We start from the raw sequence: 288,358 nt of genomic DNA on the forward strand, positions 1-288,358 counted from the left end.
CCACATGCAAATAGCGGTTTCCGTAAATGTCGGTGACCGCCATTAGCGGTCACCGCTAATAGCGGTTACCGTAATATTGCGGAACCGGAAATAGCGTCATCGCACCGGAACGGGAAAGAGCACGGCGGCCATCTTTAAAAACACAATCCATTGCCATCCTCCTTATCCAGGACACCTTACCAGGAACCACGTTGGGAAATACACCAAGGACACCGTGAAGATGCCCAAGGCCGTTAAAAAATCGTCTGAGCGGCAACGCAAGGAGAAATTTTGCAAGGAGGAGCTCCTTATGCTAACGCAGACACTAGCAGACAATGCTCATGTCGTCTTCAACAATGACATGCGTCGGGAGACCATTGTGAAGAAGAAGGCTATCTGGGAAGAGGTAGCCCACAAGGTCAGCGCGGTAGGCACCACAACCCGCACAGTCAAAGACTGCCGAAAGAGGTGGGATGACCTCCGGCTCCGTGTGCGGAACATTCTATCCGTGAACCGCAACCTGGCTACAGGCACAGGAGGAGGCAGTGAATCGCCAATCAAGCTCACTGAGTGGGAGGAGACATGTGCATCAACCATCGGGGTGGAATGCATTGAGGGAGTTGGACAAATGGAGCATGGCGTGGCCGTTTCGTCCGATGGAGGTGAGTGTATGCATCAAACAATGCACAGTGAAGTGTGATGTTCCCCCCAATCATGTGTCCATATGAATGCCGTGGCTCCAGCCACAAACAGACATGCATGCATCACCACATGCCCGTACAACACAGACCCATTCATGCATGACCCACCCAACATCCCCATTACCTGCATCCACACTAAAGAGCCTGGAATGCATAGAACGGCATGACGTATTCATTTTGCTCAAGGCAGGTCGACCCATCACTGATGGTTGTCAACATTTCTCACCCTTGCAGGATCACACACTGACACTGAGGAGGCACGCACTTCCACACCTGCTCCCACATCCAGCAAAAAAGCAAGGAGGGATGCCACAGGGGACACTGCCACATCCACAAGGGCAGCCAGGACGAATGTCCATGACCACAGGGACAAAAGCAGCCGGAACACCAGTTGCACGCATCCACAGGCCATGGCTGCTCCCGTCGTGGCACCCACGGAAGTGTGTCTGCCAGCAGGTGAGGGCAGCATCGAGGGAATGCACTCTGCTGCCACCAGCTCAACGGGTGAAGCAGCAGCCACGGCCCCACCTTCAGATGAGGAGGACACACCTGCCATTGATGCTGATAACCAGAGCCCCAGACCAACAAACCCCTTACTGGCAAGCCCGAGGTACTCCTCAGGTCCGGGTAGTCATGGAGATTCACCCACCCCTGAATGGATATGGAGCCCCCAGATATCCTCTCCTGATGCAAGTGCAATGGGACCAGGTGCATCAGCCATCCCACCAACACCCACCATGCGACATGACCTCTCGACCATCTACCAGAGGCAGACCGAGATGAGTGGCCTAGTAGGTCAACATGTGGCAGAGACAGCCCGCCTGAGGGAGGACATTGCTACACTTGCACAGCAGACGAGGGAGGGCATGGAGGCATGCACCAGCCGAATCTGCAGTGAAATGGCCCAACTGCGGCAGGCCATGAACCGCATAGCAGACGCTATTGAGCGTCGGTGCCCACTCATGGCCCAGGAAGAACCAGGCCCCTCCTCGTCTGGGAGTTCACGCCAGACTAGTCCCCTGCGCCGGTCTATGCGGAGCCTGCAGCGCACGGCTTCACAACCACCAGATGACGATGCAGGCACTGGCAAATAGGGCCACCAGGATTCGTGTGCCACATGTGGCAATAGACACATTCACGTCATGAGACTCACATGGGAGTGTTGAGGGGGCAGGGGGGTAAGGGTGTGTTGAGGGGGGAGGGGGGTAAGGGTGTGTTTGGGTGTGTTGAGGGGGGAGGGGGGTAAGGGTGTGTTTGGGTGTGTTGAGGGGGGAGGGGGGTAAGGGTGTGTTTGGGTGTGTTGAGGGGGGAGGGAGGTAAGGGTGTGTTTGGGTGTGTTGAGGGGGGAGGGGGGTAAGGGTGTATTTAGGGAGTTTGGGTTATGCACTTTAGTACCACAATATGTTCAATATACACTGTTCAGAGTTTGAAACCCAAGCGTGGTCTCCATTATTGTGTATGTGTCATTCATTGTGGACAGGGTCCTTTGTGGGCCTCGAAACATGCACCAGGGCAACAATTCCCATCTACGTCCATGCTATTTCACCTTGGTGCATGATGAGATTACAGAATCAGATGCTGATGCACATCGTGTGCCTCCTTGGCACTGCCTGTTTCATGTCCTGCCGGGGCATTCCACCCGCACTCATCCCCAGCCACATCATACTCTTCTGGTGGTTGCATGTCAATTTCAAGTGGCATAGGCACATTCCATCATATGCACATTTTGTGATGCTCTACACATGCCATGGTTGTCTTTGCCACTTTGACACGGCCGTACAGGAGTGCCACACCCAGGCCGCTTAGGCAGCGGAGCACTGTCATTGGAAGGATGTACTATATTGTTGTCCTCGTCCTGATGGTTCTGTGGGTTACGTACAGGGGTTAGGAGCCACCTCCTCAGTGGATGGCTGTCTTCGCCTGTATGGTGTGAGGAATGGGTGCCTGTTACGGCTCACCTCTGGTGCTGGCTGTTGTTGTAGGTGCTGCACTGCTATCATGTAGTCAAGGCTGTCATGTCATGCTGCTGCTATTGGGACCATCTTGGTGTGGGAAGGGGTGTGGGTAGGGGTGTGGTGTGCTCTTTTGTGCTGCCTGTCTCCATTGCATGCACCTGTGCTGATTGTGTCCACCTGTAGTTGATGGGTACACTGCTCAGGTCTCTTAACGGGTGCTTTTCGATGCCGTTATTAGCGCCATGCCGGTAAGGGGTTTTTGGGTGTTTTACATGCCGCTAATACCATGTCCGCATGGCTTGTGATGGCCTGGTATTAGCGCCATGGCGCTAATTCCGGCATGTGGGTCGCGCGCCCGCGGCCTTGCCGCTATTAGTGGCACCGTAAGTAACGGGTGCGCAGATAGCGGTGGGTCCGGGTCGTGATTTGCTTAGGGAATTAACAGTACCGGTAAATCATTACCGGTAACGGTATTCCATTACCGCACAACGTGTAATGAGGCCCTATGTCTTTTACTTACCTCTGCAACTGTATTCGCTCTCCCCTCTGCTTCTCCGCTCTGTTTCACTGTTTAACACTGTGTTCTCCTCTCTCTTTTCCCACTCTCCTCCTGCTCTCCCTTACTTTTTCTTACTTACGCTATCAGAATTGTTCCCGGACCAAATGTTTGTCTTCTCCCCTTCCTTACGTGTTTTCCTCCCTCCCCCTCCAGCACTATCTGAAATGTCGTCAGGCCTAGTACGAAAGTCACTTGTTTTGCTCCTCTCCTCCTTTCTCCTCCCCTTCTCCCTCACCTCTTGTTAATCTCCGGCTCTACCAGAAATGTCGTCAGGCCTAGTATGGTAGTGGCCTCTCTGTTCCCTTTTCCCTCCCATCCCCTGCCTTCCTATCTATGTTCTAAGCTCTTGCACTATCTGAAATGTCGCCAGGTCGAGTATGATAGTTAATTTCACATTCTTTTGTTCATGGCCTTGTAAGAATGTCATTGCATTTTCCCTTGTTCCCTCCCTTGCCTTGAAGCACTTTGTAACACATTGGGCCTCATTACACGGATGGCGGTAACCATGGCGCTGTTAGCGCCATGGTTGCCGCCGGTATTTTACAGAATCCACCTTGGTGAATGGCAGAATTACTGTCCTATTCCAAGGTGTGTGGGGGCGGTAATTCCCCATTCACCAAGGCCCTTCCCCATTCCCATTTTTTTCCCCATAGGGCTCAATGGGAATGGGGAAGGAGCAAATAACGGTACCGCTATTAGCGGTACCGTTATTTGCCCTGAAGTCCCTCAGCGGGTCCCTTCCTTAATGTGTGGAAGTTAGCCACACGTTAAGGATGGGACCCACTGAGGGACCTCGTAGTATGGCACTAAGGGATTACCGGCACCAACCGGTGCCCTTACCGGTGCTGGTAATCCCTTAGCGCTATCCGTGTAATGAGGCCCATTGTGTATAGGAGCTATATATATATATAAACTATCATATTACATTAGAGGGAATTGAGTGTGGGGGGGCGTTTATGTCCTCACAGGCTTCCGTGCCATCTGCCTAGTAACCCTTTCTCTTCTCTCCTTTCTCTACAGTGCCCGTGAACCTGGATCCAGCGCATAAAGTCCTGACCCTGTCTGAGGTGGGGAAGACGGGTGACTAGGACATGGGGAGGGCGGTCCCCACTGGATAATCCCAGGAGATTCACTGATGAACCTTGTGTGTTGGGGTGGGAGGGGGTTCATCTCTGGGGGGTTTACTGGGAGCTGCTGCAGGAGGGATGTAGAATGGGGTTGTAGAGGAATCTGTGACCAGGAAGCAGTGGGTCACAATCTAATCCGCGGCAGGTATCTGGACTTTGCAGTGGTACTTTATGGGTCAGTGCCAGATTATCACCTCCCTTCCCTCCTCCATCAGCGCCCTGTGAAGCTGGGGGTGTAGCTGGACGATGGGGTGGGGGGAGGTGTCAGGTGTCCCTGTACAATGCTGATATCAGGGAGCACCTCTCCACCTCCACCAGCGCTGCCTTTATTAGTCCCCCAATCAAAGAATTTACAAAAATATGTTATTTGTTAGATCCGGTAGGATCAACCATTTCCAACATTAGATCCACTAAAGAATAGGCGTTATAAGCAAACATTTCGAGGGGGGCTAACCCGTAGTAAGCTCGTCACCCCTCCCCAATCAAAAAATAGACACAAATGTATGTAATTTGTTAGTTATTCATTAGATCTGGTATAATCAACCATTTTTGACATTAGATCAGCTACACAACAGGCGTTTTAAGCAATTATTTAGAGGTGGGCTAACCCGTAGTGAGCTAGTTAGCCCCCCCCTCAACCAAAATATTTACAAAAATCGATGTCATTGTTTAGGTATTTGTGAGATCTGGTATGATCATGCATTTCTTTTGTCAGATCGCACACATTTGCTGAAATATTTGGCTGCAAATGAGGGGGCTTGCCCCCCTCAACAACATTTTGGGAAAAAAGTCCTTAATTTCAATACATATTTGGCAGATCTGCTAAATTAGTACAAAAACATATGTAATTTGTTAGATTCCGGTATGATCAAACATTTTCAACGTTAGATCCACTACAGAACAGTAGCTATAAGCAATTATTTAGAAGGGGCTAACCCGTAGTGAGCTAGTTGCCCCCCCTCAACAAACAAATGTAAAACAATGATGTAAAACAATGTATGTAATTATTTTGATATTTGTTAGATCCATTATGATCATGCATTTTTTTGTAGATCTCACACAGGTGCCGAAATATTTTGCTGCAAAGAAGGGGGGGGGGAGCTGCACAAAATGTTGGGGAAAAAGGCATTTGTTTCAGTACATATTCGTTGGATCCGGTAAGATCAACCATTTTCAACATCAGATCTGCTACAGAATAGGAGTTATAAGCAATTATTTAGAGTTGGGCTAACTCATAGTTAACCCCCCAATCAAAATATGGACAAAAATGTATTATTTATTTATTTATTACATTGGTTCAACGCCCAGACCCTAGGGTATCACGGCGTTGTTACAGATAGCTTATGGTCAAATCAATAGTGTTACATTACATCAAGCAAAACGGATACAATAATTAACATAGGTATATACAATACATGGTTAATTTCAATACTTTACAAATTCTGGTATTCGTCTCATCTGTGGAGGCCTCAAGCTGGACCTTGGCAGATAGGAGTTTTGTAGGAGGTGAGGGGTGCTAGTATTGGTTAAAGAGCCAGGTTTTTAGTAGTTCTATTTAAACATTGGAAGGAGTCTTCACTTTTAATGTTGATTGGAAGCTCATTCCATAGTTTAGGGGGGCCATGATTAAGGAGCTACTACCTCCTGTACTGGAGCTTTTGAACTGGGGGACAGCAAGGAGCGATTTTGTGTTGGATCTAAGCGTTCTCATGGATTCTTTTTTGCTTATAGAGTTATTTAGGTAAATGGGAGCTTTACTGGCGAGGCATTTGTGGGTAATACACAGTGCGTTAAAGATAATTCTTGCTTTAATGGGTAACCAATATGTCCGACTTCTTGATTACTAGGGCTGCTCATAGCGCTTTGTTTTGCATTAGCTGAAGTTTCCCCAAGTTGGTATTTGAGGTGCCTACTAGGAGTATGTTACCTACATTATGTAATTTGCTAGATATTCATTAGATCTGGTATAATCAACCATTTTCAACATTAGATCCGCTACAGAGCAGGCACTATAAGCAATTATTTAGAAGGGGCGGGGGTCTAACCCATAGTAAGCTAGTCAACCCCCTCACTCAAAAATAGTACAAAAACGTATGTAATTTGTTAGATATTCATTAGATCAGGAATGAGAAACCATTTTCAATGTTAGATCTGGTACAGAACAGGCATTAAAGCAATTATTTAGAGGTGGGCTAACCCGTAGTGAGCTAGTTAGCCCCACCTCAACCAAAACAATATACAAAAATCTATTTTATTAGTTACCTATTTGTGAGATCCGGTATGAACAGGCATTTTATTTGTCAGATCACACACATGTGCTGAAATATTTGCCCGCAAATGAGGGTGACTGGCCCCCTATGCCCCCCCCAACAACATTTTGGAAAAAAAGTCATTCATTTCAATACATATTCGTTAGATCTCATAAGATTAACCACTTTTAACGTTAGATCTACCACAGAACAGGAGTTATTAGCAATTATTTAGAGGGGGTTTAACCCGTAGTGAGCTAGTTGGCTCCCCTCAACCAAACAAATGTACAAAAAAGTATGTAATTTGTTTGATGTTCGTTAGATCCGGTATGATTAGGCATTTTATTTGTTAGATCTCACACAAGTGCTGAAATATTTGGCTGAAAAGTTGGGAAAGCTGCACCTTGCCCTCCCTCAACAAAATGTTGGGGGAAAAGTCATTAATTTCAATACATATTCATTAGATCCAGTAAGATCAACAATTTTTAACGTTAGGTCCGCTACAGAATGAAGATATAAGCATTTATTTAAGTGAGGAGCTCACCCGTAGCCAGCTCCCACGAGCCAAAAAAATTGGCAAAAATGTCTGTCATTTGTTAGATATTCATTAGATCCGGTATGATCAACTATTTTCAGTGTTAGATCCACTACATAACAGCACCAATAGAAGCAATAGATATCGGTTAACTTTAGTATTATCCTTCTTGTGACAAGGATGTAATATATGTGTCCTTGCACAAGCATGGTATAGAATTGTAGGTGCTTGCAACCAGAGTGATGTGCCCAACATTTCCACTAAAGAAAGCAGTGGAATTACTTCTGTTGTTGGCCCAAACACCCCTGTTCCAGATGTATGATATTGGCATGCTCCTAGCAGTGATGTCATAAAAGAGCACAAGAGATGTCCAAGGAACCATATATGAAGGCCTGCCATGGAGAGATGTGGGAAACATGAAATCTGGGAGAGTCATGCATGAGGACATCTTGACGCATATGTCCTCCACCATGACTACCAGACATGCCGTTGCCACCGGACCAGCAATTACCACCACTACTACTGGTAAGTCATTGGCATGAAGGTAATTTAACCTTCCTGCTGGAATTTTCTGGTTTAAGTTGCTGGTGCCATATTTAAAACCAATATGTTTCACTACTGTCTCCCAACAGCCCACCTCACCAACCACGCCGCTTGCCAGCAACATCACGGACACTGCTCACCAGCAACCTCACCCATGTCACCATACACCCCATCAGCATTTCATCATCCACCATTACAAGAAAATTAATGCTCGACAATGTTCATTCATCAATCAACCATGCAGCTGACATAGCCAACCTCATCACCAAACATGACTTGGATGCCATCTTCATTACTGAGACCTTGATGACATCCACCTCCACCCACATCCTAGATATCCTCACCCCCAACGGCTACAGAATTCTACAATAAGACCGTCCAAACAAGATCAGTAGAGGCCTCGTCATCAATCACAAGACATTATGGCCATGCACCTAACTGGACGTCGCAACCATTGGCTCTTTTGAAAACCTATCCTGCCACTTCCAACTCTTCTCAATGTACACAGTCACTTTTCATCTCATCTACAGACCACCCAAGCCCAACACGTCCTTCATGGAAGACTTCACAGACTTGGTCACCACCATGTCTCTCACGCATGCCAACAGCATCTTCTTCGGCGACTTCAACATCCCTGGCAACCCAGCAACCAAATCAATGAAGAAAGATCTCCGCTGTCAACTTGACACACTGAACCTCACACAGCACATAAAAAGAACCAACTCATAGGAAAGGTAATATCCTCAACCTCACCACACTGCCCACCCTTCATCACAGTTCTCCTATTCCGCTAGACTAGTCGGATCATCTGGCAATCCCCTTTGAAGTTAGTCACACCACACCTCTCATGCAAACCCATTGAAAACTAACCGATCAAGCCTTCAGATCCTTGCAGAACTTCCCAGTGGAGGCTGTCACAGAAAACCTCACTAAACTCCACCTCACATGGGCTGATGTACCTCTGATGAACCAGGACTGCAACTCGCTCCTCCAAGTTCTCAACACCACCCTAACAAACAACATCAACTACCATGCCCCAGTGAAATGGCGCACCCTCAAGCCCTCAAGCCCAAACCTTCAAGCACCCTGGTACACTGAAGAACTTAACCTCAACAATGAATCATCAGAAAACAAGAAATGAATTGGTGAAAAGCCTGCAGCGCATCCAACCCCACCCTGCTCAAGAAAATAGCTATACGCAGGCAACTGATCAACACTGCCAAGGCCAACTACTACCAAAACACCATAGCCATGGCTAACATTGAAAGCAGAGCCCTCTTCAAAGCCAACAAACACTGCATCAACCCTCTGCCTGAACCACCTGTAGCCCACTCCATCGAAATATACACCACCATCAACTCTTTCTTCACCAACAAGATCAACATGATCGGCCAACACATAGAAACAAATGCCACAACTGACAGCACACCACACATCCCATCTTGCAAAATCACAACTACCTGGGCAACTTTAAAGACACCAACTATGGAAGACCTCACTGCCACCCTAGCATCCCTCAATGCCACATTGTATGTGGGTTACATCCTCCCTGCCTCCATACTCAAGACCCTTCTGACTGAAGCACTCCTCCCTTACCTGACAATCATCAACAGCTCCCTAACTCAAGGCACCTTCCCCTTGACCATCAAGACCAGACAAATCCTCCTGCTTCTTAAGAAACCAACACTGGACCCTGGTGATCTCAGCAACTACCACCTCATCGCCTATCGTCCCTTTCTAGGTACCATACTTGAGAAAGCAGTAGCCATACAACTCCTCCAACACATTGAAGCCAATAACCTCCTTCCGTCCTACCAATCTGGCATCAGACCCAGATGCAGCACAGAAACGGCTACATCAAGGTGATCAACGATGCCCTTTAAGTCCTCGATGATGGCCCTCCCTGCCTCCTAGTTCTTGTCCTCTCAGCAGTATTTGACACAGTAGACCACCAGACACTCACCGACAATCTACATTGGTGCATGGGGATCAGTGAGATTGTCCTCAGATGGTTCAAATCCTACCTTAGGAACTGCCAACAGTTGGTACAAATGGATTCTTCCAACTCTACCCATCACCTGTGGAGTTCCGCTAGGATCCATCATGTCCCTTGTTATCTTTAATCTTTACATGGAACCGCTCTGAACCCTCCTCTCTCCACACAACATCCACATTCACCAATACGCAGATGACACGCAGATCTACCTCAAGATATCCTCATTGAAGCCATCCACGGGCTCAAGACCTGCCTCACATTGATCATCCCAATCCAGTCCTGGATGTCCAGTGTTCACCTGAAGCTCAACCCCTCCAAGACTGAATTCCCACTGCTGACCAACAACACCAAACACCAAGACATCCATACCTGGCTCACTGCTATGAACCTTGAGGGATTCACACCCCAGCTGGCCCCTAGTGCCGAGTTCCTTGGGTGCAACATCGACAGACACCTCATGTTCAAACAGCACACAGCAAGGAACACTCAAACGGCATGGTACCAAAATGTTCTCTTGCGGAAAATCAAGCCCTTCATCCCAGAAAACAAATTCAGATGCGCTTTCCAAGCCTTGTTCCTCTCCCACCTGGATGGTGGCAATGCCCCATTGGAAGACCTTCTGGTGACTACCCTGGAACCCCCTCAAATGTGTCCTGCATGCCGCAGCAAGACTCATCAAATGACTCTGCAAATTCAACCACATCACCCCAACCCTCAAACTTTACTGGCTCCCACTGCAAGCCCCTATCATCTTCAAATCATGTTGCATCATCTACAAGGCTGTTATCCTGAAGTCCCAAAGCTACTTCCCTGTGAAACCCAGCATCTCCGAAGGCCTGTGATGCACCAGAAGTAAGGAAATGTGCAGACTTGAATTACGACAGTGCAGGAAGGAAAGAACTAAAAGACAGGCCTTCTCTGTCTATGCTCCAACACTCTGGAACCTCCTCCCCCTCAATATCGGACTTTCCCCATCACTTCTACAGTTCTTCAGGAAAGAGCTGAAGACCTTCCTCTTGGAGCAATGGCTCCTCCTTAACAATGAGGTGCACACACCCTGCACTCCCTACCATACCTGTGACTCAGTGATCTGCTCCCCACTGTCTTCGCTCCTGCTGCCAATCGCACACCCTCCCCTGCTAGCTCCCCGCTCCTTTTTTCTCTCCTTCCCTCACTGTGTTTTTCCCGTCTATGATTGTATAGTGCCTCGTTGCTTCCCGAAGCCAGGTCTGCATTCAATAAATAGCCTAATAATAACTGCAGCCAGGAAGTTTGGAGTTGAGTGCTGACTGGTAAATGTTCAGCGACTAACAGCAACACTTCTCAAAGTACCTCAGCCAACATCCTGCAACAACCTGGTGTGATGACGACCAGCATGCTAGTAGACCTGCTTTTCATGTCCCTGGAGTTACTATTCTACTGGGGTGTTGGATCCTGTAGGAGCACACAGGGATGCAGCCGTTATTTGGCTACTTGGTGACATCATGCTGGTTCTGTGGGTTCCTGCTTGGGTGCGTTTGCTGAGAGCACAGTAGGAAGCAACACCCAGAATTGTAACGGGTCACCAAGCAATATGATAGGGCCATCAGCAACATGACCCAGAAGAAAGGGGGCCACCTTGAAAGGGCAGCAGCAGAGAAGATGGGCTGGGGCAGGAGCAGTCTGACCAGTGCATATTGTTAAGACGGATTTCTGAACTCTGTCCTGGTGGCGCAGAAGTTCAGAAGGCCAACCTAATTACTTGGAACAGGGTAACCTCTGGACGAGCCAGACCAATCAAGGTAGCGATCGCGGCGGTCAAGACTAGGTCTCAAGAGGGGTGAGGGTGACTGAAAGCCCGCAATGAGCACACAAAGCAAGATCACTTACAAACTACTCCAAACAGTTGTTATATTAAAAATATATACACATTTATTCCAAGGCCTTTAAAACAATGACCGTAGCGAGAAAATCACAATATAACGATAGTAAACCAACACATACCATATCAACACAATATATATACAAATACAACAAGTCTCAAGCGTTATATGCACGAAATGTGTAGTCCACCTAAAAGGGAGGGAAAACAGGCAGTGCGCAATAATGCTTAGACCCAGTTCGCTTTCAGAGGCACCTAACTAGATGGAAGTCTGAGCCCTGCGAAGAGTGGAGCCTTGTGCTCAAAAGTACCTGCACGCGCTGGTGCCAACGGGCAAAAGGAGAAGCTCTTCGAGGGAAATCAGGCAGTTCAGTTTAGTGCACAAAAGAAGAAGAACAAGTTCAGCGACTCAAGCGCAGCCTCCACAGTGGGCATAAGCAGAGCGCGAGTACGGAAAAGGGTGCTGTTTGACACAGCGGGGAAAAGCAATGGGCTTCTGCAGGAGGGCGACCAGATCCTAGCTTTGCTACTCACCGGTCCCCGATGCAAGCAGACCCAGGCTTCTCCGCGTCAGTTTCAGCAGCTGGCAGGTTCAGAAGAGCAGGGAACGCCTCGTCGTCGTGTTGAGTAAAAAGACATCCCAATCGAAGAAACCCGCACAGTTTGTTACCACAGCAGGGCAACGGAGCGGCCGTGTGTATCTGAGCCAAATGTACACTACTCACTTCAGACCTGGGAACGCCAAGTGTACGAAGCGTGTGAGAGTGACAAGGACTCGAAATACTACACAACCTGGCGGCGGTTACAGAGCAAGACTCCCGTGTAAGCTGGTCAGTCAGCTGGATGGCCCAGAGACGCTTCCGAAGGCTTACTGGCAGGAGATGGTGAAGATGCCGAGAATAGCTGTTCCCGCTATTCCAAGGGTCAAAGTACCAGTACAGGCCTTCTGATTTGATCAAAGGTGAAAAGGGTTTCACAAGGCGACAGCAGTGCAGCGGAGAAGTCCTTCAGCGGGTCACCAGCGATTCCTCGGTCCAGCCTCTTGGTTGCAGGATACTTGCCTCCTGTATTCCTTCGTTCGTGAGAACTCAGGAGATCGACATGGTAGTGGTGTTTCCAGCCCCCTCTTATCCACGGTTCCCTTCGCGCCAAAACGGAGGGGACCCAATGGGAGATCCGCTCATCAACACTCACACCATTCGTGGACCAATCACGGACCACGGTGGTCCCAGGCATTCACACCACCCTAGACTCTCTGGCACCCAGGATGTGTATTGGGACCAGACAACCCAGCCCACATCCTGGAGGCACACACAAGACATGTAGAAGCCCGCGAAAGCATCCGTGTTTCGCGGGAAAGTACATGCCCAAATAAGGAAGGCCCCGGGTCGGCTCGACCTGGGGAAGGTGAAGGGAACAAGACGGTCAGCGGACAGGACAAAGGAGCCTCGTGGTCTGGCCATTTTGGGAGCCAGGCCACCATTTTGGGTTAAGCGCGAGAAACGCGCTTAGAACGCCAAAAGGAGCTCAAAACACAAGAAACGATTGCTGCCACCATTCCCGTCCCTGAATCACTTGCACCGATCAGATACAATCCTAAACGAGTATCTAGGGCCTGTAGAAGGCTAGAGACCCAAGAGAGCTGTAACTTAGCTTACAGTGCCCTCTTGTGTCATGTTGCACGAAAGCCGCAACATGATAAAAGAAACTACGGGAAACAGCATTCCCCGGTACTGACTGTCTTAAGGGCATGTCAGTTTCCCCGTAAGAAAGGAGCGAAAGCCCAGAGGAGTGCGGCAGAAGGCTGCTCTTCTCTGGCAAAGTCACGAACAAGGTGAAAAACAACAGCAAAAAGTTTAGGGGTTGCCACATGGAAGGAAAATTACCTACAATTACGAAATCTTTCCTAACAGTCGCCCCTCCCAGACTATGGACAGGGGGAACTAATCCACCCCTGGATGAGTCTCTTGTTCAGGTCGGTTAAACATTCTGGACAACCCATCAGCATTGCTATGTTGGACACCTGGCCTATGCTCAATATTGAAGTCGAAGCCTTGTAGACTTATGGACCACCTAAGCAACTTTGGATTCTCCCCCTTCATGTTCATTAGCCACTTTAAGGGCTTATGGTCAGTTTTCACAGTGAAGTGGGTCCCATAGAGGTAGGGCCTCAGCTTCCTTAGGGCCCACACAACAGAGAAACATTCTTTCTCTACCGTGGACCATCTGAGCTCTCTGTCCTTAAGCTGGCGGCTAATAAAACCAATAGGGTGTTCCTTACCCTTCTCATCTACTTGTGATAGTACAGCTCCTATCCCAGTGTCAGAGGCGTCCGTCTGCACGATAAAAGGTCTTTGATAATCAAGGGCCCTGAGGACAGTGGCCTGGCACAAGGAGTCTTTTAAGCCATTGAAGGCCTTCTCACACTTGTCGGTCCAAGTTACCTTCTTGGGTTTCTTCGGAGTTGTGAGGGCAGTCAGAGGGGCAGCTATGGTGCCATAGTCTGCCACAAAATTGCGGTAATACCCCGTGAGTCCTAAGAAGGCTCTCACTTGGGTTTGCGTAGTAGGGGTAGGCCAGTCTTGTACTGCTTGTACTTTACTGGGAAGAGGCTGTATCCTCCCTCCACCTACTTCATGTCCAAGGTAAACCACTGAGCCTTGTCCAATCTGGCATTTACTAGCCTTTATGGTCAGGTGTGCTTTCTGAAGAGCCTTGAGCACAATCCCGAGGTATTTCACATGGTCTTCCCAGGTGGCACTGAAAACTGCTATATCGTCCAGATATGCAAGACAGAATTCGTCCAACCCATTCAACACATGATTCACAAGCCTCTGGAAAGTGGCAGGTGCATTCTTCAACCCGAACGGCATTACCGGGAATTGGTAAAGGCCGTCTGGAGTAGAAAATGCTGTCTTCTCCTTGGCATGTTCTGCTAAAGCTAATTGCCAATAGCCAGCAGTGAGGTCAAACGTGCTGAGGTACTTGGAGGCACCCAAAGTATCCACCAGCTCATCTGTTCGAGGCAAGGGGTGTGCATCTGTCTTGGTGACAGCATTCAGAGCCCTGTAATCCACGCAGAACCTCAATTCAAAAGTGCCTGCCTTTGGAACCAAAACCACAGGGCTGGACCAAGGACTACTAGAGGGTTCAATCACCCCAAGGTCTAACATCTTGTTGACCTCGGTCTTAATATAAGACCGTACTTTGTCTGACATCCTGTATCCCCTACTTTTGGTAGGTACACTGTCTCCTGTGTCAATGTTATGTTTGCACCAAGGTGTCAAACCAGGCGACTGTGAAAACAGGGGGGAAAACTGCCTAAGCAAACTTTTCACCTCAGCCTGCTGATCAGAAGTCAGGTGAGGGGCCACTCGGACACCCTCAAAGGAGCTATCTGAAGGACCGCTTTGGAACAGGTCGGGGAGAGGTTCAGACTCCTCTTCCTCAACATCTGAAGCCAGTAGCAGTGCTGCGATTTCGACTCTTGGGACGAAAGCCTTCAGCCTATTCACATGAAACACTTTTGGAGCCTGTCCAGGCCTTCCAAGGTCCACTAAATAGTTAACCTCACCCAGGGGCTCCACCACTGTGTAAGGGCCTGACCATTTGTCCTGTAAAGCTTGAGGCCTTATGGGATTCATGATCAGGACTTGCTGACCAGGTGTAAAGTTGATGAGGGAAGCTTTCTGGTCATACCAATGTTTCACCAGCGCTTGTCCTGCCTTCAATTTATCACTAGCCAAGCCCATCAGAAGTACCATCCGTTTTCTGAGCCCTAGCACATAATCAACTACGTTGGTAGTAACAGGGGGAGTGGGCATCTCCCATCCCTCTTTGACGATGGCTAAGGGTCCCCGTACGGGATGACCGAACAGAAGTTCGAAGGGGCTGAAGCCAACACCCTCCTGGGGTACCTCTCGGTAGGCAAACAGTAAGCATGGTAAAAGAAGATCCCATTTTCTTCTCTGAGGTTCCTCCAGAGCCCCAATCATGCTCTTTAACGTTCTGTTGAAACGTTCCACCAGACCATTGGTCTGGGGGTGGTATGCAGAAGAGAACTTGTAGGTGACCCCACATTCTTTCCACATAGCCTGCATATACTTCGACATAAAGTTGCTGCCACGATCCGACACAACTTCTTTAGGGAAGCCAACCCTAGTAAATATGCCTAGTAAAGCTTTTGCAACTGACTTGGCAGTTACAGTTTTCAATGGGATGACCTCAGGATATCTGGTTGCATGGTCGACCAGCACCAGGATAAACCTATTGCCCAAGGATGTTTGCGGGTCAAGGGGACCAACGATGTCGATCCCTACCCTTTCAAATGGTACCCCCACAACTGGGAGCGGTACCAACGGAGCTTGGATTGTCGTGCCAACCTTACCAGACAACTGGCAGGAGGCACAACTCCTGCAGTGACTTTCTACTTGCACCCCCATCTTGGGCCAGTAGAAGTGCATGGATAACCTTTGCTTGGTCCTCTTCATACCAAGGTGACCAGCAAGGGGAACTTCATGCGCCAACTGCAGGAGGAAGGGCCTAACAGCAAGGGGAACCACCAACCTCCTATGGTCTCCTTCTGTAGACTCTGTGGGCTCACTATACAGGAGTCCACCTTCCCAATAAATCCTATGCGTCCCAGGAGGTTCACCCTCAAGCTGGGAGCAGGCCTGTCTCCTTAGGCCTTCCAGAGATGGGCACTCACGTTGGCCTTTACTGAATTCGTCCCTATCAGGACCTCCTTCAACTAACAAGTCTTTTAGTTCAGGATGATCGTTGGGGTCAAGTACTTCAGGCATCACCACCTCCTCGTCAGGCCCGGGCGATTGACCAACTTCCTCCACCGCAGTGGTTGGCGAGCTCGGGGGAATATTCTCTTTCCCTCGTCTTGACTTGTCGACTCCTTTCGCCTTGGGTTTCCCCTTCGGCTGGGGCAGCGTATTGGTCTTGGCCAATGCTGCCCGTGCTTGAGACCGTGTGTATGGTCTTTCGGCAGTGTCTCCTACGAGCCCTAAAGATCTGAGATCATTACCTAACAAGACCTTTCCCGGGACGTTTCTCTGAATGCTCACTGGAATCCTGACTGCTGTACCATTTAAAGTAAGATTTAAAGGTATTACTGGGAACATACGGAGTGGGCCGTCAGCCAACTTAGTGGGCATCAGAGTAGCTCTGGCAACTTCCTCTGAGTCTACCAAGGTAGAATCCACTAGAGTGCGACTGCACCCACTATCCCTAAGAGCTGGAGTATCTACTCCATTGATCAGCACACTGTCTTTAAAGTAGTGCTTGGTATTATCCGGAATCCTAGCATAAGCCTCTGCGACTTTAGGCTCCCAGGAACCCAGGGAAACTAAAACTACCTCAGCCTCTATCCCGCTGGGAAATGAGTCTGAGGAGAAGGATGCTCCTGTAATCTCTTCTTCCTCGTAGGAGGAGAAGGCCAGATTAGCGGAGTGGACCCCCAAATGTCTAACCTTACACCGGGGATCCCCCTTCATGTGGTCAGTTGCTCCACAAGCAAAACAAGATCCATTGGTCTGTTTACATAGGGAGGCTTATTGTAACCAGAGTTCTGTTTCGGAGGCTGACCTCCACTACCCTGTGAGTTCTCTTGTGTCTTACCCTTATTTTTCTTTTTGTGGCCCTTATGAGAAGAAGATTTATCAGATTCTCCACCCTCCTTATCTTTGGACTTTTTCCCTTCCTCCTGCTTACCAGGATGAGTTTTGTCCTTATGGGACACTCGATGTGACACCCATAAATCGGCTGCAATGGCCGGCTTCTTAGGATCTATCTCCTTCGAATCGGCCAAATGCTGCTTAAGCTCCGGGGAAGAAGATGCAAAAATGTGTTCCAGCATGACAAGATTTATCATGCCTTCGAAGGTAGAAACCTTATAACCTTCGACCCAGCCAGTTAAGTTTTTCAAGGATTCAGTGACATAAGATACCCAAGTACCACCTTCCTTTTTCTTATACTCTCTGAAACGTTTCAAATATTGGGCCGGAGTCTTCCCAAACTTTAAAATGAGAGTTTGCTTTAACATTGCGAAATCAGCTCGCTCAGCCTTCGACATTTCCATAATGGCACTACAGCCAGAATGGGGCAGTCTGCTGAGTAACCAGGCAATTTTATCAGCATTGTCAACTTGTTGAACTTCGCATGCATACTCAAACGCATTCAGCCAGTCCATAATGTCATTCCTTTCCTCATACACACTGAGCAGATCTTTCGGAAACCGTGGATGAGAGGAGGCCCCAGACCCATGTCCAGGACCCTTGGACCCATTTGCAACCTGAAGCTTGGCCAGTTCCAACTGGTGATCCCTGTCTTTTTGTTTTTCTGCCTGTTCGATTTTTAGTTTGGCTATGCTGAATTCAAGCTCCTGCTGCCTAAACCGCAGCTCTTGCTTCTTGAATTCAAGCATAGCCTCCCCATCAGCACTGGCAGAGGAAACATTAGACATCTCGTCCTCCCTGTCCTCGTGGTCGCGATGGATCAGTGCAGCGGCAGAACCGTCGGTTCTACCAGTGAGAGCAGCCCCACCTCCTTCCGCACTGTCCTCAGAAGTTATAGCGTCAAGCTGCGCTTCTTGCCACGCCACGATTCTTTGGATCATTTCCAATTTCGTGCCTTGAGAGGAAACACCTCTCTCCGCACACATCTTTTTCAATGTTTCTGATTTGGAAGCATTTAAAGTTAACAAGGTATTTGTTTCCATACTGTTAGATAGGACTATGGCCTTTTTAAAGTTATACTACAACAATTCACTACGTGTCCTGGTTGGAATAACCTGAAATGCCTTAGTTCGTGCGCAACACTGGATACCTTCAGTCGTATCCCACCGCTGTACACCAATCTGTTAAGACGGATTTCTGAACTCTGTCCTGGTGGCGCAGATGTTCAGAAGGCCAACCTAATTACTTGGAACAGGGTAACCTCTGGACGAGCCAGACCAATCAAGGTAGCGATCGCGGCGGTCAAGACTAGGTCTCAAGAGGGGTGAGGGTGACTGAAAGCCCGCAATGAGCACACAAAGCAAGATCACTTACAAACTACTCCAAACAGTTGTTATATTAAAAATATATACACATTTATTCCAAGGCCTTTAAAACAATGACCGTAGCGAGAAAATCACAATATAACGATAGTAAACCAACACATACCATATCAACACAATATATATACAAATACAACAAGTCTCAAGCGTTATATGCACGAAATGTGTAGTCCACCTAAAAGGGAGGGAAAACAGGCAGTGCGCAATAATGCTTAGACCCAGTTCGCCTTCAGAGGCACCTAACTAGATGGAAGTCCGAGCCCTGCGAAGAGTGGAGCCTTGTGCTCAAAAGTACCTGCATGCGCTGGTGCCAACGGGCAAAAGGAGAAGCTCTTCGAGGGAAATCAGGCAGTTCAGTTTAGTGCACAAAAGAAGAAGAACAAGTTCCGCGACTCAAGCGCAGCCTCCACAGTGGGCAGAAGCAGAGCGCGAGTACGGAAAAGGGTGCTGTTTGACACAGCGGGGAAAAGCAATGGGCTCCTGCAGGAGGGCGACCAGATCCTAGCTATGCTACTCACCGGTCCCGATGCAAGCAGACCCAGACTTCTCCGCGTCAGTTTCAGCAGCTGGCAGGTTCAGAAGAGCAGGGAACGCCTCGTCGTCGTGTTGAGTAAAAAGACGTCCCAATCGAAGAAACCCGCACAGTTTGTTACCACAGCAGGGCAACGGAGCGGCCGTGTGTGTCTGAGCCAAATGTACACTACTCACTTCAGACCTGGGAACGCCAAGTGTACGAAGCGTGTGAGAGTGACAAGGACTCGAAATACTACACAACCTGGCGGCGGTTACAGAGCAAGACTCCCGTGTAAGCTGGTCAGTCAGCTGGATGGCCCAGAGACGCTTTCGAAGGCTTACTGGCAGGAGATGGTGAAGATGCCGAGAATAGCTGTTCCCGCTATTCCAAGGGTCGAAGTACCAGTACAGGCCTTCTGGTTCGATCAAAGGCGAAAAGGGTTTCACAAGGCGACAGCAGTGCAGAGGAGAAGTCCTTCAGCGGGTCACCAGCGATTCCTCGGTCCAGCCTCTTGGTTGCAGGATACTTGGCTCCTGTATTCCTTCGTTCGTGAGAACTCAGGAGATCGACATGGTAGTGGTGTTTCCAGCCCCCTCTTATCCACAGTTCCCTTCGCGCCAAAACGGAGGAGACCCAATGGGAGATCTGCTCATCAACACTCACACCATTCGTGGACCAATCACGGACCACGGTGGTCCCAGGCATTCACACCACCCTAGACTCTCTGGCACCCAGGATGTGTATTGGGACCAGACATCCCAGCCCACATCCTGGAGGCACACACAAGACATGTAGAAGCCCGCGAAAGCATCCGTGTTTCGCGGGAAAGTACATGCCCAAATAAGGAAGGCCCCGGGTCGGCTCGACCTGGGGAAGGTGAAGGGAGCAAGACGGTCAGCGAACAGGACAAAGGAGCCTCGTGGTCTGGCCATTTTGGGAGCCAGGCCACCATTTTGGGTTAAGCGCGAGAAACGCGCTTAGAACGCCAAAAGGAGCTCAAAACACAAGAAACAATCGCTGCCACCATTCCCGTCCCTGAATCACTTGGACCGATCAGATACAATCCTAAACGAGTATCTAGGGCCTGTAGAAGGCTAGAGACCCAAGAGAGCTGTAACTTAGCTTACAGTGCCCTCTTGTGTCATGTTGCACGAAAGCCGCAACATGATAAAAGAAACTACGGGAAACAGCGTTCCCCGGTACTGACTGTCTTAAGGGCATGTCAGTTTCCCCGTAAGAAAGGAGCGAAAGCCCAGAGGAGTGCGGCAGAAGGCTGCTCTTCTCTGGCAAAGTCAAGAACAAGGTGAAAAACAACAGCAAAAGGTTTAGGGGTTGCCACATGGAAGGAAAATTACCTACAATTACGAAATCTTTCCTAACACATATGATAAGGCTCATTATCAGTGGAGAAGCCATCAATCACTCACTCGCTGTGTCACATCACATCCACACGGACACACCAGAACATAAACCTTTAAGAGAGGGATGGTGGGTCACGACGACGGGCGGTCTGTAGGCTGCTCCAGAAGAAGACCAAATGCAATATAGCTGAGCCACACATCCATCTCTTACTTATCTCGCTCTCTTTTTGCTACTTTCTGTCCCCCTCTCTCACACACACATCCCAAAAGTAACCACCTTCTTTGTTTTCCCTGGGCAGAGTTGACTGGGAGGGAGAGATGCCATTGACGGGGTGAGGTGTGGTGTAGGGGCCTCACCAGAAGACGACCAAGCGCAATAGGCAGAGCCGCACATTCATACAAGTTAAGTATCTCTCTCTAGGTTCCAAATTTTTGTTCTCTTTTTTAATTTGGGGGTCACCCTCCAACCCCCTGTTTATACATCCTCCCCCCCACTATCCCAACCCCTTTTAATTTCTTACCCCACCTAACATATAAACTTTTACAAACAAATGTGACTTTTTTGTCATTATTTGGGTGTCACTGAAAATGTTTGTCATTATTTATTTTTCGTTATTAACACTGTATACACTCTGTCACACTTTCTCTCTCACATGCTCTCAGTTTCACACTCTCTCACACTCTTGTCATGCAAATACACCCACAACAATACTAATCACGTTATCTTTTTTTTACCATGGCAGAGACACCCTCATCTTGAAACTTGTGTGGGAATGAGTGCAGAAAGGGTTTTTGGTTATGAACTTATAGCTCAGTTTTAAAAATACACCAAAAATGTAAGGATTGCCTCTTAATTAGTAATACGCCTTAGTTTTGACGTATTAGCAAGTTGCAACCATTTTCGCAATCATATATTGGCGTGATTGCTTCTTATGCATTTGGTTAATTCTCAGATCATAGTTCATAAATCCATGTAAAATAACACAGTAACAAGGCTACTTTTGTCTTCACTCACAGGTTTACATTTCTAGGAAACAAGTAGACAAGTGTTACTTCATCACTCTGTACTGATGACTAGATGTTCCCAGATGTTGTCATGCCTGTGCCACTGGCGCACACATTGGAAACCATCATGGATCATTTGGAACTCATTTATCTTCATAATACTATTTGAACAACTCCTATTCACACTTTGGTCCTTAATTTCCATTTGCACAACTGTGATTTAATTCAGATAACTATAATGTAACATAATGCACCTTGCTACAGTTATCAATTCCTGGCTATTCCCATTCATCAGTATTGGAACTACAATCCCCAGAAGCCCTAGCGATCAGTGCTTCTTCCACCTTCTCAGGACCAGAGAGGGAGGATGTCATGACCTACAGAACGCGCCCCTTTTGGACTTCCTGGTCCTTGTCTCAGCGGGGCTTACACTCCCTGGTACTGCCAACATGGCCGTCCAGCGTGAAACACCTTCCTCGCTCCACACATTGGACGTAGCGTGTTCTATTTATAGACCACGCGCCCGCGGCTCCGCGCATCTCAATGCTATTGCGAAGTAGCGACCAGACGTGTGCTCCGTAGCTCGCGGTATTGTTTTCCCTGATTTTGTCCCTTCTAAACTCCATTCCTAGTCCCTATCCTTTCCTTCTTCTTCCTGGACTCGTGTGCTGTGTAGTGCACCCTCTTACTTCCCCGGATTCCTGGATCGTTGCATCCTGGAACTTTGAACGCACGCTGGAGTCGGAAGAGACTCGTGCAGCCTTATTCAAGACCCGATCCGTCCGCAAGAAGGCATCGACCAAGAAATACAGCAAAGATCGGACTCAGGTGAGAAGGGGGGAACTCCTTGACAGAGGAGGCAGGTTACCTTCAGGTGGGCTGCTCCAGGTGCTGCCAATTAGCCTGCCTCAGTACAGGGCAGGGCTGTATTTAAGCAGCTGCCTGCAGGAGCTCAGTCTCTTGCATTAAGAGTTCTCCCAGCACCTTTTTGCCTTGAGCCACGATTTGTATGCTGTTCCTGTTGCCGTATTATCCTGCTTCTGATTCCAGCGCTCCTTGCTGCCCTGCTCCGCTGGGCTCCCTGCCTCGCTGCTGTGCTCCTGTGGGCTCGCTCCTTGCTGCTCTGCTCCTCTGGGCTCCCTGCCTTGCAGCCTGCTACACTCTTCTGCCTTCAGCCCTGGTCCTCTGGGCTCCCTGCCTTGCTGCCCTGCTCCTGTGGGCTCACTCCTTGCTGCCCTACTCCTCTGGGCTCCCTGCCGTGCAGCCTGCTACACTCTTCTGCCTTCAGCCCTGGTCCTCTGGGCTTCCTGCCTCGCTGCCCTGCTCTTGTGGACTCACTCCTTGCTGACCTGCTCCTCTGGACTCCCTGCCTTGCAGCCTAATACAGTCCTCAGCTGTCCACAACAGTCGGCCTGCACCTTGTACCATCCGTTACTGCAGCCCTGCTTCCTAGTTTGTAGCCCCCCTGTTTCCTGGCTACTTCTCCCTTACTCTCTTCCTTGTTTGCAACCCCCTGTTCTTGATCCCTGTCCTTCTCTTCCTTGAGCCTTTTGTCCTCCCTTAGGTTATCCATTTCAGTTATACTGTTTCTGTACAGACACCCACAGCTGTCATTCCCAGCCATGAACATACAGAGTGGGCTCCTGTAATAGCAATCTGTGCAGAAGGCTGGAGTTTCCTAAGGTCCGTGGAACACTCTTTCCCATTTCTGCATACACCCCAAGAGGGAATCCAGTTTGTTTGTACCTTTGTATTCCCTGCCCCTTTTTGTTCACAGCTACTGTTACCTATTCTTCTTTCTTGTTGAGCTTCCTGCTGTGTGTGCATATCTGTTACCTTACCTGGGTGCCCGATGCCACTCTTGACAGAGTGCCATCCTTGACAGATGTCCATAACTTTTAAAGCAGCCAGTGTCCAGCCCTGAAGATGGACTTGGTTTCGAAATGCATTGGCGATTTCTGGACACCTATGGATGTATACTGCCTTTTGTGAAAAAATAAAAGAGACACTGGGTTATTTTACATGGATTTATGAACTATGATCTGAGGATTAACCAAATGCATTAGAAGCAATAACGGCAATATATGATCGCAAACTTGCGTTTAGGGCAAATAAAGAGCATATTACTAGTTATGGGGTAATCCTTAACTTTTTTGTGTATACTCGAATATGCTCCGATTAATCTGATAGGTATACTTTTGAATTGATTACTTTACTAAAACCACCAACAGTTACGATGCATAGTGGTGCCCACCCTCAACTCCATTTTTGTATCTATCAGTTTTAAAAATAGTCACCCCCTGTACACTTGCTGTCAACAAACATGTCATTTTGTGTGTCACTATCTCCCCAGCATATGTAAAACTCCCTAATTTGACACTTGCTAGGGAGATGCTGAGAACTTATGCCAGCTTGGGTAACACACCTATGCTTTCTGACTGTACTGGAGGGGTTCACCTGGGGTATTTATCCTGCATATGAGGTGCTACAGGCTCTGAGGTGCTACAGGCTCGGAGACTGTAGTAGGACCATACTCGTCTTGAATATAAGACACCAGCAAAGAGTTTAACACCTGAAAGGTGGCAATCACACTACAGGTTGCTGCTGTTACCCGTGCAGGGAGGCTTTCCATCCCTGTTGTGATGCATCGCAGGATTCTGTCACATCTCCCAAAGGGTGAGAACCCGCTACTCAATACCATTCCCAGTGGTAGACCACCACTCTGGGGACAAGGACTCTGGCTACATATCACTAACACACCTTTAATGACATCTCCTAAAGAAAGACATCAGAATTTGTTATTTTAGTCGAAATACTTTAATTGTACCTTTGAAGGAAACCTTGTGTTATACTGAGACGAAGAAAACCATGCAAAGAATACAGTACACAAGTCAAACCGAAAGGAAGGACTTAGACGCTCTGCTGGGGAAGTCTTCACTCAGAACAAAGAGAAAGAGGGAAAGCCCCGGGGGGGGGGGGGCTACTGTAAGGGTGCAGAAGTACGAGTCTGACACAGTGGTGGCATGCTTGTTGGCAAAGACGGTTTATAGTCATAATGTCGAAAAAAAAATGTCGACAAACAAAAATGTAGAAAAAAAACCGTAGAAAACAATAATGTCGACATCCTATACATATAATGTAAAAAGTCATTTTTTAGAAAAAAAAATGTCGACAAAAAATGTCAATTAGAACTATCAACACCTCACCCAACACCCCCCTACCACCCCCCCACAGCCCCCCACCACCCTCTCACCCCTCATACTCAACACATAGTAATTATATATTTATTTATTTATTTTTTCAATAAATAAATAAACAAAAAGAGTATCATTTACTATGCCGGGGGGTCCCCCCCAACCCCCCCTCACCCAACACCCCCCTGTCACCCCCCCACACCCCCCCACCACCCTCTCACCCCTCATTCTCAACACATAGTAATTATATATTTATTTATTTATTCAATAATTAAATAAATAAAAAGAGTATCATTTAATATGGGGGTGTCCCCCCAACCCCCCTCACCCAACACCCCCTGCCACCCCCCCACACCCCTCACCACCCTCTCACCCCTCATACTCAACACATTTTAGTTATATATATATATTTATTTATTTATTTATACAATAAATAGAAAATTTCGAAAAAATATTGAAAAAATGTCGACATTATTGTTTGTTTTTACTGTTGAAATTATGACTGACCACCAGCAAAGACTTATCATAAAAGTAAAGAAAAGGAAAAACCCATGTTGCACTAATTCAACAACAACTCTAAGGACTCAGTCAGGATTTCTTGTAAAATAAAATGTCCACCGTCCTGTGTCCAAACCTATTTCCGTTCCTTACACGAAACGAAGGAAAACTGGTCATCTTCTTGATCCAGAGGGAAGCTTCCCTTGCTCTGGATAAGAGCCCCTGTGAAGTTCAGATCATGGTGTGAAAACACGAGTGACTCCAAGTATAGTTCCTCAGTATCAAATGGGGGCGTCTCTTCCCCTTGTTTTTGTCTTTAAAACTGTAGCACCAAGTCTGGTTCACTATCCTGCCAGACTTGACTATCAAATTCAGAATTACAGCAAATGTCTATTCCTTTAAAAGTGGGTCCTCGACCCCTTGTTTCAACTTCTTGTACTCTTTCACATGTGTCCCAGATCCCTCTGGGTGGTCTCGGGTACTCCCAGACTCTTCCTTTCTTTTGTGTGTGTGTCTTAGACTCCTTTATATTCTCTCAGGCTCTATCCGACTTGCTCAGGACCTCAGCTCTTTGAAAATGTCTCTTCATTTTATATGGTTCCTTGACCTGTGTGCCTTGATCTTGGGGGTCTTGCCCAACCTCAGATGGGTGACAGACCCTGGTGTGTCCTCTCGTGGGTTCTCTATCCCTACTTCCTTCTCATTCGATGTCCAACTGAACAGACCTGGTATACTCTCCTGGAAGGTACTGTTCTAAATAGGAGGCTCTGTAAAGTTCCTTTCTGCTTTTCACCAACCAGTTTGTTTTGGGTTGGTCTCTGTGGTTCACTTGGGTCGCAGACCCCTTTGTATTGGCCCTGGTGGATACTTGGTTTACTCTCCTGCCAAGTGTCCACTGATGCAGTATTTGACTGTGTCCTTATATTTCTCTTATAGTCATTGACCCATGTATTATCAGCTTCATTTTGTATTGGATGCACGACCTTCCTTAGGTACCGCTTGTCCAGTTCCCAGCCCCTTTCATGGACCCAGGCAGCACCCGTACCTTGTTTTGGGTTTCTGCTGCGTGGCATCCTGTTCGGGCTCCTCTGACTCTCTGGGCAACCATCCAATCTTTCTCATCTCCCACTGTTTTCCGCATCACTGCTTCGCCTCCAGCGAGACAGACTGTGCGGCTTCCCTCCAGTAGGCATCCCAAGTCTTCTGTGTACTTTTCTGATTTCTGGTACACTGCCGGTTCTTGGCAGCACCCTTAGAGACAGCTGCTCCACTCCTGGTCCTGGTCTGCAGCTTCTTCCCGTGGCTCTCAGTCTGCAGCATTCAAACTTCGCTCTCGGTTTCTCCGGGCAGGCTCGAGGAATGGCTTAGTCCTTCTTCTAATTTTGTCTTGTCTCGTCGAAGTTTGTCTTGTTCTGTTTTCTGTGCGCCGTGTTTGTTTGTTTGTTTTATTTATAATGCGCACGGAACACGTAGGTAACTAGGTGCAGCGGATACAAGAATGCTTTAAGCTTAGGTTACATAGTACGTAATATTGGCAAAATGATTATACAGGGAAAGGTGAAAGTTATAAAGTAAGTAAGAACAAATAATATGGCACATGATATATACAGGCAAAGTGGGATGAAGCAGGCTCAAATGTCGTTTATCAAGAATTTAAATAAATAAATATAAATTTGTAGTCCGGGTAATCAATAGGCAGTCTCCTGCAACTAGACTGCATATTCTGGTTCCTATAGGTATTCCTCATTGTTCCACCTCGTCACAATACTGAACTGATGATTATCAATGAGTTCAGTATTACTCTTCTTCGTCCAAGTATTCTCTTGGGACTTAATTTGCTCATCTCTACATAGATAGAGGTATGGGTTACCATAGATTACTGAGTGGGGTGAAAGGAAAGAGGGGACAGAAATGAAGGAGGGGAATACTGTATTCTCCCAAGGAGATCGTCACTGGTGCCACATAGGGCTTCCCTCCCCATGAGATCCACCCCCTGAGTACCACCCCCAGGAGTACTAATGAGTAGCAACCTCACCTCCCTGTCCTCATGGGAAGGGGCTTCCCCCCATGCAAGCAGTGATAATACCCTGGGATTTGTCATACTATCCACTCTGGTGAAGAGTGTCACTGGCACCTGCTTCCAGTTGCAACATGTCCACGTGGCCAATGCTAATTGAACACCAGCGCACACTCTCCAGGCAACCATCCCAGTATCTTTTAGGGGTCAATGGGGCAAAGACAGGAGAAAGAGGCCCCTGTGCGCAGTGCGAATGTCAACTAGGGTGGACTGTCCTCAGTGAACCATGACCACATAGCACGGCCAGGCAGGTACGCCCACAAAGGGTAGCAGGGTTTGGCAGTGATGTTGGTTACCCACCCAACTTACCTTGTGACACACACCAACGTGGCACTATGGAGGTGAGGGCAAGTGTACACCAGCTGAAGTGTGATCCCATTGCACCGTGCATGTCACCAGCACCTCTTGTCCCCTCTGTTGTAGAGGTGTTGCATGACCGTGTGTGCGAGATAGGACGACGGACATGATGCACTATGCCTGGGCAGGATGATGGCATAAAATACTGTGGTGGAGGTTGATAGCAGTTCTGACATGATAATCATTTGTCCAACATGGGTACTGGATCAGATGAGCAATCAGACCATGTAGTGTCTGGTTCTCTCTGACATTTCACTCAGGATAGCTGGCACTCGGATACCCCAGTTCAATCATTTGCCAAAACCAGATTAAAGTCTTGGAGGCCAAACAGATTCAATCCATTCTCATACACAATATGGCTGAGGAGGCAAGGGACACAGCTGCCATCTGTGTGATTATAACTGAATGCCTCTAAATCAGTGTCCCTCCAAAACTGTGACGGTAACCCAGCACTGTGGTGCCTCGGTTGGCCTGAGATAGCAAGCCTTTGTGGCATGCATAGAGCTGCTTGCCTCAGGAATTGGTTGTGGACACAAGTAGCCAACCTCTTTCACCCATTGTGCAACTCATGTTTGTGGGGAATGTGATGCATGATGATTTGTGTAAACCTGATTCTGGGTCAGGTGCTCATGAGTGGCAGAGCAGTTACCTCACTGCAATCTACAGTTACACTCAGTTTCATTCATCAATGGCACTGCCACAGTGTGGTGCCTCAAGAGTCTCTATCTTTACTCCTCCTGCGGCACCACGGTGTGCACGGGAAACTCCCATGCACCGTGGGTGCACCTGCGGGAATGTGGGATGAGCATTGAACACTGTTCTCCCTTTCCATCTAGCAGACCAGATATGCTTGGCCCAGCCAGCGGCGGAGTGGCAGGATCCAACTCATGTGAGTCAGGGAAGAGAGGGTGGGCCTTAGTTGCGGATGGCAGCTTCAACTCCAGACCCTGCAGGGTGGCCTTAAGGCAGGCATGACTTCATGGCCGCTCCACCATGTGTTAATGGTTCCAGGCCATGTAGTTCTTCGACTGGGCCAAACTTCCCATATGGCCACAACTGTCAGACCAGATAGCCTGAGTCGCACCTGGCACAGCTGTCTACTACATCTGTCTGTAGCTAGGCTCCATGATAGTAGGTGTAGAGTGTCTACCAGTGGTACAGACGTGTGTCATGGGAGCTGGACAGGCTCCTCCATGCTTGGATGCGTCCCCAGAGCAGGTGGGTCCAACAGGCCTGGCCACAGAGGGAAAGGCTAAGCAAGCCCAACATCTGGAGGCCTAGGTGGGTGCCAGGATCCAGTAGGGTTCCCAGGGAATGGGCTACTGGGGCTGGGCCAGATTGTCAAGGGCACCAGCAGGGCTTGCACAATCTCCTTGTCCTTTCACATAAACCTTCAATGTGGGGAATCAACAGAAACAGGACTGAGTGAAGAAGTCCTGCATGGGACAGGGTGACTTGACAGCTATGGTCAACCCAGTGCCACTGACCGTCAGCTGTACGTGGCTCTGCTCTCAACAACTTGGAGCTTGACCCTCCTGAGAGGGCTAGGGCTCCCGTTGGGTACACTGGGATAATTTGTGTTACTGCACTGCATGCCACAAGGGCACCCATCTCTGTCACCCCTGGTTCGGGGATCCAAACCCAACTCCCTTTCAATCGGCTGAGGGCAACGGAGGCCATCACCCATCCCTTCCGAGCGGCACTCACCCATCTCTTGGGACTGACTTACCCATGTTCAACCACTGTTCACCTGGAACCCTTCTCCACTTCAGACTTTAAAGTTCTCTTTCGAAATGTTGCTACTACCACCAAGATCTGCACCTATAGCGGCTCCACCCAAGCCTTTGCCCCAGGCATCGGTGAGCACCACAGTGGCCCTCCTACTCACTGGGGCTTCAACCAGGTGGCACTCAGCGCTGACAATGGCCTAGTATGGACCAGACACTCCAGCTCCATCCATTTTAGGGCTGGTTGATGAAGCAGGTGAGTTGTTACTCACTCTTAGCAGATTCTGTCGTCCATGGCCACAGTCGTCTGCATCACCCAACACCTTTTCTCAGGTCTGATGAGCATTGGCATGGGTCGCCTTAACCCAGTGTTAGGTTAATTCCGCAGTGCAAGTTCTGCTTCCCAAAAATCGACCATTGTGCACTTGCATTCGATGCCTGGCTCCACACCTGTGAGCCAGTCTTATTGTCCATTTTAAGTTCGACAATAGGTTGAGATACTATCGCCTCCAAGACCGCTGATAATTTGCTTTACCAGGTGAAAGTGGGGTTTGCGAGCACCAGCTCTCATGAGGGTAATTTCAGAGGAAGCAGCTACTAGATGGTTTGATTAGTCTTTTTCGCTATATCCAGGACGGACAACTAATTGGCACGTCAGGAACGCTACAGACATCCACCAGTGTTTCCTCTGGCTTTGCCCTTCCCAGGTATTGTTCACCATCTTTCGGGTCATATCACACATGCTCATGCTCCACTTCACCGACAACGGAATACCACCTCAGCCGTTTTGCGCCAGCCCTCACCTTCATTGCGCCAAGGGTTTATTACTGGCCTAGTGTTTGACTCCTTGGTCTGTGTTTGAAGACGGGTTGGGTGGTTAACCGACATCACAGCAGATCCCTGGTGCCTTCGTAGACCTCCCCACCCAGCAGCACAACACGGTCGTGGCGTACTGAGGACAGTCCACCCAAGTCGACAGTCGCACATGGATCAGGGGGCCCCATCACTGACCCGGTGACACTCCCCCTCCCCCCGAGATGGGACGGGATGGTTGGTGGAGGAGTGCAGGGCAGCGGTCAATCTCCCTCGGCTCCACAGACATGGCGAGAATGCTGCCAGGGGATCGGAGAGACAACCCCTGGGGCCTTCCCAGAGCCAGTCGCAGTGAACCACCATGGAGGAAATGCAACCTGCAGGAGTCGTGTGGGCCCAGACGGCAGTCCCATGAGGGGATACGCCATTCTGGGAGACCTACCCGTGTTGAATCTTCTGAGCGGACTACACAGACCCCACTCATTTACCTCTCGACAGTTTCACGCCCTCTTGTACTCTGTCTTCAAAGTTATTTTCAACTTTCCCCTATGGTACTTGTTGGCTATCGGTCTTGTGTCCGTATTTGGCCTTACGTGGAGTTTGCCACCCTCTTTGACCTGCATTCCCAAGCAACCCAACTCCAAGATAACCCGATCCCAGCTTGACTGGGAAGCAGCAGGGGTGATACTGGCCTCACCCTGCTGCCGGATGTGGATTCTCCCCTCGTCACTTGCCATTTGTGAGGGAATCCTGGTTAGTCTCTTTTCCTCTGTTTAGTACTATGCTTCAATTCAGCGGGTCGCCACGTCTGATCTGAGGGCATGGTCCGGAAAGCCAAAGCTCAGGCAGCTGGCTTCAGGGCTGGAGCAGTTTGATGGCCCTAGCCCCACACCTCCGGCACAGCTGTGTGAGCGCTGTGCCAATCTGCGACAAATAATGCATAGGATGGGTTGGCCATTGGATGCAGTTGCAAGGGGTGTTCAACGCAAGCAGCGACACGTGCCATGGCCAGCTGCCCCGGGGTAGGGGAAGGAGTGTCAGGTTTTAAAGGCTGCTGCCACCACTACCACTGAGGGTCACGGGGTGGGGAAACAGGGAGGCCAGGATGCTCCAGCAACAAGACTCTGCGCTGGGTGCAGGGATCCTGCGACAGTGCTGATCGGGCTCTGACCAAATGGGGACGAAGGAAACGGGGTCCCTGCAAGAGACCCAGCCACATACCCGGGGAGTGTCCCGGCGATAGTGACATTCAAGCAACCCTCAGACAGGTAAAGCCTCAGGAGGAATTCGGGGCCACAAGGTGCACTTGAAGTGTTGATTAATGTGTCCTGCAATTCATACCGATTCTCCCAGCTAGCGGTGTTCTTCATCGACACGCGAACAGAGTGATCCACCACCAAGAGTCACAGGCAACTTTTTCGTCCATGCCTCAGTCTAAACCTGGAAATGCAGGAAGCCTGGAGGGAGAAAGTGCTGCCTGTCCTGCACGCCTGCGCAGCGAGACAGCCTGGTGCCCCATCTAGCTGCCCCACTTGGGAGTCAGCCAAGACCACTGTGTTTTTTAAAGGAAAAGGTTCCAGATGCTCTACCCGGGAAGCCCACCCACCATCTTCTGCAGCAGCGCAACAGGGGCTCCACCGCCGGATCACCGCTCATCCTTCCACGATGGGAGTCAGATGAGCCATTTGTTGCAGTTGTTGCACGACACTCAGGGGAGCACATGGTGGTGCTGCTCTGGGTGGGGATGCTGTTTCAGTGCATTGGCCTGGGGTGAGCAGGTCCGGCAGCATGGGTGCAGATGGAGACATGGAGATGGGAGGCTGGTGAGTCATTGCTTGCAGTTGTTGCATGGCAATCATGGGGTCACAGGGTACAGTGTCATTGAGTGCAGGGATGTGTTACCTGCTCTGACCTTGTGTTTTCCTTTCTTCTGAGGCATTCTCCATTGGGAAACTGATGCTCTTATGCAAGAACACAGGGCTGTGAATGTCTGCACACCACATGTAAGGCAGTCTAGGCGGGTTTCAGCACCTCCAGAGAAGTGCATTATAACATAACTGAGCACGGCTTGCGCAGACTCTCAAGGGAAAAAACTGCCACATGAGATGCACTTTTTTCTTGAGCTCAACTTGCACTTTTCTCAGTCAGAATGACTGTTTATATGGAGATGTGTTTCATGAGCTGCATTGTTGGCAGAGGATTGAACAGCCACTCCACATGTATACTACTAGCGTGGGACAAGGCTAGGGTCGTCAGGGCAATCCTCCAATGCATTTGTTCCTGCTTACATTATATGCTGTGTCTTTCTACTTCTGGTATCCTGTGTGGTGTTGGGTGTCTGAGAGCAGAATTATTGATGGTAAGCATGTCAAAATGCTAACAGCTTTCATTGATTATGTTGTTTGCTTTTGTGTCGGTGACACGCCTTTCCACTTCCTATTCCCATGTCAGTGGTTTGTGCACTTGATTTCATGGCTATGGGCGCACACAGTTTGCCTCTCCAAGACACAAGACACAAATCCAGGGTGTGGTTATGGACAAGGTGGATTAGCTCTGATTCATCATTGAAGAGCTTCACTGATGTGGCTTCACTGTGTGTGCTCCACAGGGGCTACTATTCAGCTGAAGTAGGTTTGTACGACCCAATTGTGTGCATCATGTTCCTCTGTTCTTTGGCCTGCCAAGAGATGGGTGGGGCCAGTGGCTGAGGACGATGTCCCTCCTGCAGCTCTACTGGTATGCATGCCATGATAATCTGGTTTACGACTTGTGGGGCATATACCAATACCACGCCTGAGTGGACAAGGAAGCAGAAGTGTGACTTAAGCACACCAAACGTGTGCTCCACTATGGCTCTAGTGGCTGTGTGTGCTGTGTTATGCCTTAACTCACCTGGGGTGGTAGGATTCCTGAATGGTATGGCAGGAATGGCGAGAGCGGGTTGGCACTGTCCCAGGCAAAGGTGGAAATGGTTGTTGTTAGCATTGATTGTCATGCCCAGCTATTCTGTGTGTCATGTGACTGCTTGTATGTGCACAATAATCGATACTCACCGATGAGCCAGGTATTGCCAGAACTGACAGATCTGTCACTTCTCCCCAACTCTGACCAACCCACACCCATCAAGACACCCAAACACTCCTTCACAAATGTCCCTATGGTTGCACTGGAAAGAAATTTCAACACCTTGGCCTTCACGTCCGAACCCTCAAAGAAGGTCATTTCCAAGCTCAGTGCATTTAACCACTCCCTAACTGACCCCACCAACACCCATGTACCACTGACACTTTGACTCAATAAACATAAGCCATTCACACCTTAAACTTAGTACACTCAGCAATACATCTGCAACAGGCATTACATCCACACACAAGAAACGTTTGGGAGAAAATCCAACTTCAGTTTAAAGTATTGATCTATGCATCACAAAAGAAAAAATATTTTTAGATATGGCAAATGTTCTTTCTTACCAGCTATACCATACTATAAAGCCAATGTTATTCCTTGTTTGCTCTATGGTGCTCAAGTCCATTTTGAATTTTTTTCTAGAAATTGGACGGTTTTGGAAGGGTTCATCTGGAGAAGAACGTTGGGGTTCCCCATGTGGCCCCCATAGCCATTTTGAGGTACGAGTTTGGATTATTATCCCTAGCTAGAATGGCAAGATGGCGATCTCTAAACTCTACTTAGGAACATCTTAGATCCTCCCCCAAACTCAGGCGTTCTTATTATGAGTGCTGATCTCATGGATTGGGTGAAATGTTGAGATGGTGTGTAGGATACCATTACCTTATCACATGAGGTTTTATTAGATAACCCGGTTCTTGTATGAAAGAAAACCTTTGGGAAAATGGGTTTCAAGGATAAGAAATGATGAATGTTGGAGTGCGATGTCAGTAAGTATGGAATGTGTAGGTGTGAATAGAGGGGACAGTTAGCCTGGGCTAGAGTGGCCAGTCATATGTAATGGTGCGTCCTGAATTATATTGAAACTAACGAACATAAAGAACTTAATCAAATAAACTTCCTGCAAAAGTTACCCTGGAGCGACCCAGTAATCTTATTCTGACACTTACATTGTAATAACTGCAATTGGGAGGCTCAGGTTTACATTTCTGAACTTATGTTTCAACGTATACCTCATGTAGTCAGCTGTTGTACGATCTGTGCAATTAGAACTTGTCCATTTTGTAGGGATAATTCCTCCCTGGAATCTTTGGAACATTTATTTTGAACTTCTATGACACTGCAAGGGAAGCATATTGTTTACATATTGTCCATGATGTTGATTTGCTTGACTCGCAGGATTTTTAGGAAATAATATTAAGTGGGAGATACATTCCTCTTATAATTGCTGCTGTAGGTTTCATCGAAAGGATTTTATGAATGTTTTAAGTGCCTTTAGAAAATATAATGGTTTTTTACATAGGACTATGTATACTTAAAAAGAAATGATGTTCTATGTAAGTGAGGTAATGACAAGTGCTCTTTTTATGATTGTCTTTTGAATAATTGCATTTGTCTCTTTTTTTTTTTATTAAGTGTGACCTAGTTGTACACAATCATATTGCATCATAAAAACACATATTACATATTTGAAAACACATTTACCACTGCATCTAATACTGAACTATTCATAAAAACATTATTAAAATCCATCCCAGTCACAATGCATTTTTTACATTAATCATTAGATCAACTCTCTTTGAAAAGTGCATGAGTGCCAATGTCAGTGCGGTTGGAGGTCCGGAATTGCAAATTCCCCAACATTGAGTTGTAGTATACCACTCCTAGTTAACAGTGAAATTCCCCAAGTAGTTAGAACGCATCTCGTATCTAATCATTAGATCAACTCTCTTAGAAAAGTGCATGAGTGCCAATGTCAGTGCGGTTGGAGGTCCGGAATTGCAAATTCCCCAACATTGAGTTGTAGCATACCACTCCTAGTTAACAGTGAAATTCCCCAAGTAGTTAGAACGCATCTCGTATCTAATCATTAGATCAACTCTCTTAGAAAAGTGCATGAGTGCCAATGTCAGTGCGGTTGGAGGTCCGGAATTGCAAATTCCCCAACATTGAGTTGTAGCATACCACTCCTAGTTAACAGTGAAATTCCCCAAGTAGTTAGAACGCATCTCGTATCTAATCATTAGATCAACTCTCTTAGAAAAGTGCATGAGTGCCAATGTCAGTGCGGTTGGAGGTCCGGAATTGCAAATTCCCCAACATTGAGTTGTAGCATACCACTCCTAGTTAACAGTGAAATTCCCCAAGTAGTTAGAACGCATCTCGTATTTAATCATTAGATCAACTCTCTTAGAAAAGTGCATGAGTGCCAATGTCAGTGCGGTTGGAGGTCCGGAATTGCAAATTCCCCAACATTGAGTTGTAGCATACCACTCCTAGTTAACAGTGAAATTCCCCAAGTAGTTAGAACGCATCTCGTATCTAATCATTAGATCAACTCTCTTAGAAAAGTGCATGAGTGCCAATGTCAGTGCGGTTGGAGGTCCGGAATTGCAAATTCCCCAACATTGAGTTGTAGCATACCACTCCTAGTTAACAGTGAAATTCCCCAAGTAGTTAGAACGCATCTCGTATCTAATCATTAGATCAACTCTCTTAGAAAAGTGCATGAGTGCCAATGTCAGTGCGGTTGGAGGTCCGGAATTGCAAATTCCCCAACATTGAGTTGTAGCATACCACTCCTAGTTAACAGTGAAATTCCCCAAGTAGTTAGAACGCATCTCGTATCTAATCATTAGATCAACTCTCTTAGAAAAGTGCATGAGTGCCAATGTCAGTGCGGTTGGAGGTCCGGAATTGCAAATTCCCCAACATTGAGTTGTAGCATACCACTCCTAGTTAACAGTGAAATTCCCCAAGTAGTTAGAACGCATCTCGTATTTAATCATTAGATCAACTCTCTTAGAAAAGTGCATGAGTGCCAATGTCAGTGCGGTTGGAGGTCCGGAATTGCAAATTCCCCAACATTGAGTTGTAGCATACCACTCCTAGTTAACAGTGAAATTCCCCAAGTAGTTAGAACGCATCTCGTATCTAATCATTAGATCAACTCTCTTAGAAAAGTGCATGAGTGCCAATGTCAGTGCGGTTGGAGGCCGGAATTGCAAATTCCCCAACATTGAGTTGTAGCATACCACTCCTAGTTAACAGTGAAATTCCCCAAGTAGTTAGAACGCATCTCGTATCTAATCATTAGATCAACTCTCTTAGAAAAGTGCATGAGTGCCAATGTCAGTGCGGTTGAAGGTCCGGAATTGCAAATTCCCCAACATTGAGTTGTAGTATACCACTCATTTCCACAGATTCTACACGTTCCTTTCTCCCTATCCATCCCACACCATGCCCCCATGATCAACAGGGAAGGAAGGAGATTCAATCTTAACAGTATAAGGAGTCTGCATACTTTAGACAAAGGACATATCTGTCAATATTTTGGGGGTGTAAAAAAAAAAACATTTGCGTGGTAAATTTTGAAAACATCTCTGTATTGGATAAGTATTCTACATTCTTCGACCAAACCTACAGTTTCATCCTTAGATGGATTTATTTTTTCAAGCGGTCGTATCCCTTGGACAATTTGGTTGACCATTTAAACTTCCTAAAGATCTTGTTGTAATGCACGCAGAACATGTTTAAGGTGCTACAACAGTTCCCACGAAGCGCTATACCCATCGTACCCAGTAAAAGGTCATCAGATGTCATACAGATGCAAATAAATAACAGACATTTGCTGAGCTCTGTGAAAGCGGCCCAAGACATGAGGCCTGACTCAAACCGGGCACACTGTATGGATACAAAGCAAGAGAAGCAAGAACTTCCAGTACTATCCTTCCAGCTTTTCCAGCCAGATCTGTATGGTAGGCATACAACTAGTTTCCAGGCCCGACAGCACTGACAGCATGGTTTGTTGCTTGTAGATTTTGATCGTGCCCTCTGTGCAGTAAACCCTTGTTCTGGACCAATAACGGTCTATTCCCAAGCATCAGTGCCATAAAGTTTTTATAAGTGGTCCCTTAGGAATACTTGTCCATATTCACGGAGCACAATGCTACACATAGGATACAAATTGGGTGACCTAAGACTTCTTGTTGCCATTAATATATGTCAGCTCATTTTATTCCTCAGATTTCAGTTACCAAACTTCATTATGTTACTTTTGACAGAGTTGATACATACAGAGTCAAGCGTTGCACACGCATGCTCTGCAACCAATGATCGTCAGCCCCACCCGAGTTTGAACATATATCGCTATATTGTCTGCGCCAGACAGTCAGGCACTCTGGGAAGGAAACTGCCTAGTGTGTAGTTGAAATTCAGGGAGGGCAGCCTGGAATAAAGTAAATAAAACTGAGGCGAGCACACACCGCTGCCCGAGACCTTTGTTAATGTTGATCGGATGAGATAGGATACCATTATGGTCCAATCGGACTCTGACAGAGCTAGGTGTATACCCCCTCAGTTAAACTTAACCCATAATATATTTCTATCCACTGTATCAAATGCAGAAATGCACAAATGCTACATACATAGTGAATCGTGCGTCTTTAAATTTCTGAATCAGCATTTTCAAGATTAACACATTGACAGTTGTGGACAGACCCTTCCTGAAGTCAGTCTGGTTTGGACCTAGAATCCCACGTTCACTGGACTACTTATTCCATTCCTCTAATCGGTTGTATGAAAAAACCTTCCGACTAACATCAAGCATAGCCAATAGGCGATTAGAGGGGTCCATCCTGTTCCCCTTTTTAGTTTTGGCTATTAGATGGCACAGCACCTTGTGAGAAACCTCAAGGTGTCTCACCCGCTAGTCCCCAGGTGGCCAGTACACGGCCATAGCTATTGGATCCAGTTCCTGGGGGTGAACCAGTGTGGGAGGATCACCTGCATGGGGGTCTTCGGGGAGTGGAAGTGGGACACCGAAGGGTGAGATGCAGTATCCCGTTCCTTACGATACCTTTTCCCCATCCTGCCCAGTAGCATACTTAGAAACTACACCCCCCCCCCTTTTCCAACACAAACACTTTCTCCCAACGTGAGCAACAACGGACTAATATCAGAGCTGTTTACCTGACATTTCCCAACACAAGAGTCAGACGATTGCAGACAACTACACACACCTGTCTGCCCTTTCTCTTCCCCACTGAGATAAAAGACGGAGCACGAGAGCACACTTTGAGCAAGGCCAAATGCACGAGGAAACTACTATTCCAGGACGGCAGTTCAAACAGAGGAGAAAGGCAGCGAGACCTGAAAGGACATCAAGGAGGGAGTTGCACTTGCCCTTTTCAAACCAAACCCGCAAAGCCTCTGATGAAAGAAACATAAGACCGTGAATCACAGCTGGCGAGTGGTGTGACGGATGTCAGCGGTACCTGGAACCCTTCGTCCTTGATAGCCAGGGTGGGAAGACACGGTTGCCATCTTGGTACCATTCTTGACTCCAGCGGTGAAAGAAATGCCAACAAGTTAAGAACAGCCAGTGAGTCAGACGAACCTGATAGTGGGCCGGTCTGTGTTAAACTCAAGGTTGCAGTGCCAACATTAAGAAGATTAAGAGACACCGGTCTTGTGTGAATGAACTTGGTACCCCTCTCCAGAACAAAGAGACTGTGTTGAACAAAAAGGCGTAAGAAACTACAAATACCAAGAGGCCTTAGGGAAGGCCGACGTGAGGTGTCAAGGTGGTCATACACGGATCTAGCAAAAACCCCTTGGTACAAACGAAAGTCCTTGACATGTTGTAGAAGTTTGAGATGATAAGCAAAAAGTAACACTGACGTTTTCAACCGGCTGAGGGGAATGCTGTATGCACTGTGATTTTGTAAAGCCTGCACTTGCCACAGAGTGACCCAGCGAGACGAGATCGCCCTTCGAAAGTCTCTGTTTAAGTTGGCAAGTGCTTTGGGAGTTTGACGCTGGAAGAAGGATCGGAGCCTGGCTGAGGGAGATCCAAGGGTGAAGAATAATCACCCTACGTGAAGGTCAGCAGAAGGAACTTTTCTTTTGTTGTTTTGGCATATCAGGCCTCTGAAGCAAGAGACTTTGCATGAGAAGCGACTTGGGTACTGAAGGCCCCGATATAGTGAAAAGGAACGGCAAACTCGTGCCAGAGAAGCTGAGGAGTGTGCTGTGCTCAAGAGTCCTGCCTTGTCCTGTGCTAAAAAAGTGGGGAAGCGAGACCCCGTCCATAACATCCTGACATCATTTTGTGAACACTTCTTTCTTTTCTTGTGAACATTATCCCACACTATTTTGTAGCATATTGGTAAGGATTGGCAATAGGTTTTCTTAGTATATGGCCTTTTTATTTGACTAGACTCCACTAGGACTGTATTCTTATTATTTGATGGTTGTAGCTCGCTCCCATCTTAGATTTAGGTTTAGATTAGGCGTTTATCTCACCCACTTAACAGTTTAATAAACACCCTTGAACTCTGATCACTTGTCTATGTCTTGCATTGATACCATATCATGCCTTCCTTACAACCTCCACACCATGTTAAACGTTTTTGTTCATTTTAATTACTTCAGTGACACCATTATCCACATTAATGTTCTGGCATGCAGTGATCTCCTCCTCCAATAGGTGCACAGCAGGAGTATCGCAATGCCCTGGGAAAAGAAGCTGTAATCTTGCTGGGTAACGTATCCCTGCATATTGATGCACACTGTTTTCCTTAGCTGGGGATGCTGTTTTTTCCCTTAGGCCACTGGCTGGGTAACGGATCCCTACATATTGATGAACACAGTTTCCCTGAGTTGGGAGGGCACTGGTTGGGTACCATATCCCTGCATATTGTCTGCACACTGTCTCCCTGAGCTGGGAGTCCCAGTCTTTCACTTAGGGCAATGGTTTGGTACTGTATCCCTGCATATTGTATGCACACGGTTTTCCGGAGCAGAGGAGGCTTTTCTTTCCCATAGGACACAGGTTGGTTAACGTGTCCCTGCATATTGAGGCACAGTCTTCCTGAGCTGGGGATGCTGTTCTTTCCCTTTGGGCATTGGTTGGGTACTGTGATAAGGGTGTCGCACCCATTAGTCCCAGAGGATCTCTCTCCCAGGTGGCCAGGGCACGGTCAATGCCTTTGGATCCAGACCCTGGCTTGGACCAGTGCGGGAGGATCACTTAAGTGAGGGGTATTCAGGGAGTGGGGGTGAGACGACCGATGGTGAGATGCAGTATTCTTCCCTTTCCTGTTCACATGACCCATCCTATTTCATAGGATTCTCCACTGTCCCAACTCCCCCGTCCCTTTTTACACAAACACTGGGCCGAGAAAGGGGGCGAATGAGAGTAAAGAGGCTAACCCTTACATATCTCATTGGACGTGCCCCGCTAATCGGGTCAGGAAAAATCAGGCACTTGACTTGAAGTACATACACCTGATACCAATTAGCTCGCCTCACACGGATAAAAGACAGAACAATGAGACACACTCTGAGCAAGGTGGAACACTTTAAGGCAGCGGACTGGGTAAGTCTGATAAGTGCAGAAAAAAAGAAGAAAATGGGGGTGTGGGGAACTGTATGGGTACAGATACAGTCCACCAGTGCAAGCGGTGGCCAGGAGGCAGTGCATGAGGGTGGCAGGGTGAACAGGTACCTGGGCCCAGGGGACAGAGGGTGGCCAGATGCACGGTGCCAAGAGAGCAGTTCAGCAGGGGAGAGGGAGAGCGAAAGCGGAAGCAAAGAGGAAGGTCTTGAGGAGCTTCCAGAGCCGGAGATGGTTCTCCTCAAGTTTTAGAGTGGCAGGGAGGCTGTTCCAGAGGGAGGCCCCAGCCAAAGACAGATCTACCAGCTCGTTTCTTTGAAAAATGACTGACCCAGAGGGAGTTAGAAGTAGATGAGCGAAGAGCTCAAAAGGGGAGGTATTTGCGCTGGGATAGCAGGTATTTTGAACCCAGGCCCCAGAAAGCATTGTGGACGATGCAGAGGGTTTGAATTTAATCCTAGCGTCCACTGTGGAGAGATTTCAGAGCTGGAGAGATACGATCCCAGGGCTTGATGCCAAGGACAAGTCACGTAGTCCTGTACTGGATTAGTTGCAGAGGGCGGAGAGTAGAGGCAGGTAGATTTAGAAAGAGGCTGTTACAATAGTCCAGCCTAAAGAAAACCAGAGCTTGGGAGACGGTGAGCTTCTGGGGGAAGGAGAGGAAAGGCAGAGTACCTCCGAGGAGGTGCAGTAGGTAATTTGACTTTTTAGAGACCTCAGAGACCTCAGGATGTGGGCGGAGAAGGAAAGTGTTGAGTCAAAAATGACCCCTTCTTAGCCTCGCAGGCGGGGAACGGGACAAGGGAGGCCGGCCAGAGAGTGAGGGGAAAGGATGTTGAAGGTGTGCCGATAAGAAGGATCTCCGTCTTGCTGGCATTCAGACAGAGATCATTAGCGGCACACCAATCTTGAATGGCAGTTGGGCAATCAGAGATAAGAGAGGGAGACGAGGTGGCCGAGGGAAGCCTGAAAATGAGTTGAGTATCGTTAGCATAGCAGAAAATGGCAATGCAGTGGGCGAGAGTTGCCAGGTATTGGTTGAAAAGCCAGGACGTGAGGTTAGACCCCTGGGGAACACCACAGGTAGAGAGGAAGATAGATGATAGAAAGGACCCAAGTTGGACCGGTCCTGGGAGGGTCGATCAGAGAGGAAAGAGGTCAGCCAGGCCAGTCCCTGATCAGTGATACATAGGTTATCATGGAGATGGTTGAGCAGGATGGTATGGTTGACCGTGTCAACGGCAGAAGAGAGATCAAGTAGGATGAGGACAGAGGGAATGTTAGAGTCAAGGTTGGAGAGCAGATCTTCACGGATGTTCAGAAGAGCAGTTTCCATACTTCTGGCAGCTCTGAAGCCAGACTGATGGTCATGCAGACAGCCAACAGAATCGGAATGAAGGTTAAGCTGAGAGAGGGACAGCTTTTTCAGGAGTTTGCCCAGAAAGGGAGTAATGGAAATAGGGCGATAGTTTACCAGCCAAGAGGGATCAGCTGTAGGTTTCTTGAGAAGAGGATGCACAGGGGAGTGCTTCGGAGTGGAGGGGAAGGATCCTGAGGCAAAGGAGTGGTTGCAAAAATCAGCAAGGGCCGGAGCAAGGGTGTCAATGTGATCCTTGATGGTTTTAGAGGAACAGGGATGAACCTGTTTTGATGAGGCCTTCATAGATCGGACTTGTCTAGTGACCTCATCAGGGGTGAAAAGAGGAAAGGACGAGAAGGAGGGTGGGGGAGTGGTAGAAAGAGGGTCAGCAAGCTCAGACAGATGGAATAGGAGGTGGAGGGGAGGAGAGGGTGGACAGGATGTCCTGGGTTTTTGAGATGAAGTGAGAGGCCAGGGCATTGCAGAGAGCTTGGGAGGCAAGAGGAGGGGTAGAGACTGCAGCTGGGTTGGCAAGCTCCTTGCAGATTTTAAAGAGTTCGGCCGAGTTGTTAGATGCCGCAGAGACACGGGCTTGAATGTAGACTCTCTTCTTGGTGCGGACAGAGAGTCAGTATTGCCTTTGGAGCAGGCGACAGGCCAGTTTATCAGAGGGTGAACAAGAAGCCCTCCATTTCCTCTCAGCCGCCCTACACCTACGTTTAAGTGTGGCTTGGTCTGAGTCCTACCAGGAATTGCACTTGGCTTTGGACTTCAAGCGGACCCTCATGACAGGGGAAAGAGCATCAAGAGTATCAGAAATAGAAGAATAAAGAAGGGACAGGGCTGTGTCCGGATGTCAGACAGTGGGAGGATGAGGAGGGGGCGGTGAGAAGGTGGCAGCGAAAGCCTCAACTGACACACACTTCATGGGCCGGATGTCCGAGAAGGTAGGTGGCAGTGTTGGGGTAGGCTTGGCTTGGGGGGAAGAGAGTGAGAGATGAGAGGAGAGAAGGCAGTGGTCACTCCAGGAGAGAGGTGTGGTCAGAGGGATAGAGAGGGGGAGGCCAGAGGAGATCAAGACATTAAGTGTGTGTCCTGCAGAGTGCGTCGGGCCGGAGGGGAGGATAGAGAAGGAGAGGGAATCGCAGAGGTCGCGAAAGAGCAAAGATGAGGGACAGGGAGAATCGAGGTGGGTGTTGAGGTCACCAAGGAGGAGGAGTTGAGTGGTAGAGGTCAGGAGGGAGGAAGGGAGGTCCGCCCACTCAGAGAGAAAAGAGGTGATTTGACCAGGGGGCCGGTAGAGAGTAGCAACAGTAAAAGAGTGGCTGGGAGAGAGGGCCTGCAGACAAGGCATCCGAAAGAGGACATAATTGGGGATGTGAGGCCAAGCCAGTGGTATCAACCTTGACTCAAGAAACTACAAAAGACAAAAAAGAAATGTACACAGTCGGTGAGTTGGCAAGCAACATGAAAGGCTGGTGTGTGTTAAAGAAAGGTTGAAGAAACTGAATACACTACAAACAGAAAAGTGATCAAAAATGTACCCCAGGAAAAGGGCAGTAAAAAGGTAAACATTGAACTTTTGTGTTTATGATATTGAACTACCCAGACCAAAAACACTGTGGAAAACACTGCACAAGGGTGAGTTGGAGGGAAAGTCGAAGTGGTCCTGCAGAGATCTATAGCAATTATAGCACATTCGAAAGTCTTCGGCATTGGAAGAAGGTCCGAACCCGACTTAAGGAGACCAGAAATGGGATAAATTGGGGTAAGGCAACCTCTAAAGGATGTGAATTAAGCTTGGTGAAGGGACTCACTGCAAGTGTTGTGTTTGAAAGGTCCGAGCACAACCTCCCTTAACTTTGTGCTTTGAAAGGTCTGAGCCTGACTGAGGGAGACCGGCGTGAACATTTTGTTGAACTGCATTTGGAAAGCTGGAAAAAGAGATTTTAACGTGGAAGGCCAGGCATGTCTCGATCCATGTTTAGAACTGTCTTTCTTTTGAGAACCTGAGCCAGAGTGTGTTATCCTTCCTGCGGAGACCGCCTTACTCCCTACTGTCCAATGTGGGGAGGAGGGCTGACTCTGTCACATTTATTCTTTATTGTCCAACACTGATTTTACTTGGCATACATATTCTGTACATATTCTCCTTTACACACTTTTTGTACAAGAGATAGGGCAGGCATTAGGTTTTGTTAGTATAGGCCATTTTGATTTGACGAACTCAACTAGGACCATTTTATTAATTATTTGATTGTCAAGACTACTTGCATCGTAGCTTTAGGGCAAAGTAGGAGTTTTTCCAAACCCTGAAAATTTAATAAAGGTTTTACAAATTGTACCTACTGTGTCAGTGTCATACTTGTGATACCATGCCTCCCTTGCATATGGTGTCAGAAATGGGATACGACTCAATAGAGAGAAATTGAGGGTCCCTAAAATTCCAGAAACTTAGTCATAGAGCCTCAGACCCCTCTACCACCAATCAAGAATCCATAGGCTTTGACATTTGTAGCAGCAGAGGCCACTATCCCACCAGGGAAAAGAGAGAGGATTCCCACAGATTTAGTTCCAATACCCCCTGCAGGTTGTCATATAAGATTGGTCCCAAAATCTGGCTTAGCCTGGAAGTTTGGTCTAGATGTCCTAGCAGGCATTATAGATCTGGACTTTCGGGGAGACAAAGGTTATCCTACAGAACAATGGCGAAACCCTGTTTGAAATACGTCCTGGGGACAAATTTGTACAGGGAATTCTTGAGATTGCTCCATTTCTCCATTTTGAGGAAGAAATTGAACTAGAGGAAACAGAGAGGTAACTTAGGCTTTGGAGAGACCAATGAAATCTGCATCACTGAAGCAAAAAGGTAAGCGGAACCTACCACCCTTCCCGATCTAGCCTTCACCCAGAGAAATGATCCAGTACTCACAGAGGCTTTCTTACAGGTGATTCCAGAGGGAGAAATACAAGAAAAGGGAAGTTCCTTTTTCTTCCGGAAACAGGGGTTACTGTATAGAAGGGAATCCTCCAGGAAAGGCCTAAGTAAGACTCAGTTAGTAATACCCAAAACCCATCGCAAGATCGTGCTACAGATTGCATACTCATCTGACAGGGGGACACTTGGGACAATCAAAAACCCAAGCTCACATCAGTGGGAAATTCTACTATCCGGGTATCCATGCTGACATAAACAACTTCATTCAGACATGCAAGATATGCCAAAAAAACAGCTCACATATTCCATTACCTGCCCCTCTAAACCCATTACCGATAACAGAAGTCCCTTTCTCTAGAATCGGAATGGATAATAAATATGTTCTCGTAATCGTTGATTAGACTACCCGGTACCCAGAAGCCTTCCCCATGCGTAACAACAAAATCCAGCACATTTTAAAACACCTGTTGCCATTTGTTTTAAGGATTGGTTTCCCCAAACAAATTCTAACGGATCAGGGATTCAATTTCATGAGTAAGCTTATGGGTGAAGTTAAAGAATTACTACACACTACAAACCTTAACAACCTCAGTTTACCAATCCCAAACAGACAGATTGGTAGAGATTTAATAAGACACTCAAAATTATTCTGAGAAAAGTAGTAGATGAGGATGGGAAGGACTGGGATTGTATGATCCCGTGGGCCCTATTTGCTGTCAGAAAGACCCCTCATGCATCCACAGGCTTCTCTCCTTTTGAGATACTCTATGGTATTGAGCCAAGAGAGGTCTTAGACATGGTCCGGGAGACCTGGGAAGAAAGAGAAGAGGTGCCAATTCCCCTCTCACAGACAGCTACCCGATTGCGAGAGCACATGAAACTCATCCAGAGTTTGGTCCACACTCATATGGAGAAGGCTCAAGCCCAACAAAAATGTACCTATGACAAAGAAGGTAAACTTAACATCATTTTCAGTAGGACATAAAGTATAAGTTCTCTTACCTACCTCTGAAAATAAACTTGTGGCACAGACTCTATGAGGTGCTACAGCAAACCGGGACCTGTACTTATAAAATAACCCAACCCGATCAAAGGCAAAAGACCCACCTCTACCACGTAAATCTTCTAAAAGAGTGGAAAGAAAATGCTTCCACTGCTAAATACTCTATATTGTCTTGTTTGGTACCAGAGGATATATAGAACTCTGAACTTATTCACCAAGAACTATCTAGACACAAGCATGAAGATTTGAACCCCCTTATTTTTGCATTCCCTGATGTATTCTGCGAGAAACCAAGGAGAGTACATGGTACTTACCATTATATCAGAACTCCAAAGGAGAAATTGATCCAAGTGATCAATTTTAAGCCATATAGACTCCAAGAAGCACAAATGCAGATAGTAATTGATGAAGTTATGAAAATGTTGAAGGAAAACATCATCGATCCCTTTTTGAGTCCATGGTCCTCCCCTATTTTGTTGGTGACTAAACCCGATCATTATTGGAGGCTTTGCATAGACTTTAGGCAGGTCAACGCCATCTCCGACTTAGATGTCTATCCTATGCCATGCATCAATCAGTTAATAGATCAACTTGGAAATTGCACAATCCTGTCCACCTTAAATTTATCCAAGGCACATTGGCAGGTGTACATGGACCCGATAAGGAAAGAAGACTGCTTTCCTCATGCAAATTGGACTATTATAATTAAAAGCCCTCCCTTTTGGACTGCATGGGGACCCAGACACTTGCCAACGACTCATGGACAGGATATTACAGCCTTATTCTGATTTCTGTGGGGCTAGTATTGAGGAAATCGTCATTTATAGTCAAACTTTCATCTTGCTACTATTCTGAAAACCCTCCGAGAGGCCTGCCAATCCATCAATATGTAAGCTGACTCAGTCGGCAGTGAAATACGTAGGCTTCTTTGTAGAGAAAGGCAATGTCCAGCCCCAGCAAGAAAAAGTGAATGCTGCGTTGTTTAGGTATACCAGAGAGGACTATGCATTCACCGTTCAGAGCTCCCAGGGCCCAACAAACCCTCCCGGTATACAGGCGGAGGACTCAGCCAAGGGTAAGAACTGTCCTTTATTTTCCATAACAGACAGGGATCATACAGGAAAAACAGAATCTTCCAGCAATCACAGCTCCTTAGCCCGTGTCTGGGCCTTTTGTTATGGTCCGACGTCACAAGTCAAGGATCTTCCCCAAAAACCTAAGAACATGCACCATTGGGTGGTTGGGGTGGTATTCCCTATAAACGGCGCATATAAAGGTTATCTGACTGGCCCTTGCATGTCAGGTGGGTTTGCCTGAACCTTCCCCAGAAACTATCAATTACATTGTTGCAGGGTCACAGGATTAGCATTGGCCCTTGCCCTTTACCATCCACCCCTGGATTTGTGTTCCCTGATTGGCTGTAGCTGATCTCCCTAGGCCTGGGACCCAGCTCTGTTCTCAGCACTCCGTTTACCTTCTCAAGGTGATGAGAAAGACTATATGTCCCCAATGTTGCCATCAGTGTGACCACTTTGCCTTAGAGAGTGCCTTCCAAGTTGCAACGTCAAACAACACATGCTCCTTTTCCCACCATGAGTAAATGGTTATTGTTTGACTCGGCTGCGCCACGTGGGTGAAGACCTGCAAAATTGAGTTTTCTGGTCTGGAATTAGTGAGGATTTATTCTGGTATTTTGCAGGTGGCTCCTCGTCTCTGTGGCCAGGAATGTTGTGCTCATCTCTGACCTTGGCTGTGAGCCCTGGCCTGGTGCTTCGTGCAGCCCAATTATGCTGTTCTTCGCCTCTCATTCAGAGGCCTGTGACTTCATGTAATTCTACTACAGTTATGGTATAACTGTTATATGTCTATATTGTGCTATTCCTCTTATAGGTTAGAAGTATTTGAGCTCTTCCAGGTGCTGTCTACGATCCTGTAGCTCCATATGGTTAGTTGCAATAAGCGTATGCAAGCTTGCTCTGCATCTCTTGCTTTTCTTGTGTTTCTGCATTTGGCTAATGAGAGAAAACAGTATGCCTATGTGTCTGTCCTCTATCTACAGAACTGTTTAAGCATGTTATTTCTGTGTGCACGTGTGTTCATGTAAGATTGTGCAGGAATGATAGTTTGCTTCATGGCTAAAGTTGCTATGTCGTGGTCACTCTAATGACGCCACCACAGTTCAATATTTGTCAGTAGTCGATCAGGTCCAGTGAGGCACCTCCATCCATGATCAAGGAGGCACTGGTATCAAGGAAGACATCAGCTGGATAAGGGTTGAATGGTTGTCGAGAGAATATCTGTTTGCATATGTGGATGTCACTGGCCCTCCTGGAGGCTGGCCAAACAGTGACAGGCATCTTGCATTTCTGGCTCTTCGGGCGGTCATTCTTATGGGGGTCAAGGGGCGCATTCCAGGGACCCTTTCTTCAGTCCCCCCCTCTAGGTTTGGTATAGTGGTCGAAAAGTCAACCATTCAATGCTGCTTTTGGTAGCAACATTGTAGTTCTTCTTCTAAGATGTCGATAGTAATTTGCATGGTCATCGTAACTCCATGTCATGTAACTGCAGTCTCCTTCGACCCATTTCGACCAGTACCTCTTGTTGTCCACGGTTATCATCTCGTTAAGAAAGAATGGGCACTCCTTTATCTGTGTCCTTAGTTTATTTCTTCCCCCACTATCTTATCTTCTTGGCCATTTGTATTTATTTCCAATATTACTTTCATCCCTATTATTTTCTCTGTCGTCTTGTGGCATTGTGTGATGCAGATCTTTAGCACGCAGTGCTACTAGTACTAATATTAATGCTTCTAGTAATACTTTTTGTCTGTCTTTCACCCATGTTGGCATCCATGAGAATATATACGGCAGCCAGCTCTGATCTTTTCCTGTTCCCTTGGCTTTCTCCTCCATCTTGGTGTGCATTTTCAACAATCTTGTCACTACTTCTGATAGTGTGCCATTTGCTTCATCGGTTGCAGGCGTGAATGTACAGCAAGAAGATGCGATCTTGGCTCAAACTCCTCCTTCCATTGCTGTGAGAAAGTCTAGAACATATCTGTTCTGGAAAGCCATCAACATTATCTTCTTTTATTGCGTTGAAGCCATTTACAGTTGAGTTTGTCTGCATCAGCTCCCATCTCGTAATCTGGAGCCATTTTGCATTTGTGTAGGTCTGTACAGCTGGAACTACTGACGCAAAGAACATCACCATCCTACTGAACAATCGGCGTTCAGGTGGTACATCGTCAAGTGATGCTTCTGATGCTGATGAACTGCAGTTCTCCATTTACACTCTACACACTTCTACTGACCTCTTCTCTTAGGGAAGTCTTCTGTCTTGATAGTCCTTTTGTGGTTCTACTAATGCTGGTGCATTAATGTGTACCAATGAACATACTCCTCCCCAGTTGGTTGGCAGCTTCTCATATGCCTTGGAACTGCACGCCCAATAATGATCCATTAATACTGACGTCCCAACCTTCATTGCTGCATGCTTTTCTGTGCACTTGCACTCTGTTTTCTCCAAACCTTGCTGCATCATCATTCTGGAAACACAATGCTGGTTTCTTCAGTGGTATTATGGGCATAGGACCAGCTTCATTGTCCAACCAGGTCAGTAACTTTGTGCTTGCATACCATTCTTTCAGGCATTTATAATGTTCCCCTTGTACTGTGCTTACAGGAGCTTGTAATGGCGTGTATGCTTTGCTACCTACTAGATTTGAAAACTCAGAAAAATACATTAGTATTGCGCCTTCTTGTGCTGTCTGATCTCCTGATAAATTGGAGAAATTAGCCTTGGAATGTTTCCAGAAGAGGCTCAAGGGGAAGCATGAAACAATGCAATACTAACAATGTAATAACAGTCACACTTTCACAATGAATGCTGTCAGTGTGCGGAATGAAAAATAATAAGGAACAAGTTACTTACCTGTAACTGTTGTTCTCCAGCATGGGTCTGGCATGGATTCACATTCTCATGAATATTCCCCGTCGTCAGGCTGGGAATCCTCGGTAAAGAAAAAATCAGTATCAGTTTCTTTTCTGATCTGTCTTTCTTAGTAGTAACCAATCACTGATCTCTGGGTCATACTGCCCCCAGCCAATGACTGCCCTCTCCCTAAGCCCCGCCTCTGGCAGCCATCCTCAGATTTGGTAGCACGCCAAGTGGCAGTATGACCAAGTGAAGAGCCGCAGAGGGGTAGGCAGGAGGGTTCGTATATGAATCCATGCCAGACCCATGCTGGAGAACAACAGTTACAGGTAAGTAACTTGTTCCTTCTCCAGCATGGGGTCTGGCATGGATTCACATGCTCATGAATAAAAGAATACATAGCAGTATACACTTGCACAACCACGGGAGGTGGCAACAGGCTCAACATTAAGCAATACAACAACTCAACATTAAGCATCTCTTACCTCCTCACCAGGCTCACCTTAAGCGAACAGGTTGCGCAGCACTGCTTAGCCGACCCTGGACTCCTCCCTGGAGTCCCGATCGACGCAGTAGAATCTTGTGAAGGTGTGCGTCGACCTCCACGTAGCAGCCCTGCAGATGTCCAGCAGGGGCACACCAGACAGGAACGCCGTGGTAGCAGCGATCGCTCTGGTCGAATGGTCTCTCGGACGGCTGGGCAGCGGTCGGTTTGCCAACCGGTGAGAATGCATGATGCAGCCGGAGAGCCATCTGGAAATGGAAGTCTTCGATAAAGCCTTCCCTTGTTTCACAGACCTAAAGTTCACAAACATTTGTGACGACTTCTGAAAAAACTCTTCGTGCGGTCCACGTAGAACTTCAGCGCTCTAGCTACATCCAGCGAGTGCAAAGTCCTCTCGACCGGCGTCGAAGGCGACGGGAAGAAAACTGGTAACACCAAGGGCTCGTTGAGGTGGAAGTCCGACGGCACCTTGGGCATGAAGGAGGGGTGCGTCCTTAGCACCACCCTCGTGTCATGAAAAGTCAAGTATGGAGGCTTGCAAGATAGGGCCTGAATCTCTCCCACTCGTTGGTGATGGCCACGAGGAACGCTGTCTTCCATGACAGGAACTTCAAAGGCGCCAAATGCATCGAATGGGGCTCCCATGAGCCTGGTCAGCACCACATTAAGCTCCCACGCCGGGGCAGGAGCCTTCACCGGCGGGAATGATCGGAATAGTCCCTTCATAAATTCCTTCACCAGGAGATGAGACCACAAGGACGCCCGTCCCGTGGTCCTGGTATATCGGGAGATGGCAGCCAGATGTATTTTTATGGAGGCGTGAGCCAGAACATCTTTGGCCAGCGTCAGTAGGTACGGCAGCACTTCAGGGGCCATAATCTGCAGAGGGTTAATCTTCTGTGCACAGCACCAGACAGAGAACCTCTTCCATTTATGACCGTAACACTTGAGAGTTGAGGACGCCCTGGCCTTTGCAAGAACCTCTCTGCAATCAGCCGGGATATCGTACCCTCCAATTTCTAGTGCTGCAGGAGCCAGGCCTGCAAGTTAAACGACTGTGGGTCGTGATGGAGAATGGCGCCTCCTTCTCTGGAGAGAAAATCCGCGTCCGCCGGCAGCCTGACTGGCGGGGACGTTGACAAGTCCAGAAGGTCCGGGAACCAGATCTGCCTCAGCCATGCCGGTGCGACGAGGATCATCCTGCACCTGGACTTCTTGAGCTGGTTGATGAGGCAGAGCAGCAACGGCAATGGAGGGAACGCGTACAGAAACAGGCCGTCCCAAGGGAACGAGAAAGCATCGCCCATGCTCCTCGGCTGTGGGAAACTGCTGGCGAACCTCTGGCACTTGGAGTTCGTCGCCGTCGCGAACAGGTCAATCTGGGGTTTGCCCCATCATTGGAAGAGTCGATCCACTTGATCCTGGCGCAGTTCCCACTCGTGGCACGAGCGCAGCTCCCTGCTGAGTGAGTCGGCGATGGTGTTTTTTATTCCTGCCAGGTGGAAGGGAACCAGAAACATCCCCTGGGCGACGGCCCAGTGCCACAGATCCTGGGCCTCCTTGGATAGGGCTGGGGATCTGGTGCCCCCATGCTTCCGTATGTAGAACATCGTGGTGGTATTGTCTGTGAAGATCCTCACCACTTTGTCCATGAGGGACGGGAGAAACGACTTGAGCGCCCAGAACACTGCTCGCAGCTCCAAGATGTTGATGTGAAGAGACCTCTCCCCCGGGAGCCAAAGGCCTCTTGCGTGGAGATCTCCGGTGTGGGCCCCCCAACCCTCCAGAGAGGCGTCCGTAGTCACTGTCTCTTGAAACGCCGGGGTTTGAAAGTCTGTGCCCATCGTGAGGTGAGCCCGGGTGCCCCACCACAGGATCGCCCGACGGAACTCCTAGTCGAGGGGGATCCTGTCCTCGAAGCAACCCCTCGTCTGAAACCAGCGGGCGTCGAGCAACTCCTGTAGCGGACGCATCCGAAGTCTGCACAGGGGCACAAGGTAGATGCATGAGGACATCATCCCGAGAAGGGACTTGATAGACCTCACCCTGGCCACGTCCGTGGCTAACAGGTGCCGCACCTTGCCCTGGATGGTCTTGGTCCTCTCCTCTGAAGGGGATGCCAATTGCTCCACAGTATCGAGCTTCGCCCCCAAAAACAGAGCTACTTGCGATGGAACCAGGTGGGATTTGGGGTAGTTGATGGCGAACCCCAGCTCTGTGAGCAACAGGACGGTCCTCGCCGTATGATCTACGGCGAGTTCCCTTGACCTTGCCCGGATTAGCCAGTCGTCCAGGTAGGGGTAGACGTGGATCCCCTGCAGGCGCAGCCGCACCGCCACTGGTGCCAGGCACTTGGTGAAAACCCTGGGTGCCGACTTTAATCCAAACGGTAGGGCTCTGAATTGGTAGTGGCGTCCCTGAACCACGAACCTGAGGAACTTCCTGTGCCTTTTTAGAATGGGGATGTGGAAGTAAGCATCCTCCAGGTCCAACGACGATAGGAAGTCGCCTTCCTCCAGCTGTCCCATGAGAAAGTACCTTGAGTACACTCCAGAGCCCCGGAGCCTCCTGGGGACGAGCTCGATGGCACCTTTTTTGAGCATCGCCTTTACTTCCAACAGCAGTTGAGGGACGTGATTCACCTTCCTGGCCAGGGGAGGAATGCAAGGGCACTTCTTTTGGAATTCCAGCGAGTGCCCGTTGGCCAGGGTGTCCAGCACCCAACGGTCGGTGGAGATGGACTCCCACACGCTGACGAACTTCGTCAGCCGGCCTCCCACCGGGGTGCTTCGGTGGGGGCCCGACGACACGGCCCGGTCAGTCTTGTTTGGAGGAGGCCTTGCCGCCTTGGCGTCCTTGACGATGACGGCGGGATCCCCCTTGCTTGCTGCGACCTCTGTAGGCCTCCTGGGAAGAGGAGCGGACCGCCTGGCGGTAAGCGGAGGAGCCACCGCTGGATCCTTTGGAGGCACACTGTCTGCCTCCGGGGCTCCGAAAGGGCCGTCGCTGCTGAAGCACCCCAAGGGCCCGGGCTGTCTCCGAGTCGGTCTTGATGGCCTGTAGAGACTCATCCACTGCCTTACCAAAGAGGTTGTTACCATCGAACGGCATGTCCAACACCCTGGTCTGGACGTCCTGGCGAAAGTCTGTCGCCTTGAGCCATCCCCGTCGTCGGAGGCAAACTCTGTTGCCCAGTTGGTGAAATCCGGTATCGGCGATGTCCGTCGCCACCGTTATGGCGTGATCCGACGCCACCTCGCCCTCCTGCATAATTTCTAGGGCCTCTGCCCTTTTGTCATCAGGCAGGAAATCTAGCAGGGGAGCTATTTTGAACCAGAGCTCCCTGTCGTAGCGGGCCACGATCGCTAAGGCATTGGCCGCCTTAATCGTCGTCGCCTCCGACGAGTCATAGAGTCCAACTTCTTGCCCTCGCTGTCTGGCGGGGAAGTGGAAGTTGAAGCCGCCGTGCCCGCTGCCTTCTTCTTAGCCACTGCCGAGACGACCGAGTCCGGCGTGGGCTGGGCCCTGAGGCACAGGGGGAGGCATTGGGGACTCGGTTCTTCTTCTCGTACCTGTCCCTCTTGGCGGGTGTCGTGGCAGGGTTCTTGAGGACCGCAAGCCCCTCGTCCCAGATGTCGTTGAGTAAAGGCACCGCGAGGGCCGTCTTCCTCTTAGCCTCTCGTCGTTGGTACAGAAACCCCTCCTTTTTCTGTTCTTCAGGACAGAGCTGGAAGAGCTCGGATGCCCTGGTTATCATGGAGTGGAAAGAGCCAACCTCGTCGGCTGGGGACGCCCGCGGGGGGGTGACGACGGGATGTCAGCTGTGTCATCGCCGCCGTCATCGTCCGTCCCCGTCGCCGTATCCGTCGCCGTATCCTCTCCCGGCGAGGGGGATGAGGGGTCCACCGGTCTCGCAGGGACGAAGGGCGGAGCGGGGTGGGCTCCTCTGTCAGAGTGCGTGGTAATCTTGTCCTTATCTCGGTACATAAGGATTGGATTGCCAACAAAATGGCCACCAAGCTATCCTGGGGCTCGGGCAATGGCTGCGAAGGACGGGATGGCCACTCCATTGGGCCCTGTTCATCGTCGCTATCTTCAATCACGTCAGCAGGGACCGTCCTCTGGGATCGAACCTTCTCGAACCTCTCGTTGAGGCCTATGGACCTTTCGTTGAGGCCCTCCTCGGTCTCCACCAGTTCCTCCTTAGAGGCTGATTCCGAGTCTGTAATGGCCACCGGCCCCCCCCTCTTTTTCAGCTGGGGGCTTCACGGGGGTCTCAGCGATGGGCTGGAAAGAGGATTCCCTCCGAGAAAGCAGGGATACTCTGGGCCCAGAGGCCGTTTTCATTGGCGTAGTCTCAGCCAGCTCCGCCAGGGTCGCAGCGACCACTTCGGTAGAGGCCTTAGCCGGGTGGATCAAAGCCCTTACCACCTTAGGTGCGTCCTGGGCCTTCGCCTTGGGGGGAGGATCAGCGCCTCGCTCCCCCTTCGAGATCGACCGGGTCCGCTCCAGCGGCCTATCCGGGTTCTCAGACTTCCTCTTCCTCGAACCAGAGCGCTGGCTCGTGGTCGAACGTGCCGGGGAAGTAATGCCCTGCTTGGCAACCGAAGAGCCCGATCTTTCGGCGCTCCCGGAGCCCGCGGACTCGCGGTGCTTGGCCTTCTGTTGGGCCCCCGTCGCCGGGGCGCCCTCAAAGGACTTAGAAGCCCGCTCAGACTTCTTCTTCGCCTTCTCACTTGCTGTGCCCTTCTCCAGCCAGATGGCGAGGCGGGAACGACGATCTTGTTTGGTCCGCTCCGAAAGGTTCTTGCAGAACGCACAGTCCTTCTCCACGTGCGTCTTGTCTCCATGGAGGCAGTAGAGGCATCGCGAATGCTCGTCCTCCTTGAAAACGTTATATAATGCGCATCCAGGGCAGTTCCTGAACAGCTTGGATCCGGGCGTCGAGCTCCCCTTGTCCTGGGCCATGTCCGTTGAGGTAGGCCGCAGATCTTCCAGAATCCTCCAAGAAGTGTAAACTCGACGGAAACTTCCCCGTTATCGGAAGTAGAAGCGGTGGAGCTTGAGGCTCGATTAAATCGAAAAAATTAGAAATCTCCTGAAAAAAGCGTGAAAACGCAGAAAAAAAACTCGAGAACTAAACACAAGGACTCCAAACACTTGAGCGTGCGGTAAAAATCTGAGGATGGCTGCCAGAGGCGGGGCTTAGGGAGAGGGCAGTCATTGGCTGGGGGCAGTATGACCCAGAGATCAGTGATTGGTTACTAGTAAGAAAGACAGATCAGAAACGAAACTGATACTGATTTTTTCTTTACTGAGGATTTCCAGCCTGACGAAGGGGAATATTCATGAGCATGTGAATACATGCCAGACCCCATGCTGGAGAAACAGTGTTACCTCACTCTGGCTGTGTAGGCAGTCCTTCCCCCATCTCTCTTTCTCTGGAACAAGTAATTATAGGGTGGCCTCTAGTGGGTTGTGATGCTTCATGGCAATTGTTTTCTTCTTCTGCTTGTGTACCGCTGGCCCTTCCATTGTAGATGCTAGGACAGGCCCCCACTTGGTAGGGCTTGTTGTCCCCTAGGTGATTCCAAGTATTCTCCCTTCCAATTTCCCTGCTGGCTCAGTGACCAGGTCGACGGTGTAAAGTCGAGTAAAATGTGGCTTGTCCCACTTTCGTGTGAAGTTTCTTAGAACTTTATCGCCTGGGTAAAACTGGGGCTGCTTTAAAAGGTCCTCAGTTGCTCCTGCGTTGTGATTTTCTTCTCTTGCTTCAAGCTTCTACTGTTGTCCCTGCAGTTGACGAGAAATAAAAGCGGCACTAGCCATCAAGGAAGCAGTATATTCAGACATTTTTTCAGCATCTTTCAGTGCCCTAGTCAGAAGAGCCACAGAAAGTTGCATGCGCCATCCTGTTACCACCTCATCTGGGATTAAATGGTGGTAGGACCATGGTTTATTGCACAGTGCATACAATGCTAATGGAAGGCCATACAACCAACTCTTAAGGGTCTTTTTAATTTTGGCTAGGCCTTCTTTGAGCAGCCCGTTGAGGCGCACACACATCCCGTTTGCTTTGAGTGATGGGCACAAGAGAACTTGTGCTGTATTCCTAAAAAAGTTGTGATGTGTTGGAACATCTCATTGGCGAAGTGAGGACCACTGTCAGACCGCAGGACCTCACACACGCCCCATCATGGGAAGATATCCCAAACCAGGAATTTCGCTGCTCTGAGGGCATCAGGTTGGGAACAAGGACCGTCTTCGATCCATCGGTAAAATGGGCACACAACCACTATCATGTAGAGGGAGCCCTGGCATACTTGGAGCATGTCAACATAGTCGACGTGCAGGTGCTGCAATGGACCTACTGGATGAGGTAAGGCTCCTTTCACTACCCTTAATGTATGACCTGACAATTCCAATCATGAATTCATCCATGTGTTTCACCAAATTGGGACAGAACCAGTCCTCTCCAATATTAGCAGCAAGCATCTCCTTCCCTATATGGGTAGGATGGTGTAATTGTGTCAGTGCAGTGTGCAATAGTGAAGATTGCATTACCACTTTCCCCGTGTTATTTTGCCACCGTAAGGAGTCCGTCGGAGACACTGTACATCCCCTCTTTTAATCCATAACTCTTGCTCCCTGCAATTCCATAATCTGTGTCACTGGTAATGTGTTGTATCCTTCCTTTAGTATCATTGTTTGTGCATAATTGCACGCTGGGGAAGAAGCATCCATATCTAAAATGTCTGTAAAGTAGGCGGTGCATTTTGCTTCCGCGTCTACTCCCCCGTTCCCTAGAGATGGGGTCCTCCTCCCTCATGTGTGCTTGGCACTTCGCCATTGCTATGCGCAGTGGGTACTGGAGTGCCTCTATCAGTCTGCCCAATAGCAGTGCGTGCTGCATCTGTGACCCATCAGGACGTCTGAAGCCCCTCCGAAGCCAACGTGACAGCCCAAAATACACTGTGGATGTCACGTAGGCTGAATCCGAATACACTGCCACTTCCTTTCCTGTGCTCCAATGGCAATATTAAAGCTACTAATTCTGCTGCTTGTGCTGATAAATGTGACTGTAGATCTGTACTTGTCACCACCTCGCTCGTCCCGTCCTCTCTCAATCTGGAAAGTGCTTTTGTTAAGTGTTTTTGCCTGCTCTCTCGCTCTGTCCTGCTGCCCAGATTGCAAGCTACGACAGCGTTGCTGCCGAGATGAGCCTTCATTGCTCCCGTGATATCCAGGAAAATTTCAGCCAGCTGATTGGATTGGTACGCGACTCACGGACAGCCATTGGTCCATAGACTGCCATAGACTGTTACCAGCTTTAAATGGTTGTTTTTAACCCAGTAATTGTATACATTTCTTCTGTTTATATTGTAGCGATAATCCCGCCCACCTACCCGGAACTAACAAAAAGCACGGTGCTCACGCATTTGCGCGCGCGCACGCATGCATTTGGAAAGTGCTTTTGTTAAGTGTTTTTGCCTGCTGTCTGACTGTCGAACAGGAGACGGGGCGATACACTACATATTCATTGTGTTGTACATTTTCACACTAGACCTCGGTAGGTTACTATTGGTATAACATATTTTTGATTGTTCGTTTGTCAATAATTATTGCAATCCACCTAGTATTATTGTCATTTCATAATGGTGGGAAAAAGATTTACATTGAAGTCGGGGATGCCGACAATAATTCAACCAACCATACTGTCCTCTAGTAAATCTAAAATGGCATTGACAAAAGCCGCGACTTCCATAAATAAAATCCTTGCTTGTGATGATAAAATACGAGGCACAAGGGCTTTTCGCTCTATGTCTCCTACGTCAGATATTCGTGGTTTATGCTTGCAAGATTCTAATGGCCTGAAAAAAGTTCCCCTTGCTTCATGCGATAATGCCACAACTGACCTAACGTCTGAACAAATAGTTGAACCCGTGCCCCCAGTCACCGCCGAAACATCGGAAATTCCAGTACTGAAAGCAGTTGAGGCCGCTGTGGAGGACACGGCTTCCATTACTCAAGATGGTTCTAATGTAACTTCATCGGGGGTAGACGTTACTGACATTACGCTAGTGTCGGCCTGCTTAGCAGGCGGATTACAACTTAATGAAAAGGCCCATATTGAAATTCCTTTTCCACTCGATGAAGTCATGGAACCAGTGCATTGCTCAGTTGCGGCCCAGCAGAAATTAAGGAAGGCTTATGAACAACTTATGATGGCAGGTGATATTGATAAGGATGCACTGGATTTCATGAACTCATCTAGTAAATCCATGTCACACTCGCAAGAAATTCTGTACATTTGTTCTAACACCGGGGACCTAATTCAATTGCATGAAGACCATTCTCAAGTAAATACTTCTATATCCCAAGAACATGATCCATTAAACTCCGCTCAATGCACAGAATCAAACTTAGAACAAACAGCGACATCCGAATTACATGACAAAACTCATATTCATTTTATAGATGAATCACCTTCATTTATAGCGCCAACTCCTTAGCGTTCTAGATTTCAGGAAATAGCACAAGAATTTGAACTTTTTATACATAAAAACCAATCAACTTGTTTTTCCTTCCCTGAAGCCCCTGCACTTAAGAACACCTTAAGTGCAATGAATACAGCTCTTTTAGCGGTGGCAAAACTTTATGAAATACTAGCAGGGAAAATAAGTAATCAATCAATGCTATTAGAGCACATGGTCAAAAGTATAGACAATATAGAGCCACTGTGCAACCTCAAAAAAACTGACTACATATCTCCATTACAAGATTGCCCAGACGAGCCCTGTGCTGTGTATGAGGCAGTAATTGTATCTAGTGGCAGTGATTCGATTTTATGCATTTCTCATCCATTGACCATTGAGACATTAGGCCCGCTGTCTCTACCTATTGAGTGCCCTAGTGTAAATAAACAGGATGAATTTCCAGAATCGAATGTTCAGGTTAACAATACTCAAGATATTCGTGCAAATGATCCAGAGAAAATAGTGGCTCCATTTGTAACATCAAAACCAAGTGTGTTTGGATTGTTTGCACCAACGAATGTTAAACCTCACGGGGGGGGGGGGCTGCTCAAACACGTCTTCTAGGCACTAATCTCAATAGAATTTTGAGGTCGGTGAAAAGGGTGACACGAGTGCAGTCCAAGAGGAAACCAAGAAGATTGGTCAAAGCTGTGAGTCGTTATGCTAACAATGCTAGCATAAATCCTATAGCGAAACATCTGACTTACAAACCTTTAGATGATTTAGTGGCTCTATCCGCTCAAGACACACCTAGTAATAGAATATCCTTGCTGAGTCAAATTTCCTCTAACCCACAGTCTCAGGGATTGGAGTCATTGGCAACTACTCTTGTGGTTACTCCATCGACCACTTCCTCCTTGACTGTTCTCCCCAGGGAGAATATGATCCATTCGCATATTGATAGTATTAGAGAGGAAATCCGGGCTTCCATAGATGCCTATGTAACACAAAAGACAGTGGAGATGGAGCCGGTCAAATCGTCACAAAGTATTTTGAATCATTCAGAAGTTAATACCGAAGTTCCAAAACTATGGCAAATTCCTTCCAGGGAGACTTTAGGGGTCCCAACCAACATGGCCCTGCTCCAGACACCGCTACAATTGATCAATTATGATTCACGGTTACATACTAATTTTTCAACTCTTATGTCAAGTGAAGCCCATAAGTCCACTGTAGTCCATCTGGCTCCCTCTATGCCAGTTACGGCAGAGGCACTGAAAGGCCAGAACAGGAGAGAAATAGGAAAGGCCAGTATTGATTCTTACCTCACAAAAATGCAGAGTCAAAGACGAGGTGATTGTGTCTCTTCGCAGGTAATATTCCCAGATGTAACTGCTTTGCTCAAGGGCCCGGTTCCCATGTCTAAAAAACATAATCTACCACAAGGAATTTCTTCGAAGCCCCCAATAGTAGGGAAACAATCTGATTTTTCGTCACAGGGTTTGCTAGGGAAACATTTAACAAATGATGAAACCAAAAATAGACAGAATAACCATCATTGCCTCATGTTGAAATGTCGAGATTTACCCGATGCTCAGTATGTTCTTAATAGAGCAAGTATTTTGAACATCTGTGCTGAAATCTCTACTTTGAAGCACCTGATAACATCAGACCTAGATCTAGTGGAATTTAGCAGTGCTCATGACTTATCAGAGGCCAGAATTTATATGCGCTCTGGGTTGGTTGCTAACATCATTTGGGAAGCCAGGATGGCCTTGTTTGACCTAGGATGTATATTATCTCATGTTTTCAATAATTCCAGCCAACTTATCCAGAAGCCAACAATTAAGATCTTTAATCGCACCCGGCGAACAACCACTGAGGCAGTCTAACAGTGCTCAACTGGCCCTACAGTATTCCAAGCACATGTTATAAAATCATAATCTGAGTTAGATGATACTATCAGTATATTATTGTGGAACACAAGAGGCCACTCCCATTTCATCAATTCTTGGGAGAATGATTTGGGAACCTTTGACATCATTGCCCTCCAAGAAACCTGGCTGATGGATGTTCCTACATGGGCCTTTCATAGTGTTGTCACGATTTCAGCCACTAAGAAATTAATGGGACGTCCGATGGGGGGTTTATTGTTAGCTGTTAAAAAAGCTGCCGGTTTAACCATTGTCACTTGTCCCTCCCCGTCACAGAGTTTTCAAGTGGTCAGGATTATTAGAGGTACAGTAACTTTTGCAATAGTCAATATCTACTGGAGCAAATTCACTCTGTGTGTGAACCTCGTTTTTGAACACTTACGGGGCATATTGGACGCCTTATTGTTGGATTCTATTTTGCTCCATACCTTTATCATGGGAGATCTAAACTTACATCTATTGAATAATGATGGTATAGAATTGGCCCGAGATGAACTAATCTGGTCCACCATGATGAAAGAGATTTTGTTATGCTAAATGGAACAATAATAGGTCATACTCCACCCCGGCCCACATGGGGCAGAGGATCAACAAACCATCTTAGATTACATGTTTGCAAACATTAGCTCATGAAAATCATACCATCACATTCAAGTGATCATAACATGATACATATATGTTGTAAGATTCCGACCACATCAAAGCCGTTCATAACAAATTCTAATCTGGCCCATATTACTGTGAATAATGGTGGTAATCGGTTGCGATGGAATCCGCATAAATTAATGACATTTCAAACTCAAATTGGCAACTCTTTTGCTAATTCCACTTTAGACGGGACCGATTGCTATATACACCTTATACAATTATTTAGAGAAAGTACTTTACCAGACTTAAACATAAAAATTAAACATTGTCACGCGTTTTATGTGGAAGTGCAACAGCATAAATCTTTACTGAGGCAAAACCCCCGCAAATTAAAATGTCTAGTGCCTTCATCTAGAGCCGCCCAAAAAAAGAACTCAAATCGGCTCATAAAGCATGGTTAAAAGAGCTAAAGTATTTACGCGATAATGAATACATGTTTAAACAAATCCTTAGTAAATCCACTCGTGGAATCTGGTCATGCCTTAACAACGCTATTGGCAAAACGCAAGGTGCAGTGCAAATCACTGCGATATCGAACAAAACATGGTCACCATATTTCCAAGACCTTTATAGTTCTCCATTTGGTAGTGTGGTTTGGAAGGTTTTGGAACAAAATGTATCTCACATTTTTCCATTGGAACGAGAAGACATCTTACAAGGTATTAAAAACCTAAAAGGTACCATCCATTGGCTTTGTTGCATTTGATGTCCATACCCGCATCCCCTTGGTTGCCACTCTCTTCCTAGAAAGCCATGCTGTGCATCCCCCCACCTCATGAAACCTCCTCCCACGGGCAGCGGTCCGTACTGTGCCTCGCGTGCTTGTTAATACTGCTTATTCCATGGTGTATTTAGACAGTTTCTACTGCACTAACTTCACCTCCTCCCGCTTTTTTTTTCTCATGCTTTTTCCTTGCGCTTTCTTGCATTAGCCTGCAATAATATACTATTGTAAGTTGTATTTTCTGACAACAGTTTTGCTTCCATCCCCACCAACTTCTTTAGTTGCCTTTGCACCTGCTCTGGTAACCCTTGGCATAGTAGAGGATAGAATAATGCCACTGTTTGGTCCTACGGTTCTCGAGTTTCAAGGCACCATAACTCTTGAATAGCTTGAATATATTGTAAGGGGTCTTCGTCTTCCCGCATCCTATGTGCCATGATCGCACTAATATATGACGTGTCTGGGTACTGCGTCTGTAGATCTTGCCACATGGTCGGTCGGCAGTTAGCAAACGGCGAACCATCATGCACTGTGTTCTGGGTTGCCACTCCTGGGTACACCACCCTTTTCCAAACTTCATCGGCGGCTTCTCCAAGGGTCACCACTAGTAAACCTTTTATGTCCCCCGCTGCTAATCTTTGTCCTGCTGTCATCCTCTCCATTTCATCTATCCATTTCCCAGCACCTGCAGACAACGAAGGTAGCCGACACCTCAAATGTTCTTTGTCGATATGTTTCCAGGGTATGCATTGAGGTCGCCCACTCCCTTTTCCAGTAAGGGGAATTATGACAGCCCTGCCTCCCTATCCAGTCTCTCTGTGTCTTTGGTGGATGTGAATGCCCTTGCCACTTCACCCCTCCTTCGTGCTGAAAGGTCTCTAAGCCTTTGCACATATGGGGTTATGTCACCCATGCTGTGTAATATAGTCCTGGACTGATGTGCCTCTCGTCCTTGTCGCCCCACAATCCCCCTGTGTCTCTGTCTGCTCCCCATGTTGAGCCTCGATCAGTGTTTCCCAGTCGGTCGATGATCAAGTTGCCCTACTCCCTTGTACTCACTCCCTACCAAGTCATCTTCTGACCCTGAGCTTCCACTACAATTTCGGCAGTGATTTGGGAGACACCGTTTCCCCAGTACCTTTGCTCCCAGTAGTTTCCCGTCAAGGTTGATCACTTTCTCTCAGTCCCCCCCCTCACGGAGGACCCTGTGTTGGTTTTGTCAGGCAGCGTAGCTGCCCTATCATTTCTAGCTGCGGTCTTGCTCCTCTTGCCTATCCCTTCCTTTGTTGTCATCAAAAGTGGTTGATCCCAATCTAAGTTTTATTTCTCTCACTGTGCGCTCCTCCTTGCGTTTGCACTCTCTTGCGAGCTGCACTATTTGCCACTTCCTCCTTTCCCTCTTTACTAAAACTTGCCTTTCCTTCTAGTCACTTCATTTGCCACTTCCTCCCTTCTCCTCTATACATCTTCGAGCTATCTCTTTCCCATCTGTCACTGCACCGGCTCTTTTTCTTCTGCCTTTAGCTTTTCTTGCGTCCCTCCTGTTCCTCCTTTTCTTTCGTCTCCACCTCTTTCCTTATCTCTGCCCACTCTGGTACGTACCTGTTCTCTTTGCAACCAGCTACTTCCTTGCTCACCCCTCCTGCTTCTCCCACTGTCTTCCCATCTAATTTCAGGAATATTTGTCCTCCTACCCACTTGTTCGATGCTATATTCTCCCCCTATGGTGGAGGTGTGAATGTTGGGTTTGTGTGCCTCTCTGCTGCTTTCAGTTCTCGTAAAGGGTACAGTCCCTGTGCTCCTGATGCAGCCCCTTCGGTCTCTTGATATGGACGAGGTGGGAAGCGGGGGCCCCAAGGGATTTTTGCCAGGGGCCTCCTGTTGGCTCAGCATCCATTGATGCCTCGCCACCCCCCGTCTGTCCTGAAACATTTTCCAGAGCTCAAATATCACCATACGATTGCTCAATTCATTCCCCCTTATAATCCTCTTGTAAATGTGTGTGTAACGGTTACTGCACATATTTGGAGAAGCTCCCGCTCTTTGGCCATGGCTTAGTCAATTTACCTTCTGTGCTTTTTGTCCATTCCACGCTATATTTCCAAATCTTGTACTCATATCAAGGAAAGGGTCTTACATAGGTGCTGTAGGGGAGTGTCCCCCGCACCTTTACCATAGTGTATTGCTTCGTAATACTTACTTGACCTCAAGTCGAGGTTTGACAACTTAGCATTTTACATAATATACCTTATCATGCACAATATCAAATTTCGAAATAACAATTGTTTTTGTAATATCACAAGCCTCTCTGGCTCCCAACCAACTTCTCAGGTGTGCTCCGCGCACCACCCTTCTGCAACTCGCTGCCTCCTCAGGCACACCAACCAATCTCGCGCATGCGCCTTCTGTACACCACCACAGAACAGCTTACTCCGTCCTCATGTTCTCCTAGTCCTATACACAACCCCCCCTGGTGATGTCACCTCTATATTAAGTAAGGGAATGATAGAAATCACTAACAGAGCTCACTACAATATTGTCTCAGTACACAGACATTTTCAAAAACCCCACCCCACCCCACATATACTCAAGGCCGCCATCCTGACTGCTAACAGGAAATACCAATATTTCACATGCTCAATCTGTACCTACAGCGTTGCCTTGTTGATAAAACGCCTCTGCAAGACTTAACCAGAACACCTTCTGCAATTTAAGATAGCTCCATTTGCTAAGCCCTATATACAGGGATACCATCATCTATGACCTGAGCTAAAATGCCCAATGCATAGGAAATCCAAAATGTACATAACTTCTGTCATCCGTACCCTTAAATCAATAGTCTAAGCTAAATATTTGTCTGAACCTTTTACCTCAGGTTCTAATGTTCCCTAATCACAAAGAAATTACATCTAGCTCCGCTCATTTCTCCACTAAACTTCACAATACTCGACAATATTTCACAATACTCAACAATACTACACCAATATTCAAAAACACTCATCACCACCCCACACCCAACATTTCTTACTTACACTCCGTAATCCACTGATACTGCTCGGCCAGCGGCTCTCCCCAAAACCGCCACACCACCCTTCTGGTATGCTGGGCGCATCACAAACCGCAGGCAGGATATTTCCAAGACAGCTCCTGCCGGCCTCTGCACGGGGTACACTTCCTGTGTGGACTCGCGCTCTGCAGGGTGCCTCACAGCCCTCCAGGCACTGTGACGGAAGAGGCTGCTCTATGCCGAACAGGCGTAGTGAACCATCCCTCCACTACCAAATGTAGTTTAGGTATACCAGAGAGGACCAGGGATCACACTATGTATTCACTGTTCAGAGCACCCAGGGCCCAACAAACCCTCCCCTGCTATACAGACGGAGGACTCAGCCAAGGGCAAGTTAGAGCTGTCCTTTATTTTCCATAACAGACAGGGATCATACAGGAAAAACTCAGTGTTCCAGCAATCACAGCTCCTGAGCCCATGCCCGGGCCTTTTGGTAAGGTCTGAGGTCACAAGTCAGGGCTCTTCCCCAAATACCTAAGAGCATGCACAATTGGGTGGTGTTACCTACAGACGGCTCGTATAGAGGTTATCTGACTCGCCCTTGCATGTCAGGTGGGTTTGCCTGAACCTTCCCTAGAAACTATTCCATTGTTGCAGGGTCGCAGGATTACCATTGGCCCTTGCCCTTTACCATCCACCCCTGGATTTGAGTTCCCCAATTGGCTGGAGCTGATCTCCCCAGGCCTGGGACCCACCTCTGTTCTCAGCGCTCCGTGTAACTTCTCAAGGTGAGGAGAAAGTCTATGGGCCTCATTATGACCTTGCCAGACCAGAAACAAGGGCTGTTTTCGAACTGGCATATTACAGGTCTGCCTGCCGGAGCTGCCGTGCCCGATAGCTCTGACCCTGCCGGGCACTGCAGCCACGGTAGGCAGACCGGTCACAGAAGCACCAGCACCATTAGCAACAGTGCCGGTGCTTCCGTGTCCCCAGTCCCATAGAGTCCTATTGGACTCTATGGGAATGGGGACTTACATTTGACCAGCGCTAGATCTTCCGGGCCGCCGGTGTTGTAATCTCCTGGTGGCACTGGGAAGTTAGGCGCCGGTAAATATTTACAGGTCCGGCAGCAACCCACTGGTAGCACCAGCAGAGTTACCGCTGGACCCGTAATGAGCCCCTATGTGTGCCCATTGTTGCCATCAGTATGATCACTTTGCCTTAGAGATTGCCTGCCAGGTTGCAACGTTGTAAAACACCACATGTATCCCTTCGTGTCTGCTTCGCTGGAAACTACTCCTCTTCCCACCACGAATAAATGGCCATTGTTTGGCTCGGCTGCACCACATTGGTGAAGACCACAAAAAGTGAGTTTTCTGGTCTGCAACTAGTGAGGAGTTAATTCTGCTCTTTTGCATATGGCTCCTCGTCTCTGTGGCCAGGAATGTTCTGCTCATCTCTGACCTTGGCTGCGAGCCCTGGCCTGGTGCTTCGTGCAGCCCAATTATGCTGTTCTTCGCCTCTCGCTCACCCGTGGCTTCATGCAATTCTACTGTAGTTATGGTATAACTGCTATATGTCTGTATGGTGCTATTCTTCTTATAGGTTAGTAGTATTTTGGCTCTTCCAGTTTCCTTATATGATCCTGTAGTTCCATATGGTTAGTTGCAATAAGCGTCAGCAAGCTTGCTCTGTATCTCTTGCATTTCTGCATTTGGCTGAGAGAAAACAATAAAGGCTTTCTATATTATGTATGTGTCTGCCCTCGATCTACAGAACTGTGCAAGCATGTTCTTCGTGTGTGTGCATGTGTGTGTCCATGTAACTTTGTGCAGAGATGCGAGTTTGCTTAATGGATAATGTTGCAATGTCGTGGTGTCTCCAATGACGTCAGCACACTTAGTATTTGTCATTAGTTGATCAGGTCCAGTGAGTCACCTCCATCCATGATCAAGGTGGCACCTATATCAAGGAAGACATCAGCTGGATAAGTTTGAATGGTTGTCTGAGAGAATATCTGCTTGCATATGTGGATGTCACTGGCCCTCCTGGGGGCTGGCCAAACAGTGATTGGCAGCTTGCATTTCTGGTTCTCCTGGCTTTCATGCTTATTGGAGTCAAGATGGGCATTCCAGGTACCCTCTCTTCAGCCGTCCTAGATGCCCCCACATCCAAGACCAAGAGAGATCTCAGGGTATTCCTATGATTGATTGGTTAATATTGTAGGTTTATCCCAAATTTTTCAGCCAGACTGACAAACTAAGAAATACGGATCCCCAGAAAATTCGGTGGACAGATGAGGATGAGGCTTGTGAAAGGTAGTAGACTTCAAAGGAATTCGTATTACAGACCGATGCCGCCCTCACAGCGTTAGGAACAGTATTATCGCAAATACACAATGGATTAGAACACCCCATCCTATTCACTAGTAATAAACTCTTCCCACGTAAAAGTAACTACTCTGTGTTGGAATTGGAAGCCGTTGCTATCAAATGCGCAATTATCCATCTTATTGTCAGGAAAGGAAGAAGGCGATGGATATGGCAGGGGAAATGTGCACAAAATACACAGTAAACAACCTTGAATATAACAACGGGCATTCAATACCCAAGACTCGTGTATACCACTATATGAAAAGGAATGTAGGGTAAGCACTTAGAACCTCCTTATGACTGAAAGGAAAGTCGGCAAACTCCTTACCCACTATGCTATTACAGATACTGACAGCGCTAAGCCCACGTAGAGGGCAAGCAGGGACAGAATCTGTAAGCTGACACTCTAGACGGTACTGAATAAAGAATTTGGAAACAGTACTCACAAGGACCGGAATGACCACATGAATGCCAGTACTCACGAAGACCGGAAAGACCACTTGGATGTCCGTATTCACGAGGACCGGAAAGACCACTCATAAGTCAGTACTAACCCACAACCCTGTAAATCAAACAAGAACCCAGAAGGCAGTAAAGGCAAAGAGTGAGGATGACTAAATACCTAAACCCAAGTCAAGAGGCAAGAAGGAATAGTACAATGTGGAAAACAAAAGATAATCACACAGGAGCTAGTTACAACAGCTTCCCACACCTAATAATAAAATAGGAAATAAATGTAAAAGTGTAAAGGAAAACATGGCATGGATCCCAATAGAAGGCAAGGATCAGGAGCAGTGAAAACGATATCAAAAGGGAAACTTTCCCACCCATCCAAGGTGAAAAGGCAGGAAACTAAACCTGTAAAGGAAAGATTAATGCAACAAGTCTTTCAGTAGCAAAGGACAATTTCTAGGAAACAGTGAACACAGGCAATTGGGCTACAGCAAAAGGAAAGCTTAGAGAAAGGCTGCCTGCAGACAGAGAAAGGGAGAAAGGGATTTCCAAAAGGCAGAAATCAATCAGGCATACAAATACGAAATCCAGGACAAGGAACAAGAAACACTAACTAGAAACTGGGCACAAAAACTAGGAACCAGGAACAAGGGACCAGTCAAGACAGGAACGCTGCAACAATGACCAGCGCTGGACTGTAGCAAACTGAGGCTTTTAAAGCTGCTTAACGAGCACACCCCTCAGGCGTGTCGCCTGCTGCACCTGCAGCCACAGGTGTTGCCTATCCTCCACCCAGCCTTGTCCTGCAAGGGAGGAGGTGAGGCAGTGAGCCAGGCATTCTGGGAAGCATAGTCATTTGATTAAAGTAGCAGTAGCATGCTGGCTGCCAAAAACCTGGAATGGATCCGGAAGGGAAGTAATTTGGGAAATAAGGTTTTAGCGCTCCCAATTCATCAGGACACTGTAGCATAAGGTTCGGAGGAAATGTCCAGTAGGGAAGAAACCCCAAAACATGCCCCCAAGTGGCGGGAACGGGAGCGAAGGGAGCGAGCCGTGACACTTATGTACAATCTTCTAGGGAGAAAGTTCACACTCATTACTGAACACTCACCTTTGGTATGGATAAGTTAATAAAAGGACTCTAACCCTTGAGTTATGCGATGGTTCTTAAATTTGCAACCCTACTGTTTCACTGTGGAACACCAAAAAAATGAAAGAACACAGGAACGTCGATTTCCTTTCCCGGTTTACCTGTGAAACAGATGCGGCTACATCTCATAGGGAAAGGGTATGTGAGAAACCAAAGGGTGTCTCACCTACTAGTCCCCGAGGATCTCTCTCTCAGGTAGCCAGGGCACAGCCATCCCCTTTGGATCCAAACCCGGGGGTTGGACCAGTGCGGGAGGATCACCTGGGTGAGGGGTCTTCAGGGTGTGGGGGTGAGACAACCGATGGTAAGATGCAGTATTCCCCCCTTTCCTGTACCCGTGCCGATCGTATTTATGGTTTTTCATTGTCCCAACTCTTCCCCCTCTCTTATGCACAAACACTGGGCAGAGAAAAAGGACGACAGAGTAAAGAGGCTGTTACGCTCACCTGGTTTCTGCAGAGGCGTTGGGGCACGGTTTCAGCTCTCCCGGGGGTGAGGTCGCTCGGATCCAACTTCATCCTCTGCGCTTATGTGGTGACTGGTGGTAATAGGTGATGCTGCTCAGGACTGCTCCTGCGTGGAGAATAGGGGGCGCAAGTATGCCAGCTTGTGCGCCTTATCCCCTTCCAGACCCCTTCTCCCAAACCGTGGTACCCGTGGGATGCGCTGTCCCGGGAAAGCTCACCTGCTGATTAGTTTTGGCGAGCACTCCGTCCTGCTGCTTCTAGCAGGGGCGCTTGTATGATCTGGACCGAGTTCCTTCACTGGTCCCTTGCACATGGTAGTCCAGTCCTGCTGCGACTAAGCCACTATACTTCAGGTAAGTGTTCCTTTTTGACTTTGTCTTTCCTCGTCTGTTTTTGTTGTGTTGTAAAGTTCGTTGTCTTGTATTGCTGTCCGTTCCACTTTTGATGTTTGCTCTTTTGCTTTCTACCCTTGCAGGTGATGTTGCCGGCCCGGCAGAAGCTGCGGAGCTCGAGGCGGCAGCCGGAGGGAATGAGGAACGATGCTGCAGCGGTACAGTAGCTGGTAAATTGTTAACTAGGGGGCGTGCAGGGTTCAAATGCGGCCCGGCCCTACGACGGATGTTCTAACCTTGTCTTTCTTCTTCTTAATAGGGTCCGAGTTCGTGGATGTGGAGTGCGGTGCTGTGGCGTCGGGATCCAGATCACTGGATGTCAGGAGATGAGTCTGCAGATGAAGCGATGAAGCACTGGTTTCTTGCAGGTGAGTATGCAGGAGAAAGCCTGGTTTCAAAGGTAAGTAAACTGTTCCAAGCCGCTGTGAGTGTCACGTTACACACGAGTGCACACTAACACGAAGCACCGGCCTTAAGGATGGAGCAGCTTATATAGCTGAGCTTCTGAAGCCACACCCACCAGGTTCAGCCTGCCTGCCACACCCTGTGAGTCAGCACATGAAGTCCAGGCCTAGGGAGCCACACCTGATGAGTCAGCACATGAGGAGGTTTTCTGGAATAAAGGCTTTCAGCTCCTGGAAAGTTCTTGTAAAATAAAAGCACTCCTGCACTGAAATAAAGTGTTCCTGCTCACATCTCTATATGCCAGGACCCCTGTGTTTATGGGTCCCAAAGGGACATAAGTGAGTCTAGTGACCCATTGCCCCCATCACTAAATGGTGTGTTTTTTGTGTTCTGGGGCCTGTGGCCATGACAGCGGCTAACCCTTGTTTATTACAATGGACATGTCCCGCTAATCGGGTCAGGCAAAGTCAGGCACTTGACTATAATCACTGACATCTCATACCCATTAGCTCTCACCACTCCGATAAAAAGGCAGGACATAGAGACACACTCTGAGTAAGGTGGAACGCAAGAAGGAACAGAACTTCCGGGGAGAAGGCAAACCTACTGGAGCAGAACGACAGACAGAGGGACAAGAGCAAAGGGCAGAGAAACCCAGGAGATCCCTGCTGGAGGTCATTGCCTCCAAAGAGCTGGGAAAGATCTGCAGAGGAGGGAAAATCTTAGACAAGAAAACTGCATTGTGGTTCAAGGACGAAAGCAACCCTCTGGGGTAAACGACAGAGTGGAGGAGTCGAGGCCAAGCCTGTGATATTAACCTTGACTCGTGAATGAAAACTAGAAAAACAAGAAAGGAATGCACACAGCCAGTGAGTTGTCGAGCGGCATGAACGGCTGGTGTGTGTTAAGGAATGATTGAAGTTGCAACAGTAGATCTCACAATTGAAGGCTGCACACATGTGGATGAGACACTAAGGAAGGCACACCTGTAGTGAACTTTACATTACTGATAACTGTAAAGCCAGTGATACAGAGTAGCAGAGTGGTCCTATTGAAAGGAAGTAGCCCAGTCGAACGTTTCAGCGAAATATGTGATATCTTGTTATGAAGCAGCAAAGTGAACAAGCTTGGAAATCCTCAATGGTCAAGATGAACCCCGGCAAAAGGGGAGGTTAAAAGGTGATTACTTTGAGGTAAAGATTTCTATGAACATTGGTGTTTATGGTGCTGAACTACCTAGACCAAAAGACACTGGGGCAAATAACAGAGTGTGATCTGAAGAGTAAGTCAAAGTGGTCCTGCGGAGGTCTATAGTAAAAGCTTTGCACATTTGAAAGTCTTCAACATCAGTGAAAAGTGGGAGACCAAAAGTGTGATAAGTTAGGGGAAGGGAACCCCTAACGAATGTGAGTTAAGCCTGGGGAAGGGAGCCCTGCACGTGTTGTGATGAGAGGCCCGAGTCAGACAGAGGGAGACCTATGTGAACTTTTTGTTGAACTATGAACTATTTGTTCAACTGTGAAAGAACATTTGGAACGCTGGAATAAGTGACTTTAACGTGGAAGGCCAGACGGTCATCGATCCACATTTTGAACTGCCTCTGTTTTGAGAACCTGAGCTAGAGTGCGTCATCCTGTCTACGGGGACTGCCTTACTCTGTTCTGTCCAACATGGGGAGGAGAGCAGACTCAACCACCTTGATTCTTTATGTTATAACACTGACTTTCTTTTGTATACACATTCTTCCTTTACACACTTTTTGGATAAGCGATAGGGAAGGCATTAGGTTTTGTTAGTATAGGCCATTTTGATTTGACAAAGACTGACTAGGACTGTATTTTCTTTATTATTTGATGTTAGAGACTACTCTCCATCATAGCTATAGGGCAAAGCAGGAGTATTTCCGAACCCCTATGATTGAATCAAAGTTTTGAAATTGTACCTCTTGGGTCAGTGTCATACTTGTGATACCATGACTCCTTTACATATGGTGTCAGAGTCAGAAGTGGGATATGACTCAATTGAGACAAATTGGGGGGACACTAAAAATCCAGAAACTTAGTCGCAGAGCCTCAGACCCCTCTACCACCACAAATGAATCTATAGGCTTTGATATTTGTAGCAGCAGAGAAGCCACTATCCCCTCCCGGGAAAAGAGGGATGATTCCCACTGACTTAGTACTAATACTCCCTGCGGGTTGTTATATAAGATTTGCCCCAAAATCTGGCCTACCCTGGAAATTTGGTCCAGATGTCCTAGCAGGCATTATAGACCCAGACTTTCGGGGAGACATAAAAGAGAACCCTGGTGAGACCCCGTTTGAAATACGTCCTGGGGACAGAATTGCACAGAGAATTCTTGAGAAAGCTCTATTTCCCAGTTTTAATAGAAAAGGGGGAAACAGAAGTAACTTAGGCTTTGGAGAGGCCGATGAGATGTCTACCAGCGAGGCAGAAAGGGAAGAGGAACCTACCATACTTCCCAACATAGCCTTTGCCCAGTGAAATGATCCAGTACTCGCAGAGGCTTTCAGCAATTACTATATAGAAGGGAAACCTCCAGGGAAGGCCTAAGTAAGACTCAATTAGTAATACCCAAAAGCCATCGCAAGATTGTGCTAGAGATTTCACACTCTCATTTGACAGGGGGACACTTTGGACGATCTAAAACTCAAGCTCACATCAGTGGGAAATTCTATTGGCCGGGTATCAATGAAGCCATAAAGAACTTCATTCAGACATGTGCGATATGCCAGAAAAACAGCTTACATTGCCCTACCTGCCCCTCGTACCTGATAATAGAAGTCCCTTTCTCTAGAATCGGAATGGATATCATTGCACCGTTGGAAACTCCTAAACTGGGCAGTAAATATGTTTTCGTAATTGTTGATTACACTACCCGGTACCCAGAAGCCTTCCCCATGCAGAACAATACAACCCAGGAAATTTTAAAACACCTTTCGCCAATATTTTTCAAGGGTTGGTTTCCCTAAGAACATTCTAACAGATCAGGGATCCAATTTCATGAGTAAACTCATGGGTGAAGATGAGGACACATTACCACCTTAAGAACCTCAGTTTATCACCCCCAAATGGACAGATTGGTAGAGGGATTTAATAAGACCCACAAAATGATTCGGAGAAAGTTAGTAGACGAGGATGGGAAGGACTGGGATCGTATGCTCCTGTGGGCCCCATTTGCAGTGCGAATGACCCCTCAGGCACCCACAGGTTTCTCTCCTTTCGAGTTACTCTACGGTAGAGAACCAAGAGATGTCTTAGACATGCTCCGGGAGACCTGGGAAGAGACAGCAGATGCGCCAATCACCCTCTCACAGACATCTACCAGAGTACAAGAGCACATGACATTCGTCCAGAGTCTAGTCCACACTCACATGGAGAAAGCTGAAGCCCAACAAAAATGTACCTACGACAGGAAGGTAAATCTAAGGTAATTTTCAGTAGGAAAGAAAGTGTTAGTCCTTTTACCTATCTCTGGAAATAAACACGTTTCAAAGTGGCACAGGCCCTATGAGGTAATAGAGCAAACAGGAACCTGTACCTTTACAATAGCCCAATCTGATAGAAGGCAAAAGACCCACCTCTACCACGTAAAACTCCTGAAAGAATGGAAAGAAAATCCTTCCGCTACTACCCCCCCTCTATATTGTCTTGTTTGGTACCCTAGGAGATAGACAACTCTGAACTTATTCCCCACGAACTAGCTAAAAATAGGCAAGAGGATTTGTATGACCTTATTACTGCCTACTGTAAGGAACTCATGGTGGCAACAGTAAAGACAGACACAAATGATCACAGTTCAAGGGTGTTTATTAAACTGTATATGCGGGTTGGAAAAACGCCTAATCTAAGCCTAAATCTAAGATGGGAGAAAGCTACGACCATCAAATAATAAGGCAGTCCTAGTGGCGTCTTGTCAAATAAAAGGGCCTGTACTAAGAAAAACCTATTGCACATCCTTATGCTAAATACAAACAAAGTTTGGGATAGGATTCACAGGAAAGAAAGGATTCACAGGAAAGAAAGAAGTGTTCACAAATATTAAGTCAGGATGAGGTAGTCGGGTCTCCCTTCCCCACGTTTAAAGCACGGGACAAGGTAGGACTCTGGAGTAGAGCACACGCTGGAGCTTTCCCAGCACGAGCTAACAGCTCTGTTTTCAGCTCATCAGGTCCTTCTGTGGTTAAGTCTCTTACCTCAGAGGTCCTGATGTCTTCAACAAAATAATAAACAAAAGTTCCTTTCTGCTTGCATGTTGGGTGATGCTTCTTCACAACTGGATCACCCTCTTCCAGGCTCAGATCCACAAGAAGTGTTTAGTAGCATCAGGCTCTTTGGTATTCAAGCTTCTCGCTTCCGAAGGACTGATAAGCTCTCAAAATATTAAACAAAATGGCAACAAAAATTTCTAAGTTCCTCCCTGATCGTCTCTGTGTTTGGATGATAGCTCTTCACCCCTCGGTCCCCCTCTCCCAGGATCAGACCCTTCTCAATTGTTAGCCTCCCTCTGCCGGGTTCACTATGGCTTTCAACACAGTAGTCTTCTTTGTGACATCCATTTGATTCACAAATCTTAATGGCTTTTTGAACAGTTCACTCTTGTCAACACAATATTCATTGGGATGTCAGACTTTGCCCCCTTTTATTGGCATGCCTAGTCAGGTTCACTCTTGCCAACTTTAGGATGCAGCATTCGCTTCCCTTAACTTCACAATTATCTGTCAGTCAAAGGCATTCGACTGTACAGAGGATTTTACTAGAACCCTGTATGACCACTTTGACCCCCTTCTCACCTTTCTCCCATGGTCTTCAGGTTACGGTCAAAAACAGGGTAATCGTCCAGAGTTTCCCGAATAAACACTGGTGTGGTGCTAGACTCTTTTATGCTGGCTTTCTCCTTGCATATCAACAGTTCTTTGTACTTTCTTTAATCAGCCGCTTGCTACTTTCGTTCAGCACAGTTTGGTTTCTTATCAGCTACCCCCTCGACTCACCGTCTGTGATGAACCGCTTGGCTTCTCTCGTCTCTGGAGTCAAGGCCGGTACCATGGGGCCAAGAGTCTCTCCCCAGCTTGGTTGTCAGCTTGGTTGTCAGTGGAGGAGGACCCTGTGTACCGCTGACATCTTATGCAACACACGCTGGCTATTGTTCGCAGTCTTCGATTCCTTCTCTGGAGGTTTCACAGGCCTGGCTCAAAAAGGGTAAGGTTGCTTCTCTCCTTGTCACCCTCTCGGTTCACGCCATCCCTCTCCTCCTTCCGTGCTGAATTAGCTTTTTCGTTGTGCAGTCTGCCTTGCTCGTATTGTGCTCTCGTGCTCCACCTTTTATCCCTGCGGGGAAGGGAATGGGCCGTCAGGTATGTGTGATTCTGGTCAATTGCCTGACCCTTGTGGTGGGATATGTCAGGTAGATGATTCTGGTGTTCAACCCTCGTCTTTCGTGGTGTGCGAAAGTGGTTGTGTCGGAAAAGTGGGTGGGTGAGGTAGAGTGTTAGAGTATCCTACGGGGTAGAATGGGGAAAAGGAGTTATAAGAAGGTGGATACTGCGTCTCACCCATCGGTGCCCCACTTCCACTCCTCGAGGGCCCCACATGCAGGTGATCCTTCCTCACTGGTCCACCCCCAGGAACTGGATCCAATAGCGATGGCTGTGTCCTGGCCACCTTGATGACAGATCCCAGTGACTAGTCAGGGAGACACCTTCACGTTTCTCACACTACCCCGATGTATTGGTCAGTGACACCTCCCGGTCCAGAAAGAACGGTGGCAGCATTTTTACCACCACCGTTCTTTCTGGACTGGCAGGGTCGTAATGAGACCCAATGACTTTTCCTTTGCTTACATATTCCCCTTTACACACTTTTTGTATAAGAGATAGGGCAGGCATCATGTTTTTGTTAGTGTAGGCCATTTTGATTTGACAAAGATGGACTAAGACTGCATTTTCTTTATTATTTAATGGTAGAGACTACTCCCATCATAGCGATAGGGCAAAGCAGGAGTTTTTCCAAACCCCCGAAGATTGAATAAAGGTTTTGAAATTGTACCTCTTGTGTCAATGTCACACTTGTGATACCATGCCTCCCTTACAGGAGCCAATGCACTGCTCTTTTAGCAGATACGTACTCTCACTTGGAAACGTTAAGGGTGGCATGAGCATGTTGTTCTGGATTACTTGGCGTTTATGGATGTTTCTTGTTGATGTGCCTGCAAGTAGTGCATTAAAGTAGTCGAGTCTGGAGCTGATCACACCCCGGATTATGGTGAGGCAGCTATTGGTGTAAAGGAAAGGTCTGCAATAGCATTGACTTGGCGAGTTAAGGTATTTTCCTGAGCTGTGAATGCAGCTCTTTCCCTTAGGGCAGTGGTTGGGTACTGTATCTCGATGCACACTGTTTTTCTGAGCTGAGGAGGCTGTTAGGTTATGTTTATTAAATTTATATAGCGCTTTAACCCAAAGAGCTCTATAATACAACAACAGGTACAATGGATGGAGAAGCATACAAACAATCATGATACAAACCAGTGTATCAGTACCTAGAACAGTTTCCTTAGATGGAGCAGGCGAGGGAAGGGTGAGGGGGAAGGGAGTGGAGGTAGTCAGGGAGGGGGATCAAATTCAGTTGTCTGATTTAAGTTCCACGGTATGAGAAAAAGAGGGGGAAGTGGGAGGTATGAAAGGGATAGGGGGGAATGGGGAGAAGGGAGGAGAGAGAAGGAGGAGGTCAAGGGGGGGAGTGGAGAAGGATGCCTTTCAAGGCAGAGCAGAAGGAGTAGGTGGGGATGGAGCAGATGGAGAGAGGTAAGGAGTTCCAGTGTAGGGGGGCCAAGAGCTGAAAGGAACGGAAGCGAGAAGAGGCACATGGTGAAGGGGGTACAGCGAGTAGGAAAAGATCAGCGGAGCGGAGAGAGCGGGAAGGAGTGTAGGATGAAAGGAGATGAGAGGTAGGGAGGGGCAAGGTCATGGAGAGATTTGAAAGCCAGACAGAGGAATTGAAACTTAAGTTGGGAGAGGAAGGGAAGCCAGCCAAGGAGGGAGAGCGAGGAGGAAATAGATTTGCGATGACCTAGGAGACAGAGAGTACAGATAGGGGAGTGGTAGATGGATTTGAGCGGGTTCAGATGCGACAGGGAGACCAAAGAGGAGAGAAGAGCAATAGAAGAGACAGGAGAAGATGAGAGAGGAGATTAAGAGTTTAGAAGCGTGGAAGGTGAGGGAGGATCGGATTTTACGAATGCTGTAAAGGTGATTTCGGCAGGCGCGAGAGGTGAGAGAAATGTGGTGGGAGAAGGAAAGAGAGGAGTCGAAGTGGAGACCGAGATTGTGAGCATGGGTAGAGATGGGAAGAGTAGAAGGGGGAAAGTTGATTGAATGAGGAATACGGGAAAGTGTGTTAAAAGGAAAGAAAAGGACTTCCGTCTTGTCAGTATTAAGGGAGAGAACGTGAGAAGACATCCAGTTTTTAATGGCCGTAAGGCAGGAAGATAAGGAGTGGTGGAGATCAGGAGTGAAAGGGGAGAAGGAGAGGAAGAGTTGGGTATCGTCGGCGTAGAAGTGGTGGGAAAAGCCAAAAGAGGAGATAACAGGGGCGAGAAGGGAGGTATAAAGGGAGAAAAGGAAAGGGCGGAGTACAGAGCCTTGGGGAACACCATAGTCCAACGGGATGTTGGAGGAGGTGCGGCCGCCCCAGGAGACAGCGTAGGAATGATTGGGGAGGTAAAAGGAGAGCCAGGAGGACACTGCCTTTGAATCCAAAGGAGGAGAGAGTACTAAGAAGTAAGGGGTGATCGACGGTGTCAAAGGCAGCAGACAGGTCAAGGAGGATGAGGATAGAAGATTGTTTAGCATAGCGAGCAGTAAGGAGGGAATTGAGAGGGCAGTCTCGGTGGAGTGTTTAGGGCGGAATCCAGATTGAGAGGGAGGAAGGAGAGAGTGAGTAGATACAAATGCTGAGAGTTGAAAATAGGCTAGCCTCTCGAGAAGTTTAGAGAGGAAGGGGAGAAGGGTTGGCAGAGGGTTTCTTTAGGATGTCAATGATAGTGGCATGTTTGAATGCGGACGGGAAGGTGGCGGTGGAGAGGCAGATGTTGAAGAACGTAGTCAGGTAGTGAATGAGGAGGGGGGTAGATTTTAGTAATTAGGGAGGTGGGAAGGGGATCAGAGGGGGCAGCAGTAGGGTGAGTTTTGGACAGGAGAAGAGAGACACAGGATGGGGTGATAGGAGCTAAATTGCACATGCAGGCAGCGGGAGGGGAGAAGGAAGAGGGAGGAGAGTCTTGGGAGGGGGATAGGAGAATATTTCGGCGTAGGGATAGAACTTTGGATTAGAAAAAGTTAGCAAAGTCAGAGGGAGAGAGAGGGGAGTTGGTAGAGGGATCAGGAGTAGGAGGGGAGAGGAGGCGAGAGAGGGTTTGGAAAATTTGACCGGGGTGAGAGGCTTGCGAGTGGAGAAGGTTAGAGTAGTAGAAGCATTTGGCTGATTTGAGGCAAGAGTCGTATAGAGTGATATGAAAAATAGGAGGATTGGTTAGACAGAGATGGTGTATTGATCCAACATCGTTCAAGGCGGCGAAGACGACGCATGGATAGGAGGTGAGGGGAAAGCCAGGGCTGGGAAGGTTTCCGAGAAGGGTGGAAGGAAGTAAGAGGGTAGAGTTGATCAAGACTGGTGGAGATAGAGGAGGCCAGGGAGGAGAGAGCATCACTGGCCGCGAGAGAGGAGAAGTCAGAGATAGTGGGAAGGGAGGAAGTGCAGGAGTTAAAGAAGAGGGAAGGGTTAAAGTTGCGGAGATCGCTTAGGGCACTGTTTGGGTAACGTACCCCTGCATATCGATGCACACTGTTTCCCAGAGCTGAGGTGGCTGCCCCTTCCCTTAGGGCACCGGTTGGATAACATATCCCTGCACATTGATGCAGACTGTTTCCTTGAGCTAGGAAGCTGTTCTTCTCCGTAGGGCACTGGCTGGGAAATGTATTCCTATATATGGATGCACTGTTTTCCTGAGCTGGGGATGCCGTTCTTTCCCATAGGGCACTGGTTGGGTAGCGTAACCCTGCATATTGATGCACACAGTTTTCCTGAGCTGGGGATGCCGTTCTTTCCCGTAGGGCACTGGTTGGGTAGCGTAACCCTGCATATTGATGCACACAGTTTTCCTGAGCTGGGGATGCCGTTCTTTCACGTAGGGCACTGGTTGGGTAGCGTAACCCTGCATATTGATGCACACAGTTTTCCTGAGCGCGGGGATGCCGTTCTTTCCCGTAGGGCACTGGTTGGGTAGCGTAACCCTGCATATTGATGCACACAGTTTTCCTGAGCGTGGGGATGCCGTTCTTTCCCGTAGGGCAGTGGTTGGGTAGCGTAACCCTGCATATTGATGCACAGTTTTCCTGAGCTGGGGATGCCGTTCTTTCCCGTAAGGCACTTGTTGGGTAGCGTAACCCTGCATATTGATGCACACAGTTTTCCTGAGCTGGGGATGCCGTTCTTTCCCGTAGGGCACTGGTTGGGTAGCGTAACCCTGCATATTGATGCACACAGTTTTCCTGAGCTGGGGATGCCGTTCTTTCCCGTAGGGCACTGGTTGGGTAGCGTAACCCTGCATATTGATGCACAGTTTTCCTGAGCTGGGGATGCCGTTCTTTCCCGTAGGGCACTGGTTGGGTAGCGTAACCCTGCATATTGATGCACACAGTTTTCCTGAGCGTGGGATGCCGTTCTTTCCCGTAGGGCAGTGGTTGGGTAGCGTAACCCTGCATATTGATGCACACAGTTTTCTTGAGCGTGGGGATGCTGTTCTTTCCCGTAGGGCACTGGTTGGGTAGCGTAACCCTGCATATTGATGCACACAGTTTTCTTGAGCGTGGGGATGCCGTTCTTTCCCGTAGGGCAGTGGTTGGGTAGCGTAACCCTGCATATTGATGCACACAGTTTTCTTGAGCGTGGGGATGCCGTTCTTTCCCGTAGGGCACTGGTTGGGTAGCGTAACCCTGCATATTGATGCACACAGTTTTCTTGAGCGTGGGGATGCTGTTCTTTCCCGTAGGGCACTGGTTGGGTAGCGTAACCCTGCATATTGATGCACACAGTTTTCTTGAGCGTGGGGATGCTGTTCTTTCCCGTAGGGCAGTGGTTGGGTAGCGTAACCCTGCATATTGATGCACACAGTTTTCTTGAGCGTGGGGATGCTGTTCTTTCCCGTAGGGCACTGGTTGGGTAGCGTAACCCTGCATATTGATGCACACAGTTTTCCTGAGCGTGGGATGCTGTTCTTTTCCGTAGGGCACTGGTTGGGTAGCGTAACCCTGCATATTGATGCACACAGTTTTCTTGAGCGTGGGGATGCTGTTCTTTCCCGTAGGGCAGTGGTTGGGTAGCGTAACCCTGCATATTGATGCACACAGTTTTCCTGAGCGTGGGATGCTGTTCTTTCCCGTAGGGCACTGGTTGCGTAGCGTAACCCTGCATATTGATGCACACAGTTTTCCTGAGCGTGGGGATGCCGTTCTTTCCCGTAGGGCACTGGTTGGGTAGCGTAACCCTGCATATTGATGCACACAGTTTTCTTGAGCGTGGGGATGCTGTTCTTTCCCGTAGGGCAGTGGTTGGGTAGCGTAACCCTGCATATTGATGCACACAGTTTTCCTGAGCGTGGGATGCCGTTCTTTCCCGTAGGGCAGTGGTTGGGTAGCGTAACCCGGAATATTGATGCACACAGTTTTCCTGAGCGTGGGGATGCCGTTCTTTCCCATAGGGCACTGGTTGGGTAGCGTAACCCTGCATATTGATGCACACAGTTTTCTTGAGCGTGGGGATGCCGTTCTTTCCCGTAGGGCACTGGTTGGGTAGCGTAACCCTGCATATTGATGCACACAGTTTTCCTGAGCGTGGGGATGCCGTTCTTTCCCGTAGGGCAGTGGTTGGGTAGCGTAACCCTGCATATTGATGCACACAGTTTTCTTGAGCGTGGGGATGCCGTTCTTTCCCGTAGGGCACTGGTTGGGTAGCGTAACCCTGCATATTGATGCACACAGTTTTCTTGAGCGTGGGGATGCCGTTCTTTCCCGTAGGGCACTGGTTGGGTAGCGTAACCCTGCATATTGATGCACACAGTTTTCTTGAGCGTGGGGATGCTGTTCTTTCCCGTAGGGCAGTGGTTGGGTAGCGTAACCCTGCATATTGATGCACACAGTTTTCTTGAGCGTGGGGATGCTGTTCTTTCCCGTAGGGCACTGGTTGGGTAGCGTAACCCTGCATATTGATGCACACAGTTTTCCTGAGCGTGGGATGCTGTTCTTTTCCGTAGGGCACTGGTTGGGTAGCGTAACCCTGCATATTGATGCACAGTTTTCTTGAGCGTGGGGATGCTGTTCTTTCCCGTAGGGCAGTGGTTGGGTAGCGTAACCCTGCATATTGATGCACACAGTTTTCCTGAGCGTGGGATGCTGTTCTTTCCCGTAGGGCACTGGTTGCGTAGCGTAACCCTGCATATTGATGCACACAGTTTTCCTGAGCGTGGGGATGCCGTTCTTTCCCGTAGGGCACTGGTTGGGTAGCGTAACCCTGCATATTGATGCACACAGTTTTCCTGAGCGTAGGGATGCCGTTCTTTCCCGTAGGGCAGTGGTTGGGTAGCGTAACCCGGAATATTGATGCACACAGTTTTCCTGAGCGTAGGGATGCCGTTCTTTCCCGTAGGGCACTGGTTGGGTAGCGTAACCCTGCATATTGATGCACACAGTTTTCTTGAGCGTGGGGATGCCGTTCTTTCCCGTAGGGCAGTGGTTGGGTAGCGTAACCCTGCATATTGATGCACACAGTTTTCTTGAGCGTGGGGATGCTGTTCTTTCCCGTAGGGCACTGGTTGGGTAGCGTAACCCTGCATATTGATGCACACAGTTTTCCTGAGCGTGGGATGCTGTTCTTTTCCGTAGGGCACTGGTTGGGTAGCGTAACCCTGCATATTGATGCACACAGTTTTCTTGAGCGTGGGGATGCTGTTCTTTCCCGTAGGGCAGTGGTTGGGTAGCGTAACCCTGCATATTGATGCACACAGTTTTCCTGAGCGTGGGATGCTGTTCTTTCCCGTAGGGCACTGGTTGGGTAGCGTAACCCTGCATATTGATGCACACAGTTTTCCTGAGCGTAGGGATGCCGTTCTTTCCCGTAGGGCAGTGGTTGGGTAGCGTAACCCGGAATATTGATGCACACAGTTTTCCTGAGCGTAGGGATGCCGTTCTTTCCCGTAGGGCACTGGTTGGGTAGCGTAACCCTGCATATTGATGCACACAGTTTTCTTGAGCGTGGGGATGCCGTTCTTTCCCGTAGGGCAGTGGTTGGGTAGCGTAACCCTGCATATTGATGCACACAGTTTTCTTGAGCGTGGGATGCTGTTCTTTCCCGTAGGGCACTGGTTGGGTAGCGTAACCCTGCATATTGATGCACACAGTTTTCCTGAGCGTAGGGATGCCGTTCTTTCCCGTAGGGCAGTGGTTGGGTAGCGTAACCCGGAATATTGATGCACACAGTTTTCCTGAGCGTAGGGATGCCGTTCTTTCCCGTAGGGCACTGGTTGGGTAGCGTAACCCTGCATATTGATGCACACAGTTTTCTTGAGCGTGGGGATGCCGTTCTTTCCCGTAGGGCAGTGGTTGGGTAGCGTAACCCTGCATATTGATGCACACAGTTTTCTTGAGCGTGGGATGCCGTTCTTTCCCGTAGGGCACTGGTTGGGTAGCGTAACCCTGCATATTGATGCACACAGTTTTCCTGAGCGTAGGGATGCCGTTCTTTCCCGTAGGGCAGTGGTTGGGTAGCGTAACCCGGAATATTGATGCACACAGTTTTCCTGAGCGTAGGGATGCCGTTCTTTCCCGTAGGGCACTGGTTGGGTAGCGTAACCCTGCATATTGATGCACACAGTTTTCTTGAGCGTGGGGATGCCGTTCTTTCCCGTAGGGCAGTGGTTGGGTAGCGTAACCCTGCATATTGATGCACACAGTTTTCTTGAGCGTGGGGATGCTGTTCTTTCCCGTAGGGCACTGGTTGGGTAGCGTAACCCTGCATATTGATGCACACAGTTTTCCTAAGCGTGGGATGCTGTTCTTTCCAGTAGGGCACTGGTTGGGTAGCGTAACCCTGCATATTGATGTACACAGTTTTCTTGAGCGTGGGGATGCCGTTCTTTCCCGTAGGATATCACACTTGAACTTCTTCAGTCCAAATTTAGTGAGAGGGATAGGATAGCAGTTAGAGAAGATGGGAGAAACAGAAAGCACAATAGAGGGTGCGAAGAGGAAAGTAGGAGGAGGGAGTGAAATAGAGAAGGAGACACGCACAGCTCTGCGCCACACAACACAAGATTAGCAGGGGGGGTTGAGGGACCCACAGGTGGGAGCACACAGGGGGAGCAGTCAGGTGGCACACACAAGTGCCACAGTAACCACAATAAAGAGGACTTAGTGAGTGGGAGAGAGCCTAGTGGGACACAGATAACAGTACAACAGTAACTACGGGGGAGGACAAGAGAGGGACCCATGGCTAACCGCTAGAGGGGAAAAGTCTAAGATTGCACAGAGACAGAAGTACGTTATGTCAGTTAGGAAGTATGCGCAAAGGCTGGGTAGTTTAGTAGGGCGCAGTAGTGGTTGCTCCCACTTCCCACACCTTTCTAACCTTTTGGATGCTGATGGTCGACGGCTGAGCCACATACTCAGACTTTGCGCTATACCCCTTCGTCGCCAAACAACTGCGTTGCATAACACCGTGCCCTTGGCCTGCACAGTGTTTGCCACAGAGGGTCCGATCCTCAGCTCTTAAAGGATCCATAACATGGACGTAGAGCAACTTGCTATGCATCAAACGGCCAGAGTCTCCTGCGGAATAATAGCCCAAGTTCATGCTACTCGTGCAGGGTTAATGTTCCTACTGTGTCAGATATATAGCCCAAGTGCATGCTACGCAGGCAGCGGAAATGTTGCCATTGTGTCACAATACAGCCCAGGTGCATGCTTTTCAGGAAGCTATAATATTGCAACTGTGTCGAAATATAGCCCAAGTGCATGCTACGCAGGCAGTTGTAATGTTGCCACCATGTCAAAATATAGCCCAAGTGCATGCTACTCAGGCAGCAGTTATGTTGCCACTGTGTGAAAATATAGCCCAAGTGCATGCTACTCAGGCAGCTTCAATATTGCAACATTGTCAAAATATAGCCCAAGTGTGCTACTCGGGCAGCTTTAATGTTGCCACTGTGTCGAAATATAGCCCAAGTGCATGCTTCTCAGGCAGCTTTAATATTGCAACATTGTCAACATATAGCCCAAGTGCATGTTACTTTGGCAGTGTTAATGTTCCCACTGTGTCACAAATATAGCCCAAGTGCATGCTACTAAGGCAGCTTTAATATTGCAACTGCATAAAAATATAGCCCAAGTGCATGCTACTAAGGCAGCTTTAATATTGCAACTGCATAAAAATATTGCCCAGGTGCATGCTACTCAGGCAGGTCTAATGTTGCCATTGTGTCAATTATTACACACTATATTTTGTTGTGTGTCTTTTAGAGTTGTGCAACCAGTGTCTCTTCTAATATTTTGGATTACAACTCCTATGATCTCCCATCATTAAGTATGCGGGTTAGCCCTGATGTAAGTTATAGTCCCAAACATCTGGAGGTTGCATTGCTATTCACTGGCATCGCTATGCATTGTGGTATTTGTATTCCATTCAGGATGGGAAAATATAGGAACAATTGTACTCCTCTCGCTTATGATTCTCACACTATGCATCATTGAAAATATGAATTAATATTCATTACAAACTGTAACTCCTATATGTGCCAATTAGTCTTGAGATGGGGCCTCGGACTGGTTCATGCACTTGGCCCCACAGACCCCGATTTCCTTCTTCCTGCATAGCTTTGCTCTAAGTTCCGGGGATAGATCACTCTGGGGGATACGTCACTCTGGGGGATATATCACTCTGGGGGATAGGTCACTCTGGGGGATACGTCACTCTGGGGGATAGGTTATGCAGGCACGGGAAGCGTGGCTAGGTGTGACTGAGCATGCGCAGAATGACGCCCTCTCACAGGACTAACATCGGAATCCCGCTGGTGGGAACGATTTATTTTTTAAACATATTTAACATAGGACAAATAACAATGATACGAGTAGCTGAGGATCGGAATATAGTCTCACAAAATAGCAACATGGAATTATGAGATAAAAAATTGCATAAAGAACACAGATTATTACATAAAACATAACATGCAAATGAATGTTGATAATGCGGGCCAAGGCTGATGACAAAAATAAAGTTGGGTTAAATCTAAATTAACAGGACTGTGGAGGAAGTCTCGGTCCAGCGCGGGAGAGCAATGGCAGGGGAGGACATGACTGTCAACCTGGGGAAGTGGCTGTCCCTTAACACCAGTGACGCGCCTGGTGGGGAAGAGGAGAGGGTGTAGGGGCACCTCCTACACCAGGCGTAGGTCTGTCCATCCACTCACCCAGAAGTAGGGGTGTGCAGGGTCCCCGTGAAGGCGGCATTGGTGAAAGTGTGGAGCTCCTCCAGGGTGTCAGCATTGTACAGGGACAGCCGCCCCCCCTCCTAGTCCAGATACACCCCCAGCTTCACAGGGCGCTGACGGGGGTAGAGAGGGGAGGGTGGGGAAGTGAGAGCCCTGTACTGACCACGATAGCCCCGCTCCAGAGCCCAGACTCCCGCTTCGGGCGATTGTGTGCCCTCATCCTTCCTGCTCACAGACTCCCGTGCCACCCCCACACACCATCCCCACCCATCATCCAGCACATCCACCTCCCAGTAATGCCTCCGCAAGGAGAAGCCCTCCCTTCCCAGCACAATGGAGAATCTCCTGGGATGGGTCAGTGGGGGCGGCCAGCCACCTCCCCCGGTCACACGCCTCCAACTATCTGACAGGGCCAGGCTTCCATGCTCTGTGTCTGGGTCCAAGGTCACGGGCACTGTAGAAAGAGAAGAGAAGGGGTTAGTAGTCAGCTTGCACGAGAGCCCCAGGGCAACAATTATAATGACACTATACCTCCTCCCCCAGCAACCCAAGCACCCCCTTCAGAGGGTAAACAAGGTGATGGGCTCCAGTGGCATCCCACTGAGCGAGGGGTCCTCTTCCCATTGGGAGGGGGTCTCATGCATTGCACTTCATAGGGGGTGAAGATTGTGTATTGGGGCATCTGGACCCCTTGGTGGGTGAAACTGCCCCAGTCAATGGGGCCTCTGAGCATTAATCACACGCCGCCCCCTCTCCCCCAATATGTAGAGTGGGAGAGGGAAACGCATTTGCAGACAGGATTGCGAATCAAACAGCCACAGATTTGGGGAATAAAATGATGACAGTACAGACTGAGGAGGTACCTTGTATGATAGAGAATGGAGTTGCCACAGTCAAAGAAATGCAGGCTGAGGCCACGACCGAAGAGATTCAGGGGTGGGCCGAGGGCTCTGCTGAGTTAGATTTGGAAGGATGTTGGGTGGACAAGGAAACAAAGAACTGAATGTTGCCAAATTGTTACATAACCGCAATGGTTACAATGGCTCATAGCCCTACCCACATTTGCGCGAAGAAGATGGTACAGCATTTATCCACAGTATGGAAGAATGAGCACATAAAAAAGAATGCAGAAAGACTAGTGCAGAATTGTATTACGTGACTGCAACACAATGTAGGGAAGGGAACTGTGACTTCAGCAGGTAGTTTCGGCCCACCCTCTATGCCGTTTGAGGTGGTCCATTTTGATTTCATAGAAATGGAAAGGTGCCCGAACTACAAATATGTGTTAGTGGTAATTTGTGCATTCAGCAAGTGGGTGGAGGCATATCCTTTAAAAGACTGTACTGCCATGTCCACAGCAAAAGTAATGCTAAAGGAGTATTTCTCCCTGTTTGGGTTGCCCCGTGTCCTGTGGTCAGACAACGGCCCCCACTTTGTGGGCACAGTAGTGCTACAGATCTGTACAGGTCTGCAAATAGAGAAGCGATTCCACAGTTCCAGGCATTCCAGTTCTGCTGGGCTTGTGGAGAGACATAACGGAATCTTGAAGTCAAAGACAGCAAAAATTTGTGCTGGGAGCAAGTTGAGTTGGGTGGATGCATTACCCCTAGCGCTGTTGTGTATCCGCACGTCTGTGCAGGCTAAGACTGGGCTCTCCCCCTATGAGATTATAATGGGGAGACCAGCAAATGTATGGTGCGCACCGCAGCCCAAAAGATTATGTGAAGTCGAGCATCCTATGTTTAGCACTTATTGTGGACTTTTAATACAGAAGTTGCGTTTGATTCATCAGCAGGTGCAGGAGGCATTGCCAATGCGATATACCGGACCGGGGCACTCGCTGGAGCCTGGAAGCTGGGTGTTAATTAAAAACTTTGAACGGAAGACAGCATTAACACCCAGGTGGCGCGGCCCCTATCAAGTACTTTTGGCAACGCAGACGGCCATCCGAGTAGACGGACGGAAGGCATGGATCCACGCGACACATGCCAAAAGATTCCCAGGATTGCGGACAACTTCCGACGACCAGAGAAAGGAAACAGTCTCCGAAACAAAAGAAACTGTTGCCAGTCCAGTGCCACAGCATCAGCCTGAGCGAGAAGTGAAAGTTGAAATAAAGCGCAAACGAGAAGTGAAACTCGAAACAGAGCCTGAGGAGGCTGCCAGTAAGGGGAAAGGGCGAAAAGTGCCCCAACGTTGCTCAGCGGAAACAACATCACTGCCGAGCGACACAAACCCTGCATTGCAAACACGAGCAGAAACAAGGCGTGTACCCCTTTGGCGCCCACCAGTTCCTGCGAATGCACCAAAGCCAAAGAAAGAAACTACATCATTGCCACGACGCTCATCGCTGCCCATCATTGTGCCACAGGCTGACACTGAGCCTGATACTGGAAGTGCAACTGCACTATTCACGGATCATACAATACCAGGAGTGAATCGATATAATATGCGGCCTCGACAGGCAAAGTGATCCACAGATCTTTGGTGCTGTTCTTTTTGCCTTTGGTTCCACTCACGGACGGAGTAGGAACCAGGGGCGTAGAGGAGAGAAGTGTGAGAATTATGCAAGTCGGACAATTCAAGACTCACGGCTCCTCGGTGCGCTTATAAAAGTACATGTGTCAGGAGCCAGAGCAGGACAAGCTGGACGCACATAAGTACTAAGGCTGATAGAGTACATGTGTCCTAAGCCAGAGCGGGAAAAGCTGGATGCACATAGTACTCTATCAATAAAGAACTGTCTGGAAATCGTGTGAGCAGTGGGAGAAATAACAACTAATCTTGCTCGGAGTGGGTAGACGATCCAGGCTGTGAAAAGGCTGGCAGAATTGAACTGTGACATTACTGATTGAACTTTTCTGGCATCAAGAACGAGAGACATTCGCGACGAACTTTGCCAGCAAGAAGAAGGACGATGAAGAATAAGTCAAGACCGGTTTCAGCTTCCTCCTGCACCCCTGCTGAAAGATAATAGATTTAGAGACTGTACATTTAGGGAAAAAGCATGGTAAAAGGAATAAAGTAGTGATTTGGACATTGGTTCTATGTTTTTTTAAGTATGATAGTACCAACAATAACAGCTATTACACTATGGTTCCTGGAGTACATACACTCATTAGAAACACTTTTGCCAAAAGCAGCTACTGAAAGCCTGGTTCATGTAATCACTGGTACTTTGCCCCCAATGGAAGAGAGACATAGAGAAGGATACGGCAACAATACATTGTTGCTCATCATGAACATGACCCATGCGGTTTTAAAGAAAAAAGATTACTGGGTTTGCGCCCATTTACCACAGCACGGTGGGAAAGGGATAGGATGGTATGCACAACCATTGCCATTGATTTATTCATGTGAAGTAACGTTAAGTGCAATGTTCTTTGGGAAATGGAACAAGAGTAATACGGGTCAGCTAGATGAGACCAATATGAATGAATTTGAGGAAGTAATCATGAGACCTGTGGGTTGTTCCATATTCCAAAAAGCTCGCGTATTTGCACTAGAACCCATGAGAAAGAATACACGAAAAATAACAAGACTAGATAGATTACATAGGCAGAATAGACCAACCCCGCCAGCAGAAAGAACATCAGTAATGACATTTCGAATGAGGGATGAATGGAACAAAGATGCTGTGCTCCCTGCCTATGCAGCGGATCACAGCCCCAAAACTGCTCCCCTATGTCTACAGAAAAAGGGTTCCTATAAAGTAGGAACATTTAGTAACTGCCTGAACACAGTGGTTTTAAAACACAAAATAGAACCCGTGTACGTGGGAGACCCTGTTTACTTTATATGTGGGGAAAAAGCATATCCATGGTTACCTAGGAACTGGGGAGGTACGTGCTACCTAGGTCTACTGCTTCCAGGAGTGTTCCTCTTGGAGACAGCAGAAGTAGCCAGACGAACAAAAGGTAGAACTCAAAGGAGTAGTGTGGATGGAATGATAGCAATGGATATAGCCAAATCATTTATACCGTTCTTATCCCAAATAGAAAATTCTTACAATATAAGAAAACTGTCTGGAATATTACAAAAAACAATAGATTCCACAACGGATATTTTATTGAATATGACGTTAGAAGAAAAAGGAATAAGACTGATGGCACTTCAAAACAGGATGGCTCTCGATATAATATTAGTTGATCGTGGGGGAGTTTGCAAGCTCGTAAAAACTGCATGCTGTGTGTATATAGATGACTACTCCCCTACGATATTTAAAGCAATCCAGAAATTACATGTCATAAGTTCCACACTCTCTACTGAAGAAGGGGGTTGGGGGATAGGATCCTGGTTTTGGGGATTGTTGCGGTCTTGAGGATGGAAGTTAATTTCGATACTAATGATGGTACTCGGGATATTCATAACATGCTGCTGTTGCATACAATGCTTACCAATAGTGTGCACTGAAATAACGGATGGATGTACTAAGGGATGTATGCACATGGTGTTGAGAGGAAAACAAACGCATGGCCGGAATAACAGAGACACTGAGGAAACAAAAATAGTTAAACAATTCATGGCAATAGACATTAATGATGAAGATGATTCAGATGTAGATACCCCAGACTTATCCTCATTAGAGGAGGATACAATGGATAAATAAGACGTTTGGCACACGGCCAAAAGGAGGGTTTGTAAATCTGGAAAAATTAATATCCTTCATTTGAATGATAGACGTAACTTGATGGCCGTGGCTCAACAGCTTATGCACCGAATTATAGAAATATAAACTGCTATGCTTGACCAACGAGCAGCCATTTTAAATGTAGCAAGAGTCGCCATTTTGCTTGTTAACCATTGCTCATTGCTTTCTGTCTAAAACCTGCTTTGCAGCTTGCAATTTTTGCGGATTCTGCTTACTCTGCTCAACTGTTAACATTGTTGTCTGAATATGAAAGGACAAGGTCGCGGGACTGAAGAGTTTGTTGAAACTCCTCATGAGTAGCCCAGAAAGGAATGCCCATGCTCCCTCTCTGTAGCCTTGGGAGGGAGCTGCAGGGCATTTAATCACTTCACAGCTGCCAGCCAGTCTCGTACGATGGTAGAATATGTTAGAATAATACAGCTAAAGGCTTGAATTATGCTTTTCTTACGGCCCCCCTTCGCAAAACCCTTTAGAACGTGTCGGCTCCCAGGACACGAATATTACCTCATAGATAGTAAAGCTTGGAATGTGGCTCTTCCCCCGTGTGCAGCTTGCTTCCAAGAACAGAACCACTGTGTTCTGTTCAACAACTAAAAGATGCCTCCGCACTTTCTAATTGCACATTGTTACTAGAATAGACATCGAAAATGTTATAATCGTCATACTCGTCGGATATGTCCATCGTCATCCCGAGTTCAAAGGAACTTAATAAAGAGGGGTGTTGAACATGACTTTGCTGATTGTATGATATGCATTTTGTATATATGTAACTGATGTACGTAATTCGCTCTCTTGTGTCCCTCGAGGTCTAGGAAACTCACGTCGAGGGGGCGTGAGATCAGAATTGGCCAATTGATACTATCTTTTGCTTGCAATAAACCCTAGCATTGGGAATTTGAACCTCGTGTCTGGCGCATCTTTTCGTGTATGGTTATTGCCTTGTTTCCATAGCACGAGGGACCCGTAGGGGCATCTTTCACATGAAGGCTTTAATAACTGGAACCTTCCATCAAGACACCTTATGTTGTGACGTAGTGTAGGCGGAGAGTGCAGCTAGGTGAACTTTAATGGAATTAAAGACTAAACCTGAGTCCAGTAAGTGAGTCAGCTATAAAACAATATGTGTGGGAGAGCAGTCAATGGGGTCGATGCTCCTTGAGTTACACCAGATGATGAACCGTTTCCACTTACTGGAGTAGCAGTAACCAGTGTTCGGTTTCCTAGCCTCCCTGAGAATGTCCATGCTTTTCTGAGGGAGCTGCAAATGTCCAAATTCTATGACCTCAGGAGCCAGGCTGCCAAGTTCAGGGTCTGCGGGCATGGGTGCAGCATGCAGCCCCTGTCCTGCGACAAAATGTTGTACGTGCATGGTAGTTTCACTGGAGGAGATAGTGACATCTCCATCAGATGAGCGAACCAGGGTTGGCGGGCCCACATGGGGGCCACATGTATCATCGTAACTGGTTCCTGTTTCATCTTGTGCACTATCTTGTTGAGAAGAGGAGTCGGGGGGGGAAAAGCATAGACAATTTTCCCTGACCATGTTATCCAGAGTCTGTTTCCCTTGGAGCAGTTCTGGGGGTACCTGGAGGCTTTATCTTGGCATTGGGCGTTCTCCAGAGTTGCAAACAAGTCGGTCTCTGGGAAGCCCCATTCTGCGAAAACGTTGGCGATGATGTCTCAGTGTAAACGCCATTCGTACTCTGCGGGTAGAGGGAAGTCTCTGCTGAGTCCGTCTGCCAGAAGATTGAGTTCCCCTGGTACATTTTGTGATAACAGGAACATGTGTTTGAGAGCCCACTTCCAGATGCTCTGGGACAGCTTGGACAGTCCTGGAGAGTGAGTGCCCCCCTGCTTGTTCAGGTAGTACATGGCCGTGGTGCTGTCCGTGAGGATCAGCACTGTCTTTCCCTGTAGATGTGTCTGGAAGGCCTTCAGTGCTTTGAAGACCGCCAACAATTCCAGAAGGTCTATATGGTTGGAGGCCACACTTGAAGTCCAAACTCTGTGCACAGTCTGATGGGACAGGTGAGCCCCCCATCCTGTGAGTGATGCGTCTGTGGTTAGAGTGGCTTCCACTATGGGGGTGGTGAAGGAGTTCACCTTCACGAGGTTCTCCCTCGACCACCACGCCGCAGCGAGAGAACCAGGGCTTGCGAGACAACCACTAGATCATCCCATTGTCCGCTGGCCTGACAACACTGGCTGTTGAGCCACTCTTGCATTGTGCGCATACGCGGGTGCGCGTAAGGAACCAAGTAAATACATGACGCCATAATTCCTAGCCATCGCATGCCCTTGCGTACCGTCACCTCTCGACCGGCTACATATTGAGGGATCTGAAACAGCATGTTTTGGACCCTCTCGTTGGAGAGGAAGACGAGGCCGTCCCTTGTTCGAATTAGAGCCCCTAGGAATTGCTTGACCTGGCTGGGATCTAGACTGGACTTCTCGTTGATGGAGAAGCCAAGGTGGAACAAGAGGTCTATAGACTTTTGGGTATTTGAGAAGCATGTTTCGTAAGAATCCCCTGTTATGAGCCAGTCATCGAGGTAAGGATAAACCGGAATGGACGACCTGCGTAGATGAGCCACTGCCACTACTTTCGTGAATACCCTTGGTGCTGAGGCTATACCGAAAGGTAGCACTTTGAACTGATAGTGTTTGCCTTCTATCATGAGCCTGAAGTATTTCATGTGCGCTGGCAACATTGAAATATGAAGAGTATGCATCTTTCATGTCCAGTGTTGCCATGTAATCCTCCTGTGTGAGCAGGGGGATTACTTCCTGCAGAGCCACCAAACGAAATTTTGAAGGTTTTACAAATTTGTTCGCTGGGCGCAGATCTAATACAGGGCGCATGGTTAGATCCTTTCTGGGTACAAGGAAGTATACTGGATAAATACCCTCCTTTACCTGTGACAGAGGCACAACCTCTCTGGCTCCTTTTTCCAGCAGCGATTCTACTTCCTGAAGAAGAATGAGAAGGTGTTCTGATGTGAGACGTCTTCCCTTTGGAGGTCTGAATGTCAGGGACCGGCTGAACTCGATACAGTAACCGTGGGCTATTGTTGACAGTACCCAACGATCTGTGGTAATCCCCTCCCATGCCTGGAGAAAACATGTTAACCGGCCCCCGACCAGGGACCCACATTTTTGGGTCATTTAGTGACGGCGGCTGGGGAGCCTCTAGGAGTAGGGCCCCAACCCCTTCCTTTGCCACTACGCTGGCCTCTCTGGGCATACGGCGTGTTGCAATTACTGGTTCCTTGAAGGGAGGACCAGTTTCTGCCTGAGGCATATTGCTGCTGAGGTTGGCGTTGGCCACGAAAAAGGCACCTATTGCCAGGTCCGCGTCTGTTGGAGGGTTTCTTGATCTGGTCCAGGGTCTTCAAGGTTTCATGCTCCTTTTTCGCTGTTTCCAGGGCGTTATTAACCGCCTTTCCAAACAAGTTGGAGTCCTCCAGGGGTTTGTTAATGAGGAACACCCGAGTTTCTGGCTTGAACCCTGAGTTCCTAAGCCATGCTTGCCTTTTGAGTAGTACGCCCTGGACTAAGGAACGCCTGGCCGTTTCCGCAACATCTAAAGTATTTTTAATGATGCTCTGGTTCACTTGAGTACCCTCGGTAACCGTGGCCAAGAGACGGGTCGTTAGGTCTCGGCATCTCCTTGACTTTCTCCGCAGGCCTCAGCGATTCCTTTGCCAGTCGTTTCTGAGCGTCATCGGAGACGCTCCTCGCGATGCTCTTGGCGACCATCCTCCCAGCCGGGAGCTGATCGTGTGGAGTTTTTTTCGGCAGAGCCGGGACCTTGCCGTCGACGGACGCCTTCTTGCGATGCGTCTCAACGGCGCCTAATACTTTAGGGGTAGCGCCCTTTGTGTTAATCGGCCTGGTTGCGAAGCGCCTATGCGGCTGTGGGGAGGGCTGGCAACCCTTACGGTCAGCAGGGACCACCAGCTGTGGCGGCGTCCCCGTTGGTGCAGAGGCCTTCTTAGAATTCGCTGAGGAATGGCCGAGGGTTGTGTGCTTTGTGACGTGTAATTTTCCGTCAGCGTCGCCGGGGTGTACATCCCCCGAAGCAGGGCCAGAGCCGTGCCTTTCTCGGCCGGAGACAGATGCTCCGGAGCGAGAGCGCTCCGTTGAGAGGTCTACAACCAACCAGTACGGAGGTCGGGTCGTCCCTATCACCCTCGTCACATTCAAGACCGCGGCGGCGGGCAAGGAATCAGCCTTCAACAAAGTGTAGGCTGCCCACCTTTTGACCCTGCGCTCCTTCAGAGTATTAGGGCGGAGGAGCTTGCAGGCCGCGCAACCAGCTTCGTCGTGCTTGAGGGGTAAGCAGCGGTTACACCGCTTATGCTTATCCTTCCACAGGAACTTGCCTTTACAAGCAGGGCAAAATCTAAATTGAGTCCTCTCCATAGCTGAGGAAGTTACCAGTGACGACGACCAAAAAGGAAAGGGGGAAGAAAGGGAAAGGCATTCTCAGTACGAGAGAGAAATGTCCACCCTGACCACCATCTCCCTACTATGTAGGCCTCGAAGGCCTGGCCAAGTGGTCTGCAGCACCGATGGGATCACTGTCCATCAAAGGTCTTGTCTCGGCAGAGATCCGGAACGGCTGTCGGAGAGGGCCGGTAGGTGATATTATATAACAGTAATTAAACAAATCGACCAAATCGGTAGGTGATATTATATAACAGTAATTAAACAAATCGACCAAAGGTCGAGGGGACAATGTCTCTTTACGAGCTCCGCTTAAGACGATCAGTATTCTGGGCGGACAAAAACAATCTGAGGGACCTCGACGCGTGAGGGATTTTGGGTACACTACATGTCACTATAGGGATAGTGTTACAGACACGCCTATACAGACACGCCTATGCCGACGTCCCCTTTCGACTCTCGAAAAAAAGATGCAATACTCTGCAGTGGCCACTGGATGGCGGACTATACATAGAGCATGTGATTCTAAGCAGATTAACAAACATCAGAGCCTTGTTTAACTGGTTCAATGGGACGACTTCTCGGCATCCTTTAACAGAAGCGCTGTCACCTCTTCCAATAGGATGCGCTGCTCTTCTTTGGGAGATGGTTGGCAGGTTGCTGTAACAGTTCTATACAATAACCGGTGCCCACTTATCTGAGGTGAATCCCTCCCATACATGGGTAAAGCATGTTATGCGGTCTCCTACTGGAGTGGCATGGGTGGAAACCTTTAGCGGGTGGTCATTGTTTGGGGGTGTTGAGCTGCCTCTGGAAGAGGAGGATCTACCCCTGCCGCGAGATCTTCTCTGGCCTCTGAAAACCTTGCAAGGACTGTCCTTGTGGTGAACTCCATGACAAGCTCTGACCCTGGTTGTACCCTGACCCCAGTTATGAATTTTTGCCCCCTAAAGCAGCAAAAATTATAACCCCCCTCTTAGGCGGAGGGTTTATTAGTAAGTTGCCCTAGTGGCTTTAGGGTATCATACTCTTCTTTGGCACTCTTGCCGACCATCCTCCCAGCCGGGAGCTGATCGTGTGGAGTTGTTTTCGGCAGATTGGAGAACTGGAATGAACTGGGCAGCAGACTTTTTATCTCCCAAAATGTTTTCAACAAAGTCCTTGTCCATCTGGGTCTCTTGCGTATTTATCTTAAAATGTTCTGCTGCTTTTGGAAGCAGATTGTTGGTAGTGAATTCAGTGGGTCTGAATGATCCGGCGACTGTATGACGTAGACGTCCTTGTTGTAAAACTGGTCTACATTCCCCATGTCCCCTTGGTTTCAGTGTCAGTGTAAATTCTAGTGTCCTGGAAGTCCAGTGTTGACTCCTAATAAGCTAGCTGCTCTGGGTCCTGCTCAGAGGTGGGTGCTTGTGTGGTGTCTGTGCGGGATCTCTTGGTGGGGGTTGTGTAACTACGGCCGGCTGTGAAACGGCGGCCCCACTAGCTGGTCAGCTGCAGGGAGTACCCTGAAGGTTTACCAACACCTCTGGGTGGTTGTTAAAGAAATTGGCCAGTAAAGACATCCGTCTCATGACCTTATCTAGGTGTTCTGCAGACCATTGTGATGAACTTGGGATACTAGAGGGGGCAGAAGGGGAGGGTGTTGGCTCAGGTTTTTTGTGTGCCTCATAGCACCTGAAATGGTCCCCTCCCCCTGGGTCATCGTATCTAAACTAGAGGCCTCTTTTAATGTCTTTGAGAATATGTGATTTTTCTATGTGTTTTTTGATGACTGCACCCATTTTCGGGCTGCGAGTGGTCTTTGCATGGGCCGTTGACACGTCTTTCGACATTCGATCGTCGGAGTGTGTGAACTTAGAGGTTTTGTGCACAGTGTAAGATCCGGACTTGCCGGTCGACTTCAGGGGCCTGTCGTGAGGCGAGTGCGATGGCCCAGAGGACAGGGGACTGTCAGACCTCCCCCTTGACCCAGTATGTGGTCTTCTGGTCGGCGTTAAAGTTGAGTTCTGGCCGTGGGTTGTGTGGTGATGTTTGTTCGTGCCAGTGCCACCGTGTGTTGTCCCTGTAGCAGAGCCGCCGGCTTGCCTGATGGAGTCGGGGGCTTGCACGTAGGCCTCAGACAGATCCAGTTGGCCCTCAGCATCACTAAAGGCATTGATGCTGCCATCACTGGAGGCACCCTCCATGTCCATGGCGGCTTGGGCCAGTATGGCGTGGTGGGCCCAGGGCTTTTTCTTGCGGTCCTTAAGTGTCTTGGGATTGAAGAGCTTGCAAGATTTGCAGTGGCTTTCGTTATAGTCCCTAGGAAGACAAATATTTCACACCCGGTGCAAGTCTTTCCAGGGAAATTTTCGGTTGCAAGATGGGTAAAATTTAAATGGTGTATTCTCCATAGTGTATGGGGAAGGCAGCCTGGCGAATTAAGTTGGTAGAGAAGGGAATATGCATTCTCTTAGGGAATCTAAGAAAAGAACCACACCCCAATTTCCCTACAGTGAGGGCTGAGGCCCGGTGCAGGTTTTCTAGGCCATCTGAGGAGTTCGCCGAGAAGAGTTGGAGCAGTCGTCGACGAAAGTAGTTCTTGAAGCTGTCGCCAAAGGTCTTGCAGGGGAATGGCTAACAAAGGACAGTAAGAGTATATTATAGGTAATAATTTTCGTAAGTAATGGCGATAGAAAGAAGGAACTCCGCTTTGAGCGACAGACAATGATGGCAGAAAAAAAGGGAGGGACCTCGGTGCGTGGAGCACGATGGGTACAGTAGACGTCACACTAGGGATAGTATTACTGGCACGCCCTGTCGACATCCCTTTTCGAGTTTCGAAAACAACTGTAAAACTCACAGCTTCCACTAGATGTCGGCCTATGCATAGCATGTGATCCAAGTAGATTCCATAAGCCTCAGAAATATATATATATATATATATATATATATATACACACACACACACACACACACACACATTTATTTTTATTTGTACTTCTTGCATTTGAATTCTAGGTCTGCAGCACTTCAGAGAATGTGAGAGGGAACCACACGCAGTGTCAGTCTTTATATATTTTATCTACTTCCCCTTTCCCTCCGGGATGGTCATCTCAGCAAAAGTAACTGGAGGCTTGAAGAGCGGACTACTTCGGAGGGGTTTGTGGGGTTCTTCTTCAGCCTCTGCAAGATCAGAAGCTGGGACCGGACATGTTCCTAGTCTGGATCTGTACGTTTGTGTAAATGTGCCTATTGTATGTTGTATGTTAGTGTCTGTATGATAGTGTGAATGCACCTAGAGAATTTCAGTGTGGGTATGATAGTGTGAATGTTCCTAGTCCGTGTCTGCATGTTTGTGTAAATGTGCCTACTGTATGGCAATGTCTATATGATAATGTGAATGCTCTTAGACCGGAACTGTGCGTTTGTGTAAAAGTGCCTAGTGTGTCAGTGTCTGTTTGATAGCGTGAATGTTCTTAATCCATGTCTGCAGGTTTGTGTAAATGTACCCAGTGTGTTAGTGTCTGTATGATAGTGTGAATGTTTCTAGTCCGTCTGCGTAGGTTTGTGTAAATGTGCCTAGTGTATGTCGGTGTCTGTAGATCGTGTGAATGTTCCTAGTCTGGATGTGAATGTTCCTAGTCGGGATCTGTATGTTTGTGTAAATGTGGCTGGTGTATGTCAGTGTCTGTAAGATGGTGTGAATGTTCTGTAAGGAAGTCATGGTATCAACAGTAAGAAAGACACAAGTGACCACAGTTCAAGGGTGTTCATTGAACTTCAAAAAGGGTTTGAAAAACACCTATCTAATCCTAAATCTAAAGATGGGAGCAAGCGTCCTCTAATCTCCGCCCTCTGCAACTCATCCAGAACAGGACTGCAAGACTTGTCCTTGGCCTCAAGCCCAGGGATCATATCTCTCCAGGACTGAAATCTTTGCACTGGCTCCCAGTGGCTGCGCGGATCAAGTTCAAAACCCTCTGCATTGTCCACAAGGCCTTCAGGGGCCTTAGCCCAAAATACCTTCAACTCTCTCTTCCTAAATATCTTCCTTCGAGCTCTTCGCTCATCCACCTCCAACTCTCTCAGTGTCAGTCGCTTCTCCAAGCAACGAGTTGGCAGAAGATCTTTCTTCGACTGGGGCTTCCCTCTGGAACAGCCTCCCTGCCTCCCTGAAACTTGAAAACCATCCCGGGTTCCGGAAGCACCTCAAAACCTTTCTCTTTGTGTCCGCCTTTTCTCCTCCTCTCCCCTGCTAACCTCCTGGCAGATTTGGAATCTGCACTGGTGACCTGGCCACCCTCTGAGCCCGGCCCAGGTCCCTCCCCCACCAGTCACACACTCCTGCACTGCCTGCCTGGCATCCCCCGCACTTGGGACTGTTCTTTATCCCTTCAGTCCCACCACCAGCACTTGACACCCGATTTCTGCACTCACCTTTGCACTTGCCAACTGCTGGCCGTTACTTTACTTATTGTTATTATATTCCCATGTACTGCACTGTCCCCCTACCCCCCGCACTTCCCTCTTCCCCTTTCCCATGCACTTGCGCGATCTGAATGACACCTGGCCTAGTAGGATCGTTGTCTGTCCTCCCTTTGTTCCCCCTCCCTTGCCTCGTCGCGCCTTGAAACACTTGTGTATAGGCGCGTTATAAATGCCATATCGTATCAAATAATAACGCAGTTCTAGTTGTGTCTTGTCAAAATAAAAGGGCCTATACTAATAAACCTATTGCCAATCATCATCTCTAAATACAAATAGTGTGGGAAACAAGGTTAATGCAAAAGAAAAGTGTTCAAGAAATCATACGTCGGGATGTTTAGGCCGTTGGTCTCACTTCCCCATGTTTTCAGCACGGGATAAGGTGGTACACTCGAGCTCAGCCCAGTCTCTGGCACGAGGGTGCAGTTCAAACATTAGCAGCAGGGCCTTCTATGCCCAAGTCTCTTTCCTTTCAAAGTGTCTTCTTTCAGAGGGCCTGATGCGACAAACAAGAAGTAATTTTCCTCTCAGAATTTCACACCTACTCAATTTCTCATGTGATTCACTATTCACCTTCGATCCCCCTCAGCCGGGCTCAGATCCGGTTTAACAATGTTCAATTAGTCTCCCTCGCCGGGCTTGGACCAATTTATTCTCTTTTACACAATATGTATTTTATCCGAAAAGCTTTCACTTGATATCCCTCGTTTGGGCTCGGACCAACTTAATTCACTTTGTCATCAATTCCTTTGGTAGTGCCAACATCGAAGACTTGCGATTGTGCAGAGAATTCTGCTTGACCCGTCGCAGGACCACTTCGATGCACAGTTCTTTGCCACTCTTTCTTCTTTCTCCACTCTTAGTTGGATACCTTACAGAGACCTTCGAATGAGCATGCATGCGGTGCCGACAACTCTGTCAAAGATAGGGTATATTGGTTTCAAAGTTCAATCACTCATCTGTTGTTCAACTTCACTCGCATTGGTTATCATGTGCGTTTTAACACACTATTTGCTTCAGCACTTATCATACAATGTTGCTGCTTGCAACCTTGGCTTCAGCACAGACCGGTCTGGTATCAGTCTCCCCAACTCACGGGATGTGTTGAATTCATTGGACTGCTTTTTTGTAGGAGCCAAGGACAGTACCACGGCGGCAGGCGATTCTCCCAGCCTTGATCATCAAAGACGCGGGAGGGCCCCGGGTACTTCTGACACACAATACAGGATTCTTCAGCCTGGTTTCCTGGTCTAACGCATTCTATTCTCGAGGGTTTGTGAAAGTAACGTTTCCTCATTGAAAAGGTCAAGGGCATTTCCCTACTTGCGATCCCCTTCTGTTTCGCCATCTTTCTCCTCGTATTAAACTGCCATCTTGGAACTGCTGTTTCCTCGTGTGCTTTGCTCGCTCAGAGCGTGCTCTTGTGCTCCACCTTTTATCTGTGTGGGGAAGTGTAATGGAAGTCAGGAGTGTGTGATGGTCAGTAATTGTCTGACCCTTCCTGACGATTGTATTGCGACATTCCAGGTATACGGCTCAGTGTAAGTCCATTTTCTCTCATAGCGGGATGTCCGTGAGAAAGTGTTTGTGTTGTGAAATGCGGTGGGTTGAGTTCCTAAGTATCCTACCTGGGAGGATGGGGCAAAGGTGTTACAGGGAAGGGGATATCGCGTCTTGCCATCCGGTGTCCCACTCCCAGAAGGCCCCTCACCCAGGCGATCCTCCCGCACTGGTCCACCCCCAGGAACTGGATCCAAAAGCGATGGCCATGTCCTGGCCACCTGGACAACAGATCCCTGGTCACTAGCGGGTGAGACGCCTTCAGGTTTCTCACAGTTCCTCGTCCGTATGTGAATGTTCCTAGTGTATGATAGTGTGAATGTTCCTAGTCCAGATCTGCATGTTTGTGTGAAAGTGCTTAGTGTATCCGTGTCTGTATGTTTGTGTAAATGTGCGTAGTGTATGTCAATGTTTGTGTGAATGTACGTAAGTGAGAAAGTTAAACAAGCGGTTTCTGTACGCAAGTCATTTGTCACATTAGGGTGTTGTTCATACATTTGATCAATTAAAATGTCAGAATGAATGCATCCCGATAAAAGGTACATCCATTCTGATGTCTTAATCGATCTTCAGTTCCCCACTTAAAATCACACAAATGCCTTCACTTCCTTAAACCTGAAAATACTGCCAAGGATACACCTGTGGAGAGACAGGACTTCCTGTTGTATCTTATCAAGAAGCAAGAAAGGGATGGGAAGCTCTGCTGGTCAAGAGTCACAGAAAGAGCGAGGAAAGGAGAATTCAGAAAGGCTCTTAAATACCCTTTTGATTAAGACACATCTGCTTAAACAGGCTTGCATGGTTTAATGGCACTGCCCTTCCGGTTGTGTAGTTTTTTGTATTGATGTTCATGATTATTTAATATTGTAAAATGCCACCGGGCCTATGGGTTAGAGTGCAGTCTAAAATACAACTCAAATACAATCTTTTAACAACCACTTTACCCTCTACCTCCTTTTCTGGTTTTTCCATTTGGAAAAACCAACTAGGCTGATTTCATAGTCAACAGTTTGATCATTAGCCAGAAACCCAACATCACAATCGAGTCAAATCGGGAAGTGGTACAGACATAGTGCAGTAATTAATACATCATGTTAAACGTCTTACGATGCCATCAGATTTGCAGGGGGTGGCTAAAAATGCAAAACAGCATTTTAAAATCAATTAAAACTATACTTCACAATATACAATACAAAATAAAAGACAATGGCATATTTTCATATCGATGTGCCAACGTGTTCTACAAAAAGCGATGAGGAGAAAAACAAAACACATTCTAAAAAACATCTAGGGCAATACTCATATTCACCTATACATAACCTCATTGCATAAGTCAGGTGCCCGGGATGTTTCAAAGGGCCGGGGCAATCTACAATGGGTTTGGGGGTGAAAAAAACAGAACAAATGATACCACCTTCTGACATTGTGCCCAGTCCTAATGGTAATGTTTATTAAAAAGCGCCTATACACAAGGCAAGTGTTTCAAGGCACTCAAGGAGGGTGGGACCATGGGGTGGGGGGGAAACAACGATCGTTCCGAGCACGTTAATAGTCTGCACAGGCAGCTTATGTGCATATAATACAATTAACAGTTGAGACAGCAGCAGATCGGTCTGACGACGATTCTGCAGTTTATCCAAGTGCAATTAAGGAGTGAAGACTGGGGGCAACAGACAGTCGATCTTCAGGCAAGGTGCATTTGGATCACGCAAGTGCACAGGCGGTTACAGGGGAAGGGACAAGTACTGGGGGTTGGGGTCCAAGTGCGCCCAGTCAGTGGAGACTGGGGTAAGTGCAGAGAGAGCCACTCTCTTGGGTCATTGCGGACGGGCAGTGATGGTGAGGCGAGTGCAGGGCCGGAGGCGAGTGCTAGAGGACTGGACGGGGTTCCAGTGACCTGTGAGACTCTGAGGTACACCAGGCGGCCAGTCAGAAGGCTGTATGGAAGAAGGAGGAAGAGAGGGAAAGAGCAGGGGGATAGGTTAGCAGGTTAGAGGGAGAGAGAAGGAAGAGGAGAAGAGGAAAGTCCTGAGAAGTTTCTGGAACTTAAGGAGATCAGGCTCAAGATGGAGGGTGGGAGGGGGGCTGTTTCAGAGGGAGGACCCTGCTGAGGATAAAGATCTATCTCCAAATCTCTGCTTGGAGAACTGGCTCACTCGCAGAGGCTGTCCCTCCCGAGCAGAGGGCTCGGGACGGACAGCATTTAGGTAGGCATTGTTGCAGGTAGGTAGGTCCCAGGCCCCAGAAAGCCGTGCGGAAAATTCAGAGGGTCTTAAACTTGATCCTTGCAGCCACAGGGAACCAGTGTAGGGATTTCAGTGCCAGAGAGATGCGGTCCATGTTCTTGAGGCCAAGGATAAGTCTTGCGGTACTGTTCTGGATGAGTTGCAGAGGGTGCAGAGCAGTAGCAGGGAGGTTGAGGAAGTGGCTGTTGCAGTAGTCCAGCCTAGAAAAAACTAGGGCTCTGGAGACAGTGAGCCGCTGGGGGAAAGTGAGAAAAGCTAGAGTGCCCCTGAGGAGGTGTAGCCGATAATGAAATGTATGCAAAATTGCAGAAAGTGCATTAGTTGATAGATTAGCAGCCTCGTCAAGATGTGGAAGGCAAAAAGTGCCCCACATTATGCCCCAACCTGACAGAATGCGCAAAAAGTGTAGAAAGTGCATTAATCCAAATTTTTGCAGCATTATCACGGTGCCAGGGCAATAAAGTGCATATGAAATTATATAAGTAGTAATCACAATGTTAACATGGCGACATATTAGTTCCCAAACTCTCTAGCTTTCCTTATTCTTGCTCTTGTGCACCAAGCTAGATGGATAAAGTTTGCTACAAATAAACACTACTTTTACGTCATTGCAGAGCCTAATGAGCAGTAAAGCGTCATCTGTTGGGCGTATGCCATGTGCATTAGATATTGTTAAGGCTTACGGCTTTATGGTATTTTATTTTTCCGCTATTTCCGCCTGTATTTATCCAGATTTATTTTTTGGCCTTTTTCTTCTATATTTATCCAAATTTATTTTGTGTCTTATAAAGAGATAATTCGCAACCAGTATTTTTCTGCATTGATTCCAATAAAAAAATGCATTTGGTAAAGCACCAATGCCATATAGGAAAGAAATGCTAGCTCACTTTTTTCCATTACAACAAACGGTTGCTTCTTTGACTGCTGCTGGTGTAAGATATATGCGGTCAGCAATTTAAAGAACTTAAATGCTATTTGTACACAACTTTTGCCAACATGCTGCCAAGCTGCGATGCGACTGGCCTGCAATGTATGAGTGACATCACAAAGAACCAGTCAGAAAGACCTGTTTTTTTTCCATTTTCATAAATAAATACAGTCAGAAAGCAGATTGATTTCCATCTGTATTTATGTTTAAAAATCAGTAAAAAGGAAATCTGGAAGCCTTCCATATCGTCTTTAGGAACTTTCACCTGGCCATGCAAAAGCATTGACAAAAAAACAAAAAGTGGCCAATAGATTCCTTGCCGAGACCACACAACAAGCATAAGTCATTCCCAGTGGGTTCCCACTTTTTGGTACAATATGCCAGGTTCAATTGAGAAAACCTAAATTTCAAATACAAAGTGCGTGCAAGAGGGGGGTTGACCAGATCCAGGTTTTTTCAAACCCCACGGCCCGCTTACTGGCCAAATATGTAACTCCCATAGCCAGCCCACTGCATGCATTCACCAATCCAACCTTAATCTTCCCCTGTGAGGCCGATTTTCACTTTTTCCACATTACTTAAGGTGATGCCCCAGGGAATATCCCATAGGTTTCCCAAGTTCATATCCAACAGGGATCTTTTGACGTGTGTGAACCAGGGCAAGGACCTACCACCCTCAGTTTCGAGCATGTATGTTAAAGCCTCACAGTACGTTTTGAGTTTGGGAGCTAGCCATAATATAAGCCAATAAAGTACCAGCCTGAGGGTGAGTGACATCGCTTTGGATTTCCCTAAGGCCAGTTCCAGGTAAACTGGGTTACCCGGACACTTTGTTGACAGTCCAACAATGTGTCTGAGTTACCCAGTTTACTTGGAACTAGACTTATTTAGGGAAGTGTCTCGATTTAGGAGCATATTGTATCATTTCTAGCTCCTTTATCCATTCACCATCCAACGATCCTTCAAATCCTAAGCCAGCTTGCTTTTCTTCAGTTTCTGAGGCCTCCTGTTTCCACTCGATACCGTGAATCCTCCCCTTTTCCCCGCTTACGCAATATTGATGGTGTTGTATCTGGGAAATGAAAACTAAACAAGGTGCTTCATTTAGCCTCACTTAAGAGCACTTTTCATTTAATCCACCTTTAGGGTTTCATACCTGGGGTACCCAAACATCTTGGGGTGTGTCTCAGCTCCCTGTTACGAATGCTGCGACGAGTACTGGTGCTATGACCTCAGCTGACTCCAAGAATGTTTCAGTTTTCACAAGTTCTCAGATGATGCTCCGGTTGATCACGGTCTAGTCCGGAATCTGACATTCTAAAATCAGATGATTTGAGGAATGAGGCTTTACCACCTGTGTCAGACCATGTCATGATATACGCTCTTAAATCATGTTAGAGAGATGGCCATGTCGACCAATAAATAAATATCTATGATCCCCACCAGTGTCCACGCCATGCTGGCCGGGACCCTTGGGAGGCCCTACGGGACACGACTCTTGCATGGCTAAGAGGGAAGTAGGTGCATCCTTTGTCTTGAAACAAGATCTGAACTCATTTAAAAAAGGGACACGTATCCTGAATGGGGCGCTTTGCTGGACTGCTTCGTTATTTTGCAAATACGTCTCTTCAACCAGTAGCTCCTGGTTCTCTTGATCCTCTTCTATGTCGTATGTCACACTCGTATGTTGCTAGAAGTCTCTCTGGGCTGGTGCTACATCAAGGTCAAACGGTCCTAGCTGCAACACTCTCAAAAGACTTTCTAAACCTATACATCTCCTGCTCTTACTCTGATTAGGGCCTCGCTCCTATGCCCTTCCTGGGCCAAACATGCCTTATTCGCAAACCGTCCTGGGCTCACTAGCTAGGTCAGTAGGGTTCCTCTCCTCTTACATCATCCTCTCACCTCTTCCTGATTCACCTCCCCCTCCTTATGATGCTCACATTCTTCATTTCTCCTACTTCTCATGGTATCTTTACTTCTCCTGAAGCTGCTTCTTCCCCTACTTCCGCCAATGTCCTATCTCCTGTTTATACCTGCCTTCTGATTCCCGTCTCTTCCCTCCGCCTCCTGCTTCCAGTCTCCTCTCTCTGCCTCCTGCTTCCTGTCTTCACTCTCCTCTCTTGATCTCTTGCCTCCAATCTCTTCCTGCGACCTTGTACATCCAATCTCTTCCTCCACTTTCAGCCTAGCCCAAATTCTCTTCTCGCCACATTCAGCCTCCACTTTCCACCTACTGCTGCTGCTCCCACCTCCAAATATCCACAGCCTAACTAGGCTTGGCCTGCTATGCTGAAGTGTTGTCTCCCCGGGGGCCGGGCTCTTGGGAAGGACCTGCAGCTGCAGGGTGATCATTACTAGTAGCTTGTGATTGGCCCTGGTCAATTGGGCCCTTCATGTCATGTGTGTTGCCTACATGCATGTGAGTTCCCAAAGCTGTGCATACTTAGGATCTAAAAGCTAGGCCCACCATCTTGTAAAATCTCATCTGAAATGCATGCATGCATTGCTGATTTCCATCTACAGGGGCGAATCCATTCCTGCTGTCGCTGCCAAAAATCTCTGCTCTCCTGATTACACACCCGCTTCCAAATGCCTCCCTCCACTTCTTGCTACCAATCTCGACCTCAAGCTCTGCTCGACAACTCACTCCAAATAACTGCACCAGCAAACACTCACACCTCCATACACTAGGCTGGCCCTTGGACTGTGCTCCGAGGGAGGACCTGCAGCTATGGGTGATTGTTACTGGCAGCTTCCGATTGTACCTTGTCTATTAGGCCCTTCCGATTGCTTACAATAAATATTATATTTATTTCTTATATTGTGCTTCATGCCGGACTACAGCCTATAAGCGCAGTGCCGGGACTTGGTACTGAACCTGTGCTGCTCAGTGCGGCCAAGGCCAGCGCACTGCTGCTGTGCTAGTGTTTCTGGTTTATTTCTCTCCTCTTGGTTTTGGTGTGCAGAAAGTATGCATGTGATTTCCCAAATTAGCATGGACCACGGCTATAAAAGTCTGGTCCGCCATCTTGGATGGGAGAATATGGCCTGCCTGCACACGCACACACACGCCCATCTCCAGCTGCAGTGCTGCTTTTGCTCTCGCAGCAGTGAGCAGCCATTTATTTCTGTTTCTGTAACGGTCGACCAAGCAAGGCTTCACCTGCGAAGAGTCTCTGACTAGGTTCTGCAGTATCTCTACTGAGGATGCCGTGTTCTATCATGTGAATACTGGGTCTCCTTAAAGAACATGTGACTGACCCCTGCAGCAGGGACAGAGAGGGGATTACCAGGGAACCATCACAATACTCCTCCTTGGTTCTCCTTGGTTCATCACCTAGCTTGTCCTCATGGCCCCCTTGGTTGTCCCACAAATTGTCCCCCACAGTCAGGCAGGGGGCTTTGTGAAAGTAATTATTAGCATATCCAATGATATCACAGGAAATAACGTACCATCACTTTTGATACCAATGACGTTGCGGGTGAAGGTAAGTTTTCTAATGCTGCTGGGAGCCGAACTTGAAGGTCAGTACGCGGCCACCCTGGCAGTCTGATATGATGGTGGAATTAATGTGCCGGAATCCAGTGTCCTGGCTGTCAGTGAGGAACCAGGCAGCAATAACCTTTTATAGCACAAATGGAGCATGGTAATTGCCTTTTCACTGATGGGCAAAGATCTATCTTAATTTCAGATTTTGCACTAGATCACAGGATTAATATTTGCATCAAAAGATTTATAATTTTCCACAAACTGAGCAGTTGCTTCCATGCCCATGGTAAAATAAGAGGTTCCAAAACACTCAGCATTCTGGGTAATTAGGGCACTTCAGGGCATTTATTTTAGAAATATAATACTTGTGCTCAATGACTTTGGATGATTATGAAACAGTCACATTTACCTTTGTATTTCTTTATCACTTCTCGAGGTTTCTCAATCTTCGACTCTTCAAAACGTCTTTCCATTGCTTTGAAATTCTTCTCAGGTTCACAAAACCTAACATTATTACATCTGAAACAGCAAATGTGTGTTACAGTAGAGAAGGGCGCATACACTGCCACCGAATACACAAAGATCACAGATCATGATTCGAGATGGGACCAATGCCGACAGGCACCGTGTGACAAAATCTGATATTGACAAGAAGCAAGGGACAGCAACTTCGAGCTAAGCACACATTTTAACCTCAACTCAGGGAGGTTTCAGTCATTAACGTTAAATACCTACAAGATACCTCCTCTGCCTGTATGTTGGTAACACTGGCTGAGGGCAGGCTACTCTCTCCAAGAGATGCAATAACAGTGCGTTAAAAGGAACGTACAAGTGAGGTGTTTTCAAAATAGTAGTCTTTTCTAAAAGACTTTACGACCCAGGCGTTAAGGGGTTAACGGCGCCGTAAAAGGTCGCGGTGCAGTTAGCCCCTTAACGCCTTACTAGGAGGTCCCTTTGCGGCTCCCGACCTTAACGGCTGGTTTGGACCAGCCGTTAAGGTAGGGACCCGCAAAGGGACCTTGAAGGTAATTACGGAACCGCAATTTGTGGTACTGTAATTACCGCCTTCCCCTTTCCCATTGAGCCCTATGGGGCAAAAATGGGAATGGGGAAAGGCCAATGGTAAATGGGGAATTACCGCCCCGCCAACCTTGGAATGGGGTGGTAATTCCCCATTTCATCATGGCGGAATCGTTAAGTTACCGGTGTTAACCATGGCGCTAATAGCGCCATTGGTTAACGCCGGGGTTGTAATGAGGGCCAGAAACATTAAACAAACAAATCGCTCACCCCTGCAAGCGGAAACCACGTGGAAATGCAGCCTGATTTGGACGTTGTTGTTTTAAGGAGAGGACATGTGCATAGATCTAGTGTCTACCCCAGATGATGGCATACATTAAATCCTGTGGACAGGGACACCACAATGTAATGTATGTTGGCCAGCAGAAGAAAGAAAGGAAGTTAGGTTGCAGGTAGCAATGCTAAGGGTACTGCCTGTGCTGGGGACTAGAAAGATTGAGAATTTGCTAGCTTTAATTCCAGTAATGAAGACGATAACGAATATCAAAAAGAGTGTTCAGGTGTTAGAAGTCGTATTTAATGAGCGTAAAAAGGCATTTCAAGTTGCCTGCCGTTACGACACACTGTGTGCTCCCACTGATGTGTTATGCACTGTTAATAACGAAGTCACGGAACAGCTTTATCTCGCTACAGCTGTCTGTGCAACAGTGTTCTTTGTCCCTCTTGCAGGTATCATCGTGTGATGTGGTAAGCAGGCAACAGTTGTGGTGAACACCATGCCATCCAGAACCTCTGCCTAGAATGCTAAGGAAGACTTATTCCCAGGATTTGTATTTCGTGACATGCATGCACAGTACTAAGAGCTTCAGCAAGAGTTTATCACCGCATTTCAATAAAAACCAAATTAAATTAATTTGATTTTATATCAAGGGGACAGAAAAGGCAATTTGGCACAGCTCCTAAAAAACCTATCCTTTTGTAACAGAATTATAATGATTCGAAAGAAAGTGTATTTTGCCTAGGTCTTAAATATGTAGCTGAACTGTGTTGTTGCACTAGAGGCACAAAAGGGGGGGGGTGGTGGGACTGTAGTAGTGCACAGTCCCCGGGTTACAATAATACATTCATAATAAAGAAGAGAATAACAGGACAGTTCAAGGGGTGGGGTCTTTTCAAGGACATCTTCCCAATGGATTATTTTATTATTTTTCTTCTCTTTTAGTGGACTTTGTTTAGGTCAAGCCCCTTGTCTCGTGGTAGTGGACACTTCCTATCCTAGATGAGCCGGAGTGCACATGTGCACCAACATAACTGCTGACTATGAGCATTTACACCGTCTGGGGTCACTGGAGCAAGGTCGTTGGACTAAGGCCAGTGGTTTGTAACGGTTCAGGCTAGATCCGACAAGGTGCTGTTGGGACACAATATGGAGTTGTAACCTGGGCAGATGCACATGCTTTGCTCCCTAAGAGCGGACGTGCCACGTAGCCGCCAAGATGAACTGGAAGTACTGCTATTCCACATCACTTTCTGTGATCAACAGAGATACAGGACTATTAAACCCCATGGATACTTCTTTTATTAAGGCGTGAGGCATGAATAGCATGCCGGAAGGCCTACAGAAAAACCTTTGACGGGTCTATGATCAGGTTTGCAAGCCCCAATAAGAGCAGCAGGTCCGAAGGGTAGGCTGGGTGAGAGTCAGGAGGGAACGGGTTAACAGTTAGGATGCTGTCTTGCAAGCAAACTAATAATCGTCCTTTTTTGCCCCCCAATCACAGAAAATCACACACAAGTCTGATTTCTTGGACACTTCGAAAACGGCATTTCTTTCCCCACTTAAATTTTTAAATGTTCTCCCCAAAACTATCCATGGTAATAAAGTAGACTAGCCAGAATTCAGTTATATCAGTTTTAGCATAATGGCTCCACCTGATGACAAAAGCCCATTATCAAGACAGTGTATAAGCTATCGAAACTAAAAAGGATATGGATCTCGTCATCACGATTATAAATGGTCAAATACAGACTCACACTTTCAGAAAACCAACAGCCGTGAATTCGATTCTGCAGGCTACTAGTTGCCACAAACGCACAGTGATAGAGAACATACCTTTTGGAGAATTTTATCGTGCACGACGTAATTGTAGTAATTTGGAGGAATTTACTGACGAGGTGTCCCAAATTCAAACACGGTTTAAACAAAGAGGTTATTCAAATCGTTGTATTCAAAATGGCATAAATCGGGTGAGTGTTATATCACGAGATGAGATGTTGATGGACCAGGGGAGGCAAAAACCCACTGGGTTCTCTGATGTACGCATCATTACCAAATATGTTCACAATTCAGAGATGTTATACAAATTATTGAATAAGCATTGGCACCTGTTACAACTGGACCCCAACAAAACACCCTATATAGCTGATCATCCGAGATTCATTTTCTTACGGAATCGCACACTGAAGGGGTATCTATGTCCTTCTATTTTAGCTCCCACAACCCACTCGGTCAATTCCAGATCATGGTTACCACCCAAACCCAAGGGTTTCTTTAAATGTGCCTCATGTAATTTTTGTCAATTTGCCATACAGGCTGATAATTTTGTCTGTCATAATGGCCTATCAGTTCAAATACGCGACTTCTTGAATTGTAAGACGAAATATGTGGTCTACGCCATTTTGTGTATTTGTGGCAAAGTATATGTGGGTTCGACCATTAGGGAATTACGGATACGCATCAGGGAACACCTCGCAAGCTTGAGGAAGTTTGATTCCAAATTACCTTTAGCCATACATTGGCAGGAACAGCATCAAATGGAAAATGTGAGTGATATTAGGTTCATAGGACTTATGCAGGCAAGACCTCATCCTAGAGGTGGGGACCGCTCAGCATTATTGCGGCAATTAGAAGCACGCACCATCTGTAGGTTACGTTGTACTACCCTGGGACTTAACAGCGACACGGAACTGCATGTGTTCTTGTAGATGGTGAGGGTATGTGACATACGGGGGATTTTCTGTTCGTGCATGTCATTGCAGGAGTTATTTGGACCGGCCAGGCACTATCGCTTGACCCATGGGCTAATTTAATCTATACAATATTATTATTATTTTGTATTCCCAATTGGTTACTGTTTTTGGCGATCTGCATTTATACTCATTTCATTTTATAAAACGGCGTGGATTGGTATATATAATTCTCTTTTTTATTTCATGCATCTCATCGAGGTTTTCCACGATGTTATCCTTCTAGTCTTTGTGTTAATGTTGCAGGTGATCCGTGTTTGCACACGTGATCAATCTCCATGTGATCGCGACTTCTTTTGCGTCGGATGTGTTATTCGCGCACGGCGCCGCACACGTGATTATCCATCACGTGTTCGGAGGGTGCTTTTTTCTAAATTCTTTCGTTTTCTCATTAAACGGGTATGCCGATCGCACCGCGTTTAGATATACACAGCATAACAGGATTCAATGTAGACGAGAGATTAATGACGGTAAGGGGCTTGTACACTTTTAATTCTCAGTGTTTATGATGAAACAAGAATCGGCCCCTCGAGAACTGTTTTATATTAACAGATGTTGTGGTTTACTCTAACAGACATGCCATTTCAGGCGGGACGTTTTTACTGAATTAGATTGCTCGCATTGACATAATTCAAACTTTGGTAAGGAAGGTAATGGTTCACCCTTTGAAATATTTTTACTGATTTCAAGCGGTTTCACAACTTTGACTTATGCATGATTTGTTTCTCTAGATTTTTCAAGCGTGATAATAAACCCAAGACATTTAACACTACCCAATCAATCTATGGTAATTTCGTTTAAATTCGAGTTTGGCATCGTGTTACCCTTACAGGGTGTGGGAATGGGATTTTCTGGTGTTTACCAATTTTAACTGGTTTCTTATTTTAACATTGCATGGGGTATCTTTGACCTAATTCTAGCTTTGACCCAATGGGTTCGGTGATGTGTGCTGTTTTGGTGGCTTTTTGGCACCTGGCGATGACATGCACGAATTTAAATTCAGAAGATATACACATTGTTATTATGGTGCATGGAGATCCACATGCACAACATTTACACTTCTTGTGGACAAGCACTGGGTAGCACATCAATTGTATTAACTGCGTATTGATGTTAGTTTAGAATATTGTCGCATGTTACTCCAATCATATACATATAAACAATGATATGTTCTTTTATTTTGTATTCTTTTTTCATGAATTTTTTCTTTATATGCTGCCTGTGACAATGTTGCTACATCCATCCTGCTGGTAATGTATATATGCACTTGCCATTACCCTTGTTTGTTGTGCTCACTGTATTTCATGTCCTGGATTACTAATGGGGATTTGTATGCATTACAAAATTGTATATTTCATTTGCTGTACAGAGTTTTGCCTTGAGAAAGACCGAGAGAGGTCGAAACACGTGTTGGCATATCACTCTATCACGCCACAACACACATTGGATGTGATGAAGATTAAACTTATAAAACTTTCATTATTGTGTTAACCAGATCAATTATCGCACAGGAAGTGTGCAAGAGGGCTTCTCTATTTCATAATTGTTTTGCTGGCAGCGCATCCATAATGGGGGAATACCCATTGTTCCATTTGTCTTGTTAAGTGGGTTTGAGGTGCCCGCTTTTCCCTCAGGGTGCTGCAGCCAACCCTTCGAGGTTCAATCGATTTGATTTTGTAATATTCAATTACTCAAGCACTATTTAACCTGGCACACCTCAGTTTTTCTGTTTTGCTTTCCCACAGATAAGTCTATGGTAGTGAAGTCATACAAGAGCAACGGAAAAGATACCAGACCTCAGAGTTTAAGGACAAGACACTGTACACGGATTGGTCAAAACACATCAGGTCTGCCGGGTTCCCAAAGCCATGTTTCAGGGAGTTATAACAATTTATGTCCCTAGTCAGAACAACCAAACGTAACTTAATGGTCACATGTTGGCAGGAGTTGAGCAGCAAGATATGGAGAAGCATGGTTGTAGAGATAGATTAGTCACTGCACAACACTGCCCCCTGTAGGGAAAATTGCACATGCAGCGCTCTCCTTGTCAAAGAAACGTTATGCAAAACACTGTTATCCACAAAGTAGCCCTAATTAGACATTAGTGAACAATGCAGAACATTGCACATAACTCACTGCACAAATGCAAAGACCCATGAAACTACACCTTACACAAGCACCATTTCCCATACAATAGAGGCAATTTGGAAACAATTATAAGTACATTAGCTCACACCCAAGTCACGCCGCATGAATGTAATTGTGAATAAAGACAATCTTAGGATAATGTACACTGCACGAACACATACACATGTGTGCCATTGTGAAAGAATGAAGTTTGCAAGTAGCTAGGCCCCCAGCGCATAAGGTCAGAGAGAGGACAGATGAAATCATGACAAACAGTAAGGGAATGAAAGTATTTTTTCCAAAAATGGAGTTACAAAATGATCTCGTGGTAAGCAGTTTGTAATGATGGGAACAGTACAATGGTGCCAACTGCTGAGGTAAATGGGAAGAGATTTAAAATGTTATATTTTATGTGTCACACTGTCAACTCTCACATAAATTGGTTGAGATTTCTGTAGTTACACCCTCCACATCTACTCCTCCTAGAGCAGCCAATTGTAAACCAATTCTGACTGATACAGGTTTCAATAATCACTGTCCCATCGAAACGAGTGAGAATGAAAATGATTTCATTGCACATGAGCTAATTAGCAAGCACGTCACCTTTATCACCTGGTTAGAATGGACCAATGAAGTTGTAAAATGCATGGAAGCGCCTATATAGTATCTAATTAATTTTCGAAACATTTGCTGTCTTTTTCTTTCTGGAATTGCAATATAACCAGCCATTTTTTCGACTTGAATTTGAATGTATGTTAGATGTTTCCCTGCCCTGGTAGTTTAATAAATGTTTATTTTTCTCATATCTCATGCATCACAATTTATGTCTCCTTGGATAAATTTGTATTGATACAAAAGGGTTTTGCCTTACACTGTGGCAGTGAAGAGTCAAGGGGGAGCCTCTTCCTCATCCTGGTGGGGGCAGTGCTGTTGAAGAGGCAAGGGGAGTTTGGGGAGTGTCTCCATCGTCCCAGTGGGGAAAAACTGAAGGACAGTGTGCAAGTGAACAGAATACAGAACCTTTGTGGAGAACGTAGAGAGTTAATGACAAATCTAAGGATGAAGTAGATCGATACTCACTTAGGGAGCCTTTTCCTTGTCACAGTCCGGGAAGTTGGACTAAGACTGTTTTTAAAGAGTCAAAGAAAGCTCGGGAGTGTCTTCCTAGCCCTAGTGGGGCAAATTAGAAGATAGTGTGTAAGTGAAGAAATAAAGCACTATACGCAGAAATCGGCCTCCTTTGGAAGTCGTCTGTGGGGGCTTTGAGGTAACCCTTGTTGAAACGGCAAAGGCTGACGTCTGTTACGCTCACCTGGCTCCCACGGGGGCGTCGATCTGAACTGGCCAGCTGTTGTTTCCACCAGTGCGACGCGTAGTGCCGAGATGATGGACCGGACTAGCCCAACCAGCTTCGTTTGTTTGACTCGTAGGAATATCCTTCTGTAATGGAGAAAGGGAATTAACCACCTGTGGAGTTCGAGCCCGAACCCCACCTTCCCCTCTCCCGTAGTTCTTCCCACAGGCCACTTTTGGGTACACTCTATGCTCTCACCTGATGGTTTGGAAAGATGAGCTCTCCATCCTGCTTCGAGCTCAGGGGCGCGTAGATGACCAGTTTCTTCACTGGCATGGAGGAATTGGGGAGTTCCAGAACGGTATTGACTCAAAGAATGCCGGCGAGACGCCGTAAGTCGGTAGTTCGTAAGAGTTCAAAAAACGTCTGACCTTCACTCTGTCCAATTCCTTTTAGGTTGCTGAATTGCCTTTATGAAGAGTTCCACGCGGCAACCGGTAAGATGCAGGTAAGGGTTTATATTATCCGGCTCAGTTCGATAAAATGGTGGCAATGTATAACATGTGGCTTTTCCCCCATTCAGGCGCTGATGTGGTATGAGGTCTTGGGGATTGATGCCTCCAGCGGTAAACCAGTTTCCCCTTATTGCGCCTTGCTGTTCTGTTGTTTCCCCATAGGGGCCAGGGTACGGCGGAGATGCAGCGGAGGCTGCGCCGACCCGAAATGAGGTAAGTACCCCCTGTGGTAAATCAGGTAAGTCTTGGGGGGTAGCTTGTACAGTCTTAGAGTATCCCCTTGGCTCACCTTGCTGTTTTTGTCTCCTTAGGTGTTTGAGAGCGGCCGCGAGATTGAGAAGAGCATGATGGAATGCTAAAGTGCTGCAAGGCAGGTGAGTACAGCGCGGCGCTGCAGGATGCGAAGTAAGGTATTTTGAAAGACTTCTTCTCCAGCTCCGTGGCGTGATGGATCAGGATTCAGGTAAGGATTAAAGGTAAAACTCCTGTTCTGACCTTTCCTCCTTCTTTCTTCTTGTTTCCAGGAGCTCCGGACTCGAGGCGGGCGTGGCTGAAGACTGGAAGCTGCTGCAGGCACGGTGAGCGTCACGCTGCTGGATGCAGAATAACGCGAAGCGTGTGCTGCTGTCCGGGCGTGGTTTAAAAAGCTTTGGAAGTAGTCCCAGGTAAGTATTCTTCCACAGCCCCACCTGAGTAAAAAGTAGTCCCTTAGGTAAAATAGTCCCTCCTAAGCCTCATTTGGCTTGTGGCTTCTTGCAGCATGGTCGGCATCAGGTAAGTTTGCAGCATGGTCTGCATCAGGTAGGTTTTCTACTATGAGCCATGGACTGACTCTATTCTTATGAGCCTGGCGCCATAGGCGCCAGGACTGCACCCAAACAGCCCCTAGCTGGGGTTTTTGGGCTTGCTCCAAATGGCATGATGCCTGCTTCTGGGGTTTCTGGGCCTGGTCTGGTTCCCGGGGCAGGCATCATGACACGCCCGTAGAGGTTTCCTTGTGAACACCAAATCACCCCAAGAGTCAGCTTCCACTGACAGAGAAGCGGGATACTACCCATGGAAAAGAGGACCTTAAAAGGAGTTATTATAAGGAGAAAAGACTAACAACTGGGAGTGAACTAGGAGAAGGGAGTAATTTTCCCAGTGCTGAAGTACTTTTTGGAACTTTGCGAAAACCGAAATTTGAAAGGCTACTGCACAGGAGAAGGTACTCATTCTCCTGGTTCCAGAAAATAACTCTTCCCGTTAGCTTAGTGATTTGTGTTTAAGTGGTAGTGATAGAATAGGAGCTTTGACTTGGACAGGATATATTCTTCAGACATAAATGTACTTCCTGAATGGCCGAGTTTTACTTTGGTTGAGGTAGGGAAATCACCTCTAGGTGAAAAGGGATAGATGGGTTTGATTTTCATTTTTTCGTTAAAATGAAAGTTAAGAACCCAAAATTCAAACATCTTGGTCAGACTCCTCGCTCTATGTCACCACACATCCAAAGCCAATTCCATTATACACCACATTACTAGACATCCAGTTGGATGCCACACTGTCAATGTCACCCCAAGCTAGTGCCATTTTTATCTAGTCTTCAACATCGATTAAACGATAGGAAATGGTGGAATAGTTGGGAACTCTTCTTTCCTTTCAGAAAAAGCACATTGCAGCAGAGGACAATTGCTTTCAGACAAAGAAGGCTAGTTTGCTTAAGAAGCATCACATAACAAGGCATGTATTCATTTTAAAAAATTAACAACGTTTGCTAATTAAAATGTTCTGGATTAGCAACCAAACCCTTTTGATTAGCAGTGTTGTACTAATATTTTTAATGCCACCAGAAGTTACTTTTACCCTAGATATAAAATCTGTAGTAGCCAGCAAGTCCTAGGAAAGCCCTCAGATCCCTTTTAGTCTTGGGGACTGGTGTTTCTGGAAAAGCCCAGAAGTTTTCAAACTGCGGTTGCACAAACCCATTTCCCAGAAAGAAAGCCATAAGTATCGTCGTGCTGATTGGGCCAAGGGGCATTTCTTAGGGTCGGCAGTTAGGTCGGCTCGTCTCAGGGCTTGTGTAACTTCATACAGATGAAACATATGTTCTTCCCAGGTTTTGCTATGGATTACAGTATTGTCCAGATAAGCGCCACAAATGTTCGAATACGGACGTAAAATATGGTCCATTAATGTCTGGAAAGTGGCGAGAGCACCATGGAGCCCACACGGAAGAACCGTAAAAAAGAAATAGTCTTCTGGGGGTGGCGAATGCAGTCTTTTCCTTGTCCTCTGGGTTTTATGGCACCTGCCAATAGCCCTTAGTAAGATCAATCGTGGAGCGATAGATGGCCGAGCCCAGTTGCTCAATAAGGTTGTCGATCCATGGCATCGGGTATTTGTCGACCTGGGACACAGCATCGAGTTTCCTAAAGTCTATGCAAAATTCCCACAAATTATTGGTTTTTGCCACCAGGACTATTGGGCGAGGACCACCACAGACTTTGTGATGTTTCATTTATATCTGCGGTCAGCATTTTATCCATCTCTTGGAGGACTATTTCTATTCGGACTTTGAGGATCCAATATGGTTTTAAATGAATGACTATCCCATGGTAGTGTATTTATGCTGGCAAATTTCCTTCACTCTCCCAGGCTCACAGCTAAAACCATCTGTGAACTGGTCCAAGAGGTCTTAGACGTCTTGTTGTTGAGATGGTGAAAGGTCTGGTGGTACTAAGTTATGAGATGGTATGGCATTTATAACGCGCCTATTCACAAGTGTTTCAAGGCGCGACGAGGCAAGAGAGGGGAACAAAGGGAGGACGGACAACGATCCGACAGGTGTGGTGTCATTCAGATCTCGCAAGTGCGTGAGAAGGGGGCAGGGACAGTGCTGTACATAGGAAAGATGATAATAAGTAAATAAATAACGGCCAGCATATGGGTAAGTGCATGGGTAAGTGCGGGCATCAGGTGTCAAGGGTTGGTAGGGGGGCTGTAGGGATACAGAAACAGTCCCCAAGTGCGGGGGTTGCCAGGTGGGCAGTGCAGGTGTGTGACGCTGGTGGGGGAGGGACCTGGGCCTGAGATCAAAGAGTGTCCAGGTAGCCAGTGCAGTTCCGGTTACAGCTAGGTCAGGAGAGGAGGAGAAAAGGCAGAAGCAAAGAGAACATTTTTTGAGGTGCTTCCGGGACCGGAGATGGTTCTCCTCAAGTTTAAGGGAGGCAGGGAGGCTGTTCCAGAGGGAGGCACCAGCCGAAGGCAGATCTACCACCAACTCGTTGCTTGGAGAAGCGACTGACCCTGAGGGAGTTGGAGGCGGATGAGCGAAGAGCTTGATAAGGAAGATATTTAGGAAGAGAGAGTTGAAGATATTGAGGCCCCAAGTCCCAGAAGGCCTTGTGAACGATGCAGAGGGTTTTGAACTTAATCCTCACGGCCACTGGGAGCCAGTGCAGAGATTTCAGTCCTGGAGAGATACGATCCCTGGGCTTGAGGCCAAGGACAAGTCTCGCAGTCCTGTTCTGGATAAGTTGCAAAGGGCAGAGAGAAGAAGCAGGCAGATTTAGAAAAAGGCTGTTAAAATAGTCCAGCCTAGAGAGAACCAGAGCTCTGGAGACAGTGAGCTTCTGGGGGAAAGAGAGGAAAGGAAGAATACCTCTGAGGAGGTGCAGGTGGTAGTGGGACTTCTTAGAGACATCGGATGTGAGGAGAGAAGGAGAGTGTGGAGTTGAAGATGACCCCGAGGTTTTGAGCCACAGGTGGGAGCAGGAAGAACTCCTCTGACATTAGACTGGCCAGGAAGACTACTGGATCCATTTTGCACTCCTTTAACTGGTTAATGCAGTATATCTGGGTCTTAAGTCTTCATCGGGTTGGGAGATGCGATGGTTACAGTGCCCAGTTTCCTCTAACACTTCGTAAGGGGCAAGCCAGTGAGACAGCATGTTCAGAAATGGGGAGTGGTACCAGGAACTTCTGTCCAATAGATCAGATCGGGTGATGGCTTTTTTTTTTATCATATTGGGCTTTTTGTTGTTCTTGGGTCTTAGCCAGTTGAGAATGGACTATATCTCTTACCACAGCCATATGCTCTTTAATCCACTGTGTGGTTTGAGACAGTGATAAGAAAGCTGCCTCCTTTTCTTCCATGGTCGCCCTTAACATGTCTAACACATCCCTGGGATCGCATCCATAAAGACGTTCAAACGATGAAAATCCCAGGGAGGCATGGGGAGCCTTTCTGATCGCGAATAGTGTACAAGGGATCATCATGTCCCAATTCCATCAATCAGCTTTCTACTCACATTTTAAGAATGCTTATAAGTCTCTTATTAAATCCCTCAACCAGGCCATCCGAGGATAGTACATGGAGGTCCTTAAAGTTATGATCTGAAGGATTTGCTTTACTTCTGCCATGATTTTACTTATCAAGGTTGTTCACTGGTCGGTTATGTTGGGATGCACGTACAATGCCACAACAGGGAAAAGAGGTTTATGCTACGGAAGTTGTATTGGTCTATGAGTGGCTTGTTTAAACACAATGTTGCAATCCACATATTTTCGGTATAGTTAGAGTAATTGATATAAGTGTTACTGTGTGTTTAGTTTTTGGAAACATTTTAGATCGCATCATGTAGCAACATAATAGGTGACACTGTGAGCACAATTTTATCGTGTGGAATACAACTTTGTAACTTCATAGTGCCTACACTTGGATGGTTATGTGCTTGTGAGAAAAAGGGTTCTGACAATAGAGAAAGCAATTGGAAGGGGATGGAGTAATCCCATGTAGTGAACATGTGGGGACTCGACATGATTTAGGTTGGCGATACTGTTCGAATATTATGGTGTTATGAGTTTTACCGCATACACATGAGAACTTTGAAGATTGCAGTCCTTACGTAGTTAGGGCCTGTGTAGGCTGCGGAATCTTTGGTTGGCAAAGGATAACTTTCTTTAACTCTGGGAGTTTAGATGACCGAGTCAAGAAGTGGGTGAGGAAGTAAACCGCATTGGGCAGATGGCGTTAGCAAGCAAATGTTCATTAGAGGCGCGATTGAAACTAATTATCAGGTTGGGATTTTATAGCCAGTTGGCTATTTATGTACAAGGGACAATCTTCTTGAGAAAAACAAAGCCCTGTTGAATGACTGGGAGAGTCCGGTTAGGTTGCGAGGATTGAATTGGGGTTAGTCAATAAATACACAGAGTGGGCGATAAGTGCAGAGCTTGACCAGTGTTTTACGGTTCCCTCTGGAATCTCAGGAAGATAAGCAGGACAATGTTCTAGAGGCCATATGATTTAAGATGGAAGTCGCAATGAGGTGACATTAAACAATGAAGGAGAAATTTGGGACGCCTGCCTGTCTGGGGCAATAAGGGGGTTATTGCTCGATCAAGGAATGGTCAGCATCTTCTCTCTCTAATTTAGGAAATCGTATTGAGTCTATACACATCATGTACTGGGTTAAAGTTTCTCTGACAAATGGGGCGAGTACATTTTTGAATTGTTTTGAGTTAATAAACCAATTATATTTTATGAAGTCATGACCGATTAGAATGAGGCTATGTGGAAAGGGGATTGTGTTTAATAAATGTGTCCAATGGGATAAGAGAACACAGGGGGGATTAGATTTCCTTGTATGGGGTTTGTGGGATACCTTTGTACCCAAATATGTGTAATTGTGTACATTGTTGAATTATGTATAAAAGCTGTAACTTTGTTGAGCACTGGAAGGAATTGTTAGTTGTCAGCTTCATGATGTCGACTAACTCCTGCTGGCCGTTAGCATTAAAAAAAACTCGCTTTTCTGTAAAGTGGGTTGCCAGACATTTGGTCGAAAAAAATTGGTCGACCAGACAAATGGTCGAACCAATTTGGTCGAAAACCAAATGGTCGAATTTTTTTATTTTTTTATTTTAACCCTTTTTTTATTTTTTTGGGGGGGTCCGCCCCCCAACCCCCTTTTTTTCTCTAAAAAACCCTTTTTTTACAAAACGAAAACCCGAAAAATAAATATATAAATAAAAAAAAAAATTCGACCATTTGGTTTTCGACCAAATTGCGTCGACCAAATTGCAGTCGACCAGTTTTTTTCGACCAATTGACTGGACACCTGTAAAGTGCATTCACTCCATCTTTGGAGTTATTGTTTTTTCGTGCCGGGTTTTGGGTTTACCCTTCTACAGTTAGTATTTCCTTTGCGAAACCCACCCGTGACAAAAAGGGGATACAGTGTTTTAAAATTTGTTGCTACGCGTTGTTTTGCATGAGAAAGGCGTAAGGGAAACGCATGGTTTAGTATAACGGGAATATACTTCCATAGTCTTGATGGTTCCAACGGTCCCACAATATCCATCCCTACTGTTAAAAGGGGGAGGTCTATGATTGGCTGGGGTTTGTAAAGGTGCTGGTGGAGGGTCATGTGAGGTGAAAGTTTCACACAAAGAGCACATTGTGATCAAGTGTTGACATAAGCGCCCACTCCCGCCTAGTAAAATCTCCCAACCTGTCCTTAGGTCTTTGCTGCTCCCTCGTTAAAACAACCCTACAATGACTTCTAGGGAGTACTATTTGGGAGCGAGGGTTTCATCATTAGTGCTATCCCCTTTATGTAGTAAGCCTTGTTTAAAGAAAGGAAATGGACCATCGTTCTTTATGCCTTCCTCCTCAGAGATGGCTTGGAGGAAACCTTCAGCCAAATAGGATCATTGTATTGTGTGAATGCTAAATCAGGAATTATCTCAGGTTCGCCCTCCTCCAGGTCAGGCTTTTATATGTGTAGGTTTGGTTCTGGGTCTTGGTCAGCCTCCCCAAAACACTTGGGTCCCTCTCCCTGTTGTATCTTCCTCATGTACTTCTGGATGTTTGGGGAATAGAGCATTCTCTAAAACTACTTGAGCAATCTTCTCCTCAGCCTTGACATGACAAGCAAGCATGTTTGCAGTTATTCTGGAGGGAGATCTAAATATCTCCTCTATATTCTAGGTCCCCGACTCCGGCCATTACATCCAGGCCACCGTTTCAAGCGAGTCCTGACTTGGAGACCAACTGGATGTGGGAGAGCCAATACTAGCTCAGTGGGTATTAGCTGTCACTCTCCAGGCTCTATAGTTTGATCGCGATTGCTGGAGAGGTCAAACCCAATAGAATCTTTAGTAGCAATATAAACACTTGTGTATAGGTGCATTATAAATGCCATATCAGATCATATCCTGCTCAGTCACTTAGGCTTGTGAATTTGAGTGTTTTCCAGTTTGTGTCAAACAGGTCAGATCCCACTCTAACACCATATTGAAGGGCATGAGAGAGGTTGGGCACTAGATGCCGAATCAACTTGCACAGTAATGGGATGATTCTTGTGTACTGTATATGAGGGAGTTATATGTCTGCAGCAACGTGACAAGGGGTAGGTGTTGCCCCAACCTTGTATGTTCTCTGATGGGTAGTTGAGCCTGGATAACTTGTGTCAAAACATACAGGGAAGGGTATCAACACCCACTCCCGAATTAGTTTGACTTTCCCACGTGGTTGGCACGGATTCCTGTTGTTAGAACTTACAGGTGACCACGTGGCAGCTAGTGGGGGGAGGAGGGATTAGGGAGAGGTTGTGGATAGTGTTGCACAACTCCTTCCTAGCCACAGAAGCCAAATGCAGTTGACCTCTCCCACCTTGGTTGGCACGGAACCCTGATTTTAGCTTATACAGGTACCGCAAGGCAGCCAAGGGGGGGAAGGGTTAGTGAGAGGTTGTGGATAGGTAGGAGGTGTTAGAGTCACCGGAAAGAGGTTTAGAGTACTTGAAATGGATAGACATAGGGAACACAGGGAAAGAAACAACCTGTTAACACACACTTGTCTTAAACCTGTGCAACACCTCTTATCTCCTGACACTAGCCAACAACCTTCTTGAATAGGATATTGCTTCATAATTCATGTATTCCTTACTTGTTCATACCCTGTCAGCAACAAGCATAAGCACATAATGAGTTATTGATGGCCCATAGATAAGTGCAGTATCTACAACATTAAATGAACAAAAGCACACGGCTTGCAGCAGCGTGGTATTCCCATTGAAATAGCTCCAACCCCTCCTGTCCTGTATTGGGAGAAGGTTTACTCCTAGAATGCATTGAACAGAAGCGGCTTGCCACAAACATGAAAGGGACAAGAGCAAGCAGCCACAAACACATACGCGTCTCTCCACTCCTTATGCAAACATGCCCCCCCCCCAACGTTCTACTGTTCAGAGCGCTAGGATTCTGCTTCCCGCAGTTTGCCCAGCATGTGTTCATGAGACTCCCTTCTGCAAGGGGAAAATAAACGTGCAGTACTCCTTGACACATGTTACTGCTCTTATCAGCGTGCAGAGAATGAATGCACAGTGCGACTTGCACTCAAGTTATGGCTGTATTTACGCAAATATCACACACACACTCCCCGTAGCACTTAACTGAAGCCTGGGAGATAGGGGAGCTCTCCGGCACCTCCCCAGGCGAAGCGTATCCACCGTTGGACGGACTAACTGCTGTGATTTGCTCTGTGCCCTTGTGGGCAACAGAGCCTTCCCGGGGAGCAATCCACCTCACAGCCTGGCCCAGGTCCTTCCCATCTTCCACGAACGACTCCACACCTTCTCTGGCCCGGGAGGGTCTTAAATAGAGCGAATGAGCCTGCGCTCACACAGGCTCTGACTTTCAAGGCACGTGGGAAACGTAGTTTCTGGCCCATCCCGAACAGGAGCACTGTCCTGAGCCGATTTGTAGCCCCTTTTTCCACACGGATAGGTAGGGGGAAGTTAGGAACACCAAAAAGAGGGTTTAGGGTAGCAAGATGGATGGCTAGGAGGAGTTTAGGAAAAGGAAATAACACTGGTACACTTGATATTCGTTCCCGCACCTGCCAACTCCTAGTTTTAGCAATCCTGTCCACCTGGCATCGCCTAGCAACCTTCCCTCCAAAAACATTCTAGCAAGCATAACATTGAGCAATGAGAAGCAACAACATAAACACAAAGAACACATGAGACAAACAAGCAGGGTTCATGCCCCAAGATGATGCACACAATTCATGGCCTAGCAGGCACAATGATTTATGTGCAATAAAGAACATATACATGAAGCGAGCAGTGGTCAATATCCTCCTTGCTTGCAGATATCGCTTTCTGCTCACACGCCTAGGCAGAGGAAGCCCGTGTTTCCATTCACACTGCAGCCACAACGTTCATATCCCCTGTGGGCCAGATACTGTGTTATCCTTACACGGTGTTCACCTCGATACACAACAGACCTGTGCTTCCATGCACACAGTATTTTGCAAGTTCAAATTTCCTGGGCGCATGCAGCGTAGTTGATAATGCCAGCCACATGGAGAAACAAGTAATGGAACTTTAGGACCAAAGCACTTAACTGAGGGCTGGTGAGCCCAGTGAGGCTGCCTGGACAATGTGCAGTCTTGTGGAATCCCCTGCAACTGAATGACGTCACTGCCGCTTGGCCCGGGTCTCTCTTTCCCGCTCCATGCGCATCACCTCGCAGTGCCCTCCCGTGCTGTAATCTTCATCAAAATAACCGCACCTGGCACAGGCGGACAGCGGTTTTAATGCAAGTTGCACAGTGCGCACATTGAAAACTGCTTCCCAGGGAAACTGGGTATTGTAGTCGCTTTCCAGCCAAGCCTTCCCCACCTCGTTTAGTGGCTCCAATCAGTCCTCATCCTCCTTTGACGCCTTGCGCTCGAAAGAATACAGATTATGGTTTTTCAGTAGGGTTTGTATTATTTAATTAACGTTGCGAGTGGTCAGCCGAAACGTGTTTCGACCCATCCGGGTCCGTATCAAGGCTACAATAGTTGGTTTGCTGGTTACCACGTTTGGCGGATCAGGATTAAATCTCATCCATCCTGGTTGGGTTTGGGAGGGAGGTCCAATTCCGTCCCTGCTGTCTGGTAATAGGTTGGTGCCCGGATGGTCTTGGGATGTCTCGCCTGTTGGCTTGGTTCATGATATCAAGGGTTCCTGTAGCTCGTTCCCAGGGGGACTCTCAGTTAGCAGCTTCACCTCCCTGGCCTCATGGGAAGGGGCTCCCCCTCGGGGTAAAAGTAACAACATATCGGGATTCATCACAATGGCCAGAAATGTGACCAACACCCCCACATATCCTAGGCGTTGACATATCTTAGATATTCTCAGGAGATTCCACTGGTTATCAGTCAAATTTAAGGTACTTACTTTAATTCACAAATCCTCTTCGGTTATGTGCGGACATTTGTCTCGTACTGTATTGCTTACGCCATTATTTACCAGTTTTCAAACCCAGGCAAGATATTAAGCTTGATCCTATGTGAATTCATGCCTATTGAGTTTCACAGGTTTTACTTACCATCCCAAACAAACCTGCACATATTTATTTCCATTTGGTACTTTGGTTGAAATGCATTTATCTGCTTAAGACACATAGGAAGCCATGCAGTAGCTGGTAAGGTTGGGTATTGTGATGAATCAGAGGTGATCATCCCAGAAACCCTGGCCTGGAACCCTCATTTGCCAGGGATAGGCAGCCGCTATCTGATCCTGACCCTGGGAGCGGCATTATGTAGGAGGATCACATGGGGAGGGGGGGAGCGAAGTTCAGGAAGGCAGAATGAGAGAATACCATAAATAACTTCCCTAGTGATCATACCCTACTACTGTCCTTGAACATCTTGGAATTAAACCAACTAAGAACATCAGGGACTTCAAGTCCAATGATGTATTAAGTACTGGGGCGAGGAGAAGGGACTCAGAGTTGCAGAACCTCAGTATGCAATCTAGTGGTTCTGATGAGCCACATCTGAGCAGGACTTTCAAATGTTTAAAGCCCCTTTGGGTGCAGTAAATCAAGGAGAGAAAAAGAAGGAGAAGCAGGTGGTGAGAGGCAGCAGAAGTAGCTGTTTGAATGCAGTGTAGGAGACGAGGTTGCAGCCAATGCGAAAGCGTGATGCCGTGGAGTAGCTATGGCAGAAGTCGAGAGTCCTGCAAAGTACAGACAGTGCGCAGCAGGAAGCGATAAACAAACTGACTACCTGGGGGTAGGGGGGGTGAGGCGCTCTTCCCCACTCTGCATACTGCTCCGGTGTGTGCCATTCACCGGAGCGTGCTTGGAGGGAGAGCAGCTGTAACTGCGTAAGTTGTGAGAGAAGGAAACCTGAACGGAGCTCTTAAAAGCATGGGTTTCTCTGTTGAAGGCGGGAATACAGACAGTGGGTCCAGAGGAGATGCGCAAGCAGACCGCTGAGTTGGCCTTGCCTCGGTGGCCGCGGGGTGCTCCTAACCAGACCGCTGATACAGCATAATGATTTTGAATACAGAGTTAATGAATTAAGGCAAATTGGGCGCAATTCTCGCTTTAAAGAGAGAGTGAAGAGAACCATTGTAATCACAATTGTCCAAGCCAAGATGGGGCAATATTTTGCAACCACCATTGTCCAAGCCAATAGGGAACAATACTTAAAAGGTGACCAGAAAGCCAAAAGGGAATATTCAAGCGAGATGAAGGTGATGTACTATTAGAAGGAGATTGTAACAAGTATTGCCTAAACCAAAACAAGGCAAGCAAAAGAAAAAGTTGGCAGAACAGAATCCCTCCTTGCGATAGTTGTCAAGGGAGAGAGAAATATAATTTGCATTGCTGAGGGCAAGTGAACTAGTGTGAAATATATTGTCACTGCATGAAACAGTTATAGATGTAACTTTACCCAGTGAGGATTAAAATGTGGAACGTTTAGAGCAAGCCTCACCACAAGGTACTGGTAGAAGTTGTAGGAATTTTGTCCTGGCAGGAGAGTGGACCAGGAAAAGTTGAAGTACCGCAGTGTGGTAGGAGGCTGTGGCCCGTCGATAGAATACATCAAATGGTGTGCTTTGTGGAACTATTGTGAAATCATCCTGACAAAACTTATCAAAAAGCAGTTCATGGACACTTTGAACATTGTCTTGAAGAGTGAGAAAACCTATTAGACAATAAGACTATTGCATTGACAAGTGAAGAACCTGTGGAAGGAACAGAACGCTGTGCTATACTTTGCGTGGAACTTGGCTAATGAAAGAACTTGTTTACTTTTGACTTTCAGTGGGAAATATTCTGAACAGATCCAGGGGAAGGGAATTCAACCCTGCATATAGGGACTTACGTTTATAATTTCTCTATGTGCACTTGAATGTTATGTTGTGAAGTTTGAACATCCAGATAACCTCTTTTATGAGTTTGCTCTGTATCTCAGTACATTCTGCCTTTTGCATTTTGTTGTTAATATACAGAAAAGAGTAAAGCTATTTTCTAAACATTTACAGAATTGTGGGAGCCCTTCTAATCAGAACTAACAAATCTAAATGACCCATGCCAGGGGACGGTTCCTACTTACACCCAATGTTTTAGCTCACTGTAACTGTCACAGAGGAGAAATCGCCATTTGAATAACAGTTTGGACCCAGCCACAAGGGAAGACCAGCACCAACATGGCATATTTTTTAGATGGAATGATAGAAAGTTGTGGGAAAGCAGTACTCCTGTGGATGTTATAGGCATTTTCAGGCAAACTGTGCAGAGGACATTTCAAGGAAGCCCATGTTATTCTGTGAGAAATAGAAGCTCCTGTTCAGAGCAGCTGATCAAAACTAGTGATTAAGACCCTGACAACCACAAGACAGTATAGACTGACAAGTAGAAGACATAAGCAGTACTCCTGTGGATGTTATATGCATTTTCAGGCAAAATGTGCAGAGGACATTTCAAGGAAGCCCATGTTATTCTGTGAGAAATAGAAGCTCCTGTTCAGAGCAGCTGATCAAAACTAGTGATTAAGACCCTGACAACCACAAGACAGTATAGACTGACAAGTAGAAGACATAAGCAGTACTCCTGTGGATGTTATATGCATTTTCAGGCAAAATGTGCAGAGGACATTTCAAGGAAGCCCATGTTATTCTGTGAGAAATAGAAGCTCCTGTTCAGAGCAGCTGATCAAAACTAGTGATTAAGACCCTGACAACCACAAGACAGTATAGACTGACAAGTAGAAGACAAAACCATGCACAATCCAGGACTGGCTGGCAAGGAAATTGGAGTGGTTTAGATAGTTTGCTTCAGCATATAAGACCACAGAGTTCCCGCCCCTCTCCACCCAAAACACCTCCTCACAGGAACTCTTCGAGCTCGCTTTAATGAAGCCTTACCATCAAACTTTGCACTCGAAGTGCATGCCAGTGCTTTTCCAAAGCAGTATTCTCAGAGTTAAAGACTTAATTGGAGCTCTAAACCCACTATGGTGTAGTGTATTAAGCAGGTGTACCTTCAGCTACTCCATTTATGAGCACTATGCATAGTCCTATTAAAAACAAGCATTGGTAAAGCCAACAGTTTTGGCTGGTGTATAAGTATTAGGTATTTGTCAGGCACTGCTATAAAATGCCCAGGTACTCGCACCATTTTGCACCTGCTACCATCAATGGGCAGTTAATATCACTACAACAGTGCCTGGCAAGAGCCTTTCCCATGCCTACACAAAAGCCCAAACTGTTGGCATTGCCAATGCTTGTCAAAGAGTGCTATATGATAAGTCATTTATAACGTGCCTGTACACAAGTAGTACTGAGCTATCAGCGGACAACTACTGGCTAAACAATCGCCTTCATATGCACTGTGAGATGGAAAGGTCCTTGCAAGTCATACAAATTCCTCTAATAGACCTTTTTGCACACCATTAATTCTAGTTTCCCCAACATGGTTAATCGTCACAAATAAAAATAGGTTTACCTGCTCAGAGTTCTTCTGATATCCTGCAAACAGAAGTACAAACACATTAATTTATCCAGAACAGACTTTAAAACACTTCAAGGCATAATTTAGTTTTCAAAAATGGATTAGTAGAGTTTGGTAATTAAAATGTTCTTGATTAGCAAACACTACCATTTGATTAGCAATGTTGTACTAATATTTTGAATATCACCAGAAGTTACTTGTATCCTAGATAACCAATGAGCAACAATACAGCAGTTTTGTGTACCGCTGAAGTAAGACATTATTAGTGAGATGAGTCAGGTCTTGCAAATTCTTTAAAATTCTACTAGACCTGCAGGTCGAGTAACATGGGGTCTACTCACTCGACCTAAGAAATGCACTCAACCCATGGCAACTGATGAGAGCAAATTTAAACACACCTTCTGTAAAGTGGTGCATGTCACTACAAACCCACTTTAGTTCGGCACACTGCTGCCACGCAGAGGCCAGCCATGCACAGTGAAACTTTTATTTACATTTACTGCAAAGTAAAAGTTAAATAAAAGTTTCAAACTTGTGATACTGGTCCTTCTTAAAATCTACTCGACTATGCGAGTGGGCAAAAATACTTTGCGAGCCCTGGTTGAGTGTCTAAAATATAAAAGGTTAGTTGCATGAATGGATACAAATAGAGATCATAAAAAAGGCTCGGAAAACAGTTTGGCCAGCTTTCTCTCACCGGTGCCAATATATAATTCCATCAGACAGCAAAGCTGAAGGATAACTACAGTGTGTGATGGATAACTACAGTGTATGAGGGAGGCTTGGCTAACTAGCCATGGGATAAACTGGGAATCTCTGTAGCTCCTGCTGATCCGGACACAATCCTGGGAAGCGCACCAGATGGAGGATGCGTGCAGTCCATTGAATCGGATATAAAATTGTGTGAATGGGCGCTGCATGCAACGCACAACCGTAGAGCTAATTCTGACAATAGGAAATGAGTAATGATTGGAAGAAAGAAATCAAGGTCTTGAAGAAGTCGCAGCAAAATGGCCGCTATTTGAGGACAAAGGAACTGGACGGCACTCTCGATGATCCTCTGCGATAACGAGGACTGATCGGATACGAGCAGGAGCTCCTTTCTCTTGCTGTCGGAGCAGCCCACCAATGAGCCATTGGATCAACAGCCTACACCGGAGCAGGAGCTCCTTTCTCCTTGCAGCCGGAGCAGCCCACAAAGGAGCCATTGAATTAACAGCGTACACAGGAGCTCCTTTCTCCTTGCAGCCGGAGCAGCCCACAAAGGAGCCATTGAATCAACAGAGCCATTGAATCAACAGCGTATACAGGAGCAGGAGCTCCTTTCAGCCGAGACAGCCCACACACTAGCCATTGAATCAACAGCGTTTACAGGAGCAGGAGCTCCTTTCTCCTTGCAGAAGGAGCAGCCCACAAAGGAGCCATTGAATCAACAGCATACACAGGAGCAGGAGCTCCTTTCTCCTTGCAGCAGGAGCAGCCCACTAACAACATCCTCCATTCCCATCTACACCCTGGAGTGATGATGACTGTGGGACGGGCTGGACCCCTTAAACGTGCAATGGCGGGCTGAAGCAGTCTGTGGACTATTAAAAGTATCCCGGCAGTGTGGGACAGTGAAGGTGCGGACCTATGGGCTGCCCACTCCAGCAACAGTTTGTCTCATGCAAGGGTTGGGCGAATCTGGGTGCCCCAACCTGTGAGCGCATTCGAGCCTCTGATCAGCTGAGCTCCGGTAACCGAATTGTGCCACCCTCACCCTGCGGGTGGTAAACCTGAATTTGTCCGCACACGAAACAAAACTATATGGCACACAGGTGCGTATAGAAGACACGTTACATTGTGTCTGAGGAAATCAGCAAACCGCAATAGTAGCACACATGAAACGAAGCCGGCAACGTGGAAGCCTGACAAACCTCGCTAAACCGAGGCTCTAAACAAAGTAAGTGCGAGTCTGATGGACACGGCGGGCAGTGTATGGATGGCAACAAAGGCGTATTAATGTACAGGACCGTCCAAGGCATGACTTGCAGACACGAAGCTCGCGCTTCATGTAGTAACTGCCTGAAAAGCCGGAGCAGAGGAAGTACATACAGTGTGTGGGATTTACATAATAACTACATGGGCCAATTCACCAAGAAAAAGGGAACCACGAGAGAAGTGATAAGAAACCATTGTGCTCATGGTAAAGACTGCAGTAAAGCACATGAATAAGACTCATACCACAAGTACAAATTTGGCAATCCCTAGCAGAGGGAACACTCACGGATTCAACAGGGTCACAATAAACTGGCCCAGGCGAATGATAAGTTGGCAACAAAAGAACAGTCTACTGAACCATCAGTGAACGCGAAGAGCAAAGAACAATACACATTGAGACCACACTGGAAGACTTAATCCAGCAATCTAGGTGCTGGTAGGGCATAATAGCACTCAGTTACTGCCCTGCAGAGAGCTCTACAACACCAAGGCAGGCTGATCAGGACACGACCTCCAACCCCAAGCAGACCCCCAATCTGGGCCCCCGGACTACCCCCAACAGGCGAAGGGCACGCACGAACAATGGCGAGCATATGGATGGGCGCACAACGCGGATCCATATGAACTTGGTTCACAGAGCAACACGTTGCAAAAGAGAGGACACCTGAGCAAGGGCGTGCTTGAATGTTACGGTCTCACCAATATGGAAAGGGAAAACTGGTGTGACTGAGCAACTGGGGCTAAAAGGACCAGGGAGACAGGGGATGCAAGCAGGAGCGAGGTAAAGACGGATCTGCAAAACACTGGCAAGGGTCCTCAGACATAAGTGTGCAGCCAGGGCACCTGATGGTGCAGAACGTATTGGAAGACAGAAGATAAAGTGCTGGATCACGATCGTCACATACACCTGAGCCCCACATATCTAGGGGAAGCGCCGGGCCACGCAGAAAATACGTGGAGGGGGAGAAATTGACAATCGATCAAAGAGATCCCAGCCGGTGCACTAGTGGGCTGAACTAACCCAAAACAGTAAAACCACCATCAGCGGCAGTGAAGGTTGTCAGGATGGCTTCAAAATTCCCAAAATCAAAAGGAAAACAAGCAACAATTGCAGACCTGAAGGCGGCCTGGGAAACCAAGCTGGAGGCAGCCATGGCGGATCTTAAAACACCACTGGACCTTAAAATTGGAGCGGTGCAAGAGGATGTAAACATTCTGCGACAGGATGTTAAAAAAGTGGCAGAACGCACTGGCAAACTGGAAAATGCGGCAAGCTCCAACACAGAGGCCTGCAAAACGCATGCCTCGGAGATCCACATACTGCGACAGCAAGTGTGCAACCTGGAAAGCAGAGAAGAGGAAGCCGAAGGACTGGCCCGCAGAAATAATATACTCATTGTCGGGCTCCCGGAAGGCGAGGAAGGCCCAAACCCCACTGAATATATAGAGACAATGTTGCTGCAGGAGATACAAGGAGGAGAACTCACCAAGTGGTTCGCAGTGGAGAGAGCGCATAGGGCCCTCACTAGAAGACCACCACCAGGTGCCCCTCCGAGACCGATAATCGCCAAGATTCTGAATTATCGAGACAGGGAGAAGATCCTGGAATTCTTCTGCAAAGGAGGCACAATACGCAGGGCGACAGCATCCATCACGGCATACCCAGACTACACGCTCCAGGTACAGATGAAACGGCTGAACTTTGGAACTGTGAAGAAGAGGCTGCGAGATGCGGGCTATAGGTACATGCTGATGTACCCAGCAAGGCTGAAAGTGCTCCAAAAGAACAGGGCTCTATTCTTCGCAACACCAGAGGAAGCGACAGAGCGGCTGGATGGCCAGAGCTGTCCGGATGAGACAGACTAGCAGAAGGCGGATGGACTATAGAAGTCAAGCAGTGTCGCTGGGAACCGAGGTGCTGTATGATCTGAGACATTGGGACTAGATTATAAGACAGAGCACATATAGACGTAATAAAACATGCTAGTCCCAACATAAGGAGATTAGCATGCGCAACACACAGAGCATAACGCAGGAACAAAGTGAACCCGCTTTTACACCCCAATAGTTTAGATAGGCTACTGATAGAGTGGGAGCTGCCCTGCTGAGTTCCTTGTACGGGCTAGCCGAGGCAGGACTAAATGCGGGATCGCCTGAGATCCAGGGATGAAGCTGGGCAACAGTTGGGGACGGGTAGGGAGGGGGCAAGGAGGATTTGAGGGCATTGTTGGGGGAGTTGAAGTGTTATGGGTTAGGAGTAGTAGCTAAAATAAAGGGGAGGGACAGTTTGAAGTTGGGGAAAAAGCCTACATACACGAGCAATGGGCTTCAAATAAGACCTGGAGACTTACAAAGGGAGGAGCGGGATGTGATTGGATTATGGGGGACCTTAAAGTAATCACTTGGAATGTTAGAGAGCTCAATAGCTACATAAAAAGGAATAAGGTTATGATGTACCTGCGCAGACAGAAAATAGATATGGCCCTAATACAAAAGACTCACCTCACAAAAGATCCGGAAGAAGTGGAAGGGGACCGTTGTCGGTGCAACATATTCTGCATACGCTCGAGGGGTGATCATCTGGGTAGCACGGCATGTCCCATTCCAGTTACTACAGTCCACAGAGGAAGCAGATGGGAGGATGGTTGCAATAAGGGGATTGGTGGAAATTAAGAAATATGCAACATAAATACATATGCCCCGAATCAGGATACAGTGGCATATTTTAAAACCCTGTACAACAAAATGAGCATGCATTTGGGGGGAGCTGTGATTTGGGGGGGTCACTTTAACTGTACACTAAACCCGAAAGTAGATAGATCAGATAACAAAATAGACAGACCCACCCCGGTTGCTAGGGCGTTGCAGACACGCTGACGGATTTCAGGTTCGAGGACGCATGGAGGCTGCGCCACCCGCAGGACAGACAGTATTCACATTACTTGGGCCCACAAAATTTGCACACCAGGCTAGATTATATGTTTGCCACACAGGAGCTAATGGCAGAAATAGTACAGACAGAATACAAAGCGAGGGTCCTATCAGACCACTCGCCATTGGTCCTAATATGGCAGTACCGACCCCCAAGAGCAAGGATACCAACGTGGCACCTCAGAGCTGAGGCATTAAAAGATACAATGTTCAGGGAGGACTTAAGAGAAGAAATAATAAATTACTTTGAGACCAATACCGGGAGTGTTGAGTCGGCTGGCACGCTGTGGAAAGCCTTCAAAGTGGTAGTGAGGCGGGTAGCCATAGATAAGTCAAAAGGACTACAAGGAGGGAGGGATAGTAACAGAACAACAGGAAGGGGAAAAAGAGTTAGAAACAGCGCTGAGCAGAGAGGGTAACACCAAGGAAGACACTGAAACCATACTGAGGCTGCAACAGAAATGTGCAGGACACTGGGAGAGACTATGCAATCTAAAGTATAAAAAGTATGTAGAAAGACAATATGCGGGAGGAGATAAACCAGGGAGGGTGTTGGCATGGTTATGTAAAAGCGAGACCCCCAGACCTACAATTAGAGCAGTAACGAAGGAGGATGGACGTATAGTGGACACCCAAGAGGGCGTGAATCGTGAATTTCTAGAGTACTATCAACAATTGTATGGGGATGAAGAGGGAAGCGTCTGCAGAGAAATAAGGGAAACACTGCAGGACATAGGTATGCCACGAATCAGCGCGGAGGAGTGAGAGGATTTAGATGCCCAGATAACCTTGGAGGAGCTAGAAGAGGTGGTAAAGCAGCTACCCACCTGCAAGACCCCGGGGGCCGATGGACTCCCTAGTGAATTTTTATAAAATGTATAGAAAGGAGGTGCTTCCCCCACTATTGGCAATGCTAAATGAGGCATACGAAACAGGAAGGTTGCCAGAGTCCCTGAGGGAGGCGATTATCATACTGCTCCCTAAACCTAATAAGCCTGGCAAGGATTGCAGATCTTTCAGACCGCTGTCAATGCTCAATCAAGATAGAAAAATGCTCACGGCGGTACCGGCAAACAGAATGAGAGGGATCATTAATAAACTAATATACCCCGATCAGACTGGATAAGTTCCAAATCAGGAATATATCCAATAACCATAGATGACTTCACTGAGTCATAGAACACACTAAAGGGGACGCGGGTGAAATTGCAATTGTATCGTTGGACACAATAAAAGCCTTCGATTCAGACAAATGGGCTTTGCTGATTGCAGCCATGTCCAGTTATGGGATAGGGCTTGGTTATCTTAAATGGGTCAAACTGCTATATAGCGCACCGCTGGCCAGGGTTAAAACGGGAGCAATTATATCGGAGAGGTGGCAACTTAGTAGGGGTACTAGACAGGGATGCCCATGGTCCCCTATGCTGTATATCTTAGCACTAGAGCCCATGGCGATATATCTAAGGCAACAGTATGACATAATAGGAATTAACATAAAAGTGGAGCCGCACTTAGTATGCTGACGATATGCTGTTGTACGTGCGATACCCAGACGAAAACCTCCAATATGTTTTGGAAGTGATGGAGCAATTTGCGTCGCTATCTGACATAGCAGTGAACCCCAAGAAATAATGTATATTTCCGCTGGGTAGGTATGTATGGATCCCGCGGAATCAATTACCAGTTCTACAAATACCATGGGAGGTGACCACGTTCAGATATCTCGGGATAGACATTTACCATACGGAGGAGGCAGAGCACCAACATAATACTGAGAAAGTGGTCAGGAGTATCGAAAATAGTATGAAATTCTGGGTAAAGCTCCGCTTGGCGATGATGGGAAGAGCAGCAATGCTGAAAATGGTAGTGCTGCCTAGATTGTTGCATTATTTTGGGAACATACCATATCTGATGCCAGTGCGATTTTTTGCTAGGATACATAGCATATGTAGGGAATTTCTCTGGCGTGGGACGAGGAACAGAATTGCCCTTTGGAAGTTACAAAATTTGTATGATAAGGAGGGAATAAAACTGCCAAACTATGAGATCTACTATTTAGCAAGCCAACTACAATATGTGGCAAAGTGGCTATCAGAATAACCAACCTCAGAATCTGGGTTGTTTAGACAGGAGTGTGGCCCATTCTTCCTGAAAGAAATTATATGGTTGCCCAAATCAGATATGAAGGAGCGCTCAGAGATGATGACGCTGGGATGGAATATATGGCATAGGGTCTGTCAGATAATGGGAGAACCCAGCCCTGTGCTCCCCGCAAGTGCTACGTGTCGCATTGACGGGAAATGAAGGCCAATTAAGGAAGTCGATCAGAAAGCACTGGGAACTGGTAGGGATAGCAACTGTGGGAGACATATGGCAAGAGGGGAGGATAAAAGAATTTGGGACGCTGGTGGAGGAAACAGGGTTGCATACGGGACAATAAATCACATATAGGATGGTGCGGCGAATCAAAGAGACATGGTCCGAAATAGTATTAGAGGAGCAACCGGACCCCACCAGAGAAATGATATATGATATGGCAGAAGGAGGGCATGAAATATCCAGGATATATGAGCTGGTGATGTCCAAAGTGGGTAAGGAAGTGGTACAACTGAGACTGGGAGGAAGAAGTGGGTGCCCCTATGAGTGATGGGATGTGGGAGCGGGCCCAAGGGTACCATAAGAAAGTGTCAAGGAATGCAAGACTACAACAAATACAACTGTATATAACCCACAGGGCTTATATGACACCCCAGAGGATAGCTAAAATCGACGACAAACATGCCCTAAATGCGGCAAGGAAAACGCCGGAATGAAGCATATGTTGTGGTCATGCCCATAAATTGAGAAATTTTGGGGAGAAGTAGCCCACAAATTACAAGAAAAAGGAATTAAGATAATCGTTGAAATAGCATGGGCATGTCTGATAGGGGGGTTTCGCATATCACGTAAACTTAAACATGTAAGTAAACTAAAAGATTTGGCATATATACTTGCGAAGCGTCGAATTGCTATGGGATGGAAGGCAAGCCATAGATCAACAATAGAAATATGGTGGAAAGACCTTCAGAAATGGACAGAAGCTGAAACTGCAGTATGGCAGGAAGCTAGTAACACTGGAGGGGAGGAGAAAGCAGAAACCCTGACAGCCTGGAAACATTTAATAACCACACTGTTTGAGCCCACTCAGAACTGGTGGAGCGACCAGGACCCAGAAGAATAAACAGTAGAGGGAACCTCGCTGCAAGATGAAGAAGCAGATCGTGAAGTAGTGTAGGCTTGGTTGGGGGGGGGGGAACGGCAGACGCAGCAGACATTGTTTGGGTTGCACAAAATTTGTAAGATTATAATATGTACTGCAGGTTTGGTTGTTGGGTGTTTGTTTGAAATAAAATTAATAAAATGGGGAGAAAAAAACTACAGTGTATGATAGTGCAGTAGATCTATAGGTGTACAGACTGAATGGAACCATTGAACACCACTTTGCATAAACATCTGGTTAGCTTTGTCTATTCCTTATGTTAGAGGAAAGAAAGTAAGGGACTAAGCAGAGTGTATTTAGCAGGCTATCTCACTTTCAGGGTAGATGGGTTATGTTATGTTGCGCTTATAACGTGCCGTAGCCCGCAGGCATCAGGGTGCACCTATAACGAAAGACAAAAGACAGACAGTGCTAACAAAACCCAGGGCATTTTGTCCACTCTTTCCTCCTCTCCCACTCCTTCTCTGCTTGCTGACCCACCCTCAGCTAACCCCCTCCCTCTTTCTCCTCCTTTCCTCTCTTCTCCCCCGATGAGGTCGCTAGACAAGTCCGATCTATGAAAGCTTCATCAAAACAGGTCCATCCCTGTTCCTCTAAAACCATTAAGGGGACCACATCGATACCCTTGTTCCGGCCCTTGCCGATTTCTGCAACCTCTCCTTTGCCTCTGGGTCTTTTCCCCTCCCCTCTGAAGCACTCCCTTGTGCATCCTCTCCTCAAGAAACCCACAGCTGATCCTTCTTGCCCGGCTTACTATCGCCCCATTTCCATAACTCCCTTTTTGGGTAAGCTCCTGGAAAAACTTGCCATCTCTCAGCTTAACCTTCATTCTGACTCTGTTGGCTTTCTCCACAACCACCAATCTGCCTTCAGATCAGCCAGAAGCACGGAAACTGCTCTCCTGAACATCCGTGAAGACCTGCTCTCCAACCTTCACTCATTCCCTCTGTCCTCATCCTACTTGATCTCTCATCTGCTTTCGACACAGTCAACCATACCACCCTGCTCAATCGTCTCCGTGACAACCTGGGTTTCACTGATCAGGCTCTGGCCTGGCTGACCTCTTTTCTCTCTGATCGACCCTCCCAGGTACTTGGGTCCTTCCTATCTTCTATCCTCCCTTCTACCTGTGGTGTTCCCCAGGGGTCTAACCCCTCGCCCTGGCTTTTCAACCAATACCTGGCAACTCTCGCATACTGCATTTCTGTTACGCTCACCTGGTGTCCCCGGGGGCGTCGATCTGAACTGGGCTGTTGTTACCTCTTCCAGCGACACACGGGGCGCCGAAATGATGGACTGGACCGGACCACCCAGCTTAGCTTGTTTTGCCCGTATGAATATTCTTCTGTAATGGAGAAAAGGGATTTAGCCACCTGTGGGGACTGGGCGCCAACCCCACCTTCCCCCACTCCTGCGATCTCTTCCCACAAATTACTTCCGAACTCTTGCTATGTTCTCACCTGCTAGTTTGGAAAGATGAGCTCTCCATCCTGCCTCGAGCGCAGGGGCGCGTAGATGACCAGTTACTTCACTGGTGTGGGATGTTGGAGAGTTGCAGAACGGTATTGACTCCGTAAGGAAATAGTTTGAAAAAGAGTTCAAAAACGTCTGGCCTTCACTCTGTCCAAATTTCCTAGGTTGCCTTAATAGTTCTTGAGAAGAGTTCCAAGTGGCAACCAGTAAGATGCAGGTAAGTTTTTATGGATTCTGTTCAGTTCGATAATGAGGATCTGGTCTAACCTGTGACCCTTTCCTTTTGCAGGCGCTGAATCGGAGGAGGTTCCGGTGATTGCGGCCTCAGGCAGTAACCAGGTAAGTCTGTAGCGGAATTCGGTTTCCCCCACTTGCGCTTTTGTGTTGCTTTTGTTTCCCCTTTGGGGCCGGGGTACGGCGGAGAAGCTGTGGAGGCCGCGCCGACCCGAGATGAGGTAAGTATCCCCTGTGGTATCAGGTAAGTCCTGGGGATTGCCTTTATTGTCTGGGAATGCTCCCTTGCTCACCTTATTGTCTTTATTTCCACAGGTGTTGGAAAGCGGCCGCTGGATGCTGAAAAGCGCGATGGAATGCGGAGGATTGCTTCAGGTGAGTTCCCGCGCGGCGCTGCAGTATGCGAAGCGGCGCGCGTCTGATGATTTCTTCCTTCTAGGTCAGATCAAGAAGATTCAAGATTCAGGTAAGGATTGCAGGTAAAAACTCTGGTTCTTACCTTCCCTCTGCTTTCTTTCAGGTTTTCAGGAGCTCCGGCATCCAAGCCCGCGTGGCTGAAGACTGGAAGCTGCTGCAGGCACGGTGAGCGTTACGCTGCAGGTGCAGGATAACGCGAAGCATGGGTTGCTGTCAGGGCGTGGTTTAAATAGCCTTGGAAGTAGTTCCAGGTAAGTATCCTTCCGCGGTCCCACCCGAGTAAAAAAATAGTTCCTAGGGAAAAATAGTCCCTCCTAGACCTCATTTGACTTCTGGTCACTGGCAGCATGGTTTACCTCAGGTAAGTTAGCAGCATGGTCTGCTTCAGGTAAGTCCTTGACCATGAGCCTGGCGCCCATGGCGCCAGGACTGATTCTGAACTTATGAGCCTGGCGCCATAGGCGCCAGGACTGCACCCAAATAGCCCCTAATTGGGGTTCATGGGCTTGCATTAAATGGCATGATGCCTGCTTCCGGGGTAGCTGGGCCAAACCTGGTTTCCCGGGGGCAGGCATCGTGAAAATTTCCATCTTCTGCTCGAATTTCCAGTGCTATGCTGATGACAACCAACTCATTTTCATGGTTCCTTCAGCCACCTCCTCTCCTTCCCTCATCTCTGACTGTCTCATCGCCATTCAAAATTGGTGTGTCACCAACGATCTCTGTTTAAATGCCAACAAGACTGAGATCCTCCTCATTGGTACACCCTCTCCATCCTTTCCCCTCACTCTCTGGCCGGCCTCCCTTGGCCCTCCTCCTGCCCCTACCTGCAAAGCTAAGAAACTCGGGGTCATCTTTGACTCCACACTTTCCTTCTCCCCACACATCTCTGTTGTCTCTAAAAAGTCAGACTTCTTACTGCTCCTCCTTAGAGGTACTCTTCCTTTCCTCACCTTCCCTCAGAAGCTCACTGTCTCCCAAGCTCTGATTCTCTCTAGGTTGGACTACTGTAACAGCTTCTTTCTAAATCTACCTGCCCCAACTCTCTGCCCTTTACAACTAATCCAGAACAGAACTGCGAGACTTGTCCTTGGCCTCAAGCCCTGGGATCGTATCTCTCCAGCTCTGAAAATCCCTTCATTGGCTCCCACTGGATGCAAGGATTAAATTTAAAACCCTTTGCATTGTCCACAAGGCTTTCTGGGGGCTGGGTCCAAAATACCTTCAACTATCCCTCCGTAAATACCTCCCCTCTCGAGCTCATCGCTCCTCTTCTTCCAACTGCCTCAGGGTCAGTCATTTTTCAAAGAAACGAGCGGGAGGTAGATCTCTGTCTCTGGGGTCTCCCTTTGGAACTGCCTCCCTGCCACCTTGAAACTTGAGGGGAACCATCTATGGTTCCGGAAGCTCCTCAAGACCTTCCTCTTTGCTTCTGCCTTTGCCCCGCTTCTCCCCTGCTGATCTGCCCTCTCACTCGGCACTGTGCACCTGGTCACCCTCTGTCCTTCTGGCCCAGGTACCTGCTCACCCTGCCATCCTCCTGCACTGCCTCCCGGCCACCCCTTGCACTGGGGCCTGTATCTGTGCCCATACAGTCCCCCACCCACTTTTCTTCTGCATTTATCTGATACACTATCTGACTAACCTAGCACCTTTGCCTCTCACAGGCTGCACTAACACCCTATTTAATTATTTATTTACTTCCATTTATTTTGTTCTCTCCTATGCTCTGCACTCCCCCCTTTTTCCCTTCCCCACGCACTTGCGCATTCTCAATTTCACTGGGCCTAGTAAGATCGTCGCTTTTGCTTCTCCCCTGTTCCCCTCCCTTCGCCTCTGAAACACCTATGTACGAGCGTAATATAAAATATCACATCATATACAGGGAAAGACTAGTGAATATGAAGGGCGCCGAAATATTCATGGGGAGTATGGAAGGCTATTTATACAAATAAGCACGTCTTTAGCCTTTCCCGGAACGTTTGGGGGTTCTTCGCTAAGCACATTTATACTGGGAGGTCATTCTAGGCGAGAGTAGCCAGAACCGGGAAAGAGCGACCTCTAGCCCCGGCTTCTTTTGATCCAGGGCCAGATGAGGCGAAGGGTGTTGTTGGATCTAGTTGAGCACCAGTTTCAAGATATATGTAACCAACAGGTTACAGAACTAGGTTCCCCACTACAAGCATTTGGCTGTGTGATCATGTACATTTTCAAAAGTGTCTAGTGGTCAACATAATGCTTCTTCTCCAACAAAATGAGATATAGTTTGACACTGAGATTTAGATACACTGACCTACACGTTACTGTAAGCATGGAGACAATGCAGTGTTTTACAGTAGCAATGCTCTAATTATGCATTATGCAACACATTGATTTTATAGCAATGGAATGGCATTACTATTTTTAAAAATATTACCACATACTGGTTTTTGGCAGAAAGGATACAGTTAGCTTAATACAAGTATTATCCCGATTACTTCTAGTTTGCAATTATTTGAAAAAGAAAAATAATTCTTGCCGAGCACTCCCACACAGGCCTTTGGGACATAAGAGTGGAGGAGAGGAGTACTGCTGAACTCTCAATCTATTCATTCCTTTGAACTTGCAGTGAACAGAGAAAAGGAGAGTGGAGAGAGCATGGAGAGGCAAGAGAGGAATGCAGGATGAGCTGTGCTTTTATTGAACAGTTAAATAGCTACCTTTACTACACAAGTGCCAATTTAATTAGCAAATCTACAGAATTGCAAAGCTAATTGCTACGCAGCACAGCTTATTTGAGGACTTTCACTTGTTGGTGTCAGGACATTTTATATTGCCATTCAAAGGGAGATTATTGTTATGTTAAAGGTTCTTGTACCGCGCACTGTTGCCACCTGCGTGGTCTCTTGGCACTCCCCAATTAGCATCAATTGGCACATGTACAGCCTGTCCAAACCACACCTAGAGATGCCACCCACAATCGTGCGCAGTTCTCAACTTTGATTTTCCAGTGGTACCTCCTTTCTAGTGGAAATTGCTGCTTCTGGCTCCATTTCAGATTCTGACAATTATGCACATTGTCAGTCATTATTATTAAGGCTATGCACAAGCGTGTGTGTCTTTCCTTCACTCGTGCCCTAGTAAGGTGTTCATGCTACTTGTGGTGCCACACTTTGGTATCCACACTCCACCTAGCCAGCACTTATTTAAAGTTGTTGAAGAGCCACTATATTACGGTATATCAACATTCAGTCCCATCTCTGTATCACTGTGTTTGTGTCACGCAGGAGACCCTTGCCTTCCTGCTCATCTCCTTCCCTATCTCTGGTAGTATTCTCTATGTGTCACGCAATGTGTCAACATTAGGAGTTCCTCGGCTCCCTGCTCACACATATCCACCATCTCTTTTCGGTGTACTCTTCGTGTGATGCAATGTCCCACCATCAGGAGTCACTCTGCTCCCTGCCGTCATTGCAGGAGATGCAGTGATGGAATGCTAAGACTGCTGATGTTGAAAGGATGGCTAGGTGGAGTGAAAAGGTATCCCAGCGCTTCCCTGTATTGAATTAGGGCCACTGCTGGACCAACTCCCCATGCCACAAAAGAGCACTTACATGATTAAAGTGGTACGAGGACAGTGCAAGCACTGGCAGCGAAGGGCAGTACACAAATGCAGAAGTGATGGAGACGCAGCAGCAATCAGGCTGGATGTAGTATGCCAGGACGACTGTGGCGAGCTGGCAAAACAGAGAATACAAGGTGTATAGTAGCAAACAGTCGGATGAACAGCTCTGCACCATCACAAGGCAGGGGTCAAGAAGACTGGAGACCAGCATTGGGAATGCCAGCAGTTTGGGCTATTGTGCAGGCATAGGAAAGGCATTTTCCAGGCACTGTCGTAGTGGTATTAACTGGCCTTTGATGGTAGCAGCTGCAAAATGATGTGAGTAACTGGCCATCTAATAGCAGTTTTTGGCACATGCCTAATAATTATACAAGCCAAAACTTTTTGCTCTGCCAATGCTTGTTTTTAATAGGACTTCAGTGAAGGACATGCATAGTGCTTATAAAACAAGTGGCTGAAAACAGACCTGGTTAAGAAATTTGTATTACACCAGTAGTGCCTTCACAACTCCAATTAAGTCATTAACTTTCAGAAGAATGCTTTGAGAAAACACTTGCAGGCACTTCGAGTGCAAAGTTTGAAGGTAAGGCTCATTTAAATTGAGCTCAAAGAGTTCACACAAGGTGTTGTTTTTGGGAGGGCGGGGACAGGAACCTGTGGGAATGGCCACATGGATTAACATGGTCATGGGCAGTCAATGGGTGGGCAAATAACCAAACACCTTCAAACTTGTGTCCCTCTTCATGTGCCATTTCTCTCTATCTGTACTCTAATGCAATAGTTTTGGCTTATAGGTGGTGCTTTCCAAAAGGAAGGGAAGGCACCACGATCACAAGCAGACAAGTCCAGAGGAAAGAAGAGGGGAGGAAGCGAGCAGCTGCCAGGAGTCAGTCTGCTCCTGGCTCACATGTATCCTCTTTCTCTGCATCAGTAGACGCTTAGTGTCATGCAGTGTCTCACCGCCAGGAGTTCCTCTGCACTTTGCTCCCATGCCTCCATTACATCTGTATGTTTGTATTCTTTGTGCAATGCAGTGTAGCGCACACCAGGACTTCCTCTGATCTTTGCTCACATCCCTTTTTATGCAGCTTCTCACCGCTGGGAGTCCATCTGCTCCCTTTCCATCAGTGTATATTATAGCTTCATAGACCTGCAGCGAGGGCCATACTGAGCGTTATGGGCCCTGAAGACAAGAGTTAAAGGCCAGAGTGAAGCAAGGGCCTTGAATGAGGTATGATGGACTATAACGCCCGGTACGGTCTGAGCTGCAGGTCTATAAAGCTATTATAACACTCTCAGTATTTAATTAAGTTGGAAAAAATACAAACGATTAATATATGCTGCAGACATTTTTTATTGGGAAAATGGTTAGAGGGTGGAAAAGGTAGGTCTGTAAAGAATAACATCTATTTTAGGTTCAAATATGTGGTGCCATAGAAATTAAGGCAGTTAACAAATTCACTACCAGTCTTTTTCCTGGCATGCCTTTTTTTTTTTAAAATGAGGTTTTATTAAGGTTTTTCAGAAACAGTGTAAACATTACAGGAACGTTGTTCGGAGCATATTACAAATATCAACTTTCCTCCCCAATCCCGCCTCCCTCCACCCACAACCCCTGGTTGTTCAGTTTGAAAGAGCGCTGCCCCTATCCCTGCCCTCGCCCCATGGAACAGTGTCTCCTCTAGCATTTAACGTTATTCACAGTTCTCCTGCACATGGGCTGTGGGCAGTCTTTCCCTTAGCCATTTGTCAATGGCTGTGGCCGCCTAATTGGGGCGCCGTCTGAGATCTCATATGGGCTTCCTCGGGTGAGACAGCGTTCGAATTTACATTAGTTTCTCTAGATGTGAACAATACATACTTAGGTCTGGGTCCGTGATCTCTATACAATACAGCTTCTTAGGTGCTAGACCTATATTTATTCACAAGTTCACCCCACAGCAGTTCATACTGAGTAGATTTCCTGAGAAGGGCTGCAGTGATTTTTTTCATTATACAGATATTTGTGGCCACATTTATCCATTCTTTTTTCCACCGGCACCTTTGTCGCTTTCCAACGCATCACAAGCGAGGCCCGGGCAGCCAGTAGGAGTGGTGCTGCCAGACCTGTCATCCTCTAGAGTTCCCTTCCGCACGCTTCAAACCCAAACAATATGAGGAGGGGTTCAGTGGTGCGTTGGATCCCATCCAGTTCCCTGATTCATCCCAAGACCTCATCCCACATTTCTTTTATACAGGGACATCCCCACCACAAGTGCCAATAATCCGTGCTCTCGCCACATTGGTGCCAGCATAGAGGACTCATTGACTGGAACATCTGCGACAATCTATGTGGATCATACTGCCATCTGTGTAGCAGTTTGATGGCATGGAATTTATACTGGGTCGCTATCCAAACTTGCGATGCCCCTTTACATATTTTCACCCACAGGTCAGGGTCCATTTCATCTCAGAGATCTCTTTCCCACCTGCGCTTCAAATTTACAGTTGACCCCTTCCCAGCGTCTATCAATACCCTGTACATCGCAGAGATTAGGCCTTTGGATTTGGTTCTGGTATTTAATAGTTGTTCAAAGGGGGTAAGATCCCTCTGGATTTTCTCTTTCCATTTGTCCCGCGTAAAGATTCCTTTAAGCTGAAGGAAGGGAAAGACCGGCAGGGGACCCATCCCCAGTGCCACCTCTAATTCTGCGATCGTGACAAAATTACCCTCCCTCCAGAGTTGACCCACTCTCTCCAACCCAGCTTCATACCAAGATTGGAATCTCGCATGATTAGGGATTTTTTCCCTGACCCCTGGTGCCCACCTATGACTCATAGGGGAAGGCCATGAAGTGATCCCCGCATGTTAACCCCGTCCTTCCATATCTCCCATATGGTCCCCAATAACAGATGGTCCCTTAGTCTTTTTATTAGCTTGTTTCTCGGGACCCACAGACATTCCGCAACCGTGGCCGAGGCCAGATGGAAATTGTCTAAATCTATCCACTGGAACCCTTTCTGCCCTCTCAGCTGGGGGACCAGAACTCTTAGCTGCACTGCCTCGTAGTACTTCTTGAGATCCGGCAAGCCTACACCACCCTTATCTTTGGGCAAAATTAAAACCTTGTACGCTACTCTGGCTTTCTTCCCTTGCCACAGGAACCTCAGGATTGCCCTTTCTACCTCCCCAAAGAAAGGTTTCGGTAGTCGGATCGGGAGCATTTGAAATGGATACAGGAATCTGGGCAAACATACCATCTTTACTGTATCCAATCTCCCACGCCAAGATATGAGTTTTTGCCACTTCTCTAGATCAGCACGGAAGCTCGCAAGGAGGGGGAAGTTGGCATCATATAGGGTGTCTAAGTCTCTTGTTATATTTATTCCCAGATAACGTAGAGTGTCCCCTCCAATTATTAGACCCAGTGGGGCGAATCTCTCTGTGTCACCCTGGACGGATTCCAATAGCAGAAATAGAATTGACTTGGATATATCGATTTTGAAGCCGGAGAGCTCCCCATGCTCTTCAATCAGGTCTATTGCTCTAGGTATGGACGTCAAGGGGTTCAGTATGCGTAACAGTAATCGTCCGCATAGAGGACCAGCTTGTATTCCCTCTCGCCCGCCTTAAGTCCCTCTACCAGTTGATCCCCTCTGAGCCTCTGGGCTAGGGGTTCTGGGGAGAGGGCAAACAGCATCACTGACAGGGGGCACCCCTGCCGCGTTCCCCTGCCCAGGTCGAACCAGCGAGAGTAATCACCATTAACTGTTACTGAAGCTTTGGGGGATGTATATACTACCTTCACTCCTCTTCTAAATCTAGGACCAAGTCCAACTTTACCCACAACTGCCTCCAGAAAGCCCCATTCGACCCTGTTGAACGCCTTCTCCGCGTCCACCGTGAGGAGGACCGGGTCCCTTCTCTTCCATGACTCGTGTATCAAGTGGAGCATCTTCCGCATGGTGTCTGCGCCCTGCCTCCTGTTAGGCGGAAACCTGTGCAGTTCCCTCTGGGACCACTGCAAAAGATTTTGGACTACAGGTGTTTGGCAGTAAACCCACTTGGTAGCAGTCTGTACCACAAAGATTCACTTGGTAGCTGTGGCTGAGCAGTCAGACTCCCCTCAAGAAGAGTTAGGCAGTATGTGGAGTATACAACATAGGGCAATTCTTCACAGTAAGACAAGCAAACACGCAACAAGGCTTCGGTGTAAAGATATAAAGGTATTTATTTATAACGACACATCTATAGAAAACACTCTGGCACTATTACGGCAAACACTTCAATTCCAATTACTCTACGAAGAAAAAGATCAATCCCCCTAACAATAGTTCGACAAGTCTAGGTTTTACCAGCATCACTTATTTGCAGACAGAAGTTTATGCTTCAACCTAGATGGCACTCTAGTATTCGTTAGGACGGGAGAGAAAAATAAGCAGGTTACGAAATCAACACGGTTCCAATACTTAACGGACAAATGCAAGGCAAGAAGACAAGAACCACGGTAGATCATAAAGTTCAGAGGCCAGGCCCACTCGGAGAGAGGCGAGGCGATATGTCCCAAAAAGTATCTTAGTGAAAATGCGCTCGAGTCTTTGAAGCAAATTGTTATCGGCAGATTGGACCAGTTCAGAACAACACGCTAGAGAAAGCTTGGAGGCGACCCTATGGAGAGGCGAGGATTAAGACACCTCACTCTATCTGGCAACAAGGGAAGACAGGCGGACACAGTACCTTGATTGTGGAGAGACAGCTCCGGCGGGGGCAGTTGTTCCTGGCGGTGGGTGCACGTCCGGTCTTTGCCAAGAGAAGAGAGGATCTCGTCGTCGAAGGAAAGTTGAAGATCGTTGTACCACCAGGGAAGAGACCAGCCGCGGAGTGCTCCGTCACAAGGCACCACCTTTTGGTCGCGGTACAGGGGTAGTGGCTATCCGTTTGACGAGGTGCTCTGCACGGGCAATTCGACCACTGCGTCATGAGGCGAAGAAAAAGCAAAAGGGACTGGTTGTTCCCACCAGTCAGTGGAAGAGACTCTCCGGTAGGGAGATCTCCTCTGTCGTCAGGAAGTGGTGAGTCGGTTCAGCAGGGCTCCACTGGAGGTGTCGTCGTTGCAGGTCGGCTCAGCTTTACCCTCGTCGGATTCTTAGGTCCTGTGGCGACTTCTGAAGATCCAGTCCCAAAAGCCCTGCTTTTATGCAGAAACCCCCCATTCATTCAGCCTAGCTGTCATTCAAAACACGCAAAGTGGTGAGCGGGGAGGCTCACCACTTGGGCCAATCACACCAGAGTGCGACCGGAGTTGGCAAGGCAACTCGGTCCAGGGTGCCTAAACCCCCTCCCACACCCCTGTGGTAACCCAGACAGAATGGCACCACTTTGGAGGGTCTCTGTACAGAAGCCTGCCAAAAGTGGAACAAAGGGCTCAACCTTTGGTTTAGGAGTCACAGAGACGAAAAAAAACGCCATTTTAAAAAACCGAGTTCTGGCAGAAAATACCATCCGATAGACTTATTTAAGATAAGTAGACCGGTGGTATGTTAGAGACTAACGAGAAAAAGTATCAATCTCTAACAATGGGAAGAATCCCATAGGGTTATATTCGGGGTCGAACATAACAAGTAGTTTCCACTGCCACCAGCCAAAACTCGACGAGGGGGGACGGGACAGTGCCCCCTCGAATAACAGACCCAGGAGTAATCGAATTACCCCTACTAGTACGTCCACAATAGGATGGTTTGTACTAGTTCTTTTAGTAAATTTAGGTCTAGTAAAGCCAATGGTGACTTTACATCAGTGACAGTAGTCAGTCCCGGGTATGGAGTCTATGATGGAGGTCCGCTAGGACACCCCAGTGTTACGGCACGTAGGGTGCGGTGTAACACACATAGAAAAACATATGAGACCCTATGGAGTAAAAGACCCCATAGCCCATAGAACACATTGACATTCAAAGGAATCACACACATTCATGTCCAAGAGTGGGAGAAAAAGAGTCTCACTCTTGGCAGGATGGAAAAAACAAACTCCAGAAATCCAGCAAAGCTGCTGGGGGACTCACTAGGTTAGGAAATTCAGCCTAAACAGAGAATTCTCCCTAACACTCGCCCCCCCCAGACTAAGGGACAGGAGGATTTAATCCACTCCTGGATGAATCTCATACCTCTAGTCGATGACATACATCCTAGAGAGACCATCGGCATTTTGGTGGTGACACCCTGACCTGTGCTCAATGGTGAAATCAAACCCTTGCAGGCAGATCGACCATCTCAATAGTTTTGGGTTTTCCCCTTTCATTTGCATTAACCATCTCAAGGGTTGGTGGTCAGTCTGAATGACAAAAGTAGAACCATACAAGTATGGCCTAAACTTCTTCAGAGCCCACACGATAGCAAAGCACTCTCTTTCGATTGTTGCCCACCTTGTTTCAGGATCCTTCAGCTTGCGGCTGATGAAGCAAACGGGGTGCTCCCTACCTTTCCCATCCAGTTGACTGAGTATGGCACCTATTCCTACATTTGAAGCATCTGTCTGCACAATGAAGTGTTGGCGGTAATCAGGAGCTCTGAGTACTGGGGCTTGGCAAAGAGCCTTTTTCAGGTTTTCAAAAGCCTGATTACACTCCTCGTTCCATCTAACCTTTTTAGGGAATTTGGGCGAGGAGATGACATTCAGTGGAGAAGCTATGGTCCCATAGTTCTCTATGAAATTCCTGTAGTACCCAGTGATGCCCACTAAGGCTCTCACTTGGGTTTGAGTAGTAGGTGTTGTCCAATTTTGCACAGCTTCAATCTTACTGAGCAAAGGCCTTATTTCTCCACCTCCTACCTCATGTCCAAGATAGACTACCTTACTCTGTCCAATTTGGCATTTACTCGCCTTTATGGTCAGATTGGCTCGTCCAAGAGCCTGCAAAACATCTCTCAGGTGGGTTACATGTTCTTCCCAGGAGTTGCTGAACACTGCGATGTCATCCAAGTATGCCATGCAGAAGTCCTCCATCCCATTCAGAACCTGGTTTACCATCCGTTGAAACGCAGCAGGTGCATTCTTAAATCCGAAAGGCATTACCTTAAACTGGTATTAGCCAACGGGGGTAGAAAATGCAGTTTTCTCCTTGGCATGGTCTGTCAGGGCTATTTGCCAATAGCCTGACGTCAAGTCAAATGTGCTGAGGAATTTGGCGGCGCCAAGTTTATCCACCAACTCATCTGTTCTTGGCAAAGGGTGGGCATCAGTCTTGGTGACTGCATTAAGAGCTCTATAATCCACGCAGAATCTAAGTTCTTTAGATCCGGCCTTTGGTACTAACACAACTGGGCTAGACCATGGACTAGTAGAGGGCTCTATTACCCCGAGATCGAGCATCTTGCTGACCTCACCTTTGATGTGGGTTCGTACGTTCTCTGACATTCGGTATCCTCTGCTTTTGACCGGCAGACAGTCACCAGTGAGTATGTCATGCTGGCCCTAAGGGGTCAAGCCTGGTGAAAGCGAGAACAGAGAGGCAAACTGATTCAACATAGATTTGCACTCTTCTTGTTTCTCGGGTGTCAGATTGGAGGAGAGATTTACTCCTTCAATTTTTTCATCTAACGGTAAGCTTCTGAGGAGATCGGGAAGATCTTCACTCTCTTCTTCTTCCTCGGATGATGCTAGAAGCAACGCTCCTACATCGGGTCTTGAGACATACGCTTTGAGTCGGTTGGTGTGAAAGACTGTCGGAGCCTCCTTGGGATTGCCCAAGTCCACCAGATAGTTGACCTCTCCGAGTTTACCCACAACTCTGAAGGGTCCCATCCACTTGTCTTGCAAGGCCCTCTGCCTTGTTGGGATCATAACGAGAACGAGCTGGTCTTGAGCGAACTCAACCATGTTAGCCTTTTGATCGTGCCAGTGCTTGACCAATGCTTATCCAGCTTTCAAGTTATCGCTTGCTTCCGTCATCATGTGTGACATTCTCCTCCGGAGACCTATCACGTAGTCAGTCACTCTGACTGGCTTGGGGGAAGGAGCACTCTCCAACCCCTCCTTAATCAGGGCCAATGGACCTCTGACGGGATTACCATAGAGAAGCTCGAAGGGAGAGTAACCTACTCCCTCCTGAGGGACTTCTCTATAAGCAAAGAGAAGGCATGGCAGAAGAAGGTCCCACTTACGCTTAAAGGGTTCTTCAAAAGCACCTATCATGCTCTTCATGGTTCGGTTGAACCGTTCTACCAACCCATTGGTTTGTGGGTGGTAAGCTGTTGAGAACTGGTAAGTAACTCCACAGGTTTTCCACATGGCTTTCATGTAGTGGGACATAAAGTTTGACCCCCTGTCAGAGATTACTTCCTTAGGAAACCTGACCCTAGTAAAAATACCAAGGAGGGCCTTAGCCACAGCCGGAGCTGTAACAGTCCTCATAGGAATTGCCTCAGGGTACCTAGTAGCATGGTCTACTACAACAAGTATAAACCTGTTGCCTGAGGAGGTTGGAGGATCAAGGGGACCAACAATGTCAATCCCTACTCTCTCAAATGGGACTCCCACAACTGGGAGAGGCACTAAAGGTGCCACATTCTTGGAGCCCACGTTACCAGAGGTCTTGCAGGTGTGGCAGCTCCTGCAGTGTTTTTCCACTTCGGCCCCCATCTTCCGCCAATAGAAGTAGAGAGAGAGCCTTTCCTTAGTCTTCTTGAAACTCAAGTGACCAGTCAAAGGAATCTCGTGGGCTAACTGCAAGAACTGTGGTCTGTTCTCTTTGGGTACTACAAGTCGTTTGTAGTCTCCAGGTGCAGACTCGGTCGGTTCACTGTAGAAGAGGCCATCTTCCCAGTGCAACCTGTATTTCCCAGGCTCTTGCCCTTCAGCCTGAGCTTCTGCCTGGTGGCGAAGACCTTCCAGAGTTGGACATTCTCTCTGTCCCTTACTGAAGTCTGCCCTGCTGGGTCCACCTTCTGCCAGTAAACACTGCAGCTCAGGATGGTCAACAGGATCCAGATCTCCAATGAGTTCCTGGCCTTCCATTAGCTCTTCCTCAGAGTCTAATTCTACCACACAGGGTTGTACCGCCCTCTCAGCCTCAGCCGGAGGTGGAGTTACGGGTGTAACTTTGGACAACCGCGGGGAAGTCCGTGTTGGCTGCACTGTAATGCCGGTTGCTGGTTTCGGGGCAGAAGTCTTAGGTTTCCCTTTCGCTTCTGTTTTCTTCGGGACAGCAGCCGATAATTCCAGTGGAGCAGGAGTGATTTCTTTCTTCATCATCTCCTGGAGAGTACCGCGCATGGTCCTCTCTCTTGTGGATCTGGTTAGCTCCTGTAACCGTTTACTAGGAGGTCTGGGAGTATGCAATACAACTCCGAGAGTTTTCAAATCGTTACCCAACAGTACGCGTCCTGGTACCTCACTCTGTATGCTGACAGGTATCTTCACAGTCATGTTGTTACACTGGATGAGAACTGGTAATTGGGGAAGCATCTGCACAGGCCCTCCAGCTAACTTGGTTAGGCGTTTAGGTGCCTTAGCAACATCCTTAGCCTGAAAAAACGATTTATCCACCACAGTTATGCTGGCCCCAGTGTCCCTAATGGCAGGAGTCTCCTGACCATTCACCTGGACACTGTCCTTATAATACTCTTTAGTATTATCAGGGATAGAATTATAGACATCTAAATTCTGCTGTTCCCACAACCCCAGAGATACTAAAGAAACGCTGGCTGAGACTCCAATGGGTTCGTCAGCTAGCAGTAGAAAGTTTCCACTTGCCATTTGGACTTCCTACTCTGGAGCGAAGGCTAAGGAGACAAGCTGGACCCCTGAAGGTTTACCCTTACATCTGGGATCTCCTTTCACGTGGTCAGTCGAGCCACAAACAAAGCATTTACCGAATGCTTTCTGGAATGGTGGCTTGTTCTGGCCTCCTTCCGGTTTGGCACCAGAAGACACACTATTCTGCTGTGGTTTTCCTTGTGGCTTACCCTTCTGGTTTTGTTTGGGGCCCTCTTTGGAATATGAGTTATTAGAATTCTCTTTTGAGTCTTTTTTAGGCTGTTTTCCCTCATCCTTTTTCTGAGTTGCCCCAGAATCCTTATGAGTAGCCCTGTTGGCAACCCACAAGTCAGCTGCCTTAGCTAGCTCCCTGGAATCCAATTCCTTCGAATCAGCCAAGTGCTGTCTGAGCTCAGGAGACCAGGCATCATAAATAGACTCCAACATAAAAAGATTCCTCATACCCTCATAAGTGTTCACTTTGTAACCCTTAATCCATCCCTCTAAGTTTTTCAACCCTTCACTCACCCAGGTAGCCCAAGGGGTACCATCATGCTTTTTGAGGGTTCTAAACCTCTTAAGATACTGGGAAGGGGTCTTCCCAAATCTAGCTATCAAAGCTAGTTTCACACTTTCGTAATCCGTCTTATCCGCCTCCCCCAATTCCATTACCACATCAGTCGCAACAGGAGGGAGCCTAGAGAACAACCAGGGAAGTAAATCGTTCCCGGTGATGTCCTCGAGCCCATGATTGTATTCAAACAGTTTTAACCAATCCAACACATCCAATCTTGGTTCATAGATACCCACTAATTCCTTCGGCATCGGGGTCTTTTGGGACTGGAGCTCCTAGAGGAACCAGAGGAGAGAGAAGCATTTTCCATAGACAACTTTTTCATCTCTAACTCGTGATTAAGTTCTATTTCCCTGAGTCTTAACTCAGCTTGCTTCTGCTCAGCCTGGGCATTCATCCGTCTGAACTCGAGCTATTGGTTTCGTTCAGATTGAGCCAAGAACCGTTTGTATTCTAATTCGAGCTTCATTTTTTCGAGTTCAAAATAAGCGGGGTTACATGTGGGACCTGGTATGGGCCGCGTAGGTAAAGCTGGTAAGGCAGGTAGAGGAGCAGGGGAGACAGTTTCGTTAACCTCTCCTTCCTCTTCAGCCTCTTCATCACTATCATCAGAATTACGACTTAGATCAATACCATCACTGTTATCTACATTTGCTGGTGAAATTGGTTCCTCTGAACCAGTACCCAGACTTTGGTTCGCCAACAATCTCTCTATTAGTTCTAACTTCTTGCCCCTTACAGAAAGACTCTCTTACCTACAGAGAGCTCGCAAACTCTCAGTATTTTCACCTGACAAGTATTCTTGACTGCAAGCTTCCATCGTAGACATGTTTTTGAAAGTTGCTTTTTAGTGCTAAGCTTTGTGGTTAGTTATCCTAAAGTGTCGAAATGCACTCTAAACTGTATACTCGATACAAATCCCACCGCTTCCACCAGTGTTAGGCGGAAACCTGTGCAGTTCCCTCTAGGACTACTGCAAAAGATTTAGGACTACAGGTTTTTGGCAGTAAACCCACTTGGTAGCAGTCTGTACCACACAGATTCACTTGGTAGCTGTGGCTGAGCAGTCAGACTTCCCTCAAGAAGAGTTAGGCAGTATGTGGAGTATACAACATAGGGCAATTCTTCACAGTAAAACAAGCAAACACGCAACAAGGCTTCGGTGTAAAGATATAAAGGTTTTTATTTATAACGACACATCTATAAAACACTCTGGCACTATTACGGCAAACACTTCAATTACAATTACTCTACGAAGAAAAAGATCAATCCCCCTAACAATAGTTCGACAAGTCTAGGTTTTACCAGCATCACTTATTTGCAGACAGAGGTGTATGCTTCAACCTAGATGCACTCTAGTATTCGTTAGGACGGGAGAGAAAAATAAGCAGGTTACGAAATCAACACGGTTCCAATACTTAACGGACAAATTCAAGGCAAGAATACAAGAACCACGGTAGATCATAAAGTTCAGAGGCAAGGCCCACTCGGAGAGAGGCAAGGCGATATGTCCCAAAAAGTATCTTAGTGGAAATGCGTTCGAGTCTTTGAAGCAAATTGTTATCGGCAGATTGGACCAGTTCAGAACAACACGCTAGAGAAAGCTTGGAGGCGACCCTATGGAGAGGCGAGGAATTAAGACCGGGAACAAGGGAAGCCAGGCGGACACAGTACCTTGATTGTGGAGAGACAGCTCCGGCGGGGGCAGTTGTTCCTGGCGGTGGGTGCACGTCCGGTCTTTGCCAAGAGAAGAGAGGATCTCGTCGTCAAAGGAAAGTTGAAGATCGTTGCACCACCAGGGAAGAGACCAGCCGCGGAGTGCTCCGTCACAAGGCACCACCTTTTAGTCGCGGTACAGGGGTAGTGGCTATCCGGTTGCCGAGGTGCTCTGCACGGGCAATTCGACCACTGCGTCCTGAGGCGAAGAAAAAGCAAAAGGGACTGGTTGTTCCCACCGGTCAGGGGAAGAGACTCTCCGGTAGGGAGATCTCCTCTGTCGTCAGGAAGTGGTGAGTCGGTTCAGCAGGGCTCCACCGGAGGTGTCGTCGTTGCAGGTCGGCTCAGCTTTACCCTCGTCGGATTCTTAGGTCCTGTGGCGACTTCTGAAGATCCAGTCCCAAAAGCCCTGCTTTTATGCAGAAAACCCCCATTCATTCAGCCTAGCTGTCACTCAAAACACGCTAAGTGGTGAGCGGGGAGGCTCACCACTTGGGCCAATCACACCAGAGTGCGACCGGAGTTGGCAAGGCAACTCGGTCCAGGGTGCCTAAACCCCCTTGCACACCCCTGTGGTAACCCAGACAGAATGGCACCACTTTGGAGGGTCTCTGTACAGAAACCCGCCACAAGTGGAACAAAGGGCACAACCTTTGGTTTAGGAGTCACCGAGACGAACACAAACGCCATTTTAAAAAACCGAGTTCTGGCAGAAAATACCATCCGATAGACTTATTTAAGATAAGTAGACCGGTGGTATGTTAGAGACTAACGAGAAAAAGTATCAATCGCTAACAATGGGAAGAATCCCATAGGGTTATATTCGGGTTCGAACATAACAAGTAGTTTCCACTGCCACCAGCCAAAACTCGACAAGGGGGGACGGGACAGTGCCCCCTCGAATAACAGACCCAGGAGTAATCGAATTACCCCTACTAGTACGTCCACAATAGGATGGTTTGTACTAGTTCTGTTAGTAAATTTAGGTCTAGTAAAGCCAATGGTGACTTTACATGCCCGGGGAGACAGTAGTCAGTCCCCGGGTTTGGAGTCTATGATGGAGGTCCGCTAGGTCGCCCCAGTGTTACGGCACGTAGGGTGCCGTGTAACACACATAGAAAAACATATGAGACCCTATGGAGTAAAAGACCCCATAGCCCATAGAACACATTGACATTCAAAGGAATTACACACATTCATGTCCAAGAGTGGGAGAAAAAGAGTCTCACTCTTGGCAGGATGGAAAAAACAAACTCCAGAAATCCAGCAAAGCTGCTGGGGGACTCACTAGGCTAGGAAATTCAGCCTAAACAGAGAATTCTCCCTAACACCTCCTTAGTATGAATCCAATTTGGTCAGTGTGTTATCAGGCGGGGCATGCATGTTTCTAGTCTTGCTGCAAGAACCCTTGTATAGATCTTGGCGTCGATATTTAGCAACGATATGGGGCGGTATGATCCACATTGTGTGGGATCTCTGCCCTCTTTGGGGATCACTGTAATGAGAGCTCGTGAGAAGGAGTCAGGGGTTACAACTGTCTCCAGAGTGTTGTTAAACAGCTCCACCATGAAGGGGAGGAGAGAAGAGAGAAAGGACTTGCAGAAGCCCGCCGTATAACCATCCACTCCCCGTGGCCTTCCCAGCGACAATCTCTTCACGACCCTCTTAATCTCTTCTGCAGTGATAGGGGCATCAAATTCCTGAATATCCTCATGGGAGTGCGACGGCATCGCAATATTTTACATATATTCATCTATTCCCGACTGCTCAGGGTCAGCCTCAGATTTACATAGAGTCTCATAAAATGTTGCAAACACCTCCAGAATACCCCCGTTCTGGGCTTCTCCTCCCCAGTCTATGTTCTTCACCAATCTCTCGGCGCGTTGAACTCGTAGTCTGGTGGCCATTAGTGCGTCCACCTTGTCTCTGTTTTCATAGTACTTATGCTTGAGAAGCTGCAATTTCCGGACTATCTGCCCTCCTTCCATGAGTCAGAGCTCCTCCCTCTTTTGTTTGGCTCCCAAGACCTTATCTTCCTTTCCCTCTGTGGCATTCCTCGGCACTTTATCCAGCTGGGCTATCTCCTTCCTCAATCTACCTTTTATCAGAGCCCTTCCTCTCATTTTACTGTCCCCTCTCTGAACAGGATCCCCCGCCATGTTCCTTCCCTGCCTCCCACATTGTCATATTTGGCACCTCACCGTATTGTTAATTTTGAAATTTTCATCCTCCATTTCCGTCCAAAAGACCGGATCTCTCCACAATGACTCATTACATCTCCACTCTGATCCCCTGCGCGGGAGGCCTTCACAATCCAAATCTAGTGTGACCATGTCATGATCGGACCACGTGATCAGCACAATCTCTGATCCCATTGCCACCTCCCTCAGGCCCTCTGTGATATATACATAATCAATCCTAGTGAAGGTACCATGTGGCGTAGAGTAAAAGGTGTATCCTGTCTCCTTTGGGTGAAAATCCTGCCATGCATCTCGTAACTTGTAGACTTCCAACATCCCCATAGCCTCAGCCCGACCTCAGTCTACGGGTTCACGTGTTCCAGGGTTACCCACTTGCCTTAGTTTGAAATCCCCCCCGCCTCCTCAGGATCACATGCGCAGAGGCCTCCAACATTATTTTCGGGAGCGTTCTCTTCAGGAATTGAGACGGACCTCCATTGGGTAAGTACACTGTTGCCAATGTAAAGGTTACTTTCTGTGCGGTACCTACTACCAGTAGAGTCCTTCCTTCCACATCAGCCCACACCTTAGTCACCTCAAGATTCAGTCCTCATCTAACTAGAATCCCCACTCACGCCTTCCTTAGGGAGCCAGAGCCCCAGTATTCTAACCCCATTTTCGGATTCAAGATTATACATTCCCCACGTGCATATTTGGTTTCCTGCAAGAACATCACATCAAGCCCTGCCTATTGGAACTCTCTGGACAATAGGTACCTTTTTATCGGTGAGTTCAGCCCTTTAACATTTAGTGTGCCAACCCTTAGGAGGTCCCTCCATTGAGGCCCCAGTTCTAACGCCATTTCTTCTTATGTACACATGTCGACCCTCTAATGGGCCCCGGCGGCCAGGCACATAATACAGCACACATGTTGCCACTTGTTTAGTGCTTAAAGAGGATCCCGTTCCTACCCTTGCCCCCACCCTCACCTCCCTCCTACCCCCACCTCCCTCCTACCCCCACCTCCCTCCTACCCCCACCGCCTGACGGCTTCCGATTCGGCTCAGTTAACATCACCAAGCAGAGTTCGGACCACCAGCGTAGACCGGTTATCTCACGGTCCATCCCAAAAACTACCAAAATAACATTGAGCCCCCTTTTTGTCCCCCTCCCCCGAAAACCTCACAAACCTAAAAAAAAAAAACCACTCCAACATTTCTCAAACTAAACATGCTACCTTGGCTAATACCTCCCCCGGATCATCGAGGTCCGGGACACGCGCCGTTCAACGCTCCGTGGTACCTCAGTTGTCTAGACGAGGTGCCTCTGGACATTATCGCAGCCACGCAAGGCCCGGGGGTCAGACCCTCATGCATCTTATGATCAGCCAGCTGTCCCTGGGTCCAAGGCCCCGGTGTTCCCAGGGCCATCCAACTCCGGACATTTCCAAGACAGTCACAATGTAAGCCCACCCTGGGATTCTTCTCCCAGAACCATTACGAAATACTGCATCATCCAGTCCCAGCTTGGCAGGGAGCACCACATCCCCTCAGGTCGATTATACTGACATTTCCAGGAGCCTTTAGACATCGGCACCTGGGGAGGCATTCATCCTTTGATATTTCCTGGAGCCTGGTATACACCTCTGTTTCCGACCTTGGATACGCCACTGTCTATCATCGCCCCTCCTCTGGTCTTGATTCTGCTCTTTCCGTGCTTCACCAGAAGCTCAGCTTTGCAGTTTTTGATATCCCTGTCGGTCCGCAGCCTTTCCCTTAATCCTTTCAGTTCGAATGTAAGAGAGAATGGGTAGCCCCATCTATAGCAGACTCCTTGTTCTTTTAGCCACTTTGTGAGTGGCATGCACATCAGTCAGAGGGCAAGAGTCAATGATGACAACTCTTGGAAGATTGTTACTCTTGCCTCATCAAGGGTGATAGGCCCACTACATTTAGCTTTCTCCAGAATTATGGCCTTGTCACTGTAGTTATGAAAGCTGACTAGGACGGTCCTCAGTCCTCCAGCAACTCCCCCCATTCTATGTATCCTGTCAGTCTTTGGTTCATTGATGGCGTCGTCTTCAAATAAGAGCTTCAGAATTTCATGGAGCGTCCTTTTCCAAGTCCTGTTCAGACTCTCCTCCTCTTTCTGGGATGCCAAAATACCATAGGTTGTTCCGCCGTTCTCAATTCTCCAAATCATCTATCTTAAGACAGAATTCCTCCTCACGTGATTTTAACTCAGTAATCCTCTGATCCATTTGGGTCAACTCCTTCAAGTCTCTCCTCCATTTTATCGATCCTGAGTGATTCTATCAACCTTCCCTCTGATGTCTGCCTTCATATTTTTGATCTTTTCCAGTAAGGCTGTCACGTCTCCCTTAGTCGCTGTGACCTCAGTCCCGAGGTCACCATGGTGGATATATGGGGGGGTCCCCGGTGCGGGGCGGAGTGGAGTGTAGTGTATCTGTATGGCGCCAGTTTCTGTCTTATTTCCATGCACTCTAAAACCAGCACATGGGCATGGTCTTGCAGTCCTTCATAGTCCTCTCCCCCTCAATTTCTGTCCCCGTGGTGGCTTGCCTTTGCAGGGGGACCATCAGGAGTGAAGCACTCAGCCCTTCTTCACCGGAGTGCAACTCCGGTTTCATATGGTTTCTGCAGACTTACGCCCTGGACGAGGGCACACAACCCAAAAAAGAAAAAATTAGGGCCCAACCCTCACAAGGCCAAGTTCGCCGAGCTGTCGACAATGTCAATCAGTACATTCCACTGGTCTCACTGCGGGAGGACAGTGCTTGGTAACAGGGGTCTGGCAACCTCAGATTAGGGTGTCTGTATACAAGGGGGCGGGCAAACGTAAACCGTATGTTGTCTCCACAGCCCCTCGATCATGGTTGGGGCTGTTACAACTGACCTTTGCTGAGAGTTGCGAAAGAAGGCACATGCCCCATATTCGGGGGCCCAATCCTTCATCCCTTCTTGCCAGCTCGTGGAGGCTAGGATATGCCTCGGTGCATGATCATGTGGTAGTTAGGTCCCTTACCACTGGGAGAATATGCAGTAGATGGTGGGACCCAGCGTCCCGGGTAGAATCCTTGAATCCTGCAGTGCTCTTTTAGATAGGGGCATGCCCCCCTGTTGCCCTCTAACACGGATGTTGTTCACCTTCGGTGCTTCGGCAGGGCCGCCACTGCCCTGCCTATGTTATCACAGTATATCTAGTGCACCGTTTCTCTATGTGGAAGCGTAAGCTTTCAGTGTGCTGAGGTGGGCTGGACTTAGTTCTTCACCGCCCCTTTACATGTGTCTTTCCTCCCCTTATGTGTATTTTTGGACCATGAATAGGTCAGGGTGCATGCTGTGACCAGGGTCCCCTCTTTATGGCGCAGGGTGTTTCTCTTGGAGGGGGAGCTTGAGTAAATGTTGCACGCAATACTTACCTCCTCGTATTGAGGGGGAACTTTTATACAGGGCGGGCAAAGAGACATTCTCTTCTGTGCATACAGGTAAGTTCTTTACGAAGATGCAGTGCCGTCTCCCTGCCACAGTGCGCCGGATATGCATCGATGCCTGCGTGTTATCAATCCTGCTGGGAGGGGGCCGCTTACCCCACGGAACTATCCCCCATTTGGGGATGTGCACTATGCCGTTCCCAGTCCTCAGACTGGGACTGCACACCTGTAGTCCAGGTGGGGGGCTGGTAGCCCTTCAATATTTCCTGCACTAGTATGGTTTATGGGCTGCCAGCTGTGCCCACAGTACGCTGGGTTCTCTGCCTCCCACCTGAGAGAGCACTTCAGAGCAGATCCGACTCCGCTGCCCCAAGCAAGTGGCCAGTCCTCAGGTGGGCTGAAAGCGCGCTGCAAAACTCGTCTGGAGCGAGGCTTTTCTGCTAGGTAGAGTCAGTATTCCTCATGGGACCAGACCAACATCATTACGGTTTCTTCCAGGGGTGCTTCACCTGCCGGTGCCGGATATGTCAGATGGCTCGGGCTATGGGCTTGTGCACCGGATTGACGTCCCGGCCAGTGCTGGTTGCGGGGAAGCCTTCCTCTGGCGTTGGTTCATGGGACCGACGAAAGGGTCCCTCCTCACCCGAGGAGTGTTCCCCGTCTCTCCCTCCAGATCTTCCTCATGGGCGGCACATCAGCATCCAGACTGCAATCCACCCCCTCCTGAAGGTAGACTCTGTACTGCATTTCCTCGGCACCGGAACCTATCAGCACACAGTTGGGGAGCTGCACGGGCCGCCACAACCCTTTTTTTCCAGGATACTGGTCCAGGTACTGAATGCGCTGCTGCGCCATGCGTCAGAGTACATTTCCCTACCCCTGCCGAGGTCATTGCCACCAAAGTGGCCTTCCAGGCCATTGCCGGCATGCCCAATTGCAGAGGCGCATTAGATTGTTGACTGTCAGACATACAATTGAGGCGGTGTACTGCAATCAGAAGCAATTCCACTCACTGAACATCCAGATGGTCTGCGATGCCCATCAAGTGATCACGTATTGCTGTGCACGTTTCCCGGAGTCCACACACGACTCAATGGTCTTGCGGAATTCAACATTGCCACGCTACATGGAACGATATGCGGGACAAAGCACGTGGCATCTGGGTCAGTACAACTGCCAATGCTTGACCCCTGTGTATTGGGGTGGACCACTGTGTATGGGGGGGGGAACTAGTCAAGGCCCACAGTGCCCCAGGCAGTTGAGCGAGAACAACTGCCAATGCATGACCCCTGTGTATTGGGGTGGGAGGTGCAGGGGGGAATAGAGCACCAGAATTCACAGCTCACCGCGGCAATATGAAATTCGCCCCATGCCATGTCACTCAAGAACATGTACCTATCTCCATGTACATCCTAGCCATGGGGTGGCACTACGTGCAATATCAACGTGAGGACGTGAGTCCCTCCCCCACCCAATGTACATTTGCCGCTCCCATGCACACAATGGGCTCATCTTGTGCTGTGTGCAGTGGTCATATCTTTGCAGCGATCTGTGTCTGTCTGATGCAGATCTGGCCATCACATCACGATGCCGGAGTCACCCACTACATCTGAACACATGTACATTTGGAACATGTCCTTGCCTAACATGTCACTCCACAAATCCAAGCATCACAGACCCCAGCATGGAAATGTGATTCAAGTGTGCCCAATAGAAGATTCATACATCGGATTACCAGAAGGGGCATCTCTGGACTGCATCTGATACAGACAGTAATACCACAAACAGTAACATGTGCCCTTGCCTTCACTCCCATGCAGGTGATGCCGGATATGCACTCACGCCATGGCTGAAGACGCCCATACGACTGCCACAGAACAGGCATGAGGAGGCCTACAACCGGGCACACATACACACACGTGGCGTGATAGAGCAGACCTGTGGACTGCTGAAGGCCAGGTTCCGCTGCCTGAGCAGATCAGGTGGCGCATTGCAGTACAGCCCGGTGAAGACAGGGAAAATAGTACTTGCATGTGCTATGCTGCACAATCTGTGCATACGCAGGAACATTCTACTGCCCCCAGACATCGAGGCAGCCGATGAGGATGGTGATGGGATGGGTGCACCACCAGGCCGCGGTGCCATTGATGGACAACATGCACGTGCTGCACTCATACTCAATTTCTTCTGATACACTTCCTATGCACATTCTGCACTTCATGTGGTACCACTACAGTAAATGGTTTGTATATACAGAAAAAAAGATTGTCCACTTGTCATTTGTATTATCACACCAGTGCATTTCAGAATTAACAGGGGAAACAGGTATTGAAATACAATGAAGATCACACGTGCCCCCCCCACCTCCCCAACGTACCCACCCACCAACCTGGCACAAACTGACTAACCCCACTAAGGACCACCCCCACCTCCCCAACATACCCACCCACCAACCCGGACCCCATCACAACTAGTGGGACAACAGTTCTGCAATGCACAGCCTATTTTTGGCCTCGCTTGTGCCCATGGTTGTCCTTTCTAGAGCCTCCTGCCAGCCGTGATGACCTCCTACTAGGGCTGCTGGTCACTGAACTCAAGGGTGTGCTGCTGGCGGAGGGCAAAGCAGGGTTTGTTGGTGGCACACAGCCCAGGAATGCCTGCTGGGCAACCAGCATGGTCTCAGCAATGTTGGACATAATATTGTTGCCCTCCCTGACCCGCTGTGATAGCACCATGTTTGTCGTGGCAAACCCCCCGATCGCACGTGAGAGGCGGCGCACAGAGGTGGCAGTGCTCTCCCGCTGTAGACGGGCCTCCTCCTTTTGCAGCCTCGACTCTTGGAGCTGTTGCTCGACAAGCTGCGTCGGACTTGCCTGGCGCTCCTCCATGCGATGTAGGCGTGTGCAGAGTTCCAGGATGGAAGGTGTGGGGGGGGGGGCACAATGGACTGTGAAGTCCCATGGGGCTGAATATGGCCACCTGTTCTGGTGTGGTGTTGCCCCAGTCATCCGCATTCTCGGGTGCGTCAGCGCCCTGTTCTCCAGGCACACTTTCGACGCTGGTTGCGTCATTGTCGCTGGTTGGTTGATGGCCACTGGTGGGTGGATTGCAAGTGGCTGCAGGTGTATCTTGCACTGGCACATGCTGAATTGCAGGCGCAGTGGGGATGGTGGTGTCCGTGTCGTCGGGCACCGTCACCGTGGTGGATGCTTGTGTGCCGGAGGTGCTGGCAGTGGCGTCCTGGGAATACCTTGTACGACGGCCTGCAGTCCCCATTGCCGTTGGCTATTGTGCCGAGTCACTGGCGGTTGATGTGCCTGTGGGGGAATGTAGGGCATGCTGTTAGTCGTGTGACAGGGTGTGACTGGTGGAGTCACATGAAATGCACTTATACTTGGTCCACTTGCATATAGACAGATTGATGGGTGATGCACTCAGGTGTGTAGATCACGGCTTGCACACAGTTGCACGTCGTCTGCCTGTCCTGGTGGTGTAGTCACACGGGGGTGTTGTGTGTGGTGGGGTCAATGGTGCAGGTGTTGTGTGCCTCTAGGCCCTGGCTGTTCGGGGTGGACATTGGTGCAAGTGTTGTGTGCCACTAGACTAGACCCTGGCTGGGGTGGTGCATGTGTTGTGTGCCTCTAAGCCCTGGCTGGGGGGGGGGAGCATTGGTGCATGTGTTGTGTGCCTCTAGGCCCTGGCTGGGGGGGGGGGGTCTTGAGTCAATGGTGCATGTGTTGTGTGCCTCTAGGCCCTGGCTGGGGGGGGGGTCTTGAGTCAATGGTGCATGTGTTGTGTGCCTCTAGGCCCTGGATGGGGGGCATTGGTGCATGTGTTGTGTGCCTCTAGGCCCTGGCTGGGGGGTGGGGGGGTGGGTTGTTATTCCTTCATTCGCACTTATGGCTTTGCCCTCTGTGTACTTACCAGCCTTGCCAGGTGTGCCAGCTCCGACCTCTGCTTGACCAACTCCCTCAATCCCCTCTAGGTGCATGCTGCTGCTGCACCTCTCCTCCCAGGTCTGGAGCTTCAGTGGGGAAGGCGGCCTCCCTCCTGTGCAACTGCTGTTCTGCCTGTGTGCTGCCATCAGGTTACGGACATGCAGCCGCAGATCATCCTAGCGCTTGTGGTAGTCCTTCACTGTGCGCACTGTGACGCCGACGGCTGTGCACTACTGTGCAGTGGCTGACCAGATATCCTTGCGCTTTTGCTGTGTGCTGCGCCGTCGACCTGCACTGAACAGCAGTGCTGCATTGTTCACAATGTGCTTTACGAGCACCGTCAGTTCTGCCTCGCTGAAGCAGGGTTTGCGCTGGCGGGTGGCTGGAATCCTTGATGCCATTTCAGTAGTTGTTTGTCAGCAGTCACAGGAGCTGTAGGCCTTGTAGTGACTGAGGATTGCAGTGGAATGAGGTTTAAGTAATGGCCGCCGCGCTCTTTCCGGTTTTTGCGATCACCGTGTTTCCAGCACCAGCATTTCCGTTTCCGGTACGGACGTGGCGGAAACGGATATACCGCTACCATTATACCTGGTGCATCCATCTCCGTGGGTGTTTGCGTTACGGCGGTGACACGGTTTCCAAAATGGTCACGACCGACAAACCGCAATCACACCTTACTTCTGCATGCTTGCGGTCACGGAAACAGTGTCACCGCCTTCACGGTAAAACGGGATTCCGAACCGTCGAACTTGTAATGAGGGCCAGTGTTTCCTTTCCTCGGGCCTTCCGCAACGCCCAGGGTCACCAAACGATGTAGCTTTGCCTCGAGGCAGAGTTCACTTTTGCTTTCGGTCTCTGCTTGAAAGGCCACTTCTCCCGCTTTCGTTGGCAGATTCCTTTGGTGCTTTTTTCTCGCTGGTGCGGGGGGCGATTCACACACCCTGCTGGCCAATCACTGGAGTCGTGGGGGGTTCAAAGTGGTGGCTCAGACCTTCTTATAGGACCCTGATCCGGGAGCTCACGTGGAGATAGACTTCATCCACGCGCCCCCTGGTGGCCGATCTTGCTGCGCCTTTTTTTATATGGTTGTGGGATGTAATCAGCAGTGTGTGGGTGGAGTATTTAATTGGGGAAAATGCAGGTGTGTATTTTTTTCAGATATGCAAAAGTGGTGCCAAAGTACTTACATATTACTTACAACTGAAGAATACATTTTATTTTATTTTATTTTTTCCATTTGTAGAGCGCACACAAACCCGTGGGCATCAGGGCGCTTGTTCCAGTTACATGAGCCCAGGTTGGGCATAAGTACAGTAGACAACATTACAGGAGATATAGTTACGGGAAAGGTAATACCGATGTGTAGATACACTGGATAAACCAGAACAGCATGAACATATTGATGGTGCAGGTAGGCTACATCTACTATAAGGAATTGGGTAAATAACCAGGTCTTGAGGTTTTTGCGAAAGACCCAGTAAAATTCCTCCAATCTGAGGGCAGGTGGGAGAGAGTTCCAGTATTCTAGAACTGGGAAATTAGACCCTCCCGCTTTGGTTCGTTTGAACTTGGGTTGGATCAGCTAATGCGAATGTTGGGCTCTAGTGGGTCTATTGAAGTGTGCTTTGTTGATGTTCTGTTCTAGGTAAATATTAATTTTCATGAACATTTGGCATGTGGGTATTGGTAAGATTTAAAATGATTCATTACTTACATTTGAATGTGTCTTTTCATTGCAGCGTTGTAGTACCACAGAACGGCTTTCTTGTTCTCTCCCCCCCCCCACCCTGACCCCCGAGGGCCCAGGAGCCACGTTATACATGTTTGTGCAGCAGTTAGGTGAATAAAGGAGGGAGAGGTTTGGCATGTTGCGTACATTTTACTAATGCAACATATATGGGCTTAACGTTGTGCCGGTGCGTAATGGAATTGAGGTGCATTGTGCAGGCGGACAATGAAACAATGTTTCTTCTTTTGACTTCCATGAGGGGCTGTGGCCACGTCAGACACGCTAGCAATGCAACACAGAATATTAACTCTTTATGTTCCGGAATGGGACGAGGGCTTAGGCGGAGAAACGCTGTAATGAAGTTAAACACGGCACGTGTGTTGCGAAAGTAATGGGCAGCGGCACTCAACATCAATTATTTTCCGGGCTGTATTGAATCCGGGGCAATACCAGTTTGTATCGCCCGCAGATTAGCCAATCAGGTTTGTGGAAACACCACTAGGGTGTTCTAATTTGTATCATTCAATGTCTTTCCGGCAGGAGTTACTCTGCACTTTGTTCTCATGCCTCCTCTATCTCTGTATGGTTGTATGCTTTGTATCATGCAGTGTTTCGATGTCAGGAGTCGCACCACTCCCTGCTCAAATGCATCCTGTTTTTCTCCATCACTATATGCTTTGTGTCAGGCAATGTCTCACCACCAGGGGTCACCTGCTCCCTGCTTACATTCTACCTCTGTATCTGTGTATGCTGTGACGAATTGCAGGATTACATCACTTATCTCCAGTGGAGGAGTCTTTCCCCTGTGAGGCTAGGGAGGTGAGCAATACCCTACCTAGGGGCAAAGGCAAGTGGGACCTCACTGGGAGCGACTCCCCCTCTGGGGACAGGACTCCCATTCCTGCGAGATCCCCCTGACCAAACTAGATCTTCATCAATACCCTATGAAGGAAGGCTTGAAGAACAAATCAAAATGTGTTATTGTCACCCAAATACATCATTGGTGTCGATAAAAGAAAACAAAGTAATCATTGGAAACATACAGAGTACGAATCTAAAAGAAAAGAAGGACTTTGAAAAGACTGATGAGAACGCCATAAAACTGAGAGGCGGGCTTGGGACGAGAGAGCCCAGGAGTTTCAAACCAGCTGGCCGAGACCCGCTCAAGGAATCTTGGACACCAGTGTACGATGCGAAAAAGAGACCAAAGTTAAGCCGCCAATGCAATGTGTTGGGAAAGCGAAGAGACGCAGAAAGCTGAGGTGGAAGGCGTCCGGAGCCTGGACAGAGGAAAGGTGGTGGCACGACCGCAGTTGAGCTGCGGTGGACCGGGAGGTCCATGAACGACGACGGTAAGACTTATGCAGAGGTATTGCAGAATGAAGCGAGCAGAGATGGAGTCTGTGATGCTCCTGAAGAGAAGACATTCTGAAACAGGAGAAGGTCCCAGTCTATTAGGAGCTCTGGTGGCGTGGCCACTACAGAATATAGGTAATGGGGGAAACAGGAGACCCGGGAGGGGGACTGAAGAGAATGAGAATCGTTACTGGAACGCTCATATTTGTCCCAGCCAAGATAAAGTATTACGAACAATTGAAGTGAGTGAGAATCATTACTGGAGCAATCATCCTCATTCCAGTCATGACAAAATAGTAAAAGGAAATCAGAAAGAGTATTCAAACTTTCCAAGTTGTCTCAGTCAAGATAAAGAGTGAGCAATAAACGACTGGAAAAGCTTATGTGAGAATAAAGATAAAAGTGCTGAGTAATCCTGTGAAAGGAAAGCGATAAATAGAAGAAAAGGAGAAAACACAAAGAAAAAGGACAGAAGGCAAGCAAAGAAAAACATCAGGACCTGGAAGAATGCAGTATCGGAACTGTGCAATTTGATGAGTAGTTGCTCACCCAGCAGAATCCCATCAGAGAAACTTTCAAGTCATTCAAGAACTTCCTGGTTAAAGCCCTCAGGGAGGACCTTGCCAACCTCCCCCTCACACTGTCAGGGTTCTCCCCCATTCACATTTTAGACAGAGTCAGGGTGTTTAGGAGAGGCAGGCTGTCTAGGCGAGGGATGGGAGTCTTAGCCTGTTGATAGTGGGGAGGTGCATTTTACAGAACACAGCATTATGTTCCTTAACTCTTTTTGCAGGAAACCAGTGCAATCCTAAGGCAAGATGGACTCTGTGAACCAGCACTGATTGGGCAGGTTCTAAACTGTCTTTCATTCAACTAAATCCCAGAGCAGGTCACAGCAGTTTGATGCTCCTGAGAAATCTTTTAAAGGCGGCAAACATTTTTTCAACCTAAGTAATTTTATTTAGGAACCTTCAGGCAACAAACAACGAAGATTAAAGTGGAGTTTCAGAGAAAAGGTGCAGAGGCTGTCTCAAGAGAAGTGTCAGTGTTAAGTCAAGCAGTTAAAGAAAGCCTAGTCAGCTGCAGAAACTCAAAAGCTAAGTGAACTGTTTGATGAAAAAGGAAACATGTGTTTAAGTTAAACCTGTTATACAGCGGCCGTAGAATAGTTTGTTTATAAGCGTACACTAGAACTTATTTTGGTGTGAGTTTTAACGCAAAGGAAGCACTGAAGCAGTGCACGTTTTTAAAGTAGTTAAAGGCGCGTGGGCGAATTGCTCAGTAACTAACTTATGCACGGTATCTGAAAACGAACTTTGACACATTTATAACCGGCATCAACATAACTCGCATATGAGTTTTCGGCATGAGAAAGTTACTTAGTTGAATACTAGTTAGAGTTAAGGACCCAGAAACATGTGAATGCGTAGCGCGCATATTTTGTGAGAACTTTTATTGAAAGGAAAAGTCGCTCGGTTTGCCGATGCGGCAGGAAAATAGCCCTGCGATTCTAAGACAGCTCGATGTAACCAGGAGAGTTTTATTCTTTTCTCTTATTTGTTGAGAGAAAGTTGAGAAACTAATAGAAAGGACAAGAAAAGGCAATTAGAAGTAAAGAATGTCAGAAATGAGTTGCAACTGAACTGAAAGACTATCCCCGTAGAGGATTTCTTACAGCGAGATAGAAATTGTAAATATTTGAAGAGTTTTTGGAAAAAGGTTTACAGCTATCTAGAAAAACTAAAGAAGTTCCAGCAACTCTTAATTTCTACATGAGCCCATTAGCAACAAAGCTTAGGCAAACAGGTACAGAAGGGTTTTCATAGGGAATTCCTTTAGTGAATTGCAGGAAAGTTTTGGTAAAATAGTAACGATTTCTGTGTTCAACTAGCCCATATCAGTGAAGGCTCCAGAAAGCAAGGGCGATTGGCGGTGACCAGTCTATTACTTTATCCACTTTCCCTGGAGATGGCTTGTCAGACAGTTGAAATTTAAGAATTGGCAGCTTGGGGGGCTCTGGGGGAAAGCTGCACTCCGGCAGGAGTTAACGCTGGTACCTGATACACATGGACCGAACACCCTCAACCGAACTGCGAACTCTCTACTGGAAGCACTCAACGCCACCCTCTCAGCCTCCATGAACTAACACACATCTCTAAACCAACGCACCCACAAACCGAAATGGTCAGCACCATGGTACATGCAAGAACTCTACCTCAGCAAAAGAGTCATCAGGAAACAAGAGAAAACCTGGTGACGCTCCAGGACCGCATCCAACCTGGCGCTCGTCGAGGAACTCAGAGCAGCCCACCGACACCTAATCAACACAGCCATGGCCTCCTATTATCAGAACACCATAGCAGAAGCAGACAAAAAACGCAGAGAGTTCTTCAAAGCGTTTAAGCACTGCGTCAACCGGCTACCCGACCCTTGCCGTACCACACTCCCATTGAGAGAGAAAGAAAATAAAAAAATAAAAATAGAAAATAACAGCCATCAACACCTTCATCAACAAACTCAGCAAGATTCACCAGAACAGACACCAGCTCTGCATCCACCTCACGTCCATCCTCGTGAAATCTCCACACCCTGGAAAATATTCAAGACACTCTCTACAGAGGACCTGGTAGAAACCTTGGCCGACCCCAAAGCCACATCGTATACAGGTGACATCCTTCCAGCATCCATCCTTAAGACCCTCCACCACAGAAGCTTTCCTTCCCTACCTGGAGATCATCAACAGCTCCCCAAGTCACAGTACCTTCCCATCGGCCCTAAAGACAGGGCAAATCCTCTCTCTAGTAAAGAAACCCACTCGGGGTCCTGACAACCTAGGTAAATATCGCCCGATCGCCCATCTTCCCTTTCTAGGTAAGATCATAAAGTGGAAGCCATGCAATTGCATACAGCAACATATCGACACCAACAATCTCCTCAAAACCTACCAATCTGGGTTAAGACCTGGATGCAGCATGGAGACAGCAAAAATACAGGTGGCCGATGAAACCCTCAACATCCTTGACGACAGCCACCCTTGCCTCCTGGTTCTATTTGACTCGTTGGCCGCGTTCGACATAGTAGACCACCAGGTGCCCACGGACACCCTACATAGGTGCATGGGGATCAGCAACCTTGCCCTGTGCTGGTTAAAGTCCTACCTCGAAAACCGGCAGCAGTTTGTTCAGACAGACTCCTCTACATCGCCAATGCTACATCCATCCCCTTCCCAAGGATCTTCAATCTATAAATGGAGCTGCTGGGAGCCCTCCTAGCCACACACAACATCCACATCCACCAATACACCGACGACGCACAGCTATACCTCAAGATCAACTCCATCAAGGTCATCTACAGGCTCAAAATCTACCTCTCACTGATCCAGTATTTCATGTCCAGTGCATACGAGAAGCTCAACCCCTCCAAGAGTGAATTCCTACTACTCACCAACAACACCGAACACACAGACATAACAACCTGGCTATCAGCCATGAACCCTGAGGGCTTCACACCCAAGCTCACCTCCTGCTCCAAGTCCCTTGGGTTCCACATCGACAAACACCTCTCCATCAAGACACACATAACTAATAAAACTCAGACAGCTTGGTATCAGCTCCCCCTCTCCCCCTCCTGCAGAAAGTCAAGCCCTTCCTCCCTCTGGACAGCTTTAGACCTACTGTTCAACCACTGGTCCTATCCCACCCGGACGTGGCCAATGCCCTCCTCAAAGGCCTCTCATCCTCCTCCCTTGTGCCCCCGAGATGTGTCCTGCACGCCTCATCAAGGGTAAACGCAGATCCGGCCACATCATCCCGGCCCTCATCGACCTTCACTGGCTCCCACTGCACACACAAATGAACTCAAGTCTTGCTGCATCATCTATAAGGCAGTCACACAGCTATACGCGCGAATAAAGTGAGTATCTCCGGCGTAGCATGCACCACCTGAAGCCAGGAGACGTGCAGCCTTGAAATACACCACTGCAAAATGGAAAGGAGCAGAAAACAAGCCCTCTCTGCCTACACCCCAAGACTATCGAACCTGCTTCCGGTCAGTATCAGACTTGCCCCCATGCTCCTACAATTCAGAAAAGAACTTAAGATCCACCTATTCAAGGAGTCTCTCCTGAACACCTAGGCCATCACGTTGCCTACCTGCACCACCTGACTCACTAGACGCTGTCCGCCCCTTTCCTCCCTGTCACCCTATACATCTGTAGCCCTGCTCTGTGTCCCACTGTATCCTACCCTCGGCTTTAGATCTTCTCGGTTACCTCTGAAAAGCACTTTGTTATGCATCTGTACTGTTGTACACTTTTGTAAAGTGCTCCGTTGTGAATCTGTATTGCTGTATACCGGTTTAAAGCGCTCCGTTGCTTCTCGAAGCTAGGTCTGCACTCAGTAAATACAATAAAATGAATTGCTAAGAACTGCCTACAAATAATATATTGAACTGAGCTTGGGGAAACCCCACCTTACAGGGGGAAGGGAGTCATTCTTCTGAACTTTAGTTGTTCTAATAGTGGTAGGGTCAGGATAGGTATGTTTTGGACATTGGACTGAATCTGATTTGGGACTTTCACATATTACTGACAAGCACCTTGGTTACTTTGTTAGGTAGGGAACAACTGTAGTTTAGGGAAAGATAAGAGTTTTCACCTTTCCTTTAATAAACCACAACAGTAAAAAGAAAAATCAGAGTCTTTGTTCTTCTTCTGACCCGCCACAATGCTTTGTGTCAGTATCTCGCTTACAGGAGTCGCACCACTCCCTGCTTACAAACCTGCCCTCTCTCTTCATTGTACTCCATGGGCCATGCAGTGTTTTTCTACCAGGGCTCACCCTGCTCACTGCCGAGATGCCTCCACTGTGCACGCGTGCAGTGAGTACCTCCAATATATCTGAATCAGTGTACTCTGTGTGTCCTGCAGTGTCGTGCATCCTTTGCTCGCACGGCTCTTCAAAACGATACAAAGTTAGCTTATTGTGTCATGCAATGGATCACTGCAGGGAGTTTCTCTGCTCTTAGCTCACATGCCAGCACTATCTGTGTGTCAGTGTACTGTTTGTGCCATGCAAGGCACCCAGTGGTTCTCTGTTCTTTTCTCATGCACCTCCTATATCACTGCATCAGCGTACTCTTTGCGCTATACAGTGCCACGCATCCAGGAGTTCTTTAGCTCTTTGCTCACACACCTCCTCTCAATGTACTCTTTGTGTCATGTTATGTTAAAGGTTCTTGTACCACACACTGTTGCCACCTGTGTGGTCTCTTGGTGCTCTGGCGGATCTGTAATGCAAGGAGGGTGGCAGTGTTTGTTAGTAGGACAAAGTGGGAAAAAAGGCAAGAGAGCCGTGATGTGCTGTTGGCAGCTCCAGTTCAGAGAAACCGGTCACTCAGCCTAGGTATGTTTTTCAGTTGGTAATCGCCATGTGGTGTTGGGTGAGATTATGTATGGTCCGTTTTGGTGTTGTGAAGTGCGCGTGGTTTGTGGTCCTGTAGAGGTATGGCTGTGTTTAGTTCAGAGTTTGAGACGGTGTATGCAGAAGGGTGAGATTTTAGTACCGTAAGTGACAATACATTTCCTACCTCCCGACGTTCTGGCTAAATGCAACCTATGTCCCTTCCCCTGCCATTCGTTTTAGTGCATGTCAATTACTGCACCCACGAGTTCCTCCAGTAGAGATGTGTTCCCTGTGCCCCGAGATCAATCCGTGAGCTGCACGGTTTCTGCCCATAAATGCATTCCTTTATGTGTTATGCATTTCACACCCTCGGTGGGTGGTCCGATTAAGTGCGACACATCTCCCTCCCGCTTCACCTTTGGCCTCCTGATGAATTAGCAATGATTCACCCAGAAAATCTGGCCTGGGAGCCTTCTCATGTGGCTAGGGAAAGGTAGACGCTTTCTGATCCCGACCCTGAGAGGTGGTGTTCTGCGGGATGATCACATGAGGGGAGAAACAAGACAGGAGGCATGGGAAACCGCCCAGTTTAATTTTCCCCAAAGCGCTATTCTTTAAAAAATATATATTTCTATTATTTTTCCATAACCTCACAAGATCACATTTATTTCTCAAACAATCCCCAACCCCTTCCCCCGGTGTAAAATGCCAGTCTCTAGAATATGTTTAATGCTTATTGAATAATGTCCATTATTCTGATATTGTGTGGGCACCATTGTCACAGGTAGTCACTTTGTAGTTGTGTTAATAGGTGCCCCCATTCTCTCGTAAAGGCCTCTTGGGTGCCTTGGAGCCTATTGGTTACCCATTCTAGGGACACAAATTTCCAAACTTTTTTTTTTTTTTTTTAGGTTTGTGACCAGCTTTCCCAAGCTCGTGCTTGTTGTCATATTGTTCGAAGAGGGTCAGCTGTCTTTTGCCTGCCTGCCTTATATGTGGGGACATGAACCAATGCTAAAGTTGAGTGTGCTTAAAGATGTCCTTGTTCGTTAGCCCCAGGGACTGCTTGCATTCTTGAATTGTCATTATGTTTTTCCCCTGGTACAGGTCCCTTATCGTCCTGCAACCTGCTTTTGACGATTTTCTACATGTTGCTATGTCCATCCCCAGTTGGAATTCTGGATTCTCAAACATCGGGAGGAAGGGGGAGGACTGTGTTGACAATACTCCTCTCTTGATGGCGGTGTCCCATACAGACACACCTACTCCCACCACCTCACTGATCTTGGCATTAGGGTGTTTGGATTGTTCCTTTGACCATAGCAGCCCTGAAAGTGGGTATCGGGCCACCACCCTGTCCTGCCCATATGTGCTGCGGGGCATCTGCTACCCACTCCTTTACTACCCGCAGCTGGGCCGCCTCGTACAACCTCCGGAAGTAGCGGAATGCCAGGCCGCCTCCCTGATTTCTTGGCGTCTTTGTGTCGCCATATGCAAGGCTTTGTATTTATTATTTATTATTATTATTTGTATTTATTATTTTATTCAGCGTTTTAAAGAACGCGTTTGGTAATCGAATTGGCAGGACCAGGAAGTAGTATAATTTAGGTAAAACCACCATTTTAATTGTTACCATACGCCCTCACCAGGATATCATAAGCGGGTTCCATTTCCTTATGTCTATTTTAATTTTCTCTAACAGGTTCAGAAAGTTTTCTTTATATTTTAAGCTCACAGAAGGTGTCAATGTTAGCTCCACATAGGTTATCCTGGCTTCAATCTCACTATTGAATTGCGGTTTGCTTTTAAGTTTAGTACTTCTGTTTTTTTGCCTATTGATCTTGAGACCGGATATTTGCCCAAACCTTTCCAATTCCTCCATGAGCGCCGGTGGGGAGCTTTCTGGGGTTGTCAGTGCTACCAGCATGTCGTCTGCGAAGGCCACAGTTTTGTGCTCCAGACCAGCCATTTTTAACACCTTTACCCCATCCGCCTCTCTGATCTTGTCCAATAGTGGCTCCAAGAAGATTGCATAAAACAACAGCGATAGTGGGCACCCTTGTTTTGTTCTCCTCCCCAGGGTCACTGGGCCAGACAATGTCCCATTTAGGGCCATCCACATCCGAGGCATGCGAAAGTTGGCTTTTACCATTTCCAGGAAGTTTTCACCAAACCCCATTTGTTACATAGTGCAGAATAGTTGTGTCCACTCCACCCTGTCGAACGATTTCTCTGAGTCCAGTGAGACTAGTATAGCCGGTGTTTGTCTCAATTCCATTTTTTCTATCAGATAGCAGACTCTACAGGCGTTATCAAATGTCTGCTTTGTCGGTATAAACCATGATTGATCATGTGCTATAAGTGATGGGAGCAGATGCGCGATTCTCTCCGCCAGTAACTTGGTATATAACTTGGCGTCGACGTCTATAAGCGCTATTGGGTAATATGATCCCCGGAGTTCCAAATTTTAACCCTGCTTGGGGAAAACTACCAATTTCTCCTTGTTAATTTTTCGGGCAATATTGCCTTGTATTTTAAATGTGTTTGGTTTGGTTTGGTTTATTTATTTGATAATGCGCTCCGAGCCCTTGGGCAGCTGGGCGCAAACAATACAAGTAGGTTCGAGGCTTAGTTACAGTGCCTGACATAGGCAATTACATACAGCGGTAACTTACAATAAGTGATAATTTTGTATAGCTTGGTTAATCTTTGGGCAAGAATATTCGAGAATGTTTTGTAGAAACTGTCCGGGTAGCCGTCTGGACCCGGTGCTTTGTTCCCCTATGTTTTTTCTAAGTTTCACTTTCTCCACCGTAATGTCTCCTTCTAAGATTTCCTTTTCCTCCTTTGAAATCGGGGTGAGGATGAGATTTTCTAAATATTGGTCCATGGCTCCCCCAGAGGGGGTTCTCTGATGTGTAGTGTTTGATAGTATTCCCTGAAGATCTCCCCCAATTCTTCATCTTTAGTCTTTTCCTGACCCTTTTTGTTCCAGAGTTTCATTATTGTCCTATTCTTTTCCCTAGTCTTCAGCTGCGTTGCGAGGAGTTTATCAGCCCTATTTGCTCTTATACAGTACCAATGTTTCAAATATAAATGGGATTTATCTGTCCATTTGCTACGTAGGGCACTTAATTGGCCCTGTGACATGTGTCTCAGTGCTAACTGCAGTTTCTTACTTGGTTTCTTGGATATTTATCCTTGAATCTCTCTCAATTTTCCTTCTAATTCTTCGTCCCATCTGCATTTGTCCCTCCCTGCTTTTAGCGATATCAGGTCTCCCCTTAACACTGCTTTAAATGTGTCCCAGACTAAGCCCTGTGATGTTTCTCCTGTGTCGTTGTCAGAGAAATATTGTTCGATCCTGCCCCTTATGGAATCCAATATCACCGGATCATGCAGGAGTCCTGTGGGAAATGTCCACTTCTACAATCCCCCTTTAATGTGACCCAAGTCAAATGTTGCTATGATTGGGGCGTGATCAGATCGGGAAATGGAGCCTATGGCGATATCCGTTACTTTGCCCACCAGCCCAGTGGAAGCCCACATATAGTCTATCCTCGATTGTGAGGTGTTGACGTGAGAGCAGTGGGTGAATCATCGTTCTTGTCCCCTAACCAACCTCCATATATCATGAAGAGCTAGTATCTACATTTTCTGTTTCAACGTCTTTGATGGGCCATGAGTTCCAGAGCATGTAGTGTTGCTCCTGTCTAACCGAGGTTCCCGAGCTAGGTTAAAATCCCCTGCTAAGACCACCTCGCCCATGGCGAAACAAAATTGAGAAGGTTCCTCTCAGGAACCAGTCTTGTCCCTTATTCAGGGCGTATACCATGGCTAGAGTCATTTTTCTGTTCCCATATGTTATGTTCAGTAAGAGGTAACAACCTCCCGTGTCTGCCAACGTCCCCTGCACCTGTATTCCCCTTTCCGTCCTGTACAGCTATCATTACCCCTGCCTTTTTCACCCCTACGTTTGCTTGATATATCTGTGAGCACCCTCTTATCTTAAGGTGCCGCCTATCTGTTTTTTTATGTGTGTCTCTTCATACCTGTCGTCAGCTGTTTAATTTTTTTCTCTTGCTTGGGGTGTTCAGGCCCCTCACATTGTAAGATAATATTTTTAGTGATGCCATCCTGTCTTCCTGGTACACGTGTCTCGTCCGTTTTCTGAGTCCTAGATCCACACCTCTACACTCTTTCCCTCCTATAAACCCCTTTATCCCTCCCGCAACCCCTCCCCAACTCCTACTGGTCCCCCCCTTCTTCCTATGACCGCTCGGACGAGATGTCCGCCGAGCCTGGCCCTCTGACCTTCCAGAGTAATCGTCGTGGGGATTCTAAACCCTGCTAAGCGATCCATTGACGTTTCCCTCCCTTCTGGCACCCCCTGGGCCGTTAGCTCATTCAAGCGGTATTGATCTTTATACCCACACAGGGGTCGACCTTATGCCACCATACCCTTACTTACTTGTTTGTTTTATTATTTGTAATTCGCACCAGACCCGGAGATTTCAGGGCGCATAGCACAAGATAATTTACAGCTTGGTTACACATCAGGATAATGCAATACAATGTATGGAGAATATAATACATATGAAAAATACAGAGCAAGGAAAGTGAGCATGCAGATAGAAATCAAATGGAAACAACGAAGTGACATAGTCCTAAGAGAGGACAGATACAAATACGACATGACATAGTCCTAAGAGAGGACAGATACAAATACGACATGACATAGTCCTAAGAGAGGACAGATACAAATACGACGTGACATAGTCCTAAGAGAGGACAGATACAAATACGACATGACATAGTCCTAAGAGAGGACAGATACAGCAGATATAGAGGACAGTCCAAATAAGGCTGGTAGCTGAACAATCCTTTTTACAGGAAAGACAAGGCAGAGCAGGTTGGTCGTAGATATGCAGGTGGGCAGGTAGGCCTAGATGTCAGACTCTTTGAGCCATCTTATTATACTCTGACAGAAGTTTAGGTAAGAATGTTCTGCCCTCAGTGGGGTAGGTAAAGAGTTCCATAATTGGGCTGCCTTGAACGGGAAGCAACTCCCCACAACTCTAGATAGCTTAAATTTAGGGACTAAGAGGCAATTGGTATTAGATAGTCCGGTGATTCTTGTAGAAGATTTCATGGTGAATCTGTCTATCAGGTAGCACAGTGCTGCATTGTTCAAACATTTGTATGTAAGTGAGGCGACTTTCAATTTGATTCACTTCCTTTTGGCCGTTCTGCCAATGTTTGGTAAAGGTAATGTTTATTTATAAAGCGCCTATACACAGGCAAGTGTTTCAAAGCGCCCCAAGCAGGGGGGGGGACATGGGAAAAACAAACAGTCGCTCAGAGTCCTTGAATTTCTGAGACGATAATAGCCTGCACAGGCAGAGTAAGTGAATATAATACATTTAACAATTGAGATACAGCAAATGGGCCCGACGATGATGCTGCAGTTTTTCCAAGTGCACAATAAGGGGTGAAGACAACGGAGAACAGACAAACGATCTTCAGGCAAAGGTGCATTCGGATCGAGCAAGTGCACAGACGGTCGAGGAAGGGGGAGGTGCAAGTGCACCCAGTCAGTGGAGACTGGGGTAAGTGCAGAGAGAGCCACTCTCTTGGGTTGATTCTCAAGTGCATTGAGGGAGGGTGGGCTGCAGGCCACCGAGGCAAGTGCAGAGAGGACTGGCAGGGGTGCCCAGGACATGCGAGACTCTGAGGTACACCAGGCGGCCACTCGGCAAGCTGGAAGAAAGAGGAGGGAGAAATGAAAAGGGGAAAGAGCTAGGTTAGCAGGGTAGAGGAGGTAGATGAGCGGAGGTCTTGTGACGACAGTATTTAGGTAGGCAGCTTTGTACGTAGGTAGGTCCGAGGCCCCAGAGAGCCTTGTGGACAATACAGAGGGTCTTGAACTTGATCCTTAAAGCCACGGCGAGCCACTGAAGGTATTTCAGCGCCAGAGAGATGCGGTCCCTGGGCTTGAGGCCAAGGATAAGACTAGCTAGTCTGTTCTGGATGAGTTGCAGAGGGCAGTATCAGGGAGGTTGAGGAAGAGGCTGTTGCAATAGTCCATCCTGGAGAGAACCAGGGAGACAGTGAGCCGCTGGGGGAAAGTGAGAAAAGGTAGAGTGCCTCTGAGGAGGTATAAGTGATAGATTATTATTTTTTCGATGTCCGAAATGTGAGAGGAGAAGGAAAGAGTGGAGTCAAACAAGACCCCAGAGTGAGAGTGGGAAAGCGGGAGTATGGCTCCCAATACAAACAAGCTCAGTCTTACTGGCGTTAAGGCAGATGTCGTTTGCAGCACACCATGACTGAATAGCGGACAGACAATCGGATATGAGCGAGGTGGAGGCTGAGGGTAGCCTGAAGGATAGTTGAACCTCATCTGCGTAATAATGGAAGTTAGAGGGGAAGTGGCGATTACACGTGCCAATGTCCATATAGACGTTGAAGAACCAGGGGGATAGGTTTGATCCGTGGAGAAAGCCACAGGTTGAGAGAGCGATAGTCGAGAGAAAGGCTCCAAGTTCAACCTGGGATGGACGGTCGAAGAGAAAGGAGGTTAACCACACCAGCACCTGACCTGTGATTCCCAAGGTGTGTCAGAGACGTGCAATCAGGATGTTGTGATTTACCCTGTCAAAGGCAGAGGAGAGATCAAGGGACAGAGGGAGTGTTGGTGTCAGGATTTGATTCTAACCTGGCCTGTCAGCCTTGCTTTCTGCAGGATTTTCTCTTTTTGCTTTTATGAGGTGATCGCCTCCAGAACATCTCAAGGGCGTGCCCCTGGTTCTCCCGTTATGAATCCGGTTGCTTTGGACTTCTGCGAAGAGCTGCAAAGATCTGTTCGGTCGTGCTTTTCAAGTCTTTGTCTGACACTTTTTTCTGAGAGGCTCTTGATCCTGACATTGGACCTCCGTGAACGATTCTCCAGGTCCTTGGATTGTATCTCCAAGTGGTGCGTCAACCGCGCCAGATGTTCCAGTGCTTCTTTGGTTTGTTTTGAGTCCTCTTCCATCTCCTGCACGGCCCTTTAAACTGTGCCGGTCCTTTCCTCCAGTTTGGCAATGTCCAGTTTTAGTTCCTGTACAGACTTTCATCTCTTCTTTCAAAGTTTCAAACTGCGTTTGAAAGGCCATGAAATGGTCCTGGAACTCCTTGAACCAGCTCTGCATGTCTTCCTGGCGGATTGTCATTGTTTCTTCTGTGCTGGCTCCCAGATGTTACGGGCCATTATTGTTCCCTCTTCCTCTTGGGCTTGGTGCCGCCCCTGCGCCCCATAGTCGTTTAATACTCGCTGTGTGTTTCACTTGGTGGGTTGTACACCTTGTTTTGGAGAGGACTGCAGCTCCTCAAGTTTTCTCTAGCTCTGTTAGGCCTTCTTTGTAGCCTTTCTTGTGGCTTGCTCTCCGTCCTGTCTGCCTTCCGTGTGGATGCGGGACCTCTCCAGGTCCTGGCAGTTGTCTCTAGGCTCCCAGCTCCTTTTTGTGCTTCCTTCTCTGGCCTTCAAGATCCCCCTATCCATTCCCCCTGTCTTGGTGTTGCCTGGAGATGCCCTCTGAATTTGGGGTGGCCGGCACTGATTTCCCTTGTGTTGATCAATAAGAATTGCCGGGTTACAACCTTCCTTAGTTATAGGTCATGTTTTTTGTTTTTTTGGCGGGGTTAGAGAGGGCCTCTTGCCGCCCGCTTACCTGATGTTGCTGTCCCCCGGACTTGCCTCTGCTTGCGGCCAGGGGCCTGCGCTTTCTCTGTAATAATGAGACTTCCTGCAAGGTTCCACTTTTGCTTTTGTGCCTGGCTTGCTGACTGTGCACAGAGCCTACTTCTTGCCTGCTTTATCTTAATATCCAACTCTCTGGCGTGTGTGTGGATGCTTCCTGGTTGTTGGGTCAGGACGCTGCCTCACCCCCGCTGCTGTACTCGTCACTGGCACTGTTGGGCCTGCATTGCTGCTTGTTGCTTTGGGTGGGGCGTGCCTGTTCCTAACCGCGGTATGCACGGCTGTTTCATTATGTAGCTCTTCACGCCCCCCGTTGATTTCGCATATGCGAGGTTGTGCCCGGGGCACTTCCTTACCCTTTCCGGGGTGGTGCAATGCTCTGTCAATGGGACTTTTTCACCTTATTTCGCGGTTCCGTGGGGAGAGGGAATCCTACATGTGTCCTTTTCCAAAGGCGGCCATCTTTGATCTCCCAAAACTCCACTCTTCCACTTTATGAGAGACTTCAAGTCCCATAATTCCCTATGTACTGAGACGAGGAAGAGGGCTGAAGAGGTGTAAGATTGTAGGAGTAGTCTCATTAATGTCAATGACCCACACCTGAGGGTGACTGGGAGGCTTAAAAAGCCCTTTCAGGCGCAGAACAAGAGAGCAGGAGAGAAGCAGTAGCAGTTCGGAACAGCAGCATGGCACATACAGACAGCCCATACTGAAGCTGGAGGAGAGAGAGGACGCCAGGACCCCTGTGTGGCAGATTGCAGTTGCCTGTCCCAAGAGGGTCTGTGCCTCCCAGAGTTGGAAGGGCAGAGGTTGCACAGTGGGAAGCATGCAGGGAAGAAGCTTGCCAGTTGGGCACCAGTGTTTCAGAGACTGCTCAGCAGGAAGCAAAGGCAATGGAAGCTTTCCTTCCAGAGAGGCCGACTCAGGTGGCTGCCATGCACCAGAGGGCATCGGGGAGATTTCTGATGGCTAGCGTGCATCAGAAGATCACCGGAGCAAGAAAGGCTCTAAATTACAGGTGGCGTGGGCAAAGGCAGACTGAAGAAGCGAGAAGCCACCACAGCAGAAGTCCTGCTAGCACCAAAGGGAATGAAGGCGCGTGTCCAATCCGGTGAGTTCACAGGTTATTACCCCATTCCCCATTCCCATTCGCACAGCCCAGGCAGTCAGCGATTAAAAGCTACTCACGTGCAAGTGAAAGAAGCTCAGATTGCAGTTTTGAATACCAACTATTGAGCAGTAGCAGATGTGGCACTCGCGTAGAGGGGAAAGTGATCCCCAAGGCGATTTTGAACATCTAACGAGTGAAAAGCAACAATTTATAACTAATACGAATGACTGTAAAATTAAAGGTGTGACTGGAAAACGCAGCAAACCAAAGGGGTGATGTTAAAATCTGAGTCCTAGAAGCATTACCCAAGCCAAGAGAGACTGATAAAAGAAGCATTGCCTAAGCCAAAATGTTTTGAAACAAAGGCAAGCACACTTCAGTCAAGATTGCCAACAGCAGAAGGGGTCTAATGGAAGGTCTACAGGTTGGGAGATAAATTGCCCATATTTGGTCCAGCATTTTTGTGAAAGCTGGTAGAAACTCATTGCCAAAGCCAGGGGAGAAGCAGACAGAAACCCTATCATTGGCAGTAATTGGTCACTGGTGTGTTGGGGAAACAAAAGTGGCAAAAAAGCGTCTCTTCTGGGAAGGAATATCCAGAGGGAGAGCATCATCATTTGTAAAAGAATAACAAAGAGCACCAATGTGAGTCTTGTTTCTTCTGAAGAGGTGCTGCAGTTGGTGAAGCTACCATTTGTTGAACACTTTGAAATGTTATGAACCTTTTGTCAGTTAATCTAAACCAGAAAGCACTGTTGAAGTGAAACATTGTTCAGGCAGGGGAGTATACCCGAATGACAAACATTTAGAGAAGTAGGCGCGTTATGAGAGTAAACCAGGTAGCAGTTGACGTGCTACAGAGTGGAGAAGAAGGGGAGAATATTCTTGATCATTTGAAGATGCAAGAAGTATTTAATTATCACATTTACTTGGGGTTGTAGTATTAACTCGTTGTCCATTATGATTCCATGGTTTTGACTACTTTGGTCAGTTTGGGTGGCGCTCCCAGTTCTGTGGGCCACGGGATGTCCTGGTTGTTTCCTTGGATGCCTGGTGTAACCAGGATTTCTGTTTTGTCTGGGTTAATTTTGAGGTTATTAGTGTTCATCCACTGGTACAGTTGTTTGAGACAGTATTTTAGCGTGGGGGTCACCTCTTCATTACCGCAGATTTTGTAAAGGATTTGGGTATCGTCTGCATAATTGTATCATGTGAGGCTGCGTCTTTTAACGAGGTTGATTAGTGGCGTCATATAGATGTTGAACTTTAGTGGGGATAATGAGGAGCTTTGTGAAACTCCGGATTTGAATGGTGTTAGCCATACGATTTGTTCTTTCAGACAAGAAAGATTTAATCCAGAGCAGCGTTGTGTCGCTGATCCAGATTTCTTCCAGTCTCTTCACAAGGGTGTTATGACTGACTGTCGAATTAGGTTCCAGTGGACTTTTTTTCTTTCAAGTGGCTGTTTTGTTCTTGCTTGTGTCATCTGGTGGTCTTGTTGCTGAAGCTCATTATTCTCCTCGGGATGCAGGTTGTGTTCAGTTAGGTCAGTTTTGTCATTAAGTAGGTTGGCTAAGTTTCATATTGTGTTCATGTCTACATCTGGGCCCTCTTCTGTTTCAGGTTGTGTTGCCGGTGGTCCCCTTGGGTTTTAGTAATGTATGAGTGGAGGTGTTTTCCATCGTTCTCCTTCTGTTTGTTTCTGCCTTTTCCCTTTGGAGTCCAGATATCCTGCAGATGTGTCTGCTGTTTCTGGTAGCTGGTTGCTGCTCTGACGAGTGGTCCATTACGAGATAAGGCATTAGGTACAGTGATTTTAGTCTGGTTTTTCAGGTGACGCTTATTACAGTCTGGCTCGTTAGTGTGCATTCCGTTGCTGTGTTGGTGTTTTGTGGTGTGGTGGCATGGCGTAATTCCATTTTGCGTATCATTTGTCTGTGGTTTCTTACGAGTCGTCCTCTCCTCTGGCGTGACATCTTCTATGCTTCCAAGTCTTCTACTGTGTTTCCTTTGAATACTGGGAAGGTTGGAGTATCTCACAGTTGCAAATGTCTGCTCGTGATTCTGTGGTTTCATGTTTTATATTTGTGTGTTCTTTGGTTTTGCCCCCAAGGGGGTCCTTACTGATTTGGGGGCTTTCTTGTATCGCTCCTTGGGTTTTCCTTTCAGTGTACGGGTGCGTTTTGGTTCACAGCTGTGATTTCCTTCCTGGGGGTCCGAGGTTTTCTCTTTATTGACGGAGTCTGGTGGTTTTGTACTAAGTGTGGTAATTGTGTCCGTGAGGCTCCTACTACGGTTTATCCTTTTTTCCTTTTGGGGTTGGGTTTTTGGCGTTTATGTTATTGGATTGGATCACAGGGGCGTTAGCCCTCCTGTGACGTTGGTTGGAATTTTTTGTTGACCTTGTTGGTTCCTCAGCACTATTTTGTTTTGCGGGCCCTTTGTTATTGGGGTTTTCTTAGTGTTGTTTGTAGTTACTGTTGGCGGAGTTGTGAGTGTGACTCACTTGGGGGCCGATAGCTTGCAGTGGGAGGCACACTGGCTACATTGTGAGTTAACGAAGGAGACACTTCCTGTAGTGTGGATGGGGAGGAGGAGAGGTCCTAGAGAGGCAGGGCTGGTTGGAGGGTCAAGAATCACAGGGTGGCTACCCTAGCCTGTGGCCAGGAGGGGGATACCACCTAGTCGCTATCCCAGTAAGTAGGATGTCTGGATGGGGCACTTTGGGACCAGAAGGCCTATATCACTTGGGCAAGATGTGAAGCAGGCAAGACCCGCTCTGCAGGGTCTGTTGGAAAGTATGGGTTACCTTACCTTATAGGGTTGGACGTAAAACATTGGCCACCTTAGACAACTAGGCCAGATGCAAAGCTGGGCTGGCCTACACACCCAGGCCAGATGCAGACATTCGGCCCTCCTTGGCAATTAGGCAGAATGCAGACCCTGGGCACCCCACACGCTTGTGCTAAATGCAAACTCTGGCTACCCTATACAACTGACCAGACGTAAGCTTTGGCTATCCTATAGAATAGGCCAGATGTCAAACTTTGGCCACCCTGCACATTTAGCTAAAATTGAAAAAGCTGGCTATCTTAGACAGTTGGCTCAATGTAGGCTTTGGTTTCCTTACACAATTGGGCCCAATGCAACCCTTGCCCCCCCAGGCAACTAGCCCGAAAGCAGATTTTGGTCACCCTTAAGCTAAATGCAAATTCTAGCCACCTTATACCAATGGCTAGCCTCAAGCCGTGGCTACCTTAGAAAATTTGCCAGACGCAGGCTTTGGCCGCCCTATAGACTTGTGCAAACTTACGTTACCTGGCACACTATAAATGCAGTGTCTCGCCACCAGGAATTCCACTACTATTTGCTCTCGTGCCTCTATCTCTGTATCTGTGTACAGTTTGTTTCATATAGTGTCTTGCATCCAGAGGTTCCTCAGCTCTTTGCTCACACTTTAAATTATAAATGGATGCCACGCACCAGGGGACCCGGAGGCTTAAGAGCGCAAAACAGACAAACCAAAAAGTCCACAAAAAGTCATAGCCGAGATTCAGTGAAGATAAAAAGAAAAGACCTATCTAAAAAGCAAAGTCATCAATTTCTTCCTAAATATTTCTGTAACTCTCAAATCTCTAAGGTCCCGTGGGATGGCATTTCACGCTTGGGGAGCTGCAGCAAAACATGCTCACTTGGTATCCTGTGAGAGCATACATCTGGGCTCCTTCAACTGTTGTGTTGTTGGATCTAAGAGTGTTAGCATTCACTTTATTAAACATTGCCTCACACCAGTATGCTGGACTCATGCCAACTAGGCATGTATGTGTGATTACAAGGAGGTGGAACTCAATCCTAGCCTCAATAGGCAACCAATGGAGTTTGCGTCTTGCTTCCGTTACATGGTCTCTCTGTCCAAGACCAGCAATCACCCTCACAGCACTATTTGCATCACCTGCAGTCTAGCACATTCTACCGTCTACTAGGACCCCTTTGTGTCATGCAGTGTCTAACCTTCAGGAGATCACCTGCTCCCTGCTCTCACTCCTCCCTCTCCATTTGTCTAGGGATGATAGCTCAGGGGCAACGTGCTCGCCTTGGAAGCAAGACGACACGGAGCAACACAGGTTCGATCCCCGGGTCCGCGCTTAGAAACCTCTGGGTATTAAGCGCGTTATAAATAACCTATCATATCATTTATCGCAGTGTTAGTGTACTCTGTATCACGCAGTGTCTCACCTTCAGGAGTTCGTCTGCTGGTTGCTGACACTTCTTCTCTATCTCGGTTATCAAGGCACCGAGAAATGCGATTTGCTGGGATAATTTGGCTATATCTGCCGCCTCAGCTGTGGTTACTCTCCCTTCCATCTCCTCCAGTCGCCACAGTATCGCCTGCTCTTGTCTCTTCAGAAGTTGCCGCATTCCTTCAAACGCAGCCACAGTTTTCTGCTTCTCCTTTACCAGCTTGCCCTGCCAGGAATAAAGAAAAGTAAGACACTGAGCAGTGACCAGATGATACTCTCTCTGGGAACATGGCAGTGCAACTCTCTCTGACCATGATCTGCAAACTTTCCACTGCTTTAATCTCAAAAATGGGATTGTCTCTATACAGGAGCTAGATCCATGGGCAGGGGCAATGTAGGGGGTCTGGGAAGATGAACAGCTCACACTGGTTCATCAGGTGAACGCCGCAGTGTCTAAATCGTGTCTCATGCACTTTAGAAGACAGAAGATGATTGTATCAAGCCCTGATGGCCCACCTCCTCCCCTGCTCCTATATATTTTTTTAATTTGTGTTGAGTTCATTAAACATTTTCACATATAACATTTTCACATATAAAATGTGTCAGATAATGCCAAAAACCATTATTCCAAACACAAGTACTATTTTTAAATATATGTAACAATTCAATATACAATTTTAGATCGATTAACCTATGTATGATAATTAGGCTTCTTTCTAGAGCCAGGATCAACCAATACTGCCTTTCCTCCATGAAACGATGCCAAAAAGAATCAGCTTTCAAAAAGTACAGATTGTGAACAAAACCTTTAAACAATGTTCTTTCAACAACTCTGTTGCTACACAACTACTGAGCATGTCTTTTTATATCCTTTTATTAAGGTTCGCTGATTACATCGCTCATAGCACGGACCATCCCGCTGGACTACCATCACACAGCACATTGCGCTTTGCTGGGGGTAAGGATCAAGACTACAAGGTATGCAATTGCAATAATCCCTTGTGCCTGTGCGTCCTTGGCCTGGGCGTGGCCAGCATGTTGCGCTCTGTGCACTACCCATTTGGGTATTTTATCTTTTACCTCGTGCGGCACTGTGGTCTCCCTACCTTGCAGGCCTTCCGAGATGGCGGTCTTTGCTGCATTTTTAAATTGAAATGTTCTTCCTGGTGTGGGCCAGCCCCTGCCCCCCTCCTGTTGGTTGCCTTGGACCCTTAAGCAAATGGATGCAACCGGGAGGCGGGAGCCAGGCACATCACCTAAGGCCCACATCGAAGGCCCTGTCCACCATGGTACGCCACCCAGCCGCTACCCCCACCCCCATCCCCCTTATGAGTGTGACTGTGTCCCCCACCTAGCCCCTTCCCCCTGTAAGTGTGACTGCATTCCCTCCACCCCCATGCCCTCCTTGAGTGTGACCGTGTCCCCCTCCCACCACCCTTGACCACTTTTGTGCCCCACTTCCACCCCTTTGATTTTCTCGGTTGCCCCCTACTCCCCTGACTCTCCCTCCCCCCGTTATCTTCAGGCACTATTCCACTTGCCGTCAGGCATAGTAATTGTAGCCTCCTGTTCTTGCACCGTCTCCTCCCCCTTTCTTGTTAAGACTGGCATTACCCCAATTGCCGCCAGGCATAGTAATCATAGCTGCCATTTTTTCGCATCTGCCCGCCCTCTCCCCCTCCTTGCTTCCCCCTCTCCTGTTAAGCCTGGCTCTACCTTCAACTGCCGTTAGGCATAGTAATCGTAACTGCCGGTCCTTCACAGCCCCTCCCCCTATCTTTCTTCTCTCTGCCTGCCCTGCAACCACTTCCCCCTCTACCTCTCCCCACCCCCCCGTTTTATGTCCATCAGCACTTACTCCTGTCATTGGTCTCACGACATCTGATAGCAGCTTGTCTGCGCCCCCCCTTCCCTCCTCGTCTTCTCCTTCTACTCCCCCCAGCACTATTCTGAACCGTCAGACTTATTACGATAGTCACTGGTCCGTTCCTCACCTCTTCCCTCTCTCCACTCCCCCTTCCTCTTGTTTTTCATGCACTACATCACTTGTCTTCAGACATAGTAATGTTACTGCTAGTTTGTCTCATTCTCCCCCCATCTCCTTAACTGTTTCTTCACTTGCACTATCTGAAATGTCGCCAGGCTGACTATGATAGTTATTTTTCACATTATAAAATGTGTCAAGGACTTGTAAAAATGTAACTGTATTCTCCCATGTTCCCTCCCTCCTTGAAGTGCTTTGAAACACATTGTTTATAGGCGCAAATAAACAATCAAATCAAAAATAGAACATCAGCTTGTCCTTCACCTATGATGGATTATCAAGAAGCAAATGCTGATGAGAATCAATTGTTGACAATATCACATCGCATTCAACAATGAAGCATACTATTGACTTGGAATGATTGTTTGGCATAGCTAAGTTTAAACCCACATAGAGAGAATTCCCTGGGGGGATCTAACATTTTTGAAAATATTTTCAAATTGTTTCATTCAATAATTATTTTTCGAGAGGAGCTGTCACGGTCCATACCCCCAAACTTCAGGTGCAGACCAACATTCCCAGGGCTTTGGGTTCCATGGGGGCCTTAAAGGCCCCAAAGGGTCTCACAGGGGCCTCCTGGATTCGGTTCTGGCGCCATTGGTGCCAGGCTCATACTGCCATCACCAACATGACAAGTTTCAAACCCAGTGAAGCACGTGTAAACCAATCTGAAGCGGGCTGAAGGGACTACTTGCCTAAGGAACTATTTGCTTGGGTGTGGTTGCTGGGACTACCTATCCTAAGGACTACTTTCTGAAGACTATATAAGCCACGCCCTTTATACAGAACACGCTCCGCGTTATTCTGCACACCTGCAGCGTAACGCTCACCGTGTCTGCAAACTCCAGGCCAGTCTTCAGCTACCCCCGTCCAGTTGTCTCGAGCTACCTGCAAGGGAGAAAGAGAGAAAAGAGCAGAACAAGACACTTACCTGATTTTCCATCTCGGTATTCCTGGAGTCTGTTACTGCCGAGCTGCAAGGGAGAGGACGCCAGGTTAGCTGCGCAGACCACGCAAGCTACATCGCTATTCAGAGCAACGCTAATACTTACCAGAAGCCTGCTCAGTCCAGCGGTCCATCGGAGCACCATCACGCGATCGGTGCCGATCATCCGATCGCCGCTCCGGAGCTGCCACATCTGTAGAAACATAAAAGAAGACATCAGGTTAGCCGTGCAGTGGGGAAAGCCTCATTTAGACAAAATCTTGCGCAACGCCGCTACTCACCCGGAAACAGCAATTCCTCGCAGACACGCACTACATCTTCACGCAAACTCTGTTCTGGAAATTCCACACCTGCAGAATGCAAAGAACAGCAGGTTAGTTGTGCAGAGAACAAAACTGTGGGGAAAGACTTTTAAATATATTCTTGTGCAGCACCTCTGGGATAGTATCGGTCCTGCACTATTCTACGATATGGTGATTACTCATTGCTGTGAATCTCTGCTCGCCCTCAAAGACACATTGCAAGGTACTCTTATTGCGAACGCTAAACAAAACACAACTTCATCATGTTAGCACAGAGAAATCTAATGTGCTTAAAAGATACCATTACAACCGCCCCTTATTGTCTTGTGCCCTTATAAATGCTCAATGTGCAATCAAGAATGCTGCTGCTACAAATGATCTCATCGTTGCTCATACCCTGGATGTACTGTTTATCACTGAATCCTGGTTGTACTACCTGTACTACCTGTACTACCTCTTACCATCTCCTAGTACCAGATTCCTTTCAAATCCAATGGCTTAATAGGGAGACACAGAAAGGAGAAGCTATGTTGGCCAAAAATACTCTGCAATGTGTCAATTTCTATTCTTTACACCTGTCAAATTTTGGCTTGGACATGCCAATTTACCCCTAATAATGCAGGTAATTTTATTCTGTGCTACAGACCCCCGGGGCCTGCTGGACTATTTCTAGATGCTGTGGGCGTTTATATTCGCTCTGAAGCACTAGGTCACTCAAAGTTGATTATTTTGAGCGATTTTACCATATGGTGTGACAAACCTGCAGTTACAGATTGTATACTTTTAAATGACATCTTGTTATCTCATGACCTTCTTTTACTATCTAATCAACCAACACATAAGGTGGTTTCTGCCTGGATTCTATTTTTATCCAGAGGCCTATACATAAATCACTCTGGAAATATACCGATTAGCTGGTCCGATCATGTTGTGGTCTGTTTTATTATGCTTATTGATTTTATCCCATTTTGCAAGAATTTTCCTGTAAATCTGAAACTTTGCTGCTGAAAGAAAGATTTAGATTGCATAACTGGCGATGAACTGTTAAATGACCCAACGGTAACTCAATGAACTGTAAGCAGCACAACCTTGTATTCTCAAGTTATGACTACGATGCAAACCAATTGTGATGCTATTGCTCCTTGCAAAATTGTTAAGAAATCTGCTAAAAAGAATAACCAATGGTATAATGACAAATAAGTCCTCAGAATTAGTTATCGAAAAACTGAAAAATTATGGTTCAAGACCAGGAAAACAAGTGCTCGTACTGAAGCCAAACTTGCCCTAAAGCTATATAGGGAGGAGATCCTCAAACCAAATCCCTATGTTTCCAAGGGCAGATAAACCTGTCTGAAAATAGATCCCAAGTTTTATTGAAGGTAATTAGAAATTGTACTAATCGCTCATGTGTTAACACTAGTCTCCAAGCATCTCAAAAAATGGCTAATGATTTTAACGTTTTTTGTGGGAAAATAATTGTGACGATTAAGAATAACAGATACTCAATATGCAACCTTACATTACAACATAATCACTAAGGCAATATTCTCAGAAAATGAATCTCTCTCTCTCTCTCTCTCTCTCTCTCTCTCTCTCTCCCTAAATTTGTCTTTTCGCCAGTCAGTTTAGAAACTGTCATTAAGGTGATAAGCAACCTACCAATTTCGTCTATGATTATGTTGCCGCTTATCTTGCGGAACAGCATGCCTCTGCAGTTGGAAAGTACGTTCAGACCTTGGTGAACACTTCATTAACCCAAGGTTGTGTTCCATCAGACCTGAAGAAATCTTATCTTACACTGGAATACAAAAGTCCCTCCAATTATCGGCCCATTGCAGGTCTTTTATGGCCAGCAAACATCTTAGAAAAAGTTGCCATCATGCAACTTTTTTTGGAAGAGAATGATATCCTGGATCCTTATCCACTAGGTTTCACACCAGGCCGCAGCACTGAATATGCATTCACCGCGGTCTGGGGTGATTTACTTGAGGCTGCCGACGAGGGCGATATCAGCAGGTTTATCATACTGGACCCATCGGCAGCCTTTGAAACAGTGGACTTTGATATCCTTAAATGAAGGCCGTCATCAGTGGCTCAGGTGACTGACACTGTTAAATGGTTCACATCTGTTTTGATGGACCATGTCCAACAGGTCAAAGTAGGCCCATATTTGTCTGAGCCCCTACCTGTCACACGCAGAGTACCTCAAGGCTCTTCTCTGCCACTGTTGTGTATATCAGTCCATTGTGAAAAATGTCACTCAGTTTGATCTGTTTTACCACTCCTATGCCGATGGCACACAGATCTACATTATGTTAAAGCAACCACTGGAAGCAATGGAGTGAGTTCTGACTTGTGCTGGTAAAATCCAAAATTGAATGCTGGAAAATAAACTTCAGCTCAATCCATAAAAAAGACTGAGATTATTGTTTTCGGCTCAAAGGTTAAAGTAGCTAATGCATTACACAATGTTCCTTGCCCAACTCCATTTGGGGTTCCAATTGAATATGCAGAGAAAGTAAAACATCTTAGCTGAGTATGGCAATCTAGTACAAACTGCAATCTACATGTAAATCAGATTATTAAATCAGTCTATTTTCAGTTGAAACTCCAGAAACCTTTAATGTCTCTAATTGCAGAAACAGATCTATCAATAGTGGTAAGAACTCGGATTAATGCTCGATGGGACTACTGTAATTCCCTTTTAATGGGCATCCCGAAGTGCCCACTCCAGAGATTACAAATTGCCCATAACTCTGCTGTGGGACACATTTTCGACCTAACCAGAAGATCTACTATTTCTTCCTTTCGAAGGAGTCTTCGCTGCCTCCCAGTTAAGGTGTTTGGTTAAGGTATTTTATTTTGGCTCCGTAGAAATCATGTGAAGGGATTGAGAAGTGGTCACGCGCACGCCTTTTTGAACTCCTTGCTCATGTCATGGTAGAGAAGTGTTCAACACGCGCTAATTACTGAGCTCAGTGCGCCTGTCATGACAGCGTTTGCGGAGTCGGGAGTTGATCAAAAGCCAAACTACAAGCAGCAAAGGACTGCGCGCGCAGAAGCAGAAGTCAAGATTCTGTGCTGGTTCATAATCCAGTGAAGTGCGCAAGTCATAGTGGCAGACACTTCCAGTCTATGTCCGGATGAGACTGGCTTTGGTTCTGAGGTCTACCGACTCAGCGTAACGCTCGAGCCTGCATTGGGTGCATGGCTAATTTGGCAGCCGCTATTCTCGCCTGACTCTCTTCTGCCATTTGTTTAGCCTGCACGCGCGGAGGCCCGTAAAGAGAGTGGTTCTCCGTTCTCCCCCCCCACAGAGTAGACATTCGTTCGGGCGCATGCGCAGAGCAAGCCATCTAGTGCAGAACAAGTCATTTCAGTCGTGGAGTGAATGTTCAGCACGTAGCAGTTAAAGCAGTCAAGAAGTGAATACTTAACAGTCTGATGCAAACTGTAGAACAGTTTTTCAGTGTTCAGTGTTTATCTGACAACTCTGTTAATTCTATTCTGAAGGATGTGCAGTAGAAGTGTCATTCTGGATATGGAATAAGACTTTGCATAATTTGAACTCAAGAAGTATTCAAACCAGTTTTGCAACAGTTCATGTAAAAGCCTTTGGAATCACATTTAAAGAAGTGGAGTTCTGAGAGTACTTCTACACAGGGAAATGTTTCTTCAAGAGAGTTGTTATCAAGTCCTCTAAGCTCCTTGCAGAGGAAGACAGGTATAAATGTTTATTTGGGATAGGTGGGGAAAAAGGATCTACGTGATTTTTCCGTCGCGTACATTTCCGCAACGGAAATTGCATGGGAAATGTACGCACTACATTTCCCATGCGAACATCCAATAGCAAACCATCCATACATACACCCACACAACACACCCCCACCACCCTACTTACCTTTCCTACCTTCGCGCTGTGTCCCTGCTGCACCAGTTTCCTTTCACTTCCGTGATCGGGAACCGGCGCCGCAGGGTCCTTTTCTTTTTTTGGGCAGCTGCAGGGGTTTCTCCCGCAACCCCTGCTCACTATATTGTATATTATAGTGAGCGGGGTGTTTTGCGAGGGATACCCCTGCAGACCTCGTTTTTTTTTTGTTCGGACAGCTGCAGGGGAGTCCCCAGCAACGCCCGCTCACTATAAAGTGAGCAGGGGTTGCGGGGGATACCCCCGCAGACTTTTTTTTAACCTACCAAAAATACATACCACCAAAGTTCCAAACTTTTGGTGTTCATACCTTTGGTGGTATAAATTTCCAGACTTTTTGTATTGGCCGGAATTTTCGGTGCAGTCATTAGGGCCGAAACCGGGGAAAAAGGTACTGATAATGACTGTAATTTGTTTTTGTTCTTTCGTCTCCTGCATATTGGTGCCTTATCTGAAGACCTGAATCAGTGTTCTTTTTTATTTTCTCCACTTCCCCTTTCCTGTGGTGAAGTAGGGATCTCAGCTGTTCTTTGAGTCAGCTGTTGACCACACTTTTCTGGGGGACTGTGTGGTTCAGCACCTTCCGCGGACAAGAGCCATCAGGACAGAACACTACTTCGATCTTAACGTTATGAATTGACCAGGTATATTTAGGAATATTACTGCCAAAGGCCACCATCTTCGTCTTCGAAACATTTACGTCTTCAAAGTAGCTAGCTGCGTAACCCAAGCTACGTTCCAACCCCTTCAGTGTAAGATCAAGTAAAATGGTGTCATCCGCATATAAAAAGAGTGGAGTAACCAATTCAGTTTAAAACTGGCTGTATTGTACCTTCCTTTTTGGAATCAGGCTAGAAATCTGGGAAAAGGATTAACAATAAGGGAGCCATTAGAAAGCCCCGTCTTGTGACTTTATAGGTGGCAAACTCGGTGAGTGCCTCTTGACCAGCCTTACTAACAACTGAAGCCCTTGCATCTGAATAAAGGCAGATAATCAATCGCACGCACAATTTGTGGAGCTTATTCCACAACAGGGCCCGGTTCAAGGAGTCAAAGGCTTTCGCTAAATCTAAGAAGCCTGCGTACACTCGGCCCCTTCTTAGTGAAACATATTTTTCTATAATAGTTTTGAGAACGAAGGCATGGTCAATTGTCACGAAACCTTTTCTGAATCCTGCTTGGTAAGCAGGCAGGATATCGTTGTCTGCTGCCCACTGAGCAAGCCCAGCAGCCAGGCACCTGACAAAAATTGTGGATGCGCTATCCAACAAGGATATAGGCCGATAGCAATGGGGGGTTGGGTTGGGGGAGGCGGTGGGGTCGGCATGTGAGCCCTTCTTCAAGGCTGGTATAATAATGCTCTTATTCCAAGTGGATGGAACTACTAATGAGCATGCAATTGTGTTAAATGATTCCAACAGGATTGGTGTTCACCAATTGGGGAACCATTTATAGATGTCAGACCCGATACCATCCGGGCCCGGGGCTTTGCCGAACTTGCTATATAGCGTGTGTAACCTCGCCTATTGTAAATAGAAGCATGCTTTTCTATAGACATACTTTCCAGGCCTGGTGGGGAGCTTCTGCATCCACATTAAATAGAATTTCTTTGTAATGAGAGGCCCACATGGATGACGAGAATGAACTTCCCTTCTCTTGAGCGGTATTAAGGAACCCACAAGGTTCCAGAATCCCTTCACTTCCTTTTCCCTAATCGTCTTGTCAAGAAGAGCCCAGTGGATATCTATAAAAACGTTTTTTCTTAATCTTTAAAAGCTTTTTAAATGCTTCTTCAAGAGGATAGAATCCCTGCAGTCGTACTTTGACGCCACACACAATTCAACTTTTGTCCTGCGGCACTCTCCATCAAAACATGATGCATCATTATGCTTTTATACCTACTGACCCAATAGAGTGCTGCATGTCCAGCGGGAATTTCTTGCGATGTAGGAATTCGTTTCTCATATGCCAGGATTGTCGCCCAGGGTCTTCTAAACACCTGGGAGAAAAAGGCCTGCCTAGTAGGTTCTGTTTCAACCAACATAGAGGCTAATTTGATGTTGGGTAATATCACAGAATTTACGAGACTCTTCAGAATTTAGAGATGAATTGGAATTAGGGCTTGGTGATTTCGGGATCCATGAAAGAACCAACGGATTATGGTCACTTTCCAGGCGTTCATGGATCAAGAAATCACTCACCATCTAATACGAATAGCAATCCACCGAACAATAATCAAAGAAGCCCCAACATAAGACGTGTATGTGACCTTGGGTACAACATCACCAGGGGACCTCCCGTTCAATTCATCCAAGGAGTTGTGAAGCAAAAAGACATTGGAATGCCTGTTGGAATGCCTAGGTTCCTCTTTGGGATTCCGCAGACAGCTTCCAATAATTTCCTTTCATTGTCAGTTACTACAGCCCCCCAATTTAGCATTGACATACCCCTAAAAACTTGCATCACCAATGTCTGAGAGCAAATTTGCTAGCCACCCTTTGGACCTTAAAATGTTTTTGGAATTATCCTTCGGGTGCAAGTATACATTAACAACAAGAAGCTTGTATTCAGCGCCACTACTTCGAGACGCCAAGACCACCAACGATGGATCAGATGGGCTGGAAATTGACATAAGGTTCCAATTTAGGGCCATCTGCCCTAAAATCACCAGACCCTTTCCCGGACGGCTAGAACCCCTACGAATTATAGCACATGAAAACACCCTGAATTCTTGGAAAATGGTAGTGAGCCGAGCGTCATCTTCTAAACAGATCTCTTGCAAACCCATCATGTTTATTTTTGCCAATTTATCCAGTCGGGATTCTCTAATTTGCCTCAGACCCCTGCCACATTCCAGCTTAACTATTTTACAGGTGCCGGGGGACCGTGGCAGATCACTGACAACCACATGCCTGTGTGACCCGAGTACGGGAATAACCAATGAGTCATCTGCGGGAAAAGTAGTTTATTTTGTACCCACAGGCCCTAGAGGTGGTACTTAAAAAAATGCGCGCAGAACAGAAGCGTACACCTACACCTGAGCTTAGTTGGGCATGCGAAAAGTGGAAAAAGCAGGCTGAGAAAATCTAAGCTCCAATGCCTCTCCTGTCAGATCTATGATCGGGCAATTTAAAATCAGCTTTTACTTCCTGTGGCAACTTTGTTTCAACCTTCCTAACTACTGGCTCAACAGTTTCAGCAGTAACTACAGTTTCTCAGGGAATGTATCAAGTGCTGTGCAAATGGCAAATGTCAAGGCTCACATCCTTGTATACTTCAATTCCTTTACAAGATAAAGCTTCTAGACAATTTAGAATACACAACCGAAAGTACTGATTGGAGAAGCAAAAACAAACGTTGCAGACTTTACAAGACTGTCAGATATAATGCGTACACTTGACACCCAAAACGTCAGTCATGGCTATAACTAACGTTCTTTTGTAAGAGTTCTTATTGCCATATGTCACAAACACAGGATCAAATTATTTCCCCTCCATCCATCCAGTGGGACTTCACTCTTAACAGCCGTCCCACTGCCAGATTTACAGAGGACTTATGCAGGCACTGAGAACTCTCGTCCAAAACCCAGAGCTCAGGGTTGACGTCACTGGACCACATGCGGCTTGCGCCCTTGATCGCTGGGCCATATTGCAAATTTAGCAACCCTAAGGTGGAACATACAGGTGGCTCAGAGTTCAGACCAAAGGTTGGTAGCCCATGTAGGACAGCAAGAACAATGTAATTAATACTGCTGCTTGTAGGAACCTGCCCAACTGGACCACACTGGCATAGTGGGTTTTCAGCAGAGCTACTTACGATATTGTCCAAAGTTTGGCCCCCATTGGCATTGTTAGATAACGTGCAAGGAAGTGCTGTGCACTAAATTATGCATGCCAGCTCTGCCAGCTTATTAGATCCACCTAGCAAAGAAGTCAAACAGCCAATAATGTTCAGACATGTTTATCTTCTCAGCATCTTTTGCTCTGAAATCCTGGAGTGTGTTTAGAGAGTTACTTATTTCTGAGAAAGCAACAGTGAGGTGATTCACACAGTCAACCAAGAATCGTGAATTACTCATTACACCCTCCTGGTCGCCTACAGTAATAATATTCCTTTCGTTAGTAAGGTCTGAAGAAAAAGAGGACTGAGATGACCATAAAGGAACAGCGTACTCCGCAGCAGATTGACCAGACGAAATAGAGTGTGAATCTGTTGGCTGAGGAGGCGAGACTGTTCCCTCCCTTACTGGTTTTTAAGTTCCATCACTGCTGCTCACAGGGATAGCGTCAAAGCAGCGAACTATAGCATTAGAAAAGGCTGGTATAGCCGAGAAAACCCTTGCAGTAGTACTAGGGCCTACTACTCCAGGTAACTCGCTCCACCGCTCTGTTATGTCAATGGATGCAAGAGTTTGATCTAAACTCTCCTCTGCAAACAGTTTTCCTTATAATGGCGATTAATGGAGTGTTCTAGAGCTGCTAGGACTGATCTTTTTGAGGGAGCTTTAAAAGAGGGATGCGTGAGCTAACTTAGGATAGCTAAGGGTTCGCCCAAATCATGGACTGATGGTGTAGGACTGTCTCCCCTGAATGAAGAAGCAACTTTCCTGAGGCATAGACGAGAGCTCTGGAAAAACGAAGAAAAGAAAACAGGGGATTCCCATACTACATCATAGTTGGGAACAGAGGTCTGTGAACAGCTCAGCAAAGCTGGTTCAGCAGATGACTCAGCTGGTCCGACTGATGCTACGGTACCTTCTCCACCTACAGTGGACTGGCTGTGAAGAGCCCACTTAATGGTTTATTGCTTCACCGAACCCGATGCCTTGCCAGAGACCTCTTCAGCGCCTTGTCTGGGTATCTCCCCCCTTTATATATGTATCTGTGTTGTTTGTGCTGTCTTTCTTGATGTCCTTGTTGTGTTAGTAGTGTTCCTTGTTGTAGCGGTAGCAGTAAACAGCAGTCACCATAATTACTAGCAGTGAGACACTTGGGCGCCTCCAAAAACACCCCACAGCAAGAACGGAAGACTCAGCCATACGGCAAAGTTTACTGACATTATTATCAAACAAATCGACAGGGATCACTGTAGAAACAAATGAATTCTCCAAGGTTCTCGTCTTCTGATCGTATATTTTAGTGGCAGTCAAGCACATGCAGGCTCGATATATGTATATTTTTGCGTCTTGCGGTTCAGCATTAGCGAAGAGTGTGAATATATATGTAGAGAGAGAGATGTATGTGTGTCTGTTCTCCACCTGCAGGAGTCATGCGCGTGTGCATCGTGTGTACATGCAATAAGCTAGTGCATGTTTGTGTAACTTTGTGAATGGATGGCTGTGTACTTCATGTCTATGTGTAGCTCCGTTGTGATGTCAGTGATTATGTCATTGATTTCTTTATTTGCGGTCTGTCAGCTTGTTGGTATCTCCACCTCCTCCGGATCTTCTACTGCTTATGGCCTGAATGGCTGTCAGATAGAAAAGTTTTTCACATTTGGGATAAATCGTCAATGGCGGTGAAGGGGCCAAGAGTGAGGTGCATCTGTCGTGTCTCAGTCTTCGGGCTGAGAGTCGTGTGGGGGTCATGAGGAACACACTTCTCTTAATGGTTAAATACATTTTCTTGTGTGAACTACAGTTCCCAAGAACAGTGAGTTAACTTGCATTTTACTTAATTTTCCTTTTGTGGGTCCAGCACACACCACCCTATGTGGAGTGCAGGGGGTTACATCGTAACTGTATCCCACTTCTCAGGTAACTGTTACACTAACTTGAATGATTGGTGGCAGAGGTTACTTTTTACTGCCTTTTGTGCAGGGTACTAGCAGGCTAATTTCTCAACTGCAGTACATCACCCATGGGTGACCATTTTTCCAAAATGGCCTTTCTTTTTTCGCCATGTCTTGTTTGTTAGTTCCTTCTGGGCTTTTACTCTGTTGTATAAACTAGGTTTGAGTCCTTTGTGTGTTTTGCCTTTGGCTGGCTTCAACCCTGAAGCTTGCCCAGGCTCCAGTGTGTCTGGAAAGGCAGGAAGTGAGGACGACAGCTACCCCTCACCCCTCCCCAGGTGACTGACAGCCCTTAGGCTGGGAAAAAAAAAATGGGAGTTCGCATAAAAGATGAGACATTTTTGACTACAGGCACAGTCAACAACTGCAACAAGACATCTGATGAAGAGGACAAGCAGAGGTGCTAGCAGCACCTTCCAGGACCGCAGAAGGACCAGTGAAGACTTACAGCTGTGCTGATCCAGTTTTCATTTCGACATGTCAATCTGGAAAAGTGAATACCCTTCATTTGAATGACAGACGTAACTTGATGGCCGTAGGCCAACCGTCTTATGCACCGAATTATAGAAATATAGACTGCTATGCTTGACTAACAAGCGGCCATTTTAAACGTAGCAAGAATCGCCATTTTGCTTGTTAACCATTGCTCATTGCTTTCTGTCTAAACTGCTTTGCAGCTTGCAATTCTTGCGAATTCTGCTTACTCTGCTCAACTGTTAACATTGTTGTCTGAATATGAAAGGACAAGGTCGTGGGACTGAGGAGTTCGTTGAAACTCCTCATGAGTACCTCAGAAAGGAATGCCCACGCTCCCTCTCTGTAGACTTGGGAGAGAGCTGCAGGGCATTTAATCACTTCACAGCTGCCAGCCAGTCTCGTACGATGGTAGAATATGTTAGAATAAAACAGCTAAAGGCTTGAATTATGCTCTTCCTACGGCCCCCCCTTCGCAAAACCCTTTAGAGCGTGTCGGCTCCCAGGACACGAATAGTACCTCATAGATAGCAAAGTATGGAATGTGGCTCTTCCCCCGTGTGCAGCTTGCTTCCAAGAACAGAACCACCGTGTTCTGTTCAACAGCTAAAAGATGCCTCCGCACTTTCTAATTGCACATTGTTACTAGAATAGACATCGAAAGTGTCATACTGTCATACTCGTCGAATATGTCCATCGACATCCCGAGTTCAAAGAAACTTAATAAAGAGGGGTGTTAAACATGACATTGCTGATTGTATGATATGCATTTTGTATAAATGTAACTGATGTACGTAATTCGCTCTCTTGCATCCCTCGAGGTCTAGGAAACTCACGTCGTGGGGCGTGAGACCAGAATTGGCCAGTTGTGACTATTTTTGCTTGCAATAAACCCTAGCATTGGGAATTTGAACCTCGTGTCTGGCGCATCTATTCGTGTATGGTTATTGCCTTATTTCCATAGCACAAGGGACCCTAGGGGCCCCGTTCAGACAGACTACTTCCTCCATTGGGCTGGTGGGACCAACTAGCCTCGAGACCTGCTTCATTTTGGCTCCTCCCCCGACTTGATACGACTTTACTAGGCTGCAGAATCCTAATGCCCGGGAATCCCTGGCCATTATAGAGTGCATCGTCTTCCAGAGAACGAATCCGGCCAAAACTTCATGGGCACCTTCCAGGACCTCCAGAAGTAGGAATTCTTCAAAAGTTCAGCACTGAGGAAACTCCAACCGGAGCTATTAGTTTCTTCTTGGCACTGAAAAAGGAGGTGCCAAAACCGGAGCCGTTGAATCATGTGGATTGCTGCCAAGTCCCTCTCCAGAGTGTTGCCACAGAAGCCCGCCAGACATCCTCCCTCTCGTCTCCACGACCAAGAACACAGGTCTGCAGCACTGCATCAGGAAGGCATCCAGCTGGAACCTCTTCTTCAATTCTAAGGTACTGTCGGGCTTGGGGTAGAACTACCTTTGGACATTTGTAGTGCTTCCGGGTTTGGGAAGTATTATTTTCACCCCTCTAGAGTTGACCTCAACTCATCTGTGCAGGCCTTCCAGCTTGTACTTCAGGTATTCTCCTCTTGAGCTCCTGTGATTTTTCAAAGAACTCCTGACTGTTCGATTAAAATGTTCTAAGAAAAGCTGCACCAGAACTGGAACTGTCCCATTGACTTTGGCTGTCCTAGTTTCCTAAAGGCTCCTCTTCTGAACCCTATTGGCTTGCCTGCATCCCTCTGGGAGAAACTATCCATTGAACCAGTTGAAAGTGTGTTCTACTTTGACCAACCATTTTCCCCTCCTCAACCCAATTCTGGAACGGTGAACCAAACTGAGTGCCAATAGTGACCTTGATTGATGTCACTCAGTGTGCTGGAACACTTTAGCATAGAAAGAAATTCCTCACCTGTAATATTGGTTCTTGTTTAAATGAATTCTGTCTTCCATTTAATGTTATTATTAGTCGCTGTTTTTTTTTTTAAAAAGAAAGCTTTATTTGCCTTGTGTATATATAAATAAATATAAGTGTGTAAGTGTTTACTTGGTGCTTGGCATTTACTGATTTCATTGTGCTACTCTACAGCTCACATTAGCCCTCCTAAGAGAAGCTTGGCTGCTCAGTCACGCTACTGACTTGTGTAGTACAGGCCTATTTTAAGAGTTGGGTCCCTAAATACCAATAGATAAATCTTGCGAAGTCCCACACCAGTTGGACTTTACAAAATCTTACCTAACAAACCCCCCTCTACTCCGCTTGTCCACACAAGCCTGCTCCAGAGCACGTGAACCGTAAACGTTCCTCGTGCTACTGTGAGCTCAAACGTCCACTAGACTTACAGGGCACCGGTACTTGCAACAGGAATCTCCAGAAATGTTGGCTCTCTCTGCATCCCCCCCGTGATCGGCTTCAGCCGTCAGCCACCACGCTGCAATTGCTCCTCTCCTACTCTCACTCTGTGGCGCTGGTTGAGAGTTGTTAGAGGAAAGGGCCTATAGGTGTATTAGCAACATGAGCACAGCAAAGTGTCAAGCCTCACCTCGTTACCAAGGCTGTCTCCGACAGTCAAAATGGGAGCCTTCTTGAGAACTGGGTTGGGGGGACGATTGGTGCCAATAGCTCTAGATATTTTTACTTTCATTAGTACTAGGCGAGGGACAATGAGCTTGTAACAAGCAAGCTCACTGGCCCTAGCTGAGTTTTTACCAGCCCGGCAAAGCCTTCCTCCCAGTCCTATTCAATGTCCGAATAGCCGCCAAGGAAAGGGAGAAGTGACTATGCATAGTCCCTTCTCCTCATTCCCTGGCGGCCATCTTCATGGTTTACTATTTTTTAATCATTTTTTAATGACCGCTGACTGGGTACAAAACGTCACCCCCCACCCCGCATTAACCTTCAGCCCCAAAATGGGTGCTAGGATTCCTGCTGAATATGGAATCTCTTAATCAGCTGAGCATAAAGTGCACCAACTCCTTCACTGAGAAATATTTGACATCCTGCAACAAATGATTTATTTATAACAGGTCTGTCGGAGGGGTGACGAATCTGGAGACTTTGTCTCTTCTTCGCTAGGGAGAGCCATCCCCTTGGAGGCTAGCCACTTTATGATGGACAGCATTAAAATCCACGTAGCCAGCTCAGTAAAAACACTGGGTGTCCATCTCGACTCCAACCTAACAATGACAAGGCAAGTCAACGCCATTGCCACATCAGCGGCATACCACGCCAAGCTCATGACAGCAGCCAGACCCTTCCTATCCAAGGACAACTGCATCACTATCGCCAGAGCTATCCCAGGATCAAAATTAAACTACTGCATTGCAATGTTCTTAGGTACCTCCACTAAAAACATGAAGAAGCTGCAGATAATACAAAACAACACTCTACTTGCAGCTACAGGAATCCCCAAAAAGGAACACATCACAGCCACCAGGATGCAGGCACATTGGCTTCCAGTTAGAGAAACAATCCTCTTCAAAGCGCTTGCCCTCACTCACAAATGTCTCCACCACACGGCCCCACCATACCTCTGAAGGAATCCAGTTATCAGTCTCCTCAAGACCAACCAGAACACAACACGCAAACATGCTCACAGTCCCCAGAGTTAAAAGGGCCTGAGCCGGGGGTGTTAGCTTCCCTTACCTTTCAGCTCTGCAATGGAACGCACTGCCACCACCCTTAAGAGAGAAACCTCCCACCTAGCATTCCGCAAAGCCATGAAAACTCTGCTCTTCACTTAATTCCTGCCCAAATGCAATGCTTTGAAAGAAAATTGCACTAAATCCCTACATATAGGGAGGATGTTAGAAAGTATGTATCTTGTATTATGATCTGTTAGAGTATGCTATGCCGATTGTATTGAACATCTGTATTGTATGTAACTAAGCCCGCCACAAGTAACAGCGCTGCGATGCCCCTGGGCTGTATGTGTGCTATAAAAATGCAAAAATAAATAAATAAATAGGGAGGTGAGCCTGCTAAGCAAAACCCTCCCTAAGGGTTTAGGAAAGCAGGACCTCACTAGGAGTGACTCCCCTTCGGGGGATAAGAATCGGATATTATCTGCTTAGATGGGAGAAAGTAATGTGAACAATATCTCCATGTTGATGTTTTTTGTGTGACAACCTGTGCTGAAAAATACGCCCCCACTCAGAAAAGTGACCCTTGAGTGGAGGAGAAGAAACCATATGAAGAGGCGAGACTCTCAACGGAAGTACATCAGCAATGGGGGTGGGGACACAAACTGGAGGTGCGACCACGCAGCGGACGTGGTGGGCCTGGTGCCTGCAAACCGACACTGAAACCCGGAACCGAGGGAGGAGCGAGTCCTTCACTCATAACGAGAGGCCATAAGGACGAGATAACGCCAAGATAAGCAGTACCTGAAACCTGCTCATATCCAGTTTGGAAGAGAGTCAAGCCGTGGAAAAGGTCACCTTAAATAGATTCTGGGAAAGTTCCTTGTGTTGTTCCTTATGTTGTGTGAGGACACTTTCCTCACATATTTAATAATAGTAGAATGGAAACAGTCTAATTTCCCCATCCTGTTTTTTGCGTGCCTCACATAAGAGGGGCCCTCGTTCCTCCAAGGTAACCAACCCTTTTTTCTTTACTGGGGGAAACTGATACGAAGACTAATAGTGCAGAAAGGGGGCTGAAAGCATCCGAGTGGTGGTGTTGCGCCATACCTTTTCTTTTGGACGTGCCGGTACCGACATTTCTGTGCAGTAAGCAGTGTAAAGCAATGAGGGAGAGAAGCTGTCATAAGAGGTACTGAAGAAGTAGAGGAGGCTGGAAGCAACACCCTCTTACTATGTAGGAGCATGAGAATCAGATCTAGGACGAGGTACCGCAGACTAGGTTTCCGTTTCACTTCCACGTCATGTGTTTTTCCACTGAGTTGGATATCTTTTCACCAGCCCTTGCAGTTGGTGATCTTCTGTTAACTGTGCAGGTGCTTTTGGTTTTTTTCTTTTTTGAATTGTTCCGGGGCAGTGGAGTTCTTCGTTGGAAGCTGAAACTCGGAGGTGGGTGTTGCTGGAGGGATTAGTGCTGAGATCGGAGACAGCTTTGCCCAGAGACTTGGTATTTGTGGGTGGGGGGGGGGGGGGTGGAGAGGCGAGGGATGGACCTCTGATGATGTAAGGGAAAGGGGGTGGTGGTGCATCTTCTTGCGCCCTCTGATGGTAAGTTTGGGTGAGACCTTGCCCGGGCAGGAGGTTACTCTTGGGGGAGTTGTTGAGTCACATATTAGGAGGAAGGGCATTTGTGTGTCTTCTGGGGCAGTTATCATGGTGGCTCTCGTACAGGCTTTATGATTTCACATACTCCCGCCCATAAATCCCTTTGCAGCATCGATTGGCCTGCACTTTGATTGGCAGCACCAGCTTTTGTTTGCACTTCCAACTGCAACTTCACTTTATTGGTATTATCAGCTAAAAAGATGTTGCCAGACAAACACATGGGCTGCATAAATGCTACATTCTCTTCAGTCCTGGTCATAGTGCATCATACTTACGTTCTCTGCTGTTATGAATACACATATTGTACTGTTCCCTCGGACTATTCTGCTATTTGTGCAACGGTGAAGCAGAGCTGTTCCTGTCCAGGTTTACATGCAAGACTTCACTATTCTCGAAATAAAGGTGGGAGGAAATAAGTGTCCTGGATATCTTCGGGGGCAGGACAGTAGAGGAAACATTGGGCCTCATTAGGACCCTGGCGGAGTGGGTTTCCGCCAGCGGTATTCGCGGCGGACCCGTCCGCCCCACTACGAGTTCCCGTAGCGCCATGGCGCCGTTTTCCGCCTGGTTTTACCAGGCGGAGAAAACCATGGCGCTACGGGACCTCGTTGTTAATTACGCCACCGTATTTTACGGTGGCGTAATTTACTCCTTCCCCACTCCCATTATACCCTATGGGGCAAGAATGGGAATGGGGAAGGGCAGAATGGGGATTGGGGATTTACCGCTCCGCCAAGGTCGGCATGGGGTGGTAAATCCGCCAACCCCCATGGCGCTATCGACGGCTTTCCGCCGTGCTTCGCGGTGCATTTAGCACCGCGAAATCCGCCAGGGTCCTAATGAGGCCCATTGTCTTCAATTCCCTCTTCTCCTATAGCATGTTGCCGACAGATTCTGTCCTCCCCGAGCTTCGTGTTTGAGCTCTGCCGGCCAGTCTCTGCTACCAGATTGCGACTACTCGAGTGCATTTATTCAGCGTTTGCCTGTGCTTTTTATTTGTACAAAGGTGGGGATGACCTGTATGCTTGCAGTTTGCCCCCAGAGACTTCTAGCTTGTTGTGCGGTCCTAATACTGCACTCCAATAAATAGCGTGTTGCTTCTCTAGGGCCTGTTCCAAGTTCTTGGCCACTTTCTCCTCCAGTTGCCTGCACTGTTAAACGGTGGGGCACTGCTGCCGAACAGGCACCATTCTGTAATGTAGTGCTCAAGGGATTGTTTCCAGGGTTTTGGGGTTTGGTCTTGCAGTGCCTGGTAGTGGAGGGGATGTGGGTGCTTTTCTTGATATGGCACCAGAATGTAAAAGTGCCTATTTCTAATGGCGAACAGCCGGTGGAGTCTCCGTGGTTCTGTCCTGCACCCACAGTGAGTAGTCTTTATGCACAGGAAGGATCTGTTTGCAGAACTGGTGGTGTAAAGTTTCTGCAGGAGGTTTGCCAATTCTGCACACTCTTGCTTCAGTGATGTTCCCCACATCTCACTTCTGTAAAGTAGGATGGCGGAACGGCGTTGTCAAAAAGCTTTAGCATTAATGTTACCAGTCAACTGAAGGGTACCCCTACAAAATATCCCCACCCAAAAATATCGCCGTCCAATGGCCGTTTGTCTCGCCATAGGTGATATATTGGGGGGATATTTTGTGGGAGCGGGGGCTGCGGGGGTGTCTCCTGCCCATTTTAAAATAAGGCAGGGGTTACAGGGGTGTCCCCTGCAGGGTCCATGGGTCAATATCACCGCAAAAATATGGCACTATTTGTGTATCGCAATATTTTTACAGGGATATTACCACATGGAACCAACTGAAGTGTAGTCAGTGGTATTACCCAAATTGTTCGTTTACAATTGTTCGAATGAACAATTGACCGAATTTAAAGGGTCACAATTGACCTTTTCACAATTGACCATATATCCATATATATACATATATAGGGGTGTTGGGGGGTTTGGCGTTGGGTGGAGGGTTGTGGGGGGTTTCCCCCCACATATATGGTACAATTGACCTTCACAATTCGGTCAATTGTGAAAAGGTCAATTGTCATTCCAACAGTTGTAAAACGAACAATTCGTATACAACCTAGTCAGTAATGTGCTGAACCTCTCTGCCATTAAGGAATAGTTTGACTGTGTTGCGGTTTCTTTGCTTTTCTCTGACATACCAAGACTTTGATCTTGCAAGGCCAAGGTCTTTCAGTGTTCTTCAAGGGGGTGAAGGCTGTATTGGGCTCTTCCCTGGTGGGTGTTAATATGGGCAGGTCACCTGTATATAGCAGCATTCTATTTCTGAGCTCTTTAGTATGCGACCTAGATGGGTCCTGGGATTTCTCTTGCAATGTAGGGAGGTCATTGACATAGAGATTAACCATGATGGGCAGAGGTTGCACTCTTTTCTCACTTCATGTTCCCTCTTAATGAAACCCATCTGCATGTTGCTAATCTTCACCTTGCAGCTCATTGAGATGCACATGGAGTTTATTTTGCCATAAATCTATCCTCATGTCCCAAACTGCAGTCATTCAAGGTTTAGTGCTTGGAGGTCAATTCAAATGCTTCATTTTTGTAAATGTATATAAAAAAAGAGCAAATAGTCCCCTCTCCCCAGTGTTTGTTCTTTACATATTTGCAGTTCTGCAACTGCAGGGTCTGTGGTTTGGTGTTTGGGTAGGACTCCCATCTGGAGGATGTTACTGTCGATTAGGAAGTTCCGTATTTCTTGGCTTATGCACCATTGTTTTCTGAGGTTACCGTAGATTCCCCTGTAGTTGTTTGTGTCACCATCCTTATAGACAGGTTGATGACCCCTTTAGACCAAGTGTCTGGGAAGGGCCCAGATTGTAGAATGATGTTGATAGTTTCACTAGTGCCTTCTGGATGTGGTAGGAACTATGCTCGAGTCATCTAGTATTTTAGCTGGGCCGGGCTGCAGGATTTATTTGGTTTAGGTACGTTTTCTAAAGTCCAGTTATGGTTGGACTCTACAAGACCTATCCCTTGGAGTTAGGGCCCCCAATTTCTAATATAGTCCTGTACTACCCAAGGTTGGCAGAATGGCAGAGCAGCCAGGCTTATTTTAGGAGGATTCTGAGCTGTAAATCAGAAAACAGAAATTAGTACAGACACAGATCCAAAAAAACACTTACATACTAAAGTTTTTATCAAAATGATATACACATACAAGGCACGTTATTTATTTAGTTATAAGGTGCTGAAAGCCCGCAGACATCAGAGCGCCATAACAACACAAATTTACAACATAAAAACAAAAAGAAAACACCTTCAGCACAAATCATGAAACATGTAAAGATTCGTAAAATACAACTTTCTCAGCAGTGTAGACTAATCCACTATAAGATTCAAACTCGATGATCCTATAGGTAAATAGTTACAGAAACTAAGATAACATGGTAAATTACTGTATCCACATCCAACCAGGACACAATGCTTATTTTCCTATGTACACCATTCATTTATTCCCAATCTGTGAATTACTTTCAGGTCTATATATCCGACCACCCCCAGCCCAGTTCGTTGACAAAGCCATGCCAAGACCTTACTCCTTAGGGCGCCTCTGGGTTCATTCCCTGATGGCTTTTCAATATTAGTGATAATAAAGTTCCTTTTGTCCATGACAACATTTTGGATAGATTTATCCGTTAACTGCAGCATTGTGGACTTCTTTACCCGAAACTTCTTTAAAACAGAGATTTTATTAGCTTTCTCAGGAAAGCCCACTGTCCTGGGACTCGAAAGGAACTTCACATGGTTCTCCAATAGAGGAGGATGTCCAAGGCTCACCTTCTCTTCTCCTCGGCGCAAGGCAGCAGGACCTGTTGAAGGGTCGATGCCAGTCGAGACATGAAATTATGGCTATATGGAGGCCCAGTCTCCTACCCTCAAAAGCGGGGCAGGCCAAGCGGACCTTTCAAAAGTGACTGCATTCTGCTGCGTTGGTGGAAAAATTAATAACCAAAGAAATACTGTATCAACTATCAACATCAAACACGCATTAGAGAAATAAGGATAAATAAGCAGCAAAGTACATTATGATGTACTTTTCTATCCACACACACAGTGACTTCAGTCAGGTAAGTAAAAGCACTCATTTGTATCAACTATGCATTACTACATTATAAGTAAGTTCAAGAACATAAAGATACAACAATTACAGGTAATCAACACTGTAGCTATTCTTTGTATGGTTGAGGCAGTCTTTTTCCCAATTAGAAAAGAGATCTTCAATTCTGGGTTTGGAGGGAAACAAACATTGCCCAAGTCAATAGGAATCAGCTGTCTGTCACGCCACAACTGCGCAGAAGATTCCGTGGACTTACTGGGCATCGCGAGGCTCCTAACGGCGCTGCTTATGCTCCCGGGGCCTTGGTTTTCACGGTCCTTGCTGGGCAGAAGACGGTCCGACCGTGCTTGAAGCTGCCGCCGCTCTCCTGGTGGCGATCACGTTGGAAGTTGCCATGGCGATTACAGGACGCCAGGAGGGCGCCTGTCGTCATTCGCCGGCAATGTCCACATCAGCTGACTCCTCGCCGGTCAAGCGCATAACACAGTGCTTCTCATCTGTACGTTCCGGCGGTTGTTTGGCTTTGCTTCTCTTCACAGCCTTTACTTTGGAACTTTTGCCTCTTCGACCTCTGGCCTGCCCCTTTGGACTGCATTTTGGATTTCCCTTAGATTTTGGTAATTTTTGACTTGTCGTGTTCCCCCCATTGTTGCCTCCCTGACCTCTGGATTGCCTCATTGGACTGCATTACGGATTCCCCTCAGGATTTGGTCACTGGATGTTTTGTGCTCTCACGACCTGGACTTTCCTTGGCATTTTTTGCTCCCTGCATAAATCCTCCTCGGTGCCTGTGGGTTACTCTTGAGCTCTGCTTAAGCGCCAGTTGCACCCCGGCGGTGCCTGAGCTGTGGCCCACCTTCTCCTACAGACTTAACCGGGTCATTGGAACCCTGCTCACTTACAACAAATTTGGGCAAGCACCACCTCCGGGCCTCCTGGAGACGGTTATCCCTCCTTCCCATACAGCCTTGGAGACCCCACTATAGGTAGGTGTACCAGGTTTCCCTTTTGATTTATTGTTAGATTATTTGTTGCCACAGTTTCTCTAACCACCATTTTCCCTCCCTTCAGCTGTTCGGGTCCTTCTTGCTGCTGTTCTGGTTCCACCTGTGGCCTCAAGGACTGGCCAGAGAGTGACTTGCTTTCTCCCTGGCTAGTACTTGGGGACGGAGGTACTTCATATCTTTGCTGCAACCACAGTGTCTTGACACTGTCCTGATGCAAATCTTCTTAGTACGGATATGTAACAAGATAGTTCTTTCAAAAGTTACAGGAGCTTAAGAGAAGCCTTCCTGTAAGGGAACAAGCGGTTAGGCCTGGGCGACTGGATATGGGTGAACACCCAAAAAGTAGAAATAGTACTCCAAAACCAAAAAGAGTGACACAAATGGCTCAAAGTAAAATTTACCCCGAGCCTCACAGTACCTTGAGAGCGAAGATGATGATGCCGCTTGACGCTTTGAAGAAGCACAATTGCAATCCTGGCCTCCTAGTTCTTGGTCATGATGATAAAAGGGGGAAACCTGGATGGGCTTCTGCAACAGTAGTCGAGAGAGGGGCTTGCCAGCAAAGAATTCTTCTTACTCCCATGTCGGTTTGTGGTTTTGGTGCCTTTTTCTCAGCACCAGTGGTGAACTATCACTGCCAGTTGAAATCATCTTTTTTCTCTCGGTCCTGCACTCTGGCGAGGGGACTCCGAGGCGAGGATTCATGCTTCTGGAGGTCCCCATGGATGCCACCGAAGTTACAGCGAGATTAGTCAACAGCAAGGCGCTGCACTCAAGGTGGTCGAGGTACCCTGGGCATTGGCATTCTGCAGCCAGGGAAGGCCGCACAACGGCAGGGGATGGCGTAAATGTCTTGAGGCTGGTTATGCCCACCAGCCCAGAGGAGGAAGTCGACATTGGCTGATCTTCCCTGTCGATTAAAAAATGGGGTCAGGACAGCAGCGGTACTTGAGCGGTGCTTCTGCGGTTACTGGAGGTGCAGCAGGCATCTCCCGCCATCTTCCTTCTTTGGAGCTTCAGTTCCAGTGGTTGCCTTCTGTCCCAAAAGGCTTGCCTTTTATGCAGGAACCCATTTAATCAGTCCTTGCAGGACAGCCAGCCTCCCAGTTTGAGCTGGCTCCAGCCAGGCATACTCTCAAACTAAGGCATGCAATGTTTTCAGCTCCCCTCTACTTCCTGCCTCAGCAGACACACTGGAGCCTTGGTGGGCTTCACAAAGAAATCCAGGGCAAAACTCAAAGAGGACCCACCCCCACTTGGATTTGCAGAAGGGTCAAGTAGAACACACAAACAAAACAAATGACAATAAAATAAGACTGGGGCCATTTTGGGAAAATTGTCACCCATTTGTGTTGTATTGCAGCTGTGAAAACAGCCTGCAAGTAACTTACACTCAAGTGCTAGAAAAATGTATCCACTGCCACCAGGGATTTAAGTGTGTCTGTTACTGTAACTATAAAAGTTACAGGAGCATTTGGATAGGAGTTACTGCATAACCCCTCAGCTCCCCACATATGGTGGTGTTTACTGATCCCACAAAAGATAAAAAGGTATCCTACTAACCTGGCGTGCATTAAAATAATCGGGGTAAAATAATATAAAATTAAAAGGGAAGCCAAGGGCTCCCCGCATATACTGCACTTGGGGTGCTGTGTGCTGCAACAATCATTTATAGATGGCTGGAATAAAATACATGGAGGAAAGCAGGACTCCATCAAAGTAAAGAGAAATACAGTAGCAGTCGAACAGGGTTCTCAAGTCAGAGCAAAAAGGATGAGCGAGTGGTTAAAGTCCCACTCACTCAGGAGAATACATTTAAAAATCCCAGAAGTTTTGCTGGGGGTCTCCCAGGTTGAGGGGAATTGGTACAAGAACTGAACATTCTCCCCAGCACTTTGCTTTTAGTGTTTGGAGACTGTCATTCATTGTAACAGGTTTGTTTTGCTGGTCTTTAATAATTCCCTTGTGTAGGTTCATCGTTTTCAGGACATTTTTCCACCCTCTGAGGTTTTTAGCAGTTGTCTTTGTGTATTTGCAGTGGTCTGTATTAAACTTTCCACGCAGTTTCCAGAAGGCATTGCGGTCGCCTGAAGCCTCTATCTGAGCCTGTTACACTCATGTCTTCCATATTTTACTTCCTTGTTGGCGATTTATATTCAATGAGTGTGCAGAGATATTTTGAGAGAAGAGGCCACTGGGTCCTTGTGTTTTAGGTTAGGCTGGTGTAAATCCTTTTCAAACCATGTATCCAGTTGGTCATTGTGTGTCCCATATTTTTGGGGGGTTTACAGCATTGGATACAGTTTTAGAGTCGCGTTCGGCAGCAATACGAGTAGCAGTGGCATGGATAAAATGTAATGTGAAATGTACAATTTGAAGCGCTGTCAAGTATGTAGTAGAGAGCTTTTTGCATGCGAGAGAGTTACTTGAAGGGGAAAACGACATGTGGGAATTCACAATGGTTTAAATTGCAGACACATTTAGGGCATTGGGAAATGTGGGGTTTATTGTGGATACATGAAGACATCGCAGAACGCAGGTTTCACCTATTTGGAATTTTGATAGGCCACAGAGTTCTTGGATTCGCAAGAATGGTTTCTTGTCTGTTTTGGCGAATTGGATGACGTGGGTCACAGAAGGGGATAGAAAGTGAATCATATACGGGCAGTTGGTTTGGGTTCTTAGATGCAAAATGTAATTTCCCTGGGAGCACGAAGACTTAATTATTTTGATGACCAGTAGGTCAGGTTATGTGGAGGGTTAAATTGAGAGCCGATGGGTTTTCAGGGAAATGAGTAGAATGTATGCCGAAGGTAGTAGCAAATAGGATAACGTGCAAGAATACAGGAAAACAGACGCAGGGAATATTGGACACCTGGAGCATCTGGGAGAAAAAGGATTATTACTGCTGCTTCAAATGAGTGCTCATTTATTTCTCGCCTTCCCCATGCCTTAAAGTGTTTATGGAAAGCCTTGCACAATCATCATTTGGGTTAAATGGGTTTCTGTCACATGATCTGACTAATAAACTGAGTTAGTCATGAATGACAAATATATTATGTGGAGTACGTCATAACCAAGGCGTTCAGTTTTACGTTTTTACACATAAGTACAGATGGAAATCAACCGGATTTTTGTCTGCATTTATTTAAATCAATGAAAAAAAAACCGGAACACAGGTCTTTCTGTCTAGTTCTCTATGATGTCATTCGTGCCTCACAGGCCAATCGCATTGCAGATTGCCAGCATGGAGAGTGTAAAAGCTGTATACAAATAGCATTGAAGTTCTTCAAATTGCTGACAGCATATATTTTAAGTCAGTCGCAGGAGCAACCGTTTGTTGTAATGGAAAAAATTGAACTAGCATTTATTTCCTATATAGTTGCATCTGTGCTTTAATAAATGCATTTTCTTATTAGAATAAATGCAGAGAAAACACTGGTTGCAAATGATCTTTTTATATGACAAAAACTAAATATGGATAAATACAGATGGAGATGGCACAAAAATAAATACCATAAAACCGGAAGCCTTAGTCATAACTGACGAGGGAAGAAATCATGTGTCAAAAGAGTTGTACTTTGCGAATGTATTGTGAGGTTGGCATCATGGAAGGAGACACAGACAACAGATTCAATGTAACAAATACTTTTATTAACACATGTCAGGATGGTGTAAGGCCTGACTTGCCCTATGCTGAGATGGGATTTCCCTACCTAAAGAAACTAAGGATAGTCTGTGTCAGTAAGTTCAACTTAAAAATCTGTCAGTCCCCAAAAGCTATGCTTGTGCTCACAACTAAAACAAAACAGTGTATAGGGATGTCAACCATACACTAAACAGTGTTGCAAAAGTAAAGTTCCGAGTTATTTCCAGCTCCTCCTCCCCAAGTACCAACAAATTCACTAGTGTTCAAGTCACCTTCTCTTGGATTTAAGGTGATACAGTATCACAACTTTTAAATTCCAGGGGTCCCTTCCCCAAGTTCAATCCAGTTGAATTGCAGCAAGTCTCAGGGGTCCCTTCCCCAAGTTCAAAGTAACAGTTGTCACAAAAAGAAGTATCTTGAGGCTCAGCCTTTAAAGTAAGTTCTAACAATTCTTCACAGCTCAGGGTTCCCTTCCCTAAGCTTTAAATGCACCATTAGTAATTTTCCTATTGACACAATAGTAGGTTTCCTTGCCAACACATAGGGGTTCTCTGGTCTTGGCGTAGTTGTCAGACCACGTGGTCCACCCCTCACATGTCACGCAATCAGGAACCCTTAGTTCTCCTGCTCACACAGTCTCTACAGTGTCTTGCCTCTGTGTTTAAAAGTATTTAGTTTGACTTCCTTATTCTGTACACATTCAATGTCTTGTTATATTTCAGGGTCTTATTCACACTTCACTTCTGGTGGCACAACACCACCCCACCCCTTCATTCTTAGGCTCCTCCACGTAAAGAGGTTACTGTCCTTTAAGCACGGTTTTGGGGTTTTATTAGTTCCATATTCAACAAATAGTTTTTCAAATGTAGCTTCAAAAACAGAGTTTCTCAGACTGCACTTCAACTCAACAGAGTCTGAATTCGACTCGGTTTACCATTTTCTTTCAGTGCGTTATTCAATAGTACCAGATTTGCCATGCCTTGCGCTACTTGCCTTTCTTTCATTCATATAAAATAACAGATCCATCTGTAACTGAAGCATTTATTCCCTCAGCAATGTCCACTACTCGCAGCTTGCCCGAGTGTGATGCTGGAAATGCATTGGAGGGACAGAGCCTCCCTGTCCTTGTCCTGTAGTCCTTTTTCATTTGTATTCTGTATTGTTTTCTGTCCAGGAGTCCATGTGGGACTCGTGGCAGTGCAGCTCTTCCTGTTTTAGGTTTGGTGTACAGACCCATGGGATGCCCTTATGGCACCCATGGGAGGGGGTGCAACCCGGTGCCCCTAGTGTATGTTTTTGGGCACCTGCGTGTGGCCCACAGAGCTGGGTATGGTCTTGTGGCAGCCCCATGCTGAATTTGACATGTGCTTCAGTACCCTCCATTTTGGGATATCCAAGCCCTGCCATTGGAATCAGTTGATTCCTGATAGGAAACAAGATGGCCCCTGTGGCCTCTTGCTTTCTATTGTCAGTTACCTTGTTTTCCCAAAGTCCTGGGAAGCCCTGACTCTGTCCCTTCCCCCCGACTGGGTGTTGGGTGGAAGTTCCATATATGGTGTTGTGAAGTCCAGGCCAGACTGGCTGGAGCCTTCCCAGTGACTGTATGTTGTGGGTACACCCTGTGGGTGGGACCTGGGTGAATGGAGTGTGTGACCAATATGCACTTCTTCTTGTGGCTGTCTGGTTTCTGGTATGAGAGACAAAGACTGAGACAGCCCTGCCCAAAACTGGCATGAATGCAGTGTGTAGTGTTGAATGGCTGGGTACTTGTCTCAATACACAGTCCTTGTTGTGAGTGTCTGAGAGGGAGGAGTATGGCCTGAATGCACTGTATGCCTGATTGGAGGACTGACTGCATGAATGCCCTTCTGTATGATTGGCTGCTGAGTGTGACCCAGCAGTGTGGATGAGAGGCAGAATAGTATATCTGGGGACCTCTCACCACTGGAAATTGTTCAGAAGCTGAGTTGACACTTGAAGAGTAACTGGAACTGCTTATCCGCGACGCACAGCTGGAAGAAGAAGAACTACTGCTGCATTTTCTTCGACCCGATCCGAAAGCTGTCGAGTTCATCGAGGACTGATCAGAGAGAGGACATGGTTAGGCGCCCTCTTCCCGTGCTCCGAGGGACCATCGAGCACCGCTAACCTTCGCCGAAGCTCCCTGGAAGTCAGACCCTCAAAAGGCTGTTGACCGAAGACGGGGACCACCGAGAAGACTGAAGTGAAGCACCTGGACATCGACGCCGTCGAAGTCCATTGCAGTCGACCAGGGTTTGGAGTATCGCTGTAACCACTGGAGGCCCGTCGAAGCCGTGTTGCCCAGAAGAGGGCCGCTTGACACCATGCCGCCGCCGACCGGAGCCGTCCGCTCCTAAGACTGTTGAATTGAAGGACTCACTTGTCCGCCCCAACGACCGCTTTATCCCGCCGGAGAAAGTCGAGGAAGCCGACGAGAATCTGCCACCCAAAGACTTCGACGACTCAACGCCCTTGACGGGCCACAGTTCTTCCGAAACTCTTTGCGGTCCTGAACTATCAAACGCTGAGGTGCCCTACACACCTCATCCTCGCAGGACGTCACCGAAGAGCACAGCCAGGATCGACGCCGTGGTCTCGGCACCCCCGAACCTTTCATCAATGCCAAGTTCACCTTTGTCGCCTCTCGACGATCTGTGGCTCCTGCTTTAAAGGAACCCACTCAAGAAGGATCCATCGCCGCCTCTTCGAAGAACTCTGCTCTACCAGGTAATTTGGGGGGGTAGAAACATTATAGAAGGAAATAAGACTTATAGAACAATATATGGACTGGGCTTGTAATATATCTTTGCTTTACAGGTTGCCCAGATGGGTGGGGGGAGGATCTCATACAGAACTGTGTCTAGTTGGTAGGGGCCAGTATTCTGCCAATTGTTCTAACCAACTGCTTTCCTCCTATGTCTATTGTTGCCTGCCTTTATTAAGTGATATGTGTGACATTTAAATTTAACCAGTTGATGCACTTTAATGAGATCTGATAATAATTGTGGTACCACTTTAGAACTGTATATATTTGCCATTGTAGATTTTTTGTGCACAAAGTGAGTTATTGCAATAGTGTACATAACCTTGAATATTAATTATATAAAGACTGTTTAACTAATACAGTGTGTGGACATTCCTTTGTGGGGGCTCGGGGTCTACACTGTACTTAAGAACCAGTCTGCATCACCTCCTGAGAAGCTAGGCCTTGATTGCTCGACCACGTACCAATAATAGAGAATCTTGGCTGGGGTCCTCTGTGGCTCTCCTCTACCATGTAGAGAGCAGAAGTACAGACCTCCCCTCCAGTTTTACACCGAGCACCCCGGTCTCTGGGTAACTTCCCCAGCACTCACCACTCATAGGCGTCTTCCTCCGGCGGCTCTCGCTGCTTTCCTCCTTCGTTCTGGATGCTGCTTCAGGGATTCAGCAAGCCCCGCTCGTGTGTGGACTGGCGCTGAGCTGGCACAAGAAGCTTCAATACCTTTGTGAGGCTGGACACAGCGTCCTCTTTGCTCTGGCCTCGCTGCAGATCCGATTGCGCCCACTTCATATAGGAGATTCCTCTCTTGGGGATGTCAGCCGGCGTCTTGTCTCCACCTCGGGTCCCACCACAGTTGCCTCCAGACTCCTGAGGATTCCTGCTGATCACTGTTCAAGTTCGCCAGGTCTGTCTCTCTCTCCCCACTTCACAGCTTCGCCTTTTGTACACCTGTGGTCCTTCAATAGGCTGCAGGTGTATTCCATTATTCAATTCTGCCTGACTCGAATGAAGAAGAAATACCTGACCTTCATACCTTGCAGACATCTTCTTTGTGGTGCGAGTGAGTGGTGTTCATTACTCTCAGCGGTCTCTTCCTCGTCCCAGCAGGTGTCCCAAGAGGGGAAAGTATGGTCTACAATAACCCATAAAGGTCGGAGGAGGGTTGTCATTAGGATAAGGGGGATACCAAGTCTCACATAAAGACACCCCACTCTCAATCCCGAAGGACCCTCCACCCAGGTGGCCCTCCCTCGCTTGTCCAACCCCAGAGTCAGGATCCAAAAGACATTCCCTGGCTACCTGCATAGAGGATTCAAGGGGAGTAGGAATGGGAATACTCTCGGGTGTCTCACAGTATCCAATGGGATTAAATGACTTTGGGCCTCATTACGTTCCTGCCGCTAATGGGTTAACAGCGCCGTAAAAGGCTGCGGCGCCGTTAACCCATTAGTGCCTGATTACGAGGTCCCTTTGCGGTACCCGACCTTAACGACTGGTCTACACCAGCCGTTAAAGTAGGGACCCGCAAAGGGATCTTGGTGCTAAGTACGGTAACGCAATTTGCGGTACCGTACTTAGCACCTTCCCCATTCCCATTGAGCCCTATGGGGCAGAAATGGGAATGGGGAAGGGCTATGGAGGAAGGGGGAATTACCGCCCCACCAACCTTGTAATGGGGTGGTAATTCCCCCTTTCTCCATGGCGGAGTCGGTAAGTTACCGGCATGGACCATGGTGCTATTAGCACAATGGTTTTCCGCCTGGGCCGTAATGAGGCCCTTTGTATTAGGAGGGCTGGGGGATGACATTGTAACAAAATATTGATGATTATGTAAATTGTCTAACTAGGTTATAAACTGTAGCCTTGTCATTCATAGAGTATCAGGTTAGTGTTCCGCTCCAAGGAACTGACTAGCCCCTCCCGGTCATTAGAGTTTATTGCATGCTAACTAAATTCACTTGTTTCTTCGCAGAAGCTGTTCTTTCGCATTGGAATGCTTGAGTTACGTCCTTTCAGAAGCAGAGATGAATTGCTCTTTCCAATGAAACGTGGGGTGGAGGCTGGAAAGTTTCTTTGGAGGGGGATGTGTTATTTCATTGTTCAAACTTGTTTTAATGCATACTAACAGTAATAGCTAATAGTGGTCTGAGACCCCAGACTGATCCTTGACAAGCTATTGAGTTTGAGGATGCTAAATTATTGATAGCTGAACAGATTATGCTGCTGCATGAGCTAGAATGAATGAAGATTGTCTGACTGGATCACCTTTGGTCCCCCCAATCAGGATTTGAAGACATGCTCTTGCGTACGCATACGTTTAATAACATAACCAGCTGGGGTACATGCCATACCTTACTATTGTCAATGTTAGATCCTGCATTTAAACTGTCTAGGCGCCTGTATCAATGACTGCATTTCAATGATGGTAATGATTGCATCCTAACGCCTGTAATATTGTTTACATTCAGCCTGTTACTGTATTCTCCTGCTTGCAGTTGCCAGTGTTAGACTCCGTATTTAGACTGCCTTGATACTAGTATTATTATTAGCATTAATATTCAGCCTGCTACTGTATACTCCTACCTATACCAGCCCAGCCAGTATTAGACCTGGCACCTAGCCTATTATTGCCACTAATATCTTACACATACACCAGCCCTGACTCATTTCCTGCCTACCTGAACCTAGCTGCCGCCATACTCACTTTGCCTTTCTGCATACTTCGAATTTAGATGTATAGGTGTAACTCAGTTGCTACTCAATGTATATCAGCCAAACCACAACACTCATGACATCACTACTAGTATGCGTCCACTCACCACTAACCTGCTTGTATGCCTCATGATCCTCTTAAACACTGCTCCACAGCTCAAGATGGCACCACACTCAACCAACACACCACGCCTAGCTAGACCCAACAACCAGACACCACTCTTAGACATAAACATCCTTCAGCCACTGCCATTCACTAGTCTCCCTCGGTCCACCAGAGACAGGAACCTAGGACTCAGAGCTAGACTAGCCAAAATCTATGAGCCTCTTGCATGCTCACTGCCCACCATACAGAACTCCAGAGTGCCTCCACCCAAACCCAATCCCTTCACAATAACCACCAATTCACCCCAAAACCTCAACTCTAGCCCAATTCACCACTCCATCACTCACGGCACTCCTGATTCAGAACAGGACAAGCGTCATACCACCACCTCTAAAATCACAGATAGCCCCAAAATTAAGGGAGCCTTGATCAATGCCAGATCGCTAGTAGCTCATGCTATAGAAATAGCAGACTGAATCCTTAAAGAAGACCTCGACTTCCTTGCTATTACTGAGACCTGGCTGCACCCAGCAGCAGGCCCCATGCTCATGTTGGCAGTCTCAGACAACTACTCTATCCTTAGACAAGATCGCCCCAACTCCAGAGGAGGGGGTGTCGCCATTATCCATAAGTGCAGCCTTACCATGAGACTAGCAACTTCCTCCAATGCCCCCTCATGCGAAACACTATCAGTCAAAGTCCCACTTACCGATACCCAAACTCAATATTTAATCTACCGCCCGCCAGGCCCCATTGGCACCTTTGATGAAGACCTCAACTCCATTCTATCCAGCAATCTTAAAAGTGCTACGCAAGTTCTCGCACTGGGAGACTTCAACTTGGGCTATAATGACCCAGAAGACCATATTGCCCACACTATAGTCAACACCCTCACTGAACTAGGCTTCACAAAAAAATGCACAGCACCCACTCACTCAAAAGGTAGAATACTTGATTGGGTAGCCGATTACAACTGCCAAGCAAATATTAGAAATATCTCATCCCTAGCCTGGACTGACCACCATCTGGTATCATTCATGCTCTCTACCGATAGACCTCCACCTCCGCCTACCATTAAGGCCCCACCTACTCTCACTAGAAATAAGAAGAATATGACAGTAGAAAGACTCATCCCGAACCTACTCCCTACACTCAACACACTCTCCAACAACCTCGACCCCGACACTTTAGTCGAAGAATACAACAAGATTATGGCCACTTCGCTGGACCTCATCGCCATCCTCAAACTCCTGACCAAGCAAACCAAAAACACACCTCAACAAATAGTACACACCATTCCTCAAAAACCTCAGGCAGCAGAAAAGAAACTGCGAGGCCACTTGGAAAAAATCCCCCTCAGTCGCGAACAAACTAACTTTCCAAACTAGCCGCACTCTACAAAAAAGAAATTTACATGGCTAAACGAACCTCCTTTGACTCTCGCACATCTCAAGCAAAATCCACCATGAAAGAACACTGCTCTATCCTTAAAGAAGTAGAAACCCCCATAGTACCCCAGGACACCTGTACCAAAGATAAAAATTGGTGCTCAGAAATTCAAAGTGCCCTAGCAAATAAGATAGCGACCCTCCAAAGTAAAATCTCCAGCAAAAAAGCCTCCCTCGATGTCACTCTCCCTCCAAATATCCCGGACAGGCTTACGCCCACAGATACCAACCGCTTCAAGTTCTCCAAAGTCAATACACTTGAAGTTGAAAAAATCATCCTGTCATTGAAACCATCCAATTGCCAGGTAGATCTGTGCCCAGCACAGCTTATCAAAGACGCTGCATGTGACCTCTCCCCTTTCATTACGAAACTGATCAATGCCTCCTTCGCTACTGGATCCATCCCCACCAACTTAAAACAATCTTGGGTACGTCCGCTACTGAAAAAACCTACTTGACCTACCACTTGACCCAGCCACACCCACAAATTATTGGCCCATAACAACTGTCCCCTTCCTACTAAAAATCTACAAATATAGAAGCACCTGGAAGATCACCACCTCCTAGGATCCAGACAATCAGGGTTCCGTCCTCAACACGGGACTGAAACCGCACCCATTGACTTGAAAGCTCAGATTGACACGCTCAGAGACAATGGACAAGCTGCCATACTCCTCCTCGACCTATCCACAGCTTTCGATTTGGTCGACCATTCTGTCCTATGTTCACACCTCCACTCCTCAGCGCACTTCTCTACTGAGGCCATCACCTGGATCACATCATTCCTTAATGGCAGAACCATGAGGGTCTTCTCTCCTACTCCTACTGCTACAGCAGACCCCGTGCCAATCACATGTGGTGTACCACAGGGCTCCTGTTTCTCCTCCACATTATATAACATATTTACCAAGCCCCTTTTCGATGATTTGGATCATCTCGGTATCACCTACACTAACTATGCAGATAATACCCAGATCCTCCTTCCGCTGTCTGGAGATTATGAAAAGGATTTGGCCTTGGTGAACAGAGTGTACATCATCATCCAGGCATGGATGGCCACTCATGGTCTATGCCTGAATGATGATAAAACAGAGCTTATCATCTTAGGCACCACATCCAGCCTAAGGGAACTGGGCCCGGCCTACAATTCCTTTATGATTGACGGGAACAACATCACAGTCAGTCAGGATGTCAAAACATTGGGATTCTACCTGTATTCCAATTTCTCCTTCAAAAGGCAAGTGAGCTCCCTTGCATCCTCCACGGCATACAAATGCAAATTAATCCGCACAGCCAAACCATTTCTGTCGGACACTAGCTGCCTCACACTCGCTAGAGCCCTCATACTGTCCCGCCTCGATTACTGTAACGCCCTCTACCTGAGATCGTCCAAGGCCACCACGAGCAAGATACAAACTCTCCAGAACAATCTCAGAGGAGCTCTGGGCATCTCCGGAAGAGAACATATTACAGGAATCAGCCAACAGAACAACTGGCTTCCGACTAAAGATAAAATTATTTTGAAAACGGCATCACTCACCCACAAATCTCTTAACAACGCTGCCCCAACATACCTGATCAACAGATTTCACAGACAGTCCTCCTTAAGACCCATCAGAATTGCATATAAAGATTGCCTATCAGTTCCCGACTACAAACGAGCTACCATAGGGGGAAACAGTTTCCCGGTGAAAGCAGCCAAACTGTGGAACTCCCTGCCCCCTAACCTCAGAATGGACCTACCCTACCAGAACTTCCGCTCCAAGGTAGTTTCATGGCTGCAAACGGAGACCCACTAGGACAACTAAATGCTGCGCTACCCGCACACACTGTAACCTCGTGTGCTTACCTGTTTACATGTATATAATGCATATCTGCCCAATGCTGCTTTGTACATAACATTCCTTTACCTTATGTATTTTATATGATGATTGCAACTAAGCTTCGAAATTTCTTGTAAATGCTGCGCCCTGATAACTTTGGGTGCGCTCGCGCATTATAAATAATAAACATAACATAACTTCTTTCGATCAGATTTGCCGCTTTTTCCTTCCTGTTACTGGGTTATCCTTGTAGGGTGTATGCCCTGAAAATATGGGTTTGTCCCCTTGATTTGATTTAATATAAAGCCCAGGTCTGAGCTTGTATGCGTGTTCATAACCCTGGAACAGATGACTTTCTCCTGTCTTTGAAACATTTGATCCAATTAATACAATCTGAGTCAAAGGGTAAACAGGCAGCATGTGAACTGCACAGGGGTAACCACCCGATTGCATTTTCAATCATTATTTAGATATGTTTACGCAAATGTCTGTGGTGCCCCTATTTTGATGGGTCAGATTCTTTGCAATTTCCTCCCGGCACCACACCAGCATTCCCCAAGGTGTCTGCCCCAGGTATAAAAAGGCCCAAATGGGGCCATCAACTCTCTGTACCCCTATTTTATACACAAATATATTACAGGGCCTGCGGCAGAAGCCATTAACTATGGTTAAGTTGCCCAACCCACAGGAAGAACAAATTTTGGGTGGTATATAACTTTGGCAACGTTCAGTGATTCTTTTTTCTCTCTTTTTTCTTGTCCCCATAAAGTCCCTTTAACGAAGGTTTTTCTCTGAATTTGATAGCTTATTATTAGTGCAATTAAACCACACAGTCCCCTTAACAACATTTTTTCACTGAACATAGTATATACATATTATACACTGCACAGATCTGCATTCCTAGATTCTTGCTGTTGTTGAAGTCCTTTTGTTATGTGGGCATGGAGCTGTGTGGGCTGAGGCACGATGAACGTGACATCTATGCTGCCGATGCTGGCTGAAGGCGTGGTGGCTGTGTCGGGTTATTGCGACATGATAAACCCGACACCCTTGCTGCTGTATGAAGGCGTGGAGGCTGTGTGAGTTATGTTGAATTTCCTTCATGTCAGTGTCTTTTTACACTGTCTCTCCAATTACGTTCGCTCTCAGTTTCGTTGCGATATCTAACACCTCTTCTCAATAAACATTGTTCCATTATGCCTTTCCATTCCCTGATGTGTGTGTTCTCACAACAAAGGAGAGTGATGAAGAAAGAGTGGAATAGCTGAGCGGGGGGGGGGGGGGGGGGGGCGGGGGAATTGAGGAACGGAGCATCAGGGACAGGAACGCAAGGGCGTGAACATGCAGAGTGTGAGGAAGAGGCCATTTGAAAAGGCATCATCGAGCGCCCTACATCCAGGGCAACTGGTAAGATTTCCCCTAGAGAATCCACGAGGGAGTAAGATAAGAGCCTGTGAGCCCAGAAGTGTCCGGTGGTGGCATTGCAGGTGTTAGCGACAACAGGGTGCCTCAACGCGATTAATCCAAGAAATCCAAGTGACTCTCCCTGCCAACATCCAACACTAGCTGTCCTTTGGCACTGTGGCAACTTTGGCAGCAGCCTCATCGGCTTAGCTTGGAAGCTTACCAAGTTCATCAACTCCCAGCGGGTGAGTCGGGGGCTGTGTGCATGCTGCTCTGCCCGACCGTGCTTGGACCACGCGGGTGTGAAGAACTAAGTGCTTGTGTATGAGTTCGCGTGCAGCCTATTGCACTGCTCTGTTGACTAACATTCCATGCTGGTTTCTGTGTTTTTGGTTCGTTCACTTACCTTACCCAGCCTAATTCAGCCCAATCCAGTCCCGGAGTTGCCCGACTAATTGCTATTGACTTTATCCAATGTATTGACTGCAGCGTATTGACTACAGGGCATTGGGGGTTCATTTTCTTGCTCAGGATCAATCACTCAGAGGAGGAAGAGGCAGGGAGCAGCAATGATCACTCCCAAAAGGATCCTATGCCAACTTCCTCAAGATCACATAAGGAAAGATGAGATAACAACTGACACGAGAAAGAGGGATAGAACACAGCAGTCTCGTCTGTGGAGACTATTCAATCATGGCGGGAGAATTAAAAACCAGCAAAGCCGACGGCAAGAGGAGAGAGCTGCAGACACTTGCATGCATGGCGACCTGCACAGACACCGACCAGTACGCTGAGGGAGAGGACACCACATGAAACGGTGTCAAGGATAATCCAGATGGCAGAAATGAAAGCCAGTGTGCAGACGGCTTACCGCCACCCAACAGCGCTATGCTGCAGGAATCGTATACAGACACAGCGAAGGTGCAGCAGCTAACAGGACGCACACTGAGCCAGCAACCCGAAGGGAACTGAAGCAGAGAAGCGCGAGGGACACTATAAAAGGACCCAGTAAGCCCAGGGAAGATGGAAGGGATACCGGGCTGCCTGAAAGTGTACACCATTTCATAGAATTAACACACAAGCAAAGTGAAATCTGTGAAGAGGTGAACATAACTGTATGATATGCCACAAAGGGGGTGTTGAACCCGCACCTTAAAAGAGAAAGCAAAGTAACTGTGAAAGAAAGCCAAGTAAAAGTGAATGCACTGAAAAAAGGGGAACACGGCCCATTGAATGAAAGAGAGATATTATTGAAAGCACACTGTTGAACAAGGAACAATACGCCAACAATGAGCAAATGCAAAACTCACTGTATAAAAAGTCCTGGCAGGTGAATATACCCAGTGAAGATAAGAGTTTGAAAGACAGAAGTCCTGGCATGAGATTATACCAGGCAAAGTCAAGTGTGTGTAATACATTTCAGAAGGAAAGGTATACCAAGGAGGATCCATGTCCCTGAAACTGCGAAGTGATACAGCAAAAAGAGAATCTCTAAGAAGTCACATGCACTTAGGATTCTAAACTGCGAGCTGTTCCTGGCATAACATACGCTGTTCTAGCATATCTTAAAGGCCAATATCGGTCGGTAATTCATAGGGTCACTTCTGTCCCCCCCTCCTAAATATCGGAATTACCACGGATTGCCTCCAGGAAGGGGGCATAGGTCCCTGTGACTTATTAATGGCAACTGAAAAGGCTAAACCTATCAGATGTGTCTTTGTAGATGCGTAATTGTCAACCTTGCTCCATTGCAAGGTCCCCATGATAGCATAAGATTGCATAAGAGGCAGTGGTCGAAGTGTATGAAATGAAGTAGTGGAGCCATGTTCCCTGCTGGCCTGCACCCACTTCCCACAAACCCCATCGTCATGCCCCTTCCCACACACAATACTGAAAGTGCAAGTTTCAACTTCTTCCTATAGTTTTATTTTAAAACGAGACCCTTTCAGAACGGTTTCTTTTTAAAATAATAATATAGGAACAGTAAAACTTGTAGAGGAGCACCGCTCCCGCTCACTTCGACCACTGGTAGTAGCATAATTACAGTACCTACCTTCAGTTTTGCTTGTGAGGAGGCATTCGTCCTACAGTATTTCGCTGTTTAGAGACTGAAACGTTGAGCCAGCGATTAACTGTTCATTGACACTGGAACCACTGTGCCCTGTGTGAAGAGAAGTGGGGGTGGAAAGAAGTAACTTCCAAATGCTTGCGATAGTTGAAGGTGACAGTGAAGGTGACCGCATAGAACTGTGCTCATTCTGTTTGCTAAAACGGTAGTTGGTGCTGAAGTGGGTGCACTTTGCCATTTGGACAGAAGAGGGCAACCTTACACTGAGAAATTGCATCAGCCGAGTATGGAAACATAGCGTTTTTTAAATAGAAGACAGATTTGAAACGTGATAAGAAACCTGGGGAAGGGAGCTATTACACCGAGAACTGTGAATGCGCCAAGAGGAGGGCGCTATCCACTTGGGGTTCGACAGAACGTGGTTATTCTCTGGTTGAACTTTTCATCTTGAAAAGGGAACCATTGCTGGGAACTGTGAACATTATCCACTTGTAGGCTTTTGATTGGACTTACATCTTTTCGTTGAACTAGACATGTGTGCACCTTGAGATCCAGAGACAGTGGGCTCTATCACGAGGTTGGTGGTATGCCGGCGGTAATTGTGCCGGGATGCCACATTACCGCTACTCTGTCCAGCGCTGGATCACTGGTATCGGTAAGGCGATAAATCCCCATTGGATCCAATGGGTATGGAGTGGTGCTATTGGTGCTGGTTCTAAAAGTGCCGAAAACAGGCAGAAAGGGGACATTGTTACCTCCAGCAAACAGCTGGAGGTGAAAGTCCCACTTTCCTCCCAACTCATGATTGGGCCAGTCCTTAAATGCGGTGGTAATAGCGTTACTGCTGCATTTAAGGGCTACCGCCCAACTCGTGATGAGGCCCGTTATCCTTTGCACTTCAGAGTTCGTTTTTAGAGTTCAAGGGCCAGAATAGGATTTCAGACACAGGAAGTATTATTTCTACTTCCGACATCTTGACAAAGAACAGACCCCTTCGTTTTTGGTCGGGGGAGGGAAATACCTCCAAGATTATGGATAGTGAGGCCCAACCCCTTATTATTTTGAATAAAAGCATATGATCAAAACCATGAACCCTCTGTGTCTGCATCGCATGCCTGCCTTTTCCTAATGACAAATCGGGGGGGGGGGGGGGAAGACACCCACTTTCACCAAACGCATTGATGAGTTGAACGTAATGTTAAGTGAAAATTCAACCCTAAGGCCCAAGTACCCGATGTACTTAAAAGGAAAACTGGAGGGGTTAGGGGGTGGAGTTCTTATATTTTCTAATTGTGTAAAGGTCCCTGCATTAGGAGTCCCAGCATCACAGACCCCAATAAACCTAGTAAGAGAATAGTTCACGACGAGGCCTATACTGAATATATACGGAAAACGGCATTGGCAGATCTGAATAGGTTCAAAGTACCGCCCCCCCCGCCTTAGCGGAAGGTGGGGAAATACTCCCAGGGTATGAAGTACCCAATTCTTCTGCGCAACAAGGGGGCAAATCCTATAAACTGCCAGTGGGATTAAATGCCCCCAATTTGGCTATCCTTGGGGACGGGGGGGCTAATGAATGGGGTGGGTGAATCAGAGGGAACAGGATCTGCCCCAATTATATAAGTGGTATGCCAAGAGGGTGTGCCATATGCCCTGGGAAAAGGGTAGTAAGCAAGCTGCAAGACCCCCCCCCCCCGCCCCCAAATCCCCTGTAGTGAGGAAAACCATCTAAATCTAGGGGAGGGAGTCTCCTGCAGAGTCTGGCATACTCAAGTCATTAAGTCATTGAAGGGCAATATTGAGCTCTTAAGGTGGGATGTGGAGGCCATTCATTTAAGAGATGCGGTGGCGATTGCTACATTCAAGCCACGAATTCAAGGAATCAGCGACTGTGTTTAATTACATGAAGAGGGTGGGGGGAGTGACATCTTTGAGGAAACTGAAAAGTCAGGTAATGCTGATGTGAACGGTGGTATAGGTAATGTGGCAGAAATCATTAGATCTTTTGTGCCTATGATTAACTCAGGAGGCTCTACATTATATAAAAGGGCAATCTAGGGGGGGGGCGAAATCTCCTTTAACTTGAATGAGAATAGTTTTTATTGGGCAAATGTACCAAAACTGGATCGGGTTGAACCCCCCCCCCCCAGATCCAAATATTCGAGGGAGAAAAGACCGAAGATTATTTTTCCGAAATAACCTTCGGTCTTTTCTCCCCTGAACATTTCCAACGTTGCCTCCCCTCCCCCCACACATACCCCCAAACTCCTACTTACCTTGCGGCTGCAGTGTCCTTTCTACGCCTGTTCCGTGATCGGGAACCGGCGCTGCAGTGTCTTCCTTTTTTTTGAGTATTTTTGGGATGGCTGCAGGGGTCACCTTTGCAACCCCCGCTCACAATATAGAGAGCAAGAGTGCGGGGGGACACCCCGCAGCCCATGGGTGATTTGGCCAAACTTTTCGGCCATTCCGAATTTTCCAACAGCCGAAATTCGCTCAAATCACCCATTCGGTCTAATAAAATCAGTCATTTTGGATGATTCCCCAAAAACCGTACAGCTAACACATGAAACCAGGGATAGCCTTGTACCAGGGGGACATCCGTCAACAGTAGTGCCAGGAAAGAAGACGTGACCCAAAAGGAGTGTACACCAGACAGGAAGTAATACAGATATATTGGTCCCAAACAGCTGGGAGATGCGGTTCAGACAGCCCAGTGGAACTGAATTAAATGAGCTCTTGACGCCGCCCACTACGGCCACATATTTCATGCATGCATTTCCGAAATAGCATACATTTTAGTTACATTTTAAGGCTGGTCACTGGAATGAAATGGGCGTCCGGCAGCAGTGTTGCCTTGGCACCCAAATTGTTCTGTTTTCATCAACGGGGCCATAGAGAAACTCTCAATTCACCTGAAGGATGTTACCGTGCTGGCCAACAGGAAAATACCAGCTCTGATGTTTGATGATGACGCCGTTCTCCTCTCATGAACACCAGTGGGCCTCAAGAAACAGCGCAAAGTCTTTTCTGACTTCTGCAAGAAGAATGGACATCTCAAAAACTAAAGCCCTTGTCTTCCGGTGGAACAGACAGAAGGCAAGGACATTGAGAGCTGAAGAGTAGGCCGATAGTAATTGCACTCTTGTTCTTAGGCATAAGGGTCACGGCGGACTGCAAACGGGAAAGACAAATGGCCAAGGCTGGTGCTACCCTAGGCAGGTATAGCCAGGCCCTAATACAGCTTGCCAGTGAACACGATAATGGAACGGTTAGGGTATCGCTTGAGTCCTATAGGGCACAGGTAGACAGGCCACGAGATTTGGTGCTGAGTTGTGGGGGCACAAGAAGTGTCCGAACCTGTCGGTTATTGAGAACAAATATATACAAACATATTGGGCCTACTCCCCCCCCCCCCTGTAATCCAAATGTCCCAGTGTTCATGATGACCGTCATAACGCAGGAAGAGTCCTATTGCAAGGACAGGGCACTCTTATTGGGATAGGACATGGCCATCACCGCACCAGTCTCATTAAAAAGAAGCTTTAAGAGATCTAATGTCCCAGGAAGGGGAGGATTGGGGGGAAAACACTTTAGCTCATCCACACCAAGCAGGGGTTATTTGAGCTCGGGCTGAGCGAGTTTTGGAACAGTCCTGAACGTATTATGAGCAACGGTAAGGCCACCATCAAGGAAGTGCTTAAAGCCAAGCATGAGAGAGATCCACTAGCCACGATTAGCCAATCTGTCACCTAGGTTACTGGGGCCTAGGTCTTCTCTCGAATGAACCGGATCTGGATTATTTAAAGCCAAAATTTGCAAGGGCCTGATATTTTAATTTAAGAACTGGCATCCTGCCGCTTGCTGGTCTCTGCAACAAGTGTAATCTGAGTATCTCGGCCATATGTCTGGCACCAGGACACTCCCCTGAATCTGCTGTCCATTTTCTTTTAATTTGTCATGTGTATCTGGTTATCAGATAAAGGCTATTAAGGCCTTTCTTGGAGAAAATGCAGTAAAACAACCACGGAAGCAATGTTGGCGTGCTCCTCCGTCCCTTTAGACGTGTTTATTGTACCATCAAGTATCTGACATGGGCGGCACAGGAGGCAGCGCAAATGGGTTATGGCATGAAGCTTGTTCCACGACAAGGAATTATGCTCGCTGAGTGAAAATAGTCTTAAAACAGCAACTATTGTACATGTTCTTGAGAGGTCTTATGATTTTAGAATGAGCACAATTGCATTTTAAATTGTACTTCATGTTAACTTCATAGGGTATTCTGATTTTGAATGCATTGTATTGGTTCAGATTGTATATATTGTGATTATATTCGATGCATGTATGAATATGACACTGATTTATGTTTCCAGCTTTTACATAGCACAATCTTTTTGATTAGTAGGCCTATTGCACATAATTCATACCGAAGATGTAATGTTGATGCTACTGAACTGAGGCCCTCATGGCACCACTGGAACAGAATTATTGATAGTAGGTGTTAATCATCTCTAGTTGGCAACTAGGGGAACAGAGAAGCTGGGTCTAGCGTGGTGTGAAGCCCACTGGGCATGAGGGAGGGGCGGCCATTCCATATCATCAAGCTTTCACATCATTTGAGTGTTTCCAAATAGAAATCCTTCAACCATCCTCTGGAGTCTGGATATTCTTAAGGCCATCTGTGACATATACAGACATATGTGAAAAGTTTATAATTAACTAAACACATGAATACAATAAAAATAGACATACAGAACCCCCCACCCAGCACCACCGAAACACACACACCTTACCTCACTCACCGTCATTGTTTGGGAGTCCTCTCCTATTTTCCGTTTTGATGCCAATAGCCCCTTCTTCTTTTTCTTCAAAGGCAGCAGAAACGTCTGGAGTCTATCCTGCAAATTACAGATGTCAATGGTTACAACGTTCATGTGCATGGTTAGGCTGCCACAGGTGATGAGGAACACTTACAGAGACACTGCACACCTGCACACACATATTTTCAAACGCTTTAACAAATTAAATATTCTTTTATTGCTCGCACACTGAACGAAAAGTGAGGAACGTGTGTTGAGAAGGAAATGGCTGCCGAAGATAACAACATGTTTCACTGTAGTTTTGCAAGAGGGTGTGAACTGAAATCAAGCATTGCCAAAGCTAATCGATATGGCTGATGTATGGGCAGTATATTAGCATGTGTTCCTGATCATATGCCTAGGCGCCAGCATCATAACCCAGCTGTGCTGGAGCTGTCCTGATACCCAATGGGATTGCAAGGCTGCCAGGGCACAGAGACCCCGCTCTGCTGCAGCCTACTGACAAACCATGCCAGGGTAGTGTAAGCCTGCTCTGCTGTAAACAAAGTCACACACCATTCCAGGGCATCATTAACCTGTCAGAGCACAGTAACCCTGTTCTGCCGTAGCCTACTGACACACCATGCTAGGGCAATGTAAGCCTGCTCTGCTGTAAACAAAGTCACACACCATTCCAGGGCATCATTAACCTGTCAGAGCACAGTAACCCTGTTCTGCTGTAGCCTACTGACACACCATGCCAGGGTAGTGTAAGCCTGCTCTGCTGTAAACAAAGTCACACACCATTCCAGGGCATCATTAACCTGTCAGAGCACAGTAACCCTGTTCTGCTGTAGCCTACTGACACACCATGCCAGGGTAGTGTTAGCCTGCTCTGCTGTAAACAAAGTCACACACCATTCCAGGGCATCATTAACCTGTCAGGGCACAGTAACCCTGTTCTGCTGTAGCCTACTGACACACCATGCTAGGGTAGTGTAAGCCTGCTCTGCTGTAAAGAAAGTCACACACAATTCCAGGGCATCATTAACCTGTCAGAGCACAGTAACCCTGTTTTGCTGTAGCCTACTGACACACCATGCCAGGGTAGTGTAAGCCTGCTCTGCTGTAAACAAAGTCACACACCATTCCAGGGCATCATTAACCTGTCAGAGCACAGTAACCCTGTTCTGCCGTAGCCTACTGACACACCATGCCAGGGTAATGTAAGCCTGCTCTGCTGTAAACAAAGTCACACACCATTCCAGGGCATCATTAACCTGTCAGAGCACAGTAACCCTGTTCTGCCGTAGCCTACTGACACACCATGCAAGGGTAGTGTTAGCCTGCTCTGCTGTAAACAAAGTCACACACCATTCCAGGGCATCATTAACCTGTCAGAGCACAGTAACCCTGTTCTGCCGTAGCCTACTGACACACCATGCCAGGGTAGTGTAAGCCTGCTCTGCTGTAAACAAAGTCACACACCATTCCAGGGCATCATTAACCTGTCAGGGCACAGTAACCCTGTTCTGCTGTAGCCTACTGACACACCATGCCAGGGTAGTGTTAGCCTGCTCTGCTGTAAACAAAGTCACACACCATTCCAGGGCATCATTAACCTGTCAGGGCACAGTAACCCTGTTCTGCTGTAGCCTACTGACACACCATGCTAGGGTAGTGTAAGCCTGCTCTGCTGTAAAGAAAGTCACACACCATTCCAGGGCATCATTAACCTGTCAGAGCACAGTAACCCTGTTTTGCTGTAGCCTACTGACACACCATGCCAGGGTAGTGTAAGCCTGCTCTGCTGTAAACAAAGTCACACACCATTCCAGGGCATCATTAACCTGTCAGAGCACAGTAACCCTGTTCTGCAGTAGCCTACTGACACACCATGCCAGGGTAGTGTTAGCCTGCTCTGCTGTAAACAAAGTCACACACCATTCCAGGGCATCATTAACCTGTCAGAGCACAGTAACCCTGTTCTGCAGTAGCCTACTGACACACCATGCCAGGGTAGTGTTAGCCTGCTCTGCTGTAAACAAAGTCACACACCATTCCAGGGCATCATTAACCTGTCAGAGCACAGTAACCCTGTTCTGCTGTAGCCTACTGACACACCATGCCAGGGTAGTGTAAGCCTGCTCTGCTGTAAACAAAGTCACACACCATTCCAGGGCATCATTAACCTGTCAGAGCACAGTAACCCTGTTCTGCTGTAGCCTACTGACACACCATGCCAGGGTAGTGTAAGCCTGCTCTGCTGTAAACAAAGTCACACACCATTCCAGGGCATCATTAACCTGTCAGAGCACAGTAACCCTGTTCTGCTGCAGCCTACTGACACACCATGCCAGGGTAGTGTAAGCCTGCTCTGCTGTAAACAAAGTCACACACCATTCCAGGGCATCATTAACCTGTCAGAGCACAGTAACCCTGTTCTGCTGCAGCCTACTGACACACCATGCTAGGGTAGTGTAAGCCTGCTCTGCTGTAAACAAAGTCACACACCATTCCAGGGGATCATTAACCTGTCAGAGCACAGTAACCCTGTTCTGCTGTAGCCTACTGACACACCATGCCAGGGTAGTGTTAGCCTGCTCTGCTGTAAACAAAGTCACACACCATTCCAGGGCATCATTAACCTGTCAGAGCACAGTAACCCTGTTCTGCTGTAGCCTACTGACACACCATGCCAGGGTAGTGTAAGCCTGCTCTGCTGTAAACAAAGTCACACACCATTCCAGGGCATCATTAACCTGTCAGAGCACAGTAACCCTGTTCTGCTGTAGCCTACTGACACACCATGCTAGGGTACTGTAAGCCTGCTCTGCTGTAAACAAAGTCACACACCATTCCAGGGCATCATTAACCTGTCAGAGCACAGTAACCCTGTTCTGCTGCAGCCTACTGACAAACCATGCCACGGTAGTGTAAGCCTGCTCTGCTGTAAACACAGTCACACACCATTCCAGGGCATCATTAACCTGTCAGAGCACAGTAACCCTGTTCTGCTGTAGCCTACTGACACACCATGCTAGGGTAGTGTAAGCCTGCTCTGCTGTAAACAAAGTCACACACCATTCCAGGGCATCATTAACCTGTCAGAGCACAGTAACCCTGTTCTGCTGTAGCCTACTGACACACCATGCCAGGGTAGTGTTAGCCTGCTCTGCTGTAAACAAAGTCACACACCTTTCCAGGGCATCATTAACCTGTCAGAGCACAGTAACCCTGTTCTGCTGTAGCCTACTGACACACCATGCCAGGGTAGTGTTAGCCTGCTCTGCTGTAAACAAAGTCACACACCATTCCAGGGCATCATTAACCTGTCAGAGCACAGTAACCCTGTTCTGCTGTAGTCTACTGACACACCATGCCAGGGTAGTGTAAGCCTGCTCTGCTGTAAACAAAGTCACACACCATTCCAGGGCATCATTAACCTGTCAGAGCACAGTAACCCTGTTCTGCTGTAGCCTACTGACACACCATGCCAGGGTAGTGTTAGCCTGCCCTGCTGTAAACAAAGTCACACACCATTCCAGGGCATCATTAACCTGTCAGGGCACAGTAACCCTGTTCTGCTGTAGCCTACTGACACACCATGCTAGGGTACTGTAAGCCTGCTCTGCTGTAAACAAAGTCACACACCATTCCAGGGCATCATTAACCTGTCAGAGCACAGTAACCCTGTTCTGCTGTAGCCTACTGACACACCATGCCAGGGTAGTGTTAGCCTGCTCTGCTGTAAACAAAGTCACACACCATTCCAGGGCATCATTAACCTGTCAGAGCACAGTAACCCTGTTCTGCTGTAGCCTACTGACACACCATGCCAGGGTAGTGTTAGCCTGCTCTGCTGTAAACAAAGTCACACACCATTCCAGGGCATCATTAACCTGTCAGAGCACAGTAACCCTGTTCTGCTGTAGCCTACTGACACACCATGCCAGGGTAGTGTAAGCCTGCTCTGCTGTAAACAAAGTCACCCACCATTCCAGGGCATCATTAACCTGTCAGAGCACAGTAACCCTGTTCTGCTGTAGCCTACTGACAAACCATGCCAGGGTAGTGTTAGCCTGCCCTGCTGTAAACAAAGTCACACACCATTCCAGGGCATCATTAACCTGTCAGGGCACAGTAACCCTGTTCTGCTGTAGCCTACTGACAAACCATGCCAGTGTAGTGTTAGCCTGCCCTGCTGTAAACAAAGTCACACACCATTCCAGGGCATCATTAACCTGTCAGGGCACAGTAACCCTGTTCTGCTGTAGCCTACTGACACACCATGCCAGGGTAGTGTTAGCCTGCTCTGCTGTAAACAAAGTCACACACCATTCCAGGGCATCATTAACCTGTCAGAGCACAGTAACCCTGTTCTGCTGTAGCCTACTGACACACCATGCTAGGGTAGTGTAAGCCTGCTCTGCTGTAAACAAAGTCACACACCATTCCAGGGCATCATTAACTTGTCAGAGCACAGTAACCCTGTTCTGCTGCAGCCTACTGACAAACCATGCCAGGGTAGTGTAAGCCTGCTCTGCTGTAAACAAAGTCACACACCATTCCAGGGCATCATAAACCTGTCAGAGCACAGTAACCCTGTTCTGCTGCAGCCTACTGACAAACCATACCAGGGTAGTGTAAGCCTGCTCTGCTGTAAACACAGTCACACACCATTCCAGGGCATCATAAACCTGTCAGAGCACAGTAACCCTGTTCTGCTTTAGCCTACTGACAAACCATGCCAGGGTAGTGTAAGCCTGCTCTGCTGTAAAAAAAAGTCACACATCATTCCAGGGCATCATTAACCTGTCAGAACACAGTAACCCTGTTTTGCTGCAGCCTACTGACAAACCATGCCAGGGTAGTGTAAGCCTGCTCTGCTGTAAACAAAGTCACACACCATTCCAGGGCATCATAAACCTGTCAGAGCACAGTAACCCTGTTCTGCTGCAGCCTACTGACAAACCATGCCAGGGTAGTGTTAGCCTGCTCTGCTGTAAACAAAGTCACACACCATTCCAGGGCATCATTAACCTGTCAGAGCACAGTAACCCTGTTCTGCTGTAGCCTACTGACACACCATGCCAGGGTAGTGTAAGCCTGCTCTGCTGTAAACAAAGTCACACACCATTCCAGGGCATCATTAACCTGTCAGAGCACAGTAACCCTGTTCTGCTGTAGCCTACTGACACACCATGCCAGGGTAGTGTAAGCCTGCTCTGCTGTAAACAAAGTCACACACCATTCCAGGGCATCATTAACCTGTCAGAGCACAGTAACCCTGTTCTGCTGCAGCCTACTGACACACCATGCTAGGGTAGTGTAAGCCTGCTCTGCTGTAAACAAAGTCACACACCATTCCAGGGCATCATTAACCTGTCAGAGCACAGTAACCCTGTTTTGCTGCAGCCTACTGACACACCATGCCAGGGTAGTGTAAGCCTGCTCTGCTGTAAACAAAGTCACACACCATTCCAGGGCATCATTAACCTGTCAGAGCACAGTAACCCTGTTCTGCTGCAGCCTACTGACAAACCATGCCAGGGTAGTGTTAGCCTGCCCTGCTGTAAACAAAGTCACACACCATTCCAGGGCATCATTAACCTGTCAGAGCACAGTAACCCTGTTCTGCAGTAGCCTACTGACACACCATGCCAGGGTAGTGTTAGCCTGCTCTGCTGTAAACAAAGTCACACACCATTCCAGGGCATCATTAACCTGTCAGAGCACAGTAACCCTGTTCTGCTGCAGCCTACTGACACACCATGCCAGGGTAGTGTTAGCCTGCTCTGCTGTAAACAAAGTCACACACCATTCCAGGGCATCATTAACCTGTCAGAGCACAGTAACCCTGTTCTGCTGCAGCCTACTGACAAACCATGCCAGGGTAGTGTTAGCCTGCCCTGCTGTAAACAAAGTCACACACCATTCCAGGGCATCATTAACCTGTCAGGGCACAGTAACCCTGTTCTGCTGCAGCCTACTGACACACCATGCCAGGGTAGTGTTAGCCTGCTCTGCTGTAAACAAAGTCACACACCATTCCAGGGCATCATTAACCTGTCAGGGCACAGTAACCCTGTTCTGCTGCAGCCTACTGACAAACCATGCCAGGGTAGTGTTAGCCTGCCCTGCTGTAAACAAAGTCACACACCATTCCAGGGCATCATTAACCTGTCAGGGCACAGTAACCCTGTTCTGCTGCAGCCTACTGACACACCATGCTAGGGTAGTGTTAGCCTGCCCTGCTGTAAACAAAGTCACACACCATTCCAGGGCATCATAAACCTGTCAGAGCACAGTAACCCTGTTCTGCTGCAGCCTACTGACAAACCATGCCAGGGTAGTGTAAGCCTGCTCTGCTGTAAAAAAAAGTCACACACCATTCCAGGGCATCATTAACCTGTCACAGCACAGTAACCCTGTTCTGCTGTAGCCTACTGACACACCATGCCAGGGTAGTGTAAGCCTGCTCTGCTGTAAACAAAGTCACACACCATTCCAGGGCATCATTAACCTGTCAGAGCACAGTAACCCTGTTCTGCTGTAGCCTACTGACACACCATGCCAGGGTAGTGTAAGCCTGCTCTGCTGTAAACAAAGTCACACACCATTCCAGGGCATCATTAACCTGTCAGAGCACAGTAACCCTGTTCTGCTGTAGCCTACTGACACACCATGCCAGGGTAGTGTAAGCCTGCTCTGCTGTAAACAAAGTCACACACCATTCCAGGGCATCATTAACCTGTCAGAGCACAGTAACCCTGTTCTGCTGCAGCCTACTGACACACCATGCCAGGGTAGTGTAAGCCTGCTCTGCTGTAAACAAAGTCACACACCATTCCAGGGCATTGTGAACCTGTTAGAGCATAGTAATCCTACTCTGCTGTAGCTCTCTGGCAGATCAGGGTAGTGTAACCCTGCTGGAGCCCAGAGACCCTGTTCTGCTGTAGCCTGCCCACACATCATACTAGGGTAGTGTACGCCTGCTCTGCTGTGGAGAGTCACACAGCATTCCAGGGCAGTGTTAGCCTGTCAGAGCACAGTGAACCCGGTCTGCTGTAAACACAGTCATACACCATTCCAGTCACTTTAACCCTGCACTGCGTAGCCTACTAATACAGCATGCCATGACATTGCAGTCCTGCTAGAGCACAGCAAACCTGCGCTGCTGCAGCGTTCTGACACACCATGTCAGGGTAGTGTAACCCTGCCCTACAGTAAGTAGCATCCCACCTCCTGTAACCTTGCTTGCACCATGTACGGGCATCTGAAACTTGCTTTGATGTAACACTTCTACTAATACTACACCCATGCTCTCCTGTAACCGTAGTTACACCAGGCATTGTAACTCTGCTCTGCTGTAGCCCCACGGATGCACCATGCTGGTACACTGCAAGCCTGCTCTGCTGTGTGTGACGCCCACACATCCAGCGGAAGGATGTTTCCTTACTGTGCAAGTCACCGCAGCCTCCTCTGTGGGACGCGCAGTGTGTGATCTGTGGTCCCTGCCTGGACTCTCTGCAGATCACACAGATGAGTTTCTCATCCTGCTCGCAGAAGAGCTTCAGCTTCTCCCCGTGCTTGTCGCACAGACCCTCCCCCTGGGCCCCCTGCGGCTGCACAGAGAGCTGCTTCACCAGCTGGACCACGTTCTGCAGCTGCCGGTTAGGCCTGAGCTCGCCCTCCTGCAGACAGAGGGCTCTGCACTGAGGGCAGGGGGGCGCCGCCTCGCTCCCCTGGGAGTGGCCACTGATGCAGGAGCGGCAGAAGTTGTGGCCACACTCTGTGGTCACCGGGTCTTGGTAATACTCGATACAGATGGCGCAGGTCGCCTCTTCCTGCAGACTCTGGACTGGGTTAGCAGCAGCCATGATGGCGTCTAGTTCCTTCTTCTTCTTAATTATCAGATGTGTGGGCGGACCCACGCAGGCGCTTCCCCATCCTAAAGGATGATGTGCACCAGACCCACTAATAAATATTTAGCTCCCCTAAACTCACAACTCCTCCCACTATCCCGTCTGCCTCACAAGATTCAACATCACTCTGTTCCTCCTCCTGCCTCTCACCCCGTCACCTCCCAGCAAAGCCCTCCCACTCAGCTCAGCCACACCCAGCACAGATAACTGAACCCTCATCAATTCTCTCTCCTCAACAAGTCTCTCACACCTAAGCAGAAAATGTCCCACAGTCTCAGGCACCCCACACACCGCACAATCCCTCGTCTCACGCTTCCCTACTCGAAACAGACAGTCATTCAGCTCCACATGTCCTATCCTTAACCGATTCAGCATCACCTCCTCCCCCCTCCTCCATTCCAGGCTCCCCGCATCCACCTTCACCGACACTTTCCCATGAACACCAAACATCCACCTGCCCTTCACCCCACTCACCCACCTCTCCTGCCACTCTTCCATGACCCGTCTCACCACCACAGCCTTTACCTCATCCACACTCAAAGGCAGCCTCACATCAACCGCTCCCCTTGTCATACCCTCACCCGCCGCCCGATCCACCAGCTCATTACCCAAAATGCCACTGTGACTGGGGACCCACGCCAACTCCAAATCCATTCCCCCACGCACACACCGATCAATCTTCCTCCTGATGTCCATAATCACATCCTTCCTATCACCGTCCCCTGCCACAATCGCCTGCAACCCACGCAATGAATCTGAAAACATCACCACCTTCTCTAACCCCAACTCGCACACCCTATCAATCGCTAATGCAATCGCCACCAACTCAGCCGTACAAATCGACACATCATTCGCCAATCGTCCCACTTTATACTCCCCAGTGCTTTCCAGATAATACGCCATACCCACTCTCCCAGACACAGGATCCTTCGAACCATTCGTGAACACCTTGCTTCCTTCCTTTCCTGCCACATACGCCTGACCCAAAGCTTTGATCTCGCCCCGCAATCCTCTCTTCTTCGACACCACATTCGCCAACTCCAAACACACCTTTGGAGACCCCATCATCCACCTCGGCCATGGCGTCTAGTTCCCATCCGAAAAACATGCCCTATCGACGCCCCGCCCACTTCGCTTCACGTGACTCTGCGCACGTCTGCGCTCCGCACCGTGCACGTGGTGTCTGACATCATCCCGTCCCTCCTCTTGAGCGGGAACGGGATAGTCTTGTGTAAAGCACCAGAGTGGGGAGGGGGCATTACCTTTACTTTAAACATCATTTTGATCTATTCAACGTGACAGGCCAAGACATGAACAGTAGATGGGCCAATGGATGGTGGTGTTTAATAAATCAAATGTGGCTAATAAAACATGCTGATTTACAGAACTCATGGAAATGTAAAGTTGCTTGATGAAGAGAGTGTGTTTGGTTTAACAAATAGTGGGTAGGATGGGGTGAATTTAGAGTGGGCCAGTTGGGGTTGGGGCTATCTGGTTTGGGTTTGGGGGAGGCACATGGGCATATTGGTGTTGGTCTTCAAGGCGGGTGGGGCATCTTAGTGTTAGTCATAGCTCTCAACTCACACGCTTTTGGCGGGTGTCACCCGCCTTGTAAACAGATGACTCACCCGCCAAGCCTGCCGCACTCCCATTCATTTCAATGGGCCTCTCACCCGCCAAAACAAAATCAGGTGTTTTCACCTGCCTTTCTGACACAAATGATTGAGAGCTATGGTGTTAGGGTGGGATGGGGCCTCATGGTATGGGTCTGGAGCGAGAGATAGGGGCACATTGGTTTGTAGGGAGGGATGTGGGCATCTTGGTGTGGGTCGCAAAGGTGGCATAGGCATCTTGGCGTGTGGAGAGGGATGGTGCATCATGGTGTGGGTCTGGAGGGCAGAATGGGGGCCTCCTGCTATGTGGAGGGAGGGATGGGGGCATCTTGGTGGGATCTGGAATGGAAGTATCTTGATGTGGGTCCAAAGGGATGAATGAAGCGTCTTGATGTGGTCTGGATCAGAGGGAGGGGGCATCTTGGTAAGATCTGGAATGGTGGGTGGGGGAATCTTGGTGTGGGTCTGGAGGCCTGATTTGGGGCATCTTGGTATGTGGAGGGAGGGGGGCATTATTGTATGGGTGAAGCCCGCTCAGGAGTAAAGGGCGCGACTGTTTCTGCTGTTCGGCTGGGACCCTGTCATTCACTCATTGCCGCATTTTGATACCCTGAACTTACTATCTCATCAGGAGGAAGCCGCTCCGACTCGCGTGAGTCTGTCAGCAGGGGCTGGCAGCAGTTGAAGCGAGCGGCTCATCGTTGTGAATCCCCACGTGACATCGGTCACGTGACTACTTGGGCCACACCTCCAGGAAGTCCTCCTGCATAAAAGCAGAACAGCGCGACCCTTGCGGCGTGAAGCCCGCTCAGGAGTAAAGGGCGCGACTGTTTCTGCTGTTCGGCTGGGACCCTGTCATTCACTCATTGCCGCATTTTGATACCCTGAACTTACTATCTCATCAGGAGGAAGCCGCTCCGACTCGCGTGAGTCTGTCAGCAGGGGCTGGCAGCAGTTGAAGCGAGCGGCTCATCGTTGTGAATCCCCACGTGACATCGGTCACGTGACTACTTGGGCCACACCTCCAGGAAGTCCTCCTGCATAAAAGCAGAACAGCGCGACCCTTGCGGCGTGAAGCCCGCTCAGGAGTAAAGGGCGCGACTGTTTCTGCTGTTCGGCTGGGACCCTGTCATTCACTCATTGCCGCATTTTGATACCCTGAACTTACTATCTCATCAGGAGGAAGCCGCTCCGACTCGCGTGAGTCTGTCAGCAGGGGCTGGCAGCAGTTGAAGCGAGCGGCTCATCGTTGTGAATCCCCACGTGACATCGGTCACGTGACTACTTGGGCCACACCTCCAGGAAGTCCTCCTGCATAAAAGCAGAACAGCGCGACCCTTGCGGCGTGAAGCCCGCTCAGGAGTAAAGGGCGCGACTGTTTCTGCTGTTCGGCTGGGACCCTGTCATTCACTCATTGCCGCATTTTGATACCCTGAACTTACTATCTCATCAGGAGGAAGCCGCTCCGACTCGCGTGAGTCTGTCAGCAGGGGCTGGCAGCAGTTGAAGCGAGCGGCTCATCGTTGTGAATCCCCACGTGACATCGGTCACGTGGCTACTTGGGCCACACCTCCAGGAAGTCCTCCTGCATAAAAGCAGAACAGCGCGACCCTTGCGGCGTGAAGCCCGCTCAGGAGTAAAGGGCGCGACTGTTTCTGCTGTTCGGCTGGGACCCTGTCATTCACTCATTGCCGCATTTTGATACCCTGAACTTACTATCTCATCAGGAGGAAGCCGCTCCGACTCGCGTGAGTCTGTCAGCAGGGGCTGGCAGCAGTTGAAGCGAGCGGCTCATCGTTGTGAATCCCCACGTGACATCGGTCACGTGGCTACTTGGGCCACACCTCCAGGAAGTCCTCCTGCATAAAAGCAGAACAGCGCGACCCTTGCGGCGTGAAGCCCGCTCAGGAGTAAAGGGCGCGACTGTTTCTGCTGTTTCCGGCTGGTCCCGGCGGTTCGTGGGTAAGTGCTGAGAAATTATGACTCAAATATCTTCCAGTGTTTCAGCTGTATAAAATCATACAAGGAGTGTGGTCTGGCAAATCGACCCTGTACTCATCCACCCATAAATTAAAATCAGCACAACCAAATAAAAGAAAAACCCAAAATACCACAAACTAACATGAAGAAGGTAGTGACGGCTACCCAGAGTGTCAAAGACAGCTGCCCGCTCCCAGGAGAACCCCTATTTAACATCATCGATGAACCAGGTCGTATACTACGAAGTGGCCTCTTAACAATAAAAAACCTGCCTGAAATGACCATCACACACCCCATAGCAATACTGTCACCCCCAATACCCCCTCTTCGATCCCCACACAGATACAACCTACCTATTTGTGACGACGCATGCTCATCGGACACGCCGGGTGCTGACGATCCCTCTGGGGTCCGAGAAGGGAGCACATCTGGTTGCAGCACCGCCTTGCTGGCGGTAGCCGGTGGAGGGGAAGGAAAAGGTTGCTCGAATCCAAAACCAGGGGAGACGTCGGGTAGTGAAAGAAGTTCTACACAAGATAAAAAACCTGCACAGTTCCCGGGCTCGCGACCATCTGTGGACCAAGAAGAGGCACGACGAGGCAAGACGGAGGAGGAAAAAGAGGAAACATCGGTCGGGCCCGTCAGAGTTCCACAGACAACGAACTCTGTATCCACTACCGTAAAGATCCATAAGACAGAGACTGGCGAAAAATACAGCCGGACCTCGGTCGACCCGAAACTTAATACTTTCAATACAGCTAAACCACTACAACAGACTTTCCTCACAGAAAAAAGTTTAAAAAACTTACCAGACCATACCTCTTTCAAGAATCAAAAAGAGAGCAATACGTATCCCCCTATTCTTGAAATGTTGACTCAAACAGAGATACATCCAGTAACAGCCAGGGCAGATCTATCAAGCCCTGAACTGAATATAACCAACTGGAGAGAAAACTGTTCAATGAACGGAACTATATCCTACTTGACAGATCAAGATGGTCAAGAAACTGACGACACTAACATCTTGAGAGAACACAACTGGGTCAAACTTCAAACATACACAGCCATAGACCCAAGTAATAAAATCCCGTCCCAAAAGGATTTGAACCTCTCACGTGTCGACCAGAACGACAACACGGGCAAAGAAAATACTCAGGAACTAAAAACCAAAGATCTTGAAAATAATAGAAATTAAAAAAAAACAGAAGTCAGTATCTCTGACGCTACTTTTTCATCAACTCCAATTTCAAAATCCGTGCTGAAACCACATAAAAAAAACCAAGGTAAAATGACGCCCCAGACAAACAACCCGATTGGAAGATTCTTTGAGAAGTTAGGGAAAACTACGAATCGGTTTGAACTTTCTGATATGGAAATACTAGAAGGAATCCCTCCATCCCCTCAAAGAATTCCACTCAAACAAATACCAGCAACGCATTCCCTGGCAATAGAAACCCCGACACCTCAATTACGATGGCACTTCGGCCAAATTGAGACCCCTCAAGATAAACCAGAAAAATCAAAATTAGACACTGAAACTTGGACAAGTGCAAAGAAAATGACTCAAAATAAGGAACAAGAAAGTATTTTGGAACCCAAAGTGTCATCTAAAGAAAATGAGAACAATCAGAAAACGAGATACAACCTAAACAATCAATGTATGAATAACAAAAAAATAGTCACATTGAGAGAAGAATCTTCAAAGGAAAAAACTACGCTAAGCGAAAAACCTGCAACTGAAGAAATTAGAAAACCAAATCAAGAAACGACAACAACGGAGGCAAAAAAAACCCATGAGAATATACAGAAACCAAACACCATTCGTGAAAGAAGTCAAGAAGAAATACAGCTGACAGAGGCCATACTAAACTATAAGAATATGGTTAGGCGCAGAGAATCGAATCCAGATTTGAAACCTACTTGCCAGCAAAGAAAAGAAGATTCCTTGGTGGAGGCTCTGCGCCCACTCTATTCGACCCCAAACAAAACTAAACCAGGACAAGAAACCACAAAAATAAAAGAAAAAAACTCACCTGGAAAAAAGCCGGACCTACAACTAGTGATGTCTGCAGTAACAGTTGGTCTAACACCATTCGGTAAATTATATGAGACCATCAACGATACGTTAAAGGACCACACCTCTATATTAGCATCTGTAAACTCAAAGCTGACCCACTTAGAAGGATACATTCTGGCTCTCGAAGCGTGGAAGGCTAGCACAAGAAACCAAGGAACACAAACGGATAAAACAGATCAAGGAAAGAACGACGTGTTTCGATTCAAGAAAAAATCAGTGAATAACAGCACTCAAACTATACTGATGAAAACAAGTGAGATCCCTAACGGAAAAGAGCCACCAGAAGCACTAGAAAAGCATGCTGAGAGATCAGCACAAAAGTGCAACAAAGATAAACCCAAGAGAGACACACGAGAACAAACCAGTATTAAAAAACATACGAACCCGAGAGATCATCTGAATGTAACCGAGCAACTAACAAAAAGTGAAAGGAAAGCCGATCATTCTAAAACTCCACAAGAACTGGAAAACGCCAACATACAACAGGCCCAGAGGAAAGTGGAAAAAACAACTAAAACAAACGAACTAATGACAAAATGGATAACAGTCACAGACAAAAAATTATCCATGAAAGAAAACAGCAACACTCAGATAAATCAAAAAGGAGATCTTAATCAGGAGCCAGATGAGAGCACGATCGACATATCTAACATCAGCACTTACTCAATCGAAACTTCTGAGTCTGAAATACCTCCCTCCATGACAAAAAAAAGGAAGGTATCATTTGCGGAAAATGAACTACCAGCAGAAAACCGAAGGGAAAACCAATATAAAAAACAAATGAGAAATGCTGAACAAAAAAGAGAAAAGCTAGAAGATTCAGAACATAAAAAAGATCGGATCTCCCCAGAAAGAAAAACGCTGTTCTGTCTATCAAAAAGAAAGCTTAACAAACATGAGTACAGACAAAGATCTAACGAGGAAGCTTACCCAAAGTCTAGCAAAAGATTGTTCGAAAATGAGAGACAAGAAGAAAAAGAAAAGAGAGGTGATAGACGATATCAACAAACTTACTTGACCCCCATAGGACAGAAGGACAAGGCAAGCGAGATAAGAACACGAAGAAGCCAAGCTACCGAGACGTTCGACAATAGAAGAAGAGATAAATCTTCAGACAAGAGAAACAGGTCTAATCAAAGACCCTTAGACCAGTCTTTTCAGCAAAACCGAACTAGAAATTCGGCGATATTTAATCGCAAAAGTAACTTGACCCGAACATTGAAAGTTGAAAAAAGATCCACCTCAGAAGAGAAAACCATCCTGAATAGAAGAACCATGCTGAAGCTCCTGGACAAATTCACAAATGGAGATCAAATCAAAAGCATAGACATAAACATAGTAGAATTTGCGCATAAGGGACGGACAGACAGCATTTTCCTACACATCACGTCCCAAACTGTAAAAAAACTCTTGCTTCAGATGACAAAAGAATTTTTGAATCGGGGTTACCTCTTGCGAGAAACGACACCAGAAGAGAGAGGACAAAAGATCCAAAAAACGAACGAAACAAAACAAAAGGACAGCTATGAAGATAAAACTAGTAAAACCAATGACTGGATAAAGAATACTTCGAACAGAAAAGATAATCTGAAAGAAAAAAGAAAATATCCTGCAAGCCCGAGGAATCATGAATATACGAAAAAAGTAGAGAGATAAACAACTAGCAAACTTAAGGGTTCAAGTTCGGCAGAAATTACAAAAGAAACAAGAAAAGAAATCTCAAGAGAAGATCATCACATTAAAAGATACCGCAAAGACGATGACGAGGATACAGAAAAAACCAAATCCAGAAAAATAAACGGCCCAATCAGGCCGCAGGAGGGTACAGGAACAGAAAAAACCACTATGAGAGAAACAAACTCAACCCAGAACCGACTAGATCTAGCGAAAAAAAGTTCAAAAATATGGACATGGCTCCCTCAGGCATTAACACGCTATACTGGAAAATAGCAGTCAAAGAGCTTCCCTTCGGGTAAAGAAAGGGATCAAACAAAGATGGCAAATGCTCTGTACAACAAAGAGCAAACAATCACTATCGGATCATGGAACACTAGAGGCCACATCCATCTGACAGAACCCGGTGAGATAAACTTAGGCGGATTCGACCTACTAAGCCTACAAGAAACCTGGCTGCAGTTGCCACCCAGCATAGATGGTTACGAGATCCAACTGTCTCCTGCCCAGAAAGGTGAAAAAGGTCGCCCAACTTCGGGCCTTTTAACAGCCGTCCGTACGGGCGGATCACTTCGAATAGTCCATAACCTGGTATCAGATACACTAATCCAAGCGATTGTCCTAGAATGGGCAAAAGAAGAAACCGCAACGAGAAAAAAGAACAAAGATCTTATCCTGCTGCTGAACATCTATTGGAACCCGGCCAAAATTAATATAATCACTTTTTTAAAAGAGATAGAAAAAATATTAACCTTGGCTACAACAACATTCAATGTGGACCACATTTTAATATGTGGAGACCTAAACTCGACTTGCCCAATGGTAGAAGATGTGAAAACTTTAGGAAATAAAATAAACACCTGCTCAAAATCAACAGCAAGAGGCCTTGCATGGGCGGAGCTGATGGAATCCAGAGATCTGTACAATCTAAATTCCCTGGAGATAACTAGACCGAGAACTCCAACCTGGAAGGGAGAAGGAAATGCAAGTACCATCGACTATATATTTGTATCCAGGGATCTATACCAACAAATCAAAAGCTTTGAGATAGTAGAATCCACCCGGAGTGACCATAACTTACTCAAAGCGACATGGTATGCCAACAAACCCCCGCAACTTAGCATGTCAACCAAGATGGCCATAAATACCCAAGGAAACCGACTACGAATCACAAAAGAGGGAATAGCCTCGATTACAGAGTCCTACAAACAAAAAGAGCTAGGAGAAAACAATAACACATTGGAAAATCTGGACTACTGCCCGTTGCTCATACCTTACCTTCAAACTAGGTACGCAAGGAAAATAGAAAAAAACCATCTGCATAAATACAATGACGAAATCCGCTCAAAGAAATCTGAGCTACGAAAATCATTAAGGAAAGCCAAAAAATACCCCACACAGTTAAACTTAGATCTTGCAAACAAACAAAAAAGAAAGTATAAATGGTGGCTTCAAACATTCAGAAGAAACTTGTACCAAGAAGACGCAGAGACTATGCTTAGAGCAGTCTGCAAAAGAAATTCGAACGACTTCTGGACTCTACTATCAGGTCCAACAAAAACAAGCACTAACAACGTCCCAGAAGACAGATGGCTAAAACACTTCACAAAACTATTTGCAGAAACTGAGCCATCGGAAAAAAGACCACCAAAACCTGCAAAAACTAAATGGGTGGCATGTACGGAGGAAGAGATTCGAAAGAAAATCACTAAATTAAATAACTCCCGTGCACCAGGTCCGGATGGAATTACAAACTTACATCTCAAACAAGAGATGGAAACTTGGGCGCCGTTAATTGCAGAAATCTTTAGAAGATGTAGGACAACACAATCTATTCCGGCTACATGGCGAACAGCTAATATTGTTCCAATCTACAAAAAGGGGCTGAAGGATGATCCAGGAACTTATAGACCTATCGCACTATTGGACGTGCTGGGCAAACTCTCCGGATCCCTGATGCTAGAGAAACTCCAAGACTGGCAGAAAATGGCACACACAGCAGATCCCCTACAAACAGGCTTTGAAAAAAATCTAGGTACCGCGGTCAACATTATGATGATTAGTATTTTGAAGGCCAGAGTCTCCGAGGGCTATCCAACAATCTTCATAGCATCGATCGACCTGGTACAAGCCTTCGACCGTGTAAACAGGAGAAAACTATGGTGCAAACTGGAAAAACAAAGGTGCCCTACTTCACTCCTCAACCCTATCAAAGCGCTGTACAGTAACACCTCAATCAGAGTTCGCCTGAACGAAGCTGGCCTACTATCAGAAAGTATACGAACAGCAAGAGGAGTCAAACAAGGATGCCCTCTAGCTCCGGCCCTCTATAAGGCGTACATGGCTGACATAATGGATGCAGAAATTGACAAACGCTCCTTCCCTCCAAAAATAGGAGAGTCGAAAGTGACAAGACTGCTCTATGCGGACGATATCCTTCTGCTGGATCAAACACCGATCGGACTGCAGCGCCAACTAGACAGTCTTGTAAGCTATCTAAAGAAGAATGACTTGGATCTGAATACTGCCAAAACTAAAATCATGATCTTAGAAAAATCATCCAGGCCAACTAAAAGACCACAATGGTTTGCCAACTCAGAGAAGCTGGAGACAGTGAAAACCTTCACATACTTAGGAGTGAAAATATCTCGCAGCCAAATAGAACTATCGATGCAAGAACACCTTATCTCAAAGATGAAAACATTGGCTGCACAAGCAACACTCCTGGAAAGGAAATTTGGAAAATTCACCATCCTCCCAGTACTAAAATCTTTCAAAGCAAAAGTCACTCCAGCACTAACTTATGGGGCTGAAGCAATGCCTCATCTTCCTCCTACACTGTGGAAAAAATTGGAAGGCGCGTTTTGGCGCAAAGTCTTGCGACTACCCAATTCAACCCCAACAGCAGTAATCCGAAGAGAACTATGTCTTCAATCACTGGAATCAGTAGTAATCAGAAACGGACTCCTGTTCCTGGGAAAAATTTTAAGAACTCCACGACCTATTATTCTGGATATCATCTACCAAGAAATGACGAACCAAAAAAACAACATGCTGACAAAATGGTACAAAAACTTATTACAGCACTCAGAGAAAATCGGATGTTCGGAATGGGAGATAGAACGCACCCCAGAAAAAATCAAGAAAAAATTAAAAATCTATGATTGGATCGAGACCTTGGAAAAAGCAGAGAAACACACATCACAGAGTCACCGCACAATCAACATACAAAGGATAGACGAGACAAGGAATTATCTAAAACAATTTCCAGACAAACCTCTGCGTATAATCTTTCTGAGAGCACGTCTGAATATTCTAAAGACGAAAGAAATCTTATACCTCAGAAAACAGGTTCGAGATAAAAACTGTCGGTACTGTGACACCCTAGAAATCGAAACAGTGCAACACCTACTTCTTTACTGCTCAGGTACAAATAGTCTCAGAACGACCTACCTACGACCACACAAAATGAAACATCTTACCACCAGTGACGAAGATTGGTGGAACATGCTAATGAGTGGAGAATCCACAACATTGACAGTAGCAACAGCTACATTTTTCGAAGGTCTAAAACTGGAAGAAAAACTAAGTCGAGAGTAAACAAAGAAAAACAAAAAAACATGGACTTTAAAGAAAGAAATATAGAAACAGGGAGAACTTCAATTTCACCAATCAAGGATTCGCAATAGAAATGTCGGAAAAACAACAGCCAACAGAAAGTTTTTGCAAAAATTGTAAAACAATTAAACGCAAATAAAAAAAAAAAAAAAAAAATTGTATGGGTCTAAAGATGTGGCATCTTGGCAGGGTCTGGGGTGGAGTTATCTGTGTTTCTCAAATTCTGTTTGCTCAGTTGTGTCTAGTTCACCAACCCACTCCTCACCTGTATCTGTGTGGAAATCCGATGAGTCGTCTGATGTAATCTCCTTTCTTCTCTGCCTCCAAGAGTTGCTAGGTTTCTTCTTCAGTGCCTTCCCCCTGTGTTTGGAGAGAGGAGGATAAGCTCCACTGGAGGCCACTTTGCCAACAAGGCTATTTGCCTGGCAGCAGGGACCCCAGAGAGCCCACCCCAGACCAGGGAAAAGCCTTGCCAAAAAACCATGGTAGGTTGTAGAGGTTTTCCTGCTGTGGACTTCTGATCCCAGCATGCAATGCAGTGAAGATGGAGATGCAGTTCTTTCCAAAAGCGGGTGTTCAAGTATTGGCACACGAGGCAGTGAAGCATCCAGGTACGTACGAAGAAAGGAACTATAGCTGAGTAGAAGGATTCCTCGTTCAGGAACTGAAGTAGCGCAGAGACTGCAGAACTCCGCGCACGGAGAAGAAACACGGGTGTGGCTGAGGAGAGAGAGCGTAGGACCGGAGTAGCACGGAGAGGGACAGAAGGCAAGCGGGAAGGCAATGGGTGAAGAGGAGCGGGTAAGGCTGAAAGCAGGAAAAGAGGAAAGTATACAAACCGGAGCGTTGGTAGTCTCTTCCTGAAACACTGGAAGTTGAAACGCACGCGCGTTAGTCACTTCCGGGTTAATAAAGGCAGAGAGGACTACAACGCGCGTAGCGTTACTGATGGGAGATTTTAGTCCTTCCTCCATTTCTTCCACCCATGCCATAGCTTCCATTGTCGACGAACCATGACAGTGTTGGTCTGGAGGGTGGCATGGGACATCAGTTTCCAGGTCTGGAGGGTCGGTTGGGTCATCTGGGTGTAGGGTGGGATGTGGTATCTTGGTGTGGGTCTGGAAGGAGTGATAGAGGTACATTGGTGTGCGTCTGGAGGGACGGGTAGAGGCACATCGGTGTGGGTTTGGGGTTGGTTGGGGCACATTGGGCTGGAGGGAGGGATGGGGGCATCTTGGTTTGCGCCTGGAGGGAGGGATAGGGGCACATTGGTGTGGGTCTGGAGGGAGCGATGGAGGCATCTTGGGGTCTGGATTGGAGGGTGGGGGCACCTTGGTGGGTGGGGTCTAGAATGAAGGATGGGCAGCTTGGTGTGAGTGGTGGGAGGGATTGGGGCACATTGGTGTGGGTCTGAAATGGAGGGATGGAGTCATCTGTGTTGGTCTTGAGTGTGGCATGGGGCATCTGTTTCCAGGTCTGGAGGGTCGAATGGGTCATCTGGGTGTAGGGTGGGATGGGGCATCTTGGTGTGGCTAGGATGTGGCATGTGTGTGAGTCTGGGGGATGGGATGGGCACATCGGTGTGGATCTGGAGGGAGGGAAGGGGACACATTGGCCTGGAGAGAGGGATGTGGGTATCTTGGTGTCGGTCTGAACAGTGGCATCTTGGTGTGGGTCTGGAAGGAGGAATAGGGGTACATTGGTGTGGGTCTGGTGGAAAGGGTAGGGGCTCATCGGTGTGGGTCTGGAGGAAGGGAAGGGGACACATTGGTGTGGGTTTGGAGGGAGGGATAGGGGCACATTGGTGTGGCACTTGAGAGAGAGATGGGGGAATCTTGGTCGGGTCTGGATCGGAGGGTGGGGACACCGTGGAGGGGTATGGAATGGAGGATTGGGCAGCTTGGTGTACGTGGGGGGAGGGATGGTGGCCCATTGGTGTGGGTCTGGAATGGAGGGCTGGATAATCTGTGTTGGTCTGAGGGTGGCATGGGACATCTGTGTCTGGGTCTGGAGGGTTGGATGGGTTATCTAGGTATAGAGTGGGATGGGGCATCTTGGTGTGGGTAGGATGTGGCATCTGTGTGAGTCTGGAGGATGGGATAGGGGTGCATTGGTGTGGGTCTGGAGGGAAGGGTAAGGGCACATCGGTGTGGGTCTGGAGGGAGGGAAGGGGACACATTAGTGTGCGTTTGGGGGCATCTTGGCGTGGGTCTGAACAGTGGAATCTTGGTGTGTGGATAGAGATAGGGCATCTGGTTTTGGTCTGGAGGGCAGGATGGGGGCATCTTGCTGGGTGGAGGCAGGATGGGGAATTATGGTATGGGTCTAGAGAGAGGTATAGGGCATCTTGGTGGGGTCTGGAATGGTGGGAAGGAGGTATCTTGATGTAGGTGTGGAAGACAGGATGGGGCATCTTGGTTACTGAAGGGAGGGGGCATTGTAGTATGGGTCTAGAGGGAAGAATGGGGCATCTTGGTGTCTGGAATGGAGGGTTGGGGGCATCTTGGTGTGGGTCTGGAATGGAGGGATAGGGGCACATTGGTTTGGGTCTGGAGGGAGAGATGGGGCATCTTGGTGGGGTCTGGTCTGTGGCAGGGGGCATCTGTGTGTGCATCTGGAGGGTTGGATGGGGCATCTGTGGGTCGAGAGGGTGGTATTGGGCATCAGTGTGTGCACCTGGAGGGTGGGATGGGGCATCTGTGTGTGGGTCTGAAGTGTGGGATGGGGCATCAGTGTGTGCACCTGGAGGGTGGGATGGGGCATCTGTGTGTGGGTCTGAAGGGTGGGATGGGGCATCTGTGTGTGGGTCTGAAGTGTGGGATGGGGCATCAGTGTGTGCACCTGGAGGGTGGGATGGGGCATCTGTGTGTGCACCTGGAGGGTGGGATGGGGCATCTGTGTGTGGGTCTGAAGTGTGGGATGGGGCATCAGTGTGTGCACCTGGAGGGTGGGATGGGGCATCTGTGTGTGGGTCTGAAGGGTGGGATGGGGCATCTGTGTGTGGGTCTGAAGTGTGGGATGGGGCATCTGTTTGTGGGCCGTGAGGGAGTGGCATCTTGGTGGTGTCCAGACATTTGGTCGACATAAAACTGGTCGAATGACATTTGGTCGACGCAATTTGGTCGAAAACCAAATGGTCGAATTTTTTTTTTTAATTATATATTTATTTTTTGGGTTTTCGTTTTTTACAAAAATGGGTTTTTAGAAAAAAAAGGGGGTTGGGGGGGGGAACCCCCCCCCCCAAAAAAAAAGGTGAAAATAAAAAATAAAAAAAATCGACCATTTGGTTTTCGACCAAATTGGTTCGACCATTTGTCTGGTCGACCAATTTTTTTCGACCAAATGTCTGGTAACCCATCTTGGTTATAGGTATAGAGGGAAGGATAGAGGCATCTGAGTCTTGGTATGGAGGGACGGGGCATATCATGGGGACATGTCAAGGAATGAGGGGGCAATTAGGTCTTGTTAGGGAGAATTCTCAAAATGTGCTAATTTCCCTTACCTTTTGAGACCCCCAGCAACTTTGCTGGATTTCTAGGAGCTTGATTTTGTTACCTGGGAAGAGTGTGAGCCTTTTTTTCCCACTCTTCCATATATTTTGTGTGTGTTTACTTTTGTGTTGTTTATGGAGTTTTAAAACAACTCCAGTGGCATCATCTTTTTCTATGTGTCACACAGTGCCTTCAGTGCAGTGGCACAGGGGTGTCTTTCAGAGTCCCCAAGGTTTAAATACCTTCTCTGGGACTGACTACTGTCTCCCAGAGTATGTAAAGTTAAATTGGCTTTACTAGTCTTTTTAAATGTACTGACCCAGCACATACTAACTTCCTATAGAGTGCTGGAGGAGTTGCTTAGCTTCCCCTGAGTCAAAACACTCATGTAACAGTAAAATGTTACATTTTCCTACTTTAAATGGCTGGTGGCAGTGGCTTAGATCAACTACCGTGATTTTTTTCGACCGCTAACAACGGTAGCTAAAAATCGGGTCAGCCATGTTTTTCAATATGTAAAAACAGACTCCGGTCATCTTTTTTCACCATTTCTTTTAGGAAAAGTCATTCTTGTGTTTGTCTCTGCGCACCAAACCAGGTTTGGTCCCTTTGTTCGGTGGCCTTTGGTGGGGTTCAGTGTTGAAGCCCTCCTCTGACGCCTGAGTGTCTGGGATGGACAGGATATGAGGAAGGTGCCCAAAACTCCCTGTTCTCAGTCTCCTAGGAGACCTGGATGCACTCTGGCGTGATTGGCTGGCTGGCTGTCCGGCAAGGACAGCCACCCTGCTGTGTGAGTGACAGCCAGCCTGAAATGAATGGGGAAAAACTGTTTAAAAGCAGGTCTCTGGGACTTGGAAAGCAGAGTCGACTACTGGAACGAAAGAACCGAAGACGAGCTGAAGGAAGAGGACTGCTGCAAATCCTGGACGACCAGTGAAACCCTGCTACAGGTCCGAATTGCCTGAAACTCCAATCGACAGAGAAGCCCTTCAAGGTTGACTTCTTCCCTTGAGTTTGGTGGGAACAACCGATTCGTAGGCCACCTGGACACCGTCCTCATCTGGTCGAATTTTCATCAGAGTGCTGTTGAAAACCGAATAGCCAGAGGGAAGGAAACCAGCTTGTGGACTTTAAGGCACTCCACCTTAAACCAGTGTCTTGCTACAGCTTTTGGCCTCATCCCTGGGCAGTGCAGGAACCTCCCGACGTCCTCCTTCTTGTCCCCACGACTGAAGCCCAGGACAGCGAGATCTACTCGAACTGCTAGGAACAACTGCCTCAGCTACAGCTTTCTTCTTTAACAAGGTACTGTGCAAACGTGGTCCGGAACTATTTTCGGCCATCGGGAAAGTGCGTGAAACTTTCCTCAACTTCGAAGGCTTGTCCTTCCCTAAACATTCGTCAAACTTTTCGCCTAGCCAAATTCTTCTAAACTCTGTGGCAAACACTTAACCGTTATCTACCAGAACTATGCTATCCTATACAAAGACTCTGAACCATTGACTTTGACTTTGGCCCAGGACTATGAGAAGAATTGCTGGTTGTATTTAACTGAAAACCTTTGCCCTGCCTATGAATGTATTTGGGCTGTCTATTCTTATAACCGTGTCTTTTTATCCCTTTAATAAGTATTTGAAGTGCCATTTTGCTGCCACTTCACAGGAGCTAAACTTGTTCATTTACTTACCGGTTGGATTTTTGTGGTTCATTAGTGTGTGATATTGAGCTGCTTATGCTAGTGTAATGTTTTCTAACTGACTGAGTAAATAAATGTATATTCTTTTACCAAGAAACCTTGAGTAAGTGTTTACTTGAATGACTGTATTAGTTGGTCCTTTGTGTAACTTGTTCTACTGCTCACTTAAACTCTTGAGATAAGTCTGGCTGCTGAGCCATCGCTACCACTTTACTGTGTAGTGCAGGCTTGTACCAAAGGTGAAATTGTGCTTACACTTGTAGTCTTAATTGCCTGTAGTGGTCCCAAAGGGTACTGCATATGATTCTGCCTAACAGGTCTATTGGTCTGCATGAGGGTGGGGTAGGGGCAAATCAGTGTGGGTCTAGAGGGAGGCAGGTGGGCACATTGGTGTGGGCCTGGAATGGAGGAATGGGTCATCTAGGTGTGAGGGCAGGATGGTGTGTGGAGGGAGGGGTGGGGAATCATGCTATGAGTCTGGAGGGTAGGGGCATCTTGGGTAGATCTGGAATGGAGGGATGGGACATCTTAGTGGTTTCTGGAATGGAGGGATGGGGCATCTTGGTGTGGGTCTGGAGGGGGATGGGGGATCTTGGTGGTGTCTGGAATTGAGGGATGGGGCATTTTAGTGCGGTCTGGAGAGAGGGATGGGGCATCTTGGTGTTTGGAATGGATGGGGAATCATGGTATGTGTCTGGAGGAATGGGGCATCTTGGCGTGGGTCTGGAATGGAGGGATGGGGCATCTTGGTGTGGGTCTGGAGGGGGTGGGTGGTTCTTGGGGTCTGGAATGGAGGGATGGGGCATTTTAGTGGGGTCTGGAATGGAGGGATGGTGCATCTTGGTGTTTGGAATGGACGGATGGGACATCTTGGTGGGGCCTGGAATGGAGGGATGGTGCATCTTAGTGGTTTCTGGAATGGAGGAATGGGGCATCTTGGTATGGGCCTGGAGGGGGAAAGGGGGCCTTGGGGTCTGGAATGGAGGGGTGGGGCATATTAGTGGGGCCAGGAGAGAGGGATGGGGCATCTTGGTGTTTGGAATGGACGGATGGGGCATCTTGGTGGGTTCTAGAATGGAGGGATGGGGGCATCTTGGTGTGGGTCTTAAGGGTGGTGAGGGGTTTCTTGGTGTGTGGGGAGGGATGGGGGAATCGAGATGTGAGTGGAGGGCAGGGTGGTGTATGGAGCAAGGGATGGGGAATCATGGTATGGTCTCAAGGGATGGATGGCATCTTGGTGGGGTCTTCAATGGAGGGAGTGGCATCTTATTGGGGTCTGGAATGGTGGAATGGGGCATCTTGGTGCGTGTCTGGAGGGATGGGGGCACAATGGTGTGAGTCTGGGTGGATGGGGACATAATGTTATGGTCTAGAGGAAGGGATGCGGCACCTGGATTTGGAGGGATGGTAGCATCTGTGTACATCTGGAGGGTTACTATTTTAGTGGACTGTGGACTTTTAGGTAACGTGTTTAGTTAAGGGGGTGAGTACTACTCAAATGTGCAACATGCATGTGGGCATTTAAATGAGGATGTGTTTCAGGTATGGTCCAGATGGGTGTGTTTGCAATACGTAGTTGTGTGAGGAGAATATATTAACTTTTTGTGGATTCGCAGCGGTTAGGGTTGCTCAACGCGACATGGACTTTTAGCAGTGTGGTTAATTTAGGTGTGGTGCAAAGTGGCTTTAGGAGTCACCAAGTCCTTGAGGCTTCGCAGGTTATGGCTGCAAGGTTGCAATGTGGACGTTTAGGTTTTGGATCTCCAAATATGTGTTAAGCAACTAGAAATGTTTTACATTGTTAAAAAGTCAACGACTTAATAGGAAGCTATGGTGTTGCCGAAATGGCATGGTAATGTTTGTGGCGTGCATGTGTCATGCCCGTTAGATGTGTTTGGTCGGTCTGATGGTATGTGTGATACCAGGTCAGAACATATGGTATGTATGAGTCATGCCAGATAAACAGTTGGGTTGGTTTGATGGTATCTGAGATACCAGGTCAATACGTATGGTATGTATGTGTCATGCCTGATAAACAGTTTGGTTGGGCTGATGGTATATGTGTATCAGGTCAGCGCGTATGGTATGTATGTGTCATGCCAGATAGGTCATTTGGTTAAGGTGCGCCAATGTTACAAAGTGACCTCCAGCCTTCTTATGATTACTTGTAAAGTTTATGACCAGGTTCTCGGGGTACATTACAAGCAGGTTACATCGAATACAAGTACGTTATACAGGATAGGACGAACACTGGCTCCCATCACCCAGACAGGGGCTTCCTAACTGCCTGGGCTAGGAACCCTCACCCATACATTCTATCATTCAGGGGACAACACTCCACATGACATCACAGCCTTTCTTCATGCCTAAGCAAGCAATACACAACAATTAGTAATTGTTTTTACTATGGTACTTGACGCATTTCCCTGGTAAGTGTACGTTTGCCTGCACACCTCCAATTGGCATTACGTTGTTGAAATGTGGATAGGATATTACCATATCTCTCTTAGTTGCCTCATACCATACAAAGTGCATATGTACCCATGTTTAGTTGTTATTAATTTGCACTGATGTATACATTTTTCTTATTTCCACTCAGTGCCGGTCTGGCGAGATACTGGGAGGTTTCCCGGTAGGCCTCTGATAGATGGGGCCACTTTTGTGGGTGGAGGGATACATGAAAAAATCCCTGTGCATGATTGCTTTTGTAGTGCTTTTGTCATTGTGTTTTGTGTGAGTGTGAATTACCAAAGGACTTGAACTAACATGTGTCTACTCTCCAGTACACTGGGTCTAGTATGCCCAGACTGACAGAATTGCTCTCTGTCTCTCTTGGGATATAGGGCCTCATTACGAGGTGGGCGGAATGGGTTTACCGGCACCGGTAATGATGCTGGTAAACCCATTCCGCCCTATTACGAGGTTCCCTTGCGTGACCCGCACAGAATGTCTGGTCAGACCAGACGTCCTTTGCGGGTCCTTTAAGGGGACCAAGGAGCTAATAACGGGCCCGTTATTAGCTCCATCCCCATTCCCATTGAGCCCAATAGGGGCTCGAATGGGAATGGGGAATGGTTTTATGAATGAGGAATTACCGGGTCCTCCAAGGTTGGAATGACCCGGTAATTCCTCATTCACAGACCCCGGACACGATTTTGGAGGCAGCCATGGCACTAATAGCACCATGGCAACCTCCAAACTCGTAATGAGGCCCATAGTCTTCCTTATGCTATTACCCTCCTTGTGTTGAGGCCGGAAGTAGGCAATCACTGAGACACTTGAGTCTTGGGATGAAAACCACTGGCGCTGGACAGGCATGAGAGGCAGACACGAGGTGGGCAGTGTGTTCTATGTTCTGCCAGCAGTCTACATTGCAACGCCTATGCAATTTGTTGGGGTGTGAAGCAGGGACACTGGCCTCATATATGCCTAGGTTTGCTGCCCTTGTAAAAACACAGCCATGGGCTAGGCTCCTTAGTCCCATAAGAAGCATGCAAGTTCACCCTAGACGATGGTCTGCTCATGCCCACCCGTGCTGGCTGCCTCGGCATGCACTCGGAAACGAACCCGTGATTGACTCCCGGGCTCGCTTTTGTAGACAATGGCAGTGCACACCTTAGAGCATGGGTGCACAACATATGGCCCGCGGGCCAGTTGCGGCCCGCCATGCTCTTTTGTCCGGCCCGCGAGGCACAAAGACTTTCCTAATGGAGGGCGGCCCGCGGCCGCCCTCCATTAGGAAAGTCTTTGTTGTCTTCCGGGCCGGACAAAACACTGGCCCTCATTGGCTCAGCAAACACACGCATTACGTCGCTCTTACGAGCCACGTAATGCGTGTGTGCTGCACCAATGGAGGGCCAGCACTACGGCTGGCGTGGTCCATAAGGCTTGATGCCGGAAGGCATTTCAGCCTTGGACCACGCCAGCCGTAGTACGAGTCCAGCGTTCCTGCTTACCTGCCACTTACCTGCCTGCCTTCCAGCACGTCTCTGGTAAGTGGTCTGTTTGTGTATGTGTGTCGGGTCTGTTTTGCTTTGTGTGTGTATGTTGCGAGGGGGTGTCGGATGTGTGTCGGATGTGTGTCGGATGTTTGGATTTTAATGTTTTTTGTGTGTATGTTGCGAGGGGGTGTCGGATGTGTGTCGGATGTGTGTCAGATGTTTGGATTTTAATGTTTTTTGTGTGTGTGTTAAGATGCGGGGGTGGGGGGTGTCGGATGTGTGTCGGATGTTTGGATCTGAATGTATTTTGTGTGTATGTTGAGATGTGGGGGTGGGGGGGTGTTGGATGTGTGTCGGATGTTTGGATTTAAATGTATTTTGTGTGTATGTTGAGATGCAGGGGTGGGGGGGTGTTGGATGTGTGTCAGATGTTTGGATTTTAATGTTTTTTGTGTTTATGTTGGGGTGGGGGGATGTTGGATGTGTGTCGGATGTTTGGATTTGAATGTATTTTGTGTGTATGTTGAGATGCGGGGGTGGGGGGGTGTTGGGTGTGTGTGGGGGGTGGGGGTTTGGGTCTGTATGTTTGCATGTTTGAGAGTGTACTGAGTTGGGGGGTGGGAGTTCGGGTCTGGTTGGGTGCTTGTGTGTATGCTGATTTGGGGGGTGGGGGTTTGGAGTTGGGGGGGTGGGGGGTTCGGGTCTGTATGGGTGCATGTTTGTGTGTGTGCTGAGTTGGGGGGTGGGGGTTCGGGTCTGTGTGTGTGCTGAGTTGGGGTTGGGGGGTGGGGGTTTGGGTCTGTATGTTTGCATGTTTGTGTGTGTGCTGAGTTGGGGGGTGGGGGTTCGGGTCTGGTTGGGTGCGTGTGTGTGTGTGCTGATTTGGGGGGTGGGGGTTTGGAGTTGGAGGGTGGGGGGTTCGGGTCTGTATGGGTGCATGTTTGAGAGTGTGCTGAGTTGGGGGGTGGGGGTTCGGGTCTGGTTGGGTGCTTGTGTGTGTGTGTGCTGAGTTGGGGGGTGGGGGTTTGGAGTTGGGGGGTGGGGGGTTCGGGTCTGTATGGGTGCATGTTTGAGAGTGTGCTGAGTTGGGGGGTGGGGGTTCAGGTCTGGTTGGGTGCTTGTGTGTGTGCTGATTTGGGGGGTGGGGGTTTGGAGTTGGGGGGTGGGGGGTTCGGGTCTGTATGGGTGCATGTTTGAGAGTGTGCTGAGTTGGGGGGTGGGGGTTCGGGTCTGGTTGGGTGCTTGTGTGTGTGTGTGCTGATTTGGGGGGTGGGGGTTTGGAGTTTGGGGGGTGGGGGGTTTGGGTCTGTATGGGTACATGTTTGAGAGTGTGCTGAGTTGGGGGGTGGGGCTTCGGGTCTGGTTGGGTGCTTGTGTGTGTGTGTGTGCTGAGTTGGGGGGTGGGGTGGGCCAGGGTGAATAACATCAGAGACAACTGGCAGCCTTGCCTGGTGCCCTGTAGGATCACACAGGCAAGTGAAATGTGTTTGCCAGTGCGAACCCTGGCCACTGGCCTGATGTATAGCAACTGCACCCAGTGTGTAAATCCCGGGCCAAACCCAAATCGGCATCACCATGTAGCTCTGTTCCCATTTAGTGATGCTCTTTGGCATTCGCTGCAGTCCCCTAAAGATCATACTCCTAGGTCCAGAATTGTCCCTGGACATGGTATGATAGTAACAAATGTTTGCCCCCAACCCCCACTTACTATCCCCTCTCCCTCTCCAGCACTATCTGAAATGTCGTCAGGCCTAGTACGATAAAAGCTTGTTTTGTTCCTCTCCCTCCTTTCTCTTCCCCTCTCCCTCACCTTGTGTAATTCTCTGGCTCTACCAGAAATAAACTATCATAGCATATCATTAGAGATGTTGGGCCGGAGTGTCAAGGGTCAGCAGTGGGTGTGGTTATTTGTACATTCCTAAAGCTTTCAAAATCGGCTGCAGACTTTTCTAGTAAGGTCCTGGATGATGTCTGCTCCTGTAATTTTGCAACTAAACCTCGATCAAGCGTTTGAGACCCATTGAGTGTGGGTAATTGTTACCTTTCTACAACCCCATCAAGCATTGTTCAGGGGGATAGAAGCACAAGCAGAAACTATTTCTCTGGCGCTCCTGCCAGTTTTGCCCTGCATAGGAAGAAACTGAGATCAGTTTCTTTGTATGTTCACTAAAGTAATTGGTCATACTGTGATAATTCCTTTCAAAAGCTCATAATTTAGCAACAGCTTGTGCTTTGAAATGTTATTTTTTTTTAAAAGTATGTCCTCAATTTCCACCTTAATCTCAAACATAGCAGGTTGATATGCTATGCAGCCCGCTATTCCTCAAAGTATCCATGAATAGGTGCATGAAAAGGTATGCTGGTAAGGCTATGTTCTTTATCTGATCTTGTTCTTTTGTCGCTTCTAGGATTCTCCAAAAAGTATATAATTTGTATATACTCTAGACTTGGACCGTCGTAGTGGGAGCATAACAGTGGATTTCGTATCTTTATCCAAAGATGTCCCTGCCAATGTTTAGTGCAGTAAAAAAAAAGAAAGATTGACCAGGAGCACCGTCAATTTAAGGATGAGTGGACTGAGAAGTTTTTTTTCATCGAGTCCAAACCTGATGTGTACTCGTGTCTCATTTGTCTCGAACGCATAGCAGTCCCCAAGGAATATAATATCCGCCGCCATTCTGAATCAAAACATTCACAATATAAGGATTTGCAGGGGGAAGCGAGAATTAAGAAAGCTGGGGAGCTAAAAACACAGCTGGCTAAGCAACAGGGTGTTTTTGCCCAGAAAAAAAAAGAATCAGAATGTGCCACCTTTGCGAGTTATAAGGTTGCTCGGCTTATTGCAAGGTCAGCACGTCCTTTCACAGATGGGGATTTCGTTAAAGACTGCCTGATGGAGATTTGCGAGGCAGTGTGTAAAGAAAAAAAAGATGTTTTTACAAATGTTCCCCTTTCACGTATGAGTATCCAGTGCCGTATTGTAGATATGGCTGACAATTGTTACAGCCAACTGAAAATGCAGTGTAAGGATGTCAAGTTCTTTTCAGCTGCCCTTGATCAGAGCACAGATGCAAGTGACACAGCCCAACTCTTAATTTTCATTCGGGGGGTCGATAATCAATGCAAAGTATTTCAGGAACTGGCTTCCCTGGTATCTTTGCATGGCAGGACTACTGGTGCTGACATTTTTAATGCCTTTCAAAAAGTCATTGATGATTTAAATTTGCCATGGGATGCGTTGGTAGGCGCGACGACTGATGGGGCGCCAGCCATGGTTGGGGAGCAAAATGGGTTTATTGGCTGCTTGAAAAGGCACTTAGGTGAGAAGGCTGTCCATTTAAAAAATTATCACTGCATAATCCACCAGGAGGCATTATGTGCAAAACATTTGAAATTCACTCAAGTGATGGACTTTGTTGTGAAAACGGTTAATTTTGTCCGTGCACGCTCTTTAAATCACCGATTATTTCAGGCGTTTCTAGAAGAGGTAAAGGCGGATTACGGTGATGTCCTATATCACACCGATGTTCGATGGCTTAGTCGTGGCAATGTGCTGAAGCGATTCTTTGCTTTACGGCACGAAATAAAAGCATTCCTTGATGAAAAGGGAATGGACACTTCTGTCATGCTAGATATTGACTGGGTAGCCGACTTTGCTTTTCTGACTGACCCGACAGGCCATTTCAATGATTTAAATTTACAGTTGCAAGGAAGCCAAAATCTCATATCGGATCTGTTTGAGGCAGTTTGTGCCTTTGAAATAAAGTTAAGGCTTCTGACAGCCCAACTGGAGAAAGGGATGCTGGCACACTACCCCGCATGTGCAGAGGTTTTCCCCCATGACAAGTATGGAGGGTGGTATCGGCATGTGAAGGTCCTGAAGGAACTGCAAAATGTTTTTGAGAATCGTTTCTTACAATTCAAATCCCAGCGAGCCTCTTTTAAACTTTTTGCAGATCCTTTCTCAGCTGATGTTGACAGTGTGCAGCCTGAACTCAGGGGTGGACTGGCCCATAGGGAACTCTGGAGATTTCCCGGTGGGCCTCTGCACCCTGGGCCTCTTTTCTGTGGTATTTCCAAATTTTCTCATAGGAAAAGCATTGGCCTTGCCGAAAAGGTGTCATACAGGGCCACTTTGAACTTTATTTCCAGGGCCTCTTTTGGTCCCCAGTAATTATTTCCAGGGCCTCTTTTAGTTCCCAGTCCAGCCCTGCCTGAACTGCAACTGGAACTGATTGAACTTCAGTGCTGTAGTGCCCTCAAAAATAAGCACAGAGAGATGCCTTTATTAGTCTTCTATCAGTCTCTGGACACTGCGCAATTCTCCAATCTTTCACGGGAAGCATTAAAGATGGTTTCTATATTTGGCAGTACTTACATTTGTGAGCAAGTTTTTTCACAAATGAAACTACATAAATCCAGCCTAAGGACAAGACTAACTGACCAACATCTCCATGCTATCCTGAGAGTAGGAACATCCTCACTGGAGCCCGAGATCCAGAAACTGACAGCTGAGAAACGGTGCAATGTTTCTCACTGATCAACTATGTCTGGTTCACTGTTTCATCCTGTATGATTTGGGGAAATGTATAGTACAACATGTACGTTTTAAATACAAATAAAATGGTACACCTCCAAAAAGATGTTTTTTCCAACTGCCATAGTGTTTGTTTGGGGGAAAGGGGGCCATGGGCCATAATGTTTGGTTGGATGTGAGGGGGCCATGGGGCATAGTGTTTGGTTGGGGGTGAGGGACATGGGGCATAATGTTTGGTTGGGGGTGAGGGAGCCAAGGGGCATAGTGTTTGGTTGGGAGTGAGGGGGCCATGGAGCATAGTGTTTGGTTGGGGGTGAGGGACATGGGGCATAATGTTTGGTTGGGGGTGAGGGAGCCATGGGGCATAGTGTTTGGTTGGGGGTTAGGGGGCCATGAAGCATAGTGTTTGGTTGGGGGTGAGGGGGCCGTGGAGCATAGTGTTTGGTTGGATGTGAGGGGGACATGGGGCATAATGTTTGGTTGGATGTGAGGGGGCCATGGGGCATGGTGTTTGGTTGGGGGTGAGGGACATGGGGCATAATGTTTGGTTGGGGGTGAGGGGGCCATGGGGCATAGTGTTTGGTTGGGGGTGAGGGACATGGGGCATAGTGTTTGGTTGGGGGTGAGGGACATGGGGCATAGTGTTTGGTTGGGGGTGAGGTACATGGGGCATAGTGTTTGGTTGGGGGTGAGGGTGCCATGGGGCATAGTGTTTGGTTGGGGGTGAGGGAGCCATGGGGCATAATGTTTGGTTGGGGGTGAGGGAGCCATGGGGCATAGTGTTTGGTTGGGGGTGAGGGGGCCATGGAGCATAGCGTTTGGTTGGGGGTGAGGGACATGGGGCATAATGTTTGGTTGGGGGTGAGGGAGCCATGGGGCATAGTGTTTGGTTGGGGGTGAGGGAGCCATGGGGCATAGTGTTTGGTTGGGGGTGAGGGTGCCATGGGGCATAGTGTTTGGTTGGGGGTAAGGGGGCCATGGAGCATAGTGTTTGGTTGGGGGTGAGGGGGCCATGGAGCATAGTGTTTGGTTGGGGGTGAGGGACATGGGGCATAATGTTTGGTTGGGGGTGAGGGGGCCATGGGGCATAGTGTTTGGTTGGGGGTGAGGGACATGGGGCATAGTGTTTGGTTGGGGGTGAGGGTGCCATGGGGCATAATGTTTGGTTGGGGGTGAGGGAGTCATGGGGCATAATGTTTGGTTGGGGGTGAGGGAGCCATGGGGCATAGTGTTTGGTTGGGGGTGAGGGTGCCATGGGGCATAGTGTTTGGTTGGGGGTGACGGGGCCATGGAGCATAGTGTTTGGTTGGGGGTGAGGGACATGGGGCATAATGTTTGGTTGGAGGTGAGGGAGCCATGGGGCATAGTGTTTGGTTGGGGGTGAGGGAGCCATGGGGCATAATGTTTGGTTGGGGGTGAGGGAGCCATGGGGCATAGTGTTTGGTTGGGGGTGAGGGGGCCAAGGGGCATAGTGTTTGGTTGGGGGTGAGGGACATGGGGCATAGTGTTGCACTCCAAGAGTGAACCCAATAATAAAGCTAAAACAGGCACAGTTGGGAGATGTTCATCTTTGGCTTTTTGAGGAAACCTGACTCAACGAAGGCCATACTCCTCTTGGGCAACCCAAATAGCAAACTGTAGCAGTCCAAAATGACGGCATGTCCAATCTAGGGTCAATAAAATATATATAAGTTAACTAAACATGCGAGATACAATAACTAAATAGAAATAAATTATAACAATGGAAAATGTGTAGTACAAAATGTAAGTTTGAAATGCAAATAAAAATCGTTACCCCTCAAAAATATTATTTTTCCATGTGTTTAGTAGAAATTGGGGGTTTAAAAAGCCTCCTGCCACGCCCCGCCTACAGCCCTGCCCACATTTACTTTTCGGCCCACTATAGCCCTCATGTAAGGTACTTTCGGCCCTCTGTCAAAATCAGTTGTGCACCCCTGCCTTAGAGGTAGGTGGGCTGCCAGACCTTCATTTTTCATGGATTTGACCATCCTCCCTTTCTGGACTTCTCTCAACTTCCATACCAGAATGCTGTCTGCTCTGTACCCCTTTTCGTAATACCTTTGTTTGAGGAGCTGGAGACTCCTTTCAGTTTTGCTCAACAATAGCTCTTTAAATTGGGTTTTATACTGGTCCAGGGCGGCCGCCTGCTTCGGAGTGACAGAACCCTCCAGTGTCCTGCCCGGTTCAACCTGCACTATTTTATCTTGCATGGTCTTTTCCTGACTTTCCCTCTCCTTTTTTTTCGGGGACCCTATTTTTATTAAGATGCCTCGTATTGTGGCTTTAAACACAGATAGATTTCTTCAAACATATGAGAAAATTGAAGCTTAAAACGTTTTTTGATTCTTTAGAAATGGAACCAGAGATGGGTGTGACATCAGCGTTTTTGGAACTTTGCCCCAAGAGCACTTTTAACCCCCCTCTACAGAACCACGTGCTGTACGTCTTTGAGAAGTCAGTGTTGGAAGACTTCAAGAAGATCCGCTTTGAGCATAAGGGCCAAGGGAACTTCACGAACCGTGAGAAACAGGTATTGAGAAATGTATTGGACAATGAGGAGATTATCTTCAAGCCAGCTGACAAGGGGGGCGCATTAGTCCTCATGGACAAAAAAGATCACTTAGAGGAAGTGTCACGACAACTTCTGGATACTGAAACCTATATGGAACTGCCCAATAACCCAATTGAACAAATACGTACCCTGATCCGGGAAGTTCTAGATGAGGCATTAACTAGGAAAGTTATATCTGAGAAGACCAGGAGATGCCTCGAGAACCACCATCCCATTACCCCAGTTGTATACATTTTACCAGAAATACACAAAAGATTGGTTAAGCCTCTAGGCTGCCCGATCTTAGCGGCTACACCGAGTTTGCTAGAACCCTTAGCACAATATCTTGATAAAGTGCTAAAACCTCTGGTCCAGGATACAGAGACATACATAAGAGACACTATGCACTTCTTACAGAAGCTAAGAAAAACTGAATTTGTGGTGGGGAGAGAAATCCTCTTCACCATGGACATTACTTCATTATACACCAACATTGTCCACGAATCAGGTTTGGAAGCAATAGAATGGCTTTTACTAAGAACACAATGGTGCCTGGGAGACAGGCTGTTTGCACTCACCTTGTTAAAACTTGTGCTTATGAACAATTTCTTTAGATTCCAAGATCTGTATTTTCTCCAAATATCAGGCATGAGTATGGGAGCCGCAATGGCTCCAACATATGTAAATGCATATATGTTCTATTTGGAACATGAGCACATCCTCACATCACCGCAATGGATGAGACATCTATCGATGTACGTTTGGTATTTGGACGGGACCCTCAGACGAACTGCAGGAATTTTTTCGGATGATGAATCTCATGCATCCCAGAATCAAATTTACTACCGAAACAAGTATCAAGTCAGTTAATTTCCTGGATGCTGAAATCTATGTTCAGGGCAACTCCCTGGCAATGAAGATCTATACCAAACCCACAGATAGAAATAGCTTATTGCTAGCAACAAGCTTACACCCAAGATGTACTGTGGATAGTGTACCCCTCAGTCAATTTCTACGATATCCACGCAACATCTCAGACATTGAAGAATACAGAAACCAATCCAATATCCTTCAACGAAAGTTTAAGGACCGAGGTTATAAACAGGATCTGTTAGCAAGTGTTGCAAACAGAGTGGAACTGATGGAAACGGATTCCCTCCTGACACCCAAACCGCCCAAAAAAAGGAAACTCTAGTTTATGTCACAACTCACACTCGGTTCAGAGCCCCATTATCAAGAGAATTATCAAAAAATACTGGCCGATGCAACAAATGGATCCACAACTCCAGCCACTTTTCTGCCAGCTACCTACATTTGCATACCGCAACAACATGGCTCTACGCAACAGTCTGATTAAAGCAGAGATCAGAACGGGGAAGAGAGAGAATCTTCAGAAATACAAAGGCACGCAGCCATGCCATAACTGCCAGCATTGCAACAATATCATACAGGGCACTAGCATTCCACACCCCCACTCTGGTAAAGCTTTACTTCTGAAACACTCGGCCACGTGCCACTCTACAAACATGGTTTATGCATTAAAATGCCCTTGTAGCTTTTATTACATTGGAATAACCACAAGGAAAGCAAAGACACATTGACCAGAACATAAGTCCAACATCCGGACACGCAACCTGAAATCATCAGTGGCAATGCACTTTATTGAAATTAAACACACAATAGCTCAGCTTAAGTGTGTCATTCTAGAACAGGTCAGATTAGGCCCCAGAGGTGGTGATCTTCATAAGAAACTTTAACAAAGGGAGGTATTATGGATAGACTTGTTAGATTCCATATACCCAAGGGGCATGAATACAGAAATGGACTTAATGTGTTTTGTATAATTGACTGTTGCTTGATCTACCTCATGTACTGGATGATATATTCTTTTACTAATCCAAGGTATGATTGGCCGACAATTAGGTACATGACAATGGTACTGTTATAGGTATCAGACTATATTGTACCGTTATCTAGGATACCTTTCTACAATGAATATAGGATTTGGACCTTTCTACTATAACATTCTTATGTTACCTGTATTACATTGGGCCACTATCCCCTTTGCCATCGTCCTAGGGACTCGTTTATCATTTTTACAAACTGAATCAGGCTATGGGTTCTTGGGGCACCCGACCGCATATTATTCCGGTTCAGTTGCTCCTCCCCCTTCCCTGCCAATTTTGGGACTGTATTGAGTCTCTATACACTCTCTCCGTCCTCCATGACACAATTGGTCCATGGACAATAGTAGTGCTACAACTGAACAACACACACCGTTCTAGTCTCACTTGACCAGGCTTGCTGCACCTTCCCTTATCCCCCTTCCACAGGGTCTACACCTTCTAGCAACTTGGCATCTATCTCTCCCACCTGCGTCAGTGCGGGCCCCTACCAGATGCGTTGCGACCCGCATACCTTTTCAAAAAAGGACTCGAGGTATTGTGTTACCTTGGCAACACATCCCCATTTTGCCCCCACCAAGATGGCAGGCGCCTTTGCTAGGACGCACTGCACATGCGCGGGCATCCCTAGGTGATGCCATAAAGAACTAGGGGACGGATCGAGTAGCGATCGGGACCCTTGCCTGCACATTTCACTGGCTCCACACATTAGGTGAGTGTACTGCCAGTGCAACAAGGACTGAGTATTCTCTGATCCCCTGACTTATTCCTATAGCATATGGGAAAGTGGGCGTACAAACTATTTGGTGGAGATTTCTGCGCTTGCGAGCGTCTAATTTCGTGTGATCTCGCTCTGACAGACTTGTTTCCCCCATTCCAGAGCACGCACATTTTCATCTCTGCAGACCTATTTCTCTCTTCTCTGACCATAAATCGGCTAATTGCTACATCTGTTTTATTTTAATTTTAATTCACCTTACCTAGTGCTCTAATTATGTTAAATCTCGATATTACTCGAGGGGTTACACCACTCTTTGAATGATTTCCTGTAATTGCAGGTCCAGTGAGTGACCTGGAGAGTCACTAGGAAATGGCAACGAGGTCAGTTTTTGACTTGGAATTTAGCTTTTCTTCTACAAATGTACGTTTATATCTGAGCCTTATACTAACGTGCATTATTTTGCATTACCTTATAGATACATTGCTGAAATATGTTGTATTAAGCCTAGGAAGCTGAGTACCCCCCAAGCCCTGAAGAAGGATTCTGTTATTATCTGAAACGCGTTGGCACACTCTTGTTACCACCATTGGAGAGTATTAGGAGATACAGCTATATGTGATTAAACTCATGTACCAACAGATTTTTGTAGTAGGGATGAGTACATGATAGAGTAACAGAATTGTTTACTCAGTTTGAATTACCTTTTGTGAAGTAACACTTTGACTCCTTTGTTTCTTGCATTGTTTTATGTTTTTATGAATTTATGGATGGCAGTGTGCCACCTGAACTGTACTTAATTATACCTTTCCTTATGAAACACAGATTTATATGTGTCTGTCTGCTTCTTTGGACTTAACACGCATATTTACTTGAATATATGTAACCTTATATTGTAGGGTAGCCCATGTGGGATCTCCCACGATTTACTATCGATTATACATTCACCTTCCTATACCACTAGTTGTGATTAACCTACGTGAATACATGGGGTATTTACCCCCTAGGAGTGCACCAAAGGGGACGCCGGTTGGCAACAATTGGCTTGTTGTCAAGCCTTTAAACTCATCCCATACGATATGTGGGCTAACCTCCCCATTGTCGTTTAGGTCAAAGTACTCAGTTATGTTCTCCAGGAACGTTTGGGCTATTATTGTATCTTTAAGGAGGCTGTCATTATATTTTCACCTCCCCCTCTGTTGGCGTCCCCGGCCCCCCATAATGGTGATTCACACCAGGTCGTGGTCTGACCACGGGACCGGGTGTACCCGCAGGTGCTGTGTGTGGCAGTGTGGGGACTCATCCACCAGGATGAAGTCGATCCTGGAGACCGTTTCAGGTGTTTTCAAATAGTATGTAAAGGGGTGGTCTCCCACTTGGGATACTGGGAGTGTGTCCGCCAGGCCTAGTTTGCGATTAATTCTACTGAAGCTCCGGGATGTGGAGTCCTTTGTCGTTGCGGATGTTTGTGTTGACATTTTTTTCCTATCCCTCCCAGGGTCGAGTACCATGTTGAAGTCGCCCGCCACTATGAGGGGGCCCACTGTGAACAATCTCAGTTTGTCCCTGACCTTTTCCCAGATGAGCACTTGCCCATCGTTGGGGCCGTAGATCACTGCCAGAGTGAGGGGGGCCCCTTCTACTTCCCCCTTGATGAACAGGTACCGGCCTTCCGGATCCCTGCTCACTCCCTCCATCTTGAAGCCCAGATCACTGGCCATGATTATCACCCGCCCAGCGCGCGCAAAGGGCATCGTTAATTGTGGACTGAAGGAGCTGTTAGGCTGTGGCTGCGACCCCCTCTCACCTGCCCTCTCTCATTAACCGGAGGATTTGAGGTGCTGTGGGCTCGCTGACACGCAGCTGGAGACCGTGTGAGAACGCTGTGCAGGCTCGAGCGCCGTAGCGCTGGTTGGCTCCGCCCCCTGCCCGCCCCTTGTGATGACATCAGGAAGTGGAATAAGAGCTGCTCCCCGACACCCTTGCAGCGCTAAGCCCGAGGCGCGCAAAGGGCATCGTTAATTGTGGACTGAAGGAGCTGTTAGGCTGTGGCTGCTTGCTGTGGCTGTGGCTGTACAGGGACAATTCAACTATCAGCTACCGGAAGCTACGGTGGTGAGGCTGAAAGAAGACGCCTTAGAAACAATGAAATCTATCCCGGCATCAAGGGACACACAAGGAACAGATCTAAGAACACGTCTGCAGGTAAGACAGAGATTTGCTTCACTCCCAGAGACAAATGGGAGCCCGGAGCAAAGCTTGAAAACCATGATGCTAAAACAAAGTCGACTACCATTTTGTATTGAAAAAAGAAAAAGTTTATCAGTGGGAGATAATCATTCAAATATGGAAAAATGTAGTCTTGCACAGTTGGAGGAAATAGGCGAAAAAATCTGTGCCTGGCCCCTAATTCTCCTTAATTACCCATGCCATGTACTATGCCCATGGAAAGAGAAACTGTAACAATCCCTTTACCACCAACAAATGTCGGCCAAGTGGAGACGGTACTTGAGGCCACCTGCAAGGGGAAATTAGATGGACTAACCCCTTTAGAATCCAAGGAAGTAGCTGAGTCGATAATTGATGACATCTGCCAGGAGAAAGTGATTCCACCTGATGAAGTAACAGTATGCAAGGATTATATCCCCGTACAAGAAAAGGAAAAATCAAAGTTAAAAGTATTGCCAACTAATCCACTTGACGACATTACACGTAATCAGAAGGCTTTACAATCAGGAAATGAGGTCATTGGAACAATATCTAATGATGGAAGTGGAGTGGACCTTAGTGGACCAATGATTGGAGAAAGTCTGGCCATAAGTCTAGAAAACCCTATACAACCACCAGATATAGGGTCTAGCTCTGGCATGAAGAGTATTGTAAATAACCGACAATCAGCAGAAACATCGTGGGATCAAGGCGACAAATGAGACGTGTTCGAATTAGGACATATCGAAGATGCTCTTCAGAACTCGATCACCAATAATGATAGCCCAAGAGCATATTGACATTTTTCAACCATATAGGGAAGAGAGGATCAGTCCCATTCTCAAGATTTGCCCCATAGTTGCAAATCCCATAAAAGGGAAGGGGAATCGATCTGCAAATTACACAAATGAATCTAACAAAGGAGCTCATACGGATGAGCATGACGCACATTTTACTAGGCGCCATCTGGGGGGGCAGAGGCCTTTAGAAAAATCGAATACGAATAGTACAAAAGCCACTGCACCAGCAAGTTCGAGTAATTTATGTCTCGCAAATAAGATAATGCAAGACATCTCTATACTGACGGATAAAATAGAAAGAGAAAAAAGAAGAAGTTTCAGCTTGATTAATGAGAAAATGGCTGACTTGGACAAAGTACAGGTTGATGATACCGCCATACCTTTAATTGGGCATCGGGGGAATAGGACAGCCCTGAAAGAGATCCAACTGCCATTTGAGGATGGGAGAAATAAATTCTTGCCAGCAATGATGATGGAAGATGGTACGGAAAAGGCAGTACCCGGCCCAGATCAAACAGGAAATAATATAGCTAGTTCCCAAATCTTGGAAGATGAAAGCAGGCTTACAGGAGAAACATGGAATCAACATATTATAAAGACTATAAGTGAGGCCTGTAAAATTGAAAGAGAAAAAGATTTGGGTCACTTCGAAAAAGTGGTAATGGCCTCGCTAACCATAACTATGGCCACTTTTCTTAAGCTTTATGAGGCAATTAAAGATTCTGTACAAGAGGTAACTACTAGCAATACCGAAATAAAAGAGACACACGCTAATATGGTCTCGGCTTTGCTAAGCCTAAATGAACGAACAAATAAAGAAGCTGAATTAACCCATACCTGGCAATCTCGCCTTAGTGATCTAGCTAGACGGGATGCGATGGATAAATCTGTGTTAATGGAAGCGGTATTGGAAGACTGTAAATGGATGAGAACTATCCATAAACACGACAGTCTGAGGAACAAGGAGGATCGGCCTGACATAAATCTTAAAGAAGGAAAGGGACCAATGAAATTGAAACAGAATGAAGCTGGTCCCTCCAACCAAAAGGAGCAACAGCAAGAAAAGGGGATCCTGGTCCCATCTGGGATAAAGGAAACTAAAAAACAGACATCTGGACAACCAGAACGATCCTCTTTTGCAATCTTCGCAGGGACCGCGCCAAAAGATTTGACCCATCAAAATGGGAAGGAGATTACAAATGCATCGAATGATAAGGGAAAAAAAGCCAAGAATGAATCTGTCAAACGCAAAGTAAATGGCTCAAGAGCCTTTTTGAGAAATTTAAGAACACCATCCAGAAGAGACAACACACAGTGTGTGAAGAAATCTCGCAGAGAGGTGAATATCAGTGACCACATAGAGACTGGGGGGCGAAAAGATCAAGAAAAGAGGCAAATGGATGAAAGCAGAGAGGACTCAGAACAGCAAGCTAATCTGAGTGATCTTATTGATCTGATCGAATCCGATAGTGAGAAAGAAGATTGGGACAGCATAAGTGATTCGGACTGGCAAACCTTGGATAACTGGGAAACCGTAGATCTAACCGAAAAACCAAAGGAAGTTCAGAAACCGAAGTCTCATAAAAAAAGTGCCCGAGAATACAGCAAGGAAAAGGAAAGAAGATCAGGTATAAATGAAATTGAACTGGAACCAGATCAGGAGTCTAATAGATTTAAGACATTGGAACAAAAAAGAAAAGATACAGTGAATAAAGGGAGGATAGACCAAAAGAACCAGGACAGCCCTTGTCCCAAAGAAAAAATAGACAAGGGGAAAAAAAAGGAAGACACTGAAACAAAAAAAGGAAAGAGGTACCGTTAAGATCACCCCCGATGAAATCAATCCTATTCAAAGGATGTTACCTAAAACTAGAAACAGCTGTGAATGGACCAAGAAGGGCAATCTTAAATGGAAGCTATGTGGTGGAGCTCTGTAAACAAGTCTTGTCACCAAGGACAATATCAACGGAAGATATAAAAATAGTCGAATTCCCAAAGGAACAGAGGCTAGACCAAGTCATTTTGCACTTGACGTCAAAAAATACAAAGCGGAAACTCTTGGAAGTGTCAGATACTTTAAGAAAAAGAGGCTTCCTGTTGGAGGACATGTTCGATGAACCCAGAAAATTTAAAGAAAAATCTCAAATGGAACTAAGAAAGGAAACAAATAAGGAGGCATCAGTAAAAACTAGAACTACAACTCCTGGGGAAAAACTGGCAAACGATAGACTTGATGCTGAAAAACCGAAGAAAAACAATGGAAAAGGCAAAGAAGAGAAAGAGTTGCAGGAGGAAGAGCCTTTAATAACTAAAAAAATTAAAAAGTCATTGAAAACCATGATGTTTACAGTGGATACCTCTGAAAATTTAAGGAGAAACAAGAATAAACCCATTAAAACAAATAGTCAGGGAAATGACTGGGCCTGGATGGCCAATGCTCTGAGCTCCAAGAAGAAACAATAGAGTACGGAGAACGAGCAGAATTCAATCCTCTGTGCATCATGGAACACAAGAGGATTCAAACACCTGCTCTCAAATACAAGTTGCTTCCTGACTCAATATGATTTCATTTCAATCCAAGAATCATGGCAAATTGTCAAAGTAACGTCTGAACTGGAAGACCAGAAAAACCCGAAACAAATGGTCCTGATTAACGTCTACTGGAGCGAGAATATGCAAGCCCAGGTGAACTTTTTAACGTCAATTAATGGAGATAAATAATCAATCCATAATGAAGGGGAATGACCATCTGATCTTATTAAATGGCTACTTAAACATCAAATTGCTGAATAAAGATGGTAAGATCAAAGCAACTGATCATTTGATAGAAAAGGAAAAAGTCTGGATGAAAGAAATGAGAATTCGCGAGATGAAGATGTTAAATGGTCAGACTAAGGTCGATCTTCAGGGGGCCAATACTTGGCACAGTGGGAAATCAGGTTCCTGTTTAGATTATTGTTTTGTAGGAGGAAACACGTTGGAGCGGGTTTTATCCTTCACAATAGTAAAACAAACGAGTAGCAATCATTGTCTGTTAGCTACTGCTCTTGCTTGGGAACTAAGAACTAACAGAGGGACCGAAAGAGCAATGGCAACTGAGGTTACTGGGGGAAGAAATCATTTGAGAATTAAAAATCAAGCAATCCCGAATCTAGTTCAAGGATACAAAGAAGCGATTAACATCGATGAGGAGATGGTTGACTACAAATGGCTATTGGAAGTCTATGAAATCAAGTATGATCCAACTAAAAAAAAAGGGAACACTAAGAAAAAACATGCGTATGATGAACAACTAGTGACAAGAAGAAAACAATATAGGTTAGAGTTTTATAAAAAAGACAAATGGCCCAGGAAAATATGATCTTCAGAGAAAATGCCAACAAACATATAAAGACAAACTCGACACCTAAGAATGCAGAGAGATGCTGAAAAAATGATAGCAGCAATTGTAACGCTCACCTGATTCCCGTAGAGGCGCCGGTCTTGACTGGGCGTATACCGTATCTTCAAAGGTGATGTGTAACACACGGCTGGCTCTTTGGGCTGGACCTCTGTGCACTGTATGTCTGACTCGAAGGGTAGGATGTCTTAGGTAAGTGAACGCCGTGCTCTCCATCTGCCTCGGGGCAGGGTGCTGTAACCAGTTTCTTCACTGGATAAGGGGAGCAGGCCTCTTGACTTCAGAGGACTGCTGTCCGTCGTTTACTGCACGAACGGTAAGTTTCGAGTAATTCTAATGTCTTTAAAGTCTTTAGTAATGATGTTTCTTGTTTTGCAGGGTTCCGGCGATGGCGGATGACGGGCTGAAGTGAGTTGAAGATGGAGCCCGTGTGATGAATAGAAGCGCCTGGAAGCACGTAAGTAAGCGCTTGTTGCCTGCTTCACGATGCGCTCTAACTGTCTTTTTATTTTGCAGGTACAAGTTCGGAGCGGCTGCAGGGTGCCGGAATACCCACTGGGTTAGATGTGGAAAGGAGTAATGGCACGTGAGTATTAAAGTTCCCCAATGTCTTTAAACGCACCTTGTTTTGTCTTTCAGATGCGGGATGCAGCGCCGAAGGCCTCCGGAGCGTGCGAAGAGTTGGTAAGCTTTTGTCTTTCAGATGCCGGAATGCAGTGTGAAGACCTCCGGAGTGCACGAAGAGTAGGTAAGCCTTTGTCTTTCAGATGCCGGAATGCAGCGCGAGGCGTTGGTGACAGCCGATGGACCAGGTAAGTGAAGAGCTGTCACTGAAGACCGTAATGCTAACCTGTTCTTTCTTGTCTTTATAGGTGTTGCTGAAGACTGGATTCAGGATGGTAAGCCTTTTTCCTTAGGTCCAGGATCAGATGCAGAAGACACGATGAGCGTTCTGCTGCAGAGGATGCAGAATAACGCAAAGCAAGATTCATCCATCGGGTGTGGTTTAAATAGCCTCCTGTAGTGCTTAGGTGTCTCCTTCCACAGCCACGCCTAGGTAAGAAAAGAGTTCCTGCTTTCCAGAAGAGTTCCAGTGTTCTGAATCTAGGGAGTGGCTCCTGCCCCACCCAACAGGAAAAGTAGTTCCAAACAGAAGAGGATCAGAGGCTCAACTGGCAGGCAAGTAAGCAGCATGGTCTGCTGCAGGTAAGTCCACCCAAGCATTATGAGCCCGGCGCTTCCAGCGCTGGGACTGGGCATATTTATGAGCCTGGTGCCACTGGCGCCAGGACTGGGTCCAAAAGGTCCCAATTGGGACTGGTTGGCACTCGGAACCTGGGTTATGGATCTGCTTCCAAGGGAGTTGGGAAAACCCTGACCTTTTGGAAGCAGAGATCATGACAGCAATATCAACAAACAATGCTAGAGGTACTTGGGACTTACTTAACGACAGAGAGCATAATGAATCTGCCGTAGGTATTAATCAAGTCGCAGAAGATAAATGGTTCGAACACTACACTGCTCTTTATGAAGGCGAAAGTGAGGGAAAAACCGTAAAAGAAATTTCTGATACAACTTTCTGGGACTTGAAATTGGATAAGGAGGATATCAGAATCCTAATAAAAAAACTTACCACCTCAAGAGCAGCCGGCCCAGACGGCATTTCCAACAAACTACTTAAAGAAAACTGTGAGACCTGGACAGAGCTAATATATATATTATTCCAACAAATCATGAAGACTAAACAAATACCATCCACATGGACGGAGGCTTATATAGTACCGATATATAAGAAGGGGGACCGTGAAAACCCTAGGAACTACAGGCCTATAGCTCTCTTAGAATCAATTGGCAAGCTATTTGCATCATTACTACTGAGAGACCTAAAAAAATGGGCCTCGGAGGTGAAAATCCTAGACGAAAGAAAGACAGCTTTTGTAAGTGGAGTTGGCACCGCCTTGAACCTTTTCTTGATCAACTTGCTGAAGGCAAATACACTAGCTGGGAAAAAAAAGCTTTACCTAGCCTTCATTGACCTCGAACAAGCTTTCGATGGCATCAATAGAGAGCGCTTGTGGTCGAAGATGAGAAACTGGGGGTGCCCAAAGGACCTACTTGAAGCTATAAAAGCATTATATACTGATACCTCCGTCAAGATTCAAATAACAAGTAATGGGGGACTTTCTAGGAGGATTAGAACCACTAGAGGAATCAAAGAGGGTTGTGCAGTAGCGCCATTCCTCTTTGTCCTATATATGGCCGACATGAAAACTGCTCAGGAGAAGATCTGCGCATTCCCGCCAAAGATAAACGGAAAAGAGATACCTTGGATGCTATACGCGGATGATGCAGTATTCATAGATCAAACACCAATAGGCCTACAAAGACGGATTGAGACCTTTAATAACTATCTAAAGGAAAATAGCATGAAGATGAATGTCAAAAAATCTATGATCTTAACTATGAAATCTACCTGGGGGAGGAAGCAGGCCGGAAAAACGGCGATATGGTCACTAGAACAGCAAAAACTGAAGGAAGTGGAAACAACACTTTACCTGGGGATATTGATCAACAAAAACTGCGACGAACAAGCGCACTATTCTCTGATCCGGGAAAAACTAGTGGCTCTGACAAATCAAGGAGTCTGCCTACATCGCAGGTATGGGAAGTTTTCGCTAATCCCAATTGTCACCTTTTTCAAGCAGAAAGTGGTGGCGGTCATCACTTATGGTATTGAAGCACTCTTAGCCCTAAAATGGGAGGTTTGGAATCTTTGTGAGGCGTATTTTTGGCGTAAAATCGTACGCCTACCAACTTCACTACCAGTTGAACTCATAAGAACTGAGCTCAGGCTGCAATCAGTGACCTCTATCGCTCTTTGGAAATCCCTATCATTGTATAGGAAGTGCATTCTGGATGATCCACCTAAACCATTTGAAATTCTAGCTCAGACGAACGCCTTGAATGAAGACAAATGCTTATGGATTGGAAAAGTGGATGTAAGGCTCACTTGCTGAAATTAAATATTTTGGAAGACACCTTAAAGAATAACCCGGATAAAGTAAAAAGAGTAATTCGGGAAAAAGACTGGGAGGAAAACCAGGATCAAAGATTGAAAAGAAACTTATGCTATAACATCATTTGGGAAAAAAAAAAGCCTTGAACATCTTACCGCCTTATCTGCTGAAATTCCCGAATGAGCATTATCGGGATCTGTTGTTGCGCTGCAGACTTAATATCTGGAACTGCAGAGAAGTGAAATGGAAAAGAAAGCAAATCGAAGAAACAGCAGCATATTGCCGATTCTGTAAACGGAAGGACCAACTGGAAACAATAAGACATGTTATGTTAACTTGCCAATCTCTAAAATGGAAAAGAGAGCTCTTTATGGGAAGTTACGTAATGAATATTACTGAGGAGACGGAAGAAAATTATTGGGAATGACTCCTTGCTGTTGAAAAAATTGGCAAAACACTTGATGCATTAAAATTTGTCGAAATGTTAAAATTGAACCAGGAGGAGGAGGGGCCAGAATTGTAAGAAAAAGACAAGAGTAGCCTTATGTAACTAATGCTCGAGTTACCTTGATTAACCAAAAACCTGGAAATAACGGAACAGTGGACTATGAGGTAACTGAGGAAAAACGACAGAGATTTTGTAACTACTGTCTGAAGAAAATTGGAATTTGAACAAAGACATTTTAACAAAGGAATATGTAATGTATACTTAACCAATAAAACATATAAAAATAAAATTAAAAAAAATTATCACCACGCCCCTCTTTTTTGTCTTGTATGAGGCGTGGTGCACCACCCCAATCCCCTTTACCGGATGACAGGGTTCCTGTCCCCGCACCCAGTGTGTTTTCTGGAGAAAGAGGAGATCCAACCCCGCCTGCTAAACTTCTCTGCCCAAAATGGTCCTCTTCGTGGGTGAATTTATCCCCCTTGAATTTAGGGAGCCTATCTCCAGGGTGGGCAGATCATCCGACATTTGGATGTTCGAAGAATTTCATAGCCCCATCACCTTGCTTCTTTTCCCAACCTTTGCCTGCATTCATTACGCCTCGTCTATGAGCCACCACCTTAGATTTCTGTTTGCTTGCAACTACCAATGTCGCCCCATACCTCTAACGCTCACCTGGTATCCACGGGGACGTCACTCAGCCTGTTCTGACCTCTTACGACCTCGAACCCTTCCCTAGAGGCTACCAGACTGGAGACTGGGCCTGAAACACAGGATTGGTAAAGTTTAACTCCCTATTGTCTTTGTGTGCTTGAACCCCTTCTTCCCCGGGGTCCAAACCTTCCCTTGTTTTCTTGGATAGTGTGCTCTCCGTCCTGCTTTCAGAGCAGGGGCACGTTGATTGATGCGGGCTCGTTGCTGCCTAGTTACTTCACTGTCAAGAGTCCGGCAGGTAAGTATAATGAGTCTTTTGAACAGTTCTCTAACTTCGTTCCTTTCCTTCCTTAGATGATGGCCGGCGTCCGGGGATGGCAGCGTGCTGCTGAGATGAGTAGCGCTGAAGGTGAGTGAGAGCGCGATGCTCGATGCACCCCTTTCGTATTTGTATTGGACTGAGTTATTTTTCTGTGTCTTTAAGGTGCCGCAACGTTTTCAGCGTGGATGCCGGTTATGAAGAACAAATGCAGTGAGTAAGCACGGTATGCTGCGCCTCTAGATGTTTCCACGCTAACCTGGAGTGTCTTTTCCCTCTTGCAGATGGATGAGAAGTTCCGGAGACAGAGTTCCCCCAGAGCGGCTGGTATTCAGGAAAGCGTTTGAAGCTCGTACAGTCTTTAAAAAATAAGCAAAGATTTGCAGAATGCTTACTAATGCCTTTTTTCTGTTCTTTTCCCTTTTCCTTAGGAAGCGGCGCGCCGGGATGGGAATGACACCGCCGAAGATGCCCGCAGAGCAGAAGCAGCGATGAATGATGGGCAGAAGCGCCGCAAGGTAAGGCTGTTCCTAACGGTGTTCTTGTTCTTGCAGGAGCTGAGCGCAGAAGAAAGATGCAGGCCACCTGGAGACCGATCCGAACAAGGTGAGTGTCACGCTGCAGGTGCAGAAAAAGCAAAGCGTGTTTCTCAGCCTGGGCGTGGCTTAAATAGTCTCTGGGTATCCCAGGTGTCTCTGGGTTGAACCACACCCATAAGACTAGACTGCACCTGCAGTTCTGGGAACCGAAATATGTGGGGGCATGCATCTTGTCCCCATCAATGCACTTCAAGTCCAATCCCCAATGTTATCGATGGGAGTGAGTGAGTCTGGTGCCACAAGCGCCAAGTCTGACTCCAAGTGGGTCTTTGGAGGGATGGAGAGGCCCTTGAGGACCATGTAGGTGATCGTGGCTTTGCTCCAGCTTGACATCTTGGAGGGCTGGGGACATGAGGGGCAGGAATCATGACAGCACCCCAACTTCCCCCACCCTTACCCTCTATGGAGGGGCCTATTCCCAACTGCCCCCTCTTGTACCCCTATTCTCCTTCTTCCCCGAAACCCCTTCCCTGGCATCCATCCACTTAGTCCAACCATTTCTGGTACTTGACTGGGCCACCAGATGGCGCTGCTTTCCCCGGGCCTTTCCTCATAAACACCATTCAATTAGAATCCCACCAACCCCCACCAGTATCTATCTTTGCCCCCTTCCCTCCCCGCACCAAGCTCCTCATTTGCCTCCGCTATACTCATTGTCAGGTGTCCCCTCATACTTGCTTTTGGTGTAGAGGATGATCTGGTTCCCGGCTGGGACGTGCCTGTCCAGGCTGAGTCCCTGGTCATTCCACCTCAATTGAGCGGTGGTGTGTTCAACTTTTTAAATTTTCTCGAACCCGGCATCCGTCCCCTGCCCCTCTGGCCTCCCCCTCACGTTTCTTTCTCACTGATTCACCCGTGGGTCGTCTCTGGTCATCTGTAGTTTCCACATACTCCCGAATTGCTCCCGTAATGTCTTCCTCTGTGACCAATTTTGATAGTTGGCCCATATATTCAAAGGCGAGCGAGAAGGGGTAGCCCCATCAGTGCTAATGCCCTTTTCTCTTAGGCATTGTGTCAGGGGGCCACACATCCGTCTTCTGGCTAGAGTGAACGCTGAGTGGTCTTGAACAATTGTGATTGTTGCATTGTTGTATGTGATCGTGGAGGCTCTTCTAGCCTCCTCTAGGATTTTCAATTTTTCGGCATAGTAATGAAAGGGGACTAAAATCGACCACGGTCCCCCTGTCCATCTTCCCGTCCTATGCGCCTTGTCAATGGTGGGGTCTGTTGTTGTTTCATTCCCAAACAGGAGACGGATCACGGCTTTGACCACCTGGCATATGTCCATCTCTGTTTCCCCTTCCGCCTCTGGTATGCCAAAAACCTCAGGTTGTTTCTCCGTTCCCTGTTCTTGAAATCATCCATTTTCAGGGCTCTCTCCTCATCTTTTTTGTCTAGGGAAGACAGTCTGGTGTTGAACTGTGTCTCAAGGGTGTCCAGTGATGATTGATTGGCTTCCAGACCCTGGAGCCTGTCTTCCATTTTGATCAATCTCTGATCCATCTTCTTGATCCTATGCCCGATATCTTCTCGCATGTTTCTGATTTATTGCAGTATGGCTGCAATATTCCTTTGCATAGACATAGCGCCTTCTGTTGGATCCGCCATTTGGTCTTTCTTTTTGTCAGGGGCCGGTGCTCCTCGTTTTCCTATGTTTTCCTGGAAGCAGAATTCTTGGAGGGACTCCCTGCAGTTCATTTATGTATGCTGCGCTGGGGGTTTTAATCTTTTTTCATGAGGGTAGGTAGCAGGGTCTTTTATGCCTTCGGAGGATCCAGAAGACTGGGGCCTCACTTTTCCCTGGCCCTTTTCACTGATTGCTAGTGTGTTAGATTCACCCTCTGGGGCCTGGGCGTGAAGTAGGGCTACACCGTAGGGTGGGCACATGCCCCAGGAGGATGTCCTGGGTGCCCACACCCCAGATGATTCCGTCTGAACCGTTCAGGCCTACAGTTCCTTTCTTTCGTGGAGTCCTCTCTTCTTAATGCAGACAGGAAAGTCTTATCCTAGGGGCAGAAGTTGTACCGCTGGTCTTCAGCGGGCGGCCACACGCCCCAGGCACGGGTCTGGGGGCCTCCACCCACTATTGCTAGGATCTCAGGTCACCCTCTCCTCAGCCGGTTCCGCGATGTGGTCTCACTCCCAGCCCGAATGTCGGGAAGTTCCTCCCGTTGCCTCCGGTCGGTTCTATCGGGTGCTGTCCAGGTTCCCGGTGGATCTCCGTCTTTTTAAGCCTCCCCCCGTTGGGTCTGGGGGTCCTGGGTCTTTCCACACTCTGTCTGGGTTCACTTTATGTGTTCATTTGGGTTGGGGGATGTTCTTCCTGTTTTGTTTTGCAAGGGGGTGGTCCTCTTGCCTTCGTGTCCCTGGGACCTATTTGCTGGTTACATTCGCCGCTTTGGGAGCGGGTTCGGTGTTTGCGTTCCCCCTGTGCAGGGCCACCACCCCAGTCTCCAGGCCCTCGCTGGCTACTGGTGGGTGCAGGTTTGTTCCCTCGTAAGGGGGTCTTTATATTGGGGTTCTTCCCTCTGTCCTGGATTGGGATACCTCCCCTACCTCTGTGGTCTCCTCGTTTCCCTGCCCAGGACACCAGCTGTGGGGCCTTCCGTGTTAGTTGGAGGTGCGTCGCTCCATTTTTATAGTCCTGCTTCCATCAAGTTGCGCCCTGGAAATACCCTCAGTCACCCCCAGCCCAATTTGGTCCAGTTTGGCCCGGGTGTGCCCAAAAGTGTCTATGTGTCTGCTGTCCCCTACCAATGGGTTGCCTCCTAGCCCTGCTCCGTCTAGGGCTGCCCCGCTGGCAGGTCATCGTGGGTCCTCCAAGTGTTCTCTGATCCCCCTGGTCACTGTTGTTGGGCTGTGGGGTGGCAGACCGTAGTCTAGTATGCATGTCTTGCTTGTTTTATGGCCTGGTGTTGTCTCCCCCTGCCTCTCTTCCTATTGTGCTGACTGCCAGTCTTTGCTTCCGGGAAGAGGGCCGCCGCTTCGATCGTTGAGGACCGCACCTCCCAGCTTTTCCCAGGTCCTCCTCCGGGGTTCTGGATCTCCTCTCCTTCCAATTCACGGGCCGGGACCAGGCCCGCAAGTGCCTGCCTCCAGTGGCCACCTCCTCTGTGTGGGCCACTGCAAAACCTTAGGGCTGCGAGTGAACTTCTTGGGGGTTGGCGGCGTGCCGCATAGGGAAGGGGGCTCCCACCTGCTTTGCGCTCCCTCTCTGTCTCGGGCCTCCTCTTTGTTCCTGGCACTCACTGGGATGCAGCTGCACTCTCTTCCTCTTCCCCTCCTGAGTCCCGCCCCTGTGCTCTGGCTCCTTCACGGGAGGGAACGGGCCAAGGGGAGCACCAGTTCCGCGTGGACCTCAGGTGCTGGGGGCAGGGGGTGTTGGGTGTCACCCACTTCACTTGTCGCTTCGGTCCTGGTGTCTTTCGGGCCTGGACGCGGGTGATCCCTCAGTGGGATGCTCCTCCCCTCCACACACCGCAACCAACTTATCCCGTTCTTCGCCTTGCAGGGGTCTCCCGCAATCAGGATTTCTCCCAGATGTTCCGTGGGTGTTATCCCCACCCAAGCCTGCACACCTTTCCACTGGGGGGTCACTTAGTGGGGACTCCAATCCGGTGATGGCCCGGTGGTGAAGGGAGCACTTCTCTCAGGCGGTCATAGCCTGTGCGCCCTGTGGTGGCCTCCCCCACCCCTTCTTAACAAAATGTTATTTCTCAGTTAATTTGTTCTATAAGTTTCTGAGGCCAGTTCCTGCCCCACTGGGGCCTCTCCATCAGATTTAATGGCCATCTCTCTCTCTCACAGGGGAGCCGACTTGCTCTTCACTGGAGTCCTCACCATATCCTTCATAGGGAGCACCCCATTCCTGCGGATCCCCTTCCTCTGCTGAGGACCTTGTCACGATGATCCCAGGCATCCTCTTGAAGTGCGAGTAATTTCGGGTCGCCTCTCTCCTCTCCCCTTCGGCGGTGACGAGAGACCCTTTGTCCTGGGTGACCGCCAGTGACTCTTTGTCAAAAGCGGCGGTATGTTTTTGAATCTGGGCCTGGCCCATTATCACGTCATCCTCCACCTCCAGACAGGGTCGGATTGGCCCCTCAGCCTCTCGGCCTATGGCTGGGCCGAAATCGTCCCTGGGGAGTGGGGGCCGGTTTCTGCGTACGACAGGGCCGGATTTGAAACGGCGCACATCACACAGGAAATGGAAAATGACAAAGCCATGCAAATCATCTTCAGATGCATGGAGTCAGGTTGATGGAGGCAGACCAAGCAAGCGGGTGAGTGCACCAATCCAGCTATCCAGCAAGATCTCAATAGTTTAATTCTCCGGACACTACAAAGAAAGATTCTGGAACTTGCACATAAAGGAACATGTGGTATTTAGTCCACCAAGAGAATGCTACGGCAAAAGGTATGGTTTCCACAGTTAGATATGCAGGTGGAAACGCTGCTCCGACAATGTTTCATGTGCGCAGTCATCAACCCTACCACAAATCCTGAGCCGTTGCGCATGACAGACCTTCCTGAGAAGGCATGGGACAAGATAGCAGTGGATTTCTTTGGGTCCCTGGAAGGGGGGAAATACATATTAATGACAATAGATGAATACTCTTGATTCCCAGATCTACAATTGGTGCTCTCCACCTCTCCCTGCCACACCATACCTGTGCTGGACAGGATGTTCAGCGCCTACCGGATACTGAGAGTAGTAAAATCCGACAATGGGAGGATTTCATGACGTTCGCACAATACATGGGTTTCACCCACAGACGAGTCACGCCGTTATGGCCACAGGCCAATGGAACAGTAGAACGCTTTATGAGCAACATCAAGAGAAATGTGCAAATTGCACGTTTAACAGGTGAGCCTGAAGAGGAGATATTATATTAGCTGCTGCGTGATTATCTTAACACGTCCCACAGTATCACTGGAAAAGTGCCGTCAGAAGTGATGTTTGGGCGCAACATACGCACAAGAATCCTGCATGTTATGACTCCCAAAGAGAAATATAAGGGAGACCCTGAAATGAGGGAGCGAGACATGAGTGCCAAGGAAACCATGAAGGAGCGAGCGGATGTGGTCAGGAGAGCGTGTGAGAATCATCTGGACGCAGGGTTGGACTGGGACAAGAAATAGGCCCGGACACCCAAAAAAAAGTGTCCCACCCCTTGCGTCATGACCCTTGACCTCTGATGACATCACCGAAAGTGATGTCATTTGACCCCACCCCAAAGTGGCATCCCGGGAAGCAATGAAACACAACCTTTCACCCCGTGACAAAACAGGAAGCTGCATCAAATAACATTGTTTCTAAGTACACTACGAAAAATATGGTTATGATTTCACTAATGTGATATACATTTCATACAAGAATGGATCACCTTATGTATGATTATTAATATGTTATCGTACAGCACTTACGCTTAAGTTCTTTTTTATAGAACAAATATGCATACAATATCACCCAACCTGTGTTGGTACTCATTTATCAACCTAAGAAGGATGAAAGGCTGAGATGCTCTTGCTGGGATTCGAACCTGCAGATCACACACACACAGCGCTGCAGCAAGCGCTCAACCCACTGAGCTATCATATCGCTGTAGCAAAATTAGCAATTATTCTCTAGTGGATACCATTAAACCAGGAGTGCACAACTGATTTTGACAGTGGGCCGAAAGTACCTTACATGAGGGCTATAATGGGCCGAAAAGTAAATATGGGCGGGGCGGTAGGCGGGACGTGGCAGGAGGCTTTTTAAACCCCCAATTTGTACTAAACACATGGAAAAAGAATGTTTTTGAGGGGTAACGATTTTTATTTGCATTTCAAACTTACATTTTGTACTACACATTTTCCATTGTTATAATTTATTTCTATTTAGTTATTGTATCTCACCTGTTTAATTAACTTATATATATTTTATTGACCCTAGATACACTATGCCCCATGGCACCCTCACCCCCAACCAAACACTATGCCCCAGGGCCCCCTTACCCCCAACCAAACACTATGCCCCATGGCCCCCTCACCCCAACCAAACATTATGCCCCATGGCCCACTCACCCCCAAACAAACACTATGCCCCATGGCCCTCTCACCCGCAACCAAACACTATGCCCCATGGCCCCCTCACCCCCAACCAAACACTATGCCCCATGTGTCCCTCACCCCCAACCAAACACTATGCCCCATGCCCCCCTCACCCCCAACCGAACACTATGCCCCATGGCCCCTTCACCCCCAACCAAACACTATGCCCCATAGCCCCCTCACACCCAAACAAACACTTTGCCCCATGGCCCCCTCACCCCCAACCAAACACTATGCCCCATGGCCCCCTCACCCCCAACCAAACACTATGCCCCATCGCCCCCTCACCCCCAACCAAACACTATGCCCCATGGCCCCTCACCCCCAACCAAACACTGTGCCCCATGGCCCCCTCACCCCCAACCAAACACTATGCCCCATGTCCCTCACCCCCAACCAAACACTATGCCCCATGGCCTCCTCACCCCCAACCAAACACTATGCCCCATGGCCTCCTCACCCCCAACCAAACACTATGCCCCATGGCCTCCTCACCTGCAACCAAACTCCCCACCCCATGGCCCCCTCACCCCCAACCAAACCCCCCACCCCATGGCCCCCTCACCCCCAACCAAACCTCCCAACTCAGCACACACACAAACATGCACCCATACAGACCCGAACCCCCCACCCCCCAACTCAGCACACACACACAAACATGCACCCATACAGACCCGAACCCCCACGCCCAACTCAGCACACACACAAACATGCACCCATAAAGACCCGAACCACCCACCCCCCCAACTCCACACCCCCCACCCCCCAACTCAGCACACACACTCTCAAGCATGCACCCATACAGACCCGAACCCCCCACCCCCAACTCAGCACACACACAAACATGCACCCATAAAGACCCGAACCACCCACCCCCCCAAATCCAAACCCCCCACCCCCCAACTCAGCACACACACTCTCAAGCATGCACCCATACGGACCCGAACCCCCCACCCCCCAACTCAGCACACACAAACATGCACCCATACAGACCCGATCCCCCACCCCCCAACTCAGCACACAAAAAACATTCAAATCAAAACATTCATACACATACGACAACCCACCCACCCCCCATCTCATCATACACACAAAATACATTCAAATACAAACATTCATACACATCCGACACACCACCCCCCCCACCGTACACACACAAACATAAAGCAAAACAAACCCGACACACAAACACAAACAGACCACTTACCAGAGACGTGCTGGAAGGCAGGTAAGCGGCAGGTAAGCTGGAACGCTGGAATCGTACTACGGCTGGCGTGGTCCAAGGCTGAAATGCCTTCCGGCATCAAGCCTTATGGACCACACCAGCCGTAGTGCTGGCCCTCCATTGGTGCAGCACACACGCATTACGTTGCTCGTATGAGCGACGTGGTGCGTGTGTGTGTGTGCTGAGCCAATGAGGACCAGTGTTTTCACCGGCCCGGAAGACAACAAAGACTTTCCTAATGGAGGGTGGCCGCGGGCCGCCCTCCATTAGGAAAGTCTTTGTGCCTCGCGGGCCGGACAAAAGGGCATGGCGGCCCGCAACTGGCCCGTGGGCCGTATGTTGTGCACCCATGCATTAAACTGATAACTGAGATTTGACAGGAGACCAGCTAAGTTCATCTGCAGGTCTGGAGCAAAGTTGGCCGCATATCACGCCTGCATGCATCTACTTTCAGGCTTCATAGGTTGCCAAAATAGGGAAAGCAGCGCACTCACAGGACATCCCATACTCTGAGCACTCGTTAACTCATACATGCAAACAAACATCCTGAACAGCATGCCAGAGAGATGATAAAGATAGACACATTACAACACAACATTCATTGTGGCACAATGAAGTCAATGGCCACTTGATGTGCTATGGTCAAA

The 288,358-nt window shown here is 47.4% G+C and overlaps 1 pseudogene; it reads right to left on the reverse strand.

The window, feature by feature from the left end:
* Positions 1 to 85,819: 85,819 nt before the first annotated feature.
* On the reverse strand, positions 85,820 to 239,082 carry LOC138448101 (E3 ubiquitin-protein ligase TRIM39-like; annotated as a pseudogene).
* Between the last annotated feature and the right edge of the window lie 49,276 nt (positions 239,083 to 288,358).

This window comes from Ambystoma mexicanum, chromosome 3q (genome assembly GCF_040938575.1).
Source record: "Ambystoma mexicanum isolate Mex_15411 chromosome 3q, UKY_AmexF1_1, whole genome shotgun sequence".
Classification (NCBI taxonomy): domain Eukaryota; kingdom Metazoa; phylum Chordata; class Amphibia; order Caudata; family Ambystomatidae; genus Ambystoma; species Ambystoma mexicanum.